The sequence below is a fragment of the Pteropus medius genome, unplaced genomic scaffold, assembly GCF_902729225.1.
Source record: "Pteropus medius unplaced genomic scaffold, Ma_sr-lr_union100, whole genome shotgun sequence".
Lineage (NCBI taxonomy): Eukaryota > Metazoa > Chordata > Mammalia > Chiroptera > Pteropodidae > Pteropus > Pteropus medius.
The window spans coordinates 27,774,075-27,995,212 of NW_024354502.1; the positions used below are offsets into that span (position 1 = coordinate 27,774,075).

At 39.8% G+C, this 221,138-nt stretch overlaps 10 protein-coding genes, 2 long non-coding RNA genes and 4 pseudogenes across 33 annotated transcripts in view; 4 read left to right on the forward strand and 12 right to left on the reverse strand.

Annotated features, from left to right (window-relative positions):
* Positions 1 to 14,158: 14,158 nt before the first annotated feature.
* Positions 14,159 to 18,177, reverse strand: GOT1L1 (glutamic-oxaloacetic transaminase 1 like 1). The gene is made up of 9 exons (XM_039853763.1): positions 18,024 to 18,177; positions 17,222 to 17,403; positions 16,804 to 16,915; positions 16,443 to 16,552; positions 16,136 to 16,228; positions 15,888 to 16,038; positions 15,234 to 15,399; positions 14,574 to 14,716; positions 14,159 to 14,343 (listed from the first exon to the last, which is right to left on the reverse strand). The coding sequence occupies exons 1-9, from the start codon at positions 18,136 to 18,138 to the stop codon at positions 14,159 to 14,161; spliced, it is 1,257 nt and encodes a 418-aa protein (XP_039709697.1). The 5' UTR covers positions 18,139 to 18,177.
* A 1,430-nt stretch (positions 18,178 to 19,607) lies between these two features.
* Positions 19,608 to 21,577, reverse strand: LOC120595558 (uncharacterized). Its single transcript, XR_005650906.1, has 2 exons — positions 20,482 to 21,577; positions 19,608 to 19,778 (listed from the first exon to the last, which is right to left on the reverse strand). It is a non-coding gene; the product is annotated as an uncharacterized LOC120595558 (long non-coding RNA).
* Positions 21,578 to 30,616: 9,039 nt separating this feature from the next.
* ADRB3 (adrenoceptor beta 3) lies at positions 30,617 to 33,167 on the reverse strand. The gene is made up of 2 exons (XM_039853536.1): positions 31,836 to 33,167; positions 30,617 to 31,176 (listed from the first exon to the last, which is right to left on the reverse strand). The coding sequence occupies exons 1-2, from the start codon at positions 33,044 to 33,046 to the stop codon at positions 31,149 to 31,151; spliced, it is 1,239 nt and encodes a 412-aa protein (XP_039709470.1). The 5' UTR covers positions 33,047 to 33,167; the 3' UTR covers positions 30,617 to 31,148.
* A 9,497-nt stretch (positions 33,168 to 42,664) lies between these two features.
* LOC120595859 (uncharacterized) lies at positions 42,665 to 42,783 on the forward strand (annotated as a pseudogene).
* Positions 42,784 to 56,341: 13,558 nt separating this feature from the next.
* LOC120595602 (ferritin light chain-like) lies at positions 56,342 to 58,915 on the reverse strand (annotated as a pseudogene).
* Positions 58,916 to 63,203: 4,288 nt separating this feature from the next.
* Positions 63,204 to 82,183, forward strand: EIF4EBP1 (eukaryotic translation initiation factor 4E binding protein 1). The gene is made up of 3 exons (XM_039853802.1): positions 63,204 to 63,434; positions 79,053 to 79,232; positions 81,247 to 82,183. The coding sequence occupies exons 1-3, from the start codon at positions 63,290 to 63,292 to the stop codon at positions 81,276 to 81,278; spliced, it is 357 nt and encodes a 118-aa protein (XP_039709736.1). The 5' UTR covers positions 63,204 to 63,289; the 3' UTR covers positions 81,279 to 82,183.
* Positions 73,761 to 74,720, reverse strand: LOC120595617 (60S ribosomal protein L21-like; annotated as a pseudogene).
* A 6,468-nt stretch (positions 82,184 to 88,651) lies between the features above and the next one.
* On the reverse strand, positions 88,652 to 95,750 carry LOC120595622 (uncharacterized). Its single transcript, XR_005650915.1, has 2 exons — positions 91,691 to 95,750; positions 88,652 to 89,244 (listed from the first exon to the last, which is right to left on the reverse strand). It is a non-coding gene; the product is annotated as an uncharacterized LOC120595622 (long non-coding RNA).
* A 52-nt stretch (positions 95,751 to 95,802) lies between these two features.
* ASH2L (ASH2 like, histone lysine methyltransferase complex subunit) lies at positions 95,803 to 116,835 on the forward strand. 2 transcript variants are annotated; one of them, XM_039853792.1, is made up of 16 exons: positions 95,803 to 96,030; positions 96,694 to 96,760; positions 96,881 to 97,026; positions 98,913 to 99,001; positions 99,278 to 99,372; positions 102,217 to 102,312; positions 102,949 to 103,044; positions 103,907 to 103,982; positions 106,174 to 106,267; positions 106,778 to 106,995; positions 111,811 to 111,978; positions 112,260 to 112,453; positions 113,688 to 113,780; positions 115,186 to 115,284; positions 115,912 to 115,971; positions 116,074 to 116,835. In XM_039853792.1, exons 1-16 carry the CDS (start codon positions 95,843 to 95,845, stop codon positions 116,179 to 116,181), a joined length of 1,887 nt encoding a protein of 628 aa, XP_039709726.1. In that variant the 5' UTR covers positions 95,803 to 95,842; the 3' UTR covers positions 116,182 to 116,835. The 2 variants fall into 2 exon arrangements, with proteins under 2 accessions (XP_039709726.1, XP_039709727.1); XM_039853793.1 differs by lacking the exon at positions 95,803 to 96,030 and adding an exon at positions 96,122 to 96,247.
* Positions 116,836 to 117,722: 887 nt separating this feature from the next.
* STAR (steroidogenic acute regulatory protein) lies at positions 117,723 to 132,840 on the reverse strand. The gene is made up of 9 exons (XM_039853794.1): positions 130,641 to 132,840; positions 129,365 to 129,525; positions 123,736 to 123,994; positions 122,813 to 122,926; positions 122,365 to 122,492; positions 121,082 to 121,240; positions 120,767 to 120,951; positions 120,066 to 120,159; positions 117,723 to 119,534 (listed from the first exon to the last, which is right to left on the reverse strand). The coding sequence occupies exons 3-9, from the start codon at positions 123,797 to 123,799 to the stop codon at positions 119,421 to 119,423; spliced, it is 858 nt and encodes a 285-aa protein (XP_039709728.1). The 5' UTR covers positions 123,800 to 123,994; positions 129,365 to 129,525; positions 130,641 to 132,840; the 3' UTR covers positions 117,723 to 119,420.
* LOC120595935 (uncharacterized) lies at positions 125,894 to 126,012 on the reverse strand (annotated as a pseudogene).
* Positions 132,841 to 132,993: 153 nt separating the features above from the next.
* Positions 132,994 to 142,163, reverse strand: LSM1 (LSM1 homolog, mRNA degradation associated). Its single transcript, XM_039853801.1, has 4 exons — positions 141,933 to 142,163; positions 138,592 to 138,660; positions 137,162 to 137,277; positions 132,994 to 133,666 (listed from the first exon to the last, which is right to left on the reverse strand). Exons 1-4 carry the CDS (start codon positions 141,976 to 141,978, stop codon positions 133,496 to 133,498), a joined length of 402 nt encoding a protein of 133 aa, XP_039709735.1. The 5' UTR covers positions 141,979 to 142,163; the 3' UTR covers positions 132,994 to 133,495.
* A 34-nt stretch (positions 142,164 to 142,197) lies between these two features.
* Positions 142,198 to 207,756, forward strand: DDHD2 (DDHD domain containing 2). Of its 6 annotated transcripts, none has more exons than XM_039853785.1 (22): positions 142,199 to 142,784; positions 159,833 to 159,940; positions 169,945 to 170,199; positions 170,647 to 170,901; positions 171,655 to 171,889; positions 185,160 to 185,387; positions 186,143 to 186,333; positions 187,106 to 187,195; positions 187,737 to 187,857; positions 189,052 to 189,141; positions 194,971 to 195,106; positions 196,969 to 197,177; positions 197,429 to 197,496; positions 198,306 to 198,428; positions 199,452 to 199,547; positions 200,576 to 200,704; positions 200,808 to 200,963; positions 201,220 to 201,322; positions 201,463 to 201,633; positions 202,030 to 202,189; positions 205,142 to 205,253; positions 205,685 to 206,892. In XM_039853785.1, exons 1-21 carry the CDS (start codon positions 142,461 to 142,463, stop codon positions 205,221 to 205,223), a joined length of 3,330 nt encoding a protein of 1,109 aa, XP_039709719.1. In that variant the 5' UTR covers positions 142,199 to 142,460; the 3' UTR covers positions 205,224 to 205,253; positions 205,685 to 206,892. The 6 variants fall into 6 exon arrangements, with proteins under 6 accessions (XP_039709722.1, XP_039709719.1, XP_039709721.1 ...); XM_039853787.1 differs by having other exon boundaries at positions 142,470 to 142,784; positions 205,689 to 207,756; XM_039853788.1 differs by lacking the exon at positions 200,576 to 200,704 and having other exon boundaries at positions 142,198 to 142,784.
* Positions 164,810 to 165,898, reverse strand: ORC3 (origin recognition complex subunit 3). Its single transcript, XM_039853751.1, is given in 6 exon segments — positions 164,810 to 164,969; positions 164,971 to 165,070; positions 165,073 to 165,198; positions 165,201 to 165,683; positions 165,686 to 165,703; positions 165,706 to 165,898. Coding segments are annotated over 6 exon segments (1,032 nt in total). The 3' UTR covers positions 164,810 to 164,857.
* A 350-nt stretch (positions 207,757 to 208,106) lies between the features above and the next one.
* Positions 208,107 to 213,469, reverse strand: PLPP5 (phospholipid phosphatase 5). Of its 6 annotated transcripts, none has more exons than XM_039853798.1 (7): positions 212,826 to 213,469; positions 212,508 to 212,616; positions 211,933 to 212,023; positions 211,431 to 211,494; positions 210,821 to 210,945; positions 210,033 to 210,203; positions 208,107 to 208,956 (listed from the first exon to the last, which is right to left on the reverse strand). In XM_039853798.1, exons 1-7 carry the CDS (start codon positions 212,897 to 212,899, stop codon positions 208,829 to 208,831), a joined length of 762 nt encoding a protein of 253 aa, XP_039709732.1. In that variant the 5' UTR covers positions 212,900 to 213,469; the 3' UTR covers positions 208,107 to 208,828. The 6 variants fall into 6 exon arrangements, 4 of the variants coding, with proteins under 4 accessions (XP_039709732.1, XP_039709733.1, XP_039709731.1 ...); XM_039853799.1 differs by having other exon boundaries at positions 208,107 to 209,192; positions 212,548 to 212,616; positions 212,855 to 213,460; XM_039853797.1 differs by having other exon boundaries at positions 208,107 to 209,192; positions 210,851 to 210,945; positions 212,826 to 213,060.
* Positions 213,470 to 217,590: 4,121 nt separating this feature from the next.
* NSD3 (nuclear receptor binding SET domain protein 3) overlaps positions 217,591 to 221,138 on the reverse strand; it is a 93,696-nt gene continuing 90,148 nt past the window's right edge. For all 11 annotated transcript variants that reach the window (XM_039853775.1, XM_039853778.1, XM_039853782.1 and 8 more), the window contains 3 exons: positions 220,848 to 220,954; positions 220,104 to 220,308; positions 217,591 to 219,709 (listed from right to left, as the gene is read on the reverse strand). In XM_039853775.1, the coding sequence (XP_039709709.1) occupies positions 219,471 to 219,709; positions 220,104 to 220,308; positions 220,848 to 220,954 (551 nt within the window). In that variant the 3' untranslated portion in view covers positions 217,591 to 219,470. The remainder of the gene's footprint in view (positions 219,710 to 220,103; positions 220,309 to 220,847; positions 220,955 to 221,138) is intronic.

Genomic DNA, 221,138 nt, shown 5'->3' on the forward strand with positions numbered 1-221,138 from the left:
ACACACACACACACACCCCTAAGAATGGAATTGCTGGATTATAGGGTGGATATATGGTTAACACTAGGAGATATTGCCAAACAATTTTCCAAAGTAGTTATACCAATTTATGCTCCCATCAGTAGTGCTTGACAGATCCAGTTTCTCTACATCATTGTCAACCTTGGCATTGTCAGTCTTTTCTGTTTTGTTCTTCTGGTGGATATGCTGGGGTTTTAATTTGTATTTTCCTGATAACTGATAGAATGTGTGCTTGTTTATTGGCCATCTGAATATGGTCTTTTGTGATATGCCTATTCATTTCTTTTTTCTATTTTTTCTTTTAGTTTTCTGTCTTCTTATTTATTCGTAATATGTATTTATACAATATATGTGATACCTTTGTCCAAAAAATGTAATGCAAATATTTTCTTTGTCCAAAAAATGTAATGCAAATATTTTCCCCCACACTGTGGCTTGCCTTCTCATTCTCTTGGTGGTGTTTTGGGGTGAAAGAGGTTCTTACTTTTAATTAAATCTGAGTTATCAATCTTTTCATTATGGTTAGTGCCTTTGTGTTCTGTTTGAGAAAATTCTACTGCTCCAAAGTCATTGATACGTTCTTTTTTTATAATCTTTTAGAAGCATTATTACTTTATCTTTCACATTTAGGTTAACAATTCATCTGGAATTAATTTATGTATTGCTAAAAGATAATTTTCCAATAAAAAGATAGAATCGGTACTCTCATACAAACACAAAAATGAACACAGGTCTTTTTTTAACTTCTTAAGAATTTAATTTATCAAGAAGGAAAACTAGCAAGATGTTTCAACTTGTTCAAAGGTGAATCCAAAGAACAGATGCATTTATAGATCAGGAATATTAAAACAATATGCAAATTGAGGCAAAACTGGTTTTTCCATGATTGGGGGAAGGGTGTCCTCCACCAGACAGAATTTATTTTCATGAATTTTGCATTGTTCAGTTATCTAAACATTACAGAGTTATAAAATAGCTGCTATAAAATCAAAATCGGATAACCCAGAAGGTGTGCTACAGAAAATGCTGTTTTCCATTGAAGCACAAAAATTTTCCTACCATACAGTAACAGATAGGAGACAGGATTCTCCTTCTCCTTCTCCTTCTTTTTTCATAGTATATCCCACAGATCCAGTGCCAATTATTGCAAAACCCAGCTTTCTTTTATCAGCTCTTCAATGTCACTGTTATGTGTGGGTTTATTTATGAACCCCATTCTGTTCCATTGGTCTATTAGTCTTTTCTGGAACCACTGCCATGCTGTCTTAATTATTAGAGCTTTACAATATATCTTTATATCTACTAATGTAAAGCCTTCAGCTTTGTCCTTCTTCCATCTAAATTTCCTGGCTATTCTTGGCCCTTTGCATTTTCATATACATTTTAGAATCAACATGTCAATTTCTAAGAAAAAACCTGCTCAAATTTTTATTGAGATTGGATTGAATTTATAGGATAATTTGGGGGAAATTCAACATCTTTACAATGTTGAGTCTTCCAAACAACGGACAAGGTATGTCCTCTTTTAATTTAATTACTGTCAATGTAGTTTTCTATGTAAAGGTCTTATATGTTTTTTGTTAGATTTATTTCCATGTAGTTGATGTTTCTGATGTTATTATAAGTAGTATCATTTTACATTCTCATTTTTAATAGCCATTTGTAATTTGTAAAACATCTCTGATCATAAGAGAAGCCAATCAGTTGCAAAACACAGAGCAACGTGTGTGTTGCTCTTCTTCTTCCTCTCCTTCTCTGACGTACACACCACCCACCCAGTGAGGTCCTTCGAGCCCACCGGTAATAAGAAACAGGGCTTCCTCACCTCATACCTGTCAGAATGGCTATCATCAATAAATCAACAAACAAATGTTGAGGAGGATGTGGAGAAAAGGGACCCTCCTGTACTGTTGGTGGGATTGCAAACTGGTGCAGCCACTATGGAAAACAGTCCCAATTCTTCCTCCTCCATCCCTTGGCAACTACTAATCTGCTTTCTGTCTCTATAGATTTGCCTGTTCTGGACCTTTTATATAAATGGAATCATGCTATATGTGGCCTTTAATGTCTGGCTTCTTTCACTTAGCCTAGTGTTTTCAAGGGTCATCCAGGTTTAGCAGGTAACAGTACTTCATTTATGTTTATGGCATTGCCTCAGTTTTCATCTAGGAAAGGAGTGAGGATTCATTCATAGGAAATATAGAAAAGAAGAAAAAAGTTTTAAAATATGACTTATACTCTACCTTGAAAAAATAACAACTTTTACTGTTTAAGTATATGTTTTCCAGTATTTTTTCTATATACACTTTAAATGTAGTTGGGATTATCCTGTGTACAAAATATACAATTTTGTATCCTCTTTTTCCCATGTTTTCTCATTTTATTAGACAATTTCATATATTTAATTTCCAATGATTGCTTAATTTCATTATGTAACTGGACACTAGTTTTTTAACCATCTCCCCATTATTGAACATAATAACTATATATAACACTTACATGAAAATCTTTGCGCATAAAACACTGTCCATATTCAGATTTATTTCTTTAATGTTTTCCTTAGGATATAATCTGGAAAACGGGTCAAAAGCTGTGAATATTCTTAATGTTTATTATACATAATGAGAAATATTACTCCCCTCAACAATGTATTGGAAAAGCTATTTCACACAACCTTCACCAATGTTGAATATTATACACGTTTTAGATCCATTAATTTGATAGATTAAAATGGTAATTCCTGCACTTATGCAACTGTAAAATAGTGTAATTTGCATTTATTTGATTTCTAGCATTTGAATATTTTTGCATGTGTGTCAATTATTTTATTTTACATCTAACTGTCCATTTGCATCCTTTGCCCAATTTCTCTATTATGGGTCTTAGTGCTTTTTTTACTAATTTATAAACACCCATATGTAGATATTGGCTTTTTATATAGTTTCTGATAATCTACCTTTTCCTACATTTTGTCATTTATCCTTCATCATTCGTTTTTCATATTTGTATAGCCAAAAATATTTTTTTTTGTGGGGAGGAGGTAATGTTTTCCATTGCTGTTTAGCTTAGAAGGTCTCCTTCCCTCTGGATGTCAGACACATATTCACTTACATTTTTACATAGCCTTTTTTTTGCTTGAATGTTTACTATTTTATATATTAATCTCTGTGGAATTTATATTGGTATATAATGTGGTATGGAGATAAATTTTACTTTTTTTCCACAAAGTCCTAATTAAATATTAAAACATAATTTATTGAATAACCTCACCTTTATTGGATTTACGATCCTTCTTTATTGTATAATAAATTCTTCTGTATGCACGTTCTGTTTGAATCAGTCTGCCTGAATGATTCTAATCATCTTATTATGTAAGAGTCAGTCAACTTATTCATTTCTATACTTTCTGGAGAAAAGAAGGTAGCAAAAGATAACTTGGAAAGGCCCCTCTTTGCTCAATCTTACTGAAACCTGGTAGCACAGGGTCAGAAAAGACTTCTAAAAGTCCATACCCTGGACTACACTTAACCAATTCCATAAGGCATTCATGAGCTAAGGAGGACCTCACAATCTATCATCAGGGGTATTTTTATCAAACTATTAAATATTCATATTGTACTGGAGAAAAATATTTGCAAGCTTTAATTCAAAAACAGAGTGGAATCTATCTTCTGAGGATTTGTATGCAATAGAAAAAACAATACGGGTAAAAATATTTAATAGCACTTTCCAAAAATACATGAAGAAAGAGAGAAATAGTGACATATTTTAACAGTCCTTAACTAGATTTCATACAGGAAGACAGACAAAAACTTCTTACAAGTTGTGAAAAGTTTTATGCAGAAAATAATTACACAAACAAATGTGAAAATGAAACCATGACAAGCACTATGAAGGTATCTCTTGTCAGCATTTTTCAAGTTGTTTTGACTATGACATCTCTGTCAAATACATTTGACAGCAGGACCTACCCCGAGCTTCTCTGAGAGTGAAACTGGAGGATGGTAGAAGTTAAATGAGTGAAGCAGGGAAGAATGGTCCAAGCAAGGAACACAATATGCGCAAAGGCCCTGTAACAGGAGAGAGCAGTGATGGGAGCCATTGTAAAAAGGCTAAAGACTAGATCCAAAGAGCAAGGACAATTATGGTATAAGATAAGGCTGGGAAAATGGTAGGATACAGACCATGCCCAACCTCAAAGGCCATAAATCTTTGGATCAGATTTATGTTGTAAAAAGATCACCCGCTAAAGAGTAGACACTGAATAGGGCTGAGCATGAGTGAAGGGAGATGAGTTAGACAGTTTTGCAGTAGTGCCAGTGAGAGGTTACAGCAGCTTGGACTGAGTAGTGGTAGAGAAGGAGGGAAATGAATGCAATCTAGAGATTGCAGGCCGTGATAGGGCATGGTCTGTATCCTACCATTTTCCCAGCCATAGGACTTATTCAATATCCATGCTGTGCCATGTGCTGTTCTAGGTCTTAAAGATACAGTAGAAAACAAGACAGGCCAGATCCCTACCCTAAGGGAGATTATGTTCTAGCTCCAGGTTTCTGGCTTGCATAACTATGCAACAATGATGCAATTAACTGAGATGGGGAACACTGGAAGAAGAGTCAAGTTCCATTTTGGACATGTTGAGCTTTGAGTACCTTTGAGACACCAAGAGAATAGACTGTTGGGTATATGGGTCTGAAGCTCAGAGGTCTGGACTATGAATATATTTCATCAGACCACAGAACCAAACCAAGATAAAAGAGACATACCATTAAAATATCTTGTATACATGAAGCTGAGCTGGAAGTTGTACAAGAGTTTATTTCAATGCCACCATTCGTTGCCTCCCCAGTGGTCTAGTGGCTAGGATTTGGCGCTCTCTGCCACCATCCTTGTTTACTAGATACTTATAATGCAGTGAAAAAATAACATGTGCGAATGGGCAGCCACTACATATCTAAATACATGTATATACATACCCGCTACATGCCTGTACACACATAATTTGCTTGTATATTACTGATATGTTTCTTTATTTGTGTTACTATTTTTTCACATATAGCAATCCTGAGCTATTAAATTGTGACAGTGCTAATCAAAGTCTGCTTTATATTAGAATTATGTAATCATATGTCTACCCTTCATGAACTGCTAAAGGGTAAGACCATCTCTAAATTTCACTGTTTCTTCTAGAGCTCTGTAGTCAATGGCTTTAATTAGATTTTTCTTCTCCCTCAGACTCATTCATTCATTTGATCTTTTATGAGTCTAGATTTGCTTCCGTGCATATTGTAAGACATCCATCACAAACAGTAAAGTTGTTTACATAATGCGAATAATCATTCCTCTATGACTTTAACTACTAATTCTATTATCTTGCATGTGTATACATGTATGTGTTTGTGTGTGTGTGTGTATATACACACATAAGTAGATGTGTATATATACGTATATGTATTTATGTGTATATATGTACACACACACATATCTACTTCTATATAAGGAAAGTTCGTCATGATTACACATCCATTTCAGTGTGAAAGAGGCCAATACGGGTAGTGTAGTGAGAAAAACAGTGGTCTAGGAATTAACATGCAGAAATCCTAGTTTAGACTCTTTAGTTCTGGGACTTTCAGCAAGTCATTTAATCACTTCCAGCCTCAGTACTCTGCAAGATCTCTATGGTCTCTTACATCTCTAAAATCCTTTGAAATCCAATTCAATAGTAACAATAACTTTTCAATACTTAGATGCCTCTGACCACAGGCCTTTGGTTGAAACAGCTCAGAGAAGGCAGAGAAATACTTCTAAGTATTTGGCATGGCTACTTTCATCTTCTAAGATTGGGGGGAAAAGTGTGAGTCATACCTGAAAGCCAAGGTTGGTGCTGGATGTTAAGAAACATCATCTGGTTTGAAAGTGGCTTTAGGAAGGTATGTTGGAAGGACCACTCTGTAGAGGAAAGGGAAAGCGAGGTCCCACAGTCTATGAACTGCTTAGGTTTGTAACTAATGTAAGAAAATGACCACTGCCCTTATCAGCTTTTGTATGAAAGTTGAGGTCACCACATGATATATAATTATGATATGGACAACCCTGGAAGGAGAGCCATTACAGGTTTCAATCATCTTGAAAACAAGCAGATCTTCAGATGGAAACTAGATCAGGAGAGGGGCCTTGGGAATGTTGACAGACAGGGACGTTCCTATTTCTGCCCAGGCCTTGCTCTCTCAGCTCTAGACTTGGAAGAGGTTTCTGGGTATATCCTAAGATGTTAGCACTATCTTGAGGCAGGCTAGAGGCTAGGGAAGAGGGACCCCAATAATGGAAAACAAAATTTAAAATCACAAACTATCACTTAGATGACCTAATTTCATGTTATTTTCTTCTACACTTTTAGTCTTTTAAGAAGTCATTTTAAATGTTCCAGCCTTATGATTTTAGAGCTTTAGAACCTCTGCAGGAACTGTTAAGGGAAAGGACATGAGTCCACAATGGCAAAATGGTTAAAGGGACTCAGCCTCCCCAGCCCCCACTGCACCTTGAAGCTTGGTGGTAACAGCAGCAACCCTAGAAAGATGCCAGGGGAAGCCATCAGGAATGCCAGGGAACAAAAGTCAAGGCTATGTGATTCTATCACCTTTTTTCATGAGAAGATCTCTCTACCATCAGTCTTGGAAGATTCTGAATGTCACAGTCACTAAGGGAAGTGGTGATTTTCTTACAGTAGCATAAGGTTTAGCCGGTATCAAAACATCTAACCTTTTAAAGTTGTGTTTTTCTTTCTATATATTTGTACCCTGCCCTGTTTCAAAAAAGATTTAAATGAGAACATAAATGAGAACACCATGAGAAAGATGAGGCAGAGGAAAAACAAGAGCAGGATCGGGAAAGCGTGCAGAGACTGAGACCAGCACGCTGCGAAGTTCCAAAGGCACGTTGGGCTTTGGTGTGTTGGGTTTTTAAAAACTTGCTGAAGCTGTCAAACCAGTGTTGTGTTTTCATTCCCCAGAATCCTATCATTGTTGGGGACAAAGCCCAGTGGAACAATCAAATCCAGATTCACAAGCTAGAAGGAGACCTCTACCTAATCCAATGCCCTAACCCACATGGAAAGCTCCACAGCTCACCAGCTGGTCCCCATGTATGCTTTCTGGGACCTGAGCTCACCAGATAAGCCTGCAATTTAGAAATACGTTTACAGAGATATTTTCCAAGCGTTTGGTCTATTTTGCTGTGGAGTCCCAGACTCTTCAGAGCAAAATAGAGCTTTCTAAGGAAGGGGGGGCAGGGGGGAGCATTGGTTCTAGGAGCAGCAGAAACAGACAAAGGCATTGCAGTTCCCCAGGCTGGGTGGAGAGTGAATCACCCTGGCTGACGTTGGGGTGTGTGAGAATGTCTCCAAATTTCTTTACCCCTCCCAGACAAGCTACTCATGGCTACCACCCAGGATTTCACCTGAGCCACATTCCAAAAACGTTTGGGATACCAACACACGTGGGAAACACACACAAGAACAGATCCCAGCTGTCCCTCCTCTCTGGGGCCAGCTGAGTAGCTCTTTAGAGGGCAAAGAGGCAGAAGACTCTTATCTCCCACGCCCTACTCTGCTCTGGCCGATGGAAGGGAGAGAGTTACCAGGGTAGAGGTGCCCCACTTCTCAAGTTAAAGTTCAGGTTTCATCCTCTGGGCTCCCAAGTTTGCTAAACAGCACCACCTGCTGTCTCAAAAGTCAGGAAACCAGAGAAAGCCCACGTATGTGTCAGCCTTACAGATTCACATTTAGGATGGAACTTTCCCTCCCTTTGTGACTGAGACGCACAAAAGGCAAAAGGAGGACGGGATATCCTGCAGATAGGCTTTATGCCCTCTACTCCATGGCCCCTGCCTACTCCACTCCAATCCCTCCTCTATTAAACTCACCAATTTCTCAGAGCTTTATGCTAATTTTACCACCAGCACTACATCAATGATCCCTCCAACACCAGCTTCTGCACTTCCTGGTAGGAAGGGGCCTGGTCTGCTCAGGGTCTGGTAGGATAAAAGTTCTCATGCAGGGCATGTTGCTCAATAACTTTTTTTTTTAATTATAGTAAAACACACATTACATAGAATTGACATTTTTAAGTGTGCAGTTTAGTAGTGTTAAGTAATTCACATTCTTGTGCAAACAATCTCCAGAACTCTTTTCATCTGAAACCCAATAACATTTTCAATGCCATTCTCCACCCCAGTTCTAGCCATTTCCCCTCTCATATCTCAAGTTCTTTTTTTTTTTTTTTTCCATTGACGCTGTGAGTCTCATGGAGCTCACAAAATGCACTCCACTAGCTTAGCCATTTCTCAATTTCCCACAGGCTGTCTTTAAACACTGATTTGTTTGCTTTTTGTGCCCTCCCCCCACACACACACACACACTCCTTAAAGCAGTTATTATTTCCTGGTTTGGGCACCTCCTGACAAAGGGAAGGCAGGAAAATGAAAAGAGTTGAGGTTTGTTTGTTTTTTTTTTTGCTGCTGCAGCTCTGCGAGGAACTGACCAGCAATAGACTGAAGAATTGTCATCTGGGCTGCCTGGATCCCAAGGATACTTAGCGGGTGCTGGATGGGCTTCCTTGAGTCCTGGAGCCCCTGAAATTGCATGTAAATTTCATGTGCATGTGAAAATATGTATTTTTCTAGAGAAACATTCTCTACCTTTCCTCAGATTCTCAAAGGCATCCTTGACCCAGAAAACACTAAGAGCCACCTGCAGCCACCCTTGAAGATTAGCATCTGGGGCTTTCATTTATCTAGATCTTTCCTTGAATAATCAAGGGCTGTGAACCACATGATGCCCAACAATATCTCTGCCTTGTATGTGACCACAGTTGTGGACTGAGCGAGTGAGGACAACAGAATGGGAAGGATGTCACAAAAGGAAAATTGGAGCAAAGAGCTACGAAGAAAGATTCAAGTGGAATCGCGAGGGAAGGGTTATAATGTGCAGACATTCTTGGGAAGTCAGAGACATGAGGAGGCTGCACAGAGGCCTTTCACACCCCACCATGGCCTTGGGTGGTTCTTTGAGCTCTTTCCTGGGGGCTTGAGTGACCACAGAACATTCTAGAAGACTTCTGATAATAATTCTTATTGAGCACTTATGTTCTTTACAGACATAGTGTTATTCATCCTCAGCACAACTCATGAAAGTGGGTATTTTAAACCCTATTTTACAGAAGGAAAAACAGAGCCTTAGAGATAATAGGTAATTTTCCCAAAGTCAAATAAATGCAGAGCATGGATTTAAACTCAGGTCTGCCTCACTCCAAAGCTCAGTCTCCTAACCAAGCTATCCTTATTTTATACATTGTAATAAAATGGAGAAAGGCTAATCTTCCTTAAGGACAGAATACACCCTCCCTCCTCCTAACCCTGTCCAAGGAAATCCATTTTCACTGGGGAAATACTAAATAAGCTGTTCAGGTGTGTGTAGGAGAGGCAACATCCCAGGAGCATGCTCCAGTAACATGAGGTACTCTCTAAACTGCCTTCTAAAGGCTGGACTATGCTGAGTAAAAGATATAAGCTTGGGGTCTGAACTGAACCACTCAGTTGTAAACAGGCAAGAGGAAGGAGAGGAAAGCAATGCAGCTGGTAGCCCATGCAGGACTTCAGTGGAAGAACAGCGAGATCTAACAGGGATTTTACTAAATTGGCAATATGGGATAAATTCACCTCTCCATGTCCCCATGACAGCTTAAGCTTTGTGGTGTGAGATTAGTTTTAGAGGAATAAGGTGATGTGCTGAGTTTGCTTCAAAGAGACAATGGGCAAGAGCCAAGGCTGCTGGCGGGAGCCCACCCCTACTCAGTCTCCCACATTTATTGAGCTGCTGAGTACAAGATTCTGTGTGAGGGCCCAGGAATACAGTCCTGCAGAGATAGCTGACTTAAGTCTCTAAGGGAAGATCCAGTGAATGAAAACTACACTTTCTGGCCAACCTCATGCCTTGACAGGCTGGAGCTGCTGCAAGCAGCACAGATTCCTGAACAACTGGATAGGCTGCCTTATTCCTAGAGGCATTTTCTGGCTCTACTGTCCTATGGAGCAAGGAGTCAATTATTTAATAAAAGTGCTATCACAAAAATTTGAGAACGTGTTATGTGCCCGTCAAGGTAAATGTATCCCTTGCCCAATTGTACCTTAAATGGTCAAAGTAAGAGCACAAAATAGAATAAATACAAAGTATGACAAGAGATATAAAGGAAACCAGAAAGAGAGGAAATAAATATGTGTGGAGAAGGGAACACTTTACTTTGTAGGAGGGATAGATAAAAAGCTTTTTTGAAGGAAAGATATTTAAGCTGAGAGCTGAGACCCACATGTTGAGAAAGAGCTGACCTTGCGAAAAGCAGAGAAAGTGCTCCTGGCAGAAGAGACAGCACGTGCAAAGGTCCGGAGACAGGAAGCAGAAGAAGACCGGTGTGGCTGGGATGTGGTGGGCAAACGAGAGAATGGCGCTTAAATTTTAAATCATAAAATAAGGTGAGGGTCCCTGTTGCATGTCCATGGGAGAAGAGCAGGACTTAAAGACAGAGATTTGGCTGCCCAGGAAGACCCTAGAGCCAGGATAAAAGCGAAGGCGCGCTGGGGGCGCTCCAGAGCAGTTCCAAGTTCATTCTCCACCAGCACCCCTACCCCAATTCCACCCGAGGTCAGCCGGGGGCTCCTCCGCGGTTCTGCCTGCAGTACTTGTCCCAGAGACGGGAGCCCCAGCCCTAGCCCAGGGCCACAGGCTGATGCCTAGGTAGAGAATGCTTTTCTCCAACCCCTGGGTTCCCACCTACAAGGCAGGCTGGTCGTTGGCCCCCAATCTCCCACCGTGGTTGGAAACTCAGCCACGGGTAGCGCCCCCAGTTCCTGTCCAGGAGGCCACAAGCTTGGCCCGCCACAGAACACCATCTTCGACTTGTCTCTCAGATGGGGCTGCGGCGTCCTCCCCACCCAGGATACCTCCCTCCCAAACACCAGATTTGGGGCCAAGCCTGGGGCCATCTTTGCCTGCGGAGAGCAGAGAACCGGATGTCGTGGCAGAAGCGTCCGGAGCCTGGGATTGTGGTTCGCCCTCAGCCACTTGCCAACCTGGTGGGGCCTACCTACCCGCCCCGCACCCCCACCCCGTCCCTTTCTTTTACTACTAGATCCTGTGGGACCCAAGGTCAACTGAAAAGGGGAGAAGGCAGCGGAAGAAACGCGGGGTAAAGCTTGGTGCGCGCACTCACAAACTGCTCGGGCACCTGCACCCGCGGGTAAACACGTGGACGCAAAGTCCCTGGGATCCTCTGGGACCCTCTGGAGTCCCAGCGTGTCCCCGCGGGCAGAACCTTGGAGTTCCCAGGCAGCTTCTGAGCAGATTCTCTTGACCACCGAGATCCTCAATGGCAGGTCGCGGCGGGTCGCCGGGCATTGTTAACTGCATTCTGGAGCTCTCACACACCAGACATACACACACCAGACTCTTGAAGAAGTCTGGGCTAGCCGGGTCCACGTCGGCCAGCTGAGTCCACGTCGGCCACTTGTCAACAATGACAGGGAGGAATCTGACTGTTAATCCACTCCCAAAAAGGCGAATCCGCAGTGTCTGTGTAGAAGCCGCCTGGAGCCCCCGCAGCGACACCTGGCCTTTCTGCGGCCACGCAGGCCAACCACTACCCTTGAGCAACTGGTGGCTCCGCATGTCCTTTTGGGGTTTTACCTGTCATAAGAAAGGGTATCGACCATTCCGACCCTGCTATCTGTCCCTTCATCTCCTCGTGAGTACCAGCCCCACTGTGGGCAAGTTTTCCTCTCCCGCAAGGGGACGAAGTTCTGCAGCTCTTCATTCTCTGCAAGGCTCAGGCGGCACCCGTTAGCTCCAGCGCACACGTACCCTGGAGGCTCCTCTGGGCCCAAGCGTCCTCCCTCTGGGTTTGCTCTGGGCGCTTATTACCTCCTCAGGATTAGGTTCAAGAGGCCTTTTGGGGCGAGAATGAAGGGGTCTTGGGAGCAGCCTGGATGGAGGAAGGCAGCACCATAGCAGGAGTCAGGGCACCAAGCACGTGGACTCCTCACCCCTTACATTGGGTACGATCTTGATTGGGCAGGTTACTGATGCTCGCCAAGACTGTAAAATGAGGATGATAATAATAATAACCTAACTCTTTGAATTGTTATGAGGATCAAAGGAGATGATGGACATAAAGCACTTAGAACAGTACAGCTCCAGGTAAGCACTCAACAACCATTAGCTGTAATAGTAACAATGGTCATTCTTATAGTCTAGAAAAGTCAGCTGTATTTATTGACAATTTACTCAACCTAAGTCCCCATGCCTCCAGTGCCCTAGGCTAGGCTGCAAAGGCGGGAGGCACTCAATGTGTTTTATCTTACTGGAAAGACTTGTAAATAATGACCAATGCAGTAGCAATGAGCACCTTAAGAGCCCAGATTGTGGTGTATAAATACTTTCACCTGCTAAAAGTGATTAGAGCTCTTTTGAGAAATGATCGGTTCCAGGTCTGGGGCAGAAAATGTTCAAAATTTTCCTAGACCTTTTTGTTGTGCCAAAAAGTCAAGAAGCTATCAAAGAGTACTGGGGCTACACTAAAAGATCTCAGAAATTAATTTTAATTGGCTCCTACAAGTCAAAGATGGGACATTTTAAACATCAATAAGGATAATGCGTGCAGGAGAATAAAATATCAACTAGTTTAAAATCATGAATTCATAAAGATCTTTTTTTAACTGGTAAATTAAGAGAACGAGTCAAGCAGTAATTCTGCCTTTCCTATATAAAATGTACCTCACATTAAGCAAATCACAGTGAGGAGAAATTTCTATTTATAAAAGTATTTCAGCTAATAAGTGAATAAATGATGTTAGAATTAGAATATCATCAGTTTACCACATTAATGAATTAATGGAGCTCAGCAATGATCATCAATGATTACTAACATCACAGTAAAAAACTAGCATCCCATGCTTCCCAATGAAACACAACACCATCTATGACGTGGCCTTACCAAGACAAAGAAAAACGAACCCGAATCTGATCAAGCCTCTCATTTAAATTCTTATTTTCAAGGTAAACAGAGACACAGGAATATATTCAATGATACCATGAGGATAAAATTAGCAAAATTCAGTCTATGGGAAACCTTACAGGACAAAAAACCCAGTTCTGTAGTTTTTAAAGAATTATAAGAAAAAATATGAAGGAAACTATAGATTAAAAGAGACACAAAAGACAAAATAATTGTTCTAGTTAACTAAACTTGTGTAATAAATCATTCCAAAACTTTGTGTCTTAATATTTGCTCATGAATCTGTAATTTGGGAAGGCTTCTGCAGGACAATTCATCTTGGCTCCATTCAGTTAGCTGGGATGACATGAAAGTTGGGGGCTGGAATCATCACGTCTATATAATCTATTGTGACTTTTTATTACATTCAGATTCAAAATGTTACTTAACTGTTTCATGTGATGAAAGCCATCTCCCAACTAGGGTTCTGGAGAAAAAGGACTGGATTGTACCTATGTGTTTACATTCCCTTTGCTGTCCAGACGCTATGGTTTGAATGTTTCTATTCCCCCAAATTCACATGTTCAAACCAAATCACCAGTGTGATGGTATCTGGACATGGTTAGATCATGAGGGTAAGGTAGAGCCCTCATGAATGGGATTAGTACTCTCATAAAAGAAGCCACAAAGAGATCCCTCACCCCTTCTGCCATGTGAGGTTTATGAACCAGATGGTAGGCCTTCACCAGACACCGAATCTGTTGGTGCCTTGGTCTTGGACCTCCCGGCCTTCAGAAATATGAGAAATAAATTTCTATTATTTATAAGCCACCCAGTCTATAGTATTTTGTTATAGCAGCCTGAACGAACTAAGACACCATATCAGAGCCTTAACATAGTATGTGTTCAATAAGTATGAGATGGTATGTGAAGGTAGGCATTCTCTTTTTCTCTTCTTTTTCCCCTTCTTTGCTGAGGCCAGACCAATGCTTTATAAATAGATGGAGAGAGGGAGGAGAGAGAGAGAGCGTGCTTTGCAGAGAAATGAATATTACCAGTGAATAATCAGCACAGGATTTTTGCAAAAACTAAAGTTTTTATTCTAACTGGGAGTCACTGACATTCTGAAAACGTCTCTCTGAGCCTTTTGTGAAGAGGACAGCCTCGTGGATGCTCTCAGTGATGTAATCTATGTTGCAAGCATTGATACAGGTGAAGTTAATCCGACCATTCTTCGGGATGTAGATATGCTTCTTCTTGACCAGATATTCCACCTGTTTGGCTGGTGATAATCACAAGGTCTCAGATCCTGGGGTAGCTACCTCTAAGTCTCCTCTAAGTAGCCCAGCATTTCTGGGGGTCTAGAGGGTCTTTAAAGCAGCTCCACTTTCCTCAGGAAAAAAAAAAATCTCTATCTGCTGTGAAGTTAGGATCACCTACTCTGTGAGGCTTAACGCTCAAATACAAGCCCAAGTTCAGAAAGGGGAGAGCTACTCCCTCCTAGACACTTACTGTTAAGTCCAAGATAGCTATGGGTCCCATTCTGGTCAGTAATGTGATCCCAGGAGCCGGGGGTTCCCAGGAGCCGGAGCTTCTCCTTAACCTTTTCCTTGATCAGCATGATGTTCTCTACAACCCCTTTCAGACTCTGCTTCCTGCCAAAGGAAAGACAGCAAGAAATTAGAATGTGAGATCTCTCCCCACTCCCAACCTCCTCATTTCTAGTCCACTCTTTTTTCCTTTCAAAACTCCCCAACCAGAGTGCCTGAGGGTGCACCAGTGGAGCCAGGGATCTGGGATGGTTGTGAATGGAAGGGGGGTTTCAGCCGGTATTAATTTAAGTGAGCCAAGCAGGCTCTTAGGCAGATTTTGCCAGAGTAGCAAGCCCTTGATGTTTCTTAATCTCCTCCTGCAATCTGGAAGAGTTCAAATAATTCATCAGCCTGTGTCCAAAAAGAATGTCTTATTACCCATGCCCCTAAGGCAGGGCAACCCTTGGTACGGCCACTGCCATTGGAACACAGTGCATCCTCAGTAAATGTTAATGAATGAATGGAGTAAAGAGGCAACATGGGCAGGAAGAGATGCGCCCAGCCGAATGCTGTGAATCAGCAAGTCTGTAGGTACCTAAGGCTCTGCCCATCCATTTCTGTTCCCATGCTTTACCCTTACCATGCTTTGTGCAGAGCAGGGTTACAGAGGATGGAGGTGATAATGCGAGCACCTGTGGTAGGAGGGGTTAGCCACAGGGCCTGAGCGAAGTTCATCAGCTGGGAGAGGGCGCACAGCAGGAGCTGGTTGTTGAGTGCCACCACAACTAGGATCCCCACTCCTTCATCTGTAGCATTGGGACAGACAGCCTCATTCTCAGTGTCCTCCACCATTACCAGGGCCTTCTCCTATAATTCTGCCTTCAGGCTTGCAGAAGAGAGGGATGACCTACAGGGTCCTCATCCCGGCCCAGCTAAGCTGATATCCAGGCCCCAGGAAGTTGCCATAGGCTCTTCTTTCATAAAAAGTAGCCATAAATAAGAATCTTAAAGGTGGAAGGGACTTGAAATTTCACTAAATCCTACCTCCTCATCTTATCAATGAAGAAACAGAGGCCTAAGGGGGCAAAGCGATTTAATTGGAGCCAGTTTTAGTAGCTGAGCTGAGACAATACCATGGAACCTGATGTCTAGCTCTTCCCTTGTGCCTCCACACTGCTTTCGCTGGAGGTCTCAGCTCTCTGCATAGGGTGGATGTCAAACACATCATTTTGCCATGGACATGGCACCACTTTAGCACCAGAACCCCTCCTTTCTCATTCTGTCCATACCATACCATAAATGCCAAAATTCCTGGACAGAGACTGGCTGCAGAAGAACTCAAAGCCTCCAGACACAAAGTAGTGTAAGAATTTAGTATCCTCTTCCAGGTCACCTGTGGATAAACCTTGATAGGGAATATCAAAAAATGGGAATATCTGCTTGCTCTGTAGGAGAAAAGAAAATTACAAAAAAAGTTTGAGACTGATGAAGGCGATGGTAGATGGTGAGAGGGAGGAAAGCCAGGACAGACATCAGCCTCACCTTCATGGTGCCCATCAACTTTGCCCACTGATACCGTGTCAGCTTGCAGTTGCCAATGTTCCCGATCACAAAGATACAGCCATGCGGGGCCTGCTGCAGGTAGAGACGTTCTTGTCAGGCACTCCCCCTACCTAATGGTAATGGTACCATGGCATTTGGAAGAGAAGTAACCCTCTGTGTTGGTTCCTACTAAAGGCAAATCCAAGCCTTTCTAGGGCCTTGGATGACTAGAGGGGCGGAGGGGAGGAAAGGAAAATAAAAGTATAAATCGGGGCTGGGGAGATGTTTCCGAGCAGGGCCCCTCTACCTCCAACACATCGAGGAGCATGTTGGGATTCATGCACAGCTGCTTGGAGTCCCAGAAGGAGTATTCGTAAACTGTAAAGCCCATGTCCTGGAAGACGAGTCCATGCAGTTCTGTGGGAACACAGACCCCCACCAGCTGGTACATGAGAAATGGGGAGGTGGAGGCAGACATACCAGCGAAGGAGCCTGAAGGTCACTGGCTGAAGGTGGGACAGTACCAGGAAAAGCCCAAACATACTGTGGCTTGCCCATTTTTCTCATGACAGAGAGTGAGAAGGACAACAGTGAAGATTGTAAATGGGGTGGGAATCAGGAACAGAGCACAGGGATCTTCTGTCATCCCCACCTTGTGTAACACTCACCTCTTTGAGAAGAAATGATGTAAACTGTTTGAGAATTACAACGCCAAGTTTTAAGGAACTGGGCCCCGAGTTGGAAGGCACCGCTGTCACCAACAGTGTGCACACCCCCTACCTGACAGCAAAATAATAAACAGAAATAACACTTTAAAAGAGTAATGGTGATACTAGTACCACCTCAGGTTCAGATCATTCCTTTCTTGAAAGAGCTTGCACATCAACAGTGTGGGCTGGTGCCGAGGGCACTGGCTTTGGGTTCTGATGCTGGCTTTGCCGTTCAATGACTAAAGTTTTGGACTCTCTGAGCCTCAGGTGTCAATGCCAAGGGGCCCTCCAAATTCCTTTTTAGGTTTAAGATTATGCAATCCCAGATCTTCACTCCCTGTGTCTGAGTGAGTAAGAGAGGGGCCCTTCTCCTCACCCTGTTCTCCACAATGACTTGGCTGTACTTTCCAAAGAGGAGTTCCAAGGAGGCCTGGATGAAGGATTTCATGCCCATTGCCGGCATGTACTCATAGTTCAGAGAGGGATCCTGTGCAATCTGCAGTCGAAGTTTGTGAACCACAGAAGAAACCCAGGGTCGGCCTTCACTGGTCATGCAGACTGTGAGGGGAACCGCAGAGGGAGCTCTGGAGGCCTGGCCTTCGGGCCTCCACATCAGGGCTCTGCAAACAGCCCACAAACAATTCATCCATCCTGGTTTTCTGGGGGCCTGGGAAAAGGCAACTTTCCTTTTTTACACCCCTTCATACACACAACGTGCTGTTAGTGAATATGTCTTTTTAAAGAAGACGACTGAAACCTATGCCACTTTAAAGGGCAAAAACGATATACACCGTGGGAATTATAGATACCTGAGACTAAACAAAGGTAACACTGACTTCCACAGTGGCGAAGACTGGCTGCATATCAAGGGAGTCAATGTGGGGAATCATTCCTCATCAGAAACAGAAGTAGGGGGAAGAGGCTGAATATAGTACAGCGCCCATGCAGGCCCCACAGACTGCTGGGAAAGAGAATATAGCTTATATCTAAACTCTAGAAACCCCCAGAGAAGGGCAGAGGGCACAGAATGACTCAGGATGTTTTCTGCTTTTCTCCACTGGGAAATTCTGTTAACAAGAACAGACCGCTCCCAATTCCTCTGCGGCAGTGGAATACTGTCCTCCTAGAGGCAATTATGATATATTAAGTCTTCTGCTCCATAACTACTAGGCATCTACCTCTGTAGGCCAGGAACATCTTGTTAGGGTAATCATCTTGTTTGTAGGTTTTTAATAAGCCACCTTCTAGCTTCTGGACTAGGGGCACATCCATGAACACTGAAAGGGTAGTCATTACTGAGATGAAAGTAAAGCCAGGACTCGGACTCCACTCCTGTGCTATATCTCATGCTTCTGCCAAAGCCTTCCTCCAAGCCTGGGCCACAAAGGCCTGTCTCTTCCCAGAACCCTGGCAGCTGCAATGCAAAAGCCCCAGACAACTGGTCACCAGGGCAACAGAACCCAACTCCCAGTGTCCGTGGTGATCCTCAAGGGCTATGGGAATATTCCATGGCATTTGAGGAAAATCCCCTGAGGAGTGGGCTGGAGGAGGGAGTGGGGAGGACCTGAAATTCCCAGGCACTTCTTCCTAACTCATTGCCTTCTCTTTTCTGGCCTCAAGTCACTCAATCCAAAATAGCGAATCAGCCCCTTAGAAGATAGAGCAAGGCAGGTGGCCAATGAGCCAGGTAAGGCTTCTCCTGCAGAAGTTGAAACCTCAGATCCAGTAGTATCTCGACCCTGCAAGGTGAAGGATATGTTTAAAAAGCTTCTACTTTCATTTTGCTAAGAGCTCTACACTTTAAAATGAATAGAAAGAAAGCACAGTTTTCCTCCAAAGTTATTTTAACAAAAAGACCTAAGTTTAGAAAGAATATGATTTGTAACTCAATAAGCCAGTCCTATTTCTCTCAGTTATCTAGGGCCAAGGCTTATATATTGTTAAGTGTTTCAGTGATAGCAGAGCAGCAAGTGTAGAAGGCAGAGGTCAAGGGTGGAAAGAGTAGGACTCTGTAGGATGAGTCTGCATTTTGCTTTCTTTTTCTTTTATTTTTTAAAAATAACTTTATGAATGATTGTTATAGACGCTTCACCAGCCCTGCTGGTGGGTAAGGCTTACCTTCCCTCGAGAATTGCCCTTGACTGACAGGAGTCTCCTCACCTGGAAACCACCTGGCAGGTTACACCCCTACCAAGAGGGGTAGCTAGACTGCCTGATCTAGGTGTACAAAAGGCCAGCCCCTCTTCTTGGGGTATCTCTATGACTCAATTTGTACTCCAGGGCCCACCCTCAAATCAGGCCAAAGCTAGACCTGACCTGGGAACTCATCCTTACATGGCCCCTTCTCCTTCATAATTCTGCTTCCTTTACTCCTTTACAGGTTGTTTCTACAGGGCACTCTGCTAATTACGTGCCCCAAATCCCGTTTTCAGATTGTGCTTCTGGGGAAACTGCCTTGAGATAAATGATTATGAAAGTAATTCCTATTATTGTAGAAAACTTTAAAACTTCAAAAGACTACAATGACAACCACACATTTCCTACAGTCAATCCATAACCACAGTTAACATTTTGGTATACCTCTCAGTTTTGTTTTTTGTTTTTTTTTTTTAATGAAGTTTATATTTTAAATAATTGATATCATATAGACATGTAGTTTTCATCACATTTTCTTCACTTCGGATTTCACTTGCGAGACTTTTAATGTGTGCCAATGAGAACTTTTTATGTTACAAGTAATTTAAAAAGAAACTCAAACTGGCTCAAGCAAGAGAGAGAATTTATTGGCTCTATAACTGGGCAGGCCAAGGTACATCTAACTTTAGTCACAGTTCAATCTGGGGTGTCACAGTATCATTGAGGTTCCAGTTTCATTCTCTGCGATTTCCTTGGCTCTTCTTTTCTGGAACTTCAGATTTGTTCTGGGACTGACTCTGGACATGGGAGCAAAAGTAAATGTAGCACATGTACAAAATGATAGCATTCGAGGATTTACATTGCAACTTTGTGCGCAAATAAACTAAATATCAATCACTGAAGGAATATTTAAATTAATAATAGACTATCCACACAATGGAATTCTGTGTAGCTATTAAAGGCAGCCCTATATGTACAGCTGTGGAATATCTCCAAGATACATCGTTAAGTAAAAATAAGAGAGGTACAGAATAGAGAACAAAGTGGGGAAACATTTTGAGAAAAATAAAGGATACGTAAGCATGTGTATGCTTACATATGCATCAAGAATCTCTGGAAGGATACACAGAAGTAGGTAATTGTGATTTTCTCTGGAAAGTCGAACTGGGTGGCAGGTGGACAAAGACAGGGGAGAAGGCTGACTTGCTTTTTCATTGTATAATACTTTGTATCTTTGAAATGTTAAACCACATGCATAGATTTCCCATTCAAAAACATTGTTTATGTTTTTTTAAAAAATGGCTGCAGCCTTTCCACACATTACATCCTTACTATCCAGAGGAAGACAGAGCATCTTTTCTTGTAGTCTCTGGAAGAATGAGGAAGTTTCATTCCCTAAAACCCCAAGCCTCCTTTTTTCTTTTGGCTGCAGTGACTTACTGGCCCCTCCCTGATCTTATGGCTGAGGATCCCATCCTCTAGTAAATTTAATCCAACCACCTAGAGCTGTGGGTGGTGTCTGCTCTCCCGTTCCTGAATCCTGAGTCACAGTGCTTGCTCTGAGAAGAAGCACGTAGTTCAAGTCTGGCCTGTTGGAGTCCTGTCAGAGTCCTGTCAGAGAAGAGCCTTTCATTACTCTCTAGTCATGGAATTATAAGGAAATGGTCTTGGCCTCTGATATGTAACAAACGACGAAAAATGACACCAACTGCAATGAAGAGAGAAGTTGTAAAGAAGATCATTAGCTGACTCAAGCCTCTAATTGCTGTTAATATCAGTCTAGATTCTTGGTTGTAAGCAACAGAAACTGACTGGTTGATTTAAGCATAAGGAGGATTTTTTGAAAGGATATCCGGTAGCTCACATAATTGATAGGTAGGCTGGAGATTTGGGAGCAAAAGCACGACCACAATCAGACCCCAGAAGAAAGCAGGTGAGGATCCCACTGCTGAACCACAGATGACGCTGTGACTGGCTCCACCTTCACGTTCCTCTGCTGGCCCCGCTGCCACTGCAGGTCCCAAAGATGGATCTCTGCTGCAGCGGCTGCTGCTATCACACGGTCCTCCCTTCTGAGCTATACCCGCCAGACACGACCTTACGGAAGTCTGTGTCTGATTGGCTGAACCTCCCCCACGTGACCTGCTGGCTGCTCCCCATGCTCTAACCGAAGGTTGAAGGAAGTGAGGGTCTGTCTCATCATTTCAGCTTCAAGTGTTAAGCGGTGAGCTCTGCCTCCCACCAAGACTCAGAAAATGGAGAATTCTCCAAACTCTAGAAAGAGATACACAAGCTAAGCAGGCAAAAGAGATAAAATTGTATAATTATATCATACCTTTCCCTCTCTCCTCCCAGTGATCTCAACTACTGCTGGTACTGACAATAAAAGCAATCAGAAAAGACTTTCACATGCTCCCATCATAGCTATCAATCTACTTGCACAGGTACCCACCTATTCTGTCTTTTCTCTTAGAACAATGCTTAAGCCCGCTTCTGTGCCCCTATCTCAGTCCAAGCTTTCCCTTTGTGCCCTGGGTCCCAGCTACACTCCTTCTTTCTCTCTTCCATCATCAATTCCCCCCTCTAGTAGAGGACATTCTCTTGAACATACAAACATGCAGCAAAACTCCCCTCTTAAAAACAAATAACACTCCCTTGACCTCACAGCCCCTCTCCAGCTATTACCCCATGTGCCAGGCAGTGTTCCACCAAGGAAACAGAACTGCTGGGAGTGATGTGGGTCTTACAAGAATTGGACTTTACGCTATTGGAGGAAGACCTGGGGAAGTGAAGGTCCAGAGGAGAGAGCTGGAGAATCAGAGAAAAATCATTAATCTGGTTGCCTGAAGCACCCATAGGTGGATAAATTGGAGCTTGCCAGAAAATCCAGGAAGCCAGACACATCCAGCTACAGGAATGGCAGTGAGAAGGAGGAATGCATGGAGAGGTCTATGGGAAGATACGGCTTCTGTGCAGCTACCACACCTGTGGGTCTGCAGCCAAGTGCCTGGTGGTGGGGCAGGTGCTCAGATGGGTGGCAGGGTCAACAGTCTGGAAGCAGAGCTGAACGGAAAGCTGTCTGAAGACAAGTCAGAACCCACCAACCACTTCTGCTTCCATATCTCACCCTGGAGTCTTTCAGGTCTCAGTGGGCACTACTTTATTCCACCTCTCAAATCTTGAGCAAGTTCCTCTTTGGGCAAACTCTAATCTGGAATCTAACAAGGATTCTGGGAAACAGGGCGTGCAAATTAATCAAGATGACAAGGGGATTATCAATCACACCACATTTCTCTGATCCTTTTCAGAGCGATAGATTTTGAAAGTTTCATACTCTCTATCTCCACTCCTTCACTCCCAAGTTCTACTGACCTCGCTCTGATCAGCATTTCATCACCTCTATACCATCAAATCTGCTCTTTTCAAGGTAACAAATGACAGATCTTCAAGCTGTCATATTCGATGTGTTCTCAGTTCTCCTCTGAATTTTAAACAACGTGTGACGAAACTGACCGCTCCTCCTTAAAGCACTTTCTTCCCGTGGCATCCAAATGCTACTTGCTTTTGCTTCTCCTTTCTCCTCACTGCAGCTGCTTCTCGGTGGGTTTTCCTGGTTTCTTCTATTTCTGACCTATAAATGTTAGAATGCTCCAGAGCTCAATCCTCTGAATTCCTTTTTTTTTTTAAATGCCTGGAATTATTTTATTTTCTTTTGTTCCAGCTTTATTGCTATATAATTGACACATAACATTGTGTAAGTTTAAGGTGTACAACTTGTTGATTTGATACGTTCTGAATTCTCTATCAGTGGCTGCCATGCAGGTGAGCTCCTCCACTTCCATGAGCTTAAATACTCGTCTGTCAAATATATATATATCCATCTCTGACTTCCCTTCTAACCTATATACTTGGAAATCCAAATGCCTACTTTATATTCCAAGAAATAACTAATAGACTTTTCAAATTTACTATGTCCAAAAACTAACTCATAGTTTCATATCCCACCCTCCGTTTTCCCTTATTTTAGTAAGTGGCATGTCCATTCTGCCAGGTGCTCAGGTCAAAAATCTTGGTCTCATCTCTGATTTCTCCCTTTTTCTCTTATACGATATGTTTAAGCCATTGACAAACTTGGTCATTTTTACTTTGAAACATATCTACAGCCTGTTCTCTTGATAAAAACTTAGTACTCGGATGAATGGATAGATGGATGAGCAGAGTGTACAAACCCATGACAGAGAGTACAGTTTGTATGAAGTACAGAGACAAAAGCAACAGAAAACGATCTCATTAGTGAATTGAAGTGTGGTGGAATAAAAGTGGAAGAGAGAGTGATAGGAAATCAAGTTAGAAAGGTAGGCACTGTACAGCTAATGCCAAACCTTTATGTTAAGAGGTCCGGATCTTACCCCAAATGCTTTAGGAACCCATTAAATGATTTTAAAAAGGGAAATGACCTTGTCAGCTTTATATTTTAGAAAAATCCCCTCGGGAGCTTGTGGAGGATGAATTAGAGTGAAGCCAGAACTAGGTAGGGAGGCCAAGTGGAGACTAATTTAGTAAATTCAGTTAGGATGAAGACCTGAGCTACAGCAGTGGCTATTGCCAGATGTCCTCCATAGAAATCCCAGGCACTGGACCAGGCACTGGAAAGAAATGTTGGTGGGCAGAGGCAGTTCTGAAAAATATCTGCTTAATTTAAACAGTATCCTAGTTACGATAGTAATTTCCACTTATTTTTGTGCCACTTCTATACCTCCTCTCTGTTTTTTAAAGAAACATGCTTTTCATTACAACCTGCAAGAAAAGCAAGGTTGGAAGCTCCAGTATCAGACCACCCAGGTCAATACCAGCAAGCCAGCAGCCCTTCCAAGAGGATGGGCATGAGAGTGGGTTAGGGGTAAGAACTAGTTTGCTCTTAAGGTTAGTTCTTCCCTGAGAAAACAAGGGGAAACCATCACACAGCTAGGCTATGAGTCAAGGTTGTTGGAGCAGTCAAGTTCACCATCAGCCCCATATGTTTCTCCTTCACCAGAGATGGTGAGAATTTCTCCATTGGAAAGGCAGCTGCCTATGACTCACTCCTTGAGGTTCTAGGAGTGTTTCAACACCATTTCGACTTGGTGTGGGAACCGTTGGGCCCAAGGGGAGGCCTTAGAGGAAAGGCTTATTCACAAGATCCGGTGACTGGAAGGGAAACCAGAGACACTGTGAGTGGCTCTGAGCTGATGCAAAGCTCTCCCATTCCCACTTCTCTCTTCTCTGAGAAGACATGACTGATTCCTTCTCCCTTTTGGGAATACCAACAGCAGAAGCAATAATATTTCATTTTGTTTCCTTCTACAGAGATTTTGAGAACCCTGTTTGCCATGCCTTTGCATTTCAAAGTCTGGCACCTCCCTTGCAGCTCAGATATGAAAACGGATTCTGAAACTTCAGCTCTTAATTTTCTTAAAAGGTGTGTGTGGGCCAAGGTATCATAAGATGACTGGTCATTCCCTCAGAAGTAAAGGACGGAGACTGAAAGAGCCTGTTCCTGGGACACCTAAGCAAGAGACTCCAGGAGGACTTTGGAGAAACTAGGAGACCATAGCAGATCATGGGATCTTTCTAAGTTCGTGGTCTCATTTTATTTCCACTTCTAGTGGGAAACCTTTAAAAACACCAGAGTAAGACTGTTAGGAAAAAAACCTTAGGCAGAATTGTGCAGTGAGTCTATATTCATTTTCTACTGTTGTGTAACAAATTACCACAAACTTAGCAGCTTAGAACAACACACATTTATTATCTCACTGTTTCCATGTGTCAGGAGTCTGGGTATGAGTTAGCTGGGTCATCGGCTCAGGGTCCCACCAGGATGCAATGAAGATGTCAGCCAGGGCCACAGTCCCATCTAAGGTTCACGTTCTTCCAACTCACATGCTTGTTGGCAGAATTCGTTTCTTGTAGTTGTAGAACTCATGGTAGCTAGCTTTCTGAAGGCCAGTAGAGTGTCTCTCTGACTTCTTCTTTCTCTGATCTCTGACCTTCCTTTAAGAGGCTCACCTGATTAGGCCCACCAAGGATTATCTCCCTTTTTATTAAGTCAACTGATTAGAAATCTTAATTACACCTTTGAAATCCCTCTGCCATATAACATAATATAATCGCAGAAGTAACATCCCATCACTTTTGTCATCCTGTATGTTAGGATCAAATTACAAGTTCGACCCACATTCAAGGGGAAAACATTATACGAGAACATGGTTTATTGGGGGTCATCTCAGATTTCTGCCTACTCAGAGTCCAAAAGCTTCTGAAGAGAACAGCCCTTCCCTGATGGGTAACTGATGTGAATGACAATCTTGTGAAACCAGAACTCTCAGTTAAAGGGTCCACAAATATCTCTCACTGTAGTGGGTTGAATAGTGGCCCCAAAAAGATATGTCTACCTGAACCCTCATAATGTGACCTTATTTGGAATAAAGATTTTTGCAGATGTAACTAAGATATGGATCTTGGGATGAGATCATTCTAGATTAGAACAGGCCCCAAATCCAATGATATGTATCTTTATAAAAGACAGAAAGGGAGACAACATATGGAAATACAGGAAAGTGAATACAGAGGTAGAGATATGTCTATAAGCCAAAGAATGACAAGAATTGCCAGAGATTCTCCTTCAGACCCTTCAGATGGAACCAGCCTTATTGACACATTGATTTCAGACTCCTGGCCTCCAGAACTTTGGAAGAATAAATTTCTGCTTTTTGAAGCCACCAAGGTTGTGGTAATTTTTGCAGAGGTCTTGGGAAACGAATACACTTCACTGATCATTGTCAAGAAGGTGGACTTTGTAGTCTCAGGTGCAACACAAACTCAGACTCTGCAAAGATGCCGGTTCCTAAAGATCAGAGGTACCCTAAGAGGTACCAGAGCAAGGCAGCTTTGTAACTCAACCTACATTCATCACAGAATGTGAGCAGATATCCATTTACTAAAACCCTCTTTTATCATCCCCTCATTGATGTATTTGTTTGACTCAGCTGCTGTTTGAAAAAGAATGTTAAAATAACTGTGTCTTTCAACATGATAAAAATTTCTCTTTCATTTCAGCGCAGGGCTAAAATGATGGCTCTACACTGTTGGACACTCAGCCTTCTCCTATCTGGTTCTTCTGCCATCTGCAACACATAGTCGCCAACTTATGACCTAAGGTGGAGGCTTCAGTTCTAATCTGCATCCCAACCAGTGGAAAGGGGAGAAATGGAAGTGAGGGACCAACCCTTCCCCTTTAATGGCTGACCTGGAAGCTGCACACCGCAATTAGCTAGAACTAGAATTAGCCACATAGTCACAACTAGCTGCAAGTGAGGCTGCAATGTGTCTTTCGTGAGGCCATGTACCTAGCTAAAACTTAGAGGTTTTATTACTAAAGGAAGAAGGGAAGAATGGGGAGAATGGATAGCAACCTCTGACCACAGGAGATAACAAACACAGGTTTGACTTATCAGTGGCCTCTCCAATCTGGGACCCATAGAGATGGGCGGAAAGACCTAGAAACAGAAATCCAGGAATGGAAGCACTTTCACAACCTTTCTGACTGATTATAGGATCAAACAGAGCCTTGGGAACGTGGGGAACGACAGGAATAAGATGAGCATAAAAAGACTAGGTGTGATAGTGTTTATCCTTCCCCATCATATCACCTGTGTGGGCTGAATTGTGTCACCCTATAAGATATGTTGCAGTCCTAGCTCCCAAAACTTGTGAATGTGACCTTATTTGGAAATACAGTCTTTGTCGATGTAATCAGGTTAAAATGAAGTCATCCCAAGTTAAATTGGGCCTTGATCCAATGACTGGTAGCCTTATAAGAAGAGATAAATTTGGACTCAGATACATAAGGGAAGAAAGACATGCAAAGCTGGAGGCAGAGGTTAGAGTGATGCAGCTACAAGCCAAGCAACCAAGGACGGCTGCAAACACCAGAAGCCACAAGAGGCAAAGAGACATTCTTCCCCTAGAGCCTTCAGAGAGAGCATGATCCTGCCAACATCTTGCCTTTGGACTTCTAGCCTCTAGAACGGTCAGAGAAATACTTTTCTATTTGTGGTAATTTGTTATGGCAGTGCTAGCAAACTAATACAACATCTCCTTTTTCTGGTTCCTTAGGATCCTCTTCTAATGAATCCCTACTATAATGTCCCAAAAAGCACTGACATCTGGAAGTACCCTCTGTCCTAAACCTTCTGTCCATCTTTAAGATCTGGCTCATTATAAATGCTGCCTGGGCAATGATAGAGTGAGCCGAACCAGGACCAAAATGTTGGGCACAGTCTAGACCAGGGTCTGAATGTGAAAAGAGAGTCAGAGGGAAAGATGTACAGTGCCATACATATGAAACCAGTGGCAGCATTCTGAGGTAGGGAGGAATCTGCAGAAGAAAGGCCAGGTAGGACATGTCCACAGTGACCAAAGACAGGTGGGTTTAAGATCCAGGCTGTCCACAGAAGTGGAGCCATACAAAGATCAAAGCCAGGAGACCTAGGACTAGTCCCAGCTCCATACTTTTAATGACATCACTTACACTGGAAGAGCCCCTTCAGTTTCCAAACAATTCTTATATAGTTTCTCATTTGGTCTTTAAAACCAGCTTGCATGAGCTGATTAGGGCAATGATAAAAATCTCCATTTGATTTTCAGGTAAACGAGATGTCAGAGATGCTAAATAAGTTGTTCAGTGTCACAAAACTGATTATTGGCAGTGTGTGTAGAGAAAAGAAAATGAACTTTGGAGTCTGGTTGACTGAATTAGAATCGACACAAGCAAATTATTTGATTTCTATGAGTCTTTTTTTTTTTAATAGAGTGTCACTACAATATAAAATTTGTAGCACACCTCTTGCAATCATAGTTGTTGGTGCTCAATAAATAATCATATCCTTCCTCTTCCCTTTCTTACTTGTTTTCCAGCTCTGAATTCTGTGTTCTTTATAATACCAACTACTGTGTTGCCTTTCACTTACTAAAGTAATCTTGACTACTCAAAATTCACCTCTCTATAAGTTAGGTTCTTCGTGTGTCTTATAAAAGGATTGGACTAAATCGTTTCTATGGTCTCTTCCAGTTCTGATAGTCCATGGCCTTATGAAAACTGCAGCTCTCTCTGCTGGTCTAGACCAACATTGCCAAGTCCACACTGTTGTATCTCTCATCACCATCAGGAGGCGCCTAGCACCACATAGGGCTTGAGTGGAGCGGATGCTGAAGATGCTAAATTCTGCCTAGGACTTCGCAGACCTTTAGCAGAACCAGCCATCCCAGTCAACCTCACTCTCCTTCAAAAAGCAAGAAAGGAGAGAAAATTTCCATTTATTTTATAGATGAGGAAAGCATTTTGATTTCCATTAATCTTATAATAGGATGTGCTGTGAAAGATTAGATAACCTTCTGGAGTTTCTGCTAATGAAACTGAGCTGTGCCTTATGCCCCAACTGCTCACTAATTGGCTCAAAGCAGACTATATTCAGAGCTTTTTGTATGGGAGTGGGCAAGAGCACTTAGCAGTACTCCCCACCGCAGGCCCCTACTTCTCCTCTGCATGGACACACAAACAGAGACATACTCCACCGAGAGTCCTGAGAGGGAGCCTGGATCTTTGGCTTTCAGACGGCAAATATAAAAGAGCACTATTTCCTTTTCCCTGAGGACAAGAGGGAGAAGCTGCTCCTTCTCTATAAGGGTTGAGGAATGAAGTTGGTGTGGAATAGCAGCCTTGTGACTGCTCATGAGGACCACAGACTGCACCTACCACTGTTCTCCAGAAGGATCTACCACAGGGAGGGTAGCTAATTCTGCCTGTTCCTCAGCAGTTCCACCTGATGGAGAAGGTAGGTCACCTCTGACAAACCCAGTCACTTCTCATTCCCTCTCCCCCAACTAAACCCCCTTCTCCCAGTCATTTCTGCCACATGCCCAGCCCCTGCTAACAGACTCTGGCAAAGCCAGGGATTCTGCAGCCTGTTTCGTTCTCATTGGTCTGTAAGTCTTCACATCTCTAGGTTTAGAAGATGGTTGTTTGTCTTCCACAGTTCAAGTGCTCAAGCCTCGTGCGAGCAAAAGCAGCCTGCTCTCCACCCAAGGATGTAAATCTTTTTCAGCCTGACACCTGGCAACAAGTTGCTAGAGAAATGACCGGAGCGGCTGCCTCTCCATCTGTCAGATACACTGGTGATAATTCACAGACGGAGTACACAGCCCCAGTGCAAGTTTAAACACTCCAAAGGAGTCTGACAGCTGGCACACGGGTGTATGTCAAGTAAGACTCAAGCAGTATGAGTTACTGGATGATGTTCAAGGACAATTCTACAAACCAGAATCCCCCTCCCCCACAAAATCATCCTTCTCCCCTGCCCAGGACTGACTGCGCAACTTTTCTCAGTGATGTTGGGAAAATATTCAGAGATGAGGAGAAAAGGCCCTCTTATTTGTCCCTAGACTAAAGCAAGACTTCCTTCTTCACTAAGCATTCAAAAGTTGAGTCTTTGCCAAGAAACCTTCCACACCTCAGACAGCAGAGATCTCACACTGCTCTGGATTGAAAAAGAGAAAGTCATCTTTGGTATGCAAACATCCTAAGAAGTAAAATCGGGGCTTCTGGAGAAAAGAGAGCAGCCTAGGCCAGGTCCGATTCACAGGGAATACCCATATGTGGAAATCCACCGAGCTTATCCTCAGGGCACATTGAAGTTTTATAACTCTGGAGCCCCTGAACCTAGCAAATGCATTGTATACTACTGTTATACAGCACATTAAATTTTTTCTGATTTACAAGCTGTCCTATAAATCAATGGCCTCTGCTCATGGAGTTTAAATGAGAACTGAAAAAATAATCCAGTGATTTCCATAAAAATTTTCTTTCTACAGAAAACTGCCTGATTAGGTTCATAAAAATTGAAATAAGGAAAAAAATTATCAATTGACTCAAACTTGTAACTCCGGTTTTACTTCCGGAGGATAATATAGTCCAGAAAAGGGAGTGGGAAGGTAGAGGTTATGAAAAGAATGGTAAATGTCAGAATATATTTATAACCTGAGACATTTGCCCAACACAAACAATGCTTTGTGCCTCCAGAAACACACTTACAGCACAGAACAAAACTGGTTCCTGCTGGCAGCGGGATCTTAGGAAACCACCACTGGCTTACAGCATGAGAGCTGACATATGTGCCCTGATCCTGAGCCCAGCAAACCCAAACCTTGGGCACTTCACTCTGGTCCTCTAGGTAGCATGGCCTTGTACTCATTTGAACTGAATTCCTGGAATTTGGGAAAGGGTGGGGTGGCAGGAGTGTCAAAGGCTCAATCAAGCTTGCTCCCCTTTACTCAGACAGATGTTTCATTTTTGAATCATAAGGATTAAGAAGAAAGAGACAGGGAATAGTCCTAATATATTGCTCCCGTCAAAAGCCAGTTCTAGAAGGGAATAAGTAGATTATGAGATGAAAACAAATGGAGAAAAAAGAGGGCAATGGATGAATCGCATTAAGTAATATTTATTAAGTTGATTTTAAAAGAAAAAGAAAGTATCTGTTCTAATGGATCACCTTCCTGTGAACCCTGGAGTCCCCAGAACCCTGAAGAAGCCCTTCTGACAGTGCTGTGAGGTAGATCAGAGCTATTCTATGTCTAAAGTGAGGGAGGCTGGTGCTTAGAGAGCCATAGTGAGGAAGCCAGGACCTCTTTTAGCTTCCCGCTCTCAGCCTGGGCTGCCAAGCCTAGAGAACACTGAGTGGTTCATCAGGTCTCAGCAGCAAAATAGAACAAGGGGTGCTCTCTCTGCCCTAAGCACATGCACACAAGTGAACAAGGTGATGGGTGCCCTGCCAAAGAGCTTAGCTGCTCCACTGGCAGCAGAGTACAGGCAGCCGGATTCTCCAGCTGCTGAGGTAGTGATGAAGTTCAAGGGTGGGGTTTAGAAAACCTCTCAGAAAGAGAGGATGGTGAAAACCCACTTGGTAAGGATTCCCCTCCCCCAGTCAGTTCCTACCTCCCCATCCCATGGCCCAGTCATCAGGTTCTGGAGGGCAGAGTTTTCCAGCTGGGAAACTCCACAGGGCTCATTCTAAACAGAGGCCAGAGTTTTCCAAAGGTTCTGGATCAATGGAGCTGTTGTTTCTTGTCCTTCAAGGCCTAAAAAATTCCCAGGAAGTCCTGGAAAAAAAATGGAGATAACATATCTTTGGAGAGGGGGTCACAGGGTGAGGACAGGTGCACTAGCAGGAAGAGGTGAAGGTCACGGACCCTGGAAAACATAAGCAATTGCACGAAAACATGGAGGCTCCACCCAGCCACAAACCTGCTCCGACTCTGACCCAGCCCTGTTTCTACCACGTGGATGAATTAGCTCTCACTGGTTCCTCACTCCTGTTTATCCTTCATACTCAAAGTGGATTCTCACCTTTACAGCTATCAAACCTCTCAAAGTAACTAGGGTTTGGGAGGGCCTCCAGTCTTTTCTGCCAAGTCAAAGCCAGCCCAAGTGGTGGCAAGAAATCTGGGTGGCCATAGAACTGAGCTAGAAAAACAAAACTTGAGCTGGCCCGGGAGGGCCAGAGGCCTGGGGGCTCAGCAGCACTTTCCCAGCGCACACACTGGACCGTCAGTCCTCGGGCAGAGTGGGTCAGATGCGGGAAAAGAAAGAACCCTGGGTTCCATTTTGGTTCCCTACTCCATGTACCCCTTCTCTCAATACGGAGTTCCTCGCCAACCTCGCCTTCTCTTACCGAACCCCAAACTCAAAAAATTGACCAGAGGAGACACCGAATGTTTCCTGATCCCGAGCTGCCTGTCCCTTCGCCTCGGTTACCTACCCGTCCAGCGGTGGGCACTGCCTGGACTCCGCGGGGCTGCTCAGTGGCTCAGGGGTGCCGGAAGGGTCGCGGGACGCGGAGACCGCGGCGTGGTGCTCCTCCCGCCGGCAGCGGCACAGCAGACGGCGGAAGGCGCTGCGAAAGTCAGGACTGCGGCAGTAGATGAGCGGATTGAAGGCAGAGTTGGCGTAGCCTAGCCAGTTAAGGGCGAGGAAAGCTTTACTGGGAACCAGAGAGGGGCCCCCAAGGGCGCGCACCACGTTGGCCACAAAGAAAGGCAACCAGCAAAGAGTGAAGGTACCCATGATGAGACCCAAGGTGCGCAGGGCCCGGTGTTCCCGGAGAGGCAGAAGGCGCGCCGGTCGCTGACCGTAGGAGGGCACCCCTGCAGGCGAAGCGCACGGCCTCGCCGGGGCTGGAGACGGAGAGCGAGACGGAGACGGCGGAGACTCCTCCGGCGGGAAGCGGCACAGCTCCCGGCGCAGCAAGCGCAGTTGGCGCGTAGCCACGGCGAAGACTCGCGCGTAAACGAAGAGCATCACAAGCAGCGGAAGGTAGAAGGAGACGGAGGAGGAGAGCAGCGCGTAGGGCATGTTGGCGGCGAAGGCGCAGCAGCGCGGATTGGAATGGCAACGCTGCGCCTCAGCGTCCGCCCCCATGCGCCACCATTTGCTCATGATGGGCGCAAATGACACCGCGGCGGACACGAACCACACGAGAACCACCGCTACCCGGGCGCGGCTTTTGGTGACCAGCGCGCCGTAGCGCAGCGGGTTGGTTACGGCCAGGTAGCGGTCCACCGCCAGGGCGCACAAGGTTTCGATGCTGGCGGTAACGCACAGCACGTCCACCGAGGTCCACAGCTCGCAACCAGTTGCACCTAGGGGCCAGTGACCAGTCAGCGCCAAGGTGGCCCCCGGCGGCACTACCAGGAGTCCCACCACCAGGTCGGCTGCGGCCAGAGAAGTCACGAATACGTTGGTCGTGGTCTGGAGTCGCGGGGTCCGGGCGATTGCCACGATTACCAGCAGGTTGCCTCCCACGGTGGCCAACACCGCCAGTGCCAACAGTGCCCCCGCCAGTGCCACCGCCCACGGCACTCCTGGCAGCCCACTCGTGTTGGCAGTATTGGGCGCCAGGGTGGGGGCATCTGGCCACGAGGCCAGAGAGCTGTTCCTGTCAGGCAACGGAGCCATTCCCACGTCGTGCATGGGGCGAGAGGGAAAGAGGGAAGCAGGGGGGTCCCAGATCACTCGGCTCAGGGGAGGGGGCAGCGGGGCGTGGGAGCGATTTCCCCGGCCTGGGCCATCTTCCCTACTTGACTGGGAGAAAAGGCTCAGCCACTCCCGCTCCTTTGATGCCACTGCTTGGCTGGGGGGAGTGGCGGCCCTTAAAGGGGCAGCGGCCAATAGTCTCAACGCTGGGCGTCAGAAGGGGAATTGGAGAGTGGAAAAGGAAACGAGATGAATGCCTGACTTTTCCTTTAACCAAATCTGAAATACGGTGGCCCTGACTTCTCTGCTATGATGTGTCCACTCCTGCCATGACCAGCTTCACACACTCAGCACAGCTTTGGTCTGCACTGACTTCCTGGCCTCCCCGCTTACTTGCTTAAGGTATCAGAGGAAAAGGTAACCCTTTTCAACTACAGGAGCCCCTCAGCTACTTGGGCGCCCTCCACTAAGATATTTTAAGTAATAGAGGGAAGCCAGTACCCTCTCTTGGGAGGATACTGTATCCTCCCAAGTATCCTCTCCTCTCCCAAGACCTCGTTCCAATGAGATTTGTCCCCTTTCCCTTCTATTTAACTTACACCCCCATACCCTACTCTCCTACCCCCCACCTCACATCCCCCAGTTTTCTCGTCGGCTTTTTTTTTCCAACTACCAGGGAAGTACTTTTTTTTTTTTTTTTTTTTTTCCAGGAGTCTTTGTCATTGCTTGCTCCTTTGAATTTCAATTTGGCCTATTGTAGCGTGGAGTGATGAGAGTTTCAATTTCTCTGTCTTCCCCATTCCACATTGCCCCTTGCACACACCTTTCCACCTTGAAATTTTCTAGACGAGCCCCTTCTCTTAAAATTCTTCTATTCTAAATATATGTTAAAATGAATGAATGAGTTTGAGGTTGAGGCTTGTCTACCATCACCCCTAACAATCCACAAATCTTTCATCATCGCCTTCCCAATGGGAAAATGTTCACTTTATTTCCTTGAAGATTTTATTCATGAACTTTTAAAACTTAGAAGACATGGAATTGAGGAATTCACACATTGCTTCTTCGAGTGTGTGAATTTTAATGCGTCTGGAAGTCTCTTGTAAAGTCTCATTAGAGTTTCCTTTCATGTAAAGAAGCCCAGAGGCTTCTTCCCCTTTCCTCTCCCTCATCAAAACTTACTGGCTGGTTCTGACAGCCAAACTCTCCCAATCTCAAATTGGTGTGGGAAGGTGAGGCTGGAAAATAAGTCCCTGTATTCAAGTTCAGGGTCAGGAAGATATGATACCTTTATTAAGTCTTATCAGAACCTGATTTTTGAGTTATCTTGCTTCCTCTCCTGAAACAATGAGTCAAAAAGGGGAAAATTATCATGGAAAATGCCTCCAGGGCCATGCCCTAGCCTGTCTCTTTTGAACAGTTCTATATTTCAAAAGAACGTTGTATAGTCACTGGTCTAAGCAATCCCTCTGGGAGGCTGAGCCAGGGGTTGGGAGTTAGAAAGATTGGAGGGGAAGTGAAAACCTAAAATTATCCCTGAGGAAAAAGAACCAGTTTTGCCTCCCAGGGACCCAGCAGCTCACCCATGAGCAGTCCATGTGAGTGGCTCCCAAGCAAATGCCTTCCAAGCCCATGCAGTACCTCAAGCAGGCCTTGGGACCCACAGAAATGCCTAGTTGGTGGAGGCAGAATGGCCTAGGCTCAGCCCCTGCCCTGGGTCATGCCCGTGTGGTGCAGGTCCCACTTGGCCTGAGTTTTGACTGTGGCCTATTGCTGATCTTCAAGGAGGTCACTACCAAGTCAGTTTTGCAACACCCCAGAGTGTTGCCAGTTATCTCAAAGGGGTGTCATAAGATTCTTAAAGAGTAATCTCTACAACAAATACATGCCATTCAGCAAGGGAAAGTAAGGGAAAGGGGCGCCAGGAAGTCAAGCAACTTCAAAGGATGTCATTCCTTTAGGGTGTGACCTCGTTATTCTGAGAAAGTGTGTAAAAATGTTTACATATTCAAAAAAGACAAGATTTCCGAAACCACATGAGATTGCCCAAGTTTGGGGAAAGATAACCAAAGGAGACTGTGAGAAGAGGAATTCCAGGCCACTGTGAGTGGAGACTTTTATGAGCCAGCAGAGCAATGCTGAAGCACCTGTCGCTCCTCTGCCTGGGGATGTTGGAGGGTGGAGCCTATTTCTTCTCCTTCTCCATTCTCAGCCTGGCCTTTCCCCCAGCCCATGCTGCTGACAGGAAGAAAGGCTCCCCTTTTTGCCCCATTTGGTCTGCTTTTTAAATTTAATCTTTTGAATAGGTAATTCATTCCCATTATTCAACCATCAAACTATACAAAATGCATGCAATAGAAAGTTGCTGGCTTTTATCTAACAGTGTCTTGTTTATTCTTCCAGTAATCTTTTATATATAAACAAGTCAATACAAATACATATGCCTTTGTCCTTTCTTTTCTACACAAATAATAGTAAAATATACCCATTTTTCTGTACCTTGCTTATTTTACCTTACCAGTGTATATCTGCAACCCGTTCATATCAATACGCAAAAGCATCCCAATTTTAGTATGCCATTATATGAATATACCATAATCTATGAAAACAATTGGCTACTAAGGGACATCTAATTTACTCCAAATTTTTATTTATAGATGATGTGGCAGTGAATAACTTGTTCACATATCATTTCACATGTGTGTAATATATATTTGTATAATAAATTTCTACAAATAGAATCACTGTATCACTTTTGCAAATTTAAAAATGTTGTTAAATACCTTCCCCAGGCAATATGCCCGTATACACTCTTCCCATAAGGAGTTGGAAGCGAGTGACCTGCTGCTCTGGGAAGTCATCCTAATTGCTGATCCCAGAGGAATAGTGCTGCCTGGTCTGTAGAGGTCATCCAACTCTGGATAGAAGTACAGGTTGCCCAGAGAGAGTTTTGTCCTGGCTCTGCGTCCCCAGATGACCTTTGTTCTGTGCCCTTGGAAACAGACAGTGAATACAGGCCTCTGAAATACTGAGTTCAGGCTCTCAGGTCGCTGTTTATGTATTGAGGGCTCCAAAAATGCAAGTTATCCTGTTGCATCAGGCGGCCGTTTTGAAATGGTCTATGATTTAGAATATGTGGTCAACAGAGCCAGAAGAGGCAGCAGCCTCCTGATGGGCAGAAGTTCTAATAGCCAGGGGAGTTGTAGCTTGTGGTTGGTCCCATGCACTTCACAATTGAGTGTGTGGGTGTGGGTGCATCTGTATGTGTGTTTATGTGACAAGGTAGGAAGAAGGCCAGGGGAGTTCAGGAGACACAGCCTTGTATCTCGTCCAAGATGACATGCGTTAGAGGTATTATAGTCTACGACTCATAATCTTCCTCTCTGGCTTTAAAGTTCTTGGAAGGGAGCAAAAACTAGGTGGAAGTTTTCTCCCTCCTTCTCTTTACCCTGTTTTTCTTCTCCATAGCTTACTGTGACTCTCCATTCAGTTTTTGAAGTGCAGAGTGTATGTGGCCTCTAAACAGTTGGTTTGCTGTTTGCCATTACTCCTTCTGTCACAATTAGTTCAGAGGAATAGGATGGTGGCGGCATAGAATAAGAGCTAAAAGGGTCTTAAAGATCAAATCCAACACTAACATTTTGCAGAATTAAAAAGCTGAGGCCCAGAGAGGAAACTGAGATTTGGCCACAACCACACAGGACATCCGAGTAGCTGGCTCCTTTTCTAGAGTACCTCCCCTCACTCTCAACCAGACTGTGGCCGGTGCCCACTTCCTGTCTGTCCTCTAGAAGAGCATTCTCCAACCTCTTTGGCACAAGGGACTGGTGCGCCTGTAAGAATCTAATGCCTGATGATCTGAGGTGGAGCTGAGGCAGTGATGCTAGTGCTGGGGAGTGGCTGCAAATACAAATAAAGCTTCTCACTCACCAGGCGCTCACCTCTTGCTGTGCAGCCTAGTTCCTTATAGGCCAGGGATGTGTACCACTCTGAGGCCTAGGGGTTGGGGACCCCTGCTCTAGGAGATCCCAGAATGGACCACCCCCTCCCTCCAGAACTTCAAAGACGCTCTCAACCTAAGACTTGTCTTCTGTGATGTAGCATGGCCAAGTCTCCACACATCTAATGTTTGCCAGGGAAAAGAGCTTGAAGGGGAAGCAAAGAAGGGACTCCATTCACGGGAAACAAATGGTCCTCTGATACTTAAGGGCTGGCCTGGGACAAGAGCCTTTATAGGGGTGGAGAAAGGGATATCCACCCAGTCATCAATAGAAGAAGGGACTGGGAAATGTTTCTTTCACTCCTGAAGAAGGAAAAGAAATTCTTGTTCTAGTTTCCTTGAATAGTCATTAAAATCTTTGACTATTGGAGAAGTTGCTCTCAGGAGTAGAGGAGAAATCAAACCAGTGAGGGAGGGAGAGAGCGAAGAGGGTGCCCACCAATCTGCAAATAAGCGTCTCTCATCCCCTTCTGAGTCACCCCGGGATGCTGCTATAGTTGATTTCTTTGCAGCCCCTTTGTCAATTGGGAGGAGGAGGCAGCATGGAAGAGGTGGATCTGCCATGCCGCTTGGATCCATGGGCTTTTCCCCTGATCTTCCTCCACTCTTTCCTTCGAGAAGTCTCAAACAAGTCTGGAGTTTGTCTGACTCAAAAAAAGGCCGGTGCTCACACTGAACACGCTCCGGCCCCTTCTCTCACATCGACCCACGTCTTCCCCCTGGGAAGCAGGTGCTGAGGAAAGGGTGGCTGCACTCGGAAGGAAAGAAAGCAAAACAATGAGGATGGTTTCTCCTCTAGCAGCAAAGCTAATGCTTCGTGTGATTAGGTCCCTCCAATTAAGGCAGGAGTGAGGAGCTTTTGTGACTGGAGAGAGGAAGGAAGTTGACACTTTTGGATGGTCGAAAGCCTATCAGGAAACAAGGGGGTGGTCAAGGTCCAGATGCCAGTGGAGAGATTGTGGCAGGGGGAAAAAGGAAGAGTTTCCTGTTTATAAAAACAAGTTGTGGATAGGAAAAATGCCACTTGTTGTTGTTGTTGTTGTTGTTGTTGTTGTTTATCTCAAGAGTAGACAAAGCATTTGCTTCTAGTCAGGAGAGGACTGTCTTCTCCTTTCATGATAAGTGGGAAGCAGGAGGAAGAGGAGGAGACACCCTCAGGCCTGCCATTCAGCCGGAGCCACCACAGGAGAACCCTGCTGTTGGGGTTCCAGCCTCTCAGTCACCACTGGGCACACTTTTCTCCATGCCAGTCATCACATTAAGCATGCTGGTGGAGAAGTGACTAGGACCCAGACCCTACTCCTAGGTAGGGGGCTCCCAGCTCCATAGAGGGGGTAAGTTTCACCTTGTTCCCTTAAAGCCTCCTGCCAGTGCTGTGGTGGGTGGCTTTGGGTAGAAACACTGGATAGGACAGCTTTATCCCATAATGGAGATGGGAAAGGAAGCAAGGAAGGGTATCTCTTAGGACACTAAGGTGACATCTTTGAGGAGAGCAATGCCACACCTTTTACCCAGCCCCCAGGAACGGACAGGCTTTTTCCCACTACTAGTAAGATAGTTGCAGTTTAACCCTCTGTCTTCCCAATCCTGGTTCACACTTCCTGCCCTCTCAGGCCTGAGCTTGTTCCCAGCAGTCCTGGGCTCCTGTGAAAATGTTGCTTCACGAATGCTCTGCAAGATACCGGCAGCAGGAGGAGGCTGAGATGATCCTGTCTCTTTTACAAATTGTGCTACTAAGATTTAGTGAGGAGACTGTTCAGGGTCACAGAGGGATGGGGTGATGAAACTGGGAAGAGAAGCCAGTTCTCCTGAAGATGTTCTCCTCTAATCTTGACTGGCCGCTTGTTCTTCCTTCTCTGCTGGAAAAGGATTTGGGAGTGTAAGATAGAGAGATAGAGGTAAAGGGAGGGATGGAGATGAATAGCAAGTCATTAACATTGATATCTTCTGCTTCCTGAAGGAGACGAAAGGATTAATCCAATGGTGAAGGAGGGTATAGAAGAATGGGTAAAGAAAGAGTAGTCTTCTGAGCAGTGGTAAATCAGTGTTGGGCTGGGCTCCCCCAAAGCAGAAAGGATGGCTTTGTTTATAGGGACACAGTTTATCTGTAAGCCCAAAATGACCAGGTCCTGGAAAGGGGGGGGAGCAGAGAGGCAAGGAAGAAAAGAATGTAAATAGTGCTGGGAATGTCAACTCTCTCCTGGGAGGTTGGGATGTGAAAGGCAGTCATGGATTTCTAAAAAGGGTCTTCCCTTTTTAGCATCTGGACCCCATTAAAATATTCTAAAGGACACCATGGACACTCAAGGCCCAGGGCTCCTTGGCTCCCAGGCCCTATCAGGACCACCAAGAACCAAGAAGAAATGGCATTATGAAGGGAAGGAGTCCTGGCAAGGGGCAACATGGGCCTCCTCCATTCCTTCATCCCCTTCTCAGGAAGGAGAAGCAATTGCAATCTGGCTCATGTGGTGCCAAGGTTAGGGGCTGGAGACAAGAAGAAGCCATTGTTCTTGGAAACCACTTGAAGAGCCACACGACACACATGTGCAGACAAGTACACCTCTCCATGAGGCACATAAACTCAAAGATGCAGACACACAATCAAGAGACACTCAGATACTCAGATGTACACCCACCACACGAAGAGAGTCATCACATTCATATGCATAGTCGTGTGTACCCAGGTTAAGTCCACCCATTCAGAGATGCAAGCTCAAAAGCCCAGAGTTAGTGCTCCGTGTGTTGAGCTGGGAATGAAATGCCAAACCGCGTGGCTGCAAAAAGCTGCAACCCCAGTGCAGAAGCGGAACCAGGTCAGAGGCCAGCACGCTTGGCTGCATCTCTCACCACTCATCTCTCAGTAGTGGTGCTAATGGCATAGAACTTCAGGTCCCAAGTCTGTCGTGGGAAAGTCTTTTTAAAGCATGAAAGGCAGAGCAGCTTAAATTAAACCCAGCACCAGCCCTGCTTGCTTGGAGGGATCAAGTCACTGACTAGCCAGTTCCCCACATTCATTTTCATGTGTCCCAGAGAAACTCCCCAAGTGAGTCCTTTTTTTGGAAGAGGATGGCTGAGAAAGAATGCCTGCCCTATTGCATGGATTACTTATCCGTCAGTCATCACTTATCTCACACAATCATGTGCGGGGCACCAGGCCAGGTGCTGGGAGATACCAAGAGGCATCAGGCATGATAGCTACCTTCAAACAGATTCCAGTCTAAAAGGTAAGACTTAAACACAGGAAAATAACTGCCAAATGACAAGGGCAGAGGAGGGAAGTGAGCATCAGTGATAGCTGGGTTCTGATGAAGAAAAAAATCACTTCCAGATGAGAATAATCAGAAAACTTCACTAAGATGAGAATTGGAATTGAGTGTTAACAAACAATTGGGACTTAGAAAGGCATAGGAAAAAAAAAAATGGCATCCCAAATCGTAGAACTGGAATACACAAAAGTGTAGAGATTCCGTGTTGGTGTGGCTTCTTTAAGCTGCTTTGTCTGCCTTGTTTACTATGCCAAGCACCTCGGAAAAGGGACACACTGGCATATTTACTCACCATTCTCAACCTCAGTCTTGGATGCCTTACCTTCATTTATTCATTCCTAGTTAGATTCAAACCTTCAGACTTGATACTCATTACATTTTTGGTTCTCATCTTTCGTTTAAATTTTACAAAAGCTAATATCTTCCTACTAAAAAGGTTTCTCATTCCCAAAGTCAGCTATCCCATCTCAAACTTCCTTAACAACACCCTCCTTCCCCAAATGACTTGCCCCTAAGACCCTCATTCACTACCACTTCCTCCAAAGGTAGATTTCTCAGCTGGCTCACTAGCCTAAGAGGATCATGAGGAGCCCTCTCTGGAGACATTTAAAGCTTCCAAGAGGCTGTGGCACACCAGAGAGAACAATGGATCAAGAAATGTTAGAACTATTGTCAGGCACACTGTTGTAAAGATAATGTAGCATGTAATTTGAGGGAGATAGAAAGAAGCCTTCCTCCAAGGGAAAAAAATTCTCCTTAAAATGTCATTATTATACATACAAGCTTTTTATTAAAATGAACAGACTCTGAAAGGGACTGTCCTGGTCAATTACACCTCAGGGTGAATGACTTTACAAGACCTTTTCCTGAGAAGAGTTTGCCCAAGGGGGAAAGCAAAGGCGGACTCTAGATGCTCTTGGAGAGAATGGGAGAGATTTCTTTTAGCTCTGCCCAAATATGGGCAGTGTTGAGGGGGAACGAGCCCTCCCATAAAGGGGTGGGATAGGCCCTTTGAGCAACTTGTCTGAGGTGATGCCTCCTGTGACAAGCATAACCACTGAAGTGCAATAGGTTAGACCAGGATTCTTACATGAAAATTTGAAACAAAGAACATTTTGCTAAAATGAGAGGGAGGAGTTAAGGGTTGGGTATCCTGAAAGCTAAGCTGACCAGTCATAACTGTGATTACATATTAAATTAAAGTAATAGACCTCTGGAGAGTCAGAGCTGTGAGGTGCTTTAACAGGTCATCTTCAGTGCTCTACTTTTGCAGATTGAAGTTTAAAGGGGCAAGTGATTTATTTATGATCTTACAGCATGTGTCTGGTCCCCAGGTTCTGGACTTTGGATATATTTACTTTCTACCACACTGAACTTCAGAACCAGAAAGCTGGACATTGAAAATAGATCTTTCATTTGGTCTTGGCATATCCAAGTTTATTAAAATATGTTCTTCTTTAAAACTTCACCTTCCTCCTATGAAATCATGGATGTAGGCAATGACCATTGAAGGCTACAAAAATCACTAGGCAAAAGCTAAGAGTTTTATAATAAATGGATCAGACAAACAACACCATTGATCAATTTTAATATCACCAAAAAAAAAGACAGCCAGATTTTACATGCCTCCCAATGTAATGCAGTAAAAGTATATGGCAACTTGACTTAACGAGAGAGAGACAGAGAGACAGAGAGACAGACAGAGAGAGAGAGAGAGAGAAAGAGAGAGAGAATTTAAATTACTAAAATGAGAAATGAAATGAATTATTGGCAACTTTACAGAAATAAAAAGGATTACAAAAGAATAATATAAACAACCACATGCCAACGAAATGGATAATTTAGATGAAATGGGTAAAGTCCTAGAAATACAAATTTGTACTAAAACTGACTCAAAAAGAAATGAAAAATCTGAATAAACCTAAAACAGGTAAGGTGATTGAATTAGCAATGGAAACCTGACAACAATGAAAAAAACCACAGGGCTTCACTTGTAAACTCTACCAAACATTTAAAGAAGAATTAATCCCAATTTTTCTCAAACTCTTCCAAAAAATTGAAGAAAAGAAAACACTTCCTAACTCATCCTATTAGGCCAACATTACCCTAAGTCAGACAAAAATACTACAGGAAAAGGAAACTATAAACCAATGTTTTTTGTAATTACAGGTGCAAAAAAATCCTCAATAAGATACTAGCAAACCAAATTTAGCAGCATATTATACACCATGACCAAGTGAGATTTATCCTAGGGATGCAACATATAAAATTAATGTGATATTTGATATTAATAGAATGCAGAAAAAAATCACATAATAATCTCAATTGGTGCAGAAAATGTTTGATGTTGTCTACAGCCATGCCACCCTGAACAAGTCCAATCCCGTCTGATCTCGGAAGCTAAACAGGGTCGAGCCTGGTTAGTACATGGATGGGAGACCACCTAGGAAGATGAGGCGCTGTAGGCGTAAAAAATAAAAAATAAGGGATTGTAAGCTGACAAGGTCCCTGCAATCTGTGAGGTCAACCAAAGGGTTGCCCCGCCTAAAAAAAAAAATGTTTGATGTCAACAAAATCCAACACCTTTTCCAAATAAAAACACTCAATAAACTAGAAATAGAAGGGAACTTTCTCAACATGACAAAGGCCACATATGAAAAACACTATACTCAATGGTGAAAGACTAAAAGTTTTCCCCTAAGTTTAGGAACAAAACAAGGCTGCCCACTTTGGCACTTCTGTTCAACATATTATTAGAAGTCCTAGCCAAAAAATTAGGCAAACAAACAAACAAATAAATAAATGCATACGAAATGAAAAGATAAAACTACCTGTATCCACAGATGGCATGATCTTATATGTAGAAAACCGTAAAGAATCTACAAAAAAATTTAGAGCTAATAAACAAATCAGAAAAATTGTAGGATACAAAATCAAAAATCAGTTGTATTTCAAGACATCACCACTGAATAATCCAAAAAGAATATTGAGAAAGCAATTCCATTTACAATAACATCAAAAGGAATAAAATACTTAAGAATAAATTTAACCAAAGAGACAAAAGTCTTGTACAAAACATTGCTGAAAGAAATGAAGGAAGCCCTAAATAAATGGAAAAACATCTCATGTTCCTGGATTAGAACACTTAATATTGTTAAGATGATGATACTACCCAAAGCAATATACAGATTCACTCTAATCTATATCAAAAGATCAAAAAAACCCATCTTAAAATTTATGTGACATCTCAAGGGGCTATGACTAGCCAAAATTATGTTGAAAACAAAGTTGGAGAACTCATCCTTCTCTATTTCAAAACCTCCTACAATGCAAAATAGTATGGTACTAGGATAAGGATTAACATATATACCAATAGAACAAAATTAAGAGCCCAGAAATAAACCATTACATGGTCATTGATGTCAAGAAAGGGACACAACCATTGAATAGGGAAAGAATTGTCTCTTCAACAAATGGTGTTGGGAAAACTGGATATTTACATACGAAAGCATGAAGTTGGACCTCTACCTTACATCTGTTCAAATCAAACACTAAGAGAGAACAGACTTAAAAATTCACTACACAGATAAAACCAGTTTAGTCATATTGCAAAGCTTAACTTAGCTTATTTTGCAAGATAGGAGAGACCAACTTGATCCGTATCATTTCTTACTTATGCCTCTGAAAATCATAAGCGAAATTTAAACTATTCCTCAGAATTGACGTGAAGTAACCCCTAATCAATTTTCTACCATCTAAGAAAATCCTATTGCTCAGATAAGAAAAAAAGAAAGAAAATTCTAACATTATAACGAATCACAGTGAAAAATAAACAATCACTGCCTCCTCACTATATAAGCTGCTTTTTAACAATGTACCTCTGAGCCTCATTCCATGTTTGGCTTGAGTGCTCCCAGTTCACAAAGTGTCTTTTTGGTGTGTGCACAATAAACTTTTACTAATTACTACTTCAGTGGCTTTTAGTTTTACTTTTACAATTTCTGAACTTTTGACATACCACATACAAGAATTAACTAAAAATGGATCATGGACCTAATTTTAAAAAGTAAAACTACAAAATTCTTAAAAGAAAACATAGGAGCAAATTTTCATGACCTTAGATTTGGCAACGATTTTTTAAAATTGTTTATTGGGGTAACATTGGCTAATACGATTATATAATTTTCAGATGTACATTATAATTTGACATCTGTATATTCTATTGTGTTTACCACCCAAAGTCCGGTTTCCTTCAGCTACCATAAATTTGATCCCCTTTACCCACTTTGTCCTCCCTCTAACACTCTATATTTGACCCTCCTTTATCCCATCTACCTCCCCCTCTTCCCCCACCCCCTACCCTCTGGTAACCACTAGTCTATAGTACATGTCCATGAGTCTCTGTTTGTCCTGTTCATTTGTTGCTTTTAGGTTTATATCCCACATATAAGTGATATCATGTGATTTTCAACTTTTTTGTCTGGCTTATTTCTCTTAGTATGATTATCTCAAAACGGCTTCTTAAATATGACACCAAAAGTACAGACATCAAAAAGGAAAAATAGATGAATTGAATTTCATTAAAATTAAAAACTTTTGTCCATCAAAGAACACAATAAAGAGAGTGAAATGACAGTCCTCAGTATGGGAGAAAATATTTATAAATCATATATCTAATGAGTGTTTAGCATTCAGAAAATATATAAAAAAATCCTACAACTCAACAACGAAAAGGCAAATAACTCAATTTAAAAATGGGCAAAGGATTTGAATAGATATTTCTCCAAAGAAGATATATAAATAGCCAGTAAGAACACAAAAAGAGGTTCAATATCATAAATCATCAGGAAAATGCAAATCAAAACCATAATGAGATATGACTTCATACCTACTAGGATAGCTATAATTTTTTGAAATGGAAAATAATAAGTGTAGAGCAAATGTGGAGAACTTAGAACCCTTTTACAGTGCTGGTGGGAATGCAAAGTGGTGCAGCCACTGCAGTAAAACAGTTTAGTGATTCCTCAAAAAGTTAAACGTGGAATTACCATATGGCCCAGCAATTCCACTCCTATGTATACACCCAAAAGAATTGAAAACAGGGACTCAAACAGATACTTGTCCACCAATGTTCATTACAGCATTATTCACAATATCCAAAAGGTGTAAACAACCCAAGTGTCCATCAACAGATGAATGAATAAACAAAATGTGGTATATACATACAATGGAATATTATTCAGGCTTAAAAAGGAATGAAGTTCTGATACATGCTAAAATATGGATGAAACTTGAAAACATTATGCTAAGCAAATAAGCAGGACACAAAAGGACAGATATGATATGTTTCCACTTATGTGAAATATCTAGAATAGGTAAATTCATAGAGACGAAAAATAGATTAGAAATTATTAGGGGCTGAGGGGAGGGGGAAGGGAGAGTTATTTCTTAATGAGTACAGAATTTCTTTTGGGGGCAATGAAAAAATTTTAGAAATAGTAGTAATGATTGCACAACATTGTGAATGTAATTAATGCTACTGAGTTATATATCTAAAAGTAGTTAAAATGGCAAATTTAATGTTATATGTGTTTTACTGCAATAAAAACTCTTATAAAACTGAATAAAAAGTATGAGACAACCCAAGAAATTACAGATGAAGAAAGATTGATCATGTATTGACCATTCTGGAAGGAAGGTGATGGAGACTTTGGAGGAGAAATATTATTCTCTCGACTTTTGTGGCTGTTCGTAATAGTCCATAATAAACAGTGAAAATGAAAAAACTAGCTTGAGAAGACTGGAATCCTCAAAATAGACTCCCTTCATGTTCATTGCAGCACTATTTACAATAGCCAAGATATAGAAACAATCTAAGTGTCCACTAATGGATGGTGGATAAAGAAATTATGGTATATGTATACAATGGAATATTATTCAGCCATAAAAAGAAGGAAACCTTGCCATTTGTGACGATATGAGTAGACCTCGAGGACATTACGCTAAGTGAAATAAATCAGACAGAGAAAGACAAATACACTATGATCTCTCTTATATGTGGACTTTAAAACAAGGACAAAAAAACAAAAAAAAAAGCAAAACAAAACAAAAAACCAAGCTCATAGATACAAAAAATAGATTGGTGGTTGCCAGAGACAGGGGTGGAAAGTGGGAGAAATGAGTGAAGGGGGTCACAATGTAAAAAAAATTTAAAAAGCGAGCTAGAAAATAAATACAGAATTGATAGCCTTCATAAAAAACTATTAATAAAAGTACATGGAAAGAAACATTAAAAAAAAAAGTGAAAACCAAACTCCCCAGTCGTCACATTGCAACCGAGCTAAGAGGAAAAGATCTACATTTACAGCCAACAGCTTTCTGAAGGAATGCAAGATGCAGGTGGTGCAGGAGAGCAGCCTGGCTCCTCTAGCCTGGGCAGACAGAAAGTGGAGATCCCTGGAGAAACAGAGAAAGGGGCAGAACCCTCTGCCACAGGTGGAAAAGCCAGCTTCACACCAGCTTTAGGCTGCTGACGGAAAGCCTGCCCACTTAGCTTCTCTCCTCTGCTCCCATGGGACTGACTGCGGGAATCCGTTCATTTTATACTTTTTCACTTCTAAAGCTGTCTTCTATTATGACCTACTCACTTTCCATATAAACTTATGAGGTGGGCTTACACACCACAGGAAGTTCAAGATAACTTTCAGTTCAGCGTGTTTCCAATGTCTTCTCTATGCCCAGCACTTTGCTATATGCTTAAGAAAATAAATGATAGTTAAGATGTGCTTTCTGCCCTTCCAGGAGTTTATAGTCAAGAACATCAAAAAAGGTTTTTAATGTTCATTCCTCAGTAAAAACAAAAAGTTGTGTACGAATCCTCTCTCTCTCTCTCTCTCTCTCTCTTTCTCTCTCTCTCTGTGTATATATGTAATAACTAAATTTTATGTATGTGCATTTAAAAGTAACATTTATTGACTGCTCATGATATGCTATGCATTGTTCTAAGTGCTCTAAATATATTGGTACTTTATTACAAAACAGGCACAAACATTGAAATCTTAAAAGAATGAAATACATATCAACAATACTTTAAAATAATTTATCTATCAATAATTCAAAAATTATTTTTGTATCTGCTAACAAGATATTATAACTAAAATGGTATGGAAGCTAGAGTTTTAAATGTCATATTAATCATAGTGGCCTCAAACTATTTGTAGCTACTCTTTTAAGGCCCAGTGTACAACTATAGAGAAGTTCATCATTAAAGCCAGAGGATGTAAAACTATATTTCATTTTTTTATATTAATCCTGACTTAAATTTAATTTTTTTAATTAAAATTCTTGGGGTGACATTGGTTAATAAAATCAAATAGATTTCAAGTGTACAATTCAATAATGCCATATGTATATTGCATTGTGTGCTCACCACCCAAAATTAAGTTTCCTTCCATCATCAAATATTTGACCCCCTTTACCCCTATCCACCACCCCCATATTTCATTTTTGTCCAGCTTCAAGTCAGCTGTGATTATGTTATGATAGGTTTTACCTTGTAATGTGGTTGATGAAGGGCTTATGCTACGTATGGGAGAAATGCAAATTCAGATACGTAGAGGGAGTAGAGAGAAAGGGCATTTAGCTCTGCTGAGAGAAGGGTTGGGGGTAAGGGAAGGCTTTCTTTGTGAAGTTATGCTGTTAGCCAGATGAAGGAAAGGAGGGCATTCTAGGAAGTGGAAACAGCCTGGAACAGCATAAGCCGAGATCCAGAGGCAGTGGGTAGTTTTGGAGAACTATTTGTTCAGTGTTGCAGAGTGTGAAGATGGTCTTAAGAGATTTTTTTTAAGTGGGAGCATGGCTGTTGAGTTGTTCTGAGTTTGCTCGAAAAAACCTTGAGAAAACAAACTGAACCGAGATACGAGGCTCTGGCCCACAAGAACACTTGTTCCTCCATGTGGGGCAGCATATAAGGGGGTTGCAGAGAGCCCAAGTCTCTGGTGCTCATGGGCCCCATCCCATCCTGCTACTAGCCAGGATTCTCTGGGTACATGGGTACATGAGCAATGCTCAGCGTCCAGGGAAACTTTGCAGATTCCAGTGTCTGAGTGGTGATTAGCCAACCATTTCCAAAGAGACCCCCTAATAATATCCTTGACGGGGAGCTGAATCCAGGAATGTAAATCTGCTCAAGGCACTGACCAACTTAGGGAGTCTATTTTGAGGATTCCACTCTTCTGAAACCAGTGGAAGATGAGGAGCCATCAGATCATGGTAGAAAAGATAAAGGGAGATTTCCATTCAAATATGCTTCTCTGACACAAGAACAGATGGGCTGATCTTCTTGAAGAAAAAAGAAAAGGAATCAAGGAGCTGAGGTCAGGAAACACATGCACCAAAATGAAACTCACGGCACCGTGTCGGAAACCGCTAATGCCTGCATGGTGACTCCTAAAGATCTGGCAGAGCTATGAAGACCAAGATGCAGTTTCCCTCCTGAGAAAGGATCTATCTGCCTGCCTCAGTGAGCACCAAGACAGATTGAGGAACTGCATTCTAAAAAGTGGCAGGACCCTGACTCTGTCCTTGATCAACTTCAAGGCTCTTGGTTCCCAGTGTTTGTTGTTTTGGTACTACTCTGCCTGTAATAAAAATGCTGGTACACTATTACTGTTTTCTTATATAAAACAAAAGTGAAACTCAATTGACTTTTTTTATGTGGAACTAAAAAATTGGAGTTTATTGACAGAGAGAGAAATAATAGAAATGATTAGAGATTCTTCTCTAGAGGACCTTGGGTTCACAAAACACAGATTTTATTGTCCTTGGTGCTTGGTAGCTAATGCTGAAACAGAATCTTCCAAACTGGATGCCTTTGACCAAGTTTTCTAGACCAGAGGCTGGCAAACTACAGCCCCCACACCAATTCTGGCCCACAATCCTTCTCTGAAAAACTTGAGAACTAAGTTTTCACATTTTTAAAGAGCTAAAAACAATCAAAAGACCTACAGTCATCAATAATGCATTGTACACTTGAAATTTTTTAAGAGGACAGATTTCATGATGTTTTCTTACCACAATAACTAAAAAAAAAAAAAAAATGTGTATTTCATGACACATGAAAATCCTATGAAATTCCAATTTAAGTGTTCCCACATAAAGATTGATTGGAACTCAGGCTTACGGCTGCTATCATGCCACAGCGGTAGAGGCAAGGCAGAACTTGCTGCCAAACATCATTGTAAGGCTTGGAGGTTCCCAAGGCTGATCCGAGCCCATCATGAGACCACCCTGCGAATTCAACCAGTATTGTTAACAGAATGTTAAACCTTTTACAACTACGTTGGTGTTTGTATGCCAAACTCATTGTAGACCATTCCTGCCATGGAAATCTAGGTCAATTTGTGGGCCTCTTGAAGGGTCTCTGGGTTCTGTGTAACGAGTCAAGTTTCCCCAAGTTTCTTAGGGCCATTTCAAACAGGACCTTTGAGTGGTCCAGGTCTGAATGAATAGTGGATCTGGGATCTTTGCTACATAGAGGCAGCTGATGATACTCCACCTCTGTCTTTTGCTATTGGGAGCGGACTAAAATGAGTTCAGCCTTAGGAATGCAGCAAGTCAAATGGACTGCTTCCAAACCCCTCCTTCTTGTCTGCACCCTGCACCCTTCCCCTCATTTTCCCCAGTATCCCAAGTACATTTTTTAAAAAAGACGCAAGAAACAGAAACTTCCCTCCTGACAGCCCCGCTGCCTTTCCCCACTACTTCCCAAATTTCGTGCCAGCAAACAACTACGTCCAACCTCTGCCCTACTAGAGAGATCTTTTCCAGGGACCATCCCTTTAAAGGAGGAGGTCTAAGAGTAGAAAGGGAGTAGTGAATCTAGGTGTGAGCTGCAGCCCCGCTTCTTCTGTGTGAGAGCTGTGAGAGAGCTGACAAGTTGAAGGGTGAAAGGGAAGCTGCCTTCAATGCCATCAACTGCTCAGATATTGATAAGGAACCTTCTCTGGCTAAGACACCCAACTTTGGGGAATGTGGAGGTACCATGGAAGCACAGATCAGGGACCTTGTAGGGCAACAGGGAGTGAGAGCTATGGAAAACACAGGTGAAAGGAAGACCTGTGCAGAAGTGGCACCCCCAGCCCCATGCCACACTGGACCATGGCAGCAACCGTGTCCACCCACATCTTAATCAATTAAGTATCATTTAGGGCTCATTTCTTTCTTAAACTTCTTTGCTTGGTTTGGCTTACCTTCTTTTCTACTCCTGTGCTAGACACACATCTATCCCCAGATTAGGAAGTAATTCCAACGTCATGATGCCATTTAAGACCAAAAGCAGCAGCTCCAATAGCCAGGCAGGTATTCCAGGATGGTGTGGTGGGAGTAAGGAATTGTTCGGCTCGCAGGGAGCAGGAAGAGTGCTCAGATATCATCTGTGATTACCAGGGAAATACAACTGGGCGGCCCATGGAATAGGCAACCTCGCACCCCACATGCTAGGGAGTTATCTTTTTAGTTGTTTCTGGCATCTGGGGTTCTCTCTAGAGGCTGCAGGAAGGAAGTCCCTCCAACGATGAGAGTCTCTGAGGTCTTGAACTAGGATCCTGAGTTGTTGATGCCCCCTGGAGACAAGATGCCTGGTGAGGACCAGGAGGTTCTGAGAAGAGTAGGACAAGGATATTCATCTTAGTCTACTCTGTATGCAAAATAACCAAATACCACAGAATACAGAACACCTTCCTGGGCCTGGCGAAATATGCAAAAATAATGCCCCTCAATAAGCCCCATTTATTATAGATTTTTGAATACATGTCTGAAAAATAGGAATACTCACCAATTTTCATGTTATTGAAGGCGATATAATTTGATGAAATTTGAGTAGGGTAAATGCAAGGGCAATTTAAATATAGGAGCTAACTCAGAAAGACTTTCTGGAGGAAATGAGTTCTGGTTTTGAACTGCTTCCTGATAGATGAGGAGGCAAAGATGTGTGTATATGAAGTTTATGATTAGAGGTTTAAGTTACATCCCTGTGGAGAGAAAAGGAAGAACACAAGTGAAAAATCTTCAAACCAAAGATATTCCTATCCCTTTTCATCTTGTTTGAGGTGATGAAAGATTCACCGTAATTGATCATCATGTTGGTGTAACAGAATGTTCTAGTTTAACAAAACCCCAAATTCTTTATATATCAAATAAGTACAATATCATGCTTATCAAGAATCCTGGGATAATTTTATATTTACCCCAAGACATAGTGTGGATATTCTGGAAGTTATTTTGTTAAATAAATTCCTCAGAGGACAGGAAGTTCCTACAACATGTAGGACTGGGCTAATGGGAACGGGTCTCCTGAACCTACAAATATATAAATGTAGATAAACCATAGCGCTAGCTCGTTCACGCTCTCTCTCTTTCTCATATATATACACACACATATATATGTATGTATATCTATATGTACATATAGATGAGCATACACACCAAAGTCAAAGAAAAGGGAAGAGAAACGCTTATGTTTCAGAACCAAAGGGGTAACTCAGCCAGAGAGAGCTGTCACATAAGCCTGATGTGGTAGTCATGGAGTAGGTGGGGGCCGGGCCAGGGTGCATGTTTGAACTAAGACTCTTGTGTAAAGCTGCCCAAAAGGGACTCAAAAACTCTTCCCACTAGTCCAAAAAAACCAAAAGCAAGATTGCTGTGTCTCAGAGCTCGAGATGGGGCCAGCGGGGCAGAGAGGGGGACTCTCCTATAAGAAATTACCAACTCAAGTTTAATGCTGTGTGAATCTAAATGTCCACTACCTGCCCCATGATATGATAATTGTAGGCCAAGAAATTAATGTAAAAGTTCATCCAGGTTTCTTCAACCCTAGAGCCCCAGCAAAAGGAAATGCAAGAAGGCTTTACTTCTGGAACATTCTCACTGAAAATAAAACAGTCCTAGCTAAAGATGAGGATATAATAAAAACTTAGAAATCACAAGAAGAAATAAACCCCCTGCAGAAGGCTAAGTAGACACAGGTAATAGGAGAATCAGCATGCCAAGAATTATAAATAATGGAATAATCCGAAAGACTCTACAAAACAATCAAGTTTAAAGTTACTAAAGAAATAACAGAAGAGATCTTGTAATGAAAAAATATAACATTTTTAGAAAAGGACAGACAGATTTAGAAAAGAGCCAGATAGAATATGTAGAAATAAACAATCACTAAAATTCCTGATTTCACCTTTGCGCATGCCTTGCTCTAGGTACACCTAATTTCAATCCTGCCTCTTAAACTAAATTTCAAGCAGACTCTACATCTCTCCTTTCTCCTGTTGAAATGAGAGTTCATAGAAGGTAAAAGGTATATTCAGGATAGGATCTAGCACACAACTATTAACTAGGAAGGAGAAGATACTAGCGTGCCTTCAAATTATGGGTGCACCTGGGGAAAGATGTAGAACATGTTACTCCCCCATGAGACACCAGCAGCATCTCAGATTCTTCCTCCCAAGCACCACGAACTACTCTCACTGAAGTTCCTGCTATTCATGAAGGAGCTCAAAGAAGATGGAGAATTTTTCTCTGGGAAATAGGATTTCCTTTGTCCCCTATGGCCTTCCAGTGTCCCTGTGACCATCGATGCTTCAGCTATTAGATGATAGGAAGCCTCCTGACGTTCCATTTCTACTCTCTCAGGGAAGAGCTGATCCCTCTTTTCTTTCATTCTGGTCTCCTGTTTTATTTTAATATAGAGTACAGTAATTTTCCCCAGTTGATTCTTTTTTTAAATATTGTTTTATTTATTCTAGACCCTGTGCTTTTCCATGTAAATCTTAGAATAAGCTTGTCTATATCTACAAAATATCCTGCTGACATTTTGATAGGAATTACATTAAACCTAAAGATGAATTTGGGGAAAATTGACATTTTTACTATGTTAAGTCTTCCAATCCATGACCCACAGTACATCGTTCCATTTAGTTAGGTTTTCTTTGATTTATTTCCTCAGCATTTTGTAATTTTCAGCATACAGATCTTGTGTGTGTCTTAAGTTCACACTTAAGTATTTCATTAAGTTTACACTTAAATATTTCATTTTCTTTGGAACAATTATAGATGGTATGGCATTTTAAATGACAGTTTCTGTTTGTTAGCATACAGAAATTTGATTAATTTTTGTATGTTGACATTGTGTCCTGTGACTTTGCAGAACTCACATGACAGTTATAGGAAATTTTATTTTATTTTTATTTTTTGTAGATTCTTCGGGATTTTCTTTAGAAACAATCATGTCATCTACAAATAGGGACAGTTTTATTTCTTCCTTTTCATTCCACATGCTTTTCATTTCATAGAACTTCCAGTACTATGATGAGTAAGAGTGGTGAAAGTATACATCCTTGCTTTGCTCTCAATCTTAGAGAGAAAGCATTCAGTCTTTCACCAACTATGATGTTAGCTGTAGGGTTTTGTAGATGCTCTTTATCAAATTGAGATAATTCTTCTCTATTCTTAACTTGCTGAAAGTTTTCATCATAAATGGGTGTCGAATTTTGTCAAATGCTTTTTCCCACTAATTGATAAGATTATATGATTTTAATTCTTTAGCCCATTGATATGGTGAACTTTTTAAAAATTTATGTATTTAAATTAGTTTCAAGTATACAGTACATTCGTTAGACATCTATATTGTTTATAAAACGATCCCCACAATTGGATATGGTGAACTTTTTAAAATATCTAAACTCTACTGACAACTCAATATGGTAGACTTTTGAATATTAAATCAGACTATCTATCTGTAGTAAATCCTACTTGGTCGTGGTCTGTTTATCATTGTTTTATATTGATGGATTTGGTTTGCTAATATTTTACTGAGGATCCTGCACCTAAGTTCATGAGAGATGTTGCTCTATAATTTTCTTTTTTTTAAATACTGTCTTTATCTGGTTTTGGTATCAAGATAATATGGCCTCATAAAATGAATTGGGAAGTGTTCCCCTCTCTGTTTTCTGGAAGAGAGTATATAAAATTGGTGTTCATTCTTCTTTAAGTGTTTGAAAGAATTCTCCAGTGAAACCATCTGAACCTGAAGATTTCTCTCTGGGAAGAGAATCTGTTTTATCTTGATCTCAACCTCTACATCTACTGGAATAACAAAGGCTTAAAGACTCTGGCCAAGTTATAGTATCTAGAATTGCATAGAAGTCCTCAGAAATCATCAAGTCCTACATCCCTCACCACATGTGAAGAAACTGAGGCCTGAGGATGATGGAAATGACTTACCCAAATTCACAGAGCTACTTAGCAGAAATGGAAAGAGGCTGTGAGTTCAGGATGTTCAGTCTATCTTTCACTGATGCTGAAGCAAAGAAAATAGTAATGGCTCAAGAAGTGAAGACTTTCAACTTTTCAGACACCCTCACATTCATTGCCCATTTGCTCTCTCATATGAGGAAATAAAATGCTTTCCTGTGTAAGCCACCAATAAGAAGATCCCCCAAGTCTCTTCTAGCCCAAAGTTAGAACTAGCAAGGGCAGAGGGCAAGAGCAGAGCTAGCGACCCAGGATGAAGCGGGCAGAGGCAAAGCTTTGGAAACCAAAATCTCCCACGGAAGAAGCAACCACAGAACTGATCAGCCTGGAAACCAGCTCCCTCTGTTGGTCTGATGAGCATTTGGATGAGCAACTGGGCCAAAGAGGAAGAAAGAAGGTGGGCACCTCTTCCGATGGAATCAGCAAACAGTATGAAGTTAGTTAGATCTTCTGGCTCACACAGCCTCTGTTTTCCTTATGGTCCCAACCGGAGATCACTTTCTAAACTGTAGGTAAGAAGGCAAAAGAAAGAAGCGAATGGATTACCCTTCACGCTGACATAATGCAACACTCCCACAGCTAGATCCCCATCACTGCTTACACCTTCAGTAGAACCTTCTGTAATGGCAGTATTATACATCTGACTATTCAACAAGACAGTCATCAGTAATATGTGGGTATTTAGCACTGGAAATGTGAATAGTGCAACTAAGGAACTAAATTTTTCTTTTTATTTAATTTTGATTAATTTAAATTTAAATGGTCATATGCAACTAGTGGCTACTGTATTGGACAGCGCAGAACTAAAGGAACCCATGAAAGTGGTAAATGCATTCATGAAAATCAGAAGCATAATCTATAACAGAGGAAGGAAGCACCAAGACATATGTCCACTCACTTAAAATTGAACTAAAAACCCCACTTCTCAAATTTGCACCAATATGACACGATGCTCTGGCTTCCTTTTAGTTGGGCTATAAACATGCTGGTTTGAAATTTTTGGGCATTACAAAAGAAGGAGCAAATGGAAGTTATTAAGGAATCCAAATAGAAGTTACTAACCAGGTATCAAGATAGTTCAGAGAAAGAACATTGCAGAGACTTGGTTTGTTTTGTTCACTGCTATATCCTCAATGCCTGGAGTATCTCCTGGCAAGGAACATTCTTGGTAAAGCTTGTTGAGTGAAGGAAAGGATGGATGGACTGTCAAGAGAATTGGTCTTATTAAAAAGAAAAATTTACAAAGCAAAATCTATAGGCTCAGCGGGAGGAGTACTCGAGGGCGCGCCAGCACGGTAGCTTACAGGCTGCAGACTGTCGCGAGTAAACCACTCCCCACCCATGGAAGAACCTTTAGGTTCTCCTACCACTTCCCATGTTCTGGGGCGACTTTAGAGAGTAAACCACAGCCACCTCTCCCATGTCTTTCTTTCCTTTCTGTTTGTCGTATGTTTTCTTATGCGTACAAGCCATCCCTCTGACCCAGAGGTTAGGATCACAGACTATCTATGGGCAGTGCAAGATCCCCTGCACCCTCGAACACTTAATAAATGTCACATTTTATGCCTTAAATAAAGGAAATGAAGAATCATAGGCAGAAGCCCAGGCCTGGGAATCAGGAGGCCGGCTTCTAGACAGTTCTTTATATTCATTGTAAGCACGCCATGGTCCCACACATTGCGCTATGAGTTTTACACAGGTAAATAGTGTTAACTCCATTTTACAGGTGAGAAAATTGAATTTCAGAGTGATTGGCAAGTGTCGCATAGATCGCAATGGAATTTTTTTTTTCCAAAAAGCTTTATTGTTTCATTGGTCCATGGCATGAGAGAAGGCTCTGGGGTGGTTAGAAGGCAGCCTGGTGGTTGCAGGGAGAGGCTCAAGCTGAGGGCCAACCAGAGGGGGGTGCAGAGGGCCCCTCAAAGGCCTCTGGGCTCCAAAGGCTCCCAGTCCTGCTTAAGGGTGAGCCTTCTGAAGAAATATTCACCCAGCCCAACCTGGGGGCCGGCCAGCCTGCAGAGGTTAGTCAGGTGGTCAGCCATCTTCTTGATGAGTTTCATCTCCTCATCTAGGACATGGCTCTCCAGGAAGTCACAGAGATGAGGGTCTGTGTAGGCAGAACCCAGGGCATGCAGATCCAAAAGGGTCTGGTTGAGGTTCTTCTCCATGACCCAGAAGGCTGCCATGGTGTCTTGAGTTTTACCACACTCATCTTGGGAAGCCTTCTGCAGGTCCTGGAAGAGGGTGAGGCCGCCACACTCATTTTGCATTTTCAAGAGATGCTCAGTGCCCTTGCACTTCTCCTCCACCAACTTTCAGAAGAAATAGCCCACACCCCTTAGAACCACATTGTTTCAGTGGAAATAGGAGCCCAGAGAGAGTTAGGTGTAGGAGGCCAGCAGATGCAGGTTGACACGCAGTTGACTGCGGCCTCCACCTCGGTGGAATAATTCTGACGGACTTGGGAGCTCGTGGTTGCTGGGCAATAAGGAGTTAAGTCTCAAAAAACGGTGTTGGCTGATCTCTGAAGTTGAAGATGGCTGAGACAGGTTTGAAGGTTGCCACTGGAAAAGAGGTTGGAGGGTGGTTGGATGCAGGAAGAAAGGGTGTCCCTGGGTCTGTTCTGTCCAAACACTGTTGAAGCAAGAGACAAATCCAGTGGACTGTCAAAAGCATTGCTGATCATAAGTGATTTTGAACCCAGGACGTTTTGTCTACAAACTCATGGAATTAACACTATTACCATTAGCTTTGAATTCAAATACGTCACTCTTCAAAGCTTTGCTTTCCATGAGATCCAGCGAGGCTAGAAGACTGAATATTAGGGTTCAATTGGAGGTGGGGGAGGGATAACTAAGGCAGTCACATTGGAGCCCTTCCTGGGGGCCAGGGGAGGGTACTGTCACTACCCAGAAGAGCAGAGTGGACTTGTCCTAAGCAAAAGTCTTCATGGTTCCTATCTGCTATGGACTGACTGTGTCTGCCCCAAAATTCACATGTGATGGTAACCCCCAACAGGATGGTAATTGGAGAATGGACCTTTGGGAGGTAATTAAGTTAAAATGAGGTCATGAGAGTGGGGCCCCCATGATAAGATTGGTGTCCTAATAAGAAGAGAGACCACAGCCCTATCTTTCCACCATGTGAAAACACAGCGAGAAGGTAACTCTCTGCAACCTCACCAGGAACCAAATCTGCTAGTACCTTGATCTTGGACTTCCTTGCCAAAAGAACTGAGAAATCAACATCTGTACAAGCTGCCCAGTCTGTGGGATTTTGGTATAGCAGCCCAAGCAGACTAAGACACTATTCTTGCCTGGACCGTATCCTTTCCTCTTCTTTTGGATGTCTTTTCTCCTCTCCTCACATTAAAACCTGCTCTCAGATAAAGATCTCACCTATTTCATAAGTTCCTCAGCTAAGTTGAAGGACTCTGAAGTTTGGGAATAACTGGAGTGAAGTATATGGACTTTGGACTAAGCAGTTTACAAAAATATTTAAATTTGGGCTTTGAGTATGGGCAGGCTATTCCCCCATCCCCACTTCTCGTTTTCCTCATGTGTGAAATGCAGATAATAATACTTGTCTTATAAAGTTGTGGTGTAATCTAAGTGATTTTGTCAGTCAAATCTCTTGTACTCATTGCAAGCACAGAGTAGGGATTCAGGAAGTGTTTATTTTCTTTCTTCCTTACTTGTAGAATCATGAATGCCAAGGACAGTTTACAGTTAGCAAAACCTTTTAGCTCAAAGGAAAAAGCTAAAATGGGAAGATTTCAAGCATCAATCTGTCAGTGGAAGAGGTATTTGTATGTGGGGAAGAACATTTGGGGACTGAAGACCTTGACCCTCTACCTCGTGCATAAAGAAATTGTGGACACAGGTCATGGCCCTCACCCCAAAACAAGAAGAGTATGTTACGAGGCCCAACACATACCTGTGCATGTGCAGATCTACTCAGGACCAGGATTTGCTCCAGACTGCTTCATACACACCCCTCCTGATTTTTCCTCTACACCACTGTGCTGGAATCTTCTGTTGCCCACTCTCCACCACTTCCCGCTGTCCACTGTGCCCAAGGAAGTGGCCTATTGAGCAGCATCAATGGGCTGCCTTGTCCTTTGTCCTTTAGATGGATTAAGCCACCAGGGAGCCATGTAGGAGAGCAGACATCAAGAAGCTAGGAAGGAGTGAGTTTCTACTCCCAGCTTCCTCCCTGTGCAGGCCAGGACTGGAGGTGACAGCTCTATGTGGTACCTCTCCACACAGCCTTCTCTTTCTCCTTCTCCTTCATAGTGGTCCATACATTATTTCTAATCAGGTCTCTCCCCTCGGCCTTGATTCCTGTGACCACCCTTTCCCCTTGTTCCTTCAGGCCCAGTCTCCACCTCAGGTACTACAGTTTTCTTGTGGTTTCCCTGCCTCCAGTCCACACCTTTGTCAACTGTCCCTTTATTAAACCTCCTCAAATTACCCAATTTGAGCAACTCTGACTGGCCGTCCATGAGGCTGATTAGGTCCAAGTAGCTGGTCTCCTGCTGGTCCCTGGTGACCACAGTACCACTGTTCTTCAGTTGCCACCAAAGGCTCTTTGCTGTTTCGCTCTCTTAGCCAACACAAAATACCTTCTAAGCCTGAGTGGCTGGCGCCATCTCGGTGGACACACCCAGGACCATCGGCAGGAGAGCAACCTCAGGTAAGTTGCCTTGTGGCCACTCCTTCCACTCTCTAGCACTGTTGTGTTGTTCCCACAATGGGAAGATGATTCATGAGGAATTAGGCCTAAGAACTTGCTCTTGATGTCCAGGTAAAGGTTGCAGGCCCTGCTGTGAGCCACTAAAATTTTTTATGAACTCTTGACCCCAGGAACCATATTAAAATGTTGAATCCACCATTAGGAATCCTTCTTGTTCGCTCATGGCCACATGATCTTTACAGACGTCTGTACAAGATGGCGTTCTTGTACAATAAAGGCTTCTGTCCCAGATCAAGATTCAATCATTTAGAAAAGACATGTTAAGGAAACAGGCAGAGTCTCCATTGACTAGAGAATAGCAAACTATGGTTGAAAAGAAATAGCTCGTACTGTGAGAAATAGCCTTGCCTTTGAGTTTATGGGAGGCAAAGTAGAACTGAGAATCATGGTGTCACTGCTGATGAACACCATGGGGCTGAAGCATGAAGGTATTTATTAGTCAACGGCTTGAGTTTGCAAGCAGAGCTATCCAAAAAGACAAAATAGCAGAGAGAGAGAGAGTGTGTAAGAAGACAAACTTGTTAACCAGGTCAAGATGGATAAGGACCATGAAACCACTCACCAAGTCCACCAGGCCCCTCCAGGCCTGCTTGGGGCTAGTCTTCATTCCAACTATGTTGATTACTCTCAAAAAACATTTCCTACCAGAAAGACCAGGCCTGTATGCCTGTCAGTGAAGGAGAGCACGATCTCATGAAGTGATTCTGTGAATCTATTTGAAATGAAAACCAGAGCTCCAGAAGAAAGGCTGACTCTGTATCTGGGGCAGGAAGTATAGAAGAAGAGCCCAGGATCCCTTATCATACGGGAAAGTACAGGAGCCTCCAAAGTCCACTAGGGCCATGGCGACAGGACGTGCTAGCTAATGTAAAGGACTCCTAGTATTGAAGGGGGGATATTTTCAGCATCAAATAACATTAAGAAAGGATTCAAACAAACACACCAGATCACTTCTCTCCCCCTATCTCCCCTACCCCTCTATTCCTCCCTAGCCTGAGGGGCTTTGGAAGTCAGCCTCTACTGAAGTATGACTCAGTGAATCTGGAAGCATTCTTACTCTTGTGGCTCCTGTTACTTCCTCATCAAGCAGCCACTCCTGGGGACCCTCTCTTGGCACTCTTTTCCCACACTGGTCTAGTTCAGCAGAGCTGTGTTGAGACAAACACCAGGGAGGGCCAGTGCCTGCTTAGGACTGTTCTTAGTTTCCACTGATATTTTTTGTTAACCTCACAAAGCATTTCATAATAAAAAGGACTGGGCCTGTCTGCTTGGTTGGCTACCCAGAGAAATTCCATTTAAAATTATAAAATCAGTTCCTTGTCCCTCCCTCCCTAAAGGTCAAGTAGAGTAAGATGCATGGAAACTGTTCTCCACTCTGTGTTCCCCTCCTCATCTTTCTTCTAGAAAACATTCCTTGGACATTCTGCTTTCTTTCTTTTGAAAGCTAGAAGTGCTAGAACAGTCATAAGCTAATAGATTTAAAAGAGCCTCAAAGGGAAAGACAGAAATAACCAAGTCTGGCTTTGGGCAGCTGAGCACCCAAAAGTATTACCAATAGCCTCTCTAAACTAAGTGCTGTCAAGGGTGAGAGTGATGAAACACATGCCACGTGCTACCAGTTATCTTTCTAAAAGACAACTCTCATCATGTCCCTCCCCTACAGGAGCTAATACTGATTATAAGATTTGGTATGAATGAGTCCCTGCTCTGCAAAGTGGTAGAAATCACCATAGGTGAAATGATTGGGCAGGAAACAGAATTCAGCAATGTTTGTCAAAGACATAAACTGTCACTGCTGAAGGTTCTCAGAGATCTTCCAAACCACCCCCCTTATCTGACAGATGATGAAACTGAGTCCCAGAAGGGGAAAGGAACTTGTCCAAAACTGAACAGCTGTTTGCTGGCAGATCCAGGGCTAGAACTCATACCCCTCAGCCCAGGCTAGTGCTGCTTCTATATCCACAAGGGTCCCCAGGTATCATCAGCCTCCACCCTTCTGGCTCCACTCCAGCCCTTAGACTCCCCTCATCAGCTCTCTACAGTCCTGCTTGCAGAAGTCATTGAGAATGTCAAGCTTTCTAAGCAGGCCTCTTCCTTTCTCAGCTAACCAAACAAGCACATTGATAAGACACCAGAGCAAACTCCCTTTCAAAACGGTTCCTCTCAAGGGAGGAGGATGGGCTGCTTTATTTTCTAATGTGGTGAGAAAAGAGTTGGCCTGGAAGGGAGATGGGTCCTAGGTGCGAGTCCTAGTCCTGCCTCAGCCATTTCACTGCTATGTGTTCTTGGAAAAACCCCTGCTCCTTTCTGGGCTTCAGGGTTTTGCTTTTGTTTTTATTTTTTTTAAATAAGATGGAGGTAAATATTGTCCTGGATAACCTATAAGGTACCTGGCCAGGGCTAAAATTTGATGATTCCAAAGTTTTCCATGAGGAAGGTTTTGAGAACTTTAGGATTTCTTTCATAGTGCCTCATTCTAGAGCAGCACTATACAAAATATATATTGTGAGCCATAAATACATATTTCTTACAGCTCCACTAAAAAAAAAAATTACAAACAGGTGAAATTCATTTTAATAATAAATTTCACTTAATATATTCAAAATATGTCAATATGTAATCAATATAAAACAAATTATTAAGATATTTTACATTATTTTTTCATATAAAGTCATTGAAATCTAGTGTGTATTTTACACTTCTGAATGTGGACTAGCAATATTTCAAGTGCTTCACAGGCATGTGTGGCCAGAGGCTACCTTACTAGACAGTTTAGCTCAGGAATGACCTACCTCAGGCCTCACCCTCTTGCGATCCATTCTCAAACTCCACCGCCATCAGTTATCTTTCTAAAAAAACAACACTAATCATGTCACTCCCCAGCTTAAAAGATCTCTGAAACCTCCTGCCTTTGTAGGACAGTCTGAACACCCTGGCATGATTTAAAAGACTTTTCACAATCTCCCCCAGTTTTCCTTTTAAACTGTCTCTCCTCTCTTCTCCCTTTCCAGGATGTGGCCACAATGACAGAAACTGTTCTTTCACCCAGCAAGCTTTTCCCTCCTCCTTGCATTTTTTCCTCTCCACTTAGGGATCTCCTTGAAGAGTCATTCCTTCATCCATTCAATGAGTGCCTACTAAATGTCAGGCAGCCTGCGGGGCATCGGGCCCAACTCAAAGAAGTACAAGGAAACTTCTTTGATCAACTCTCTGTCCTCCCCTCATCCCAAGCTCCACCTCGCTCTAGGTTTAGCCCTATCACCCAGCTAGGTGGTTTGTTCACGTGTCCTTCCACATCCTCTCCGAAGCCGTGGACCGAGTACTCTTGGACATTTCTTTAACATCTGCCACGTCGCGAATGCACAATAAACCCAATGAGGGGTGAATGATCAGTCAATCTCCACTTTCTCATCTGAGGTACAAGGCGGGTCGAGGGGGAATATCCAGCCTGATGTTCTAATGCAAGCCTTCCCAGAGTGGCCGGGTCCGCTAGGACTCCCGGGAAGACTAGCCCCCGACCCAGAGAAGCATTAACCTAGGCAAGCGTCCCGACCCGTCCCCTACAACCCCCGCCGCCCCCGCCTCCCCGCCAGCGTGGCCCGGAGGGACTGGGGCGCGAAAGGGGCAGGCAAAACGGGGACGGTGCTGGCACCCACGCGCAGGAGACTGTCGGCAGAGGGCCTTCCATCCAGGGATGCGGGAGGTCCCACGTGCAGGCGGCCGCGCGGAGGCGGTTGGGCGGTGGCACGGCTGGAACTACAAATCCCAGGGGGTGTCTAGAGGAAGAGGCGGAAGGGATGGTCTTGGGCGGGGCAGGCTGGAGCGAGGTGGAGCGAGGTGGAGCGAGGCGCAGCGAGGCTTGGAGGGGCGGGAGGACTACGCTCCAGCTGCTTGTGCTGCGCGCGAGATACCATGTCCGGAGGCAGCAGCTGCAGCCAGACCCCAAGCCGGGCCATCCCGGCCACTCGCCGGGTGGTCCTAAGCGACGGCGTGCAGCTGCCGCCCGGGGACTACAGTACCACCCCCGGCGGCACGCTCTTCAGCACCACCCCGGGAGGTAGGCATTGGCTCGGGGGCTCCGAGTGCGGGCGGTGGGAGGACGGACTAGGCAGAGCAAGGGGTTCGGCAGCTGCCCATTGGACGGTGACTGGGAAGAACGGGTAATGGACATCAGGAAGGCAGCGAGAGTCACGAATACCGAGCTCGTGGCCGCCCTGCCCTCTGGGTGCGTCCTCCAGCGCCCGCTTTGCAAACTGCCCCATTAGTTTTCTCCTTCTGGGAGAGACAGCTGAATGCCCCACTACCACCCAAACAGACAACGCTTCCAGGACTGGCACATGCCGAGACGTGCTGCCCCTTGTGGGTGTTGGGCACTTCTGAGGCGTAATATGGTGGGGTATGGGTGGCCCACGATCAAGACCTGGCTTGTGCTTTTTGGGGGGATGGGACGGGCATTCTCTGTTGGAATAAATGACTCTTGCAGAGTTCTTTTTCCTTCCCGAAGTACCCCCAGTTTGGCGTGGGTCAGGCACCCTCTGACGGAGGTTTTGGACTGAGGGTGCTCGCCTGCTCCAGCAGCGCCTTGCCGGCACCTGTGGCAGATTGCCCATTTACGCGTGTGGGATCTCCGCAGATGGACCGGGGGCGGCGGGCAGAGCTGTGCAGAAAAACACGTTCTTCTGTCCGGGGGGAGGGAGGACCGTGTGACCTCCCTGAAAGTGGATGAGGAAGAGGAAGCTGAGCTGGCACGGGTGGGGGCCAGCCTTGGGCTGCCCTCGAGAGCCAGGCATTCCCTCCCAGCCCGGGAGCCCTGGAGTACAGGCGCTGATGAAACCTGCCCGCGTGTTTGCATAATGAAATCCTCCTCGTGGCGCACCATTTCCCTCCCATCATCGCACTGCTCTCACCCCATTTTGCCCTTCTTCCCTCCCCGACACCCTCCTCCACCGCTCCTGTCCAACCTTCTGGAAACCAGCCGCAAATCCTGGCGCTACACTGAGACACGGGTGCGGGCGGGGCGCAGCCTCATCTCCTGCCAGCATCGGGGGCCACATGCTTATTTTCTTAGGCAGCTGTTCCACCACCGGCGAGCACAGCCAGATCCGAGGACTTCGAGTGTTTATTCCAAAACACACAAAGTTAGAATTATTAGGGATCTTAAATGTTCTTATCCAGCCATGCAACCTTACTCTGCAGAACGTGGCGCTGAGGCCCCAAAACTTAAACGCACGTGTCCATTGTCCAATGACACAATGTTTTCCCAGGCTGAACAAGAAATAGCAGCAATGCATAGAGAGAACTGCCCTCTCTTCTTTTAAAAATGACCCGAGGAAAAGTTCCTAGTGACTCTTCTTGCCACTCTTGACTCAAATTCTCTTTACTGGGGGGCCTTTAGTCCATGCTGTTCTGTTTTTTCTGTGTCGTGATGTGTCCACCAGGACCTTTCCTGATAATTTGGGGGTTCCTTCAAGTGAAGGTGTGAATCTCTGCTTGATCTGTTCAGAGTGGGCACTGAAAGCTCAGGAATCCCTCATTTACACATTTCATTGCTAGATGGGGACACATCAAATTGGAAGCAATACCCCGTGAGACTATTTATTTATAGGGAAGTCCACTTCTCACTTTGGACTGGGAAGGGGGTGATTTTTGGCTGACCACAGCAAATGCACCTCTCTTTGAAGGTCTTTAATTGGGAGAAAGAGGAAGGGACTTCTGCATCAGAGTGTAACTTAGTTTCTGAGGCCACCTGGAAGAAAGCTAGCAGCGCCCAGAGTCTAAATCCGAGTCTTTCTTGTCTGGCGTGTCCAATGGGGCAGGCACAGCTCACAGTCTGTAACCAGAGAATCCTGATTTGCCTCTACCTCAGTTAGCAAACCTGGCCTGCCTTAGCCAAGGTATGAAATCTTCCTCCAAAACCCAATTTACCATGGCAAAATAGCTTGACCTAATAAAAAAAGGTCATTCTGGTGCCTTTTTGCTTTGTTCTAGAATGCTGTTTCACAGTCTTCAATGCGCATATGAATTACCTGGGGACCTCGTTTAAACGTAGATTCTGATTCTGTAGGTTATGGGATAGAGCCTGAGATGCTACATTTCTAACTAGCTCCAGTGATTGGTCTAAATACCACACTTTGAGCACAGTAGTCCCCCTCTTATCTATGTTTTTGTGTTCCTTGGTTTCAGTTACCCACGGTCTGAAAACATTAAATGGAAAATTCCAGAAATAAACAATTCATAAATTTTAAATTGCACACCGTTCTGAGTTAACGTGCTAAAATCTTGTGCCATCCTACTCTGTCCTACCTAGGCAGTGAATCATTCCTGTGTCTGGCATATCCACACTGTATACACCGTGCACCTATTAGTCACTTAGGGTTCGATACTATCCAAGGTTTCAAGTGTCTACCAGGGGTCTTAGAATGTGTCCACTGTGGATAAGAGCGGACTCAGAATTAGTGGAATGTGACTTCCCTCACCTTTTCAGACCTTTGGGGGTCTGGCAAAAAAATGATGCTTCTTTTGAAGCTAGGTTTGGCATCAGTCTCTAAACCAGGGTCTAGACAGAGAGTCTGCACTGATGCCTGCACTCACGTATTTGCAGAAGGTGTCAGAAGCTATCGAAGTAAGTATTCTCCAGTCACTCTTGCTGGGAATGGCCTTGCAGTGTTTGTCTTCGGAGGAAAAAGAGCAGCAGTTGATTCGAGCCATCTCTATTTATGACTCCAGTTTACTTTCCATGGTCATTACTTTCCCACAGGCTGAGCCACTGATTTGAAGTTAGATATTTGGACACCTTAAGAGAAATTTGCTGAAAAGAGTGTTGTTTATTAATATTTGAAAGTCTTGAAAATCTCCAGTATAACCAGCAGAACCTTTGAATGGGTCAGAAACCTTCTGCTTCACACCACTCCCACCCACCTCCCTGCTGGATGTTTGACCCCAAAGCCTACAAGGGTTGTTTGGGTGGGAGTCATACCTAAGCTCTGTACCTGGATAAGGTTAATCAGAGGTAAGCAGGTAAAGCTACAGGTGTTAATGGCACCTTGTTTGGTTAGACAAACAAAGTCTGTGCCCAGGAAGCTTACCTTGGAGCAGCTTCCAAGTGTTTGGCTATGGAACAGACAGTGCCGGGAAGGGGGGGTGGTCACTGGGCACTGAGGCTAGAGAACAGCTAGTATCCCGAGGCCTTAGTCACAGAGTCACAGAGGGGAGACTACGTCTCATTATTAAAGGCAGGTTAAAAGGACTTGGACATTAAGGCAGTGAGCAAAATATAATGGGCTTCTTTTCATACTGACCTGAGCTTCCTTTTAAAGCATTTAGAACACTATGGAATTCCTCATTAAAGACTTTGACAGGGGCCTTGATATAGAGCACCCAAACTCCTTCCAATGCCCATGAACCTCCCTATTTTTAGAGCATTCACCACATCCCGAATTGGAAGTCAATAGCTTGGATTGCTAATTGAGGAAGATAAAGACACGCCTGAAATAAAATTATAAGCATCAAAGTTATATCTATAGAATGAAGCAATTAAACAGACCTCCCCAACCCCCATAACTAGTAGAACTTGTGTGAAACTCAAATGAGAATTGCCCATTCTGAATAGTCACCCTGGTAGGCTTCACATTCTAACAATGCAGACATAGCTGTTAGATTTTAATCGCATTCACATTGCACTCAATGTGTAAATGAGGCTTACACATTTTTTTCAATATCCTCAAAGGTCGCAGGGCCTTATTAATTGAAAGAGAAGTTTGATTCTTTTTTTTCCTGACAACCCAAAAAAGTTTTTTATTACCAAATTTGGTGAAAGGGCAAACAGGGTGGTACAGTATTTACCTGTTCGTAGTGAGGCATTTTCTTATATGGGACTTTATTTCATGTCATTCCACAAAAGGAATTAGGATAGGGCAGCGATATTGAAAAAAGGATTGCTTCTCAAGGTAAAAGTTTTTAATGAAAATTGTTCATTTGTACACTTAGAGTCTTGTGTGCAAACAAATGAAAAACCTGTTACTTTCTGGTCTTACTGAGATCCTTGCTAGAGTTCTTCCTCCATTATGATTTGCAACACACGAATCACGTGTATCTGTTTACATGTTTGTTCCCTAGGTTAGCCAGGAAGTTCTTTCAGAGCAGTCTTAATCTTTATATTGCTGCACTTGAGTGCTGCCTATGATGTATGATGTTTAGAAGATGAAGGGTTGAAAAGAATCCTGGAATGAAAGTATTCACAGGGTAACCTTTTTTTTTTTTTTTTTTTTTTTTTTTTTTAACCACCAGGCCTGGGTCTGAGCTGGCTTAATGATAGCATTTAAATGTTTTTTTTTCTGTCCTTTCAGTTGCAGGTATAATTGTTTATCTTGGGATGTCCCAGAGGCAAAAACTAACTTTCTCAATTTTCCCACTTATTCCAGTATTACCAATAACAATATTACTAATATTACTTTTCTCTATCATTACTGAGCAGTAAGTAGAAGGAAGTGACTTTTTTATACTGAACAAATCAGTATTGCGGCCAGGGTCTGAGACACTGAGATTGATGCTCCTTATTTACTTGTTTATACCTAGTATCACCGACTAGGCAGGAGTAGATGATATCTACCCATTGGCATTCAGGTGCTCAAGGACATGAGCAACAAAAGGCACCTTATAATCCACTGTCTATGCCCATGAACATTCATTGAGAGAACTCAGAGACTACTCCCCAAGTGTCAAGACTCACCAGCTGCCCAAAGACACTTGTCTTAATGAGAATGGCTATATTAGTTAACTGTTGCTATATAACAAGCCATCATAAAACTAGTAACTTCAACAACCACAATCTGTCGTTTCTCTTTATTCTTAGGGCTGCTTGGGCATTTCTTGATGATCTTGCCTGGGCTCACTCATCTGACTGCATACAGTGGGCAGCTGGATTGCCCTGGGCTCGAAGCTCCACAATGGCATTACCCACATATCTATGGCACTGCTGGGGACACCTGGAAGGCTGAGCACTCTCTCTGTCGTCTTGGTCTCGCGCCATTTAGGAGTCTAACCTGAGCTTATAACATAGCAGTATTCAAGGCCTCTTAAGGCCCGAGCTCAGAAATCACATAACATTGCTTTCACTGTATCCTTTTGGTCAAAGCAAGACACAGGGCCAGCCCAGATTCAAAGGGGGATGAGGAAAAACTGCCTTTGAATGAGAGAAGTCTCATGTGCAAACAGGGATTGGAAGAATTCTGGGGGCCGCATTTTCAGATCATTTTCCACAAGGGCCAAGGCTCAAAGAATGTTCCTTTGAGGGAACTTAACTTGCCAGCAGAGCCAAGGCCAGATGTAGAAGCAGACCAGAATCACAAGGCTGTGAATCGGCTGTTGGTTTAAGAACAGAGGACATTTTCCTGAAAACACTGAGTCATAGATCTCATGCCCATTTTCAAGGCCTATGGCCAACTCCACCAAGCAAATCATACAGAAGGCCATGATGCTAGGCCACTGGACAATACGTGCCACTTTGTGACATGCCATCCCTTACTGACCACCACCCAGCCTACCTTCTCTTTCCCTTTCAAGTGGCCAGGCTTTGGGAACACCCTTCAGAGGAGCCCATGCTTGCCCTGCCCTCCTATTTGAACATCCTTGATTTTCTGGAGTAGTGCAATAGGATGGGGTCAAGTCTTTTGAGCCTAGCTTTCCAAAAGTGGTAGGAGTGAATATCAAGAGGTACAAGTGTGTTCAGAACTCCCTTTGGTTTCCTGGTGATGCGTATAGTGTGAAGGTTAAGAACTAGGTCTGTTGCCTTAAAGAGAGTGTGTGTGAAAATAGATTTCTCTCATCAACTCTTGAGTGAAAGGGGAGAGCAACCCTATATTAATTTGTTAGAGCTGCCATAATAAAATACCACAGATGGGATGGCTTAACAGAAATTTATTTTCTCGTAGTTTTTGGAGACTTGAAATCCAGAATCAAAGTGCCAGCAGAATTGGTTTCTCCTGAGGCCCCTGTCCTTGGCTTGCAGATGGCCACCTTCTTGCTGTCTCTTCACACGATCGTGGTTGTGATTGTGGTCATGGTTTGTTCCTCTGTGATGTCTCTCTCTTTTTGGGACACAGGCATGTTGGATTAGGGCCCCACCCCAATGACTTTATTTTAACTTAATGGCCTCTTTAAAGACCTTATCTCCAAATACATGGGGGTAATAGGGGATGGGACTTCTAAATATGAATATAGAGGGATGCATTTTGCACCTCCTACTACCCAGAACAGCATTTGTTGCTGTGTAACAGGAGGCATTTCAGAAGGGCATCACCTGTTGGTAATGAATTTCAGGAGTCACACACCCTGCTCTGCACAGGTGCATTTTGAAGTGTTTGGGGGAAATGAAGGAAGGGGAAGGAGCTTGGCCAGCCCTTAGATTAATTATTTCAGCTATTTTGTTCCAAATGTCTCTGTAAAAGCCTTGTTCCTCCTGTTTAATTTTCAAGTAAACTGGCCATATTACCTTCAAGGGAATTCCCTTGAGGAGAGGAACTAGCCGGAAGGACCTTTTGCCACTCACTAATTGCCCCTATTTGATATTCAAGGAGCTTCATAAGATTCCTGGTACCTGAGAAACACCCAGATCTTGGTTCTCTTTGCAGAGCTGGTAGGGCCAGAGGTGAAGAAAGATCTTGAACTGAGCATGCTCTGCATCTCTCACCAGGATTTTTTTCCTGACAAGTCAGCTCGGCTTGCTAAACAGACAACCCAACAAGAAAAGCCACCCAAACACACATGGTTCCTGCCTGGTGTGTGTGTGTGTTGGGGAAGGGGGGCGGGGATGGGAGGTGGATCCTGGTAGACCCTGGCACATCTATTTATTTGCCTCCAGGATGACACAGCTGGTGAGAGCTGATATTAAAATTGTCCAGAGTATTTTGTCCAAAGGCTACTGGCGTGTGTCTGAGCACAGGCATTCAAACCTCCCCCTGCTATGAAATGCTCTCCCTTTCCCTGGAATGGAAACAGCAGTTCTAGGAATTCTGTTCTTGTACTCTTGCTGGGCCTCACGTTTCTGCCAGAGGAGGCCCAAGGGGAAGTGAGGGATGAGCTCGTCTCAACTTACAAGAGTTACAACCAGAAGCATTTTGAGCCCAAGTGTGGGTACTGTGGGGAGATGGAGAAGAAATCAAAACAGTCCTCTCTCAGGGAACATCCTGTTCTGGCCAAATACTCGGAAGGAGTAAAAGCCTGAAGACCCCTGTAATTTTTCCAGTTGCCAGTGCTGGCTGAGACACAGTAGCCTGTCTGCCTTGCTAATTTTAAACAGAGGTTGGTGTTTAGGATTGCAGGCAAGACAGGGTAGGTACGGCTCTGGATAGCTGTTGGGGGACAGCCTTTCTGAGCCCCAGTTTACTGTCTGCAAGTTGAGGATAATGTATCTCCCTTCTTGGGGGGTTATAGAGGGACACTGAGATCCAGCATGTCAGGCTATGAGTGTAGTGTCTGCCCCGTAGGCAGACAGTGATGACAGATGGTGCTTTCTGTAGCCATCTGATCTGAAAATCTTAGCATTCATTCAAGCAATATGTGTTTGTTTGTTTGTTTGTTTGTTTGTTTGTTTAATTTTAAAAAGTCAGACATTTATATAATCCATGACCACTGCATGTTTTTTGAGCATTTGCAGTCCAGTACTGTACTGGCTGCAGAAGGCATAAATAAATGCTCCTCGGCCTCCAAGGAGCTTCCTGTTCCTGGCTAGTGACTTTTTTCTCTGTTGTGTATGCTCTTCTGAGTGACTTTGTTTTAAGAACAGTTATACAGATGTCATGGTTTATTCCTGTACAAAGATACTCCTGTGAGGTGTGCATTTTATTAGTACCCTCCTCTTAGAGCTGAGGAATGAAACCGGGCCTCCGGGTCAAGGGGCTGGTGCATGGCATGCCCAGATTTGAGCCCAGACATCTGCCTCCAGGGCCAGTGCTATTTGTACCACTTTAAGCGCCTGCCAACAAAGAGATCCTAAAAATAAATGGTAGTATATCAGAGCTGGAACAGACCCAGAGAGATTACCTATGGAGCTTGGCACAGGATTGGTACTTTAAAAATAGATTGAATGAGCCTAGTCCACTTCCCTTGTTTACAGGTGAGGAAACCAGATCCTAGGAGAATGTGTCACTTTATACTTTCAAGTAAACTATCCTCACCACAGAGCATGCCTTGAGAAAAACCTATCATTCTTGTATTTGGGGCACATCTATTTAAAGTCCCAAATGACATTGGTTACCAAATATGCCGAAGTTCATGGTTGTTCTTGAGGTATGTTTCTGTAGGCCCAAAAAGGATCGTGGATGCCCTGACCCTCCCCCATCTCCTACTCCCCGCCGTAGGTCTCCTTTCAGGGTTATTACCTCTCCCCTGATTTGTCCCAGCTTTGACCATGTCTTGGTCCCTGGTATAGATGGTACAGTATGAAGCCATACTAGTCATGGTAATAATCAGGATTTGTTTGTATAGGGCTTACTTTGAGTCAGCCGCTGTTCTCATCCATGTAATAACCCTATAAAAGTTGACACTATCATCATCATCCCCATTCTACAGAAGAAATCGAGGTGCAGAGAGATTGATAACTTGTCCAGAGCCTTTAGAGCTAGCAAATGGGAGAGTTGGTTTACTTAGGAAGAGCAACAGGTATACATCTCTAGATGTTGTTTCCACCCCTTCTCTCTGCAGGACAGGAAACTCTTGCAGCCCACCAAACTTATATCTTACCCACACGTGTTTATATGGTGATACATTTAGAAAGGCTTTCAGTTAGATAATAGCCTCAGTTCTTCTGTACAGGTAGTTCAAGACTTGAACTCTACCCCCTGTACCCAAAAAGATCCCAGCTACACGGATGCTTTGAAATGAAGAGGGGTTCCACCTCTGTTCTTCTCCAGGACAAGGTTCTGGATTCTCCTGCTCCAGTTTCTCCAGTCTGGGTCATCCCCTGTCCATCTCCCCCAGGAGTCTCCTCCCTTTGGGGCAGTGCAGAACTGGAGCAACATGGATATTTCTCTGGCTCAGGGGTTTAGGATCAGACTGCCTGGAAGCTGGAAGACAAGGCCGATGGGAGCTTGGTATCTCTCTCCCCTGGCACACACAGGGTAGGTCTCTCCCCTGTTTCTCTGTGGTCCCCAAATATAACGCTTTTTTTAGACTTCACACACTTCACTGTAAACATTTTTTTTACAGGTCTTTCTGCAACTAAATTGTGTCTGAGATCAGGGAGCTGTTACTCTGTCTACCTGTTGCTTATATTCCTAGCATCTAGTATGGTGCTGCTATAAAGAGGTTCTATGAGTGAGTACCTGAGACCAGCATACCTGCTTTCAGGGTGTAGGATTGAGCAAAGGTTGGCAAATGTACAGGCGAGTGTTCTCAGCCTTGAATAGCGTCAGCAGGAGGTCAGATCTAGCGCGGACAGGGACTAGTGCACACCTGCCTGGAGAGGCACTGGAGGACTCAGTGCACCACCTCACCTCCTACCCAGCAAAGGCTCTGGACTTTTGGAGTGGGGTTAGTCTACCTAATTCCAGCTCAGGCGATTTTAACTTGAATTACTAGAAAAGGAGACTCTGAACCTGTATTGTTATTTGTTTGCTTAATGTCCCTGTATCCTTATTAGAGTTTTGTATTTTTTTTTAAAAAAAAGCTCAGTTTAAAAGTTGTGTGTTTATTTGTTTGTTTGTTTTTGCTTTAATCCTTCTCTCTCCCCACTCACAGGTAACCAAACACAAAATACACACAGTTCTGTGACTCTTTTTCATGCAACAGATTGTGGACAATGTATACTTTTCTTTTTCCGAATAGTAACTGCACAGCATTGAATTGTAGGTCTGACCCAAAATTTATTTTCTTTTTTTTTTTTAGTTTTATCTTTTTTTTAAAATTTTGATCCATAATTTATTTAACCTGTCCCTTAGTTTTAAAAAAAAAAACAGGTATATATGTGTGTGTGTATAATTATTTCATCTACTTTTGTATGTGCTTGACTTTTTTCATAATGAAAGTATTTTAAAGTTACTATATATAAATAGTTAAAAATGAAAAGTACCTAAAGACGTCTAACAAAACAGAAACCTCTTGCCTCTCCCACCCCCATCTCACTTTTCAGAAGCAGATAACATTTTCCAGCTCTCCCTTGTGGGAATTTACCTCCACATTTCTAACTTTTTCTTGATTTCATCTGTTGACTTGCTTTTTTGATAGATGATGACTTATTTGTATGTGTACACCCTCTTTCTTTCTTTCCATTCTCTCAATATAATTATATCAAAATTTGTTTGTTAGGACAGTTTTCTTTAAATATTTCTTTGGGGGAGTGGACAGCTAATCAATTAGAGGACTTTTTTTTTTTTTTTTTTAATACCTATCATGCCGTGAATTCGTAGGGAATGGGCTCCAGCAGCTCAGGCTCCTTTCTGTTGGTTCTCACAAAGCATGTTTCTCTGGGTGGAGCAGGCTGGCGCTTCAATTCAACTCAGGTACCTTTCTCTTTGGCTTCCTTCTTTTTTTGATCATTTTCCTTCATATGTTTCAGGAAGCTCTATCAACTCTTAGAGTGCTTAATATGCTCGATACCTACATTAATTCTCTTGACAAGAATCTTACCCTTAACTTGGTTGTTTACAGCAATGCCAACTGCATGCTGGGGAACATTTTAAACTCTTCCAGTTTTGCCATGGTAACATTTGTGGGGCATTCCTTTTTGAACAGTGCCAATTCCCTTGATGTCTACAATATCACCTTTCCTGTAGATTTGCGTGTATGTGGCCAAAGGAACAATTCCATGTTTTCTAAAAGGCCTAGAGAACATATAGTTGGTGCCTTTCCTCCTTCCCTTTGTGTTGGTCATATTGGTGAATTACTGGAAGATGGCAGTTCTGGCCAAAAGGGCTATATCACAAGTTTTTAAAACTACATATTTATAATTTTTATTACTATGACTCTTGATGAGCCAAGTAGTTTACAATAATAGCGTTTCCATTTTTTACAACTTTTAAAAAAATTGCCCCATTTAAAAATATGCTTAGTTTTCATTCAAGTAAGTCTTCCCACACTCTCCAGCACCTCTTATTATGGTTTTACACAAAGTAGACTTCTTATCAGTCCATTTTTCCCTTTTTCCTGAACTAACACAGTTTGACTGCTCTGGACCTGCCACACAGTTGCTAACATCAGATTCCTGGAGACCTCTTGCCTTTCTCTAATTTTGGAAGACTACATCCTCCTGTAGCTTTCTGAAAATATCTCTATTCTACTTTTACTTGAATAGTATTTGGCTGGGTATAAAACTAAGTCAAAATGAATTTTCCCTCAGGATTGACCCATCGTCTTCAGACTAACAACATTTCCCTTGAGAAATTTCGTGCCATTCTTATTCCCAATCCTTGTGTGCACCTGTTCTTTTTTCCCCCTTTCTGGAAGATCTTCGGATTTTCTCTTTATCATTTGTATTGTGAAATGTCACAATGAATGTTAAGTTGGTGTTTTTAATTCAATGCACTGGATACTCAAAGGGGTAGTTCAAGACTCGTCTCTTTCAATTCAGGAAAATTTTCTTTCTTCATTACTATTTAAGTAAATTCCTTTTACCAGTTTCTTCTCTCTCTCTTTTTTGACTTTTTATTGTCCAATATCAGATCTCTAATTTATCTTTTGCCTGTTCATCTTTTTGTCTTTCTGTCTTTTAAAGTCTTCTGCTTCCTTTATTATCCATTTCTTCCTGTTGGTTTGTATGGATCTCTCCTTAAATGATGTAAGCTTTTCTCAGAAATGTATGGAGACATTTGGTGGTTTTTATTTTCTATAGGTCTTTATCTTTACTCTTTATTTTGAAGCAGGGGGGTGGGGAGGAGGTCTGAGGCTCATCATTCAGGAGGTCAACTTTAACTTAATTTCTCTGTCTCCCTTCCCTCATGGCATGTGAGACATATAGTACCTCTCCCTGTTGTGAGGCCCTATCCCCATTTTCTATGACGCCTCTAATTCCTGAACCTTCCTGGAGTTCTCTGGGGCAACCTTGCTTGCTTCCTGTTATAACCTCCACACCCTCACCCCTGCATTTAGGTGTCACCTTTTCTCTCTCTGTTAGAACCATCTCTCCATTCACTTTCTGTCTTCATATATTGTGATTTGGGGAACAGTTTGAGCCTCACATGTATCTAAGTTGGAGTATGGGCTCCTATTTCTTGTTCTTGATGTTTTGCATGACTTTTGAGAGAAGTAGCAGGGAAAAAATGTCTTTACTTAGTCATCTTGAAGCTGCTTGGATTCTCAAGAGCTCTTCATGCTCTTATTTGTAGAAACCTAGTGGAGTTGGGTCATTTTCCCTAATGTGGAGACAGAATGTAGGCCCTCAGCTGAAGAATGTTGTGTGGTGATCACCCCGTATGATAGAAGACCACACCTGACTAGTGCCCTCCAGCTGCTGCTGCTCCACACCTTACAGAGACCTTGGCGTCCCTTTCTGGTTTCTGTTTCCTGTCCCTGTATGCAGGTCCAGTTCCCAGCTCCAGGATACCACAGCATTTTCAGCCAAAGGTTCCTATTTTTGACAATATGAGACTGTGTATGTTTTATTAAGTTTGCCTCATCTGTGGGAGGCTTAGGGAATTTCCAGAAAATCACTGTTAACTGAAGCTGTGTAGTGGTGGATCGAATTAAGGGATGGGGGAAAAAAGGCTTAACAAGACAAAGCAGCTTCCATAGAAAACATTCCCACCACGTTCTCCAGCTTCTGTTCTTCACTGGCCCCAACTGAGTCAGAGGCGGCTTTGTGGTCCCCTCCCCCTCCTCCTCTCCTAGGCTTGATGCCTTGTCAGCCGACTTTCTGAACACCACTGTTTACCCTCTGCAGCTGAAACACCCTGGTGGTGTTTCACCTGGGTGCCACTTCTGCCATCACTTAGTTTATGAATTTCATTAGCATAAATGAAGATTTAAATTTTTAATTAAGAGCTCTCGCTATAAGACAAAGGGCACAGAGGCTGTTTCTTTTTCTCTTTAAAGTGTAATTAATGATTTAAAAATTGCCAGGAGCCCTTCTGTTATACACCCAAAGAATTTAAAGCAGAGTCTCAGAGAAATATTTGCACACCCATGTTCACAGCAGCATTGTTCACAATAGCCAAAAGATAGAAGCAACCCAAATGTCCGTGGATAAACAAAATGTGGTATATCCAGTCAATGGAATATTATTCAGCCTTAAAAAGGTAGGAGATTCTGACAGATGGTACAACAATGTAGATGAAGCTTGAGGACTTTGTGCTAAGTGAAATAAACCAGTCAGAAAGAGACAAATACTGTATGATTGCACTTATATGCGGTACTTAGAGCAGTCCAATTCACAGAGACAGAAAGTAGAATGGTGGTTGCCAGGGTTTGGAGGAGGGGAAATGAGAAGTTTCATGCCTGCCGTTTCCCTTTTGTAAGAGGAGAAGCGTTCTGGAGATTGGTTGCACAACAATGTGAATGTACTTAACACTATTGAACTGTACACTTGGTAAATGTTATGCTATTTACATTTTACCGCAATTTTTAAAAAATCACGAGGGGCTAGAGACCTTTAAAGAATCTCCCCAGAATCTGCTGACCTCCGAGTTCTTTTTCAAGACTGTTGAATCTCTAGCTCTTAGGTTCCACTCTGATGAGGTCAGTTCCCTACTCCGTAGTGAACAAACCAACAAAAAAGCCAAAGTGGAGGAAAGCGAGGAGATAAGAGGGAAGGTGCCAAGCCTCGAAGATGAAGAAACAGGGAAAATGGTCCCGTCTCTGAAGTCAGCACATCCCCCCTCAAGGAGAGGGCACCGTTGTTCTCCATTTGTAACCCACTGGGCTCATAGGCACATAGCCCTTCATGTTACAAGTGAGGAAGCTGAAACCTAAACAGGGGAGAGAGGTAGGCTCAGGGGCTGATGGGCACAAGGTCACAAAGCTGGCTGGTAGCAGAGCCTAAAGTGCAGCCCTGGTTCTGTGTTCTTTGCTTTAGACGCCCTTCTAAGAAATGTGAGCGGTGAACTTTAACCTCCTTGGTGATGATGAGCCGGGCTGTCAGCTTCAGCATTATTGCTTCTCAGTAGGTAACAGACTAGGCGACTACCTACTGTCAGACTGAGACAACATGGCAAGCAGGTGTCTCTCAGCATTCCTCTGCTCTTCAGCCTCCCAGGTCCTCCTCAGCACTGGAGTCCATCCTCATGAACTCATACTCAGAGCTCTGAGATGCAGACTGGTTCCCCTCTAGGAGTTAACAGAGAGGCCCATGCATAACTTCGAGAAATAAGTTCCAGCTGTTGGAATGTCACTCCTCATAGCCCTTCAGTGAGAGAAACATTTTAGGGTTATTGATAAGAAAAGGCATTCCTGAAGTCCTAAAATCATGGTCTCTAAATGTGGGTCATTCATATTACAGCTGCAGTTTTTATTGTACCTTGCATTTGACTCGTACATATATTTAATATTTTTTATATCACCTTACCTTTTTAATTTCATTTTTATTATGATTTTATTATATATGTAATATATATCTATCATCATATTAAATTATGTCCTGTTATATATTAAAAGGAAACTTGATATTACAACTATATATGGAAAACCAGATTTACTTGCCATAAATAGAAGATAACTATAAAAGGAAATACAATGACAGGACAGTTTTAAATTCTAGCTAGATTCCACTGCCTGCTTTGAGCCTGAAGCCTGCTCTTTGTCAAAAAGGGAGCAATCAGCAAATGTTAGTGAGGTGTTACTAGTACCATACTGGTGCTTCAGAGGTAATCAGGATTAAACAAGGACCCCATGTGAATACCTTTCTTGCTGTTCACTGTTATTTGATTAATCAGCTGGGTCTCTAACTAAGACCCTAAGTCCTGTACTTTAGAAAACACTCCTTTTTAAGGTATTACTTAAGCCCCTGCCCTCATGGGATGGATCCTAGGTATGGTTTTGGAATAATGAACAGTTCCATAAGACATGGTCCTCACGCCTAGGGTGACACTTGTGAAAGGAGAGTGGAAAGAAAATGAATGGAATGCAGACAGCGTACCAACCCTGAAGTGCAGTCACAATCAGTGCAACGGGTAAACTGGTGCAAGGGGCGGCAAAGAGGAGATGGGCTTAGCAGGAGACCCTTTTGTGGGGCAGGTAGAGCCAGTATGTTGCTCCTTTCCACAAAGCACAGGTGGGGAAATTCTCATTTTTACTAGTTGAGGAATCACTTAATGTTCCGTCTCTTCATTTGTAAAATGGCGGTACCCCCATGGGGGTACTGTAAGGACAGAATTGAAAAATGAGTAAAAATCATACTTGCTCTACTATAGGATGTGATTATCACAAGTAGTAAGACTGAGCACCAAGTTGGTAAGTGAGTTGGTGGGCTTTAAGGAGAGAGCACAAGTTGAGCTCTGATGGGAGAAAGGACACGGTGTGGAGGCCAGTGGGCCCCTTGCATCTGAGTGCTCCTTGTAATGGGGAGTCAGGGCAGTTTGGTGACAGCAGAGTCCTGAGCTGTAGCAAGACACCTGAGTAAGCCTCACTTCTCCTTTGTCCAGCTTTTCCAGGAAAATCTGCTGCCTCTGCCACAGCCACACCTCAAAGAAGTGAGAAAATGAGCAGGCAGGGGGATCAAGATAGCTTTACCAACGTCCCTATTCCCTCCCAGGTACCAGGATCATCTACGACCGAAAGTTCCTAATGGAGTGTCGGAACTCACCTGTGACCAAAACACCCCCACGGGACCTGCCCGTCATTCCCGGGGTCACTAGCCCTGCCAGCGATGAGCCCCCCACAGAAGCCTGCCAGAACCACCTGCGCAACAGCCCAGAAGATAAGCCTGCAGGTGGTGAGTGACCGGGGTTTGGCCAGGCTCTCTCCCCTGGGATGGGAATGTTTGCAGACCAGTCCTATCTACTAGGGGATTACAGGGAGAGAATGATGGTGACCACCTCATGCTCTTTGGAGCAGCTCAGAGTCCAGAGAGTAGCAGGGGAGTCAGGATGGAGGCTGGGGAGAACTTTCATCAGTACCAATTTTCTTGTGAAAGTGGCCCAAGAACCCGAGAAAAGGTGATTGGGCCTCATCAGATAATCTAATTAATGGGGAGCTTGTTTGAAATGAGGGGGACTTTCAGAGTGCTCCTTTTTGTACCTGTCCCTGAAGCGTTACTACGTATCTGCAGTACTTGGAAATACCCACAATGTCTATGTGTCTATGTGCAGGAGACAACTTATCAAAGACATGGTGTACTTGTCCTCCAGGAAACTACATGTCTGCAGGCTCATAAAGGCATCCAGGATGCCTTCTATTAGTGTGTTTGTTTACTAGTGGATTCTTGATAAAGATAGGTAGAAACGGTGAAGCCAGTTGTTTCTACAGGTTTGCCATGGGGTAGCTAGGTCCTTTCTGGTTCCCCTACCTTCTATCCTTCCCCAAGTAATCAGAGCAGCCCCCTAGACAGAGGTGTGTGTGAATACGCTCTTTGTGGCACAGTGACTGGCTTGCCAGAGTGTCTGAGCTCTCTCACCGTGGGAGGATCCAGTGTAAGCACTTGCAGACAAACAGTTAGCCTGGAACCCACTGACCCTTCACCCAGAAGGCAGTACACCAGTCCAGACAGGAAGCAGCTGGGACCTTGGGCTGGGCTGGCTCTGCTGACAGCAGAATCCATCTACCAGGGACCTACAAGACGTGATTCATCATTATGTTGGGAACCCCACAATCTAAGACAAATGACAGTTGCCTTGCCTTTCAAACTTGGAAAGCGGTGGGAGGGAGAGAAATAGATTCAGACACACACAGAGAACAATAAAGATGGCTGGAGAAATAAGGCTGGAGAAAAGGATGGATAGATCCACATGGCTGGTGGCACGGTACCTCCTGCCCTTGCTTTTTTCCTCAAACCAAAGACTGTAAGTTGAAAATAGAGGTTAGAACTCCTGAAATTAAGTTACCACTACCTGAAGGCTGTCCCCCACCCCCACTTGCATACCCTCTTCCCTCCCAGTTTCTAGAACCACTCTGGCCCATAAAAAATGCTGGGTTGGCCCAGCGGTGCCCCAGGCAGGCAGCTTTACCCACAATAATGGCCTAGTCATTCAGCACCATTGTTATGGGGTGTGGTAGTGAGGGAGGGATATCATTTTTCATTTTGCTTAAGTCCAAGGCCCCTGGCCTTGGACCTACATATTTGTGTAAATATAACCAGAAGAAGAGCTGGGTATCTTGCTGTGGGGCCAGAGCAGGCGTCTTGCTATACAGAACCTTGGGCAGCCATGTCTAAGAGATTGTGAGTGAGGCAATTTCATTAAAAAGCAAAACAACCTGCTGCAGCATGGTGACTTGGAAATTTTAGTGGAAAGGCGGGGCAGGGTAAGGGCAGTAAGTGGCTGAATTACCCAAGTAACTGCTTTACCACAGGGTCAGGATATTCCATGAGCAATCAGGTATATCCCAGTAGGTTATAGTATCATTTTCTTAACCAAAAGTTAAGACATGCGCTCAAAAATGTTTTATGTTTAAGGAATATTTTTCCATGAAGTTATGTTTATGACAATTCACAAGTATCCATCCACTCATTAAAAATAATAAAAATTTTACAAAATTCAGGACTGTCCCTCTCCCATGGGAGACCTAGTCTCTGCTCTTCCTTCGGGTTTGGGCAAGAGAGCACAGCTGGACACGGCACCTTCAGGCCTGTGTTTCTAGGAATAACCCCCATTCTCCTTAGCAGCATAAACCTGGCCCCTGCTCTTCTTGTAGGAACAACAGAATGAAAAGATAATACCTCTCCTTGCCTCTAAAATGCCAGCCCTACCATTCCCTCATGCTTACCTGCCCTCTGTCCTTTTTTTCTCCAGGTGAAGAGTCACAGTTTGAGATGGACATTTAAAGGACCTGCCATTGGATCAAGCCATGCCTTTGGGCACCTCTGGCCCTCCTCAGGAGGAGTCACACCAGCCAGGCCTTATAAAAGTTATCATCGGTGCTCGCTTTGGAAGCACATATACTAAAATTGGAAAGAAAGTTATCAACTTGGGCAGGCATTGGGTATGGGGTGAGCCACCCCAGTCCTCTGCTCCCTCACTCAGGGCACCTGCTCCTCTTCCTCCTTCTTTGTGAATACCAGCAGATACCTCCATGTGCCTCCACTCATGCTGGAGCTGCTGCCCCAGTGGGAGTGACTCCCAAGAGCATACCCTGCAGCCCTGGGGCCAGGAAGTAGACATAAGGACCCTTTTTGAATGATCATCTGGCTCTTTCAGTACCATCCTCTGGAGGCGCACCCACCCCTTCCTTAGCTTGGTGTATGTGGGAAAGCTTCCCTCCCCCTTCTTCCCCAAGAAAGGAAATAAAAGCCACCTTCACCCCAGGGCCAGGAGTTGGCCCCTGTCTGAGCTCTTTTCAACTCCATATGGATAACTAACACCAACTGCTATCACTGGGTGTTATAAAGCACTTTCCTATACTTGTCTCATTCGATTCTCATGCTGATCTTGTTAAGTAAGTAGAGCAAGTATCATTTTCATTTTACAGCTCAGAAGACTGGCTCAGAAGTTAAAATCACACACTAGTAACTGAGAGATGGGACTGGGTTTGAGCTGTGCTGCTCTTTATCTCTTGTTTTTCAGTGGTGGATGTTACCTCTCTTCTGGGCTTTGTCTCCCGGAGCCGGTCTATTCCCTGCGAAAGTCAAAGGGGAGAAGAGACTTGAGACTCTTTGATTCATGTGCCCCTGATGTTTGTCAAGTGATCCCTTTGTGTGAGCTGTCATGGGGGATAAAACATGAGACAAGCTCTCTGCCTTGATGATTTTATTGAAAATATAAGACCCATAAGAAAAGGTAGTGTAAAAGATTCTATAGCATTGGTTAACAGTGAGTGGTCCATACAAGTGGAGACTTCACGGAGGTAACACCACTGCTGGGTCCTGAGAATGAGTGGGCTGAGAGAGGCAGGGGCCTGGTATTGCCGAGGTCAGGTGGTCTTGTGGAACAAGGGTGTACAAGGACAAGAGCAAGTTGCCTGCTTTAGCCAGTGCAGGCAGTTTGTGTGGGTGGGGATGGCTTTTCTAAAAGGCCTAAAAAGGACAAAGCTATAAAGGCCTTGAATGCCAGGCAGAGGTCTTTGCTGAAAAGTAGTATGGGTTTCTCATCATAAGACATGCAGGGGGTTGGATGACCTTTGACCAGGAGGTGGTGGGTGATGTGGACTTTATAAACGATAGGCTCATAGCACTTATCAGTCTGCTCTTTGGGGAGCAGCAGGCCTTAGTGCTCAAATCCTTTGCCTGTCCTTTTCTATAGCCGAGTTGGAGTCCTTTCCCCTCCTAAGGACTGTGAAGGCAGTTGGAACCAATGTACCTGGTGATGGTGCCAACCAGCCATGGTGGTATGTTGACTCTAGGCACACAGCACACAGCATAACCTCTTTGTGGAAAGTGAGATTATGGAGAGGCCACCACAAGAGCAAAGACAACAACTAACGCTCTAAGTAGGATCAAATTAAAGATCGGATCAGCCTTCTCAATCCCTTAGCTTTCCAGTAAAAGAATAAAATCTTACTCTCCCCTCCTGATATCCAACCAGAAAGACGTCTTACTCACAAGTCTGACATGATCATATCATTCTCTTTCTTGGTCCTACATCTCAGGGTCCAAAAGACGGGGTAAAAAATTGGCTTCTCTGACAATAAGAAAATTGTTCACAAGTTGTGTGCCTTTCCAGTGGACAAAAGTATCCTCTAGAAAACCCAGGTGTTTCTTGAACATCATTCTGGCTGGTATAGGCAAAGATCTATGACACTGTCCTTATCCTTGAGGAGGTTAAAATCTTGTTGGGGAAGAGATAAGGCTCCCATGGTCCAATTTAACACCCCAGACTACCAAGTCTTAAAGCTTTTGTACTGACACTCTGGAAACCATCACAGTTTGGCCTGCCCACCCTGTGGCATCACCAAAAGCACTGTTTTTGCACTTGGGGACCCAGTGATAACTGTGAGACAGAGCCAAATATGCTATGAACCAGGAAATACAAAGAAGTATTTTAAGCTATGGTGTGTGTTCCCAAGGAGCTTACAATCTGATCTGGAGATGAGTTACTATGAATAGTAAAAGGACACACAGAAATGTCATAAAACAATATTTACGTGATTGTTCAATGAGTGGAGGCCATGTCAATGCCACAAGTTAAGGGAATCAGAATCCTTCACAGAGGAGCAAGGACTTGATAGAACCAATGGGATTTTGACTTACAGAGGGCCTTCCTGGATCATGAATGGCCTGAGGTACAGAGGCCAGGAGAGCAGTTTAGCTGGAGAAATGTCACATATTTTCCATACATGAATGAACAGGCTGAACCAGAGCGGTAGAGATGGGAATAAGCTACACTGGGAAAGGAGGCTTGACAGCACTTGGCGAGGTAGAAGGAGAGAAGTGGTCATGGAAGTTTCTGGTCTGAGGGACCCAGAAAAGGTTAAAGAAATGACAGTTTAGGAGTGGCACAGAATAAAGTGAGAAGGCCTAAAACAGAACCTTGGGGAGTGTTTCCAGTGAGCATGAGTAGAGTCCAGGGACCTGAACTACCAGTGATTTTCCAATCATGCTGCTGTTGGCACAGCTGTGGGCATCCCTCCAGCTCCCAGGTAGCCAGGCTAGGGTTCCAGTGGAGGCCATTGTTCTACTGCCACCCTTTAGTATGACAGTCATTATCATTGAAATGACTCAAGAAAAGGCCCAAGGACACATGGCCAATCAAGAAATCCTATGGTCTGAAAACGAGTACTTCAGGAAAAAGCCAGGTTTTTAACAGACCCAGCAAATGGTCTTTTCCAGCTAAATCCAACCTTATTCTGATTTAACAAGCCTTTGCTAAGCCTCCTATCCACTCTCAACATGATGCTAGATACAAGAGAATTTCAAGACAAACACCTGAGAAAAAAAATAATCCCGGGAGGCACGATTAAATGCAAATAAGTGGAGTGAGAGTGAGAGGTCAGTGGGACTGGAGCAGTTGAAGAGAGCCAAGGATACAGAAGCTGTGGAGGAAACTGAGCAAAGGCGTAGTGTCTGGAATGAACATAGTGTGTGTAGGGATATTATGTGAGGATGAAGTGTGTTGGGTAGCATAAGGTAAATTTAGATAGCATATGAGTAGATTATTGAAACCAACAAAAAAAGCATTGATTGAATGCCTTCTGTATGTCTGGAGCTTTACTACAATCTTATTTATGGTCCCCATAACTTAAAAGTAGGTGTTTTTATTCCCATCTTACACACGTCCATAGTTAGTGTGTCTCAGAATTGGGATTCCAGCTTCCATCTGTCCGGCTCCAAAGCCCGTGCTCTTTATACCACATTGGTTGGAACTAAGGTCTGGGCTATTTAGAGTGTGAGCTGTAGGCAACTAGCATGTTAGTTGGAGGTAGAAGAATCAGGCAATAAGAGATTGGTGTTAAGGTAAAGGTGAAGGGAACTAGAGCCAGGAAGTCATTCAGATGTCCAGTGAGTTGCTTAGAATTAGTGGGAGTGAGGGGGAAGGGCAGGGTACAAAGGCATGAAAGAAGATTGATAGGATTTTCTCATTTGTAGAAAGGCTATTTATTGAGTGCCTACTGTGTTCCTGTGTACAGGCACTGTTCTAGGCGCTGGAGATAAAGCAGTGGGCAAAACAAAGCCAGGAGCTGACCTAGCAGATGTAACAGACCGTTGGAGATTGAGGCCATGTGTGATTCCTGTTTTGTACATTCAGCTTTCATTGCTGAAATCGGAAACCTGGCCTGCACAAAATCAGGTTCAGACTTTAGCATGGACAACTCTCCCTGCCCCACTAAGCAGAGGCCATTTGTTCCTTACTTTGGGAAAATTAATTCTTTGAGGAAGATCCAGCACTCCAGTGAGAGGCGGCAGACACCTTGGTTTCTAGAAATAACTAGAACGAAGCCTCCCTCCTTATCTGCAGCAGATTAAATGAGCATGAGAAGGTAAAGAAACTACAGATTAATTGGGGGGAAAGTACGACTCCTAAAGATTAGGTTTTCGTGAATAAGTGTGACTTGCATGTATCCTGCAGGGAGAATGGGAGAGGAGGCCCCATGGCCAAAATGGAGAGGAATCCGTCCTTTTTCCAACTGTTCAGAGGCTAAAACACAGGAAGCAGATTTTTAAAGGAAGCCCTTTCATCCCTCATTTGTTCCTTACTCATAGGTTCTCAAGACAAATGAGGATTATTTAGTTTCCACTTACAATACTCAATTTAGTGCTGCCTCCTGCTGAAAGAGTTTGTTAAAACAAGGAAGGAACCATACTCAGAAACAGTTATTCCATTTCATTCAGTTAGGGAAAGGTAGGATGCCACGTGTATTCTAGACCGAAGAACACTTCTCCACATTATTTGAAGATTATGCAACTGTACCCTCATTCTCTGAGAGGAATATGGAGAGAAAAATTTTCCAGATAAGGTGACCAGAGCTGTACTATAGGCAGAATCAGGATAGAGAACACTCCAGCACTGCTTCTTGGTTTGGGACCAGCTAGTTAGAACCTTCCCTCTTCCCACCAAACAGCCATGCATGTAGCCATATTGACCTCTGACCCTCAGCTTACCACTTGCCAGAAGTTTCTTGGCTCTTTCTACCAAGAAACTCCATCTAGCATCGAAGTTTATCCTTGCAAGTTCTTCTCAACTCAAGCTTCTGCCTTTAGGTTGTACTTAAACCTTTTCCTAGTCACTCCACCCTAAAATGGGAGATGCAAAACTGCCTTTCAAAAGGACAGCCAGGACTCTGAACTGTTAAAAACTCCTTTCTTAGCATCTATAGGATAGATTCAGATTTATTTTGGAATCATGGCTGTAAATGTAGTTGTCACTCAAGTAATCCCCCAATTCCTGGAATGATTTCAGCTTCTGAGCCCTTGAAGAACCACCAAATCTATCCACAGCTGTGTTTCCTAGTTTCTGATCCTCTTAACTCAGCCAAGGGACATTTACAGTGAACTAGAAAGCTCTGATGTTCTACACAGTGGCATTGACACCCAAATATTCTGTAAGCCTGATGAACTTTGCTATGCTCTTACTCAATTCACTGACAAATTATGCTAGTGGTCCTAGTTCGATTTGGGAGGAAAAGTAGCATGACTTCATCTCCCTTTTCCTATATACATGGCATCTAAGCTTCTTTTGCACTGTCCGAAGGTAAAGAGATTTTTTGTGCGTGTGGGCACCATGCAATGTGTGTGTCCTCTACCTATTTGACCCTAGTGTTGTGTGATCTCAAACCACTGAGGAACAAGAGAGCACTGCCATTCTTCTCTGTAGTCAAGATACAATTGGAAATGCCATTCGATCTTGCATACTACTGTTTCCAAGATGTCTTATTTAACATCTCTAACCAGAACCTTTAGCCACTGCCTCCCCTCTCTTTTCTGGAGACTCCAGTTCTTTCTTCCTTAAATAAGACTCGACAACTTCATGTTCCTCCAGGGTTGAAGATGGGCCATCACAAACAGAAGGCTATTATCAGCCTATGGCAGAGCTATTGATCCTGACCTGTGAGACAGCTGGCCTGCCGTATGTAGCACTCAAACAGGTACTATACCAGGGGTCCCCAACCCCTTGGGCCACGGACTAGGTACCAGTCGGTGGCCTGTTAGGAACTGGTCACACAGCAGGAGCTGAGTGGCAGACCAGCGAAACTTTATCGATATTTGCAGCTGCTCCCCAGTGCTAGCATCACCGCCTCAGCTCCACCTCAGATCATCAGGCATTAGATTCTCATAGGAGCACTGATCCCTGGTGCCAAAAAGGTTGGGGACAGCTGTGCTACACAAAGTATATGTGACCAGATGGGTATTTGGGCCCAGTGTGGAATGGGCAGCAGAGGACTATGGCTTTTGGGTTTACATTGCAAAAACTTAAATATCTGAATGTAGCTGCATTAAAGTTTATGGGTCAGTCAGAACCTTCCTTTTGTCAAGAAAGTGAAAGACAATGACGCTATGTCCTCCCAGGAGTCCATCTATCCCTCAGTGAGGCAATCTCACTCTCAGATTTGCCCTACTTCAAGCCTCCTCTGATAACTGCTATTCTCTTGACCTTTCCCAGATATTTAGGTTTCTAGTACTACACAGCTCCATTAATGCTGAGCTCCATCACTACACCTCATCCGCTATAGATGATTCAAACAGAACAATCATCTACCACATCTTGGTCAGAACTTGATATGACTGGAACAAGGGAAAAAATGTAACCTTATCCCTTCCTGCCCATCTTTCTAGCCTCCAGCACTTCACAGGGCTGTCACCAGAGAAACCAAAGCCTGATCCATGCATTCTAAACAGTCTTCACCACAGCTCGCTGAGCTGCCAGAAGGCAGGATGTATCTCCCTACTTAGATGTATATCTCCTTAGCACTCAAAATGGGCCCTGGGCTTCCAACATGTGTCCCTCCTCTAGTTCATCATCCTGCTACATCAGACGATTCTTAACTTTAGATAGCATCAGAATAACCTGGGAGGCTAGGCCACACAGATACTGGGCCAGAACTCCTGAGTTTTTGTCAGTTGGTCTGGAGTGGAGCCTGAGAATTTGCATTTCTAGTTAGTTCCAGATGATTCTGATGTTGCTTGTCCTATAACCACACTTTGAGAACTGCTTACCTATATATATGAGGATTTCAGCTCTATTAGTCCAAGCCTATCAGAGCAAGCCCACATCTACTACAAGGGCCTAATTAGAGAACCAACCAGTTAGTACCACAGTGTCCTTGGGGCGGTGAAAACAACTTGTTTCCAAACTCCTCAGACTTCAGAGGAGCCCCTTGCTAAACCCTCTATACTGCTTTTCCAAATGGAGTTGGTGGCCCCTTTGGCCTTATAGTGGGACAAGCCTCATTTACAGGGGAGATTGCACTTCCATTCATTCAACAAATATTTCTCGAGTGCTTTTTATGTACCAGGTACTGTTGTAGGAATCTGGGATGTGTCAGAGAACAAAATAGACAAAAATTTTTACATACATGGAGATTACCTTTTTCTAACAAAAGGAAGAAAAGAACTCTTTTTTAAATGTGTTTAGTAGGACTCAGATATTTGGTTACCAGAAGTAATCAGAAGTGTTTAGTCAACTCAGTTTACAAGTGTTAGAGGTTAAGGAACAAGAGCTCAGGCAGAGACTAAATGAATGAATGCTCCATTGAGATAGCCACCACGATAATTATCATCTTTTTGACAGTTATTATGAACACAAAATGCTTTGTTTTGCTTTATAGTTCATTTTTAAACAGGGGTTTGGGGCGGGGTTAGGGGAGCCTATAAGTCTAGAGTCCTGGGCATCTGACCCATTGGTCTTTTTTAGTAAAAGGCCTGGAAACTTTTGGCAAAGGCTGGTATGGGGATGGGATATACTTGTTTCCATATAAGCTCTCCCCGCTGAGTATTGAAAGCCTCCACTAGTCAAGAATCTTCTACTTAAAGTACAAATACAATACTTCTGAAAGGCTAACACTTTAATCTTTGCCAGTGTAATGAATGTGAATCTTCGTCCACAACTCCAGTTGGCAAGGAATATAACTACCTTTTTATAATCCAACATAATTTTTTATATCCCCTTTACATTTCTCTTTATAATCCAACATCAAGTTCTCTTGAACTTTGTTCTTTTGGGATGGTGTATCTTAATCTGAGGCTCCTCTCTCTTCTTGGGACTTTGTGTTTAAGTCTTTGGGAACAGGGATTCAGGCATCACGGTGGGGGCAGCTGGTCATTGATGCTATCTGTCCACTTAGGCATCCACGGAGCCTTCTCTTGTATTCAGTTGTGGGTCAGCGAAGCCCTTCAGGTCCAACAGCTCCCTCTGCTACTTCTGGGCCAGAGAAGAGGACATATGAGTCATCCTGCCTTGACTGTGCCATGCCAGGGCTCTAAAATCTCTGTAAGGCTAAGTCCCAGTCTATCCAGTATTACTACACAGCTATGGCCTATCCCTTTCTCATCTCCTGGGTAACCATTTTGTGTGGGGGTAAAAGCATTTACCCCCAAATATTTTAGCTATGTTAAGAGTCCTTTCTGTTCCTCTAAGAAACGTAGATCATAGATTATTTCTTCTTTACTCTGCCCTATTTCTTCTTGAAGCAATGAAGCACAATGCAACCTGGTCATGTATTAAAACCTAGTGGGAAGCTTTTTTTTTCAAGTTATCAATATCTGGATCCCTCCTTTATGGAATCTGATTGTATTGGCCAAGGGGCATTGTCTTTTTATCATTATCATCATTATTATTATTATTATTTATTTTTCATAAAGATCTCTAGGTGATTTTAATGTATAGCCAGGATTGGGCACTACGTGGGGAGAGGGAATAGTGTAGCAAAAAGACTAAAGAGGGAAAAGGAATGAGGAGAAATCCATTACTATTCAGAATTATTCTGCTACATTAGCTAATAGCTAAGCAGAGATACATTAGCTAATAGCTAAGCAAGGATACATTAGCTAATAGCTAAGCAGTTATTGCCAGCTATACTCAAAGCCCTGTTGAAAGGGACCACATTAGAGAAGCTAGTGAGGAGGTGAAAGAGTTAAAAATACTCCTACCCTGCTATTCAAAGTGTAACCCTCAGACTAGTGGCCTCGGCATCACCTGGGAGCTTGTTAGGAAACATAAGAATCTCAGGCCTCAGCCCAGACCTTGGGCATCTGCGAAGTACCGCTCTGGCTGCTATTTTGCTAAAGCAGGCTCTTGGGAAGAGAAGAAGGTCTGCAACTGGGTTTTTAAGTTGTAAAGCTGTTTGGAAAGCATCATTCTTCTTTGAGGGAACAGCAAGAAAATATACAGGCAAGAAGTGAGTGTGGCTGGGGATGGAGAGACAAAATGGACACAGCTTTGGGTAAGTTTTTGGAGCCAGAAAAAATCAAGCAACAATTAGAATCCAGCTCATATATGTCTCTATTTTCCTTTTAAATGAAAAGAAAACCTTCAGTTCTTTAAGGGTATAGAGTACCTTTTCCCCTGGTTAAAAGATAGAAGTAGGTTAGTTCACTTCGACACTTATCCTGGGTAAATTACTTTGTGTGGCTTAGTCCATGTATGTGTAAAGCTTTTAAAAATGTGTTCGCTTTTTTTTCTGATTATAAATCTAATTCATAGAAAAATCTAAAATACTACCGGTGTACATTACGGAAAGAGTAGGAAGTCTCTGTAATCACAGAGATAACCACTAATAAAAGTCTAACGAGCTTAACTCCAGATTTTTCTTTGTGTATACTAACAAATGTACAGAAGTAGGATCGTAACATACTATTGGCTTTTTACATTCCTTTTTCATTCTCAAGTCCAGAAAAATCTATCAGTCAAAATAATTGCTTCTTAAATGTATTAACTTTATCCAAACTAACTAAATCCTATGGGATGAAACAATAGTCATAATGCTGTTTTGAAACTTGTTTTTTAATTTTTGAACATTTGCCGTTCAAAGCAGAGAGAATAACTCAAGCAAAAAAAAGGAGGCCAAAATGCACCGTGTGGAGTGGGGAGCCGAACTTTTTGAACATTTTAGAGAAGTATATTATAAATAAGACATTATAATTTGTTGTGAATGAAATGATTACCTGCATTTGACCTTATACAGATGAGCCAAATGGGATGATGGACCCTGTGGGTCCACAATAAAATGTTCTAATTTATAACTGAGGAATACTGAATCATCTACACTGACAAAAACTGCATGAAGCCAGGTTTCTGGAGGAAATAACTAACGTGGGTCTTGATGTAATGGATTTGGATACAAGGAGCGAGGCATAATCCAGATGGGGAAAAGCTATGAAACAGGGCCAAACCTAGAGGGATGAGGATGGGGCGGGGAATGCTGAGAATGGGGGTTCCGACAGGACTGGGAGGTCATTTGCCTGGTGCTCTTGAATACTGAGCTAAGTCTGAAGTTTTCTCTGAAAGGCAGTAAGTTGCTTCCTAAGGTAAAATGAAGTGATGTGAAGGTGCCGAAGGATTGGGCAGGATAGACTGGAGTAGAAACGCTTGAAACAGGAAGATTCAGTTGTAATCCTCCTGAGGAGATAAAACTACAAATAGTAGGCTGGTGAGAGGCAGTAAAACCTAGAAGGGACAAAAGTGAGACATGGTGGAGAAAAGTGAAGAAGGAGACAAAGAACATTTTTTCAGAGCCTTTATTTACTTCTGATTTGAGCAACACATGTACACTGTCCAACACTCAGAAAATATAGAGAAAAGAATAAGAAGCTATCTTCATAAACCCACCACTCAAGACTAACAATTGTGAGCATTTTGAATACTATACCTGAGGATGAGAGGAGAATGAGCTCTGTATTTTCACCACAGCAAGGCGAATAATTTACCCTCCAGCTGGCAGTTGGATCCAATCTAGACAACTTTCCGGCAAGCTGGGTGAATTCTCGGCTGGGGAGCTTCTAAGAATGTTTCTCCTGTTTGTCAATCCTAAATTTCCAACCCAGTGCTCTGTTAGTCATTTTAATTAACCTTATCTTGAGAAGATTTCTCATTTGGTGGATGCCTTGCTTTCCAATCCCAGAAATTAGGTCTGGTTCCACCTTAGCCGCGCCCACTTTTACCCACACAGTAAGTTGCTGTGGGAAAGACGAAGGGAATTCTCCTAAAACCGTGAAACTTAAATATTCTCTTCTCTTACCTCAACCTCTCACCGTCCCAGTTCCTGCCTTCTCATCTGGACTTCTAGATGCTGAATTCTCCAGTTTTTCCTGTCCTTTTGCTTTTTCATGTGCCATGGTTAGTCATATGAACTGCTTTCTCACTATCATCTTTATCTTTTATCCTGGCCCTTCCTTTTACCTGCCTGATAAAACTGAAAACTCAGATGAATGTTTCCATTCATCATCGCTATTATACTTATGGAGCTTAGTGCTGCTGGAGGGAAGCATGGAAGATATAAATTCGAGCCACAACAGATGTGCAGTCTCAGAGCTTAGGCAGGCCTTCGATGCTGGCCATCAATGTTTTCCCTTGGCCTCCTGTTCCCTTTAATAATTACAAACGACTTCCTTATTCCAATCTCCTTCTTTCTCCCAGTCTCAGGAGATCAATATATTCCCTCTTTGCCAACAAGTCTAAATTCTCTATCTCTGCCAGTTGACTCAGCCCCTCGATCCACTTTCTTTAGAAAGCTGCTGTATTAACCATCGTCTCTCCTGTATTTTCAGCCTCTGGCTCCCTATTGATGAGTAAAATTGTTTTATCAGACTAGACCCCAATCCTGCAATTCCCTTCCAGTTACCATCCAATTATTCTCTCTCCTTCAGAGCCAAACGCTTGTCTAGAGACTGTTTCAAATACACTGAAACAGTGCAGAGAATCATGCAACAAACAAGCAAATGTAACAAATGTTGACATTTTGCCACACTGATTCAAGTTTTTTCTTTATAGAAATAGAATGCTTCAGGAAAAAAATGGAAAGATTTGTCTATACAACTATATCTACTTCCAACCCTCCATTCACTTCTCAATCCATTGCAATGTGAATTCTGTCCTCACCACTCTACTACTCTGCTGAAACCATTCATGACCTGCGTTTAAAATGAATCATTCATGATTTTCATTTAAAATGTACGTGCTACCCAGGGTTCAATTCCCAGATCACTGCCCTTTGAAAACAATGCTACAACATTGTTTTTCAAATTGCTGAGGTCATGTAATCAATTTAGTGTGTCACTACTGGTATTAAAAAAAAAGTTATACAAAGTACAAACTGTTTCATGAATCTCTTATTTCAATTGTAAATAATATAATGTGTATACTCAGCCACATTGCAAAATGTATTTCTTATGTAAGTTGTGGTCAAAACATTTGAAAGACAATGTTCTAAATCAGTCTTCGACATTTTGTTTGTATTAAATTTGTCACTGTAAGTTTAATTACCTGCAGAGGATTTCAGGTAGATTGTAAACATTAGCATTGTTAAATAAAACTAAAAAAAATATTTCCACTGTAGTGATTTGATACTTGCCATCACCCATTCAAAAAATCATGAAATAGTTGGAAATTTTACATCATCTCATTTTCTCTTTAAAATTAGAATTCCATTCTTCTTCCTTCAGAAGATAAAATGTTATGTACATACCTATATAACATATAGGCAATACATATGTGTATATATCTTTTTTATACTAAAAAGTCTATTCTTCTCTGCAATAAAAATATGTATATAAGCTGAAATTAAATTTTTTAAAACTTCCTGTAACCATAAGGCTCTAGTTTAAAATATTTCTTCTTGCTTACATTAATTTAGTATGCAGTTGATAAAATAAATATACTATACATTTTGATAATTAAACAAAGATTTTAATTTTATTGACGATGCAACTCTGAGACTGATATTTTTTTCAATTAATCCCTATGTCCATAAATGAACGTCACTATTGCTAGAATGAGACAGGGTTAGCATCAATTCTATTCCTATTTTTTGTTTCTACAGATGGAAGAGCTGACAATCTTTGTTTACGGAAATAAGCAGATTCCCACCTAGGATTTATTCAATCAGTTGAGCTCAACTCTCTGAACTCCTTCAAAGTTCTATGCCAAATCACATGTAGATCTACCACCAAAAAAATTTTTTTAACTTTAAATTTTCAATTTTAGGTTTACAAAAGACTCACAAAATAGATTAAAGAGTTCCCCTATATACTCTTAACCCAGCTTCCCTATTATCTTAAGGCATAGTACATTGATCAAAATTTAGAAATTAACATTGCTGTGATATTAAACTACAGACTTTATTAAAATTTCACCAGTTTTTCCTCTAATGTCTATTTCCTGTTACAGGATCTAGTCCAGGATACTGTATTATATTTTGCTGTCATGTCTCTTTGGTCTCCTCTAAGATATGAGCCTTTGTCTTTTATGATCTTAACAGTTTTGAAGCATACCAGTCAAGTATTTTATAGAACGTCTCTCAGTTTGGATTTGGCTCATGTTTCCTCTTGATTAGAACAGGGTTCTGAATTTGAAGGAAGAATTCCAGAGAGAAGTAGCCTTCTCATTCATTGTATATCAGGGGGTAAATGATATCAACGGGACTTAATCACTGGTAGTGTTAACCTTGATCACTTGGTTAAGGTATGTCTGTGTTTATCCACTGTAAAAATTACTTTTTCCCTTTTCCACATTCTATTGTTTAGAAGCAAGTCACTAAGTTCAGCCCACACACTCAAGGGAGGGAGAATTCAAGCTCTACCTCCTAGAGGAAAGAGTATCAAAAATTTTGCGGCCATAAATTAAAATCACTACTATAACCAATATTTTGGGGGAGATACTTTGAGTGTGTGCAAGTATCCTGTTTCTTCTTAAAGCTTCTCCCAATTTTTAAAATAATCTATCAGCTGGTAACTCATTTAGGACCTCTTTCAATTTTGCTGAAAACAAGTAATTAAGAACCAACTGAGAAATCAAAATATCTAAGTATTTCTAGTCGTTCTTGTGTCTAGTATATCAATCTTTGTACTCTCTGGGGCAATACATCATAGTAAGATTAGATTCAGGAGGTCGGCCTTTCTTTTGTAAAGTGGGAGAAGGGCATGAGGCAATTTTTTAGGAACTAAGTGGTAAACACTGATTTCCTGAAAACTGTCCTGGCCTGAACACTTACAGGGGGTTGTATCCCCCAGTTTTATAATGACTCTGAATGATTCCACTCACTGCAATGATTTCACCTAACAAACGCTTAAATTTTTACCTTTAGTTCATATCTGTTCCTTTCTCTAAGGACCAAACTTCTTAAACTCTTAGATCCTCCAGCATCTGGTTTCCTAACTCTCGGGCTTCATTTTCCAACTCTTACAATATTAAGCGGCTTGCAACTTCCACAACACACAGTACTCCCCGCCTCTCTCGCCTGGATAATCCAACCACATCACCCCTCCGGCTCTCGCCTGCGGTAGCTGAGGCTCTGGATTCAGACTGTCCCATCTCTAGAGGCCACTTGGAAACGTACTCACGGTGGCAGATCACTAGGGCAATAAAACAAACTACTTCTGGGGCGCGGCGTCAGAAGTAAGACGTTTTCCACATTTAACAGCGAGGAACGTTTGCAAAGCACACTACGGAGTTTAAGTCCGTAGGCAGCCAGTGTTCGTTCTCAAGGAGTCTCATCTGCACGGTGATTTCTAGTCTGGGCCACGAAAATGCGTAGCGTCCACCAATGGAATGAAGTCCTAGAGGAAATCCAACTAACATTAAAGCCTCTTCAGTCTTCACCTTTCTTTGCCTGTAGGGATCCGAGCCCCGAGGCCCCGCCCACTTCTGCCCGCCTGCGGGACCTTAAAGTGGGTCAGGAGTGCGCATTTATCAGGCAGGCAATGGACCCACCACGGGCCTTTACTATTTGAAGATTAAGGAGCCAGTCAGCAACTCGCGCGAGACGGAGATAGTATTCTCGCGAGGAGTCTAAGAGACGGCAGTGATGGCGGCGGCGGGAACCGGACCGGGACCCGGAGTGGGTGCAGCACCTGGCCCGGGAGCGGCCGCAAATGCAACAGCGACGGAGGAAGTGGAGACGAAGCCGGTGGTAGCGGTAGCAGCCGCTCTAGCCGGAGAGGGGACATCTGCTGCTCCAGCAGCGGAGCCCAGTTCCGGAGAGGCCGAAAGCGGGTAAAACGTCCTGCAGCCGAAGGAGGACACCGGGAGGGAGGCCCGCCCACCTTCGAATCCCGCGGCTCCTAGGAGCCCTCCTGCCCGCCCCCTTCGAACCTGGGCCCTGCAGTCAACGGCTCGCCCTGCCCCCTACGGGGCTGTAGTCCCACCTGCCGCTCCGCCCGTCCACTCGGAACTGTATCTCAGAACACGCCCCTTTCCGCACCTTTTCTTGGTTTGTAAGAACCAAGTTTCTTGTCCTGTCTTCCGCCTTCTCACCCCGGCAGGGGGCTGGTAGTTCAGTCTTCTAGCTGGAAGCTCAGTCTTCTAGCAGGAATCCAACTATCCCAAAGAAGAAACCACTTTGCATTGCCAGAGTGGAAGAAGTTGCGGTCCCTCTGAAACGGAGTGGGAGAGCTGGACCTGTGTGAACCTACCCCAGAAACCAATTCCATCCCATGTAGATTTATCCTAAGGGCCGATTAGGCTTCCCTGTACCCCATGGGCCTGCATCTGTCAGAGCCACATTCTTCCTAACCTTGGGCATTGAACCTGGGAATGGGATTAGCTGAAAAAACTGAGTGAAGATCAGAAGTACTTTAATCATTCTTTTTGAGAATAGGCGTTTTGAAGTTAGTTTCTCTTGAAAATTTTTACTTGAGTGCTTTCATTATCTTATAGAGATGCAAACTCTGTTGATGTAAGTGGTGGTTTGGAAACAGAATCCTCTAATGGAAAAGATACACTAGTAAGTATTTCTTTTTGGATATTTGTAGGGCAAAGTAGGGTTTATGTTTCAAGTTTTTAAGCGAGTCAAAAATATAATCAGGTCAACTAACTTGACTCTTTGATTGCTCCGTGGACACAGGAAGGTACCGGTGATACTTCAGAGGTGATGGATACTCAAGCGGGCTCCGTGGATGAAGAGAATGGCCGACAATTGGGAGAAGTAGAGTTGCAGTGTGGGATATGTACAAAATGGTTCACAGCAGACACTTTTGGCATAGATACCTCGTGAGTATTTTTTGTAGTCTTTGTAAGAATGGCTTTGTAAAATAGGTCTCAACAGGTTCAACAGTTAAATAGTTTGTAGGCAAATATAAATGCATAGTATTTCCTGTTTCTCCTAACCCTTGTTCAGTGAGTAGTAGCATTTGAATCAGGAATTATTTTACTGTGCATGTTTTGTACCTAGTGAGAGCACAGCTCTAGTAGGTACATATAAATACATTTGAGACAGTGTCATTTAAAGTTGGTATTGGGTGTTGTGGATTTTGGGAAGAGGGTTGGTGTACATGGTGGAGGATGCTTGGTTTCAGAAATTTGATATGACCAGTGCCTCTTCATGCCTGAGCCATCCATCTATTTTTAGCTTTTGGCTTCTAACTCACTTCTTTATGTGTCCCTGTTTTCTCTCCTCAGCAAAACCTATTTCTAATCTTTTACCTCTTCTAGTGAATTAAAATCATTTTCTGATTGAGAATGAAAGGTTTCCTATCAACAGCTAGCAAGGGACAATTACTGACTCATTGTCTATGGAGATAATTGTACTGCTGGTTCTCTATGGTTTTCCTTATGGTCCATATTATACAAGTAAATTTAGACAAGACTATCTCAAAATATGGCTGTATTATTAAATTAATCCCCTTGGGTGGTATTGTGATAAAATACCTTTATAATTTGTTGTGTGCTTTAGTTAAGAAGTTAAAGTGGGTTTTAGAAATGCTAATGTTGCAATTAACATGTGACCGGTGACCTAGGAAAGAATGTTTACAAAAGAAAGAAAAGTACTGAAGGATCAGGAAGAAAGACTTGGTCTTGATGGGAAGATCTGTAGGGAAAATAAACAAGCTAAGGAAATCTGGTCACTTAAAAAAGACCTAAAATCTGGCCTCTTTTACCAAAGAGAATTGATTTGGATAGACAGGCTCTAAGAAAGGAAATTTACCAGAGAGATACCTTAGTATAATCCAGGGAAGAATCAAATCACAGTTCAGAGTTTTGATAGAGACCAGTTTGTCCCTGAATTTGACAAGTTATACTTAAAGCCCATCTGAGTGAGACAGTTTTATGACTAGATGAAGGAACTAAGGTAGCATGGTATGAAAAATGCTGCTCTAACCACTTAATTGTATTTGAATTAAAGAACTATATACCTACCTACTTCTGGTATGAGACTTTGCTTTTGTAAGTGAGCTTGTCACAATGGGCTGTTTAACATAAGGGGTTCTAGAGAGAAGTAAACATAAAGGAACTCAATATTCATAAGAATGTTTCTTAATTCTTTGGTGGCAATGGACACATACTTGGGAATCTTCTTTTGAGGCTACCTTAAGCTAGTTTCAGCAAAGTCAAAGAGAAACCTGCCTAGTGAGACTAATAGACTAATTATCATCTGTAGGATTCATTTGCTAATGTGGCAAGTAATGTTTTTTGACTTCTGTGTTATCTTCTTGAATAATTATTTACAGTTTAATCTTTTTGTACATTTTGTCTGCCCTTTCTAATGTTATTGGCACTTTAAAGAGATAGTGAAAGATATTTAAATATAATTTAAATAGAAATATGTAAATATAGAGATATTTAAAGAGACTACTTTGTCTTCTTTCACAACTGGCATGCAGACTCTTTTTAATAATCTAGCTTGGACAAGGTGCCAGTGAGAACCTTTCAGATTCTGAATTATCCACTATGGCGGATACTGTCTTTTTAAATATTTGTGATAGAAAAATCCAGGTATTGTAAAAATATAAGCTCTGTTTTGATTTTGGTGATCTTTTTAAGTTATACAGTTATTTTAATAATTAACATTATTATCTAACTTTCATTGTTGTTTTACTTCTCATAAAGAAGTCTGTGTTCAGAAGTTCACTAATTTGTACAGTTTGGCTGTTCTACAGATCTTGTCTACCTTTCATGACCAACTACAGTTTTCACTGCAATGTGTGTCATCATAGTGGGAATACCTATTTCCTCCGGAAGCAAGCAAGTAAGAACAAACTCTAGAATACTGCTTAAGGATTGTCCTCAAGTTAGCTCGAAAGAAAAGGGGTTTGGGCTTAGCAAAATCAGGAAACCTTTGCCTGAAAGCTGGTAGAAGTTACATTGGGCTTTTGCTCTGAATAATTGTTATTGTTCATTTCAGATCAAATGATGACTACTTTTTGCTGCTATAGTTGTTAATTTGTAGGCCGTACAGTTGAATATTTTTTTGGTAATAATATAGTATTATAGATAACTTTTCCTTCCTTTTTGTTTTTGATAGACTTGAAGGAAATGTGCCTTAGTGCTTTGGCCAACCTAACATGGCAGTCCCGGACACAAGATGAACATCCGAAAACCATGTTCTCCAAAGATAAGGTAGAGATGGAATTCAAGTAATTGCAACTATGCTAAAGAATCAAGTGGAACTTCCATATATACTCTTCAACAATAAGTACTTTTCCCTAAATTCTTATGAACATATGACTGTAGGTTCAGTTATTACTTTGTTTTTAATTCATGTGATTTATTAACTTGTGTGTGCACATTATGTCACTTGGCATAGCTTTTAGGATGAATCTTTAAATAGTTTTGGTTGGTTTTATAGAAGCAAATAACTATCTAGCCCACAATTAATAATCAGATCTTGAGGTGAACCTTCTTAGCTTAGTATACCTGTTTTTATAGATGCCTGTCACAGATTTTGTTGAGAAAAGACAGTCACAGATTTTGTTGAGGAAAGGCAGTTTATGCATGCTATTTATTAACAATTATCTTATTATTAAACTGGAAAACTGCATGACAAAAATCAGGATTCGAAATTAGATGAGTAAATCATCCATGAGCCCTTCCTACTATGATTCATGGTAAGAAATATGAAAATTAAGTAAATTTTAAAATGGAGTTTACTTTGTGACTTAGTATACATTCATACTTACCCACTTTCATTTAAAACTGAAACAAAAGTTTCACCTAACAGTGCTTACCCTCTGTTTTTTTCCCTCTTCACATTGATATTTTCTATTCTAGTCAGTGCTAGTTTTGATCTAAAAAATTGATTTTATAACCCAATGTTTGCGACCTGCTGTTTGAAAGACACTGGTATTTGATGTGTAGTGAGATCAATATGTAGTTAGGATCAGACTTTGGCAAGGGACTTTTCTACTAAACAGAAACTGGTACTTAATCCTATAAACTGAAGGAGTCAGCAGAGAGGGTCTCCTCCTGACCTTTTTTTTTTTTCCTGCATTAAAAGTGCTTTAGAGGTGTGCTGTGATTGAGACTTGTTTTTTTTCTTAGTTTTTTTCCCAAATTATTATTTTGAACTTTTCAAACATATAGAAAAATTCAAATAGTACAATCAACATCTGCTTATTCTTCACCTAGTTGTTAATATTTTACTACATTTGCTTTATCTTCTGATATATATTTTTTTTCCTCTAGGATGTATAAGACTAGGTTATAGCTATTATACTTTACCCGATATTCTCTCATAACCACAATATGGTGATCATAATAAAAAAATTTAATGTTGATGCAATACAATTGATATATGCAATTTGTATTTTTTTATATGTGGTATATATTTATGTTTTCTCAATATTATTATTTCTCAATATTATTATTGTCTTAATAATATCCTTCATAGCTTTTTCCTCCATCCAGGATTGGTCAAGGATTATACATTCTGTTTAGTAGAGTCTCTTTTGTCTGTAATCTAGAACAGTTTCTTTACTTATTTTAAAATCTTTGTTTCTTTACTTATTTTAAAATCTTTGTTTCTTTTGGTCTGCTGACATTTAAAATTTTGAAGTAAAAGTTTTTGAAAAAACTGGGCAGTTTAGCATGATGTTCCCAGTTTGCATTTATCTGATTGTTTCCTTGTGATTAGGTTCAGGTGAAACATTTTTTGGCAAGAATGTTATTTAGGTATTACATGTTTTTTCATGAATCATATCAAGAGGCATAAGATATTTGTTTATTTTATTATTAGTGATCCTAAATTTGACTATTTGGGTGAAGAGGAGGTTTCCACCAGATTTCTCCATTGTAAAGACCTTCTTTCTTTGTAATTATTAAATAATCAATGGCATTGTACATTGAGATTATTTGACTGTCTTGTTCTAATCCTTTCAAGCAGTGGTTTTAGCAACCTTTGGTTATTCTAGCCTGCATCAGTTAATAGAGTGTTGTAAAACAATACATTTATTGGTTGCAAGTCTTCTGTAAAAAAGAATTTTTTTTTTTAATTACCACTGTGGATTTGTGGATTTTTTAGTCTACTGGTTTTCAGATTCCTGGATTTCTGTTGCTCAGATTTGACTAGTGTAGCCCCATCTAGGCTGACTTCTGAAACTTTTTGATATGTCCGCATAGTTTTTTAACTCTTTTTACTTTCTGGAACAGTAAAATATTCCAGGCTTCCTTTATACATTTCCTGATTCAATCCTGGTTTCTTTTAGTAAAGGTTTGGTTTTCATGGTACTAACTCTAGTGGAAGATGTTAGTGGTAGACTCTAACTCTGGTGGACTATGGAAAATGGTCTAGAATGGAGGAAAGTTGACACCAGAAGATCAAGTTCAGATCTTCTGTTTTAGTCATGCAAGCAAGAACTGGTGAGGAGCACAATCAAACCAGTGGGGATAGAAAAGGAGGCCTGATTAGTGAGAAATTTCTGAAAATTTAAAACTAATTCGGTGACTTGTTAGATGTGAAAGTTGCATGAAAAGAATCAAGGATGACTCTACTGTGTCTAGCTTATTGATTCTGAGCGATAGGTGATTCTAAGTATTAAGAGCAAGAATAGAAGTCTGCAGAGAAGATATGTGAGGTAAGATACAAAGTTTACTTTTAAGTAACAAGAAGTTTGAGATACCTGTGGAATGTCCAGATGGAGATGTCTAAGCAGGTAGAAACAGAAACTCAGGAGAGGGAATAACTTGGTAGTCATTTTCCAGATAGCAACCAAGAGAAGAAGGCGGATCTTTTCCCTCCATCTGAATTGTAATCCCCATGTCGCTAAGATTTGTATATACTTGTTTAAAATTCCCCACAATCTATATGTTGTTTGCATACAAATATATATTTGTTCAATGGTTAAGACGAAACAAGGATTTTTTTTCTTGATTCTGCCAAGGTCTTTGAAAATACTACAGTTTTCTTGTGAGCATAACTTTGAAACCAACTATAAAAGTTTTAATATATTTTGTTTTTAAAATTAGGATATCATACCATTTATTGATAAATACTGGGAGTGCATGACGACCAGACAGAGACCTGGGAAAATGACTTGGCCAAATAACATTGTTAAAACAATGGTAAGTAGACTAAAGTCGACTGGACTCAGCATTTAGGCAGTGTTCTTTATAAGAATTAACTTCTCTTGAAATAATGTGATCACTAAGAAACTGAGAAGAACTTAGTATTAAATCTTAGATTTAATTGTCACTTTTAATAGTTTTTACACAAAATGTGTTAAGTTGCATATTGTGTCTAGCTTATGATTCTGAGTGATAGGTATTTCTAAGTTTTAAGTGAACATCACCCATGGTAGTTTTATATACAACACCAAAATCTTGTCCACTGCACTCTTGAAGTATAATTTTATATTGAAATTGAAGATATTTTTTTCTTTGATATAAAAAACAACAAATAACACTGTTCTAAACATTATTGTCCTTAGAATTAAAGAGTACCTGAAGAGAAATCAACAACAGTGCTTATCTCTGTGGAGTGAAGGGATAGGTGGGGATTATGAAGGACTTGGCTCTTGTTTTTTTAAGATCCTCTGTTGTTTGAATTTTTTGATGATCATGTATTAATTTTCTAATCAGAGAGAGAATACTGTCTTTTGGAGATTATACTTAGGAATTGGAGTTGGTGGTTGATCATCCATTCAGAACTTCTTTTAAGTATGAAAGTTTCAGTAATACTAAAATACTGTCTCTTTTTAGAGTAAAGAAAGAGATGTATTCTTGGTAAAGGAACACCCTGATCCTGGGAGTAAGGACCCAGAAGAAGATTACCCCAAGTTTGGACTTTTGGATCAGGTACATAAATATGCTCTGTATCCATTCCCCTTTTGATTTTAGACCACTTGGGAACAGGGAATCACGTTTGTTTACATTTTTATAGTTGCCACATGTAACACACTGCCATTACATGCCCATGTTATGGCGGGCTTCAAATAAATGGTTATCGCCACATGTGGAAAGAATGAACACTCAAACCAGGAGACTGGTGTTTTAGCTGTGGCTCCTCCCCAGAATGTTATAGCTTTATACATATTATTCTTACATTTTTTAACTTTAGTTTCCTCACTTGTAACACAAATATACCATTCCAATTTATTCCTAGTTTTTCCCATCTCAAATTTTGCTCTTAAAAATTCATTATTGTAAAAAAAAAATATTGCGAAGAATTTTTCATAACTGGCATAACATGAAGAAAAAGAAAATTTCTACTTTGTTTAATGGCAAGGGTCACAGTTGGCATCTCAGAAGGTCAAATCTTTTAGCTGTACTTTAAAATGTTTAATTTGCCAGCATTGAAAATTCAGTATTTCACACAGAAATTCAAGTTTCAGTTTTTTCTTGTAAAATGGAAACATCTGATTACACTGGGCCTGAATTCCACCAAGGAGCTGAATACTGAGTATAAGGGGCTTAAGCACTTTCAGTTGGCCATTGCCACCCGCCTCCCTACATTGCCATTCATCGCCATTCTCAAACCACTTTGGCCTTACTTGTTACTTGCTAATCCTGAAGCATCCAAGTTTGGGACCCCTGCAAGTTTCAGACTCTAGGATTGTCAGTTTTATTTCTCGGTTTTTTGTTGTCATTGTTTTTCTTGAGCACCTAGATTGGTTTTATTTTATAGCCTCCCTTCATAATTGAGTGTTTTTCTCTCTAGGATCTTAGTAACATCGGTCCTGCTTATGACAACCAAAAACAAAGCAGTGCCGTGTCTACCAGTGGGAATCTAAATGGTAAGTGTTTCAGTGTCTCATTGATGAAATACTTGTAAGCTGTTGAATCCAAATGTGCCTAGAATTGGGCATTCTTTGGGTTGGCTCTTAACTGGACATTTAATAAGATGCCTTAAGGTCCCAAACTCAGTTTTTAGGAGCTAGCCAAGGATTTGATGGATGGTAGTAGAGAACTTTTTGTCACTTTACATCACAGTTTAGTCTTAAGTGAAACATGTAGCATAAAATAATGTACAATTTTAAGGTCAGGTTTACTGTGTTTATATTAGATTCCCCATCTGTATCTTCATAACTGACACTTAATTTAGATTCAGTTGCTCTCTACTCTTTTTCATTAATTCAGCTGTTAATTAACAAACTTCCTATGACCATCTTCTCATTTTCTTGCCCCAAAACTTCAGCTTATTCACATAGCAGCACTTCTGTATAGATCACCCACGGTAGCATGCTTTTTCTGTCAGTAACCGATCTAGTAGCAAGAATGCCCTTCATTACTAATGGTGATCTAATGAGAGTGGGGTTGCTGGGTGGTAGCTAGCTAGTTGTTCATCTGACATCATTAACTTGTTTTTCGGAATGGCAGCATCTTAAATATGTAATCATTTTCTCTTATTAATATTCTAGGATTGGAAATAGCTAAGTGTATTGTTTATCTTTTTACACCATTATTTTCCTCTTTTAATTGTTAAAATTTGACAAATACATGGTACCACTTCTGTTCTTACAGGTGGAGCCTCTTTTGGAGGTGAATTCCTCCTCTGTCTTCTTTCAGCCTCTCAGACTTAAGTATTTTTGTGGTTTGGAAAATGCTTTTTTGCTGAGTTGTGGTAGAAGCTAAAACTAAATTAAATTTTTAAAGCATTGTGAAAATGGTGGCAATAGCACTTAATATGAAACAGTAGTTCCAGTTTAATGTTAGTAATTAAAAGCTTGTACATTGTCATATTCTGCCTAACATGGCCAGCAGTTCCCTTAGTATTGCTTATTTTGTTTAACATGGAGCTAAAAGTTCTCTCTTAAAAATAATTGAAATGTAAATGACAGTAAAAACTTCAGTTTTTTGATTAAGAATATCAAACTAGAGATATTGATATTGCAACAGTTTGACATTAAATCTTTTATAAGAAATAGGAATAACATCTGATATGTTCATAAAAGGAAGTTCTGCATAAATCTGGTCCTGTATTTGCAGAATATGACCTGCCCTCAACGTCTTGATCCTTTTTATTACAGCAGAACTGCTGGTAATTTTCAAGCTTGCCCTAAATTAAGATACAGTACTCTATGCAGTTCTTTACATAAAGGTGTTTTCCTGCAGTTCAGCGGCATTTTCTGGAAGATAGGAAAACAAACTAATTGAGAGGAATGACAAAAATTTCAAAGTACCTGTTTCAGAAATACACAAGGTAGTATTCCTTGTGGCCTTAGTATGTAGCTAATTTTTTAAAATTATGTAAATTATCTATTGATATTTGCTCTTAATTCTATAAGCACGTTAGTCTAACCTGAATTGTATACATTGGCACAATCCTAATAATTGTTGTAAAAATTGTCTACTAAATTTAAAGCTGCCTTTCTTTCTTGTATCATGCACAACCACAGTGGATACTTAGCAACACTGGAGAGAAACACCTTTTCAGTACTTCTGTTTTTGTTTTCCATGTCTGATGTACTTTTGTCTTGTTGGATATTCAAGTTAAGTGCTTTTGCAAATATCGTGCCTTTATTATGTTTATGAAATATAGATCATATGTAGTTCAAGCAAGTGAACATCTACTTACAGTGAGGATATTCTCTCTTAATGGATGTTTGTTTATTGACTTGGGTAGACAAAAACTTAATCTTTGCAATTGTTTTTAGCTGTGGTATTTGGAATCTGAATGAGTGAAAATGCATTTGTGTCACATCCTCAGAAAATGTACTAGTAGTTGCAGTTCACTAAGAAAGGAAGGTTGAAAATATAGCACAAGTTCATTTGAGCTTACTGCCAGAACCCAGTGTTCTGGGCTGTGAGACGCTCAACAGATTCATTGAGAACGAGGGTGAAATCTAGTATGCTTTCGGGAAGGAAATCCTCCTATGGTGTTACACAAATGCACATTGAGAGTGTTAGTCCCCATGGAATTTGAGTATCCACATGGTGTTATAACATAGCTCATTTCATTGAAAATGATCTGCCTTCTGTTCAAAGGGGGAATTGCAGCAGGAAGCAGTGGAAAAGGAAGAGGAGCTAAGCGCAAACAGCAAGATGGAGGGACCACAGGGACCACCAAGAAGGCCCGGAGGTGGGCAGAACACTCCCACCCCTTTCACAGCTAATAGGATATTCTTTGGCACTAGCAAAGCCCATGTCAGTGGGAAAAAAGCCAATACTCTTCAGTAGTTCAAATGTCTGGAGCTTTAAGAAGCCTGTCCATTCTTCTCAAATCTTGAGCACTTGAGAGATACAATAACCCTGGGCTAGATACTCTATTTTATAAACTTAATACTACATAAACTAGCCCCAGGGCACCACTCTGTTGATTTACCAGGGGAGTAAAGTTCTAGTAAGGCATCTTGAGAAAGGCTGGATGTGGGGGAAAGAGGGCGTGAAACCAATATTGAAGTGAATCCTTTTCATTTCCCTGTTTTACCTGCAGAGGGCAGAATGATCTGGTTGAGTAATGAAAAGCATTTGTGAAGTCGTTTGTGTTCCAGCTGTAACCTAATAAATCAGAGGCCTTTCTTAACAGAATTGAAGGCAATTGAGCTAGAAGGGGTTTTAGTTTCTTGATTTTATTTTTTCCTTTCTACAGTGACCCTTTGTTTTCTGCTCAGCGCCTTCCCCCTCATGGCTACCCATTGGAACACCCATTCAACAAAGATGGCTATCGGTATATTCTAGCTGAACCTGACCCCCACGCCCCTGACCCTGAGAAGCTTGAACTTGACTGCTGGGCAGGAAAACCTATTCCTGGAGACCTCTACAGAGCCTGCTTGTATGAACGGGTTTTGTTAGCCTTACATGATCGAGGTATGTAAGGTAATAATGTTCATCTTGGACCTAGCGTTACCCTGAACTACTGTCATCATTTTTGATCAGTCTAGAGTTAGATATACATATCAGTCTGTAACTATTCCTTCACTCCCTGCCCTGCCCCCCTGCCATCTGTAGACTTAGCCAGAATGTACAAGAAGTAATTTCCTTCTTTGTGTCTTCCTATAAGCTCTAGCCATTTGCATATATGGTTTAGTAAAGCTTTCTATTTTAAACTAATTTTAAGCTTACAGTAAAGTTGCAGAAATAAGAGTTTCCATCTACCCATCAAGCTTTTCCTAATGGTAACATCTTATGCAACCAGGTATAATTATCAAAATCATGAAGTTAACGTTGGTAAATTCTATTAATGAAGCTGAAGACTTTATTTACATTTCACAAGTTTTCCCACCAATGCCTCTTTTCTAGGACTTCATATTGCATTTAGTTATTTTCTCCTTAGTCTCTTGCAGTCTCCAGTTGTTCCTCAGTCCTTGCTTGTCTTTCATGACCAGGACACTTTTTAAATATATTAATCAATTACTTTGCGAAATGTTTCTCAGTGAGGTTCTCTCTTTTTCATGATTGGACAGAAGTTTTGCATTTTTTTGAAAAACACTACAGAAATGAGTCTTCAGCATATCATCTCGTGGAGTTCATGATGTCAGTGTTTTCTTATTGTTATATTGACCGTGATCATTTGGTTAAGGTGGTTTCTGCTGGCTTTTTCTACCATCTTTCCCTTTGTAGTTAATAAATATCTTGGAGAAAGATACTTTCAGGCTATGCAGATAAATTGTTTCTCTATAAAAGTTTTACCCACTAATTTTAGCATCCATCAGTGGACCTTGTCTACAACAATTATTAATGTGGTGTTTGCCTGATGATTTTTTATTTCTTCCTTCCCATTTCCATTTATTATTTGCTCGATTATTTATATCAGTGTGGACTCATAGATATTATCTTATTCTTATTCTGTGGGATATACTTTATTTTGTTGCTCAAATTATTCCATCTCGGCCATTAGGAGCACCTTGAATAGGCTGGTTCCTGTGTTCTTTTGATAAACCTCATCTCTCTCTCTCTCTCTCTCTCTCTCTCTCTCTCTCTCACTGTCTGTCACTCTCACTTCCTTACTTTCTGGTATTAAAAGATGTTTCTAGCTCATCTGGTATTTTCCATGCTCCAAGCCAAGTAACAGCTACTTCTCCATGAGCCCTGGCTCCTTTGATTTGAGAATAGTATTTGAAAATTAGACTGTTAGGTATGCTCACTGTCACTGGGTGTCGCTTCTAGACTCTGGCAGTGGGCAGAGGTAGGAAATGTACATACACATACTGGCTGACTTGTACACATGTGGCTATACTAAGTTTACACTGATACTGTAGATTCCAGTCAGATACTGCAAGTTTGTTCCGTCTTTCCACCTTTCTTTATTTGTAACAACTTTCTCCAAAGAAAGAGACTTAACTCTAAATGTCTGCAGTGTATTGTTTGTTCAGTTCTAATATGCACATAAAGTAGCTTCAGAATTGCTGTCTCCTTTGAGAAACATTCACTAACTAGATGATAGCATTTATGTACAGCTTTTTGTCTTTAGCCTTGCAGTGTCCCATTAAGATACTGTTAACTTGGATTAGTTCTTTTGTTTCCCACCTCCTTCAGTGTTGTTGTGTTTTTCATTTTTAATAGTGTTAGGTTCATTTGTTATTGTTTGTATGTCATTTTGATTTAGGGTTCTCCCACATCTCCAGCGTGGGAAACATTTCTATGGTTTTGAGAGTTAGAGTCGTACAGAAAGGTTTACTCAACATGTCACCACCTCCTCACCCACCACATACACCCTCTTCCTTCCTCCCCTTTTTTCCACCATTTTCTTACTCATGCCCTATAGGTAACCAATCTCTTTAGTTTCTAGTTTGCCCTTCCTGTATTTCTTCTGCACAGATGAGCAGATACATGTATATTTCTTTTTATCTTCTTTTTTCATACATGAAGAGCAGCATACTATAGAAACTCTTGCATTTTGCTTCATGCAGTTACTCCAGACCAGTTCAAAGAGATCATCCTTTCTTTTTTGTTTCTGTTTTTAGCTTCATGATGCTCCATTATCTGGATGTACATAGTTTATTCGTATGGGCATTTAGAGTGTTTCCAGTATTTTGCAGTCACAAACAAAGAGGCAGTGAATAACCATGGGCATGTGTATTTTTGTATTGTCGGTGGTATATTTGCAAGGTAGACTTCTAGAAGTGGAATTGCTGGACCAAAAGGTAAGTGTATACATAGTTTCATTAGATATTGCCAAATTTCCCTTCAGAAGGTTGTGCCAGTTTGCATTCCCACCAGCAGTGTAGCAAGTGTTTGTTTTCCCATAGCCTTGCAAAAGAATGTGTTGTCTTATATTTTAATTTTGACTCTTCTGATAGGTGAAAAGTAATATCTCAGTGTTGTTTTAACTTGTATTTCTTAGAGTTTGAACATTTTTTCATGTTTAAGAGTCCAGATCTCATGAATTATCTGATTATGTTTTTTTATTTCCCATTTTTCTATTGAGATTTTGGTCCTTTGTTTCTTTATATATTAGGGATATTAGCCCTTTGTCTGTGGTATGTGTTGTGAACATTTCCTCCCAGTGTGTCAGTTCTTTGACTTTATGACTTTTTCTGTCATGTGAAACTCTAATATATAGTAGTTCTTTTAATGACATAATTTATTCAGTTATTAACATAACATTCATTATCCTTTAGAGTGTGAAAGTGAATTTAACTTAACTACTTTTAGAGAAATGTAGTTCATGAATTTTTGTTTTTCTAGAGTATCAATGTAAATTCCAGATAGATATTCTTTAACCCATAAATGCCTCAGTTTTTGTCTCTAACACGGATTTTTAAAAACATTACTACTGCCATTGTCACACCTAAGGTGTATTCCTTAATTATCTAATACCTGGTCCGTATTCACATTTTCATGGTTGTTAAAAACATGCCTCTTTAGATCTCATTTTTAGCTCTTAAAAAACCAGTGTCATTTAAGTTTCCAAAAATGATTAAAATTCTTTTCTATTAAAAGTAGAATTGCCAATGCCTTGACCATTGAGAAGGGTTTCTTTGTAATAGGTCCTACATTTAAACTTTTTTCCTTAAAACGTGGTATTGTACATTAACTTTTACACAGTTCTGAGCACTTAACAAAATTTGGAAAGTATAAGATTTTTCAAAGTGAAAATAAAATATACCTCTTTCAGTTGTTTGTTTGAATTGGGTCTAAACAGATTCATGTTTTTATTACATTTGGAAGCCTATTATTTCTTGGTTTAATGCTAAAAACTAACACTTGTATTGATGCTTATTGTTTGAAGTAATGTAATCCCGTGGTATAAAGTCCATTATATATGGATTTGCTTGGCTCATGTCGATGACAAGCATACTTTGAAAGTTGGGAAGGGCCAAATAAGTGACTTCTGGATTTAAGAAGTGAGACTTGTCTTATTTCACTATACATAATAGCTGTAATTCTAGAGATGAAAAAAAAAGTAAGAACTGGCCTTTAACTTGATACGTAGTATAGCAGTGACAGCCTGCTATTTATGCGGAGCCTTATAAAAATTAATGATAAATCTATATTGTGTTCTTTAAACTTTTTATTTTGAAATAATCTCAGACTTATAAAAAGGTGGTAAGAACAGTAGAAAACTTATCTGAATCGTTTGAGAGTAAGTTGTCATGATGCCCTCTGACCTTCGAGAATTTTATTGTGTATCTCTTACAACCAAAGACATTCTCCTTGTGTTAGTAAGCTAATGCTGTATAACAAAGTACCATAAAACTTAAGAGTCTAAAACTACAAATGTTTATTATTATCTCCCACAGTTTCTGAGGGTCAGGAATCTGGGAGCAGCTTAGTTATGTGTTCTGGTTTAGAAAAACTCATGAGGTTGCAGTCAATCTCCTAGCTGGGGCTACTGTCTCTGGAAACTTGACGGGACTGGAGGATCTATTTCCAAAATGGCCTTAACCAAGTGATCAAAGTTTAACATCACTATTTTGACATCAGTGCTTCCTTATATGATGCACTGAGAGCCACAGCATCACTTCTGCGTTGTTCCTGACAAAAAGGCATAACCCGGACTTAAACAAGAAGAAACGTCAGACAAACCAAAGTGAGTGATATTCTACAAACTAAAGTGACCAGTACTCTTCAAAATGTCACTGTCATGAAAGGCTTGAGGAACTGTCCCAGATTGAAAGAGACTAAGGAGACATGACAACTAAATGAATTGTAGGATCTTGGATTAGACCAGAAAAGGGATATTATGTGGATAATTGGCTTAATTTGAAGATCATCTCTTGACTAGTTAATAAGATTGTATTAATGTTAGTTTTCTGGTTTTGATAATTACATCGTGGTTATAGATGGTGTTAACATTTGAGGAAGCTGAGTGAGGACTCTTCGAATGTCTGAAATTGTTTCAAAAAGTCTTAAAGGATGATTTATTCAAATCAGGATCCAAACACATGACAACTGGTCTGTTGTTTTTGAGAGAGTAGACAGTATAATTAATTTTAACTTGTCCTCTTAAATATAATCACATGTAATAAAAGCTAGATTACCTAACAACTTTCTTTTTCTTTCTCTCTCTTTTCATCTGTATCTTAAGTGGAGATTTTTAAACTCCTGAACTAATATTTCCAATTCTTGACCTGATATTTCATTTTGTTTTACTGGAGTTTAAGGGACTCGTGTTTTTGTGGCAGTTGTCTCCAAGTACCTCAAATAAGTTGCAGGCCTTTATTTTTTCTATCACCACAGCTCCTCAGTTAAAGATCTCTGATGACCGGCTGACTGTGGTTGGAGAGAAGGGCTACTCTATGGTGCGGGCGTCTCATGGGGTACGGAAAGGTGCCTGGTACTTTGAAATCACGGTGGATGAGATGCCGCCAGACACTGCTGCTAGACTGGGTTGGTCTCAGCCATTAGGTAAGCTCGAGCTATAGTATGGACATTGAAGCAAGTAGAAAGGAATAGACCATCTGGCTGAGCTTTACAGCCTTTGGTCTTCCCAAACTGTGAGCATAAAATTCCATTTCTGAGGGGTTAGGTAGTTTGCAGTTCTTGGAATATTTTTATAACTCTGTTTGTGAGAAATAGTTTGTTAGCAATTTTATAAAATTGACCCCTCCAGAAAAGGGAGTAGAATCTAGCAAACCAGAATTGAGTTGAGGTCTTCTGATTTCCTATGTATCTTTTTATTGAGACAGGCAACCTTCAGGCTCCCTTAGGTTATGATAAATTTAGCTATTCTTGGCGGAGCAAAAAAGGAACCAAATTCCACCAGTCTATTGGCAAACACTACTCTTCTGGCTATGGACAGGGAGACGTCCTGGGATTCTATATTAATCTTCCTGAAGACACAGAGACAGCCAAGTCACTGCCTGATACTTATAAAGATAAGGTAAGTTTGTCCTCCTGGATTTGAAGACCTGTGGCAGCCAATACCTGCAGCTATGGCCTTTTGTGATGCTGATCCACCATTCATATATTTTCCAACATTTCATTATGAAAATTTTCAGACATAACAAAGTTGAAAGAATTTAAAAGTCAGCGTCCAAATACCCATCACCTAGATTCTACCATTAACATGTTACCCATTTATTCTTCCACCCACCCATCCATCCATCTTTTTTAAATGCACTTCAAAGATATTGCAGACCTCAGTACACTCCCCCTTAAGTTCTTCAAGATGCACATCATTAGCTAAAGTTCAACCTCTTTTTAGGTTTTTTTTTTTTTTAACATAAAGTTTATGTAAAATTAAATGTCCAAATTTTAAGTGTACATTCATTGAGTTTTTAATTTGACTCAAACCCCTATCGAGACATAGAATCTATCATCACGGCAGAAAGTCCCTCATGTCCTTTCCCAGTTGACCACCACTCCCACCTCCATAGAGGCAACTGTGGTTTAAAATAGTTTTTCCCATCATAATTCTGTTCTGTAGATTTTTCTTGTTCTTGGTCTTATATAAGTGGAACCATGCAGTATGTAGTCTTTGTATCTGGCTTTTACTGTTTGGCCTGATGTTTCTGAGGTTCATCCATGTTGTTGCATGTACTTGTAGTTTGCTTTTTACTACAGAGTAGTATTCCATTGTATAACTATACTGCAGTTTGTTTATCCATTTTCCTATTTTTTTCAGCTTTATTGAAATATAATTAATATATAACATGCCCATTTTCTCGTTGACACTTGGGCTATTTTCAAGGTTGAGGCTGTTAGGAATAAAGTTGTTATGAACATTCTTGAACAAATCTCTTTGTAAACATGTTTTTATTTCTTTTGGGTCAATACCTAGAAGTAGATATACATAGAGTAGTTATGTATTTAGTTTTATAAGAAATTATCAGACTTTCCATTTCTACTAACAGTATATGAGAATTTTAGTTGTTCCAATTTTGTTGTAGTGAGAGTATATATGTATTTATATGTATGTTTCCTCACATCATAAAGGCCTTTTTTGAAAATGTTTAACAAATGTGCCATCTGGTACTCTTTAAGAAGCACGTGAGTTCAAAATCTCACAAAGCTAACTCCACAGAGACTTAATTTCTTTTACAGAGCACATGATTCTGCTGTTTGTGTGATGTAGCTGATGCTTCATTGAGTCTCTTTCTCTCTTGGTTTTCAAGGCTTTGATAAAGTTCAAGAGTTACTTGTATTTTGAGGAGAAAGACTTTGTGGATAAAGCGGAGAAGAGTCTAAAGCAGACTCCCCATAGTGAGGTGAGTCATGGTCTCAAAAACGTCAGAACTATACGACCTTGAAGATTGAGGTCAACTGTCTAATCATAAAAGTAAGGAAAAGGAGACCCAAAGGAGAATGAAGGGATTTTCTGATAACACAGTTTGCTAGCAGCAGAGTAAGCTCATTCTTTGCCTGTTGTGTTTGTGTTCTTTATATGATAACATGCTGCTGCTATTAGAGGGATGACCAGGTTCTTTCAGGAACACTCCATAGAGAAAAGGTAAAAACAGTGGTCTAATAAGGAAATCTACGAGTGATTGAGGAAGCAAATCAGAGATATTTATTCTTTTATTAGAGGGAGGAACACTGGAATAGGAGAGGAGGAAACCTTGTCATGTGACTCAGAGGCTGCCAGAGCTGTAATGGCTCATTCATTGTCCTCCAGAGCTTTCCCTACTTCCCTTTCCGAGAGTTACTGGAAACATTTCTGCCCAAGGTCATAGCATAGTCAAAGAAGGGCCGACACATCTGGACCAGCTGCAAGGGCCAAAAATAGAAGAAGGGAAGGAAGAAAGTTCTGGGCTGCAAACATTTTTCCATAAAAATCCTGTGAAGCAACCTGTAATAGTAATAGAAGCTAATATAGGAGGGGAAAAAAACCAGGGTTCTAGTTGTTTTAGGAAAAAAATAGTGAAGGGAAGCAGTTAATAGACCAAAGGATGATATAGCCATAAAATACAGCAGGTCCTCAAATAACATCATTTGGTTATAACATTGATGAGATGCTATAGGAAATTAACTCTTATTTATGTCAGTTAGCCTATGGTAAAATTGATTTCAATACATTTCGTTTCACCACAGTTCCAAGAACCTTTTGACGGCGTTAAGTGAGGACTTAATGTATAGCCAGGGAGAAGATAGCTCTTGCTGGGAAGAAGAGACAAAGTTACTTCAAGATAAGGAACCTTTTCCGAAGTCCATATGTAGTGGTTAAGAGAGAATATTGGGTAGTTTTGGGAAATAAAGGACAAAGAAAATGAGGATTCAGAAAGTGACAGAATATCCTAAGAGATTTTCGAAGTAGAAATGCAGAAGTGAAAACTTGATGCAAAGGGAAGGGAACAAATAAGCGTAAACAGTTATAGTTCCAAGGAATCAGTAGACCAAATGCTTTTTATAAATATAGTATAATGAATGATAGAAAGTAGAACTGTTTGGTATAAGTAGCATAGGAATGCAGAAACTAAATAAACCCGAGGACAAACTAGAGTAGTGCATATAAATATGATTATATAAGATGTTATTACATGAGCTATATGCTATTCTTGGAATACATTATTACCAATATCCTGGCAGAATTTCTAAAAGAAATTTCTCCGGGTGAGTTCTTTTTTAGTTTGTTCTGTTTCTAAATTCTAAAGTAAAACCATGGTTTTGTTTCAGATAATATTTTATAAAAATGGTGTCAATCAAGGTGTGGCTTACAAAGACATTTTTGAGGGGGTTTACTTTCCGGCCATCTCACTATACAAGAGCTGCACGGTATGTATCATCTGTTCATTCTGTGAACAGAACTTGAGGGAAATAAGTGAATGATTGTGATGAAAGAGCCATTGACTGAGTTCTAAAAAGAAATCTGAATAGCCTAAGAGTGAAATAATAATGTTTTCCAACTGTTAACTGTTTGTTCAAGAAACAGTTGGGTGTTTGGGGAAGTTTTTTGCTTAGATAGGTTAAGATCTTGAAATTCCTGTGCCCCATACTTGTCCTTTGAATGTACTGTATTGTAAATGTTATTGTTCAATATAAAAGATAGGAAGTATGTATGTACATAAATCAATTTGGTGTTACATGTTATGATAACCCACCATCAGTTTGTAACTTGATTTAAAAAAAAAATGATTAGTCTGTCAGTTAGCCACCATGGAAATAAAATAAGGAAATCTTTAGGTTATAAACAGAAATCAACACAAGTCTTTTATTAACCTAATTCTTGATGGACATTATGCACATTAAGGTGTTGGCCACTCTTAGCATTATTAATATATATCATTTGTTCCAGTTATACTCTGAATATCACAGCTACCTTTAAAGAGAAAAATGTCCCATTAACTTTTTTATATATTCTTCTTTTGTTTTTTATGTCTGCTTGAATTGAATTTATCCCAGGTTTCCATTAACTTTGGACCGTGCTTCAAGTATCCTCCAAAGGATCTCACTTACCACCCTGTGAGTAACAATTAAAAATGTCCACACGCATCTTCACCATCTTCATTAATTGCTATAGTTATTCTAATCACCTGATTCCCATATTTCTTGTTCCTCCCACAGATGAGTGACATGGGCTGGGGCGCTGTCGTAGAACATACTCTGGCTGATGTCTTATATCACGTGGAAACAGAAGTGGATGGGAGGCGGAGTCCCCCATGGGAACCCTGACCAGGTCGCTCTCCATTTGCAGATGTGGACTTTCTGGGGAATAGTATTGGGGGATTTCTTTTTTTGTTTGCTTTTTTAACTGTCTCAAATATTATCCCAAAGATCCTGCAGAACACAGTCTCTGCTGTTAGCAAGTTAAAAGACTGAGTAGGACTGGGAGACACTCCCTGCCCTTCAACACTCTCCCCGCTTCTGGTGACTGCTTTTATTTTTGTGTGCCATATGCCAACAACTGCTGGCCCTAGGATCCCAGCAGGTCCTTGTGAAACTGGTGCTGTGCCATGTACCCATCCACTGGGACTTACTGTCTTACTGTATTTTTTAAGGAATGTATAATCTTGTCCAAGTAGCTAACTTATTTGAAGAGTTTTTTGTGTGTGTGGGCATTGACTCCATCCAGCCTGATCTCCAAGGAAGTGGTGGGCCTGTTTTTGAGAACAATTGAAAGCAGTGGCTGTACATTCCAAACCAATCTTAAGAGCTCTTTTCTTTTGGTGTGCGATTGTTTTTATTATTAATTTTGAAATATACTTTGGAACACTGGGATCTCTGAAACTACTAGGGCTCTAGAACTATAATTGTGAAAGGAACTCGCTTGCAGCTTTAACAATTAGGAATTCTTCCCAAATAAAACTTGTGTTCAAGTATGTGTGGCACTTTGCTTCCCTTTCAGTTGAGTTCCTCTTGGTGACAGTGTCAGAAATGTGGGCAGTGTCAAGAATGGGAGCCAGCACTGAAGGAAAGAGACAGGTTTCTGATTCGTATCTCAGCCTCTCTCCTACTGCTTCCCTTCTCTCCAGCCAACACAACCACATTCTTTATCCTGTGAAAATGAGACTCTCAGGGAGGTGAACAAGAGTTAAAAGGTTAATGACTCCCTCCAGTTCCTCTCTTTGAACACGTATGTTAATATGTGCAGATTGTTTTCCTGCCTTGCTTATTATCTTCCTTGGTAATAGCTGATGGTTAAAGGGCAGTTTTCAGAATGCTAAAAACTAGAATATAAGAATGAGCCTTTCCTTGGGGGTCCCTTTGTGGCTTCCCTGTCTCCCTTTTTTTTAATATGTCAGTGGCAATGCAGCCCTCCCAGGATAGCCCCAAAGACTCTCCCACATATAACTTTTTACCTAGGTTAATAAGTAGAGTGGTTCACTGCAAAGTAGGTAATAGATTGCCAAGAATGACCATATTAAGAAATTTCCCAAATTTCAAGTAACTATTGGTGTCTTCACACAGTAGCTTAGACTAACATATTTGTTTCCTAACAAATCACCCAGGCTCTTTGTTTTGGCTATTTCACATCTCTTAACAGGAAACCTAACACCAAATCAGTATGATCATAGGCTGGAGTCTCAGCATGTCACACCTGGACACCTATTCATTCATAGCTGGTCTTAAAGGGCAGACTTGGTTACAAAGCTTCTGGATCATTAGGGTTTTAAAAACTGAAGGTAGTTGAGGGTGGTGCAATTTAGTGGAAGCTGGAGGTAAATTCTTTATGAGAGACCACATATATAGTTATATAAAATAAGTTACAAAACGTAAAAATATAATTACCCCATATATTTATTTTTTGTACGTTTGGCTTTCATAAGTCAGAGGTTACAGAGATAATTTTGCCTCTTTATACTTCATATTGAAAATGTGTATGTGTTTGATAAATTTTATTTGAAGGGCTCCAAGAATACCCACTCATCATATAGTTCTTTATAAAATGGTAAGTAGATCATCACAACTTATTCCAAAGTAAAATTAAACAAGTGAGAGAATATTTCCAAGGCATGTCAAAGACACAGTTGCATAGTTTGAAGATAGCAAATTATAAGCAAGCTCAAAACCATGTTGTGTGTTGAAAGCCCATTTCTTTACTACCAGCCCATTCTCTTGAAGCCAGAATATATAATGCTTTACACATCTTTAATCAAGTAATCATTTTCTCTTAGCTGGGCGTAGATGATAATTCTGTTCTAGATATACTTCTACAAATATCCCCTCTCACTTTGAGGCTCCTGGATAGGTAAGCAATGATTTTATCTATGCCAAAAATAGTCTATTCTAAAAAGCTATCAGAATAAATAATAATAAATAACCTTTATCAGCTATAAAATTTCAATATCAAATACCAGCATTCCTGCTACTGCTAATTTAATAAATATGATAGAGCTTTTTTCCTAAATGGTATAAATCATCAATGCTGTTAGCACTACAGTGGAAAAGCTTCAAGTGATAATGGTTTTTCATCCTACAAATACATTTTAGCAAAATAATCCCATCTCAATTTATGTTTTTAACTTTATCTCACTAATATTCATTCGCTCATATTTGGCACTATCCTTCTTATTAGGTAAATAAAAATCCTCATCTTCTAGTGCCCATTAATCAGCTACCAGTTACAGAGTTAAGAACTGATTTAGGCTTGTACTTATCGTGGAGATTAAAATTTAATGAGAGATTCTGGTAACAGATTCTAAATAATTGAATGACATAAGTCCCCAGTAGTTTTTTTTCTTTTAATGAGCTAAGGGATTTAGTTTAATTAAAATTTTAGTCCAAGACTCCTTAGTATGAAGTTGCAATTTACTTGAATAGATTTTTTTAAGAGTAGGATTTTAAAAAGGTACAGACTGAACTTTTTGTATTAGTTACGGTTCTTTATTCTGGTGCTCATGGAAGAAATAGGGGAACCAGTCTAAAAGTTTTGTATGTTTTCATCAAGAACACTTGGACTAGGTTTCTGGAAGGCACCTGTTATGGGGAGTTGGCTGGTACTGCTCTCTGCTTACTTGGGCAGAGGGTTGGCTGGAGCCTTTCTTGTAAGACCCTACCATGTCCCCCACACACTGCCTGTGGAGAATGGAGCTCTTGAACTCATAAAGCATGAGGCCCCCAATCCTTGTACTTAGTACCCTCTGTACCCTCTCAGCTAGTAGCATTTAAAGATGTTTTTAGGTAGACATGTAAGGACCCAGAGAAAAATATTTTGAAACCCATAACCTTCATTTTACAGCTAATCAGTGAATGAAGTTAGAATGCTCTCCCTCTTTATCTAAGAGCCTCATCCGTATTTTCTTGGTACTAAAATTTTACCAATCTGAGTCCTAGTATACTGTAAATACACTGCCACCCCCATCCCACTGTCCCCAGATGAAGCTCTCAGACTTGCAGGCTTTTGGGAGAGATTTTCCTGATGAGCATGCAAGCAAATGCAGCTAGAATAGTTGGGAGCTGCAGGCTGGTCTTTAACACCTGGCTTCAGGAGTGGGGCTGGACTCCAAGTGCTTACGCAGGTGGTTGGCAAAGTCCACCTGGGTCTGTGATAGGACCTGGTTGATGATTGTCTTTGGCAGCCATCCCTAAGGTAGAAGGGTAGAAGATAGTAGAATTTGGTCATCTTGTGGTTAATGTTTCATTCTAGAGACCTGTACCCTATCACAAACCTTATGGGCTGGCTTGTGCTTGATCTTCTCGCTCTATTTATAGGTGCAACCTTGTGGTTGACCAGAGTCAAAGGTTGGAGGACTGCACTGCTGCCCTGCTTTCACAACAGTGTCAGAAATATGATTTGCAGTCAAGACAAATTTCAGCTGTGTCTTCCCATCTGTGTGACCCTGAACTAGTTAGCACACCTTTCTGGGTCTCAGTTTCCTTCTTTCTAAAATAACTAGAGTTGAAATTTGACATGAGAGTTAAGAGGAGAGCCATTGCAGGCTTTTGAGATGGAATATCAGTTAAGCCATTACTCTCAAGTCTCTTCCCCCTTCAATGGTCTGATTCTCTCAAAATGGAAGAGGATTTTTCCTGTTCCATGTGGGATAACGTGGGAGGGGTAAGAATCTATTTTTCTCTCCCCACTTTCCTACTGAGCCACTTCCCGTGCCCCTCACCTTGAGGTCAATGCTGAGCAGCCAAGTGAGTTTGGTCTTTGAGGGACTTCCAGCCAGGGGATGGAGCACCATGCAAGTGGGACCATGCTCAGCTCTGGCAAATGAAAAGTCAAGTCAGGAGGACAATTCAGAGTTTTCTAATGCCGTGAGTTATAGTAGCCACATTTCCTGAGTGCCCTGTCTTTCCAAATCTCATCAGAGAAGTAACCTATGCTAAGAGTGATACTTAACAGTTCGCATGGCTACCAGCTCATCAGAACAAATGCTGATTAGAGCTGGAGCTCAAACCTGGAGGCCTCCTTATAGTGCCTTTTAGTTGCTAGATGACAGAGACATTGGGGAAAGCATTTGGGATGGTGGCTGGGGCCCCTGGAGAACTCAGCTGCTGCATTCTAAGTGGTATGGATTATATTTTAATTACCAGTACGGTCGTACCTGACTATACCAGCTAAACCTCAGCCCTTCCCCTTGCTTTAGAAAATTATTAAGGTTCTTAAACTTTCTGGAAGGGTGCAGACAAACTGGCTGTGTAAGTAGGGCCAATCTTGTCTTTCTCCCCTGCTGTGGAAAATGAGAATCTTCCTTTGCACAAGGAAGTTGAAGGACCAAGGATTGGTTTCTTGGAGCCAAGAATTTATCACACACTTGGCCCAAAGGCCTATGTTAGGAAGAAGAGCTATTGAGCCTGCTGCCGGTATTACCTGATGACACCTTTCTGTTCAGGCATTTCCCCGAAATGTGTGGCCATGCCAGCCAGCACACAGGTGGAGCCTCGGCGCTTAGCACAGCGTACACTCACAAAGTCACGGGGCCCCACGAGGCTTCCTGCTGAATCTGCAGCCAACTCATGGGTGATCATTGTGTCTTTTCCAATCTTCTGCAGGACCTACCAGACCACAGGGAACCAGAATCACTATTTAGCCAGGTCTGGGGGCAAGGTACCACCCACAGTTTTAGCCCACCTCTCAGACTGGGCTCTTGTGGGTCCCTGCCACCCATACCTGGACTCTCCTCACCTTGATCTCCTTGACATTTGGGTTCCACTCTCGCATTGCCTCCATACGTTCCACAAGCTCTTCATAAAGCCTCTCCATGGGCTGATCCACCACCACCTCCAGCCGGAATACCTTGCCCACATCTGGAACCACTTTACTCAGTACTTTATCCCCATTGGCCTGTCAGGGAGAGAAAGGAGCCCTAGCATAAAGGTTAGAGAAAAATATTCCTAGCCTAGGGCACATAGATAATGCCAGGCAAGGCAGGAAGGGGCATACCAAAAAGAATTCTAAGTATTAGGAAACCTGGAACTATTTCTGATTAAGATAAAGTAGGTTATCTTTCCTGCCACAAACCTCATACTGCCGAAGATTTGCAAGGCAATCTGACTGCTCCCTGGTACCTTTTTTCTTGTCGGTAAATGTTGAGTGTGGGCAAGCCCAACTGAAAGCATTACTTTAAAAGCTGAGATCCTGAGAGAGGCAAATCTGAGAGTGGGAAAAGTCTGGTCTACAACCAACTAATTACATATATAATGTTGGTCGAGATCTTAAAGATTTTTTCAGTTCACAACCTCATTTCACCCAGGAAAGATGTAGGTCCAGAGAAGGTAATTGACATGCCCCAGAGACACTTAGCTAAGAGCAGGGCTCACTTCAATCCCAGATTCGTTGACTCCCAAACTAGTAGTCTGTTAACTCTGAGAACTTGGAGAAGGAGATGTATTACCTGAACTTTGGGTAGTGGGCAGCATGTAAGCTTTTGGTGAAGATAAAACCATCAAAATCTCAGTAGAGCCACTTGCTTTTAACATGTGCCTCGTCACTGGCTCCCAGCAAAGGGGCAGTACTCACAAGCAGCTCAGAAGGCTTTGAGCCATCTGTGTTGTTGCAGGTGAGCCCGGATCACCCCTGCAAGCTCAGCCATAAGGCAGGCTGCACAGCACAGACACTGTACCTTGGCACCAGAACTTCTGGCCCAGGGTGATGAGGCCTCTAGTGCATGCAGAACCCCTATTGCATGGTCTCTGCTTAATAGGTATAAAATGTATTTGGAGGTAGCTAAGGATACGGGAACAATGTTTCTCAAATGTGAGTTTCTAAGATGTATTTCATAGGGGAAGGGAGTATCTGAGGATGTATTCTTAGGAAAGGAGAGTGCTAAACTTAAAACTACTTGTTGCCCAGTGACTACTACACAAGATAGGAATTCTGAGAAGAGCAGACCCCCCAGGTGGCTGTGAGGATGGCAATGGAATAGTAAAGAATTATGCGTGCCTCTCCTCCCCTCCCCTCCCTCTCACCTGTTGGTTCTCCTTCTTCCAGCCCTCCTGGCTGCTGAGGATGCCCAGGGCCTTCTGCATGGCCTCTTCTCCCTGTTGGATATAGGCCAGCTCCTGATCACTGTAGAGAGTGTCTTCTAGCCGAGAGCCTGGATACAAAGCCAAGGAGAGACCAAGGTTCCTACTGGTCCCCTAGCCTCCCACCAGCTTTTTATCCATTTTGATCTCTAGATCTGATCTTTCTTCTGAATAGCCAAGACCAAAGCCATAGTATTCAGCCTGCAGGTCAAGTTAGACATAGCAGCTGCAGGTGATAGGATGGGGATTTGGCCGTGAGGAACTCCATTCCCATCCTGTCAAAGTGAGTAAGAAAGGCCAGAGGTGTGGAGGAGACCAGAGCCACATGTACAGTGTTTGCTCCCTGTGAGGCTCCTGCCACTGGCAGAGGCCCAGAAGCTTCAGCACTTACCAAGAAGAGTGCTCCCACACCGGACCTGGTTAATCCATGCACTTGGGGGTGGGCCCCCCAGTGCCCTCCGGTTCAGCTCTTGGCCAATGGCCAGCACAGCTTGGTGCCTCAGCCCTGCAGGGAGGGAAAGAAACTTGCCTAGGAGCAGGAAATCTCCTTTCACCCCTTCCTCTTGTCACTGGCTTGGAGAGGAAGGTGACATGATCAGGAACACACAGATTCCTAGAAGAGACCCAAACTAGAGGCAGGTCAACTCCCAGTCCAGGGCTGGTTACACTGCACCAGCCTGCCTCCAGGGCCCAGAAGTCTGCCTTCCATCTGGGCTGACTGGACCTGGTCCTGCCTGGAGACAGGGGCCACACCAGTATTTCCTTCTTGAAGGGGAGAGAAGCTTTATTCAAACAACCAGAAAAATTCTACTGCAGAAGGAGAATTAAAGATACCCATCCCCTAAGATCTGTGTGCCAGCAGCCAGGGTCTTCACTTTCCTGCTGTCTTACTCCCCCTTTTTTTTCTTCTCCCCCCCTCTTCCTTGCTCATGTCTGAGGCTTGCCAACACTGCTTTGGAGTCAAGGCTTACTCCTATCTCTATCATGGTGGCTAGGACTTTCATGGTACTCTTGGTACTGATCCTAGAGGAAGGCTGAGTCAGGAAGAGTTCAAGGAAGATTGGAGCACTGGAGGGGGGACCAGAAATTACAGAATCTGGAAAGGATATAGGCATCTTGGTATCCAGCCCAGTTGTTCAGGTGGAAAAATTGAGGTCCAGAAGGGATAAGACTTGCACAGACTCACCCCATCGGAGGCACAAATGGGATCAGAACCTGAGTGGCTTGCCCCTGGTCCACTACTTTCCTCACTAAACCACATGCCTGAGAGCTCCTGGTCACAACTCTGAACGCCCTTTCCTCCAGGGAACTCACCCTTCATGTTGTGCACATGTCTGTAGGAGCTTCCAGCACACAGCTTAAACGTTGCCAGGAGCATTGTTCCCTGGCAGCTGGTAGCAGTGCTGTTGCTGTTGCTGCTAGTGCCTCTGCTCTCAAGGGTGGCTTCTGTCCTTTCTGAGCCTGTCAAGGTCTGCCTCCGTCCTGCAGCTGTGTCTGGGACCTGTGTTCTGCATCTTAAATGCCCTCCAGCTGAAGGCTATACTTCATCACCAGGAGATAAAGCCATCATTCACTGTGCAAAAGGAAGGGATCAAGGTTAGAGGGATTGCCTCACACTGCTGCTTTAGCCATTTGTGTGTAGGGGGTGGGGGCAGTGCACAGAAAGGAGTAGGGAGGTTGGTGCCAGACTCAGTGGATGGAGACGAGAGAAGAAAAAGCAGCTGAGGTAAAGACAATTTAGAAGAAAGCATACACCATCTGACTGGTTCTCAAATTGCATGTGGGATACTCTTTAAAACAGATTTCTAAAACACAGAAACTCCAGATTTAATAGGTCTAGAATTGAGGCTCTCAAAGCTGCATTAAAAGAAAGCATCTTAGGTGATTGCCAAACAGTAATTATGTGAACTGTACACTGTGCTTTGGAAAACGCTGACTAGGAGAGTGCCCAGGGTGTCTGTTAAGAGAACCTAGTGGGTCAGAGCTGGTAGAGGACATGCAGCCTCTGGATGAGGAACCTGAAGTCAGAGTAGAAATGGGAGCTCCAGTGGCGCAATTGGTTAGCACACGGTACTTATATGACAGAGAGTGGAAATGACTTGTTCAAGGTCAAACAGCTGGTCAGTGGCAGGGTTAGGACAACAACATAAGCCCACTGACCTTCAGTCCATATTTACAGGGTCCCTCCGGCAGACCACTCCCACCGCCAGACACTTCCTGTGTTGAACTTTTCAATTATTTACTCAGCCATTTATATAAACAACTTTATCAAAAGCATATTCAGAGTTAGTTCCCTTAGGGTTTAGTGCTTGGGCAAGGATACCTCAGGACTGAATCCTATAAGCTCACAAAGCAGAGGGTAGAACTGGACAGACACACCAGAAAGAGGGGACCGGGCCTGGCTGTGCCCCGCACCCTTCCTCACATTTTCCCAGAGTACCCAGGCTGGACAGGCTGTGCCATAGGGCTTGGCATGAGCTGAAATGTTGAAAAGACAGGATACTTGGGTGCTCATCTCAGTCTTTGCACTTAGGGGGCCCTGTGCTCTGAACAGGGACTCACGAGACAGCTGAGTCTCCTCTGCAGTTCTCACACACCATCCCCTAGGCCCAGGAAGGGAGATCCCCTCCCAGTCTACATGCTGGTCTCTGATGAAATCTTTTTCCTTTAAGGTTGACCCTGAGGTTGCTTTTAAACCAGATTCACCTGGCAACAATATTGGGGGTCAAGAGATTTGCCACAGGCCCAGGGCCTACCTCGTGTGTGAGAGAGTTCTGTGTTCTGTCACTACTGCCTGGAAGCAGAGGGAAGACCTAAAAAGTGGGGAGCAGGAACAGGTCTCCCGTGGCTCCCACTGTCTCCCTTACTCCATAAAGGACAAAAGGGACAGGACCTGCTCAGAGCCACACCTGGTGCCTAGAGCCCACACGGAACAGAATGAGTCTCATACCCGCCCTCCCTCCCCCCGCCTCCGCCATTTCAACCCCAGTGAAGCAGTGGGAAGTCCAGCAACACAAAGGGGCCTGGGCTCCTCTCCAACCAGTGGCTACCTGGAGGCCCCTGGCCCATTCCTTAAGGCCCCCTGCAGCCCCTCCTCTGTAAAGCCTTCCTTGACCACCCCAACCTTTTGGAATGGCTTGTTCCTTTGACTCACACCCTTATGTCAATACTACTAGAGAGGCACGATTTCTAGTTCTGATTTGTGTACTGATTTGTGTGTGATTGCTTGTCTCTTCTGTGGGACTGTCTGTCCCTGAGACAGATAACTTGTCCACACGTTCCCCCTTCCCAGCACTCAGCTCCAGGAAGGGCACAGAGTGAGTTCTTGCTCCTTCTCTATTAGGTGATCAATTGGGGAAGCAGCTGGGGGTGCAAATGTATTTTTTTTTTTTTTAGGCGAGGCAACCCTTGGTTGACCTCATGGATTACAAGGACCTTGTCAGCTTACAATCCCTTATTTTTTATTTTTTTGTGCCTACAGCACCTGGTCTTCCTAGGTGGTCTCCCATCCAAGTACTAATCGGGCTCAATCCTGCTTAGCTTCCAAGATCAGATGGGATCAGGTGTGTTCAGGGTTGCATGACCGTAGACGCAAGTATGTCTTTTGAATTAAGAAACTGGGCTGTCAGCTTTGCTTCCAGCCCTCAAAGAGCTCTGAAGGGAGAGGCCTTGGCCTCTGTTGTTCATTGTGTGAAAGGGGGTGGGGGCTTTGCCGTTCATAGACTTGGAAAGAGAACGTGCAGTGTGCCTGGATGGCTGCTCCTCTCTTCTTGGTACACGTGCACCTTCATGCACATGTGTGCCCCAGGGGAGGTGGTGGGGAGCGAGGAGGGGGTTATTATGGGACAAACCATGCAGATAATGTTCAAGGCCCTGCTGTTGCCATTGTGTGGAAAATTATGGCCATCATGAGAGGGGAGGAGGTAGTGTGGGGAGACTGGAGGACTGAGGCATAAGGCTGTTGCTGATGTCAGACGCTGCCACTGACTCAGGAAGGGGGTGCTGGTGACCTCCCCCAGGGCCAAGGCTTTCTTCTCTTCCTCAACCTTTTAGACTGAATGACTACTTAACTCTTGCCGTCCCTTTGAGCAGTAAGGTGGGGGGAGAGGTCTGGAAATTTCCTCTGGTACTAGATATCATCTATAACTGGCTTTGCTTTTTGATGAGGGCAGAATTGCCCAGGGTGGAGAGCAGATGGGCACAGGAAGGAAGGATAGCCAGATATCTGGCGCAGGCTGTGCAGAGTGTTGGAGAGGAAGGCCCCAGGGCCAAAGGAGGCAGGGTGGGCTATGGAGCAGAAAAAAAGGACTTCATTCATTTAATCAACAGTCCTTTATTGAGTGTCCTCTACAATTATGAGGAAAACGAACCATATGACCCAGTATAGAGAGTTGCAGAGCTGATGACTTTTGGAAGTACAAGAAGATGGAACACTTAATTACACAGGGAAAGGAAGAAGTGCTATGGAAGGCTTCTGGGAGGAAGTGACATTAAAGCTGAGTGTGGTAAGTACAATTAGGAGTTAGCCAGTTTTGAGATGAGAGGATGGGGTGCAGGTGTTGCAGGTAGAGCAAATGGCCAACATCATGGAGAAAGTTGCTGAGAATTGAGAGCTGGCTGCCTTGGGGACCTTTTATTGTTCAGCCATGCAGTGTTTGTAGGGTGTGGTGGGAAGATTCCTCTGCAGATTCCTAGGAGGCAGAGGCTGAGACTGGAGGAGAGGTCCCTTGAACTTGTCTGGGCCCCAGTTCAGAGGAGGCAAGCACTGGGTAACACTATCTAACTTTGGGTTTACTGGACTGGTAGTAGGGATGCTGTGAACTGAAGTGGAAGAAGCACAGGTTATGTGTTCAAAGAGACTTTCAGTCCTGGTTTCACCACTTTGATTGTGAGCCACTCATTTCTTCAGTTTCAATATACTTATCTATAAAATGGGGATATGTTTTTCTTTTGTAATCCTTTCAGGTGATTATAAGACTTAAATAATAATACATCAAGAGCCCATAAGATGAAGTCCAGACTTCTCAGTCCAATCTCTGGGCCCTCCAAATTCTCACTTTGGCTTTCTTCTCCAGCAATGCTCAGCATCATCCTGAGGTGCCTGCCCGCCATCTGCCACATGCATATCTTCTCCATATTCAAGGCAGCTCACAGTATTATCTTTCCTCAAAAGCTTCCTTTTGGACTCCACTTTGCCCTACTTTTTAATTAGAATTCAATACTTTTCCCTTTGTGCCCCATTAATGTTTGTTACAGTATCAATAAGACTATTGTCCATTCCCTCCCCACACATACCTCTTAAAAGATTTTATTTTTTTAGAGCAAAATAGAAAAGTACAGAAATTTCCTGTGTAGTTCCCCCTTTTTTACATATCTGTAAACTCCACAAGGACTTGGATGTTCCCCAAGGTTTTGAATCCCTGGCACTTAGTACAGTGCTCGATAATTAATATACTGAATAAATGTTTAATAAATAATTGGAAAGCATAGAACTTGGCACTTTGTAGATTCTCAGTAAATACTGATTTACTTCCATCTCTTAAGGGTGGCCAGCCTGGGGGTGAGGGCAAATGTTGGCCTGCTTATAAGGTATATGCTTATTTAATATTGAAAGAATGGAGTGTTTTCTTCCAAAGAGGCCATTGTGAGAAGGCAGCAGAAAGTCAAGGCAAGTTTGACTCATTGAGTTGGAGGTAATTATGGATTACTTCTTTAGAGTACATTTTATATAATCTAGCACTTCATTCCTTAATCTCAGTTGGTCATCATTATTTCACAGATATCATTCCTATTTGTACAAAGGCAACTCTAAGTATAAGTTCATCGAGGGTATGGAATCTGTTCTAGGAATCTGGCACAACATTGGGGATTTAGCAGATTATAATAGTTTACATTGAGAACTCCTATACCAGGCACTATTCTGAACTCTTTACAGACATTAACACACTTAATTTTCACAAGTACCACCCAAGCAGTTAGTGTAGTTATTACCCCTATTTTATAAATAACGAACTTGAGGCACTGGAAGGTAAGCAGCTTGACTAAGCTCAGAAAGTTATTAAGAACCAGGATGCAAAATCAAGCAGTCTTTTAAAATCTCATTTCTCTATGAAAAAAAAAATTAAAAAATGGGGCCAATAGTTGCTTCTCATAGTGTATACCTGGCATATAGCAGTTTCTCAATAAGTTTTACGGTGATGAATTGACGACTCAACTATTAATTTTACTTCGTTCCATTGTTTGCCCTTCACCCTCCATTTCCAGCAGGTGAGCCAGGCTTTAGGTTTGCCTGCCCAGGCAGTTTGGCAGGGAATGTAAAGTTTCCTGTCTTTTGTAATAGCCTAAACCAGAAGAGCAAACTGAAGGCAGGTTGACTGAATTTAACCTTCCAGATACTTTATTTAACCTGCACGCTATTTTAAGAAAAAACTGAATTAGTTGCCAATGTAAACTATAGGTACAGAAAACAGACCAGTGTTTGCCAGGGGCTGGGGAATGAAGGAGAATGAAATATAAAGGGGCAGGGGTGATGCTACATAACTATATGCAGTTGTTAAAACTCATAGAATCATACAGTGAAAAGAGTGCATTTTACTGGATGTAAATTACACATCAGTAAAATTGGGTCTTAGAGATGGATTCCCAGGCAATCTGGGGTTCTGACCTTGAAATACGCTCAGCATTGAGCACTCTCTTCCTATAAGTCCTAGCTACTGGTTAGCTGGTGCCCCAACACCACGCAATTCTCTATATTTCTAGAGCAGCAGCACTGGATGTCATTTCTTACTCCCAGGTCTAGCCAAGTAGCAAACAAGCTACTGAGTGGCTTGAATTAGGTTTTTTGTTTTTTTTGTTTTTGTTTTTTTTAAAGAGGAGAATGGGTAGAAAATAGACAGGGGGAAGAGAGGCCAAACAGTGAAGTGAGACAGGAGAAAAGACAGACCTGATTTTATTCTCTGCTTCCAAGTCCCCTGGCAGAACCTGAAGAGTAGACAGGTAGGAGAGTCCTAACCAAGGCAGACTAACCCAGAGTTTGAGACAGGCGAGCAGCAGATAAGCTCCATTTCCTAGGGTTGGTTTTCTAATTCTTTCAGCCTTGAAGATCTTGAGGAGAGATAAGAAAATTTATTTTTGATTTTGGGTCACTCATCTGGATACAAAGCCCTGTAAAAGCAAACACCCATGAGGCAGTCTCTTGCTCTCCTTATCCAGTGAACCCCTTGAAGGGGTGATATCAAGATGGAGAGGCAGGCACTACAGTCCAGTTCTGCTTGGAGTACAGTTGGGAGGAAAATGGGCATTAGAGCAGCTGTTTACCTCCAGCAGCCCTGACAAGTCCTCCCCAACCCCTGATCCCATGTTCCCCTGGGATGCTCTTCCAGACATTTTTACACTAAGTATGTCCAAATTCTTCACACCTGGAGGACTGTGGTCTACAGTGAACGCTGACCCAACAGGAGGAGAACATCTCCGTATTCAGTGTAAGGATCTCTTCTAATTACTCAACTCCTGGTTGCTCATTGGGTCCATCTTTTGAGACCTAATACATGCCAGGCATCATTCTAGATGTAGGAATACAGGCATGAACATGACAAAAATCCTGTCCTTAATGTTTTACATTCTTGTGGCAGAGTGGAGCAGACAGTAAATAAATAAAATTTGTCAGATTGGGATACTTGCTATGGTGAAAAATAAAACTGGAAAGGAAATAAATAAAGGAAGGGAGAGAGGTTCTATTTAAAAGAATTAGTCAGAGGTGAAATTTGAGCAGAGTTCTGAAGATTGTGAGGGAAGGACACTGCAGCTATCTGGGGCAACTGTGTACTAAGCACAGAGGACAGTAAATTCTAGTCCCATCCAGGGCACAGGTGATTTTCAGGGGGTAGAGATGAAAAATGGGGAATGGATATATCTTTTTCTTTCCTAGTTGTAATAAGCATATACAAATTTACTACGAACTAAGGCAGTTTTATCCAATGTTTCCAGCAGCTATCCACATAACAAATATACTTTATATTGCCAATATTCATATACATGCATATAACAAGCTTCGCACATAATCTAATTTTATTACATATAATGCACTCTATTTTCTATTCTATTCCAATTTTTTAAAAAATGCTGGTTATAATCCACTAAATTCATATCAAGAGCTAGTAGGTTGCAACCTAGGTTTAAACTACGTCGATCATGTTAAGTCTCACTGGCAAAAACCTTACCTCTCTTGGATTTAACATCATCCTAAGGGTTGAATGTCCATTAGGAGTCTTTGCATTGGTAGAGCACATGTGCATACGAGCTGTGTCACAGATGACATTCCTGCTCAGCTCACATTAGCTCTAAGCCAACAGTTCAGACGACTCTCCTGCTACTCTTTCCTTGATTATGAGCAGGGTTGGTTTTAGCTTCAATCTGGAAGCTTGGGTCAGCATTAAAGCATCAGCCTGCAACATCTAAAACCAAAATACCTTTTTCATACCTCATTGGGAATGCTGGCTTCTAATGGGAAGTTGGATGGAGTTCATCTTGTAGCATGACTTTTGAAAGTCATGCTACAGATATATACATACACATACATACACACACGTATGTATAATTGGAGGGGTAGTCAAGGGGTGAGGAACCGTCCATTAACAGCCTCTCCTTCAGTATTTTCTTGCCAGGTACAATTCCTGGGGTCCACTTCTTGAGCTGTGCAATGCTGCCATGAATGTCACATATGGATCCAAGACTAGAGGTCGGGAACTGCCCACATTAATATAATTGCTTGGTGAGCCTCCTCTGCTTGCTGGCCTATAGCCTATGCTGTTTGCACAGCCCTCTGCCTGAGCCTGCCAGCCAGAACCCTTGTGAGTAAAATGAGACCAATTTTCAATCTTCACCTCTGTGTAATACCTCTGGGGTTCACACTGACATGGCTTCCCTGAGAAGCCCTTCATAATGGATAATATAAGGGTGTCTGGCTGCTTAAATATCCAGGGCCTGTTGGCAGTTTATTAGTTGGGGAGGGAAGAGACCGTGGTTTAAACTTAGCTAAGAGCATGCAATGTAAAGTCAGAGGCCAAGGAAAGGGAGAAAGTCCAGCTGTTAAGAGTAAGAGATATGCTGCTGTACTCAACTGTATCAGAATAAAGATGGCCAGCAGAGGAGCTTTGGTAGGTCTTACGTCTCCCCTGGAAGCAGTCTCATGGGAACACCTACTGAAAGAAACTATTAAAGATAAAAGAAATGTATGAACAGAGGTTGATTCTGAAGTCTTAATAACACAAGGGAGTACTAACAGTGGTCCAAGAAAAAGCATGATTTCAGTATCTGCAAAAATCCTCGGCTGGGCCGAGCTGAAGGCAAACCATTTTTCTGAGCATCTTGGAGACTAAGAAAAGAAGCAGGTAGTCTAATTTCATCTTTTAGGTCTGTTAGCTGCTGCCTGTGTGACAAAGGTCTAAAAGCAATGGTCAAAGCCTTACTATGGCTGGAAAATTCTCGACTTGTGAAAATTGTCCCTTTTCCTCTTTTAAGAATAAACCATAATACATTATTGAATTTGGGCTTGTTTGAAGAAGGTTGAAAAAAAAACAGATAGTGAGTCCAAATTCCTTGAAGGTGTCAGACGTTCTAAAACAGTGGTGCTCAGAAAAAACAAATGATGTTTTTTCAGAGTCAGACTCTGAAAGAGTATCATGTACTTAGTTAGATATGTTTTTCAAAAGTTGGTGATGAGTTTTTTTTCCCTTTGTATGAGATGTTAATAATAAATTCTGGTTATTAAATGGTAAGATTAGAGGCAAAACATGCTTGATAAATCATTAACTGTTTCTTCACAAATTATCTGGTCTAAACCAACCTAATGATGAATAGCTCAGCAGTCAAATCGTTTATAGGCATTAGGGGCAGTTTTAAAAACACCTGAGCTCATAAAATGTTAACTATATTAAATACTATAAAATAATTCAGACATAGGAATTGTATGAAAATCTTATGAAAAGGATATCTTTGCTCAACAGACTATAAAAGGAAATATCAGGAATTCTGTAATTTAAAAAACTGAAAATCTGAGAGGGCAACTGACTTGCTCAAGCCAAAGTGCTATAAAGAACAAAGTCAGAATTTTAACCTATGTCTCCTAACTCCTAGTTCAGTATATGGTCCACTAAACCACAGTGTACTCTTCAAGTACAGGCTGTTAACACTTGCTATGCAATCAGCAGCATATCAGAAAAGTGGCATCACCATGGACTGTCAGCCAAGAATAACCTAGATGTATCACTCATTGACACGCCATTTTATATGTGCTCCTTTCTGATATAGCATCGGAGGCTCAAGATTCAATGTGAAGGCCTAGAAAACCAAACTAAACATAAGATTTAGAGGAAGTCCCCTTAGTAAAAAGTCACGGGAACAGAGTTTGGAATAGATATTGGTGAAGTGAGAACAGCACGTTCAGTAGTGATGTCATTTCTCAAACCTGAAACTGTTGTTATAACCTGTAACTGAAAACCTCGCTGAAAGCTCCTTCCTCAAGCCTGAAAATGCTTTTCTTATCAGTTAAAAACATGAAAAGGGGAGAGGAGAGGATCTACAAGATATTTATTATGAAAATATTCTTTTGTAAGCAAGTAGCAGCTTGGGTGTTTGACAGAAGGGGAAATCCCAGTGTTTGGGACTTTATAACTTTGAGATGAGAAACTTAATTTTGTCTTTCACTGGAGTCAACTCAAACTGGGGAGATAACATGACAATTTTGAGATTCATATTTTATTTACAAGCAAATAAAGACTGTCTCTTGTAAACTCTAATTTGGGCTGAGAAGAGCAATATAAAGAAGTAGTTGCTGGCTCCATAGTGATCGGTGAAAGGAGTCCATCCCACTGTTCTTTTAAATAATGACTTTGTTATTAAATAGAAAAAAAAGCCACATGATTTCTTCATGTTGTATATATGTGAAAGAATTCAAAAGAAAAATGTCTTTTCAAAATTCTCCAGTCTCTAGTTAAATGTGTGAAGTGGCTAGAATACCACATTCATTCAGTGATAGCCCCTGTTCCCCAAAAGAAGTAGCCTCTGAGCAGAAGACTTAATACTCATCAAGAGTGTCTGCTCGAGGAATGGAGAGACCTCGATCCTTAAGAGCCTGAACCTTCAGCTTCTCGGCTTCCAGCTTGGTCTGCTGTTCTACCCTTTGTTCTTCTAGGATTTCTTCAATAGACACTTGCTGGAGGGGTGTGTCACTTTCCTTTTCCAAGTCCTACAAAACAAGCAGGTTTGAAAAACTTCAACTGATGACCAAGAATAGAAAACATTACAGATCTAAAGGCAATGGATCCCTATGTGAGGCTTCCGTTATTTTTCATAATGGCTAACAAGGCCTTCTAGAGACAGATAAATTTTACAAATAATGGCTGGCAACACTACTATAGAATACATACTTACAGGAATGTGGTAACAGAAATCAGTAAAAGTGTATAACAAAGCTTAAGGTGGTCTGAAGTCTTACATTAGCCAAGGACTACTATCTCTCCAACTCCAGAGACTCCAAAGACAATTCCTGAGGCTAAGATGGCTTTAGATAAGTTTTGTATTTTTACATTATCAAAGTCAGCTTAATGTCTAGGAGTTGTTGCTCAATAAGAAGCACTCCTCTCCCTCAAAGGCAAAAAACTGTTCCTCTGTTGCATTAACTAGGAGTCTTTAAATTATAACACAAGACTCATTTCCCCTCTATGGCAAGAAGTCTTCTAGAGAAAACCTCAGCAGACTGGTTAGATTACTAAGCCTATCTGGGCCCAATATATTTCTCTATTTTAATTAAAAATTATTTTGCTTGCTAAAAAAATTTTCCTCTCATTTCAAAAATACATGCTCATTGTATGAAATTTAGAAAACAATTAGAAAAAAGATTTTTAAAAAATTACCCATAATTCCAGTATGGAGGGATAACATTTTGGTGGCTATCCTTCCAATTTTTCCATGTATATATTTTCAAAAAAACTCACAATGAAAATATTGACTGTAATTTTTTTCACTTAATATGGCACCATATACCATAATATGCTTAATATTTTTATTTTTTAACATCTCATCAACATTTGATAACCAATCTTGTAATGCAGAATCTTGCTATAAAAGTATCTCACTATCCCAGATTTATTCAGTTCATTCTCTTTAAAATGAACTATAAGTATTATTCTGTGTTTTTGAAACTGGAAAGCCCATACGAACGGGGTATTCTTATTTTTTATCCTCTTCTCTTTCGGTGATAAAATTCTGGGAAGCATTAACACATACACAAACTCTTCAGATGTTCCAATCTATCACTGGATATTAATCTTCATACGTTACCAAAGCCTCAGAACCCACAGGCTGTGACATTATCAAATGGAGGACTCTCATCAGAGAGGTTAGAATGAAAGCCACAGAGATCACATAAACAAACCCTGCCTTGGGTCAAATGTTAACTGCATCCAGCAAAACCTTTGTTATCAAGTGTAACCTGCCCTCACAACCCACAGGTAGCAGCTGAAAGGAAGATCACATTCTTAGCTCAGTGTTCTGCCTCTTGACTTTTCAGTATATTACTTATGCAGCTATTCATGTAGTTATGATGCTGCTTCCCAACAATCAGTCTTGTTACTTAAGACTGTGTTCATCACCATCCTTGAGGCAGAATCCAGGGACTTCTTAAGCAATAGAATGTTTATACAATCCAGATGGTTTCTGGGTACGAGTTTCCCTATGGTTGGCACTTAATTTCTTCCAACTGACTATTGATTCATATAACTATGTAAACATTCCTGAACCATATTTCTCTGGTGGAACCACTGTAAAATTCTGCAGCATCCAAACCATAATATAGAAATAAAAGTACTTTTCTCTACAAAAGGGCTCCAGGAAACAATGAATCTTCAAGAACAAATGCAAGTTCACGTCTTCTCACATACACATCTACATAGGGGCACATCTGTGCCACTATAATTGGCACAGAAAGCATTTCTATAATGTTCACTACTTTAAAACTGAAGCAGAGTATGTATAAATAATTTAACTTAAATCAAAATAATGTTTCCTCTTTAAAAACTAAATTCAGAAAAGTATAAAAAAAGGAAAAAATAATCACCCATAATCCTGCTGTCCAGAGATCAGTTAGCTCCTCTTAATATACTGGCAAACCAGTTCACAGTCATTTATTACTCCTTCCTCCTAGCCCTGAGTAGTATAATGCTTTATTTCAACCTTTACATAATACAAGGCGATGACAATTTCTGTTTCATAAACATGCAAGAAATAATACACTGAAAGATCAACCACTAAAATATTTTAAAAATTAGAAAAAGGTAGTTCACATATTTCATAGCAGCACTTGGGCAGTATTGATTAGTCATTCCTAGCTGTTTCAACAGAAGGTCTCTACAACAATCTGACCCTGCAGAATTATCTCCTTACTTTCTCAAATGGCTTATTAAAAATAGCTATGGGGTGGCTCTATAGTGTAGTGGTCAGCATGTCTGCTTTACATGCAGAAGGTCCTGGGTTCGCACCCCAGGTAGAGCCACAAACCATACCTTGGATGTGCCAGGCCCGGGGAGCGCGCCGATAGCGCTTGGGAGGAGACACCCCGCCTTCAGAGATCCAGTTCTTAAGGGGAGATGGCAACATCCGTAGGTCAGGGGTGGAAGTGGGATGTGGGGGGGAATTAAAGAGGGGGAAAAAATTAAAAAAAAAAAAATAATAATAATAAAATAAAAAAATAGCTATGGACAAAACCACTCCACTCCAAAGATTTCTGAAAACCTGATTTAAGATATGTCTAGGTATTGGGAAACTTTATTAAAAACTTTAAAAACAAAATCGAAAATCAAGCAAATGTCAAAATTTTTTGTTCATTTTCCTGACAAACTCAATACTCAGAAGCAGCAGAATCAAATCAAAGGTTTTAAATGAGGTACTTTTCTTTTTAAGTAATGTTTCATGTAAAACATGAAATCAAATTTATTTTCTTTTAAAATGTCTGAGTTTTCCTAATAATTTTTTATATATATAGTTTTCTAACACTTTTGTATGTATATATGCAAATGTATGTGTATGTATATGTACATACACACACCCCTACAGTAACAGCACTTTATAACATTTAACTTTTCAACTGCCAGCTGTCTTCCTGGCACAGATACAAAGGGACCTCTTCCTTGGCTGTAAGCTAAGGATTCAAGTGAAGCTGGGCTCCACCGTCAGGATAGTTCACTGAAAGGTTTCTCTGATAGCCACTCTTTGCTCTTCCCCACTTTAAAAAATGTGGATATCACATTGTATATGCAATGCGTCTCCCCCCACCAAACATGGCTAATTAACTTTTTGTCACGAAAAACTACTTTAAATGACTGCAAAGTATTCCAATGTATATAAATCTTACTTTATTCAATTATTCTTCTTAAGTTTTTTAATTTTCTGATATTGAGATAGCAGAAATAATATATTAATGAATACATTTGTATGGGATGATATTTATTTTTTAAGATATCAGGTAAAATCAATGATATTTTGCTGCTAATAGAATCAAATCTTTAAAATGCCAAGAGGCACTGAAACAAAGTTATTCTCTGTAACTTTCCTAAACTAATTTGGTGGTTTTCTATGAAAAGCTGGGTGAAATGTGGAAAGTATATTTTTTCCTCTTGAAAAGACAAAGAGAAACTTAACTAGCACGATTACCAAGATTCATAGCAACTCAATAGTTTTCACTTACTATTTCTCCTAGTAGGACCACATTTTCGCCTCTGACCACAAAAATCCCTCGAGGAATATCACCGTATTTTTTGCCCACATGAATACGCTCCACAGTCTGATGTAGCACTAAATTAGCTATAAGTGTATAGGGAAGAAATGAAAATATTTAGTTCAAATTATTGGATAAAGGTCCATAACTCAAGCAGTTATTTTGAGCAGAAAAGATTTGGCTGAATATGATTTCCAAACTTTTTAATTCTGGGAAAAGCTAAAATTTCAAACCTTCTCATATTTCATTAAGACACACCACTTAGGAGATTCAGAACAACTATAAACTGAGAGAGTATCTGGGATTATGTTGCACTAATACATGAATGATGGTGGGAAAAAGTTAAGAAAGTTAAACTTGTTTACCATTAACTGCTAATATCAACATGGCTCTAAGAAAATATAAACGAGTAGGGCACTTGGAAAACTCTAAATTAAACTGCAAAGATTAAAACTCTGGTTATTCAGAAAAAGGAAACAGTTTTTCTATGTTGTGTGGATATGTGTGATGATTTACCAAAGATTTAACTTTGTTTCAGTACTTAGGATTCATTTAACCCAATAAAGGTGTCCATGAATTACAATACAGCAAAAACCTATTTTTTCACTTTGTCAGTAATATGAGAGTAAAGCCAGTATATATTACTTTTCCTTCTGATGAATTTGACATAAGATTTAGAAACCCAATCTGTTAAGAATATTTTTCTCCTTTCTATTGGTACCCTTTGTCTTATTTGAAGAAAAGCAGATATCTATGCTCTTATCTTCTATAACTTCTTATGAGTGTTTCAGTTATGTTGTTTTTCCTCATGCCTAAATCCACTGACCTCGCAGATGTGCAACATATGTAGATATGAACTGAGAAGTTTCTTGAAACAGATGCAAATATAGATCTCTTTAGAAAAAATGCAGGATGCAAAGACAGAATCTTGTGTCTCATGTATCCCTAAGTGTAAATCTTGAGCTAATGTTGGGGTCCCTAAAAAGCTGCAGGAAATACCTTCTATCCAATCTTCATTGGACAGGAAGGGATTACCTTCGGTGCAAGAATTGCTTTGAAGAGTAGTCACACCCAAGCCAATGTACAAATGAGCAGATTTTTCACAGGACTGAGTTTATGTCTATCATTTGGCTCCCTCTAATGGAGAAAATAAAAAAATAGTCCAAAACATTGTTATATGTTCTAGTGAAAACCAGTTTTAGAAACACAGCTTGTAAACATAAGTTTTTGAACCATCTAATCATAACTTAAGAAACAATGATATAATGACTCAAAACAGTATTCCCTTATGCCAGACACGTGAAAAAGTTGCAGACAAATTTCAATATGAAATAAAACAAAAATATAATGAACAGCTCTTATTATCCAAAGTATAAGAGAAATCCATAACTAATACATACCAAATTGATCGATGCTTCTCAAAAAGCCTATAAGTGTCCTTCCATCTCGAAGCAGGACCAAGTGCTTTTCTAGAAATAGGAAAAAAAATCTTTAAAAAATGAAAACTGTTAGCTTCAGTGAATTTACGGTAACAACAAAAATAAAGTTAATAGCAGTTTAAGCTCTACTATTTCTTCCAATGTATTTAAGGTGGTATTCACTGGGAAATTAGAAGGACCAAGGTAGCCTGGGGTTTAAAAAGTTAATGGTGAAAAAAATCAGAGTAGTGTGGCGGAGTGGAAAAAGGAGTGGGTGAATAGTCAAGAAGTCTGTCTGGCTCTAGATGCTGATGTCTGACAGTTAAACCCCCTGAGTGTCATGTCAGTTTCTATATCTGCAAATTGAGAAATTCAGTCTGGATTATCTTATGATCTTAGGTCTAGAATTACTTTCCTCTCAACTTTGAAGAGCTTCTATTTCACACTTTGGAATCAGGGGAAGTTTTAAATAAAAATACCTCAGACATGTAAAATGAGGATGATGATAATAAGCTAGAGCAAAGATTCAATAATACTTATTGAAAGCTATGTTCTGTTCTAGGGCCTAGATATAGTACAGAATAAGACTCAGAAAGTCACCAGCCTTGTGAACTTATATTCCTGGTGGAGGAAAGCAAACAAAACAAAATGACCTATTGTAATTAGTACAATGGAATAATAAGATAGTAGGATAGTATGATGAAGAGAGAAGAGGTGGCTAGGGAAAACCCCTCTGAAGAGGTGACTCTGATTCTGAATAAGCCAGTCACTGGAATAACTAGCAAAATTCATTCATTCGTTTCTTTAATGTCACACATAAAATACTTTCTAGATGCAGAACAGAGGGACAAGATTTTTCCCTGAAAAAATTTATAATTTTCCTTGGGCTATATTTAAGTACTGTAAGAAACCACATCGTAATTACATGAGACTGAGAGAAACTCTATCTAGCTAGAGGATATATGTGAGTTGGCCCTTGAAAGATAGATAATTTTTGGCCATGGGAAGAAGTGATGGGGAAGGGTAAGGGCAGGAAAATCTATAATTTAGGCAGGAGGGGAAAAAAGGGGCTATGTATCCATATGTTCGGTGAAAAGTTGAGAGTGTGAGGGAAATAACAGGAAATGAAGTCAGAAAAGAACTGGGAGCAGACTGAGTTTGGATTTGATTTTATAGGGGACAGTGAAAGAAACAGTGAAGACTGAACTGGCAAAAAGGGAGACCAGTTGAGGCTATTTCCAGAGTCTGAGACATGAAGAAGAGACCCGAACCAAGGTAGAGATGAGAAGGGAGAGGATGAGAGAACTAAGACTGCGAAGTTGTAAGTAATGGGATTTGCCAACTAATTGAGTTTATGTGGATAGACTCATAAGCGAAAGAGTGGGGTGCTACAGAGATGAGTTAAAGAGCATGTAGAAGAAACAAACTCAGGGTATTAGGTCATTAGCTGTTTGCAATTCTGAAGTGCTATCACAGCACTTATGTACAACTGTCAAGAGACAGTTGGAAATGTAAGACTGGAATGCCAAAGAGGTGAGAATTAGAGAGAGCAATTTTAGATAAGGCCACAAAGAGGAGAAACATTTATTAAATCCAGATCTCCTAGAGATTTAAAGAAAGAAGCAGATCAAAGATGGAGCCTATGAGACGATCTATTTTAGGGAACAATAAGAGTTGGAGAGGTAAGAAATTAGCAAGTACCAATACTGGAGAAATCAAGAGTACAGAATTAAGAATCCCATGCTAATAGTATCACAATGCTGCAGTGGGGAGGGGAAAACTCAGAAGAGTGCATTCGACTGATGCCTTTTAAGAATGCAGCTTTAGTAGTGCGTGGACAACAAAAACCAAATTTCAGGTGGTCTATGGCAGGCGGTCAGGAAGAGTCAAAATGGAGATGACTCAAGAGGTTTGGGGGTAAAGATATGAAAAAAGGGATTGGGAAACACAACTGAAAAAAATTGAGATGGACAGACAAGAACATAAATGAAAGGAAGGATTCAGGGGGAGAAAGATAGAAGGGATGAAAAAAAAGGATATTAATGGAAGAAGGTTCCAGAAGCAGTGGAAAGAAAGTATTAAAAGACAAGCTAAAAGGGAAGAATACTTCCTACTCAATGAGAGGATGGGTGAAAATACAGAAAGAATAAGGAAGGAGGAGGATAAGTATGTGTGGGCAGGCAGTGAAGGATGCATATGAAATGGTTTTGCACCTTTCAATAAAGGAAGGGGCTTGGAATCTATAATAAAGAGATTAGAAGGTTTGAGAACAAATATCATTTTTAATATAATGAAAGGATGTGTTAGGGACTCAAATAATTCAGATTTATAACAAGAGGGCATCCTCAGAAAACTAAAACTGAAGATTTCATTACACATTACAAATAGGCTTGTACAGTGGTTATTTATATGAATTTGATCCGATTTACACTACATTTCCCTTCAATAGCAAAATCACTAATTTGGATTTAAAAATTACAATAAAAAGAGAGTTTAGACAATAAAAAGAGAGTTTAATTATACACTCACTCTTTAATTTGCATATACTATAACTGCATAAATTGTAGTAACTTGTTTGGAACTGTGTGTAAACCATTTTGCAACAATCACAAATTAACGAGACATCGCACGATTAAAACGATTACAAAAATGTTGCTTGAGGAATAATTCACAGATGAGAGGTGGGCAAAAGGAAAGACAAGACAACTCTAAGTATCTCCTCTTTTGTACAGAACTGAGCTCTTCAGGACAATGATTAGGAGTAAGGGAGATCTTTTTAATAAAAGCAAAAAAAAATTGTCTTAAGGGAAAAAAAAGTGTTAAGTGACTCAGTCTTTCCAGAAAAGTCAATACCTTGTCTGGCAGTGAACTTTACTACCATAACCTGGAAATGCTAAAGACCCTCACAGTAAAAGAATACTGCAAATGAATACACAGCATAAAGCCTGTGTTTACTGCCAATGAAGTCCTAAAGCTGCTGTCTTAATATTTTCATTTCTTGATGAACCCTTTAAGCAGTCTCATCCATCCACCAGAAACAACGTGGTACTTCAGCTGCGTCCCTCGTATGCAGGAGAGAATTCTATAGCTTGTGGCTGACACGCCCGTGAACTGGTATTGTCTGCGAGGGGCGGGATAGCAGGCTAGGAGCTGGGCAAACGGTGTGTCCCGTGGCTCCTCCATTCCGTGGAAGATGTTAACGCTAAACGAGCAGAACTGTGCTAAAAACACACCGCCCCCCGTCCCAGGCCCCCTCGAAAGAGGCACCCTTCGCAAGGAAGGCTCTCACCCCGGACTTCACCCAAAGGAGATGAACTACTTACTGTCAATGTCCTCGATGAGACTGGCGGTGCCAGGCATATAATTCATTTTGAGCTGAGATAAGGCTGCAATGTGTAGTGAGGGTGGGCCAGCGCGTCCAACACCTCCTCCCTCCTAACGTACCCGCCGCCTCCTCGGGACCGAGACAGGAACCCGAGCAAGGACCAGGAATCCTGCCCCGGCTTTCAGCCGCCGGGGCCTGCCGGAAACTCCTCCATGTTATCTCCACCCACTTCCGGTACCACGTGCCCGGCCTCGGGAAGGGGCGGGCCGTGGTGCGATCCGCGGCTACACTTTCTCCCTTCCTGAAGAGAGGAGAAAAGGAATCTAGATTGCATAGGTGGTGGGAAAGTGTACTCTCTCTTTTAAGGAACATCGTGTCGCTCCTGGTCTTCCTGCTTCTTAGACCCCAGCGTTACTGATCTCCGTTCCTCAACTCTCAGGCACGACAGCCGAACGGGCGGAACCGGGCCTGGGATTGGCTGTTGTCGTCCGACCCCCTTCATTGTTGTCCATTCCCTTTCGCTGGCATGAGCGTGCGCAATGGGCCGGCCGTGGGGGGCGGGAAGTGCCTCGGAGCAGGGAAGCCCATGTCGGCCTTAAGGCGCTCGGGCTACGGCCCCAGTGATGGTCCGTCTTATGGCCGCTACTACGGGCCTGGGGGTGGAGATGTGCCCGTGCACACACCTCCACCCTTATGTCCTCCTCGCCCTGAACCTCCTCACCCTCCCATTTCCTGGCGGGTGCGCGGCCCGGCTGAGACCACCTGGCCGGGAGAAGGCGGAGGAGGTGATGGCTATTATCACTCTGGAGGCACCTGGACAGAGCCGGGTCGACCTGGAGGAAGCCACCAGGTAAGCTTTGCGCCATCTGCCCAGGGGAGGTGGGAAGGTCTAATAGGGGGTTCTTTGGAGGTAAGGGCCATTGGGATTGATATACCTCCGGAGTTCGTAATGGATCGGGTTTCATATTTGTTTTCCTTTTGGTTGGGGGGGTTGTAGAGATACGACTGGGGTCGTGAGTGGGGTATGCTTGTGTTCTCTTTGCCCTCCTTTTCTGCTTCGACTATAATAAATGTTTATTACCATCAGAAAGGAAAAAAAAGATTCTGCGCTGACTTGCTAAGCTCATTAGAGGACGCGGAATCTCTCGCCTGGGAAGGATTTGGGGCTGAAGTGACCCGGCTCTGATTTTTGAGCTCTAACACAATTTATCCTGCGTGGCTTGTCAGGCCGGCTCTTCTCCAAGAAGGGAGGTGGCTGCAGCCCCCGCCGTCACTCAGCAACACCCCCCGCCCCCCCCGCGGGGAAGGAACGTGAAAGAAGGGGGAGGCAATCTGGGCATTTAGCCGTTTGCCCCTAAAGCTTTGCCCGGGGTTGAATCACGAATTATCAGTGTTTTAAAGCACTTTTACATGGATTATTTTATTTAATCTTCACGGTGACTGTAACATAAATGTTTTCACGGCGTCCCTATTTTACGATTAAAGAACCGTTGGCTCTGAGAGGATAACTCACTTGGTCAATATAGTCGGACCTACAACATTTTATTTCTTGAATTCCTGCCAGAAATATGCAGTACTTCGTTTTATTAATGCAGTATTCATCGTAGAGAATTATCATTATAGGGTGGGGAGCACATCTCTCCTTTCCTTCAGGAATTATAACATCCTCATTGTTGGAAAATGTAGTGAAATTCCCATACGTTGCTAGTGGGGATGTGAAATGGTTCAGTGCTTTGGAAAATAGTTTGGCAGTTCCTCAACACGTTAAGCATAGAGTTAGCATATTACTCAGCAAGTTGGCTCTTAGATATATTCCCAAGGGAATTGAAAGTATGTTCACATAAAAACTGTACACACATATTCATAGCAGCGTTATTTATAATAGCCAAAAAGTGGAAATAACCCAAGTGTTCATCAACTGATGAATAGGTAAAGTATGGTATATTCATACAATGAAATTAGCCATAGAAAGGAATGAAGTATTGATATGTACATTCCAGCACATGGATGAACCTTGAAAACTTCACACTACATGAACAAAACCAGTGAAAAGACCACATAGCATATGATTTCATTTACATGAAATATCTAGAATATGCAAATCTGTAGAGACAAAGGTTAGTGGTTCCAGGGGCTGGGGGACTGAGGACATTGGGAGTGATAAGTAAAGGGTATGGAGTTTCTTTTTGAGATGATGAAAATATTCTAGGATTAGTAATGATTTCATGACTTTGAATTTACTAAAAACTATTAAATTGTACACTTTAAAAGGGTGGGTTTTATGGTATGTTATGTCTTTAAAAAATTGTATGCGAAAATCATAGTGAAAGTTCCATATTTTGTCTAAATCTGGAGTAAGTAGCCTGTGGGACTTTAATCCCATGGTAGAGTAATGAAATGCTTGGCCTATAAGTAGGCAAACTAGACTGAAGATAAGTGAAGGGAAAAAGGAGAGGACCACTAAACTGATGACCTCTACTTGGGCTTGCCGTATTACCCAAACAAAGGTGCGTTTTCAGGGTAAGGTTAGAGAAGTTAAGATTTTAGTAACGTGTAATTGTAAGGTATGGTTGGAGCATAGGCATGCACATAGAGTGAGTGGTGGTACTGGAGTAGTTGGAGATAAAGCTGGAATGTATAATAGGCATTTGTAGAGCATATCATGAGTTTATTTTTCAGGTTTCTGAAAGTTGAAAAGTATAGGATTATAATTTATGCAGCAATAGAAAGTTAATACAAAAATATACATATTGTCACAGATGTTACAACTGTTTTTTCCAAATTCATTGTTTTGTCTTTTAACTTTATTGTGGTTTGGACATACAAGTTTTACATTTTTATATAATCAAATATGTCAAACAAAAAAAGTATAGGAGATTTTTAAAACCTTACTACTCAACAAGTGTGGTCCTTTGACCAGAGCTTCATTGTTGCTTGGAGGTTGTTAGAAATACAGACTCTCCTGCTCCAGACTTACTGCTGCAGTTTAATAACAACCCCCCAGGTGATTCGTATGCATGTTTATGTTTGAAAAGCACTGCTTTATAGAATTTTGAGATGATGTTGCACTGAATCACTACAAAGACTTGACTCTATCTTTACATATTTAAATATGGCAGGAAAAAAATAGAAATCTGCTTCTTTCTGTTTTCTTTTTTTCTTTACCTTGTTAACTATACTTACAGCACTGTAGTTTGATCCCTGAACTAGCAGCATCTGCATTACCTACAAGCTTGTTGGAAATGCAGTATCTCAGGCCTTGCCCCAGATTTAGCAAATCAGAATGTGCATTTTACTAAGATCCCTAGATAATTTACATGTTCTACCAGATCAAATCATAGATAGATAGATAGATAGATAGGACACAGATGCTCTGAGATGGAAGCTAGAAGGCACAGATTAGATTATATCCTAATATACTCTCATATTGGTCATAGAAAGCAGCCCTGGTACAATGTCTGAGGCCAGTTCACAAGGATGTGAATACCAGGAGGCAGGGATTATTGGGAGTCATCTTGGAGGGGGATTACAAAGGCAAGGAACAGGGAGACTGAGTAGTTCAGAAGAGAGGTAAAAAGGCATGCGTTTAGACAAGTTTTTATTCAACATTTTCAAACATACAGAAAAGTTGAAAGAATTGTGCAATGAATACCCATATATCCCCACCTAGGTTCTGTAATTAGTATTTATTATATTTGCTTTATCACATCTCTTATTTTTTGGATGTATTTCAAAAACAAGTTACTAGAGTTAATAGAGTTAAAAGATATTTTCAAAGGTGTATATCAATTGGAAGCAAGGGTTGAAGGAGAAACAGAAGGTGATTGAGGTTTTAGTATTTGATAGGAATAAAAAGGAAGAGGAACAGGTTTTTATGGTTTAGTTTTTTACCAAAAGAACTAGCAATTTGTTAATAGAAGAGCTTTAAAATATATGAAATACAAATAGCTGGCAAGAGTTTATGTACTGCTTTTATTTCATTTCTGTTGGAAGCCAGTTAGTCACAGTGGTTAGTCATGTGCCAAGCTCTGCATGCAATGTATGCGATTGATTAAAAAGAAGTTTGTGATTTTCCTGTTGTTGTTTTTAATGTCAAATTTTAGAGTCTTTGTGGCATCCAGGAGTTGTTGTCTGTGGGAACAAAACAATAGATGTAGGGGGGGTCAAGGGGGCTCATGGGGGCTGGAGATAATGAGTTGAGAGTCATCAGATATCAGCATAGATGAGTTACCAAAGGGTACCTTTTCCTGGGGAGGTCTTTGGGAGTCTAGTATAGGCAACAGCTTAAAAGGATCCAAAAGAAGACAATGAGAGAATTCTCAGAAAGATAGTAGGAAAGTTGCGCAATGCAGACCAAGCAAGGATACAATTATTTTGCAGGTAAGTGATAGGAGAATTGAAAAGAAGCTGTAGGATTTGGTAATTAAAAAGGTATTGTTGATTTTCATGGTGGGAGTTTAAAATAGTGTTAAAGTAATGAGTGGGAGGTTTGGATGAGAAGATAGTGTAGACTGCACTTCCAGAAGTTAATAAATGAGAAAGTGGTCACTTGACTGGGAACCAGGATAGAGGGAAGAATTTTTAGGATTAGGTGGCTTGAGTATGTTTAGAAGCAGAGGAGAGTAACCTAGTAGACTGAGAAAAAAGATGTAAACAAAGGGTTGGCATATGGCTTGGGGAGAGGAAGATTAAGAAGTGAGGAAGAGTTGAGACACCTTCTCAAGCTTAAGGGGCATAGAGTAAGTTGAGTTCAAGGGGAGGGACACTGATGAGTTTATAGCTCTTGGTGTCCTTTCTTGGTGAAGTAGGAGGTTAGGTCACTTGAGAGTAAAGGAAGCGAGATGCAGTAAGCTGGGAACTTGATATGGTAAATGTTTGAATCAGGTGCTGAGGAAAGGGGGAAATTGGAAATTGTTGAGAAGCATGGGAGACGTTTAAATGAAATTTAAAATAAATTTGTGATAATGGTCGAAACAGGTGCTTTCGATGGTCATAAAATGTTTTTTAGTGATTTTGGAATATATACCTATAAAAGTAATTTATACTGTACTTTTCTAATAATTTTTGTCTAATTCTTGTGAAAAATATACACCAATTTGTAAATGGAACTTAGGTAGTAGCAGCAGTAATCAGATTCCTCTGCTGATAGATTTGTTTGGGCTGGAGTAATTTGTTTGGGCAGGTTGCTAAGTCACTTTATAAATTTAACCATATATCTACTTTTTACAAAACTTGTTAGTTCTAAGATAAATATGAAAGGAGTTGACTCCAGCCTTCATCTGAGATTTAGGCATTTCTTCTTCTCAGAAGAAAGTAAATAAATTTATTATCTTCTTACATAATTTTAATCATTTACTTTGCCACAAAACTTTAATTCACATTATTACCACTTGTGAAAACCATTTATCATCTCTAATTTACATCATCATTTATCACCTTTGTCTAGTTTCAGAAAACAAAAAATTTGGAAAGAGTTCGGCATGTGATAAAATTGGCAACTTGGTTTATAGAACAGAGATTAGCTTCAGCAGCTTCCTGGGAAACCAGATGCTATTTCATAGAATTAGTGTCATGTTAGGAGGTGTCATGAGCTGCAGACTTTCATTGTTACCGAGGATATTTTTAGATTTGTTCCCTTTTGTCTAAAAAGGGAGAAAAAAGTGAAGACAGTCTTTTTTATTAAGACTTAAAGAAATTAATAATCTTTGTCACTTCATTGAGGACTTTTTTTGTTTGTTTAAAATTATGGTATATTTATATACTATAAGGTTTACTTTTTTAAAGGTATGGTTCTGTGAGTTTGACAGATGCATACAGTCATGTAACCACTACCACAGTCGAAGTATAGATGTTGATCCATCTTTAAAAAAAAAAAAAAGACTCCTAGGATAAGATGGATATTTAATTTTCATTCATCTCTAAACCCCATTAAAATTATTGAAAAGGAACCGTTTTTTATTTGTTTTTCAAAAAGTATCATTATGAGCTCATTTGCATAACATGTATGTATATATTCAATATTTTGAATGTGTTTCAGTCATAATTATTTTTATTGCTTAAATGATCCCATAGTATGCCAATGAGAGCCTCTTTTTGGCTTCTAAGTCCTTTTGACATGACCCATTGATTTTTGACAGCTTCTTTAATTACTGGTACAAGATGTGTCAGGCTCATTTTGTTTATATTCTGTCCCAGACATAAAATTAGCCATTCATTTAAGAAATCTTGATTAAAAAAAAAAACAAACCAGAGAATTATATTTAGAAGCTGTTTATGTCAGAATCCAGGTAGGAAAACAGAACCTACACTAGTTTTTTTAAAAGATAGATTTTGATTTAGGAAATTAGTTAAACGGACATTGGAAATCTGAAAAGACAAAAAAAGAAAATGGAAGTAACCTGGAGGATAGTAACTGCAGGAAACATCTACAACTCCTAAGGCTAGGAAATAAAGAGATGAGGTTAGGGTTATTGGAACCTTGGACAAATTTGGTTCCTAACAATATTAAGATATTTACAAATACTTGCAATAATCATCCTACAACAATATGTAAAATAAGTTCAAAGTAATGTCAGTTTCCGATTCTGGCATGACAGTGTGAGGAACTTTGTAGACCCAGTCTCCAGTTAAATGGGTGAAAATTATTTTTAAAAAGCAAAGTCTCTGGAAATGGTTCTAGGAACTATAGCAAACGAAGAAACATTCATTTTAGAAAATTTACTCATTTTCAGTAAGAACAGTGAGAATCTGCTCTTTAAACCAAAACCTGTTCCATCCCTTCTTCTCCCAGCTCAGTGAGACAGAAACTCCATTACAGATTGGTGCCACAAGAAAAAAGGGCTCCTTCCCCCAGATCCCAGTTAGATGGTTATCATCCTGGGAGGGGTAGCACATCAGCATTTCTCATCTTGTCCCCAGCTGCTGTTACTGAGGTCAGATTCTCGGCAAGTTTGGCCAGGTAATGGTGGTTCCCTTCCTCTGTACCAGCCCTGCTTGTGGCATGGAGGCTTTACTTTGGGCAGGGCACTGATAAAAATACTGGGGCTGTCATTACCCTTACCCTTGATTGTAAGGAAAGCTGAGAAGGCCTGAGGCTACTGCCTTTCCTTGCCTACCCCAGTGCTCAGCTCTGAAAGTAGGGGTGTCTTTTGGAGAACCACACCATTGTCCCCACCTCAGCTGCAGAGTGTGGCTCAGATATTTATTTGGAGGCAGAAGCAGGCTGTGAAACATGTAGCTCCTATTTTTTTTTTTTCCCCAAAGGAACTGACTTTATTTGCAGCAGAGTGTGGAGAAGCTGAAGCCTAATGATGTTCTCAAAAACTGTGGAAGTTGTTGTGAAAGGCAACTGGGGAAAAATTGGTAAATTCTTTGGAGAAATAGACTAAACTGTAGGCCAGCTAGTTTGTTGCAGAGAACTAGGGAGAAAGATAGCAGTGAAGAATGCTTTGGGGTCAGAACAAATCTCAAACACTGACTTTGAGAAGTGCCTCTTCTAAGAAGCCCAAATTTGGCTGGATCAGTTTGTGGAACAATTTATGTCCCAGGGTCTTGTTGAAAACAGTAGAGAAGTCAGCTGGAAATTGTGGAGCTTTAACAGCTAGCTGTGGTCAAGGAAAGATACACGTGTGCATGCACACACACAAACTCATTAAAGAAATTAAGATGCTACATTAGAAAATATTCACTTAATGCAAAAGAAAGCAGTAAAGTAAGGCTAGAAGAACAAAAACAGACATGAGATATAGAAAACAAAGAAGTAAAATGGCAGATATAAACCCAATTATATCAATAATAGCATTAAGTGTGAATGGATTAAACAAAGATTATCAGAATGAATTAAAGATCAAACTATATTACTATATATTCTTGGCATAGAGCTCCTGAAATCCTTGTAAATTCCTAAGTGATAAGAGTACTGGGAATATTTTTTGTTCTAATATTTGGTCTGTGACCCCAGTTCCTGACATAGGGCTCCTAAATCCCTTAGAATTTCCTGGGTGATAGGAGTCTTTTGTTCTAATGTGATTCTGGGTGTTCTTGTGGATGGCTCCTGGATGGGGCTGGTCACTAGAAAGACTAAGCCATGATTAGAAGCTTAGAATTTTCATCCCTGCGCCTCGATCTCTACAGAGGGAAGAGGGGAGAGGGGCTGGAAATGAAGTTAATAATTGATCATGCCTTTTGAGGAAGCCTACATAAAAATCCCAATAGTATGGGGTTCAGAGAACTTCCAGGTTAGTAGCATAACCACATACTGGGAGGGTGACAAATCTCAACTCTGGGAACAGAAGCCTTTGTGCTTGGGACCCTCCCAGACCTTGACCTATACGTCTCTTCATCTGGCTGTCCATCTGTATCCTTTATTATATTTTTTAATAAACTAGTAAACATAAGAATTTCCCGAGTTCTGTGAGCTCTACTAGCAAATAATCAGATCCAGGGGAGTGGAGGTCATGGGGACCTCCGATTTGTAGCCATGTGGGACAGAAGTTGTGGGTAACCTGGGGACCTATTAATTGTGATTAGCATCTGAAATGGGGAACAGTCTCATGGGACCGAGCCGGTAATTTGTGGGATCTGGCATTATTACCAGGTAAATAGTGTCAGAATCGACTTAAATTGTAGGACACCCAGATGGTGTTTCAGAATTGCTTGTTGTGAGCATAAAAACCCACACATCTGGTATTAGAAGCATTGTGAATGTAGTAGTAGTCTGAGAGTAAAGGAGAAACATAGGAGTCAGAGATTTTTTCTTTTTAGCTGTCTCTAGGAAAGACACTTCAGATAAAGATACAGAAATGGCTTAAAAGTAAAAGGATGGAAAAAGAAATATAGAAACAGTAATTAGAAGACACGATGAAAAGGTCAATCCATCAAGAAATATAACAATTATAAATATATATGCACTTAATAACAAAATACCAAAATATGCAAAGGAAAAACTTACAGGAATAAATGGAGAAGTAGACAATTCAATAATAATAGACTTCAGTACACCACTTTTAATAATGGATAGAACAACTAGACATTAAATCAACAAGGAAGTAGAAGATCTGAACAACACTGTAAACCAACTTGACCTAATAGACATTTATGGAACGCTGCACCCAACAACATAATAACGTTCTTCTCAAGTGCACATGAAACATTCTTTGGGATAAACCATATGCTAGCCATAAAACAAATCTTAATAAGTATAAAAGGATAGAAATAATACAAGGTATGTTTTCTAGCACCAATGTAATGGAATTAGAAATTAGTAGCAGGAAAAACTTTGGGAAACTCGCAAATATGTGGAAATTAAATAAAACCTCCTAAATAACCATCAGGTTGAAGAAGAAAACAAAAGAGTTAAAAAATACTTTGAGATGAATGAAAATGAAGACACAACATTCCAAAACAGGAGATGCAGTTAAAGTAGTAGTGCTTAGCAGGAAATTTATAGCTGTAAATGCCTGTATTAAGAAAGAATGACCTCAAATCAGTAACCTAACCTTCCATCTCAAGATACTGGAAGAAGAAGAAAAAACTAAACTGAAAGCAAGCAGAAGGTAGGAAATAATAGATATAGAGTAGAAATTAATAGAGCATAGGAAAACAATAGAGAAAATCAATGCAACTAAAGGCTGGTTCTTTGAAAAGATCAACAAAATTGATGAACCTTTAGCTAGATTGTCCTAGGAAAAAAGAGAAGACTCAAATTATTGAATCAGAAATGAAAGGGACATTATTACTGATCTCACAGAAATCAAAAGGGTTATAATAAAATATTATGTATACTATTATATGCTAATAAGGTAACGTAGATGAAATGGAGAAATTCCTAGAAAGATACAAACTACCAAAATAAACTCAAGAAGTAGAAAATCTGAATAGACCTATAACAAATAAAAGGATTGAATTGGTAATTAAAATAAAACTATTCATAAAGAAAGCCCAAGCCCAAGTGGACTGGTGAATTCACTAGTGAATTCTACCAAACAGATACCAATTTTTTATAAACTCTTTTTAAAAATATGAGAGCACACTTCTAAACTCATTCTATGAAGCATTATTACCCTGATACCAAAATCAGACAAAGATATCACAAAAAACACAAGCCAATTTCTCTTATGAATACAGTGCAAAAATTCTCAAAAAAAAAAAAAAAAAACCAAACCGAATTCAGCAACATATAAAAAGAATCATATGCTATGACCAACTGGGATTTATCCCAGAAATGCAAGGTTGATTTAACATGTGAAAATCAATTAATGTAATTCATATCAATTGAATAAAAACCAAAACTCCAATGATTATCTCAATAGATATAGAGAAAACATTTGATGAAACCTAACGCTTTTTCATGACAAAAATGCTTCAGGAAAATGAAATTTTTTTAAATGTAATAAAAGGCATCTATAAAAAACCCATAGCCAACCTTGTACTTAATGATGAAATAGTGGATGCTTTCCCATAAAGTCAGGAACAAGTATATCTGCTCTTGCTATCTATTCAACATTGTACTGGAGGTTCTAGTCAGGACAGTTGGACAAGAAAAAGAAATAAAAAGGCATATATAACGTGTATGTCTGTATGGGATAGAATTGACAGTCCAGAAATAAATCCATGTGTCTGTGGTCATTTGAATTTTGACAAGGATGCTAAGACCATTCAGTGGAGGGAAAGAATAGTCTGTGGCACAACGTATGGTGGTGCCATGACAAGTGGATAGCCGAACTTATGTAGTTCAGAGGACACTATCAAGGAAGTGAAAAGAAAATGTTTGCAAATCATATATTTGAAAAAGCACTTGTACCTGAAACATATAAAGAAGCTTAAAACTGAACAATAGAAATAGAAATAACCCAATTTAAAAATAGCAAAACATCTGAATAGACAGTATACCTTCTTTTTAGAGAAAGAAGGTATACAAATGGCCATTGAGCACATGAAAAAATGCTCAACATCATTACTTATTAGGGAACTGCTAATAAAAACTACAAAGGAAACGTTCAGTTATGTTCAGGAAAACATGATACTATATTTACATCGAAATTGCACATTCATGTTGGACTGAGACTTTGAAAATAACTTTTATATACTTTTGTTTAACCCCTTTTGAAATGTATAAAATGTTCATTTATAGTTCTAAATGTGATGTTTTTCAGCATTCTACCTATAGGAGGGTATAGGACACTGTTTGAGCAATATGTTTGGGTCTTATCATTGTCATGAGTGGAGTGAAGGGTAAGAGGTTGGGAGAGTTAAGAGTCACTTTTGACAAGTTGTATCAAAGGAAACTATACTTTTAGTTTTTTAAAAAATTGGTTTTTAATGGTTTTATATATATTTATTTCCCTGTAAATAAGAATTTTAAGACTGACCAAAAAACCCAACTACAGTGAAATACCAATTCACATCCAGTAGGATGGTGATAAAAACAAACAAAACCACAGAAAAAACATGTATTGGTGAGGATGTGAACAATTAGAACCCTGATATATTGCTGATGGGAATGTAAATGCTGCAGCTGCTTTGGAAAATAGTTTACCAGTTCCTCAAATTATTAAACAGAGTTACCATGTGACCCAGCAATTGTACTTCTAGGTATATACTCAAGAGAACTGAAAACATGTGTCCACATAAAAAATTATTAATGAATATTTGTAGCAGTATTTTTCAAAGTAGCCAGAAAATGGCAACAATCCAAATGCCCATCAACTGACAGAGAAGCAAAATGTAGTATTTGTATACAGTAGAATGTTATTTGGCTACACAAAGGAATGAAGTACTGGCACATGCTACAACACAGTTGATCCTCAAAAACATTATGCTAAATGAAAGAAGCCAGTCACAAGATATCACATGTTCTGTGATTCCATTTATATGAAATATCCAGAATCTAGAGAGACAGAGAAGGTAGGTAAGTGGTGGCATAGGGCTGGGTGGGAGGATGGGGAGATAGGAGGGTATAGGTAAAGGGTCCAGTATTTCCTCCTGAGGTTTTCAAGATGTTCTAAAATTGATTGTGGTAATGATTGCACATATCTGTGATTGTACTAAAAACCACGCAATTATATGATTTAAATGAGTGAATTGTATGGTAATGAACTCTATAATTCTTATCTCATTAAAGCTGTTAATAAAAATAATAATGACAATATTATGATTAACAGTTAACTAATGGATGCAGTTTCGGCTTCTTTGCAGTTCAGCTTGTCCTTAGAATATATTCCACTGAGGATGTACGGTCAAAATAATGTGATTTAAAAGTCGTTTGAAATAGTTTTTTTTTCTGTGTGGTTAGTTAGCAACTTGGTAGTTATTATATTCACTGACTTTTCCTGTAGCAAAAACAACTCCAAGAGTTGTTGTGGCTTACGGTAATAAACATTTATTTCTTTCTCATGTTCTGAGTTTACTGCAGTGTCTCTTTTCCAGACTTCCGGTAGGGTTCAGGTTTGCAAATGTGTCTTCTCATTCTGGGACTCAAGCTGAAATCATAGCTTCTATATGGGATATGCTGATCTCATGGTGGAGGGTAGGAGTGCAAAAGGGTTGTTAGGATTTGTATCGACTTCCAAATCCTTTAGAACTGGCACACTTCACTTTTACCCATATTTGTTTGTTTTACACAAAAGGTTAAAATACATTTTTTAAACATGTGAGTTTATACTTGTACCTTCAGTTCAAATCCACCATACATGGTTCTTCCTCTTCTTTCTCCATTCAATATGTTATCTTCTTTTCCCATGTGAAAATACTAGTTCCCAGTAACCTTGCTATTGTTTATTTCCTCTATTCTACAATACACACAAAATAGTTTAACAATTAAAACACTAATATCACTAATAACATTCTCTGTAAAGTTTAATATTTCTTTGAATTTCTTTTGCCTTTAGAATATATACTACTAAGGATATCCATTCAGAAAACTGTTCAAGAGTTACTTGGGTTAATTATTTCTTGTGTATGGTTATCGATTTGTTAGTCTTTTTTAAAAGACAAAGTACAGTTTGAATTCACAGTGATATTTCAATTCAAATTAAGGATTTTAAATTTAAAATTTAATTATTCTTATGTCTCTTATCTCCCACTCTGAAAATACTGATTTCCAACCACACCAACATGATTATTCATTTGCAACAACAATACCCACACAATAATATCAAAATAACAATACTAATAATATTGGTAATTATTAATATGATGACAAAAAATTCAAGTTTTCTGTTTGTTTTTTGTTCTTGGTACTCTAGAGTACATATATCTAAGTAGGAATGTCGGTCAAATTACTGTACTTTATATTGAAATAGTTTTACTTTGTGAGGTGGTTCTTTCAATTTAATACTCAGTGTTTTTTTTGTTTTGCTTTCTTTTAGGGATTTAAAAACATTTTGTTATCTTTTGTAATTATGTAAAATATTTGCAATTGTTCTAAAGTAAAATGTACAAAATAGTATATTTAAGAGAAGTCTACTTTCAATCCCTGTGCACAGTTTTGTTTTTTAATTTTTTATTATAAAAACCTTCTAATATGTAAAAGGAAGAGAATGGTAAAATAAAACTCCCAAATATCCATCACTCATCTTCAGCAATTATCAGGTTATTGTTAATCTTGTTTATTTATATACCCAATCACTTGCTAGACTGTAGTCAATGGTAATTTAAAAATTCGTTACATTATGTTTTAGGATAGTCTTGAGGACAGGTTTGTATTCTAATGAAGGTGATCAGCTCTCCTAGGAGAAAAAGATAATTCATGGAAGATAGAGATAACTTCAGGAGCCAAGTTTTAGGAGGTAAGAGGTTATGTGGTCCAGAGCTATGTGGAAGGACTGGCCTTTTGTAGGGCTAAAGACACTTCTTTAATTCTTTTTGGGAAGATACTGACAGGTATGGTACACTGGTAGATTTAATAAGTAGAAAGATGAAGGAGTGTCTGCTTTGCTCCTGCTGCTGCTGCTACTTCTGTTTTTAAAAAAGTGAAATTTGAGATAAAGTCAGTTGAAAAAAATGAGGGGTGAAAATAAGAGGATATTGGAGACTTGAGGGGACAAGAAGAATAGAATAATTATTCTGGAAAGTGTGATGAAGTGTAATATAGTTGCTAGGTAGTGCTGAGTGTCTACTTGAGATTCGTGGTGATGAATTTATAGTAAAACCAGAGAGATTGTGTTTTTCTCCACCAATATTTATTATATTTAATTAATTTATTTTATGGTGACATTGGTTAATGAAATCCTATGTTACAGGTGTACACTTTAACAGTACGGCATATATATATTTACACTGTGTGTTCATCTCCCATAGTTAGATTTCTTTCTGTCATCATATATTTGACCCCTTTTACCCCATCTACCTCTCCCCTTCCACCTCCTCCCTACCATCTGGTAACCACTAGGCTATTGTCCATGTCCATGAGTCTCTGTTTGTTTGTCCTGTTCATTTGTTGCTTTTAGGTTTATATCCCACATATAACTGATATCATGTGATTTTCAACTTTTTCTGTCTGGCCTATTTCGCTTAGCATGATTATCTCGAGGTCCATCCAGGTTGTCCCAAATGACAGTATTTCATCTCTTCTTATGGCTGAGTAATATTCGATTGCATATGTGTATCACAGCTTCTTTAGCCAATCATCTGAGTAGTAAAAGTGTAGGGTACCTCAGAGGACACTTCGGTTGCTTCCATGTCCTGGCCACTGTGAATAATGATGCTATGAACATCGGTGTGCAAATATCTTTTCAGATATGGGTTTTCCAGTCTTTGGGGTAAATACCTAGTAGAGGGATTGCTGGATCATATGTAGATCAACTCTTAGTTTTTTGAAGAACCTCCATACTGTTTTCCATAGTGGCTGTACCACCAATTTGCAGTCCCACCAGCAGTGTATGAGAGTTCCTTTTTCTCTGCATCCTCTCCCACATTTGTTATTACTTGTCCTGTTGATTATAGCCACTATACCAGGTGTGAGATGGTATCTCACTGTGGTTTTGATTTGCATTTCCCTAACAGCTAGCGATGTTGAGCACCTTTTCATATATTTGTTGGCCATTTGTATGTCCTCTAAGGAGAAGTGTCTGTTTGGGTCCCCAGCCCATTTTTTGACTGGATCATTTTTTGTTGTTATTGAGTCGTATGAGTTCTTTGTATATTTTGGATATTAGGCCCTTATCGGAAGCATTACTTGCAAATATATTTTCCCATTCAGATAGTTGTCTCTACCTTATCGACGGTTTCTTCTGCTGAGCAGCTTTTTAGTTTGATGTAGTCCCATTCATTTATTTTTGCTTTTACTTCCCTTGCCTTTGAGGTCAAATTCATAAAATCCTCTTTAAGTTTCTATGTTTTCTTCTATGCATTTTATTGTTTCATGTCTTATATTCAGGTCCTTAATCCATTTTGAGTGAATTTTGGTGTGTGGTGATAGACAACAGTCTAGTTTCATTCTTTTGCAGGTGGCCTTCCAATTTTCCCAGCACCATTTATTGAAGAGGCTTTCCTTTCTCCACTGTATGTTTTTGGCTTCTTTGTCGAAAATTATTTGCCGATATAAACACGGGTTCCACTGGTCCATGTGTCTGTTTTGCTTACTGTTGCTTTATAGTACAATTTGAAGTCAGGCAGAGTGATGCCTCCAGCCTCATTCTTTTTTCTCAGGATGGCTTTGGCAATTCGGGATCTTTTGTGCTTCCACACAAATCTGATGATTTTTTTGTTCTATTTCTTTAAAAAATGCCGATGGGATTTTGATGAGGATTGCATTAAATCTATAATGCTTTAGGTAATATGGTCATTTTAACTATGTTGATTCTTCCAATCCAAGAACACAGAATATCTTTCCATTTCTTTGTATCTTCTTTGATTTCTTTTAATAGGGTCTTGTAGTTTTCATTATATAGGTGCTTCACATGTTTTGTTAAATTTATTCCTAGGTATTTATTCTTTTTGTTGCAATTGCAAAAGGAATTATTTTTCCGCTTCTTTTTCTGATGCTTCATTATTAGAGTATAGGAATGCTATGGATTTTTGAACACTGATTTTGTATCCAGAAACTTTACTGTATTTGCTTATTGTGTCTAGTTGTGTTCTTGTGGAGTCTTTAGAGTTTTCTATATAGAGAATCATGTCATCCGCAAATAGTGACAGTCTGACTTCTTCGTTTCCTATTTGGATGCTTTTTATATCTTTCTCTTGTCTGATTGCACTCACTAGGACCTCCAATGTTATATTGAATAACAGTGGCGCTAGTGGACAGCCTTGCCTTGTTCTTGATCTTAGAGGAAAGGTTTTTAGTTTTTCACCATTAAGTATAATGTTGGCTGATGGTTTGTCATATATGGCCTTTATTATTCTCCACCAATATTTAGATGAAGTACTGATGTGGAGTCAGTGGTTAATTGGATTTAAACTGGGGTAGGTTTTTGTAGGGTGAGTATATCTGAGGGAAAGAGTGGCAAGGGATTAAGTGTTGGGAAGCTGAGTAAGGAAGGGAGGACATAGGCTTGTTGAGGGATTGAAGAGTGGGGAAGTAGTAAAAGTGTAGGGTACCTCAGAGAATCAGTACAAAAGAATGGAAACCAGTATAGTTCTGGGGATTAAGGTATTATTAGTTCACCACCACTGGAGTCAGTCAGCTTCATCTCTTGTCTTTTCATCTCTTTGCTCAAGATTCAAATTTTTGGTTGAGAGAAGTAACTTAAGTAGTCAAATTATCACCCCTTAACCAGGAGAAGGAAGGGAGGGCCTTAATCAGGGGGATTTGTCTGATTGAGAAATTTAGTAGTTAGGATCTGAAGTTTGTCCAAAGTATATTTGTTTTAAATCTTGCTATTCTCTGCTTTCTATATTATGTAAATGAGATGTTACTTGTCCAACTTGTATAATGTCATGTGGAATAATTAGATGCTTTGGAAACAGTATTATGAAACTGATAAGTAGTACAGTTAAACTAAGATGGTGATAAACTCTCAATGATTACAACTGCCAGTGAATTTCTTTGTGAAACTGTATTCAAAGTTTTGTGAAAAAATTCAAAGATCCTGTTTAAAATTATACTTAAACTACAAAGTTCAAAGCAAAATAACTCAGCTTATAGGATAACAAATATATATATTAAACCAAACTCTGAAAAATTTTGAGTTGATCTAGTTTGTTATTAGAATTTATTAGCTTATTGCAAATAATTGCATTATCTTTTTGAATTGGAGTGAAAAGCTATAAAGATTAATGTCATAGCTAGCTTTTCTCCTTGGAGAAAATTACCAATTGCTTTATATCAATTCTTGATGTGGAGTTAGTGTTAGGTTGCCAGCCGACCATAGCAGAGTAGAGGAATATGAAAAAACCAGAGTGTGGCCAGGAAAAGAAGTTGAGTATTGAAGATGAATGTATTTGAAGTAAAATTTAGTGAAGTAAAAGTTTAGTAAATTAAATTTGAAATAAATTTTAGTAGTAACATTTTCAAGTTCCAAAGTTGTTGAGGTAAAGCAAATACTACCCTTCTTAACAACGGCAAAGAACTATAATTATGCTGCACTAATTAAGTTAGCAGTAATGAGGTTAGTGATAAGAGAGGGATAAAGGAATCTAATGTCTCTGGTTTTGTTAATCATCTCGACAGAGTACTATTCCTGTGTGTTTCATTTGGTCTGGTAGCACTGGCATAATGTATAAAAACAGGCTTTTACTAGACAGTCAATAATTGCTTTGTTCTAGGGCATGTGATTTACCATGTAATATATCTGTATAAATTTAATAATGGGTGATTTTATAGTGGGGTTCTATTGCTTTTGTCTGTTGCTTTTTTTTTTTCCTGTTTTGAAACTTATATCTGCCTCTATTAACTTTTCAGAGTGATGTAAGAATGTTAGTAAAGGTGAAATTTTTTTTTTTCTTTTTTTTTCTTAGGAGCAGTCACCATATCCTAGCTACAATTCTAACTTCTGGAATTCTCCCGCTCGACCTAGGGCTCCTTACCCAAGTACATATCCTGTAAGACCGGAAATGCAAGGCCAGGTATGGTCTAAAATTGACAGACTTCCTAAATTTTTTCTTAATGAATTATTTTCAGAACCTATGGAGATTTCATAGTAATGATTTGTGGATTTTTGTTGTTTAATGAACTTTATCGTAATCATCTTAGTGTTTTTAGCTCAGAGATAAGGAAATATCTAGGCAAATATTACCTATAGCAAAGGTAGCTTGAGGCATAATAGTTTATTTCTCAGAACCTGGAAACAACAAATATAAAATGTACTTTTTAAATTTAGATTTTTTTTTTGAAATATAACTGACACATAACTATATTAGTTTGAGGTATACAACATAATGATTCAATATTGGTATATATTGCAAAATAATCAGCACAATAAATAGTTAACATCCATCATCACACATAGTTACAAATTTTTTTCTTTGTGATGAGACCATTTAAGATTTATTTACTCTTAGCAACTTTCAGTTATACAGAAGAGTATTATTGTTAACTATAGTCATCATGCTGTGCATTACCCCCAGGACTTATTTATTTTATAACTGGAAGTTTGTAGTTCCACCACACACCAAAATTCACTTTTGACCACCTTCATCTATTCCTGCCACACCCCACCACTTCCCTGCTTCTCCACCTCCCCACCCTGTACCAATCTGTTCTCTGTATCTATAAGTTGGGTTTTTTTGATTTTTGTTTAGATTCCACATATAAATGAGATCTGTGGTGTTTGTCTTTCTTTGAGAAAGACAAATGATTTCATTTAGTATAATGCCCCCAAGGTCCATCCATGTTGTTCCATATGGCAAGATTTTCTTCTATTTTTATGGCTGAATAATACTCCATTGTGTATATATACCACGTTTTCTTTATCTATTGATTCATTGATGGATGTACTGGTTATTCCCATATCTTGGCTCTTGTAAATAATGCTTACATGAACACGGAGGGGCAGATATAGTTAATGTTTTCATTTTCTTTGGATATATTCCCAGAAGTGGCATTGCTGGATCATATGGCAGTTTTATTTTTAATTTTTTGAGTAACCTTTATACTGTTTTCCATAGTGGCTGTACAAATTTACATCCCCACAAGCAGTGCAAAAGGTTTATTCCCTTTTTTCCATGTCCTTGCCAATACTTACTTTTTTTTGGTCTTTTTTGATAAGAGCTATTCTGACAGGTGTGGGATGATATCTCATTGTAATTTTGATTTACATTTCCCTGATGATTAGTGATGTTAAGCATCCTTTCAAGTACCTGCTATATGTCTTTAGAAAAATGTCTAGTCAGATCTTTTGCCCAATTTTTAATCAGATTTTTTTTTTTTTTTGCTATTGAGTTGTACGAGTTCTTTATATATTTTGGATAGTAACCCCTTATCAGAAATATGATTTGCAAAAATTTTCTCCCATTCACTAGGTTGCCTTTTCATTTTGTTGATGATTTCCTTTGCTATACAGAACCTTTTTAGTTTGATGTTGTCCCGCTTTATTATTTTTGCTGCTTTTGCTTTTGGCCTAAGAAAATTTAACTTCGTATGATAAATATTTAATTTTAAATATTTCAAGCATACCGAGGTACAAAAACTATGTTCTTTTTACCTAGCACTTAGCTTTGTCAGTTTTTAAGTTTACCACATTTGTTTCAGATTTTTAAAAAGAAGTAAAACAAATACATTTGAAGTCCCATAAACACTTCTTTCCATTTTCTGAAGTTACATTTATGTGTTTTTGTGCTTTTACTACTTGTATATGCATTTATATAGTATTATTTAACATGTTTCTAAGCTTAATATGAATAGTTTCATATTAACATTCTCTTGCAGCATGCTTTTTTACTCCACATTGTTTTTTACTTTTCTGTTGTATAACATATGAAATAAGAATTCCCTTAGGGTATGGAATTGTTGGGGTTTCATATGTACATCTTTATTAAATATAGCCAAATTACTTTTCACAATGGTTGTACCAATGAAGAAATGTTTAAAAAATTAGTTACTCATCTGGACAGCCTAATAAAGTAATTGTACATTTGCACACTGCTTTCTTTTTTTCTGTCTAGAAACCATATTTCCGTATGCAAATAATTCTTTTAAAACATGATTGCAGTATATACACTTTTAAAGTGGCTGCATTTAAGTAGCTTTCAAAGAATTTGAATTTTAGATTCAGGACAGAATTCTCTGTAAACTAATTTTCTCTGCAGAATTAAATTTTCAGATCACTATAAACTTTATTAATTCTCCTGATAGATTTCAAATAATCAAATACTGTTCTGGATTATTAGCGATATGGGGGCTGAAATAATGGCAGTACATTTCTTTATGGGGCTGAATAATTAATTCAATAAAAAAACATTATGTTCCTTTTTTCTCATTAATTTGGTGATATAATCTTTTAAGATTGATTTGAGCCAGAAGAATTTATTAAAGTTAGAGCAAGATTTGCTTATTTACTTAAGGAAAATATAAAAGCAACTGATTTTTTTAAAAATAATGATCATGTATATGTGAACTTTAGGATAAGGTTGATCAGAGATAGTGGAATGCAAAATTTAAAAAAATAATGTTATTACTTATCACAAACTTCCATTTTACTAATTGTGTAATCCTCATTCCTGTGACTGACATTGAGAAGCAGGCAGTGTTATTGCTTAGTGCTGCATACTTGTAGTTTGGCCCATGTACTATAAAATTCACCCTTTAAATTGTACAACTCAGTTGTTTTTAGTATATTCACAAGATTGTGCAACTATAATCACTACCAAATTTGAGAACATTTTCATCACCCCAATAGAAACTATATACCTTTCACTTTATTCCTTCCTGTCGTACCCCCTCCTCTGCCCCCGCAACCTCTCATCTACTTTTTATCTCTATGGATTTTTCTATTCTGGGCATTTCATGTAAACAGAATCATGTGATATATAATATCTTTTGACTGGCTTCTTTCACTTAGCATAATGTTCTTCCATGTTGTGGCATATATTAATATTTCATTTCTTTTCTATGGCCAAATAATATCCCTTTCTATGGACAATACTACATTTATTTTATCCATTTATCAGTTGATAGAAATTTGAGGGGTTTTTTTTTCCACTTTTTGATTCTTTTGAATAATGATGGTATAAACATTCATGTATTAATTTTTGTGTGGACACGTTTTCTGTTCTTTTGGGTATATACCTAGTAGTGGAAATGCTGGGTCCTTTGGTAACTCTGTGTTAACAATTTGAGGAACTGACAAACTATTTTCCAAAGCAACTGCATCAATTTACATTCTCGCCAATAAATACTTGCTATTTCCTTCTTTTTTTTTTTGTAACTAGACATCTAGTATGTGTGAAGTGGTAGCTCACTGTGGTTTTGATTTGCAGAGCCCTGATGTTGAGCTAATGATGTTGAGCATCTTTTCATATGCATATTAGCCATTTATATATCTTATTTGGAGAAAGATCTGTTCCGACCCTTTCTCACTTTTATTTTTTACTTTATTTTTATTTTTCCCCCCTCTTTAATTAATTCCCCACCCCCACTTCCACCCCTGACCTATGGATGTTGCTGTTTCCCCTTAAGAACTGGATCTCTGAAGGTGGGGCATCTCTCCACACATGCTCACAGTGTGTACCCCGGGGTCTGGCGCACCCAGGGCCTGGCGCACCCAGGGCATGTTCCGTGGCTCCACCTGGAGTGCGAACCCAGGACCTTCTGTGTGTAAAGCAGACGTGCTAACCACTACTCTATGGAGCCACCCCACCTTTTCCCATTTTTATATTGGAATTATTTTTATTGTCGAGTTATAAGAGTTCTTTATGTATTCTAAATATGAGTCTCACGGAATATATGACTTACAAATATTTTCTCCCATTCTGTGGGTGTCTTTTCACTCTCTTGATAGTGTCCTTTGGAACACAAATGTTTTTAATTTTGATGTTTTTAATTTTGAAGTCTAATTTACATTTTTTTCTTTTGTTGTCCTTGCTTTTGGTGTCATATCTAAGAAACCACCAAAGCCAAGGTCACAAAGATTTTTACTCCTATGTTTTCTTCTAAGAGTTTTTTTAAAAATTAGTTTTACATTTAGGTTTGTGATCCATTTTGAGTTAATTTTTGTAAATAGTGTGAAGTAGGGTCCAAATTCATTCTTTAGCACCCATCTCTTGAAAAGACTATTTTTTCCCCATTGAATTATCTTGGTACCCTTGTTGAAAATCAGTTGACAATAAATAAGAGTTTATTTCTGGACTCTGAGTTCTATTTTATTGATCTATATGTCTGTCTTTATCCCAGTATCAAACTGTTTTGATTACTGTAGTTCTGTAGTAAAATTCGAAATCAGTGTGAGTCCTCCAGCTTTCTTATTTTTCAAGATTGTTTTGGCTATTCCAGGTTCTTTGCATTTTCATATGAATTTTAAGATTAGCTTTTCAATTTCAACACAAAAGGCAACTGGGATTTTCATTGGGATTACATATAAATCAATTTGGGGAGTAGCCAATTCAAGAAGACGAAACTCCTTAAAGTCATGAATCACAATTTTTCTCAGCAATGTTAATTTTTATGATTTCATCAATTGATCTTATTGATAAAAATTGTTCTTTGAACATGACATTTCTCCCCTTTAGGTAAAGGAATTTATTACATGTATATATTACATATGTTCAGGAAAGATTCACATATAATTTAGTAATGAGTTTTTGAAAGCAACAGCAGTAATATGAGAGAGCTTTTAGATACAACATACAAGTTGTTAGATTCTGTACCCAAAGATATCTAGACATATACCTCTATGGGGTAGCATGTTTATTTTCTGATGAAAAATCACATGGGGATTTCAAATATATTTTCTGGTCAGAACAGACTCCTTTAATGGTATGTAGATATGAGTAGTTTCCTTTTTTAAAAATTAAATGGTTTCATTCATTCGTTTTCTAGCTGGCACCTCAAGTTAGTCTTGTCCAAATGATCATTCTTCTATTTGGTAGGTTTATATATCTTAAAAATTCGAATTCAGAAACAGCTTTAATAAACCAAGAATGCATAATTTCATGCACTCTCTGAGAGAGTGGAATTTACACGCATTTCTTTAGAAGCTGTTGATGTTGCAGAGGCTTCTGACCAATTCACAAAGTTGATCAGCCTGCTTTGCTTCAGTACAGTTTATGTGCTATGCAGGTATTGGGGGCAATCTTTGAAGTATAGCTTTCCTCATTTTTCAGATCTTCATCTTTTAGCTAGTAGTAAGGATTGTTGAGAGTTGCATGTAGGGCAATTCATGGAGCAGGGTGTGAGCATTACTGAAGTACACCATCTCATACAGAAGCTGTATCTCTGGAGGCAGAAGATACTGTCTTACCAGACAGTTGACATTCACGAGGTAGTCTCCGAGTTCTTTAAACCATGATTGCTTTTTATTTGCTCTTAACACCTTCATTTCCATCAAGGACTTCTGGAAGTGGAAGAATCCTGTCTTCTAATTTTCTTCTTTGGTCTCTGTATCAGAGCTCTAAAACTGGGCCAGGAACTCCTTTATTTTCTTTGCTGTGCTGCTTAACTACTTTTCAAAAGAAGATTTAAAAACTTTGAAACATTTCTGAAAACTGATTATTAGCTCATCCATCACCAACATCTTTAGCAACTGCAAGGCTAATACATATTCTTCTTACTGCATGTTCTTTTGTACACATGCATGTTATAGCTCTATGATCTGTCCACTCATTGGGTACTTTGGAAAAGACGGTATGAACTCATGAAGACATCTCAAAATGGGAAGTAATTTGTATGATAACATGTAGGTTTTCTAGTAATGATTGTTGAGTTTTTCCTCTAAAGTCCTCTCATTGGTTATTCAACTCGCTTTTCTAATTAAGCTTTTTTTCCATGTACCTCCTACAAGATGAAAGGTGTTGCATGTTTTCTCATTGATTTTCTGATAAAGAAGATACTCTGTCATCCACAAATGACAAACTATTTGAGGATGACATAATTCTTTATATAGAAAACCCTAAAGACTCCACAAGAACACAGCTAGAAACAATAAGCGGATACAGTAAAGTTTCTGGATACAAAATCAGCGTTCAAAAATTCATAGCGTTCCTATACTCTAATAATGAAGCATCAGAAAAAGAAGCGGAAAAATAGCTCCTTTTGCAATTGCAACAAAAAGAATAAAATACCTACAAATAAATTTAACAAAACATGTGAAGCACCTATATAATGAAAACTACAAGACCCTATTAAAAGAAATCGAAGAAGATACAAAGAAATGGAAAGATATTCTGTGTTCTTGGATTGGAAGAATCAACATAGTTAAAATGACCATATTACCTAAAGCATTATAGATTTAATGCAATCCTCATCAAAATCCCATCAGCATTTTTTAAAGAAATAGAACAAAAAAATCATCAGATTTGTGTGGAAGCACAAAAGATCCCGAATTGCCAAAGCCATCCTGAGAAAAAAGAATGAGGCTGGAGGCATCACTCTGCCTGACTTCAAATTGTACTATAAAGCAACAGTAAGCAAAACAGACACATGGACCAGTGGAACCCGTGTTTATATCGGCAAATAATTTTCGACAAAGAAGCCAAAAACATACAGTGGAGAAAGGAAAGCCTCTTCAATAAATGGTGCTGGGAAAATTGGAAGGCCACCTGCAAAAGAATGAAACTAGACTGTTGTCTATCACCACACACCAAAATTCACTCAAAATGGATTAAGGACCTGAATATAAGACATGAAACAATAAAATGCATAGAAGAAAACATAGAAACTTAAAGAGGATTTTATGAATTTGACCTCAAAGGCAAGGGAAGTAAAAGCAAAAATAAATGAATGGGACTACATCAAACTAAAAAGCTGCTCAGCAGAAGAAACCGTCGATAAGGTAGAGACAACTATCTGAATGGGAAAATATATTTGCAAGTAATGCTTCCGATAAGGGCCTAATATCCAAAATATACAAAGAACTCATACGACTCAATAACAACAAAAAATGATCCAGTCAAAAAATGGGCTGGGGACCCAAACAGACACTTCTCCTTAGAGGACATACAAATGGCCAACAAATATATGAAAAGGTGCTCAACATCGCTAGCTGTTAGGGAAATGCAAATCAAAACCACAGTGAGATACCATCTCACACCTGGTATAGTGGCTATAATCAACAGGACAAATAATAACAAATGTGGGAGAGGATGCAGAGAAAAAGGAACTCTCATACACTGTTGGTGGGACTGCAAATTGGTGGTACAGCCACTATGGAAAACAGTATGGAGGTTCTTCAAAAAACTAAGAGTTGATCTCTACATATGATCCAGCAATCCCTCTACTAGGTATTTACCCCAAAGACTGGAAAACCCATATCTGAAAAGATATTTGCACACCGATGTTCATAGCAGCATTATTCACAGTGGCCAGGACATGGAAGCAACCGAAGTGTCCTATGATAGATGATTGGCTAAAGAAGCTGTGATACACATATGCAATCGAATATTACTCAGCCATAAGAAGAGATGAAATACTGTCATTTGGGACAACCTGGATGGACCTCGAGATAATCATGCTAAGTGAAATAAACCAGACAGAAAAAGTTGAAAATCACATGATATCACTTATATGTGGGGTATAAACCTAAAAGCAACAAATGAACAGGGCAAACAAACAGATTCTTGGACATGGACAATGGACGAGTGGTTACCAGGGAGTAGGGGAGGAGGGGAGAGATAGACGGTGTAAAGGGGATCAATGGAGGAGAGTAGGGCGAGGGTAAAATGGGTAAAGGGGATCAAATATATGGTAGTTGAAGGAAACTGGACTTTGGGTGGTAATCACACAATAGAATATATAGATGTCAAATTATAATGTATGCCTGAAAATTATATAATTGTATTAACTAATGTTACCCTAATAAACTTAATTAAAAAAAAAAAAGATATTCTTTCTTCTGAGAGATTACACCATAGAACACTGAGTGCCTAGGAATAGATTTATCTAACAAAGAAAACCGAAATCCTTTTGTAACATTCTGAATGGAGAAATGATACAAAAAGATATTGGTCAGAACCTGTAACACTTTCTCTTTAATTTTAATTAAAGAGAAACTGGGTTGTAAAGTGTAGCTTATTAAGTACTGTGGTCAGGAGCTCCTGTTAGACAAAAATTGGAATAGTTCTCTAAGTAAATTTATTGCATGAAGAAGCAGCTGGTGGATGATAATAGATCTGGCAGTTCCAAAAATTAGTATTAGTAGAAAAATAAGTTGATGTTGACTGCTGATAATTACAAAATCTTGGAGTACTTTGTGGTGGAGCCTTTCATGTTTTCCAGTATAAGCACAATAGGAGGACTTGTGTTGTTGCTAGAGGAATTTCTTTAATATCATCAAATATCTGGTAAGTTTTAACAGTGAATTTTTAAGACAGAATAAAATTCCTCAATGAATAGCCTATAATCTACTTAATCATTTCATTATTAAGGTTGTTGACAATTTTATGTGATTATAAATAGTTGTGATGAACAAATTCATGCCTATAACTTTTTTTTAGTTGAATCATTTTCTTAGGAAGGGTTTCTAGAAGTTTAATAACAAAAAGTACAGAAAGTCACATGATGTTATATCAAGTCTCCAACTGTACATGTTGTATTAAGGGATTCTTTGTTTAGTCATAGCAACCCATAAGCAGAAGACCTCAATAGCCTCCTTAACAATAGTGGCCTTAACAAAGGGGTTGTTCATTGTCCTACTTGGGGAATGTCTTACTGGATCTTTACTGGAACCCCCTGTAGGCCTTGTGGTGATAGACAGCCTCCTTTTTATTCTCTTGTCATATAAAGGATGGCTAAGAATTTAAATCATTTTCCACAGTATTATGACCTTCCACTTCAATCTGTCCCACTTTTTGATGTATTAGCTTAGGAATCAAATTTGAATTTCATTTTCTTCAGTCATTAACAGCTATACAGGATATCAGGATTATTTATTGAGATATAACTGAAATATTAGTTTGAGGTATAGAATATAATAATGATTTGATATTTGTATACATTCCCAAATGACCACCACAATAAGTCTAGATAACATCACAGGATTCTTCTATCTAAGGTGGGAAAAATTATGCCTTAATCTTAATCTTAGTCTTAGAGAGAAAGATGAGTACTAGAAAACTTGATTCTATGTTTTAACCATTTTTAAAAGGTAAAGTGGAAATTATTTGAATCATTTAGATTTAGAGTTTAAATTTAATTTTGTTTGGATTAGTAAACAGGATTTTGAGTATCAATAATAGTCTAGATAGGTGATTTAAAACTACAATAAGCAATATGTCTCGTCTGCTGTTATTTGGGAAGCAGAGGGGGATAATACAAAGAACATGAGCTTTGGAGTCAGATCTGAGTTCATTTCTTGACCTTGCCACAGTGATACCAACAACAATAATATTAAAAATAATTACCTTTTATTGACTACACTATGTACCAGACACTATGCTAAGCATTTTATATATGAAATCTCATTTAATTTTCACAATAACCCTGCAAGATAAGTATATGATCTCTAGTCTTATAGAGAAACTAATGCTCACAGCAGTTATATATATAGCATCTGGCCTAGCTAGGTCTGTCTGTGTAGTCTTTTTTTCTTTCTATTTTATAATGATTATTTTCTTCTTTCTCTAGCCACTCTCCCAGCTTTCCCAGAATTCCCTCCCCAGTTTGTGGGTATGAGTTCTTCGCTGTTCGGTATAAATGTTAGGTATACTTATAGAAATGTTTGGAATGGAGGCACTGCTCTAAGGTGTTCCATCACAATATGCTTTCCTGTTTTTATGATACAGACTCTAGTGAAAATCTGAGTTTAATATATGGCATGTGATTATAATATATGAGAGAAAGAATGCTTCAAAGGTTGCTTAGTAGTTCATATTTTCATTAGTTACTGATCTCTTCCCAGAGTTTTCAAAGTTGGGCATTAAGTCAGGGCATTTCAACTCTTCTGTTCATCTTTTTTTGTCTCAACTTTGCTTTTTTACAGAGTTTGAATTCGTATACAAATGGTGCATATGGCTCACCATACCCCACTGGCCCTGGGGCAAATACTGCCTCATACACTGGGGCTTATTACACACCTGGATATACTCAGACCAATTACTCCACAGAGGTTCCAGGCACTTACCGCTCACCTGGCAACAGCCCAGCCCCAGTCTCTGCTTGGATGTATCCTCAGCAGGACTGCCAGACTGAAGCACCTCCTCTTAGGGGGCAGGTTTCAGGATATCCTACTTCACAGGTGAGCATTTTTCTGTTGGGTTTATATTTTTTAGTATTCTATGAATGATACCATGTTTATTTCTCTGTTCACTTTAAGAGGAGTTCTAATATATCTTCATTTGTGCCTCCTTATAACATATGGGTCTGCTTATTTAGAATATCTATGGGACAGACTTATGCCGTGCTTCAGCCATTGAATTTTAGGTCCATTCCTTCTGAGTTTGATCATCATCAAATCTGCCCCTGGTATCTTTAGAACCAAGCTTTTTTAGGCTTGGAGAAATTGCTTTAACTGATCAGAGATGCTACAGTTTAGCCCAGTATAAGCTAAAGTACTCTGTTAAGCAGAGAGGAAGCATCTCTGCATCTGTTTATACTAGAACATTTTTATTACTTCTTTAAGGTATTTTTTAAGGTATTTTTTTTTTTTAGCAATGACCGGCATATTTCCTTCCTCTCAACCTAGAACCCTGGAACAACCCTGCCCCATTATCCTTATGGGGATGGTAATCGTAGTATTCCACAACCAGGACCATCTGTACGACCACAAGAGGACTCATGGGCTTCTCCTGGTGCTTATGGAATGGGAACCCGTTATCCCTGGCCTTCAGCTGCGCCCTCAGCACCACCTGGGAATCTCTACCTGAGTGAAAGTACTTCATCATGGCCTACCAGTGGCTCTCCTCAGCCACCTTCTTCACCACCAACCCAGCAGCCCAAGGTAGGAGACCTTCTAAATGTTCTTTTGAGGTTTGGATAATTGAGAATACAACATGGTATTTTTCTGGATTGGTCTATGTTAAATGGGGACTAATTACAAAATGTTGGTGACTACTACCTTTAGCCTTATATAGCCCAGTTTACTTTTTATTTTATTTAAAAAAAAAAAAGACTATTTTTTTTAGAGCAGTTTTAGATTTACATCCTCTTTTTAAAAGACAAAAAAAAACGTTCTTTTATTGTTTGTCAAAATATTATCTGAATGTTGAACAAAATCAGAAATTTTGTATTTATTACCTCAATCTATAGACAGAAGACAAAACCAATGCAAAATTGTATGGTTTAAACCAAAGACTTGAACATCCTTTGCTTGTGGCTAGGTTACTTTTCATGACCTGTCTTAAGGTTTTAACTCTTCATGGGAAAAACTATCTAATTCCTATTTATTAAGTCACTGAATAGATTGTGAGGTGGTAAGGATAGATTATGAGGTGTTCATGATGATGACCTGACTCAGGGTGGGTTCCAACCATTATACTCAGGAATTCTCTGCCTTTTACTTGTCAGGATACTCCCTTTTATCTTTTTAAGGCTGTGTTTTTCTCAAATCATTAAGGAGGGAGGTCAAGTTTTACTGGTGGGGAATCTTTTCATGTATCTTCCTGCTCAGGTGAAAGATGTGGGCTAATAAATTTGATGTTGTTGGATTCCTATTAAAACAGCTTCTTGTTCCCTCTCTGCTTTCCATTCCAAGGATTCCTCATACCCCTATAGCCAATCAGATCAAGGCATGAACCGGCACAGCTTTCCTTCCAATGTCCATCAGTATGAGTCCTCGGGAACAATGAACAGTGATAATTCAGATCTTTTGGATTCTCAAGTCCAATATAGTGCTGAGCCTCAGCTTTATGGTAATGCCACCAATGAACATGCCAGCAATCAAGAGCAAAGTAATAATCTTCCTGAAGAGTGTTTATCTTCAGATGAAGGTACTCCCCCAAGTATTAAAAAAATCATACATGTGCTGGAGAAGGTTCAGTATCTTGAGCAAGAAGTAGAAGAATTCATAGGAAAAAAGACAGACAAAGCATACTGGCTTCTGGAAGAGATGCTAACCAAGGAACTTTTGGAACTGGATTCAGTTGAAACTGGGGGCCAGGACTCTGTCCGGCAGGCCAGGAAAGAGGCTGTTTGTAAAATCCAGGCCATACTAGAAAAATTGGAAAAAAAAGGATTATGAAAGGATTTAGAACAAAGGGAAGCCTGCTACTAACTTGACCAAAGGACTCTTGGTTTTGGTTAATTACCCTCTTTTTGAAATGCCTGTTGATGACAAGAAGCAATACATTCCAACTTTCCTGTGATTTAAAACTTGAAAAACTGGTAAAGGACTTGGAACATTTTTATTATGAGTTGTTTTCAGCTTTCAGACCAATGAATGTAATGGGAAACTATGGAACTATCAATATTGCCAAGTAGAATCATTCCTTAAGAAATTTATGGTTATCTGCAAGCTGCTTCTTATCAGCAGGAGGGAGATACACTTTATGTAACAGGCTTATCAGAAACCTACCATATGAGACTGGATATAATCTGAAACAAACAGGCTCTGTTTTTTAAAACACCTGGATTATTTGTCACATTTTTGTACATTGTGACTGCTTTCAGCATATACTTCCTGTGTAATTACAGCTTGGACTTAGCCTTGTTGGACCTCTGTTTTGTTTTGTTATTTGCAGTTCACAAATATAGTATTATTCTCTACTTCTTGGTACATTTTGTAGTAATATGTTTAATATAATTATTCAAGAGGCTATATTGACAGCCAGATAGTATGGCATTTCTGAATGAATTTATATCTTTTCACCACTTGAATATATTGCAGTGTGTAGTGAGTTCCTGAGGTAAATTGCCTCCTTTTCTGTATAGTTCATTAGGTTAGAGTTTTACCACTTCTACTTTTCATGTTAATAGTGGAAGGCGAATTTGGAAATGGCATGGGCATAAGAATGAAAATGTTTGTGGCCATTTTTCTTTTTTGCTCTTTTATTATATTTGGATAAAGATCCACTTAAAAAATTTTTTCCCCTTAATTATCTTTTCACTAGTGCTGCTTCCATACCGAGCATTGTGAAAGATAACAGATGAAAAATTAAATGCCACAGTGGATAGAAATAATAACTGTAAAAGTAATAAATACGACTATTTGGAAATGCTATTCTGCATCCAAAATATTAGTTTTCATTGTCAAAATCCCTATGAGCAGATTGCAGCTCAGTTTATAGTCCAAACAATGAGGGTAAAAGAGAATTCATGCTCAGGGAATAAAACAGCCATAGCTAGAGCAGGAAATTATTTTTTTCTTTTAAAGGTAGATTTGATGTTTATTGCCCTAGAATAAATTGCATAGAAATTATTGTGTGTTTTATAAAAAGATTTTTATTACCAATGAGAGTCATTTTAGAGCCAAATTTAAGGAAGAGTTATTGAAAGGATCTTAGCTGGGCTTACTTGGGTAGCTCTATGCTATTGGATAGAAGAGAGTTATGTAAATAACTTACTTTTTACACCTGAAGTGAGTTGTAGTATACAGTATCTGTTACTGGAAAAATAGCTTGTTGCTTAATAAGATAGCCAAATGATAAATGTTTTTTTTTGACTGACAAGTCTATTAGTAATAATAAATTGATCAGTCATCTCTCCTTATTGAAAAAACAAAACTAATACAAACATTATGATGAGAACAGAGAACAAATGGAGGAAAAATATTGGCTGGGTCTTATGGTTGAGGTTAGTGATTTTATGAGATAATATGGTAATAATGTTATTCTAGGATTTTAATTTTTGGCCTAATATAGGAATGTTAAAAAAAAAAAAAGGCTTTTCTATGAATATTAGAAAATAGTACTTGATACTAAAAATTTAGAAGGGGGATACCCTTAAAGTTAAGTTAACATAAACCAGTGAGACAATTACTAATTGTCAGGAGAGAACACTGCTATTTAATTGAGTGCCCAAGATACCAGTTTCCATTGTCTTGATTTATATATATATACACAGGAGATTATGAACCTATATACATATATGTGTGTTTTCTTAAGTTTTTTAAAAAATTTGAGATAATTTTAGACCACCTGAAGAGCTGTAAAAATAGTTTCTGTATACTTTTCTTTCAAATTCCCCTTCTGTTAACATCTTACGTAACCATAGAACATTTGTCAAATTAAGAAATTAGCCTTGATGTACAATACTATTAACTAAAGTAGAGAATTTAAAAAGTAGAAATTTTCTTAGTCTTTTCACTAATGTCCTTTTACTTACTGTTCCAGGTTCCAGTGCAGGATCCCACCTTGCATCTAGTTGTCATGTCTCTCTAGTGTCCTCCAATCTGTGATAATATATTATAACACCTGATGTTGTAATGTATTTCTGGTGTTGTTAATCTTAATCACTATCTACAGTGGTGTCTGCTAGGATCCTCTACTGAAAATTACTCTGTTTCCTTTGTGATGACTGAATATTTGCTAGAGATACTTTGAGACTATGCAAATGTCCCGTTTCTGCTTAAACTCATTTCGTATTCATTGGCAGTTCTTGATGTGTCAGTTACTACTTGGTGTTCTAATGATGATTTTCTATTTCTCTCATTCTTTCTACATTTATTAATTGGGTTCTTCTGTAAGGAAAGGTTATCGCTTCTGGATTTATATTTTTAATTGTAATAAGATATTCAGGTTAAGTAGAACTTAAAGCTGTAAACTATATTAAAATGATTCCAAATACCAATATCAAAGAAAGGAAAACTAAATCGGTAACGTGTTTCAGAAAATATAATGAATTTATGAAGGAAAGTAGTATTTATGATTTATGGATTTGGTTCAGTTTTTTAATAAATATTGACTCCAGACTGAATTCAAAATTTTCTTAAAACTTCACATCTGGCCTTTTTAAGTGCCTAAATTTATATTACTTTGGGGTAATTTTTGTCAAAATCTTGAATGGTTACCCAGACCTGGCATGTTAAACACAACTATGTCTTTTTTATAATAAGCCACTATTGTTCCAAATATAAATGCAATATGAATACTTAGACAAATAATGAACTATCTGGGGGATGGGGTTATGCTTGTCTTTACATTGTTGGTATGTTTTGGAATTCTTTGAAATGCTTTTAAATAGAGTTTCAAAAACAATTCTTTAGTTGGTTAATATAATACATTAAAGTTATGCAGATTTTTTAAAAAGTTTAAGAATATGGATTGCATTGGCATTTAAAAAAATATTTTTGGGGCATAGATAGTTGATGACTGGAATTTTTCTTTTTGCATCTTTCTTTTTTAAAAAAGTTATGAGTTTAAAGAATCAAATAATTTTATGGAAGTTATGAATTTAAAGAGTTAATTAATTCTAAGAAAAGGATCATTCTCCTGCTCCCACTCCTATTTTTAAATCTGCAAAAGCAAACACTTTCATTTGAGTTTTTAAAAAAATTGTCCCCATATTTTTCAATAGCACAGTTATATTGCTTCTTCTTGATTTATCAATTTTAGGTCATTTCTACTGATTTTCTATTTAGAAGATGAAGGTTTAGGTTTATTTCTCTGCCCCTACACATCTCAGTCTTTATCCCCCCAACTTCTCAATCTACTTGTGTGGTAATTTTGTTAACTATGTAAGTACTAACCAGAATGCAGTCATTCATGTATGAGTAAACTGTATGATTAACTTTCCTGAACAACTTATTTTCCCTGGAATTAATCACTTGTCTTACTTATTTTGTTTGCTTATGTACTTATGACTAATTCGACCTCAAACTGTTTATCATTTTTAAATCTTCTCTTAAGATGCTCAGCGTACTTTATCAATTTCAAACTGAAGCATTCTATCCTAGAGACTGGAGAACTGGTATGTTCCTGTGTATGCTTTCATTCTGGAATCTTCTACTTATCCTCTTGGTTTCCTGTTTTCTGTAGCCTTTCTTAGTTTAGTTTTTCATTTTGGTGCAGTGCATGTTCTTCCAGTAGTTTCCGTGAAAGGGTGCCTGGGACATAATTCTTTTACATCTTGCATATTTGAAAATGTGTTTTCGTGATATTTTGTATAAAACCCTATTTTTCTCTCTGAAAGCTTGTAGGATATTTTTGTCTCCTCTGTTCTGAAATTTTCTAACAGCATAGCTTTGCTGTGGGTCTGTTTTATCTATTTGCTGGGCACATTTTGTTCTGGAAACTCATGCCCATTAAGTCCCATGAAATTCTCTTGATTTTTTTGCCTGTTAATTTTCTCCCTCCACCACCCTAACTCTTTCTAGAATTCCTGCTGTTTGTGTTATAAATCTCTGGTTTTTGATTTATTATGTTTTATCTGTTCTTCAATTTTAGCCTTTTTGCTGTACTTGTTGTAGATTTACCCACCTTCATCTTCCAACTCTTGAGTTTTACATTTCTTCTTTCATATTTTTAATTTCTAAGAATTTTTTTTCTATGTTTCTTTATGGCATTCTGCTTTTGTTTGTAGTCATAGCATCTTATACCTCTGAGAATATTAATGAAAATTTCTTGATGTTTTCTTCTTTTTGAATAATGGATTTCCTCCAAAGTTGCTTTTTCCTTTCTCTTTTGATCTCCATTTTGATCATGTTAGATTTCTCAGATGTCTATTAGTTCTTGCTTGGGTTTTTTATAGTATTCTGGAGACCCAAAATTGTTTCTAGAAAATTCTGTTTAATTATTTTTTCATAATTTTTCTTAGAAAGGGATCACTATTTTAAATCTGAAATCTGAAAGAGAATATTATCTGGATAATTTTCACACATATAGTGTGAGAACTATATGTTCTGTGTGGCTTTTCTCACCAGGAGTACTGGGCAGTAGTACATTTGTTGTAATGAAATGTGTCAGAGGAGGTCCCAGTTGCTGAGAGTGAGGATTTAGGGGTTTCTGGTTTAGGGCATATTTTTTCTCCATCAATCTTTAAATGTTCTTTTATTTTGCAATATATACTGTTTTGGTAAGCTAATGCCAAGAGTAGTAGTGCCATGTAAAACATAGGACTCACATATTTGAATTTCAGATAAACAAATAATCTTTATTGTAAGAATGCTCTAAATATTGCATGGGACATACTGATACTAAAAATGATTGTTTTTCTGAAATTCAGATTTAACTGGGAGTACAGAAGTCCTCCTTTATCAGAGGGAGATATGTTTCAAGACTCCCAGTGGGATACCTGAAACTGCAGATCGTATTGAACCCTATATATACTATGTTTTTCCTATGTATACATACCTATGTAAAGTTTAATTTATAAATTAGGCACAATAAGAGATTAACAACTAATAATAAAATAGAACAGTTATAACAATGCATTGTAATAAATATTATGTGAATGTGATGTCTCAAAATATTTTACTGTAGTGTACTTACAGTGTGGATGCACTGGACAAGGGATGAGTCACATGCTGGGCGGATGGAGTGGGATGGTGCAAGATTTCATCATGCTACATAGAATGGTGCACAGTTGAAAACTTATGAATTGTTTATTCCTGAAATTTTCCATTTAATATTTTAGGACTATGGTTGACCGCAGGTAACTGAAACCACAGAAAGTGAAACCACAGATAAAGGGGGACTACTGTAGTGTATTTTTTAAATTAATGGTTTTATTTTGAGATCATTGTAAATTCACATGCCATTTTAAGAAATAGTGCAGGGCTTTCTTGTACCCTTTACCCGGTTTTTCTCAGTGATGGCATCTTGCAAAATTTTACTGCAATGTCACAACTAGGATATTGACATTTATACTGTCAAGATACAGAACAATTACATCATATCGCCACAGTTATTCCTCTTGCTGACCTTTTATAGCCTTACCTGCTTCTCCATACTAAACCCCTGGTAACCACTAATCTATTCTCCATTTCTAAATTGTGTCATTTCAAGAATGTTATATAAGAATTGTACAGTATGTAACCATTACAGATTGCTTTTTTTTCGCTCAGCATAATTTTCTTGTGATTCAGCCAAGTTGTTTTCTGTATCAATAGTCCTTTTTTTTTTATTACCAAGGAGTAGTCTATGATATGGATATACCACAGTTTAACTGTTCACCTGTTGAAGGACATCTGGGTTGTTTCCATTTGGGAGCTATTATAAATAAAGCTGCTATGTTCATGTACAGGTTTTGGTGTGGACATAGTTTTCATTTCTTTGGGATAAATGCCTAGGAGTACAGTATGGTAGTTTGCACGTTTAATTTTTTAAGAAACTACCAAACTTTTCTAGAGTGGCTATACCATTTTACATTTCCACCAGTAATGTATTATGAATTTCTGTGCATCCTTGCCAGTATTTGGTGTCACTACTTTTTTTATTTCAGCCATTCTGATAGGTGAATAATAATATCTCATTGTGGTTTTATTTGCATTTCCTTAATGGTTAATGATGTTGAACATCCTTTTATGTACTTATTTACCTTCTGTATATACTCTTCCATGAAAGTATGTGCATGTCTTTGCCTATTTTCTAACAGACTTATTTTAATAAACTTCTTATTTTAGAATAGTTTAGATTTACAGAAAAATTGTGATATACTACAGACTTTCCATATATCCCACATCCTATTATTAACACTTTAAATTAGTTTTGTACATTTGTGACCATTAATGGACCAATATTGATAGTCTTATTAATTAAAAACTAAACATTTTCTTAGTTTTTACCTAACATCCTTTTCCAGGACCTCATGAAGTATACCACATTACATTTAGTCTTATCTCCTTAGGAGCCTCTTGGCTGTGACAGTTTTTCAGAATTTTCTCATTTTTGATGACTTTGACAGTCTTGAGGAGTTCTGATCAGATATTTTGTAGAATGACCTTCAACTGGGATTTGTCTGATTTTTTCTCATAATTACACTGGGGCTACAGGTTTTTGGGAGGAGGATCACTGAGGTAAGTGCCCTTCTCATCTTTTATCAAGTGTATCTATACTATCAGCATACCTTATACTATGACGTTAAACTTAATCACCTGGCTGAGGTAGTGTTTGTCAAGTTTCTCCTTTTTCTTTTTTTTTTTTTAGGCGAGGCAACCCTTGGTTGACCTCACAGATTGCAAGGACCTTGTCAGTTTACAATACCTTATTTTTTAATTTTTTACGCCTACAGCACCTGGTCTTCCTAGGTGGTCTCCCATCCAAGTACTAACCAGGCCTGACCCTGCTTAGAGTACTTTCCTGTTCTAGTTCTAGAATCAGTTATTTCTCCAAGAAGCCCCAGTTCCTCTTATTGAAGAATGGTATCGAAATCAAATTTGGACTCCAATCTTTGTATTTTCACTACTGAATTTTAAGGATTCTTTATGTTTTTTAGATATTAGTCCTCTTTTGGATTTGTGGTTTGTACATATTTTATCCCAGTTTGTAGCTTGCCTTTTTAAGAGTCACAGAGCAAAAGTTTTAAATTTTGATGAAATCCTATTAGTTTTTACTTTTAAGTTCGGACTTTTGGTGTCAGGTCTCTAAACACTCCTTGCCCCAATTCTTGAAGATTTTCTTTTTTTCTTTTTTCTTTCTAAAAGTGTTATATTTTACATTTGTATTTGCTCCATTTACATTTGCTCAATCTGACAACCCTAGCTAAGAGGAAACCACGGCTTGATGGAAACCTCTTCTGGCTAGAGGAGAGCCACCTTGCTGCACAGCTTAAACTGAAGTTACCACGTTATCAGCTCTCAAAACAAACAGCCCTCAATGAATTAAGACGGAAATCATAAGGAAAGTATAAATCACTTTCCTCAAAGTAAAAAAGCAACTAAGATTATTCAAGTTAAGGGCAAGAACTATTCAGTTGTGGCTATAGAGTAAGGAAGTGCATTTTCATGAATGGTTTATGGACTTAGAAATATCACCATCTTTGGACTGGAAGAGAACATCACATTGGATGTCTCTAAGTTTCCTTCTAGTTCTCATATTTTACGTACAAGTGGTACAGCTGAAATTATAGTTTCCTGATTTAAGTACTTTGCCTCACAGTAGTAGTCTGTATATTGATCAATATGTAGATTTGTGACCTCTCTGATACAGAATCTCTAGGTGTTGTATTTGGAAATCTACATCTTAAAGAATATATTAGCATACCCTCCCATTCATTAGAGTTTGAGAATCCTTGTCACAGCCCTAAGCCCTGGTCTTGTTTTATACTTAGAGAGCATCAGAGACAACTGTGGAGTTTTCTCAACTCTGGAAGCCTAGGTGTCCGCCAGAGATTGAGGACTTCTGCCTCTAAAAACTGTATCCTTGTACCACCTAATGCCTTGATTGGCACTCAGCACATACTTTTTGAATATTGAATTATGGTTTATTCTAGAAAGAAATGGGAATTCAAAATTGATGCCTAAAATTATTCCGACTTTGGATATGAAATCCAGTTGTGTCATGACCCTCAGACTCTTGCTTTTGCTCTTTAGGCAACTTATTGGCCATTAGCATTAGCATTAACTTTTGCATTAGAGCATGGAGTCAGCCAACTACCACTAAAGACCAAAATTTTTTTTAAGAGACCAAATTTAACTCATTGCCTCTTTTTGTAAATAAAGTTTTAATGGGACACAGCCATACTCATTGGTTTACGTATTGTCTCTGGCTGCTTTGGGCTACTACCGGGGAACTGATTAGTTATGACAGAAACCTTATGTCCCACAGAGCCTAAAATATTTATTTGGTCCTTTATAGAAAAAAGTTTCCTGCCTCCTGCACTAGAGAATTGAAAGGGAAAAAGTAGAGTTTATTTCGGATTTTACCTTTTAAGTCTTTTCTGGTAAATTTGATATGCAACTGCAAACAATAGCCAGTGAAATTAATTGGTGTTTTTTGAGAAATACCATAAGACCTTCTTTCCCTTTTAAACTACTTACCTACTGGGCCTTCTTGGGAACCTGAGGTTCAAAGACAGAAAGGAAAAAGGGGTATCCTTAAGTGAAACTGTACTATTTTTATTCTGAATGCATGGCAGTGGACAATACAATGATTGAGATAGTACACTGGTCTCTTGAGGAAAAAGCACTGATTATTTGAATTGGCAATTGAATTAGCTACTCTTTTTTAATGGAACATTATTTTTATTTGAAAGCACAACTGACAAACTGGTTATAAGGTTATTCAGATTTAAGTATTTGGTAGAACTTTTCTTGAAAATGTGGGGAAGGGGGAAAATTCCCCTTTTCTTCCTCTGGTTCTTTTGGCTGGCTGAATCAAATCAACAGATGACAAGAGAAAATCAAATTTAATTTTGTGTGCACAGGAACTCTACATACATGAGAGTCACAGACCCTCCACATATGTGAGAGGTTCAAAGACAGGAAAAATGGGTATATAAAACATTCTGAGCTAGAGGGGAGGTAGGGTACATTGTGCCTTCAGGTTATTATAGGGAGAACACATGTCAGTGATTAGTAGTTTGCCCTTCCATATAGATAGGTCCAAAAAGGTTATGTCCGGTAATCTCTTACTATGGGCAAGCCTCCTCATTCAAATTCCTCTAGATAGTTAAAGGGGGGTGGGGTGGGGCAAGATGCTTCTCTTGAGCCCACAGGGTCAGCTACCTTTAGCTCAAAATAATCTACATATCACTGAAGCACACCTTGGGGTGGCTCTTCTGAATCCCCATGAAAACAAAGTGAGCTTGTCACTTCAAGGAAAACAACTATTTGTTGCCAATGATGAAATCTGACTGTCAAGAAAAAAGTAGTTTTGGAAAACTTTGACACCTTCCCAATACTTAAAAGATTTTTCTGAGAGCAGTGGTATTTAAAATATATATAAATATATATATATATATTTATATTTAAAATATGTAATTAAAAATATATATAGTGTTAAGAAATGTGTTAACATTTGGAAGACTGCATATCTTAAGTGAACTGATATTTTCCAAATGACCAATGCCTGATGTCATAAATCATTTATGGGCAAAAGGTCCATCAAAGTGCAAGACAGACCAGTGGATTTTAATGTATCAGAGTACAAAAGTTCATTGATATATTTTCAGATTCCACATTGCAAATAACTTTTAAAAAGCTACTATTTGTTAAATTTTAGTGTAGTATTAAAAATATTCACATTTGTCCGAAAAGGCTATTAAACATTTTCTTTCTCCAACTACATAGTTGAGGCTAGATTGTCTTTATGTACTTCAATGAAAACTAAAATTGTAGCATTAAATGCAGAAGAGAAATATGAGAATCTAACCATTTTTGATAAGCAAGACATTAAAATTTACAAAAATGTGAAGCAATGTTATTTTCTCTGATTTTAAAATTATTTTGGAAAAGTTATTTTTCTATAAAAATATTTACATGAAATTGTTTACTGTATTCTTAAATGACTTATTAAACATTTAAAGTTGTTTTAATTTCTAGTAAATAGTGATAGATATGACCTACATAAACAATACTCTTTAGGGTCCTCAATAGATTATAAGTGGATTCTGAAACAAATAACAGAACAGCTGGTATAGAGGCTTCAGTGGGACTTGGGGATAGAAGACCTAAATTGAAGTTCCAGTTCTGTCACTTGGAGATAGAAAACTAAAATTGAAGCTCCAGTTTTGTCACTTAACTGACTCAGATTTCAGGTGAGTTACTTAGGTGCAGGCTCTGAAGACAGACTTTTATAATTTCGGTTCTGTTTGCTGGTAGTATGGCTTTGAGTGAGTCATTTTACCTCTGCAAATAGGATTAACTATAGTACCTACTTCATCAGGTTGCTGTGAGGACTAAATAGGATTATACTTGTAAAATGCTTACACCTGTACCTAGAATGCAGACTCAGAAATGACTAGTTACTATTATAGTCTATGATATTAACTAATCATCTGACAAGATCCTAGAGAAGGGGACACAGTCCTGGCTTTCTTCATCCTCTGAAGAGAATAAAATTTATTTAAGTGTTATAAATTTGAGGAGAAGGTATAAACTTGTGAATATTTGTGTATGGTGGTTAACCTATGGGAAAATTAATTTTATAAAAATTCCCTTTTGGCTTCCTTTTTCTCGGTTTCTGAAGAAATAAAACTGAAAAACATTCCCTAAACCCTTGCCTTGTAATCTAGTTAGAAAATAGGAAAGTATCTTATTATTCAGTTATTTCCCCCAAAAGAATTGAGGTCTTCCAGAAAACAATACTCAGGAGAGCTGGGCAAGGCTGCTATTCAGCTTCATGACTGTGGGAAATTCGTTTAAACTTTTCACCTCAATTATGTCATCTTGTTGGGACGAAAATATCTCATCTCCAGCCTCCCTCGCAGCTTTTAAATCCTGTCAAGCTCACCTCTACATTTTTTAGAGATATCTTTTTGTCAGGCTCTAAATCCTATAATAAACGAAAGGATGAGTGGGCAAAGCCCACTTTTTTTCCCCTTGCCAATGACAGTTGTATCCATTCTCCTAAGCACCCAGAAGTGGAGGTCTGGAGAGACACAGCTGCTGATAGCATCCTATCATCCTATTTTTCACCAGGGGCGTGGCATCCCAGCATCTCCCATGGGTTCCCACACCTTCCCTGGCATTTTGGTAGGGTTAGGGTTAGCCAGAGTACCAGCGGGTCAGGAGGCCCGTTTTTTCATCTTTTAAGTGAGGCTGGGCTTTCCTCCTTTCTGACTGACATTCTCCATGCTCTTACGGCTGTGATCTCTTCTTCCTCATTCTTGCCTTTTAAAGACCTCCAGCCTCATACCGTGCGCTGGCTCGGAGTGGAGGACACGCCGCACGTACCACCCACAAGTCCAGCACTCCCGCTCCCTGCCCGCAGGGAAGAGCCACATCTCGCGCGATTCCCTCAGTCTCTCGCGACACTTCCTGGTAGTCTCCCTGCGGCCCTTCTCTCCTCACCCGTCGCTTTCGCGCCGCGGTCCAAAACACCTCGCCTCTGCTCTTGGCAGCCTGGCCTGCTGCTCACCCGCTGGGAGCGCGGTGGAGCCCAGTGCTGGGCGCGAGCCTGGCGGAGCCGCAGGCTCCGCCCTGCTCCGCCCTGCCTGGGCTCGGGGTAAAGGCCGCCGCTGGGACATGTCGTGCTCCTCTCAGCGAGGGCAGGAGAGCGTGAAAGGCAGCAGGGCTGCCAAGTGAGTCCGTGACGGTGTGTTGGGGTGGGCGGCTGGACCGAGTGAGGCCCAACTGGGCTGCGGGTTGGAGGCACTGCGGGATGGAGATGCCAGGGGTGGAGAAGAACGCGATGCGGGAGACAGTGAATGGGGGTGATGGGAGAACCAGCCCCAGTGAGGTGGGGGTGACTTCGGTTCCATGGAAGCAGCTCGGGCCCCTCTTTGCATCGACTGCGCCCCAAATTACCTTGTTTCCTTGGTGGCTGGAGGCGGGAGGAGACAAGTCCTTGAGTTCTGAGGTCCCACATCAGAGCTGCAGGAGGCCGGGGGTCGTAAGGGAGAAAGGACACTCCACGGTGACTGAGGTAAATTTCTGCTAGGATAAAGTGGCTGGAAGCCTGGAGAGCATTCGCTCAGAAAAAGACCAGGTGTTTGCCATCCCGCTGCGCTCACTGCTGCGATACGGGTAATCGTGCTCACTTCCCTCGGAGGAGCTTGAGTAGACTTTTGACGTATGCAGTGTTAGGTTTTACTGCTGAAGGGAGAGAAACACAGGTTCCAGTCGTCTTTGAGGGAAGGAGGCTTTTGAGATCACTTGTTACTTTTTACCAGAGACGTGGACGGTACCAGTGGTTGCGAAAGTGCGCACAGTGGCCCCTAAGCAAGGATTCGTGTTTTCAGAATTTACCACATTTCTCATTTTAAGCACACTTCAGGAATCAACAGAAATATTCCAATAATCATGTAAATGTGTAATAATAGGAGTCTGGAGCCTAAAACCTAGGTGTTATTAAGATGGAGTAAATTTTTTGTCTTTGGCACTAGACTTAGATTGGAAATTGGGTTAAAGTGTTTTGTTGCAATCAAGTTTTTGAACGTGTGCTTTTTGTGTTTCTTGGTTTGTTTTATAACCTGTTTGTTGTCTAATTAAAACCATGCGGTTTTCTGAGAGAATTGGGAGATCAGTACAAAGTGGGCATATGACTACAGGAAGCATTTTTGTTTAAAGCCCTCTCCTCCTCCACCAAAATCTGTTAGTCCCCTTGGATCGTTGTTGTTTTTGCAGAAATGACTCCTTAAAATGATCAGTTGTGTGTGTGTCAACAATTACACTGTTAATAGAAAGAAAATATTTTTTTCTGATAGTTTTCTTTTGTCTTTTAGAGAGCGAAATGTCATCAGTGGAATCACACCAGGAACAGTTGCCTCACTCAGATCCAACCCCATCACCAAACTCATGTAGTTCCTTTGAGCTAATAGACATGGATGCTAGCAGTTTGTATGAACCAGTTTCTCCTCATTGGTTTTATTGTAAGATAATAGATTCTAAGGAGACATGGATTCCTTTCAATTCAGAGGATTCACAGCTGCTGGAAGAGGCATATGGCTCTGGTAAGATGAAAATGATAAGTGGTGGTAGACAAAGACTTACTGTCATCTCTCTCAAACTGTAATACAATTAGTCCTTGTTTTTATAGTGAGTGCTATTAAAAATAAATTTTAGATTTTTTCTAGTCATCCCTCTTAGCATTTTTATATATAAGCTCTATTACTACCCAGCCAATTTATAACATTTAAGAATTTGGTCTGTATTTTGAAAACAGTACCTATTATAATTTCTGCATGGTTATCCAATAATATTTCTTAAGTTCTAGCTTATGTTTCAGTTTCGTTTATAAAGAGTGGGGGAAACGGTGTCACATTCACATTGCAAAAGAATGAATTCTCTTCAACTTGTCCCTTGTTTTTCTTTATGGGACATGATGGTAGTTAGTACTTTATCATCATGACAGTCATGGTCATTAATTTACTTTTTGATTCCTCAAGCAAAAAATTCAGAAAAGCCTTCTTATGTACTTTTCTTTAAACTTTTTTTTTTTAAGGGATAATACTGTCTTTCCTCAGAAAAAGAACAAAATAGTGTTTCGGTATTATTTTTTTAGTGTTTTATTAAAACCAGAAATGGTTTTGACACTTTGTAGTTAGTGAAAAAAAGATAATTAAATTCCATTTTGTTTACTGTTTAGCACAGTAGAAACTATTCACTCATATGTTTCATAACATTATTTACAGTATAACTCAAAATTGTGTTTTAGGAGGTTTATTTTGATATGTATACTTTTTTTCCTCTTTTCAATACTTAATAGGAAAAGATTGTAATGGGAGAGTTGTTCCCACCGATGGGGGCAGATATGATGTTCATTTAGGGGAGAGAATGCGGTATGCAGTATACTGGGATGAGCTAGCATCAGAAGTAAGACGATGTACCTGGTTTTACAAGGGAGACAAAGATAATAAGTATGTTCCCTACCCGGAGAGCTTCAGCCAAGTATTAGAGGTATTCCTTTAACCGTTTTTTATACTTTTTCTTCATTTTTTTCTTATTTAATAATCTTTTCTTTCTCTTGTGACTTATTTTGTGAATTTTCCAGAAAAAGTTTGGTTCTGTCTGCATCACAGATTATAGCATTTATTTTTGCAAGTTAGTTTCAGGATAAAGTAGTTTTGTTTTCAGATTTTAAAATATACTATGGAAACAGTTATGCTTTTAAATTTAAAATGTTTTCCTCTAATGGTGATCATTGTTAATATTTCAACTATGACCACAGGATTATTTTTTGCCTTTTATTTTTCTTGCTCTGAAAACAATGTGAAATTTGCTTTCTTTAAATTGGAGTAAGACGTTAATATTATTGAAAGAAATATCAATATGTGAACAATGATTATCTCTAGATGATGAAATTAGGAATGATTTTTTTCTTAGTCTTGAACTATTATCTATTGTATTTTAAAATAAACTTCACAAATCAAGATGAAAAGCTATATATGTAATACATTCCTAATTTTATGGAAAATATACATTAATTATTATTGAAAGCAATATATCATAATGTGAACATTTATCACCCGTCTAGCTGATAGAAGTAGGAATGATTTTTTTAAATTTGTCCTATACTATTATCTGTCATAATTTAAAAGAATTTTAAAATAAAATTGATAAATTGGAGTAGGATATTCTTATTGTAATTGTTTATCTAGCAGTATTCTTATGAAAAAGTTTTAATAGAAAAGCTATAAGGGAAATATAATGAAATGTGTTTCCTTTTAAGGAAACTTACATGCTTGCTGTAACTCTGGATGAATGGAAAAAGAAACTGGAGTCTCCCAACAGAGAAATTATTATATTACACAATCCAAAGGTAAAGCAAATTAAAAGCCTTTCCCTCATGTTTGGATTAAAGGTTAATTGCATTACCGAGGAGAACTTAATTTGTTTCTTTTTCCTAGGGATTCTATTTTGGGTAACCTTTGGGAATTTTTATATTATGTTCACAATTATGATACTTAAAACTTGTAGCCACTATTTTTATTTTCAGTTAAAACAAAAGAATTTTCTTAGGGAAAATTATGCCACTGTAGATTAAGAATATCACTGATACATTATGTGGCATGTCTTCCATGTATAGGGTACTGCTGAAAGTCTGTTAGCCTGATATATTTTTTTTAGCTTTATTGAGGTATAATTGACCAATAAAATTATAAGATTTTTAAAGTGTACAGTATTAGCCTAGTGTATTTTCAGGGTTCTCATTTCAAGCTGTAAGAGTTGCATATCAAAACTCTAGTTGAGATTCAACTATGTACTATGTTTTGAAAGATATGCTCCTGCCCCTCAGATTGTATAAATATAGATGTCTTTAATGTAGAATATCTTTATTGCTCTGATTTTTTCTATTTAAGCTTATGGTGCATTACCAGCCAGTTGCGGGGTCGGATGAATGGGGTTCAACACCCACTGAGCAGGGTCGACCAAGAACAGTGAAGAGAGGGGTTGAGAACATCTCTGTTGACATTCATTGTGGTAAGATTAATCATTAATTTCTTCTGATATACTTATTAGTTTATGACTTAAATTGTGACCTTTTTCTATGGATTTGGATTACCTCATGGCTTATAAACGATCTTTAATCACATGAGCTTATTCTGAGTTAAGGTCAGCATCACTTCATCTATTAAGAATCTTAATAGATACAAAAATCTTTTTTAAAGATTACTATAATTTAAAGTTGCTAAGTATATGTGGTGAGATGGGTAAAATTTGGTAGTACTAATCAGGAATTCACTCAGTACAGATGAACTGATTTAGTCCTCATTCTAAGAAGTGTGATTCTACCTATTTGATTAGAAATTTAGTCCTGGTAATTCCTGTTGAAGATTTTCAACTAGGGAAATTATTTTTCAGTAGGACCTTGATGGTTATCCATTGCTATCTAGCTAGGATCATTTATGGTTGGTTTTATAATATATTTAACTGGATTATGAAATTCCTTTTTATCGTGCAGAGGAGGTATGTCTCTTGGACAAAGTCTTAGACTTAACTATAATTTAAAAAGATGGGTTTAAAAATTTTAGGCTTCAAATACATACGTGATGTTATTGGTACAATTGATAAAAAATGGACTGTTATATAAAATTATTTTATAATTTTTTTATTTTATAATTGAAATTGCCTGAATTCAATAACTGCACTGTGGTTACATAAGAAAGAGAATATTCTTAGGAAATACACATTAAAATATTAAAGGTTTAAAGAGGGATGTATGATGTGTGCAAGCTGATGGTATATGTAACCTGCTCCCAAATGATTCAGAAAAATAAATGTGTGTATATACAAATATACATAAAGAGAGAGGGAGAGAAAAAAAAAAGAGAATAATAAAGCAAATGTGATAAATGTTAAAGTGTCGAATCTGTAAAAAGTACATGAGAGTTTCTGTACTATTCTTTCAAGTTTTCTTTAAAGATTGAAGTTATTTCAAAGTGAAAAGTTTAAAAAAACCTAAAAAACTTTTTCACAGACTTTTTTAAGGTAAATTAGAAACAAAGGAAAATCACTGTTTTTTTACTCAGTAGTTATATATAGGATTATTTTGTGTCCTTTAAATTATCTGCTTATATTTTAACTTGCCTATCTTTATAACCTATTCATTGTGTTTGATTTTAGAATACATGACTAGATATTTAGAATAATTTTTCTTTTCAATTTCATTTATAGGGGAACCTTTACAAATAGACCACTTGGTTTTTGTAGTCCATGGGATTGGACCAGCTTGTGATCTCCGCTTTCGCAGCATTGTACAATGTGGTAGGTTTGCAAAGATCATTTAAAGGGAATATGAGTGCTCCTGTGAGCTGAGTTAAAGCGTTGTCTTTAGTCTGTTGTCGTAGCTGCATAATAAGATTTGGAGAGCTAAAGGCAGATGGCAAGGTAGAAAAGCTTCCCAGCTTAGACCTAAAGTACTAGTAAATTCCTTAGGCTAATAGTTTATACTCTTAGCTAATAATTCTTGAGTGAACAACCCTTAATCCTTATAAAATAGTTTTTATGAGATGATGGTCCTGTGTCTACACATTACAAATTTAAAAGGACCATAAAGATGATATAGTTTAATGAATAACAGAAGCTTCAGTTATATTTGTAATTCATACTGTGATAAACCTCTTGATATTCTAATTTGAATATTTAGGTCATTAGTATAACTTGATCTTGAAAAGTAATATCCTAAAACTTGATAGTATTCAAAGTCTAATTGTCCCAATTTGGGAGTCTTACCCTACTGGCTAATGCTTCTATGCATAAATGTTCTTAGAAGGTTAAGATTGATGTAATATGAATTTCAAACAGCAGTGTACTTTTTCTTAATCTAAAATATTGGATAGTTGTTGTTTATAAGAACCAGAAAGTTAGACTAGGAATCTGACTACTGGAAAGCCAACTGACATAGTTATGTGATATTTTTCCTTTTCGTTTTTTAAATTGAAACAGTTCCCATGACACAGGTTTTTTGTTTTTTTTTTTTAAATAAATTTATTTATTTAAATTAGTTTCAAGTATACAGTACATTGGTTAGACATCTATATTGTTCATAAAACGATTTCCCCAATTGCTCCCTCCCTCCCCTGGCCCTCCACTTATCCATCATATTAATGCTAACTGCATTCCCTGTGCTGTGCTCCCCATCCTCATGCCCAACTATTAATTTGTACTTTAATTCTTCACCCCATTCTCCTAGCCCCCAAACCCCCTCCCCTCTGTCACCAAATTGACCACTATTTTTGTGAGTCTGTTTGTGATTAATTTGTTCTTTTCCTTAGTTTCCACATATAAGTGAAATCATATGGTATTTATCTTTCTCTGTCTGACTTATTTCACTCAGCATAATAACCTCTAGGTCCATCCACGTTGTTGCAAATGGTAGGATTTCATTTTTTTTAATGGCTGAGTAATATTGTATATATAAACCATCATTTCTTTATCCAGTCATCTGTTGATGGGCATTTAGGTTGCTTCCATATCTTGGCTATTGTAAATTGTGCTGCCATGAATATTGGAGTGCATGGATCTTTATGAATTATTATTTTGATTTTCTTTGGATAAATATCCAGAAGTGCAATTGCTGGGTCAAAAGGTATATCCATTTTTAATTTTTTGAGAAACCTCCATACTGTTTTCCATAGCAGCTCTACCAATTTGCAATCCTACCAACAATGTATGAGGGTTCCCTCTTCTCCACATCCTCACCGACACTTGCTGTTATTTGATTTATTGATGATAGCCATTCTGACAGGTGTGAGGTTATATCTTATTGTGGTTTTAATTTGCATTTCTCTGATGATTAGTGACCTTGAGCATCTTTTCACATGTCTGTTAGCCATCTGTATTTCCTCTTTGGAGAAATATCTGTTCAGGTCTTCTGCCCATTTTTTAATTGGATCGTTTGTGAGTTGTATAAGTTCTTTATAAATTTTGGATTTTAACCCCTTATCAGATGCATAATTAGCAAATATGTTCTCCCAGTCAGTTGTCTTTTTGTTTTGTTGATGGTTACCTTTGCTGTACAGAAACTTTTTAGTTTGATGTAGTCCCATTGTTTATTTTTTCTTTTGTTTCTCTTGCCTGAGGAGATATATCTGAAAAGAAATTCCTGTTAGTAACATCAGAGAGTTTACTGCCTATGTTTTTTCCTACAAGTTTTATGGTTTGGGTCTTACATTTAAGTCTTTAATCCATTTTGAGTCTATTCTTGTATATGGTGTAAGAAGATGGTCCAGCTTCTTTTTTCACATGTATCTGTCCAATTTTCCCAACACCATTTATTGAAGAGACTGTCTTTACTCCACTGTATATTCTTATCTCCTTTGTCATATATTAAGTGAGTGTATGGGTGTAGATTTATTTCTGGGCTCTCTGTTCTGTTCCATTGATCAATGTATCTGTTTTTATGCCAGTAACATGCTGTTTTGATTACTGTAACCTTGTATTATAGTTTAATATCAGGTAGTGTGATTACCTCCAACTTTATTCTTTCTTTAGATTTCCATGGCTATTTGGTTTTCTTTATGGCTCCATATAAATTTTAGGATTATTTGTTCTAGCTCTCTGAGAAATGCCATTGGTATTTTGATAGGGATTGCATTGAATCTATAGATTGCTTTGGGTAGTATGGCCACTTTAACAATGTTGATTCTTCCTACCCATGAACAGGGTATATGCTTCCATTTATTTGTATCTTCTTCAATTTCTTTTTTCAATGACTTATAATTTTCTGAAAATTAATTTGATTCCCAGATGTTTTATAGTTTTTGATGCAATTGTAAATGGGATTGTTTTCTTAATTTCTCTTTCTGAAAGTTCATCATTGGTGTATAAACATGCCACTGACTTCTGAATATTTATTTTGTAACCTGCTACTTTACTGAATTCATTGATCAGTTCTAACAGTTTTTTGGTGGAATCTTTAGGGTTCTCTATATATAGTATCATGTCATTGGCAAATCACAAGAGTTTTACTTCTTCCTTTCCAATTTGGATGCCTTTTATTTCTCTTTCTTGTGTTATTGCTATGGCTAAGACTTCCAATACAATGTTGAAGAGGAGTGGTGAAAGTGGGCATCCTTGTCTTGTTCCTGATCTTAAGGAAAATGCTTTTAGCCTTTCCCTATTGAGTATGATGTCCAGTCTACTGTTGAATTCTTCTAGTGTATTCTTCATTTCAATTATTGTATTCCTCATTTCTTTCTATTTTTTTTTTTATGGTTTCTATGTCCTTTTTAATGCTTACTATCTCTGTTGAGGTTCTCATTGTGCTCATCCATTCTCCCCATAAGTTCATTGAGCATCCTTATAAATGTTATTCTGAACTCTGTCTCTGGTAGGTTGCTTGTCTCCATTTCATTTAGTTTATTTTCTGGCGTTTTCTCTTGTTGTTTCATTCGTGGCATATTTCTTTGTTTTCTCATTTTATTAGCCTCTCTGTGTTTGTTTCTATGTGTCAAGAATATTTGTTTCGTCTCTCAGCCTTGGCCAGATGGCCTAATGTGGAAAGTGTCTTGCGTGCCCCCGTGGCACACTCTACCTGATCCCTTGTGCCAGGAGCTCTGGATGTGACCTTTGTGTGGGTTATGTGTGATCTTCTGATGTCACCAAGCCTTTATTGTTGTTAGTAGATCAGTTGCTGGGATTAATGTTCAGTCTGACTAATTGTGTGAATTGGCTGCACCCTCAGGATAAGAGTTGTTGTGTGGGGGCTGACTCCACTGAGTGGGATTTGCCCTAGCAGGCTAGTGTACTTGTTGCAACCACCTTGTGTGTGTATTCCTACTGGAGCTAGTCAAGAGTCGCTCCGTTGTGGTCTGGTGCCAGCCTCCAGATGTGTTGGTTTTGTGCCCCCATGGGAGGGGCTCCCCCATAGGCCAAGGTAAGCCGCTGCTTTTGATTGCTCAGGGCTACCTGGTGAGAACTACAAAGAACTACAAAACAATCCGCTGATGGTTGTCTATGCTGGATCTATAGGTAAGTGGAAGAGATACCTCTGTAGGCAGCACTCAGTTATCCCCTGTCCCTGACCTATGGCATTTTAGCAGAGGGACCAGTGCTCCTCAAGCCCTGATACTGCCTATCAGCTGCTCGTTAAGTCTCTGAAACTGGATGAGCCTCTGGGTGATATGTGTGTGGGGTGGCACAGGGACCCTGGGAGTCTCCTGGGTCTAGTGAGTAAATTTCCCCCTGCCACTGCAGTGTCAATTTACATGCTTTTGCTGTCTCTCTGACTCGCTGTACAAGTTTCCACTCGTAGCAAGGTCAACTGCTGCCTACCCTGGGCTTAAATGCGCTACTCCAGAGCAGGGGCAGCTGCCTATCAATATGCAGCGGGCACTTTGTGTACTGGATGAGGCAGAAGCTCAGAGAGTCAAGGGCTGTCAGGCCAATACAGACCCCTGCAATCCTCTTAAGAGATATCGCAGCTCATACAGGCAGCAGTGGTCTGTCCACAACTGTTTTTTTTTGAAATGCGCTCACTGTGCTAGCCAAGATCTGTTGCTTGCTCTAACTGCTCAACCCCAGAGCCAAGCAGGGCACAAGAGGCTGCCTGTCAATGGGCTGCAGGCACTTTGTGGCTTGGGTGAAGCGGGATCTCAGGAGACAAGGTCCGTTCTGCCAGTACAGCCTTAGTTTTACTGCAACTTCTGTGCCTGGGCATTCCTGCTGTAGACACAGATCACAGTGAGACACAGATCACAGTGAGACCTGCTGTCAGGGGGGCTTCCACAGACCCCTGTGTTCCCTGGACACAATATTGCAACTCTTGAAGTCAGCAGAGGTCTGCCTGCTGTTGATTTCGGTTCAGTGCCCACCCTGTGCCAGCCAAAGTTTGTTTCCTGTGTAGATTAGAAGATCAGGGGAGGGGAAGGGCAGGGCTGTGGAAGTTCACTGTCAATGGGGCCCCTAGGGCAATTTTAGGTAGGGTGGGGTGAGGTCTCAGAGAGACAATGGCAGTCAAATCAATTCAGCCTCAGTCTTGCTGCATATTTGGTAACTGTTGTGAGTTCCTGAAGAAGACCCAGCTCACAGCAAGACCAGCTGCTGTCTGAGACTAGCCCAAAGGTCCCCGATATCTGCCCAAGTTTGTGTTGGCAGCAGCGATCTGCCTGACCCTATCTCTGAAATGTGGCTCACAGCAGCTGGCTGCTGTTTCTGGGATTAGAAATGCAGCTCTCAGACCAGAGGTTCCCAATGGTCCTTTGGGAGGGGTCTGCACAGTCAAGCTGGTGAGGTCTGTAGTTTGCCTGGTAGAGGGACCAGACTAAGGCACAATGGTGGCTGCCTTTCCAGCCCTCGTTCAGACACCAGGCAATGGAGGCCTTTTCAGAATGAATCCTGTGTGAGCCTCTGACCCACTGCTGGCATCCAGGGTGAGAGTCCACAGGTCAGAAAACCTTTGCACGGGTCCTTCAAGGGAACTTCTAGGGGTTCATTCGCCTTCCGTCTCACTTAGATGGTCGGAATCCCCTTCAGTTTCTACAGTCAGAATTATTAGAATCTCTTCTTCCCTGGGCTGGGACCCTATGCTGAAGAGCCCCTAGGTGAGACCAGGACCCCCATCTCCCTCAGGAGAGCCTCTGTAGCCTTGTTCTCCCCGCCTCCCCTCTTACCCTTGGCGAACTTTACCACCTGCGCAGCTCTAGCCCGATTCACAGCTTCGCCCCTCCTACCAGCTTCGATATAGCTCCTTTATGTTATCAGATGTAGGTGTTATGATTGGCTGGACTTCAGGTGATTTTCCATGTTGGTTATTTTATAGTTTGGGTGTAATTTCAATGCGGTCCTGGGAAGAGACGAACCCTGCTTTTACCTAGTCTGCCATCTTCCCTCTGTCCCTCAACATAGAAGTTTTGAAGTTAGCTTTTACTTTAATGAAATGTTTTATGTAGTAAAAGCAGGTTCTGTATTAAAGGAACAGCTTTTCTTATATGCAATGATAATTTTTCTGAATAATGCTTTGCTGTTTTTTGACTCAAGTAAATACATGTTCTAAGCAAACCTAGATAAGAGTATAATTATGTGATTGGTTGCATCTTAATTCTGCAAATTCATTGCTTCACTATTGAGACATAAATTAATTTTCTTTTTCAGTTAATGATTTTCGCAGTGTTTCATTGAATCTGCTACAAACGCATTTTAAGAAAGCCCAAGAAAATCAGCAGATTGGAAGGGTAGAATTTCTTCCAGTGAACTGGCACAGCCCTTTGCATTCTACTGGTGTGGATGTGTGAGTAATACCATATATCTTTGAGCTGTTAACTGTGATTGCAATATATTATCTGATCATTGATATGCTTAAGGACATTTCTGCTATAGCTGATTATATATTTAAAATTTTGTTCAGCAAAACTTTTTTTGTATTTATGTCTTTTTCTTAGAGATAAATTATGAAATGCTAACTAATCCTTTGGTTTAAGTAGTCCAGGTTAGGAATAAAAAGCTGTGTATATTTTCTTCTAGTATGTTTTACTGGCTCATTAGTATTTACGGTGACATCTTTATTATTTCTTTAGCATTAAAACCAAATATCGCTTTCTTCCTATAGTGTATAAGCATTTCCATTTTTAGGTGTCAAAAGCCTACCTACCTCAAGATATACATAGTATTTTGTTGTTCCTTTTGTGATCATATTTAGATATTTGTCCAAATTTGGTAAAAAAGGAAAATCCCCAAATTATTAGCATTTATAACTTGAGGTATAATGGTACAACAACTTTTAAGTGATGGCTTTCTTAAATTACAGGCCCAATAGTTTTGTTTGTAAATTTTATGGTGATGTCAGAGAAGCCTGCCTTATATAAAGAATATTCAGCTATGGGTTCTCCAGAAAGAAGTGTGTTCATAATATAGTTCTAGGATAGAACTCGGAAGTGCTTCTCTGGAAGATAAAGGACGTAGTCAGCATTATTTCCATGCTGGTCTTGGAAATTGCTTTCTTGATTCTGTTTCTCAGTTCTTAATGCTGCTCTACGATTTGAGCATATTCCATGTGCCACATGTGCCATTGTGGTGTTCCTTTTAATAGGTATTGAATTCACATTCTTTCATATTTAAGCTCATGCTCAGAGGTGACTAAGGTCACCTAGCCTTCTCTAAACTACAGAAACTGTTGATTCTTTGAGGAATCTTTCTGGGAATTTTGAAAAAGTTTTAACTGGAAGTTGATTTAGACAATGTCAGTATGGTTTTCCTTTGCAAGATATGAGTTCTGTTTGCCTTGGCATATGGCAATCTTATGTTCTTTCAGCTTTTAGAAATTCTGCATTGAGAGCTGATTCCATTTACCATTTGACTTGCGATCAAAAAACTTTAATGTTGAGAAAGCTAGAAAACTTCTCTTGTATCTTTTGTCTTTTTAAAAAGCTTTTTATTATAGAGAATTCTGTACACAAAAGTAGCATATATAATGAACCCTCATGTACTGATTACGATTACCCACCCACAACAAGCCTCAGCACATGGCCAGTCCTGACCCATCCCTATTGTCACACCCCTGTCTACTGCCCATCCCTCCACCATACTATTTTTGAATCAAATCAGATATATCATTTCATCTGTGTTTCAGCTTGTATATCTTAAAGGACTTTTAATAAAATATAACTATAACACCATTATGACACCTAAAAAGTTCTTAATGTCAGCAAATACAAGAGTTCAAATTTCCACTTGTCTAATGCCATGATTTATATATATGCATACATACATATACATACACAAACATGAATGCACACTATACACATTTTAAATTTAGATCCAAATTAGGTTCATAAATTGCAAAAGTTGGTATGTCTTAAGTCTCTTTTGATCTCTTGATTACCTTTCCATCTCTTATTTTCTTGCAATTTATGTATTGAAGAAACTGAGTTGTTTGTGTTATAGAGCTTCTTACACTCTGAATTTTGTTGATTACATCCCTTTGGCTTCACTAAACATATCTTTCTGTCTTCCATATTTCCTATAAATTGATAGTTGCCTCTTGTATCTTTAAATATCTAAAGTCTAAGCTTGGAGGCTAAACTAGATAATAACTTAGATGAGATTATGGAATGTATTTAAGTTTTCTGCTTAAAATATCTTCCCTTTTTTCAGAGATCTGCAGCGAATAACCCTGCCTAGCATTAACCGCTTAAGACACTTCACCAATGACACAATTCTGGATGTCTTCTTCTACAATAGCCCCACCTACTGTCAGACTATTGTGGACACAGTTGCTTCTGAAATGAACCGAATATATACACTTTTTCTGCAGAGGAACCCTGATTTCAAAGGGGGTGTATCCATTGCTGGTCATAGTTTAGGTAACAAATGAATTCTCTGTAAGTAGAGAGAACTGTTACATTTTTAGGACACCTGTTTTTGAAGTACAATGTCTTTTATCAGTATCAAATTCAGAGGGTTTGGAAGGGGTTGGAAGGGTGGTGGTGGATTGGAAAGACTCCCTGCTTTGTAGATTTTGCTACATGGGTAATTGGGTTATTACTCTTACATAAGACAACAGCTATTTAGTGGTAATGCTTAGAAATTGTCCCTTCTTCTGTTTTACTTATAGGTTCGCTTATATTGTTTGATATCCTAACAAATCAGAAAGATTCTTTGGGGGATATTGACAGTGAAAAGGTAATTTAGATGTTCAGATAGGTTCTCTTTTAATTTTTCTTAGTAAGGATTTTTAGGCATTAGACTTATTTTTTGTTTTTTGCTTAGTTTAGTCTTATTACATTTATGTTTAATAGACTTGTAATTATGTCATTCTTGGATGATAGAAGCAAGATAGTAATCTGCTTCTACAAGTATTTGCCACATTCTAAATAAATATAGGTATCATATTTTCCATTATAAATATGCACTACTGGTCTGTTATTAGAATTATAAAATCTTTGAGCTGAAATGGAGGTTGCATATGATGAAATGAATGAATTGGATGTAAATTGATATAATTTATAGAAGTTTTGTTTGAAAGGAGTGGAAGGACTTGATGCTTAAACATCTTTTAGTAAAACAAAGTCCTATGAATACTTTTCTATTGTGCAATACTGTCTTGTATTTTTTCTTTTTACTTAAGTGTCCTATTTCTCCTGTTGGACTATGAGTTCTTCCAGGGGAGGGGCTTTTTGTTTGAGATTGTTTTACATCTTAAACACTGTTTTTCTATTAAGAACTCAGTAAATGTTTTGTTAATGAAGAATACTTTGATAATCATTCATTCACTCATTCATTTATTTAAAAACATTTTCAGCTGAAGTTGCAAAAACTTAGAGATCAATACCTCTTAATTTATATTTTCTATAAATTACAGTTCATTTAGTCTTTAAAGATCATCTCTATGTGCAAATCATATAGAGTACATTTCTTTATTGCAAAATAGCATAAATAAAAGACAATCTAAATAAATTTAGAGAATATGAGCTTTACAATTTAATTTTTAGGACTTGCCAAATATCGTTAAGGATCAAGGAGACACACCAACGCTAGAGGAAGATCTGAAGAAACTTCAACTCTCTGAATTCTTTAGTATCTTTGAGAAGGAGAAAGTAGATAAGGAAGCTCTGGTAAAAATCTTTTAAAATTCTATGCTATACCATTTTCAGTATTTTTATTGCTTATCTTCATCATACTGCTTACTAAGAGCCTGCCCTTTAGAAGCATTTTAGCCATAAACACTTATCATTAGTAATGTTCTTTAGCATTTATGTGTTTCTCATCATATCAAATGATCTTTGCTTTGTGGGAGTTCAAAGTTCAGAGGAGCCACATTGATAAACATATAGCAATAGAGCAAAAGACTAAAAAACAGCACAGCTCAGAAAACACGATAACAAGAATAAATGACACTAACTATTCCAATTCTTATTTTCTGTTTTACTTTCAAGAGCTTTACTTTTGATGCTCGCTTTTTTTTTTTTTTGCCACTTTTGTTGTATTTTTTTTTTCAGGTTCACGATAACATTCATTCAGTAGGTGTTTAGTAAATGCTTACTATGATCAGGCATACTATACCAAGTACTGAAGATAGAGTGGTGAATAAGACAGATAATGATTCCTAACCTCGAAGTGTTTATAGTTTACCTGAAAAGACATACATTAAATAATCAAACACATAATCACAGTTGTGATAAGTTCTAAGTAGGAAAAGTACACAGTGGTATAAGAACGATATTAGGATGAACTCACCTAATCTGAGAGTGTGAAGGAAGACTTCCCTAATCAGATGAGTAGTGCTTCAGCTGAACTGTTAGTCTGTTAAATGCTCTGCGTTTGCTGTATGTTCTTACTGGAAGTTAATACCTAGCTCTGTAGGTTTTTTTTTTTTTTACAATACAGCGTTACCTATATTACTATAGCATTGATATTGTAGTATTGATACTTTTTTTTTTCTTTAGCCTCTTTTATGTTTAAAGAGTATAAACTACTCTTTTTCTCTAAGTTATTAATAATGTACCACTAGGGAGCCCTAGTAATATAAAGCAAAGAACAACAGAGTGCTTACACCTTATTTTTCTCAGAGAACAGGACATTTAATTGGTTTTATTTTGCCTAGAAATAAGAAAGATAATTTGATTTTCTGTGCTTAGGCTTTATGTACAGACAAAGATCTTCAGGAAATGGGAGTTCCCTTAGGACCAAGAAGGAAGATATTAAACTACTTTAGGACCAGAAAAATTTCAATGGTATGTGCTGAATATAGCTTATAGTATTAAATACTTTTTGACATCCTTGTATCCTTGTGCTTTATGAGGTGTTTAGGGAACTAAGCAATTTTGTTAATTGATCTTTGGCTCTCTTTAAAAATTAAACATGTTTATTAATATCTTAAAAATGTTATTAGCTTCAGAAGTCTTAATCTCCCCTGGACTCCTACCATTCCATTTTTTTATAACTGCTTTATTGAAATAAAATATACATCACATACCACAAAATTCTCCCTTTAAAGTATACAATTCAGTGGTTTTTAGTATATTTAGAGTTGCGTAACCATGACTACTGTCTAACTCCAGAACATTTCTGATATCCAAAAAGAAACACCACACCCCTTGTTCCTCATTTCTCCCTCCTGTGAACCACTGACCTATTTTCGTATGGATTTTTTTATTTTGGACATTTTATGATAGGGAATCATGATATGTGGCCTATTATAATTGGCTTCTTTCACTTAGCGTAATGTACTCAATGTTTATCCATGTTGTAGCACTACTTGTACATTTAGTTTGTTGGCTACTGAATTCTTTTCCAATTCTTAGTAGTTATTTTCCAACTTTTTAGCAAGTTGCTTAGTTATTATTTAAGGCCCAGTATTTGCATCACTTTCTATAACCACAGAGACATTCTACTTGCTTTAATTAGAAAAGTATAGCACTTCATTAAATTCCTTAGGAGTTCTCAACATTCTTTTCCACAATGCTCCACTGTTGTTTCCTCTTATGATGGTTGCCTGAAGTTTCAACTGCTGCCCAAATGGCTGTGTACAGCTTTTATCATTTTAGAACATGTAGGGCTATCAGTTCATAATTTAAGGCAACTTTTGTTTTTTTATCATGAAGTTAGATACTTTATCTTGTTTTCTGAGACTCTTCCTGGAATTATTGACTATCATTTCAAAACTTTCCCCAAGTATCTTTTCAAACCAGTAGAAAACCATGTAATCGTTTGAATATTTTTACTACATAGCAGCTCCACAGAACTGTTTTTTATTCTTTAGGGTATTAATAGACCAACTCTGCAATCAGATTCAGGGGTAAATGTGTCTAATATCCCCAAAGAATCAGATTTCTGCAGTAGTTCTGACGGTACTGGAAATGATGACTATCTGGATGTTGGCATTGGGCAGGTAACAATACTAACTCTTTTTGGTCATTTTAGTGCCTGCCACTTGTATATAGGAACAGAAGTAACTTTCGTTAATGAGAGATGCTTTTGTTTTCTCCTTGCAGGTGTCTGTAAAATACCCCCGGCTCATCTATAAACCAGAAATATTCTTTGCCTTTGGATCTCCCATTGGAATGTTCCTCACCGTCCGAGGACTAAAAAGAATTGATCCCAACTACAAATTTCCAACTTGCAAAGGTTTCTTCAATATTTATCACCCTGTAAGCAATGGACAGCTCTTGTGGTTTTTTTTACCTGAATATTAGGGTTTATTGATAAAGAGCATATGATTTTCTATTGTGTTGATTTACTTTTTAATATACTGTTCTGTAGTAATGAGATAACTTACCTGGAATTGATGGGGCAGAACTGTACATTTTTTAAAAATAAGCTTACAATTATTCTTGCCTGATATACAGTTCCTCAGACTACTTTTCTTCAGCAGAGGTATATGTAGCTATTGTTTTTCCTATGCAGTTTGATCCTGTGGCCTATAGGATTGAACCAATGGTAGTTCCAGGAGTGGAATTTGAGCCAATGCTGATCCCACATCATAAAGGCAGGAAGCGGATGCACTTAGGTAAGACTGAATACAGAACTTGTTAATTCCAGACCTTCTGGTCAGTGCAAACTGACTGGACTTCATTCACTTTGTTTAGCTGTGTTGGAGCCTAAACTCATTGTAAACCATGTAATGTTCTTTATTCATATGTGTTTCAGAACTGAGAGAGGGCTTAACCAGGATGAGTATGGACCTTAAGAACAACTTGCTAGGTTCACTGCGGATGGCCTGGAAGTCTTTCACCAGAGCTCAATACCCTGCTTTACAAGCTTCAGAAACTGCAGAGGAAACTGAAGCAGAACCTGAATCAAGTTCAGAGAAACCTAGTGGTCAGTGACACTACACATTGATTTTCCTACATCAGGCCAGATAAGGACTCCATAGTGTATAGTTCTTATTCTCCCAGGGACTTCTTACTTTGCCCTTATAACTGTATAGGACTAATACTATGAGTGCTAATGTTCCTTCGGCTCTGCTAGCCTTTTCTATCATCTAATAGCCACAAATTATGGAAAAACATTATTTCTGAGAAAAAGTGTCAAGAGAAGCATACAAAATCAATGTGACTTAAGGAGAAGCTTTAAGGAGATTGAGAGTGGGAAGATGGGAGAGAGCTTCCTGTATAGAGAGTAGCTCATCTTATGGTAAACTTGGAGTCTGAGGGGAAGTAGGGACAACTTGGAGGGCTGGAAGCTTTTAGGTTCTTATCGTTCCTCCATATCCAGATATTAACACAGAAGAGACCTCTGTGGCAGTTAAAGAAGTCCCACCCATCAATGTAGGAATGCTGAATGGAGGCCAGCGCATTGACTATGTGCTACAGGAGAAGCCCATTGAAAGTTTTAATGAGTATTTATTTGCTTTACAAAGCCATCTATGCTACTGGTAAGTGTTGTTTTTTGGGGTCTAATTGTTTCACAGTCTCCAGGGGAACCACTGATCTGCTTCTATCAGTATAGATTCGTTTACACATGACTTATATAAATGGTATCATACTATATACTCTTTTGTATGGCTTCTTTCATTCATCCATATTGTATGTATCAGTAGTTCCTTCCTTTTTATTGCTGAGTGATATTCCAGTGTATGAATGTACCACGATTGGTTTAACCATTTACCTGTTGATGGACATTTGAGTTGCTTCCAGTTTTGGGCTATTACAAAACTGCTGTGAACATTTATGTACAAGACTTTTTATGAACATATTCTTTAATTTCTCTTCAGTATCTATCTAGGAGTAGAATGGCTGGTAAGAATATTTTTAAAAGGAATTGCCAAACTGTTTTTCTGCCAGCAATTTCCATTACCATCAGCAGTGTTTGAGAGTTCCAGTTGCTCTGTATCCTCGACAACACTTGATATGATTGGTTTATGATTTATCTCGTAGCCTTTTTAAATGGGTTGTAATGGTACCTCATTTAATTTGCATTTGCCTGATGATTAATGATATTGAGCATATTTTCATGTATTTGCTATCCATACATCTTTGGTGAAATGTCTGTTCAAATCTTTTCCCCATTTAAAAAATTGGATTATCTTATTAAATTGCAAGAGTTCTTTCTATAGTTACTAGTCTTTTTCAGATATGTTTTCTCAGGATGTGGTTTGGTTTTCATTTTTCTCGCAGCATGTTTTGAAGTGCCAAAGTTTTTGATTTTGATGAAGTCCTGTTTGTGCTTCTTTGACATATTTAAGAAATCTTTGACATATCCAAAGTCCTCAAGATTTCTCCTGTGTTCTAGAAGTTGTATAGTTTTAGCTTTACATTTAGGTCCATGATCCATTTTGATTGAGTTAATTTTTAAATATGAGGTGAGGTAAGGATCAAGGTTCATTGTTTTGCATATGGCTATCCAGTTGTTCTGGCAACATTTGTTGAAAAGTTTATCCAGATGGAAAAACCATTAAATTGCCTTGGCTCAATTTTGTTCTATTTAACTAATTGTCCATCTTTATGACAATAAAAGTCTTGATTACTGTAGTCTCGTAAGTCTGGAAATCAGATATTGTGTTCTCCACCTTTATTCTTATTCAAAGTTATTTTAGCTATTGTAGGTTCTTTGCATGGCCATAGAGGTTTCTTTTAGAATGAGCTTGTTAATTTCAACCCAAAAAAACTTTCTGGGATGTTGTGATTGCATTTTATCTATAGATCAATTTGTGGAGAATAGACATCTTAATAATACTGAGCCTTCTGATCCACAAACATGATATCTCTCAGGTCTTCTTTAATTTCCCTCAACAGTGTTTTGTAGTTTTCAGTGTATGTGTCATGCACACTATAGTTTTAAATTGCAATCCTCCTGTGCTCCTGTTTCTCTTCATACGGAATCTTTTGCCTTTTACTAAAAAGAAAAAAATGCATTCCTCCTATTATGAATAAGGTTGAAGCATCTTGATATACATTTAAGGACCATTTTTACTTCCTTTTCTGGGAGTTACCTGTACCCTTTATTCTCTTTTACATTGAAATGTCGATTTTTTTTATTAATTAGTTTGCAACATGAGTTGCAAATACCTTTTCCTCAGTTTGTCTTTGACATTGCATACACTAGTTTTTACTAAGTAGAAAATTTTTATTTTTATATAGTCCAATTTGTTTTTTCCTTTTTGGTTTCTGGAATTTGTATAATACTTAGACCTTTCTTATTTTCCTAAGAATTCCTCACCACAGTTTATTCTGATATTTTACAGTTTCATTTTTACATGTAAATCTTTGATTCACTTCAGATTGGTCCTAATAAGATGTAGATTGATCCAGGTAGTTTTCTAGATGGTTACCTAGTTGTTACAACACGGTTAAGAGATTTGAGATTCTGACTTTGTTATATTGAATTTCTATGTATATTTAGGACATCTGAATTTCCTGTTCTTTTCTTTTGGTCCATTTTTTTCTTATGCACCAGGATCACACCATTTTAATATCTCGTTTAGCTAAGCCCCCCTTGTTGGCATAGGAGTTTCTAAACCTGAGGTCTGTGTATGGAGTTTGTGAAGGATAGAAAAAGTTGAATCCAATGAAATCTGTTTATAATTTTCAGTGTATATGTATATGTGATGTTTTCTGGGGAAACAGCCATAGGTTTCATTAGATCCTCAAATAGATTCATGACTCAAAATTTGAACCACAGATGTTTGAGCCACATATCCTTAAGGCAATCCTTCGTGAATGTTATTTTTTATTTAAAAAAATATAAAAAAATTTTTTTCAATTACAGTTGACATTCACTCTTGACTTGGCCCCTTCATTATATCCCTAGTTATAGTTCTGTCCAGCTAGCCTTCAGGTGGTTCTCCAGGTTGATGGTTCTATAATTTAGTTGTAATTTGTTGTGGTTGTGGGAGGAGGTGAGCACATTGCTTACATACTCCACCATCTTGATCAGGACTTGAATGTTATTTTAATAATAAAGTTTCTTTCAGAACGTAGATATAAGTAATTGCTTATACACACACACAGTATTATCTGGAAGATGCATGAGAAATTGATAACATTGCTTCTCAGAAGATGGGAACTAGTGGTTAAGAAACAGGTGGGAGGGGGACCTCATTATTATACCCTTACATATCTTGAATGTTGAACCACATGATTGTATTATCTTTTTTAAAAAAGTAAATAACATTTAAAAAATTAAGGTGAGCAACTGGACGGCTCTTCCATATTGTCCCAAGAATGAGTTCTATGGAAAGGGAACTGTTCTTAAGTTATTTACTACTAGCTTTCTGAGTATAATGCTAGATTTGTTAGAAGGTTACCTTCCAAACTACTGACAATTGCATCTAGTACAAATGTTAGCTCTTTTTTTTCTTTTACAACATAAATTTTTCTCTTTACAGGGAGTCTGAAGATACAGTATTACTGGTCCTCAAAGAAATCTACCAAACCCAGGGTATTTTCCTTGATCAGCCTTTACAGTAAAAATGAATCATCTATGGCCGGCTGCTTACTGTAAGTTTTTCAATGACATATATGCAGCATAGTTCCTACATATTAACATGTTATAAGGCACTATGGAGCCTCAGTCTCTTTATATTTTTCTGTTGCCTGTCACCAAGATCTAGGTTATTCATTTTCAGAGGGACTCTGGTTAAAATTCATGGGGAAAAAGTGCAATAGCCAACTTAGAGAAAGGTGTGTGTGTGTGTTGCTAGTGATATGGTCCAATAACATTTGTCACTGTTAGGATCTAAACTCAGAAGCTTAATAGTTTTGATTATCTAAGAGTTACCACAGCAACAGTTACAATTTAAATTACAAATGGCCCATCTTTAGATTTAAATTACTTGGCTTTTTAAATATGTAACCAGAAAGGTGGCATTCTCCCTGGGTGCCTTCTAGTTGTGACTGCATGGTGACCTCTTTCCCCCTCTCTCCCCTAGACAGACATTGAGGGGTCCTTCCCCAGAAAATCCACCTGGTTTGTTGCTGCAGTTTTCCTCTTCAGCTGCATCACTTCTTGCATGTTGGTTGCCCCTTACCATTGGGGTCTTTGGAAGATAATCTTCCATTTTGAAAGTGAGTGGAAAGCAAAGGGAAGACACCCTATTATTACTACTGGGTTCATATAAGCACTTGCCATTTTTTCTTCATAGATGGGGGTGGTTTGCTCCTTTAATTCTTTGATGATAGTATATAGGTATCATACTTTTTTGCTTATTACATGAGATGGTATAAATTCTGTTTTGAGTTTGATATGTTTTAGGTTGGTAGAATTTTTTTCTAGGAAATGTTCTAGTTTGGAAATAGACTTGAAATTCAGAAGGCATTTGGGGTACACTTATCTCTCATTAGTGGTCTCTGCATTTGAAGGCTAAGTGGATATGGAAAAAAGTGTCAGGCAGTCAAAATCTTTTGAGCCATCTTTCTTACAAGTCCTATATGAAGTCTAAAATGTAGCTTAAAATAAGTATAGTTTATGCTCTACAGCTGACTGACAGATTTGTTGCTATGAATCACTGTTGCTGTTTATTGTTTTTACAGCCGTTTGAGCTTCTCTGAGAGTCTAAAGTGGACCATTTAGTTCACATTACATGCATCTTTATAAATCGAAGATGTTATATCTCCTACACCTGCCCTTTGATATCATACTTCATATTGGGAGACTAGATGAATATCTGACTTAACTTTTGTTCTTTAATTGAAGGTGAAGCTATAAAGGCTGACAAACCTGAAATTGCACAGCCTTGACAGACTGGTGCATTTATGGTGAAATAGAATTTATGTAAGTCGCCTGCCACATCCACTTGGGTGATGGTAGCATTGTGTGTCCTCTTTAAAAACACTTTGTAAACATCATTGCCTTCTCAGGTACCCACAATCCAGAATGCTTATTTAAAAGGCTCATGGCATAGGCATTGTTGGTTGAGCAGGTAGGTTTGGCTGAGGGGAAATTTTTCTTATTCTGAAAGAAAAACATATGCCTGCAGGGGCCAAGGAACAGCTATTGAAGAGTCAGTGTCTGAACATACAAAGTGAGATGTACCTTGAAGAAGGTGGGTGAATATAGACTAATTTTTTCCAAGGCATCGGCTCACCACTGTGCTAGAGGTTATTTTGTTTTTCATTGGTCAGTTTGTTTTTGTCTTTGCAGTTTTCTTTGTGATACACTCCTCTCAGATTCCACAGCCCATTGTTTATAGTGAGGCATAGCCAGGCAAGCTGTGTTGTTTTTTATGTTTTTTGTAAATGTATCATGGTGTCCAAAGCACTGGCATTTAACATTCACTTAAGCCATCCCTTTGTGGAGAGAAAAGGGAAGGTTAATTGTTACTTAGAGATGGTAGAGGTAAGGTTGGGGTATAGGTCAGAGCCTGGCCTTTCCTTGTCTGTTTGATTATCGACAATTGCTGACTAAACCACTAAAAAGTTTCAGATATGTGGAATATTTTCTTTACTACATAAATTGAGTTTGAAGGGTTACTGAGAATTAAGTAGCATTCAATATATATTAAAGGGAAAGCCTTTGTCAAGTTGTTTTCAAATTTAAGTTTACTCTTCATATTTAGCCAGAATTGGTACTATTTAGGAGTAACCAAAGGACAAGCAAGAGTGAGTCCTTGTAACCAAAGATGAACAGCATAACTCTGGATAGCTAGATAAACCACTGCTAAGAAATGTTTCTTTTCTGTGGTATTATCATGGTTGTATATTACATGGGTAATAAGCTCGATTTAAATCCTTTATTTAGTGGTATATCATTTGCACTATTTCAGTTGTATCATGTGCAATCTCTTGACCAAGCCTATTTTTAAACTCTGATAGAGTATCATTTTATACATATTCCCAACTGCAGAATTGGTATTGCTTAGCAAAAGAGATTTGTTTGCATGGAAAGATTAATAGCATTGATTAGCTTTCTAATATTTTGCACTTTTTGAAATGTCTGTTTTTTTATGTGATTATATTTAAAACTCTAGTAAATATTGAAATAAAACCATATTGACCCATCGCCTACCTTTACCTGGTTCATCTGTCATAAAGAAAATCAATATAATAACCATTTTCTCTTCCTCTATAAAACAAGTTTAAAAAATAAAAGTTTTGGGCAAGGAACATGACATTCAAGTTTTTGTCCTTTGACTCATGGTGTTTTCATTGTCCTAGGCAGGTGTAGTTCAGAATTTAAAGCGTGGCAGTTATGAGGTAAATATTGAGCCTCTCTTTTGGTATTTATAATCGTCAGCCACTGCTATAGATAGTTGAGTCATTTATGTGAGATGGGGAATCCAATGTTTTACTTTGGAAATGTTCCAGCTTTCAAATAGTCCTTCAGTAGCAAAAAAACCCACATTCACCATTTTATTTGCTTGTCACATTTACTGAAGGAAAAAGATACATTGAAAATGTTATAGAAAGAAATAAGGTCATATTTAACCTCAATAAAGAGAAAGGTAGTTTTAGGTCCTATAGAATCAATTTTGATGACATCCTATAATTGTTCCTCATAGTTCATTGTAAAGAAGGGACAGAAAAAGATTCACCTGTCATCCAGATAATGATATCTGTAATTTTTCTTTCCTGCCTTAGGCAGTTGGCAGAGTTGAGGCATTTGGGCAGATCTTCAGCCATGAAGGGAGGGAAAGAAGCTCATGAGCACAGTTAAGGACAAATGAGGTAGAAACAGTCATTAGTTAGCACCAAAACCACACTCTTAACCATTTTCTTTCTTATTGTTTACTTGGTAATTCAACAAATCATTTTATGCCAACAGTATTAAAAATGAACAGCGTTATCTGGCTGGACTTGGACAAGATATACATAACAATGGTAAACAAGCCAGAAATAGTAAATAGAACCAAAATAATTTAGTTGGTCATGCCCTAGACTTTAGATTTGAGCTATGGGAAATGATATTTTGATATTTAATTCCAGCTTCTAGGATAAAATGGGGCTATGTAAAGGCTTCTTTGTGACAAGATCCTTTCAAGAACATTTAAATTTAAATGGAAAAACACTGTAGATCTTGAGATACCAATCTGGTGGACCAGATTCATACGCTGTTGGAAGACTATTCAAAGATCTCTTTACCAGAATGTGTGGCATACAGTAGTGAAAAAGAAACTTGACTCCTCATGATAAATTCTTGTGAGCCAGAGGCAAAACTGCATAGTCATAGGGAGGCAGAATGAAGTGCTGATGTCCTCACTTGTACCTAAGAGGTAAAAAGTAAGAAGTTCTAGGAGGGGCTGATTTCACCTAATCTCTACTGAGGTAGCTCCAATTTCTAAATATCAAAATGATAAGGATCATCAGGCTTCTTTTGTGCAGTAGGAAGTGCAAGTCTGTTCTGAAATGGTTTATGGCATTCTGCATCAGTCAGGGGAGGATAATACTGCCTGTAGCAGACATAGGCAAATGTCAGGCCAATCACGGATCCAACTAGTACATCTGAAGAGAGAGGAAATAAAGTCTTCTCTTAATCATATTAGACTCTAAAATCATGTCAGATATCGCATAGTATGGAGAACTTGGCCCTCTAGGTTATTCTAATTGTTTGGGCTGCAAAACCCTACAATTCTAGGTTCACATTTTCTTTAGGCTTTCTCAGTTTTATCATAGTTACAGGATTATCATTTTCAGGTTCTCTAAACACCCAATCAAAACACATCTTTAGTTAAGTATAATAAGCCTTTTTCCAAGTACACTAGATTAATTTTTTTTTTTTAACTATTTAAAGAGTTCTAGAGGAAGAAATAAACTCTTAAACTCTTCAGGAGTTTATAACTCTTTATAAAATAGGTCTCCTAAGGATATCTGGGCTATACTGTCACCTTTTTTTTTTTAATTGTGGGTTTTCTGTGAAGATGTTCTATAACTTGGATGTTTTACTATACCAACTTAAATTTCTTTAGTTTAATTACAATTTTATGTATCCTTGAATTTTACCTTTATTTCTGAACAAAATCTCAAGACAAACTTGATTTTTATTTTAAGACTAAGTATATTGAGCTTTGAGGTTTGTTATAAAAAATTTCTTATAGTTTATTCTATACTTATGATGCTTCAAAATAATGGAAAAATTAGGACATTTCTCCTTTAAAAAGTCAGTGTACTTTCTCATCCTCCATGTAGCTATAAACGCTTACTTAGTACAGAATCCAGACCATCCCATACACATTTGTTCATTCACTCAACAGGTACATAGTGTGAGCATCTCCCTTTGTGCCTGGTGCTAGGAATAAAATGAGTGATACATGGAAGCTTCCATAGCATGAATACCTTGCTTACCTTGCCAGTGATGCTTATAGTCACAGGTGCGGGACAGTGCAATTACAGCTGCCAAAAGTAGAGGTGACAGAAAGGCACAGAACCTCCAAGATTTCCCACGGCCTTGTGGTGTGAAGCAATGTAACTTCCCTGCCAGGTAGAAGGAAGCAAAGGCCAGACCAGCAAATGCAACTAGAAGAGGAAAAACCTATAAATGTGTCTTTTAGTTAAAGGAAGCTATGTCATTCATCTGCAAACAGGAGGCCAGGAAACATGAACATGTTTTATCCCCTTTTTTGTATACTTCAGGAGTAGATCCTTGATTATGAGGGAGAAGGAAATGAAAAGAAAAAATAATGGACTTTGGGCAGGTTACTTCTCAATGCTTAGTTTCATTATGAATAAATGAGAATCATAAAAATAATAGTGCCCACCTTATTGGGCTATTACAGTATCAAATGAGGTAACAATCTAAAATGCTTTCCAAAGCACTTGACACATAGTAACTAACTCTTCAATAAAAGTTAATATTTTTATGATTAGTACAAGATTGTAGGATCTAAGCAAATAATAATAAAATATTCAAATCTCCTGAAGGGGAAACTACTTCCTGGCCTTGAATATTTACCCCCTAACATTCGAGGCTCAGGCTTGTGAAATCTTGTGGTTCTTAAGGGGCGGGGGGAGGTTCTTCCATTTCTAGATACAAGAACAAGCGTACTGAGATGTTCCCATCCTCACAAACTTCCTAGGTTAAATTCAGTGATCCAAAAAAAGGCACAGAAGTAGAGTCCATCTGGTATTCATACAAGAAGAATGTCCACTAGGGAAGCTCTTACGGCCCTCATTCACCACGTCCTTATCTCCCGTGCACATCAAGTCAGAATGGGCTTGCCCATCAGGGAAGCAGCGGTAGAAGAAATCTGGGCGTGGCCTACAGGAAATGAGCATGGTTTGAACACAATCATTTACAACTCCCGAAATTATTTGATGGCGTATCTGACATTACTAATCCTGTTAACTGTTGGTCTAATAGTGTCCAAGACAAAATAATGAGACTGCATTAGGATAGTCACCACTAAGAAGCCTTATTTTCAGGGTCAACATTTAAATTAGGAGAAAAAAAAGCCACTCCAGCACATGATTACTTTTTTAGGGTAAAGAACAAGTGATAGTACAGCCACAAGGGGTGCTCTAGAGGCCACTGACTGCTGTGGTTGTCAGTGGGAAATGCTGTTCAGAGCAGAAAAGAGCCCACCTGTCACCCACAGGACTGATGTCTTTTGAAAGGATAAAGTGTTAAATGAGAAAAAGATTAGACAATATGGAGGAAAAGGATAAAGATGGAGTGCCATTAACCATCTCTCCTGCTGAAGGAAGGGCTGAGGCAGACACTGGGGTGGCTAACTTGTCGCTTACCTTCCCACTATCAGTTTTATTGTGTTGGTGAAAACACCATTCAAAACCAGGGCAAGGCTGGCAGCTGGAAAGCAAAGAAACTTACTGTTAGGAGGAGGAACTACGTGATCACTATCTCATTAAGAGGAGCCATGGCCTTTCTGAAATAGAGGAATGGTTGGGCTCCAGTCAGAGCTGAATATAAAAGTAATATGGCTCTCAGTGACTGACTGCTGTTTTAGTACAGGGAGAACTTCTGTCCTAGGCTGAAGACATTTCTGAGGTACAAATAATCCAGTGCATTTAGGCACACCTGTGAGGTTAATCAGGTTCTTTATAGTGCTGTTTTTCTGTCTCACAGGGTAAGAAGTGGGATGTAGGGGAGATAGAATTACTTCAGAAACGTAGAACTCAGTGGCCTCCAACACTGAGGCCACAGTGTCAGTGGCTGAACCCCCAATTCTTGCCTTTTCATTCCAGCACTAAGACAAGACAACATGAGCTAGAAAGGGTTAGCTCTTACCTAGGCAGGCTTGTTTGCTGTCTGTTGTGTCTGCCTTCTTGAGACATTTGGCCAGGAGGATCAGAGACAGCGGAGAGAGAAATGCTATGACCTGAACCAGAATACGCCAAAGGTTAAACAAAATAAAACCACAAAACTCCACACAACTGGTTGTTCAAATAGCTCTTACAGCGAAGAGGGATGGAAGTGGCAGCAGAACTCACATATCAGACCCAACCATTCCCCTATAAATATAAGTAGTGTTTCACTGTAGGATAACTGGGCATTGAGCAGTGACCAGTAAATACACCATTATTCTAAATGACCGGTTACCTCAGGCCATCCTAAGGAGTAGAGCTCACAGATCATGTCTCGAGCCAAAATAGACTAACATCTTGCTGTCTAAATCTGGATCTTAAACATTAGGATGCAGAACTTTTAGCATAGCAGGAAGCAAAATCTTAGCACATCAACAAAGGGGCAGTAAATTCCCTACAAAGATCATTTTGGAGCCCACTGACCACTTTCAGCTTCCTAGCATTAATCTCAGTAATAAGTATTAAGGGGCAGAAGGAAGGGCTAGTTCTCCAACGCACAAACATCGGCTTGGTTGGGAAATAGTCTGCTTCCACATACGGATTCCGGTAAAGCCACATCTCCTCTGGTTGGATAAGCCTCTGGAAGGGAGGGAGACGCTCTGTTACCCTAAAGGGGAAACAAAAAGTACAGAGCACGTTGGTTTGCTTCCTCCGGGTTTCCCAGGGAAGGACCCTGACCTTGGCCAGCTGGGCGTGGCACCGAGAGCGCCGGGTAGCCGTGGCGAGGACCTTCCTGCCTGTTACTTAAAGGGTCGCAGCCCATCCGTCCATGCAGGAGGGTGCGGGGCCCTGGGATCCGATCCCCAAACCGCTTACAAGAAGGCAGTGAGCAGCACAATCCGCACCCCCAGCTCGGCCCCGAAGACCGCCGCCGCTGCCACCTTCCCCATCCGGTCGCACAGCCCGGAGACAGGACGCTGCACTGACGTGGCAGCCGCTGCAGCGGGGACGCAAGGGCCGTCCCGAGGCAGGATCTCAGCTGCTCTCAGCGCGGGCTGGCGGGCACTCGGGGGAACTGCAGGCCAGAAAGGTTGTTCAGCCACCTCCTTACCCAGACAGCTCAGCAATCCCCCGGAAGCAGGAGTGGCAGCTTTGCGGTGTTCTGAGAGCCAGCACCCAATAAAATAAAAAGCAAGCAGTGTTGTTTTTTAGTACATTCGGCAGGGAGCTAGTTCTAGGTGTCCAGCCAGGCAGCAGGCTGCCTTTGGTCTGATAAACCAGAGGGATGAAAGTGATGACTATCTCCCCTTCAATGTCCTTCACCTGTGCCTTGATAGTCTCATACCACATCAAAGCAAGGAGCAACATTCTTCAAGGACCTTTACCCCCATTAACACAAAACAAAATCCTCACATTTTCAGATCCAAGTTTATTAGCAGCACAGCAGCATTCTGAAGAAAAATATACTTAGTTCTCACACAGGACTTTGCTGTGCTGCAGGCCTCACTGGCTGAGGGTGGACATATTAGGTCATTCAGCCCGCAGCTAGGTCCCCTCCCTCCCATGACGGCCTTTGCCCAGTGTGTTGTAGCAAGAAATTACAGGCAATGAACAAGTCCACATATTTAATTTGGAACATACAGGACAATTTATTGAAGTCAATCTCAAGCAAAATCTGTAATCAGTGGAATGTCATTAAAAACCTTTCCAAATTAATCCTCACGAAAGCAAAAAACACATTTGAATCCAAAGTATTTGTAAAATAAAAAAGGCAACATTTCAGTAAATATACAAAAATTATATGTTCCTACCAGCACGCACAGTAGTAAGCAGCTTAAATATTACAGGCAATCCTAAATACACTATAACTAGTCAACTGTAAGCTATCTATATACAGTTTAACCAAGTTTTGCACATTTCACACTATGCAATAAAACATAGGCCAATCAACAAAATCCCCAAAATATCATATATCTTGAAGTCTGTGTGGCAACATGAAGTCAATATACAATAATGCCCTAGTGGAACACCCCCAGGGAAAATGAACACTAATCCCTTAGTGTCAAGCTTCTAGCCAAGTTACAGAAACTCAAAAGAGATTGACTTTAGTGAATATTGATGCTGTTATTAAAGACTCAAGTCTCAAGTGATTTAGGCAAAATAACATTTCACAGGATCTACAAAGTTTATTACAGATAAACAAAGTACAGAAATAACCAATCTACAAAGGTCGTTATCATAAAGATCACAAGGAAATGAAAACATCTGTTTGTTGTGCAATATCACAAGTGGATACAAATGAATTTCTCTTATCAATTCCAATTATGCACACACCCTTCTATATAAAAAGAATCTTATTAGCCGGTTGTAATCATCATTTAGCATTTTCGCTGTCAGTGGCAATATGATTTTCTTTTTCAACACAGGGTATGTGACAGCACAAATAAAATAGCGATATAAATGACAACAAAATAAATTTTATCCAGTCCACTTCTAAACTGACAATACCTTATAAATACCTTATCCAGGTAATGTGATGGCCATTGAGAGCCATTCACACATATCAGAAACCTGTGGCCAGTAGGGAAGGGGAATACTGGAACCTGAGGGTGCTTTCTTGCCAATATGCAGATGCCATAATGTCATATAAGAAAACTAAAGACTGAATAAATGACTTTGGCAACTATTTATCGTTTCCCTTTTTCTTACAAATTAATGACTTTTAGAGGCTGCTTAAGGACAGGTAATTCTCTTCCTCCTTCTTCTACATACATATGTGCCACAAGAACCTGAACTTGTCACTTAAGCAATGGACTGATGAAAAAAAAGAATGGAAATGGTTTTTGAAACACATAGGTTACACCCAGCATTTCAGGAGTGCAACGTAAGTGCAATTTGTTTTCCCTACATAGGCATATATTAAAAGGAAATAAGAGGTGCATGGGTTGACAAAATGACAAAATAAAGTACATAGGAAATATAAAAATGCTGCTGGTATCTCATGCAGGAGTCTCTTCCTCAAATGTGTGCATTAAATCTGAGATATCTACTGTGAACACGCTTCCCCATTTGCAGAACTTCACCTTTAATCCAAGTTAAAGAGGATAAGAGACTAGGCTATTTATTTTCAAAACAGTATACAAAACAATGCTTTTTACTTCATAAAATAACTGTTAAAATAAGGAGAATATGAAGAATTTCAAGTACTTAAAAAACCTGAATTCAATGAGGCAGAGGTCTCAATGTTAAAGTGACTACTTCGTACCTGTGGTAAACATTATCATCCCCCTCTGCTACCCTACTATAACCATAACCCCTTTTTCTTCGTGCCCCACCCTAGATAAAAGTTGGTAGATTTCAGTATATACAAATTTCCAACTTTTCAATATCTGATAATACATGACAAAGCTGTCTAATTTTATCTATTCCCTAGCCTATCTGAAAATGGGAGCAAGTTCTACTCTTTGTTTACAAATAACCAGAAACCCATTCTATGTGGCCCTAGGCCAAAGGAAATTGCTCCAAATGATCACATCATGTCTGCAGCAACTTGGGCGTGGCTAGATGCATTAGCCTAGTAAGAAGTAATTCAAGTCTAATTTGCACTGCCCATAAAGCAACTTCCCAGTGCTGTCGTACCTCATGTACAAGTACATCAAATGTAAGCTTCCCAAGCTGTAAGGACTCCATGGTAACTTGTTTTCTTATCCTGTTGGGACATGGCGAGTGGCAGCACCTTTAAGGTGAACGCTAAAGGAAGAACTTTGTATTTAAAAAGGAAATGAAAGACAAGCAACAAATCTGGGTAGTCCAGAGATTACATTCTTTATAGCTGGCCTGTTTCCACTCTGCAGATCTGGGTTTGACCCTGAATGGAACATATGCCACATGACAAACCCTTCAAAAAGGAAACTCTACTTCATGAACCAGGAAAGAAAGATGTCCAACAGCCTGCCCTGTATGAGTCCTTTACATGATTATCTCAGAGTTTCATAATGTTATTTACAGGCTATAATGTTTCCAAATATTTGGAAATGGCAGAAGAGAGCTGGGAGCAATCTTACCTGCCCCTATTATTATTTTTTTTAGTTTTTAGATATGTTCTTGACTTGAACACACAGAAATCTCCAAGTTTCAGTGATTCTAAAAGTCAGCCTATTTTATAACTTAGGCCAGATCATTTTTGGGAATTCAGATAGAGTTGGAACTTGTTAAAACAAAAATGAAAATAAACTCTAATTCTGGTCCTGATTAGATATTTAAAAAGTCAATCACGTCCTCCCACTGCTTTAGCCTTCCAGGAATGAAGGGCCCTCAACTCCTTCATCTGTGGTCCAGCCCCTCCTCCCACTGCACAATGCCTGGACTTTTCCCCAGGATTTCATCTTCAGCTGTTAGCGATCCAACTTATGAAGCTTTATATAGCTGATTATCAAAAATCATACATTCACTTTTTCCTCCAAAGAATTAATATGAGGTTAAAAAAAATACCATCATTATCCCATGCTGCTTTAAATTATTTCATTTTTGACAAGAATAAAAACCAGCCTTTTATGCTCTTACCAAATATAGATTTAAAAGTTAACAAATATGAACATCAGACTATGAATGAGCAGCAGTATGTCTTTTGGAATATTTCATTGGTGAAGCATAGGCAAGCACAGTGCATGTATATAGTATGCACACATAAAGCATAATTTACTCTTCCTGCTTTCAGAACCTGCAACTTTACAATATATAAAATAGGTCAACAGTGACACTATGGAGGTGTAAGGAGAGCTCCTTGGCACTGGCATGACTAAAACCACTTTTTAGACTCTTAAAGATCACTCTTTCAGTGACAAAGACTCCAGAGTTATTGTTAGCTATTTTGTTTTCTACCCTGATTTCTAAAATGGCAGAACAATCCTATTAGTCCCCCCACCCCCCAAAAAAGATTAAGAAATCTCATCAGAGCTCTGTTAAAGATATATAAACAAAATGTGACACAATGAAGAAGCTGCATAAAAATACTTAAACCTAATGTATGTGTAGTATATAGGATATACCCTGGCTTACCATATAAAAGTCATCAGATATTAAATAGTACTAAATCCAAAACAAAGCAAGGAAATAAGATTTTATGTTGGATACTGTTTCAATAAGTTGCATTTCAAATATTAAAGGAAATCCTTCATGTTAGTAAGTTTAAAAATGCAAACATTTATCATATACATATACAAAATAAAGTTTTAGTATGATAAAACCTAGATTTTCTTAAATTATTCTTTAAAAGGACATCAAACTATATAATTGCTCAAGAGCAAAGTTTAGTGTTTTGGTAAGCTATAATCCATGTTACTTTTAGCAATTATAGCTCGTAACATGTATAGATAGCATTTTCCATTTTGCTCTTTCTTTTGGGACCATATCTAATCAATAGAATTGTTGGAGGCCCAGTAAGTTATCTCAGAATTGCCGGAATCAGGCAAATGGCAGTTTAGGAGCTTAAGTAAAGGAAATGTAGTGTTTTTTGTTTGTTTGTTTTGTTTTGACAAGAGAAAATCCAGTATAATTGCACATTTACATACAGAGAGAGAGAGAGAGAGAGAGAGGGAGGGAGGGGAGGAGGAGAGGAGAAAGAGAGGCATGAAACAGTCTCTTTTTTTTTTTTTCCAGAGAAGAGCTCTAAATTGATAAGGAAAAGGAACACATATAACACAACTGAAGGAATGTGGTAGAGGAGGGGTCCCCAACCCCCAGGCTGTGGACCAGTATGGGTCCCTGGCCTCTTAGGAACTGGGCTGCACAGCAGGAGGTAAGTGGTAGGCAAGTGAAGCTTCATCTGTATCTGCAGCTGCTCCGCAGCGCTAGCGTCACGGCCTCAGCTCCACCTCAGATCATCAGGTATTAGATTCTCATAGAAGCACCAGTCCTGGTGCCAAAAAGGTTGGGGACCGCTATGGTAGAACATCTATCTTCCCTACCTTCATAAGGTTACTAGGTACTTCTTCAGGGAAAATATATGCCACCAGGTACCAGCAATTGTAAGCAGTCCAAACTCACAGAGAAAGTTAACATTCACGCTACTTCTAAACTTCTACTTAGTACAGTGTTACAACACTGTCCAACAGTACTAATTATTTCATACAAGGAATACTGGAATATACATATTCCTAAGCATTAAAAAGCAAGTGAGTGTTGTGGGCAGATATCTTGATATACGTGCATCTATGAGATACAAGCATCACAACCATTTTTGCTAACACTGCTTTCTTGGGAGCTTTCCCTAAGTAATTCCTAAGATGAAGTGTGTTTGTGTGGCTATTATATATCCTGTGGAAGTGTTTCCCCTTCCTCAATGGGGGCAATTTTAAGTATTAGATATCTAAGTAGAAACTGTTAACACATAACTTTGGGATGCCCCCCAAATTAGGAACTAAATAAAAAAGAACTATTCAAATACAATTCAAACTCATCTGAGTAGTTTTCACCAGTTAACATGATTATAGTCAGTTGACAAAGGGAATGTTTGATTAGGAGAGGAAAGCAGAGACAGAAAGTAAAATGCCCATAATAAATTCTCTCCAAGTAAGACCAGGGTCTACATTAAATTGGACAGAAAATGGTGCTTATATGGTCCAACTTTTGGTCCATGCCTTTCATCTCCCTGTGGCTGCCTTTATCAGCATCAAAACAGAATGATCATTCTGTGCATTCATATCCACATAAACGCACTTCATCAAAAATACCCACTGTCAACGGAAAACATTTCAAACTCAGTTAAGTTTATCCATTTTTTTCTCCAAAACAAAAAACCAAAACCATAGTATGTAACTTTCTAGGTAAAGTTATTTCACAAAGCCCACCTGGTTTAAGACCACAGAGGTAAAATCCACTGAGGCATTTTGCTTTCAAGAGGCCAGATTCGATACTCCCATAGAACCCTTCTCTAAGACAATAAAAGACATTTTGAAGAGAAAGAGAAGTTAGCCTACCTACTGCTCAGTAAAGAGGTATATAAAGATCCTCATACCCTTTTCTAGAGGGCTTTCTCCAATTCCTATTTAAAATACACACATACACACTGATTAGACTATCTGAACTATACTTCTCAAAATTTTTAAAAATGAAAATAAATAAAGGAATGATGGCTACTTTTGCTTTTTACACCCAAGGAACACATCTTAGACTTTAAATTCATCTCATTAACAAAACTTTCTTTTCTCTTTGTTCTTATTTTAAAAGCGAAGACATCTCTTTTTCCAGCCGCAAAGGCATTGAAGCACAATAAAAGGCAAAAAAAGACCAAGGGAATTGAACCCTCCACAAAAGAACCCCCAAACCAACAAAACAGAAAAACCAGATACCACCAACTGCCTCGCAGGAACAAGTTCCCCATTTTCACTTTAATAAGGCAGTACTGATGGCAAAGGCTGTATGCACTGCAGCAGTCTCTCCTTTGATCAATGCATTATCTATTTACTTTTTGATTTTCCTTTTTTTTCATTTAAATAGAAAAAAAAGGAAATCACTGCCCATTTATTCTTTTACTTCTCCATGATCTTGTGATTCCAATTTACATTTGATCTTGCTCCAGTATTCTGATGACACAGGAGATATGGGGTCATGTTCGGAGCAGCAGAGACGGCCTTCCAGCGCAGAGGGAACCAGAGCCCCCTTTTCATGATCTTTACAAAAGGAACGTGGACAGAACTCACAGAAGGAAACGGCTGCACCGCTGCACTCGTTGCACTGATGCCACGGGCACTCCCACTTTCCTGATGGGGAGATGGAAAGAAGGAAAAGAGCCCCAGTTAGTGCCCATCCTGATTACCCACGGAAAACCCAAGTTCCCACCTTCGACTGAATACAACTCCAAATTTCAGCAAGATATAGGTATGGCTGGGTGTACTATTAAGTATGGATGTGAGATACTTTCCAAAGTACTCACCTATGGTAATAACAAAGAAGCAGCCAATCCTTGCTGGCTCACAGTATCCCAAATATGCAGAGAGACAGACTTTCACTAGGATGGTTTTGTTTGCTACGGTTGTTTGTTCTATTCAATGTTTCCTATCCCACGGCTCCACTAAGGATTGTGGGATACATTCTGAATTACACATAGTTGGCAAAAATGTAAGTCAGAGAAAGGGTCTTAAACTTCAGGCTTACCGTACGGTGGCTGAGTCAGATTAAGGCATAGGAGGTGGTATGCTTTGGGACAGTCCTTTTTGTCACACATGACCAGCTCTCCACCATCTCCACATTGAAAACAGTAATCTTCGTGCATCTGCTTTGGTTCTGTTTTGATTTTTCGTCTCTTCTGCTTTAACTTAGCATTTTTTGCCTTTTCTTCGGTTGCTGACACACATGCCGACTAGCAGAAAAGAAGGAACCACAGTGTTAACGATCAGAGTGTACAAAGCTTTACGTAGAAGGAAAATCCTACAACACATCCATTTAAATTCATCTCTTGTTCAATTAATTAAAAACACCAGGAAGACTTATCTCATAACAGTTCTATAATAAAAATAAGGCTTCTTTTTCACTGACTTTTCAATAAGGTCTTTTTTTAAAATTGTAAAGACACTGAGATATAATTTACATACCACAAAAATCACCATTTTAAAGTGTATAATACTGTGGTTTTTGGTATGTTGTGAATTTTTTAAAAAGTTTTCAAAAAGGATTTTGCTAATTTCAAAATCAATCAAAAATACAAATACATTTTCAGAACCTAACAGATCTTACTCAGATATGCTTTATTAGAAAGTCTAGACTTTGGGTAAACACAACTGATGATATGCAAACTAAACCAGGTACCCATTTGCCAGCATTTTCCTGAGCTAGTCAAAAACTTCAATAGCCCCACTCCTTATTCCCTGTTGGCTTAGGGCACCTCCCTGCACAACTGACCTTTGGCCGCACTCCAAGAAAACCACTGCAGTTATCTGCCCCACAGTGGCACTCTGTTCTGCCATTGCCCAGACAATCCAGGTTATAATTAAAAGTTAACTCCATCCCTAAAACATAAGAGAAATAATTATTCATACTCAACTCATAGGAAAGGAAATGCTGTTATAGACACACTCTCATAATGAAAATAGAGACATAATTCCAATATGAAGACTTATCCCTTCCGCATGTTCTACACTAAAGACAGTGATGGAAAAAGAAAAAGGAAAACAAAAAAGAAAAAAAAAAAAC

Coding starts and splice junctions, on each gene's coding strand:
- PLPP5 (XM_039853795.1), bottom strand. CDS start 212,899: ATGGGGAAGGTGGCAGCGGCGGCGGTCTTCGGGGCCGAGCTGGGGGTG. Junction 210,204..210,820: donor CCCTAGTGGACATTCTTCTT/GTATGAATACCA, acceptor TTCCTCTTCTAG/TTGCATTTGCTGGTCTGGCC. Junction 209,193..210,032: donor CTATAAGCATCACTGGCAAG/GTAAGCAAGGTA, acceptor CTCTCTCTTCAG/ATGTACTAGTTGGATCCGTG.
- DDHD2 (XM_039853785.1), top strand. CDS start 142,461: ATGAGCGTGCGCAATGGGCCGGCCGTGGGGGGCGGGAAGTGCCTCGGA. Junction 170,902..171,654: donor CACCAACCCAGCAGCCCAAG/GTAGGAGACCTT, acceptor TTCCATTCCAAG/GATTCCTCATACCCCTATAG. Junction 186,334..187,105: donor GCTTCAGCCAAGTATTAGAG/GTATTCCTTTAA, acceptor TTTCCTTTTAAG/GAAACTTACATGCTTGCTGT.
- ADRB3 (XM_039853536.1), bottom strand. CDS start 33,046: ATGCACGACGTGGGAATGGCTCCGTTGCCTGACAGGAACAGCTCTCTG. Junction 31,177..31,835: donor CAGTGCCCACCGCTGGACGG/GTAGGTAACCGA, acceptor TTTTTTTTCCAG/GACTTCCTGGGAATTTTTTA.
- LSM1 (XM_039853801.1), bottom strand. CDS start 141,978: ATGAATTATATGCCTGGCACCGCCAGTCTCATCGAGGACATTGACA. Junction 138,661..141,932: donor TCTCATCGAGGACATTGACA/GTAAGTAGTTCA, acceptor TCCTATTTCTAG/AAAAGCACTTGGTCCTGCTT. Junction 137,278..138,591: donor GAGAAGCATCGATCAATTTG/GTATGTATTAGT, acceptor ATACACTTATAG/CTAATTTAGTGCTACATCAG.
- GOT1L1 (XM_039853763.1), bottom strand. CDS start 18,138: ATGACTACCCTTTCAGTGTTCATGGATGTGCCCCTAGTCCAGAAGCTA. Junction 16,553..16,803: donor CATCATTTCTTCTCAAAGAG/GTGAGTGTTACA, acceptor GTGTTCCCACAG/AACTGCATGGACTCGTCTTC. Junction 14,717..15,233: donor CCTGCTCTGCACAAAGCATG/GTAAGGGTAAAG, acceptor TTCCTTTGGCAG/GAAGCAGAGTCTGAAAGGGG.
- ASH2L (XM_039853792.1), top strand. CDS start 95,843: ATGGCGGCGGCGGGAACCGGACCGGGACCCGGAGTGGGTGCAGCACCT. Junction 96,031..96,693: donor TCCGGAGAGGCCGAAAGCGG/GTAAAACGTCCT, acceptor ATTATCTTATAG/AGATGCAAACTCTGTTGATG. Junction 112,454..113,687: donor CTGATACTTATAAAGATAAG/GTAAGTTTGTCC, acceptor TTGGTTTTCAAG/GCTTTGATAAAGTTCAAGAG.
- EIF4EBP1 (XM_039853802.1), top strand. CDS start 63,290: ATGTCCGGAGGCAGCAGCTGCAGCCAGACCCCAAGCCGGGCCATCCCG. Junction 63,435..79,052: donor CTTCAGCACCACCCCGGGAG/GTAGGCATTGGC, acceptor ATTCCCTCCCAG/GTACCAGGATCATCTACGAC. Junction 79,233..81,246: donor AGAAGATAAGCCTGCAGGTG/GTGAGTGACCGG, acceptor TTTTTTCTCCAG/GTGAAGAGTCACAGTTTGAG.
- STAR (XM_039853794.1), bottom strand. CDS start 123,799: ATGCTCCTGGCAACGTTTAAGCTGTGTGCTGGAAGCTCCTACAGACAT. Junction 122,927..123,735: donor ACATGTGCACAACATGAAGG/GTGAGTTCCCTG, acceptor CCCTCCCTGCAG/GGCTGAGGCACCAAGCTGTG. Junction 120,952..121,081: donor CAAATGTCAAGGAGATCAAG/GTGAGGAGAGTC, acceptor GTGGTCTGGTAG/GTCCTGCAGAAGATTGGAAA.